Source organism: Falco peregrinus, chromosome 18 (genome assembly GCF_023634155.1).
Source record: "Falco peregrinus isolate bFalPer1 chromosome 18, bFalPer1.pri, whole genome shotgun sequence".
NCBI lineage: Eukaryota > Metazoa > Chordata > Aves > Falconiformes > Falconidae > Falco > Falco peregrinus.
The window spans coordinates 2,402,694-2,617,002 of NC_073738.1; the positions used below are offsets into that span (position 1 = coordinate 2,402,694).

Here is a 214,309-nt window from a genome sequence, read left to right on the forward strand (position 1 = left end):
GGTGGATGGATGTGGATGGATGGACGGATGGATGGATGCTAGGTGGATGGATGGATGGATGGATGGATGGATGGATGGGATGGATGGATGGATGGATGGATGGAGGGTGGTTGGATGGTGGATGGATGGACAGATGGATGGATGGTGGATGGACAGGTGGATGGATGGTGGTTGGGTGGATGGATGGTGGTTGGGTGGATGGATGGGTGGATGGGTGGATGGATGGAGGGTGGATGGATGGATGGGTGGAGGGGTGGATGGATGGATAGATGGATTCTGGATGGAATGGATGCTGGATGGATGGATGGTGCACAAATGGTGCATGGGCAGATGGATGGATGATGGATGGGTGATGGATGGGTGAATGGATGAATGGATGAATGGTGGGTGGGTGGATGGATGGATGGTGGGATGGGCAGGTGGATGGATGATGGATGGGTGGATGGGTGGATGGATGGATGGATGGATGGATGGGATGGATGGATGGATGGATGGATGTTGGATGGATGGATGGTGAGTGGGTGGATATGCAGACAGGTGGGCGGGGACGTAGATGACCATGCAGATGGGGAGGACAGATGGACAGACAGATGCGTGGGTGGTGGATGGATGGTGGGAGGATGGATGTTGGGTGGATGACGGATGGATGGGTGGTGGGTGGATGGGTGGTGGATGGGTGGACAGACAGTGGGACAAGCAGGTGAGTGGATGGACGGGGTGGTTGGCTGGGCAGGCAGAAGCATGGATGGGTGGATGCAGGGACAGACACATGGCTGGGTGGACAGACGGACAGGTGACGTAGGGCGGGTGAGTGGGCAAGTGGGTGGGGTGGAGGGACAGGGGGGACATGCTGGCAGGGTCACTTTCGTCGCCCAGAAGGGCCCAGTGGGGGGGGACTCTGTCCCTCTACCCCGCACTCTAGGAGGGACAGACCCTGCTGCCACCCTGCTGTGGCACCCACCGACCAGGGTGGGCGGCCAGGGGGCTGGGGACCTGCTGGGGGACATGGGGACACGACCCCAGGGGAGGCCCTGTGCCCTGGAGACGGGGATGATGGCGGTGGGGCGCCGGGGGTCACCATCACCCCAGGAGCAGGTGACCCATTACTGGGTGGCACCGGGGGGCCACTCTGGTCCTAGGGATGGGGACAGACCTCAGCCAATCGCCATCCAAGACTCATACCTCCAGCCAATCCCCTGCCAGGGCTTGTGGATGCCGACCAATCACAGCCTTCCCTCATGCTGGCCCCGCCCACACTGGGTATATAAGCCTCCTGCCGTGGCTGTGGCCAGTGGCTCCCCCGGGGCATGGGGTCCCCCCCCCAGTCCCCTCACTCGTGACAGTGGGTGTGGGGGGAGGATCCGACCCTGCTTGGCCAGGCAGGATGTGGGGGTGCCCCCAGGACCCTCAGCTGTGTCTGGGGTGCCACAGCCCAGCGCCACCATCCCTGGCATCCTCACTCTCCGTGGGACCACTGGGCTCCTGGAGCATCGCAGTGACTCAGTGGGAGGGGACATAGGGGTCACCTCACCTTCACTCGTGGCTGTGAGGTGCCACCAGCACCTCCACTGGCCCTGGGGACCTGCCTGTCCCAGTGACCATGCAGGCAGGCGAAAGCTGAGCCCTTCCCTGTGGAACCGTGGGGAAACTGAGGCACAGGGATGCTGCAGGGCCAGGGAGCAAAGCCACCATCCCCCCAGGACCTCCCCTTTGTCCCCAGGAGCATCCCTGGGCTCTCACCCCCAGCTACACGTGGAAAAACTCCCCCAGCGATGCCCAAAATGAGGAAGACCCATGGAAAGGAGGGGGAGGGAGCTGGACCCCAGAGCACGGGGTGGGGTGGGGGCCAGGGGGTGAAGGTCGGGTGAAGGGCACCGTCGGCAGCACGCAAAGGGGTGGGGGTGGGGGGGGATGATGATGCGGCACACGGTGCCAGCTGTATCCGGCGAAAGGCAAATAATTCAGCGGCACCAACCGGAGAGGAACCAGCCCGCCGAGCCACGTGCCAAAATACCAGCAGTAAAGTAGTTAAATGGATCCAGCGCGGGAGCGAGGAGCCGGTTTGGGCCCCCATCCAAAGGAGTTAATGTCCCACAGTATGATCGATTAGTTGTCAGCCGTGATTTCAAACCAATACAAGATGAATGGCATCATTTTCCTTCTCTCATTTTAGGCAGAATTAAGAAGCCATTAGCTAACACAAATTTTTGGCAACTTTAATAAAAAAAGCTCCAATAGACATTTGTAGCAAACGTTCTCCAAGGTCCCCAAAATCCCTCCCCAATGGCAAAGGTGGAAATAACCTCCCGCATCCTGCCCGGCTCGGTGTCCGCGGTGCTGCTGGTGCCAACGCCATGCCCACCAAGAGGAGACACCAATGGAGCATCTTCATCCCGCCGGAGCAATGCGGCCGGGTGCCCTGCCCAGCCCACGGCGCTGAGCCCCGGTGCCGCCACCGGCCTGGCATCACCCGTGTGATGAGCCGGGGGGTCTCGATGGTGGGGGGCTTTGTGCCGGGGTGGGCAGTGCCAGGCAGGGGACTAGTCAAGGACAAACCGCGCACAAGCTGCTGCTGCCCGCGTGCCCGCAGGCGCGGGGCCGCCGTGCCAGCCCAGCCGTGGCCATTACGGCTGCGTGCGCCAGCTGCGGCCGCCCGATCCCCCCGTCCCCGGGGAGGCTGCGGGGAGGGGGGCTTGGGCACCGTGCCACCGCCCGGGCACCAGGGCAGAGCCACGGCCTCTGGCAGCACCCGGTGAGGGGCGCCGGGGTCAGGCAGGGTGACGAGGAGGGGGGCGCTGAGGGTCGAGACCCCGCAGTGGGACCACAGCCCTGAGGTGGGACCCCCTCCCAGGTTCTGGGGAGACCCAGGGCACCCCCAGGGGTGCTGCCAGCCCTGACACTGCTGTTGGCAGGGGACAAGCTGGAGGGCAGAGATGGGCCGCAGCCCCCCACCCCCCCGCCCCCCTCGGCTTTCGCTGCCGGATCACCGGATTTTAGGCACCAAATGGGGTTGAATTAGGATTATTATCACAGCTGCTCTAAATGTAATTAGTTTTGCTCTGAACTTGTTTGCTTTGCCGGGATTACGGCACAATCCAGCCGACCTGCCCGGCACTAACTTGAGAAAGGCTTTAATTACTCTAATAAAGCGGATGCCGGGTTAATGTGATGATTCCAAAGGTGTGTTTTTCAATTACATTTAACAAAAAGATTTATAGTCGGGTAAAATTTAATTAGGAGCGTGTGGGAGGGTTGGGCCAGCGTGGATGCTGCTCACCGCCAGTGGCCACGGGGCCAGGACCTGGGCTCAGACCCTGGAGCTGCCACTGTGCCCCGTGCACCGACGGGGTCTGTCCAGCATGGTGGCTCTCCATCTGTCCTGCTGGAGGGATGGATGGATCCCACCGGCCCCACCCCAGGGTGGAGGTGGACGGAGTGCCAGGGTGATGCGAAGCCCCCCATGCACTGTCCCCATCCCCTGCTCATGTCCCCTCCAGCCCCATGGCTCTGGGCAGGGGGTGTTGGGTCCCTTCCACCCCACTGCCGCGCACCGGAGGCATTGCCCGGTGTTGCTGTCTCGGGCCGTCAGGATCCGTTCGAAGCAGATGGGATCCAGCTGCCAGCAGCAGCATGAGGAACCGGCTGCCGGGGGGGAGCAGGGCTGGGGCTGGGGGGCTGCGGGAGGGGGCTGGGGGGCTCTGCTGCCCGACACAGACCTCCGGCAAGCCCAGTCGAGCCGGAGCTGCCAAGAGAAATGGGCAGATTATGGGATGAACGCAGGCCAAGGCAGGGCTGGGATGCAGCCGCCGTAAATCAGCTTTTAAGTAGCAACAAAATGGACATTTCCCATATGAAATGAGCCACCGCCTGCCATGGAGGGGGGGGGCGGGAGCCCAGGCGGGGCGCGGGGCTGGGGGCACCACGGGGGGAAACAGCAGGGTGAGACCCCCAGCTGGGGGCTCCGGAGGGGCTGCGGGGCTGGGGATGGAGCCCAGGATGGGGGTCAGGGGAAGGGAAGGGAAGGGAAGGGAAGGGAAGGGAAGGGAAGGGAAGGGAAGGGAAGGGAAGGGAAGGGAAGGGAAGGGAAGGGAAGGGAAGGGAAGGGAAGGGAAGGGAAGGGAAGGGAAGGGAAGGGAAGGGAAGGGAAGGGAAGGGAAGGGAAGGGAAGGGAAGGGAAGGGAAGGGAAGGGAAGGGAAGGGAAGGGAAGGGAAGGGAAGGGAAGGGAAGGGAAGGGAAGGGAAGGGAAGGGAAGGGAAGGGAAGGGAAGGGAAGGGAAGGGAAGGGGCCTGGCTGCTGCGGGGTGCTCAGGTGGGTACCACCTGCTCTCCGGTGTTCCCGGCCAGGGCCAGCCCCACATCTGCTGGATCCAGCCTCCCCCACTGCCCTTATTTGGGTTTTGCCCCTTTTCTCCCCAGGGCTTGAGGGGCACCCAGGTTCCCCCCTTTCTGCAGGGCTTGGGGCTATGGACCCTTGGGCTGCTCAGCACAGCCCCAGCTTTCCAGGTGCCCTTGGCCCAGGGTGACCCCTTCCCTTGGGTACCACCTGCCCCTGCATTGTGTCCCCCCCCTCCCAGCCCATCCATGCAGCCACCCCAGTGCTGGCTGTGTCCCACCAGGGTGTGGGGGCTTTTCCTCACCCTTCCAGCATCTCCCACAGCCACCGTCATCCCCTGGGTGGGGATGAGGGACCAGGCTCAGGGCTTGGCCTCACGCTGGCAGTGGGGCAGGGGGTAAATGCAGGGGAAGGACACGACCCCAGGGAGAGGCACAACCACCCCACGGGACACGGGGCTGCGGCTGGCAGGGACATGACAGGGACACTGCCCGGGGGGGAAACACACACACACAGACCCAGACACACGCGTGTGCCCGGGGGGTCGAGCAGCAGCCCCCAGGCCGGGCCGGGCCATGCGGGGGGGGCCGGGCCGGGCCCCCCGGGCTGGGCTGCAGGCGGTGCCGCATTCCGGAGTACCAGCATTTGCTGGAGGCCGGTGCCAGCAGGCGTTGGCAGGTTTGGAGCTTCGCAGCGATTCCAGGCACAGATGTCCTTGTTTTAACTCCTCTGCGATGGAGCCTGGCAGGCCGGGCGGGGGAGGGGGGCGGCTCGGCAGCCCCCGGTGCGGCGGGGACCGCTGCCAACCCGACCTGCCCTGGCCGCAGCTCCGGGGACCGCGGGGACCCCCCACCCCCGGGTGGCGTCCCGGTCTCCCCATCGCACAAAGCCGGGGGCAGCCCCCCTAAACCGGGGGCCACAGCCACGACCCCTGGGCACCCCCCAGCCCCCACAGCGGGGCCGCCTGGCCCCGGTGGCAGTAACGGGGCCGCCTCCGCAGCGCGGCGAGCGCCCAGCGCCGGGAGCCTCCGTTTTTTATGGTATCTGCAATTTTGGCAGAAATCTGTCTTTAATTTAGCTGTCCATATAAAAATCCGCACTGTATAATAATGAACAGATGCCATGAAATTTAAACTGAAGCAATGACTCCTCCTCCCCCCCCCCGGCTGGCACTCGCCGGTGGCAGCGGCGACCCGGAGCTGGCGCTGGCCCCGCGCCCCCGCCGCGCTCCGCCGGGCCGGGAGAGGGGCCGGGAGAGGGGCCGGGCCGGGCCGGGCCGGGGGCACCGGGGGTTGTGGGGAGGGGAGGGGGGGGGAGACACCCCCCCCCTAATCTCATCCTGCCTTCATATAGTGGGGCTGAGTCCGGGCGAGCCGCCACCGCGGCGTGCCCCCGGTGCTGGCCCTGCTCCTGTCCCCCCCGGCGGTGACGGGGTCCCCGGTAACATCCCCCCCGCTCCCCCAACCCTCCAACCCTCCCCGACGTGACTTTGAGCCCACCATGATCACGCAAAACCCTGGCAGAGCTCGGCGGGTGGCGGCGGCAGATCCCGACCTCCCGCCTCCCTCCCCGGGAGCAACCGGGGCCGCGGTGCGGGCCGGCTGGGCATCGGGACCGGACAGCGGAGCCTGGTACCGGGGCCCTGCACCTCGCCAGTGCACCGGAGCTCTGCAGAGGGCCATGCCACCGGAGCTTGCTACCGGAGCCGTGCACCGGAGCTTTGCAACGAAGCCGTGCACCGGGAGCACCGGGCACCAAAACCGTCCACCGGAGCTTTGCACCGGGGCTGTGCACCGAATGCGGGGGCCGCATTGCGGGGCCGGTCGGTACTGGAGCAGCCGGGCGGGTTCCCGTATCCCCTCCCTTCGGCGGGGCCGGGGAAACAAAAATCCCGGGAATTGAACGTTAACGGCAGCCCCACCACCGGGGCCGGCCCCCCCCTGCACAGCCGGCCCCGGCCCCTTCCCGGGAGCAGATGTCGGCGGCCCCCCCCGCAGCCCCCGGCCCCCGCGGCCCCCTCCCCTCCGCCGGGGCATTGGCCCTTCGCCGCCGCATCTCCGGGCCGCGGCCCCGGTGCCGCCGGTTGCGGGTGACGGCCGAACGGCCGCGCACCGGCCCCGACCGGGCCCCCGGAGCCCCGGCCCGGCCCCCCCCCCCCCCCGGAGCGGCCCCGGGGCTTCTTCCCCGGAGAAACGAGGTCCTTCCCGGGAGGACGCTCGGGCCGCAGCCGTCGGAAGAGGCTTCGCTCCTCTGCGGGGAGCAGCGGGCACAGGGCACCGGCCGGGGGGGCTCGGGGGAGCCTCGGGGGCCGTGCTCCGCCGCAGCGGCTCGGCGGGTCGTGGCGCGGCACCGCTCCCCCGCCGGGCCCGGCTCCTCGCCGCCCCCTTCCCCCGCCGGGCCCGGCACGTCGGGGCCGCGCTGGAGCCGCTCCCCGTTTCCAGCCCCGGCGGCGCCGGCCCCGCGCCCAGCCGGGCGGGGGCCACGTCCCGGCCCGACCCCAGACCTGCGCACATTCCCCCCGAAGGCCGCGGGGCTGCGAGGCGCGGATCTCCGCGACCTCTCCCAGGAGCAAACCGGGGGCTCCGTTCCCGCAGCCCCGGCGCTGCCCCGGCGAACGCCACCTCCCGCGGGGAACCGGCGACCCGCGTGGCCGTGGGGAGCGGCACCGCACCACCGGGAGCTCAGTCCTTGACCCGGGGTCCTGGGCCGTCGGGTGGTGATGAGCCCCGGTGGCGCGGGCGGTAAAGAGACCGGTTACCGTTCGCCTGGGGAGGCGGCGGGGCCCGGGCGCCCGTTCAGCACCGCTGCAGCGGACAGCTCCGCACCGGGCACCGGCACCGGGCACGGCGCCGGGTCTGCACCGGGCACCGGCACCGGGCACCGAGCACCGGCACTGGCGCCGCGCCGGGGCTCCACCTCGCACCGGCACCGGGCACCGCGCCGGGGCTCCGATGGGCCCGAGCACAGGCACCGGGACCGGGCACCGCGCCGGGGCTCCGACGGGCACCGGCACTCCATCGGGCACCGGCACCGAGGAGCCGTCACGGGCACCGGACGCCACGCCGGGAGCCGACCGGTTACCGGGGCCGCCACCGAAGAACCCGGCCTTGGCCACCGGCACCGCGGCCCGGTGCCAGCTCCGGGCACCAGCCTCTGAGCTACCGCTCCCGGGGGACGGGAGCGGTGTCCCCGCCGCCGCTCTCCCGTGACGGCGGGGCCGGGACCGACCTGGGCCGCCGCTCCGGATCCCGGTGCCTTTATTGGCGCCGGGGGGGGACGCCGCCTCCCCGGTCCCGGGGGGGACACCCGTGGGGCAGAGCCGCGTTATATCAGCGCCGCCCCACCGCGGGCCGCGCACACGAGCGGTTGGGAGCGGCGGCGGCACCGGCACCGCCGAGAGGTGCCGCGGGCGGGGGGTCAGCCCGGTGCCCCCGGTGCCCCGGGGCGGAAGGAAAGCGGCGAAGGCGGCGGAGTCAACATTGAATATTTATTAATCGCCGTCGAAGGACGCTCGGTAATTACAGGTTCGCCGCGAATCGCACCGGCGGCGGCTCGTCACGGCCGACGAGTCCTGGCGGGGCCGGGACCGGGCTGCGAGCGTCCAGCGGGGCCGGGGGGGGGGGGCGCCCCGGGGGGGGGGCCGGTGCATGCAGTATCGCCGGGCCCCCCGGCCCCGCGCCCCCCCCGCTCCGCCGCCGCCAAGCGGTGTCCGCGGCGGCGGGGCCCGGGGAAGCGGGGGGAGCGGGGAGCGGCTCCCGGCGCGGGGGGGTGGGGGGCTCTTGCATATCGTTGGCCATAAATATTTATTAATCGAAATGAAACGGAACAGAAACACGAAAGCACTTCTGGTGTCGGACAGGCGGGTCCCCTTTGCTACAACGGTTTGTGTTTTTTTTTTCTTTTTCTTTTTTTTTTTTTGTTTTTCCAGGTTTTTTGTTTTGTTTTGTTTTTTTGCAAAACTTTTTTTTTTTTTTCGTTTTGAAAACATTTCTCAGAAATCATCCTCCTCCTCCCTGGTCTCTAAAAATGCTGGTTTCTTGAAGGTGGTGCGGGCAGGTTCCAAAGGAAAAAAAAAAAAAAAAAAGAAGAAAAAAAAAAAAAAAAAGCGTTTACTCGGCTTTCCGGCGTCTCCCGACCAAGGGAATGCGGCAAACCGGGGCGAAGACACCCGGGCCGGGCCCCGGCGCCTCGGAGGGGGCGCAGCCCCGCCAGCCCCCCCCGGAGCCCCGCTTGCATAGCTGCGGGCTGCCCTGCCGCGCCCGGCCCCGGCTCCTCCAGCTGGGGAAAACCGCGGCTTCTCCGCGGGGTTGGGGATTTATTCTTTTTTTTTTTTTTAATTAATTTTTCCCCCTTTTTTTTTTTGCTTTTTTTTCTTCTCTTTTTTTCCCCTTTTTTTTTTCTTTTTTTTTTTTTCTTTTTTTCCATTTCAAGTTTTTTAAAACAGGTAAAAAACGTCCTGACACACGCGCTGCGAGAGGAGCTCCCGGGGCTGGGAGCGGGGCCGGGGCCCCCCCAAAGCAAAGTGCATCTCTGAGCGTCCGCCGGGCCGGGCCTGCTTGCATAGATAGAAATGTGGGTTCCTCCCTTCGCCTCTTTATTGCTTCGGAAAGTTGCGCTCCGCGCATCAACGCGGGCTCCTCTCGCTCCCACGGGCCGGGGCAGCGGGTGTCCAATGCCGGGGGGGGTGGGGGGTAAGGAGGGTACGGGGTCACGGCGGTGGAGGGGAGAAACGGCCCAAAATGGGGGAAGGGGAGGGGGGTGGGGAAAGGAAAAAAAAATATTTTTTTTTCCCCCAAAAAATGAAATGAAAACGAATTAAAAAGAAAACGAAGCGGTTCGATCCAGCGGGCCGGGCTGGGCTCTGGGGGCGGCTCTGCGGGGGGCTGGCGGTGCGGGGGCCGCGCTTGGCGCATTCCCCCCTCGGGGAAATAATAATAATGATAATAATAATAGTAATAATAATAATAATAATGGTAATAATAATAATAATAGTAATAAGAATAATTTAACTAGTCAAATAATAAATAATCATTTAAGGAAAAGGGGAAATCCTCCCAAAAAAGCACTTTGTCCCCACGGGGCGCGGGGACCCGCCGCCGGGGCCGGGTCCCCATATTGCACCAAAGCCCACGGCGGAGCCCCGGGGGCCGGTTTCCCCACACACACACACACCCTCCTCGGGGCTGGGGCGGTCGGGCGGTGGAGGAGGGGGGGGGGCTGGGGGGAGAAGGGCTGGGGGGCTGGGGGGGGTCAGTTGTGGAAGAAGGCGTTGAGCTCCTCGTACATGGGGCCCCGCTCGTGCGGGAGGTGCATGTCGTAGGGGAAGATGTTCTCGGAGTGGACCCCCCCGCGCATCCCCGTCGAACCGAAGACCAGGTTGTGGCCGGCGGGCCGGGAGCCGGGCAGCGCCGAGTAGTGCATAGAGTAGTGATAGCTTTTCTCGTGGTCGGGGGAAGAAGAGTCCTGCTTGAGGGAGAAGTTGCCGTTGATGCAGAGCGGGGGGCTGAGCCCCCCGTCGTACTCCGAGCTGTTGTAGTCGGGGGACGCGTTGCCGTAGAGGCTCTCGTAGGCGGAGGCGCAGTAGCTGTGTGTCCTCAGCCCGTGGGACCCGGGGCCGGCGGCGGGCGGGCACTGCGCCGCGGCCAGCCGCGAGCAGGGGTAGGGGTAGGGGTGCACGGCGAAGGAGGCGTTGGGCCCGTGGAAACGGCCGCCCTCCTGCCCTTGCTCCGTGAGGAAATTGCGCGAATTGAGCTGCAGGCAACCGGCCACCAGGTTGGTGGTGGGCTGCGACAGCCCCTTGCACAGAGTCTGCACGTAGGAAACCAGGTCGGGCCGTTTGCCCGAGCGCAGGATCTCGGAGAGAGCCCAGATGTAGTTCTTGGCCAGGCGAAGGGTCTCGATTTTGGAGAGCTTTTGGGTTTTGGAGTAGCAGGGCACCACCTTGCGCAGGTTGTCCAGGGCCGCGTTCAGGTCGTGCATGCGGTTGCGCTCCCGGGCGTTCGCCTTCTGCCGCCGCAGCTTGGAGCGCTCCAGCCGCGCCTTGGTCATCTTGCGCTTCTTGGGGCCGCGCTTCTTGGGCCGCTCGCCCTCCGCCTCCTCCAAGCCTTCCTCCTCCTCCTCCTCCTCCTCCTCGTCCCCGCCTAGCTCCCCTTCCTCCTTGCTCTCCCCCAGCGAGCCCTCGGGCGGCTCCTCCGGGAGGGCGCAGCCCTTCCCCGCCCGCTCCTCCTTCTCGCTGCGGGCATCCTCCTCGCACTCCTCGGCCCAGCCGGCGAATTTCGGCACCTCGGGGACCAGGCTGGGCTCGCTGAAAAGGCGCGTCAGCATGGTGGCTGCAGCGGGGGGCAAAGAGCCAGGGTTACCGGCGGCCCCGCCGCCCCCCCCGCCGCCCCCCCGCCCCGCCCCGCGCTCCCCCGGAGCGGCTCCGCCGTGCCGGGACCGGCGAAAACGAATTGGGCGCGGGGACGCCCGCCGCCGCCCCCCGCCCCGGCCGCCCGCCCCCGGGGGCATCGGGGCTCCCCCGGGGCGCGGCGACCACCCCCCGTCGACGACGCCCCCCGCCCCCCCCCCCCCCCCGGGCTCCCCGCCGCCGCCGCCCGCGCCCCGCTCCCGGTCACCCGCGCCCGCCGCGACGGGCCCCCCGCCCCCGGCCCGGCTGGTGCCCCCCCCCATCCCCCCCCGCCCCGGTGCCCCGCGGGCCGGGCCCGGTGCCGCCGGCCCCTCTTCGACGCCTCCAACTTTTCCCCTCCGCGGGCGCGGAACGGCCCCGGCCGCGGCTTTGCCACCGCCGTCCCGGGGCCGGAGGGCCGAGGCGCTGCCGCCCCCCCCCCCATCCCCCCCGCCCCCGTACCCCCTCCGGGCCGGTCAGACCCGCCCGGCGCCCCCCCCGGCCCCGGGGCTCCCTCCGGCCGCCGGAGCGCGGCCCGTGAAATGCGGCGGCATCAAACGGCGGCGCGGCAGGGGGCGGCGGGGGGCGGTCGCGGCCGGGCCCCCCCCCCGGGGGAGCGCGGGGGCCGCGGGCGGCGGCGCGGCCGGGGGCGCCCCCGGGACCGGCCGGGGCGGCGGGGCCGGGGCGGGGGGCACCGCCCGGGGCGGGGGCCGGGGGCGCCGCGGGGGAGCGGGGAGGCGGCTCCGCCGGGTCGGGGCCCCCGGGGGCGGCGGCGCGGCGGCTCCGCGCCGATTTCGTTGATGCCACTCGGCCGCCGCTGCCCGCTCCGTCCCGACGGGACCGCGCCGCCCCGGGCGCGCCCAGGCGCGGGGGGGGGGGCAGGGGGGGCCGGAACCCCAACACCCCCGCACTCCCCCGGGGAGAGGAGGGGGGGGGCGCTCCGGGGCAGGGGGGGAAATCCCCATCGGCGGGGCCGGTGGCGAGCGGGAGAACCGAGGGCCGGGGGAGAACGAAAGACGGGGGGGGGGGTAGGTTTGGGGGGGGAAAGGGCGAGACGTGGCGGAGAAACAAAATCAACATGGAAGTTGCCTTTTCTCCATTCAAGTTTCCTCCGCTGCCCTCCCAGCCCTCCACTTCTTACATAACTCACCTTCGGGCGGACCGCAGGAATTCTTATTTCATTGTTCCCAGCATCTTCTGGGAGCGGGACGCGGCTCCTTGAGGTGCTCCAGCCTCCTGCAGTCCTCTATCCAAAAGGAGGCGAGAGTGGCATCTCTACCCAGCAAAGGGGGTACCAGCTCTGCTGCCAGTGCCATATGGTTGGCACGTCATGCGCGAGAGCTATCACATGAGAGCTAATGATTGACATGCGCTTGCATTCAGGGAGATTTGTCTCTCTGGGGAAGGAGGACTCGCCATCTGTCACTCTGTACTCAAAAAAAAAAACCAAAAAAAAAAAAAAAAAAACCCCAACCTTTTTCCAAATCTACAGCTCTGCCTACACGCCGCAAAATGGGAACCGGGCGAGATGCAGGCGATGGCGGGGCCGGGCTGAACAATGGAGCCAGCGGCAGGGCGACGGGGGAGACCGGCCATCCCGGCTGGGCCAAGCGTGTCGGGGGCGGCCGGTGGGCACTGGGGCGAGGGGGGAGACACCGTGGGGACCCTCGCCGGGAGCTGGCATCTGCGGCTCGCCGCAAAAGACTGCGGCGGCTCGCCCAGGTCCGTCCCCACCCTCAATCACCAGCCGAGTGGGGATGGTTGCGGTGCTGAGGGCCTGGTGTGGGCTGGGGGCTGTGGTTGGGTAGGGCCTGGGGGAGGCGGTGGTGGCGGCCGTGCCTGGTTTGGCCGCACCAGTGTGGGCAGGGGGCTGCAGGTGTGGGTTTGGACAGGGCCAGTGACTGCAGGGCCATGGGTCCCCACATGGGTGGCACATGGCCCCTCCGGCTGCCCACCACCCCATGGCCCCCGCTGGCACCCCCTCGGCCATGCAGCCGCGCCAGCCTCTCCTTGCAGCCCCACGGCACAGCCGGGTGTGCACAGACACAGCCAGCCATCGGCACACTCCTACATGTGCACACAGACACACGCACACGCTTGCACACACATGCACGCGTGAGCCCTCCCTGACACACATGGGGTCCGAGCCCCTCTGTGGATGCGGGTCCCACGGTGGCGGTGGAGGAGGCCCGGCCATGCCGCGGTGCCACCAGCGAGGCCTTTGTCTGCTGGGCACCTCCTCACTTGCCATAGCCCTGTGCCCCGGCCTGGCAGCACCCCGACACCCCCCAGACTCCCAATCCGTCCCCCCCCACGGCCAGACATCGCTGCTGCCGTTCCCCTCGTGCCTGTGCACCGGTGGCAGCGGGCAGCAGCAGTGAGCCCGTAACGGGTGTGTTGTGTCCCCAGGAGCCCAGCACCCAGTGCCCTGCAGCCATCAGGGCTGAGCCACAGCATGTCCCCGTGTCCTGGATCGCCTCGGTCCCCGCAAGCTCGGGGGGGCCGGGACCTGCCTGGCTCGAGGGGTGGGGGCAGTGGGTGCAGGGTGCTACACACTGGCACGTGCTGGCCATGCGCCACGGGCAAGGGTGGCACGGCCACAGCGTGGGCATGGCGGGGACACGGTGGCAGCAGTGGCCGGGGCTGTGCCCACGTGCAGACAAAGGGCTGGCCGTGCCTGGCCGCCGGGGCTGTGCCAGCGGCGGCGGCGGCACCCGCTCCCCCGGTGCAGGTGTCGGGGCTGGCACGTGACAGAGGGGCCTCCACCGGCAGCGAGCGTCCCCCCCCCCACGCTGCCGAACCCTCCGACTGTCACTCACGGCTGCGGCCGAGCAGATGGCACCTGGGCTGGAGCTGGCCCGCGGGGAGGCAGGGCCCACCCCAGCCGTGCCGGTGCCGGTGCTGTGCCGGGGCACCGATTCCCGGGCAGCCTTCTGGCACAGCGCAGCCGTTCCATCCCCGCAGCACCATTCAGCTCCCGCTGTTGCTGCCATCTTCATTTTGCAGGCTGGTGCCAGGCGGGCATCACCGTGCCTGGGGAGCACACCTTCACCCGGTGCCCGCGGCACACCAGCGCTGCCCGTGCCTGCCAGCTCTGGGTAAGTCCCCACGGCGTCGCCCTCGGTTCCCAGGCCAGGGGACCACCCACCCTCGGTGGGGGACACAACCCCCCTCCAGCCTGGCTGCACCCCCTGCCTCTGGGCAGTGAAGCAGGCAGCTCCTGGCACTGGGGTGGCAGCCCATGGGGGACCCCCGCGGGCACCGGGGCTGCCCAAAGCCGAGAAGATGCCACGGTGTGAGCGGGCAGGCTGGCCCGTGTGGGGACAGGGATGGGGACAAGGATGGGGACAGGGGGAAGCCACAAGCCCCTGGCCCAGTGCAACTGTTACAGCCTAATTAGCAGCCTGCGAGCGGCAAGGGTGGGCGCAGGCATGAGCCTCATCAGCATGCACAGCGCTTGGAGGGAGAAGAAAGTGGAGACATGAAACGGGGGAGAGGAGATGAAAGGGGAGCAGGGAGATGAAAACCCAAACCGCTGCATTGTGCCGGGGCGGTGCCGGGGGCCCTTGGCCGGCCTGTGCCGGGACATGGCCCACAGTGCAGGCAGGAGCAGGGATCCCCGTGTCCCCCCCGCTGTCCCCTCTGCCATGGCTGGTGATGGCACAGGGCAGAGTGGGGCAGGGGCAGCACCATCCTAGTCCCCAGGTGCCTTTGGGGGCAAGGGGGGTGCATCCAGGGTGGTGAGTGGGGCTCCCAGCATCATGGCGCAGGGGCTGCGTGAGCAGAATCTGGCCCCTGGGGAAGCGGGGCTACCCTGGGTGGCAGGAGCGGGGAGGACACAGCGGGGGGAGCAGGGGCAAGGGATGGGGGCTGGTGCTTTGGGTGCAGGGAGTGTGTGTGTGGGGGTTGTGCTGTCACAGGAGGTCAGGGCTGGGGGAGCTGGGCCCAGTGACCCCAGGGCTCTGGTCCCCATCCTGGTCCTCATGTGCAGGGATTGGCTTTTCCAGCACTGCTGACTGCGGTCCCTGGCCACGCCAGCCGGGTCCCTGGGGATCTCGCTGCCCAGCGGGCACAGCAGGGCCTTTGGCTGGTGCATGAAGCTCTTTCCTCCTGCAAAATTCCTCCTCCGTGTCCCTTCCCCTCCGTCTAGCAGGAAGGTGGCGGATGGCAATGGGGACCCTGCCTGGAGCAGTGGCAGCTTTGTCCTGGAGGTGGGTGCTGGGGACATGTGGCATCCAGAGGGACACGGTGGGGGCACGGCAGTGGGTTGGCACTGGCAGAGCTGGGGCTTGGAGCCGGGTGCTGGGTGGTGCTGGGACCCGGCTGGGAGCCACCTGGGCCTGGGCTGGCTCCCGGGGGGTCCCGCACGGAGTGAGTTTGCCGGGGCTCAGCCAGCTGTGGCATTGCCAGCGTGGGGTCATCGCACGGCACCGCAGCCGGCTGCCTCGGCGAGGCCATGGCATCGCACCCCGCCATGGGATGGGGGGCATCCGAGCTGGCCACCTCACCAGTGGGGTCCCCGTCCCCCCTTGGTGGGGGGCTGAGGCGTCTGGGCTGGAGCAGAGGAGCCGGCTCAGCGTCCCCCTGTGAGCGGTGGCGGGGGGGAGGCGGGGGCCGTGCTGCCAGATGGAGTCGGCTCCGCGCTGCAATATTTCTGGGAGGTGAAGGCTGGGAAGAGATGGATGCGCTAACGGAGCCACCGCCGGGGAATGTCAGCGAGGGGAGGAGAGCGGCAGGAGCGCATCCCTGTCCCCATCCCTGTCCCTGCTGCCTTCGGGGATGAAGTGGCCCCGGGCCCAGTCCCTCGGTGCAGCTCTCCCTCGTGGGACCCATCCCTGGGCATCTTCCAGTCACCGGGTGAGCAGGGCCCCATCTGTGGGTGGGGGTCTCCGAGGGGTGGGGATGGGGGTATCAGTGCCCTGCCCGTCCTCGTGTCTCTAAAGGTCCCTGCAATGGGGACTGTGGGGTCATGGGTGGGCTGGGGAGCCTGGGAGGAGAAAGATGATGGTGGAGGGAAACTGAGGCACAGAGGGAGAAAAAGGGTCGGCCCTGACTCAGCTGGGATCAGGGGGGCTTTTAGCGACCCCCCTCTTCTTTTGCTCAGGAAAGCCAGGGAGATGCTGTGCCTGCTGGGGGGCTATGGTGCTGGTGCCCAGCGAAGCCCCCGTCACTGGGGGTGGCTGCTTCACCCCCTCCCCGGCTGGATCCTGCCCCTGGGGCAGCCGGACCCCCACCTGCCCGCCCCCACCCTGCCCCCGGCACTGCCATACACAGGACCTGGCAGCGGTTTTTAAGACACAGGCTGTTAATCAGGGAAACGACACCCTGGGAATTGGCCAGCGGGAAACTGCCGGAGCAGTGGCTGTGTGCGGGGATGGGGACAGGGGTCCCGGGGTGGGGGGGGCTGGTGGCCCCAGGGAACCCATGTCCCACCCCTCCGTGCTCCTTTGTCAACCCGTGGGTGCTGGGTCTGCCCCCGGTGGGGTCAGATGCCCCCTGGGGACAGTGGTGAGGCTGGGAGAGGGGGACCCCAGCCCGAGACCACCGGCTGGCTGCTGCTGAGGTCATAGGGCTGCTCTGGTGAGGTCACAACGTGCTGTGACATTGCAGCCGCTGGACTGTGATGTCACAAGGCCACAGGAGCAGACAGGAGAACCCCTGCGGCCACAGCATCGCCCCCCCCCCCCCCTCCCCGTGGCTGCCCTGGCTGGGTCAAAGCGGGGGGCACAAGGGGCACAGGGGGCCAGCACGGAGCCGGCGGTGCCACCGGCATGGGCACGGTGCGGATGAACGAGCGCTGTTGGCAATGGCCCCCGGCCCCCCCGCGGCAGATGGCGTCCGCTTGGGCCCATTTCAGGGAGCCGGCAGGGCGTGATGGCGAGGGGATGTGTGGTGGGGGGCAGTGGCGGGGACTGTCCGCTGCCACGTGCACCCCCCATCGCCCCCCACCCCTCTGCGCTGCCCCCCCAGAGGTGGGGAGAGGTGGCCAGTGGCCCTCCCAGAAATGCACCGAGTGGTGTCAGGCCTCAGCAGGATGGGTGGCACAGGGGCTGCGGCTGAGGGGGGACCGGAGTGGCACTGGCGACGCTGGCGAAGGGCTGATTCAGGCCTGGGGAGTGGGGGGTGCCAGACTCCCATCATGTGGGGGGGCTCGGGCCACCAGCCCTTAGGAGCGGATCCAGCCTGGTGTTGCCATCGTGGGGCTTGGCTCTTCCAGCCTGTTACAGGGTGCTGGGGGGACCCCTGGGACCCTCGCCTCCATGTCGGAGTGCTGGTGGCCTCCCACCCCTGGGGACCTCGGGGACCCCCGTCCTGCATCCTGGGTGGCTTTGGGGACCGCCAGCCTGGGGAGCAGCACCCCGATGCCAACACCCTGTGCCATGGAGGGCTGGGGAGGGGGGGCCCGGCAGGGAATGGATTTGGGGGGGGGGGGGGAGTCTCCATGGCGACAGGGCGCCGATGACGACAGTCACCATGGCGAGGCTGCGTGGCCCGGCCTGTTGCCATGGCGATGCGCCTGGCACAGTGAGTCGCCATGGAGATGGCCGAGGGATGGAGCGGTCCCCATGGCGGGGGCCCAGGGCCAGGCTGGGGTTGGGGGGTCCCCGGGGCTGAGCCCCACCACCACCACCACGCGTGGGGCCTCGCACCCTCCCGGCGTGGCACGGCGTGGGGCCGGTGTCGCCGCGTGCCGCCGCGTGCCCGCCGCCGCCGCCGCCCAGGTTCATTTGCACGAGGCTTTTCCACTCCAGTTCACACTACCATCTGACAAGCCCAACTTCTCATTTTCAGAGTAATCACTCCACTGCACTAATTGCACATGCAAATATGCAAATTCGTATTAATTAATTACTATACTAATTAGTTCTGTGGTATTTGCGAGTAATAAATCATTCGGAGGGAGCGGGAAGCTGGAGACCTGGCCCATTTACACTTCGCATAAAATTTTAATAGGCGCTCCGGCTGATCCGGGACAGCCGCGCCGTGCCGCGTTTAAAGGCACAGAGCTGGCACGGCACGGCCTGGCCACGCTGCCCGGCTCGGGGGGCACCTGCACCCCCAGCCCTGGCACGTGGGAGGGGGCAGGGAAAAGGGAAAATGAAGAAAATGGGCAACAGGGAGGAGGGATGCGGGTGGTTTGGGGGTGCCAGGTTGGTGCCTGGGGGTCCGTGGTGGTTCCGAGCCCGGTGGCTGCGGTAGCCCCGGTTGTCTCCTCCTGGGGAAACTGAGGCAGGGAGCGGGGTCCTGCTGGGGAGGGGGTGCAGGGTGCTCCCCACAGCAGCACCCTGCGCCTGGGGGCTCTCCCCTCACCCGGGGGGGTGACTGGCATGAGAAGGCCCCCAAGGATGCGGGGACTGAGGAGGGGATCACCCCGCTCTGCAGCTGCTCCAGCTCCTGCCGGCCACTGCCGCCACGCCAGCACTGCCACCACGCCAGCACCACGACCATGTTGGCACCACCACCACGCCAGCACCGCGCAGCCGCTCCCCGCCGCCACCTTTGGGGATTTTGCAAGCCTTTAATTGTCGTAAGCACAGATTAATTAAGCAGCGATAAACACAAACCCATGCATTATTGATGAATAAGGGTGAGTTCAGGTTGGTGCAAACGTTGTAATTAAATATAAACCTCAAGCTGCCCATTGTTAACGTACAAATTACATTACTATTGCGACACGTGTCGGGGCGCGCGGCCGGGAAGGGGCTCGTGCCCAGCACTGCGACCTTGCTGCACCCTCCGGCCACCGAGGGGGAGAGGGGACAGAGGGGCTGGGAGCAGGGTTTGGGGGTGCAGGAGTGGGGACCCCACCATCCAGCTCCCTCGCCGCAGCCATCCCTGGTTTCGCCGCAACGCCAGGGTCAGGCCCTTTTCCAGCCGCATCTGTCCTGCATCCATGTGCAGTGAAGATGCTCCACGTGGCGCGCGGCACAGGCCAAGGGATGCGTCACCGGCCCCCCGGCCCCATGGGGACAGCAGCTCCCCAAGGAGAGACTGGGAGTCCCCCTGGCCCCACTGGGGTGGGGGACACATGTGGGGTCTGTGCACACATGTGCACATGCACCCTGCACGCTCCTGTGCGTGTGCACACACACACATGCATGCACACACACACTCCTGTGCACACACATGCACATCCCCGGCACATACATGCAAGCACACATCCATTCCTGCACACACACATGCATGCACACATGCATACGCATAGGGGTGCGCACACGTCCGTATCCCTGGCACATATGTGCATGCACATATACTCCTGCACACACACATATGCACACACATGCATGTCCCTGGCACACACATAAATGCACACACTCTTGGGCACACACATGCATAGACACACATATGCACGCACACACATGCACATCCTTGGCACTCACATGCATGCACACACACACACACACGTACATCCTGGCACATACAGACACACATGCGCACACACCCACCCACCCGTGCGCACACACATGCGCAGCCACGGCACATGCACACACACATAGAGCCTTGGCACGTGCACGCACACACCTGTGCACATACACATGCGTGTAACCCCCAGGCGCCCCCCTCCCCTGTTCCCATCGCCCCACCACCCACCCAAACAGGACAGCCCCCACCCGCAGGGACCTGTGTCCCCACATACCCACCCCCCCGCACGAGCAGAGCCCCCCACCGGGGCACCATCCCCAGCCAGGCCACACTCACACGCATGTCCCTCCCCTATAGATTTGCACCCCACAGCCCCTTTACTGGGACCCCCATGCCAGGTGCTGTGGCTGTGCCCCCCTCCCCACGGGCACCAGGCTCTCCCCACCAAACCCCGACCCTCTGGGCATCTGAATCCCCTGGGGACCCCCCCTGGGCACAAGTGACACTGCCACTGGGGTGGGAGGTGAGTAGGGTGGGGGGGCTGCAGGGAGCTTGGGCAAGCCCGGGTGGCTGCACATCCCTGGCTTCCCGCGCCCCTCGCCCGGGTGGGGTTGGCAGCTGGTAGCTATTTATTAACCAGTCATGGTTAAATTGGTTTATAAATTAACAGATGTTTTAACTTTATTCTTTCTTCTGGGAACAGAGGCAGCAAACTGGTCTGTGCTGGCGGTCGGGCATCTTCCGGGCCCCCTCCCCAGGAGGGTCTTATGGATGGGGACGGGGTGGGGGGAGCAGGGCTGGCGGCCCCCCAGCTGCAGCCCCCCCTGGCAGGGCACCGGGATGGGCTGTTGGGTCCCCTGGGGTCACACCCCCCTGGGGAAGGGGGCGACTGGGGAGGGTACGTGCTACAGGTGGGTAAACTGAGGCACGGCTGTCCCCCGGCATGGGGACACCCCTGAGCTGCCTCTCCCCTGCACCCGCTGCCTCCTCAGGAACTCCAGGCTTGGACCCTGCCATGTCCCCCCCCCCACCCCCCCCCACCCCCTGGTTTTAACCCATCAGACCCTCCTGGGGGTAGCAGGGAGACCTCAGCACTGGGCTCCATGCACACAGCCCCCCCGCCCCCCCCCCCGGTTCATGCCCTGTCCGGGTGGGATGCCCACTCTGGTCATACCCTGGCCAGGAGCATCCCGGGGCATGGGCATGTGGCTTGGCGTGGGCTGGTGGCCAGTGGCTGCCAACCAGGACGGCTCCAGCCGCGGCTTCTCTCTGGCCACCCGGTGCCAAAGCCCTTGAGCCCATGCCCAGGCCTGGTTGTGCCAACACCGGGGTGGCCGTGCCAGCGGCGTGCCCCGCCGTGCCAGCCGCACTGGGGGTGGCAGCTGCCGGCAGCGTGCCGCAGCACCCACGGGCACGGCCGGGCTGGCGAGGGCACCGGCACCAGGCCCAGCCCAGGGGGGACAGGGGGGGCACAGCCCCCTGCCCACCCTGCTGGGGGTAGGGATGGGTCCCCTCATCCTGCTGGGGACAGCAGCCCCCCCCGTCCTGCCGGGGTGTGGGGTCAAAGCGCCCGGGCCCACAGGGGTAGGGGGACGCATTCCTTCCACACACCAGGGTTGGAGCCCCCCCATTGCCAGGGATATGGAGTTGGAGCCCCCCCATTTCCAGCAATATGGGGTTGGAGCCCCCCTTGCCAGGGACACAGGGCTGAAGACCCCCCTTTCCAATGACACGGAGTTGGAGACCCCCTTTTCCAGAGATGTGGGGCTGTAGCCCCCTGCTTTCCCACGACATGAGGTTGTAGCACCCCACTTTCCCACGATATAGGGTTGTAGTCCCCCCCCTTCCAGGGACACAGTGTTGCAGCCCCCCTCCTTCCTACAATATGGGGTTGGAGCCCCTCCTTTTCCAGGGATAAGGAATTGGAGCCCCCCCTTTCCAGGGATACAGGGTTGCAGCCCCCCTCCCCCCCCCCTCGCGCTGGGGTTGGAGCCCCCGTCACGCCGAGGACACGGAATTGCAGCCCCCTCCGCTGCCCATATCGTTTCCCCATCGCACGGAGAGGTCCCCGCCCCCCCTCCCCCCCCCCCCGGGCAGTGACATTGGCAGCGGGACAGTGGGGTGCCACGGAGGGGGGGGGGCAGGTCCTCAGCCGCCCCCATGCAGTCCCATTTGGGGAGGGGGGCACCCCCAGGGCCCCTTCCCCTCTGCAGCGCCACGGGCTTGTCACTGGGGGGGGGCTCCCAGCAGGGAAGGGGTTAAAGCCCCCGCCCCCGCGGGCTCCCACGCGTGTTCCCACTCCTGGCACCTCCCCCGCGCCCGGGGGGGGGGCACCGGCCCCCACTCGGCCGCCCCCGCTGGAGCTCGGGGCGGGGGGGCTGTGCCCGGGGGGCTGCACCCACGGTGGGTCCGGGAGTGGGGGGGCTCGGGCACCCCCTCGCACAGGGCACCCAGGAGTCCGGGGGGGGGGGAACCAGGGTGAGGGGCGCTGGGGGGGGCTCGGCACCCACGGACACCCCCCGCCCCCGCCCTGGCCCCGCCCCCGCCCAGGCCCCGCCCCCCGACACTTACCTTTTGGACCGGGCAATAGGCGTTCCCATGTCCTCTTGTCCCCACAGTGCCCTGTTCCTATGGCACCCATCCCCACGGCTCCCCGTCCCCATGGCACCCCATCCCCACGGCACACCATTCCCATGGCATCCTGTCCCCATGGCACCATGTCCCCCGCCATGGCACTCCATCCCAAAGCACCCCATCCCCACGGCACCCCATCCCCATGGCACCCCATCCCCACGGCACACCATTCCCATGGCATCCTGTCCCCATGGCACCATGTCCCCCGCCATGGCACCCCATCCCCACGGCACTCCATCCCCATGGCACCCCATCCCCATGGCACACCATTCCCATGGCATCCTGTCCCCATGGCACCATGTCCCCCGCCATGGCACCCCATCCCCACGGCACTCCATCCCCACGGCACCCCATCCCCATGGCATCCCATCCCCATGGCACCCCATCCCCATGACACCCCATCCCCACGGCACCCCATCCCCACGGCACCCCATCCCCATGGCACACCATTCCCATGGCATCCTGTCCCCATGGCACCACGTCCCCTGCCATGGCACCCCATCCCAAAGCACCCCATCCCCACGGCACCCCATCCCCACGGCACCCCATCCCCATGGCATCCCATCCCCATGGCACCCCATCCCCATGAAACCCCATCCCCATGGCATTTCATCCCCATGGCACCCCATCCCCATGGCACCCCATCCCCACGGCACCCCATCCCCACGACACCCCATCCCCATGGCACCCCATCCCCATGGCACCCCATCCCCATGACACTCCATCCCCATGGCGCCCAATCTCCATGGCTCCCCACCCCCATGGCACCCTCTCCCCACGACGCCCCAGCCCCACAGCCCCCTGCCCCCGCCATGTCCAGCCCCCCACCGCCGTTGCTCCGCCGGCGGACGATGGCTCCCGCTCCTCGCCGGTGCCCGCTGGCAGGGGGCGAGGCGGGCGAGCGCCGCTTCCCTGAACCTGCTGCTATTTTTACTTTCTCTGCGGGAGGATTTGCTGCTGCACGGAGCTGCAGCCCCCGCCTCACGGCACGGGGATGGGCACGGCATGGCATGGCACGGGTATGGCACAGTCCTTGCCCACCACAGCACAGCCTGGGTGCCCACGGTGCCACTATGGGGCTGACCCATCGAGGAGTGGGGCTGCGTGTGGCTCATGTGTTCCCAGCCCCAGTGGGATGAAGGGGGCTCAGGCACCGTGCCCCCTCCCCAGCAGCGCCGGGTGCCAGGCCTGGTGCGGTCCCCCCCTGCACCAAGCCGCATGTGCCACCCGTGGGTGCAGGCTGCGTGGGTGCAGGCGGGGGCGGTGCGTGCTGATCCCAGGGGGCTGCGGGTGCTGTTGCAGCGCAGGGAGGGGGCCCGGCCACCCCCTCACACGGTGTCTTCGTGGGCGGGAGGAGCGGGAACGGCAGCGGGAAGGAGCCTGGGAACCTGTTGCCATAATGACTCCGGTCCCACACGGGAACGGGGATGGGGACGATGCTCAGGGCCCCCCGGCACAGGGCCAGCCTTGGCGCAGGGTGACCCAGGGACCCCTCACTCTGTCCCCCCGGCTCAACCCCCCAGCCCCTTCCACAGGGACATGGGCTCTGTGGGTGCCCATCCGCGGGCTGTCCCCACACTCGGTGGGCACTGCCACCTGGGGCTGTGCTGTGCCACAAGGCCAAGGTCAGCCTCGCAGAGCCTGGCTTGGGCACGCTTGGCCACTCAGAGCCGGGCTTTGCCATGCAGAACCACGCTTTGCCGTGCAGAGCTGAGCTTTGCCACACAGCGCCCAGCTCTGCCACACAGAGCTATGGTTTGCCACACTTTGCCATGCAGAGCCAAGCTTTGCCATGCAGAGCCATGCTTTGCTGTGCAGAGCCAAGCTTTGCCACACAGAGCCGAGCTTTGCCATGCAGAACCACATTTTGCTGCACGGAGCTGAGCTTTGCCACACAGAGCTATGGTTTGCCACGCTTTGCCATGCAGAGCCGATCTTTGCCATGTAGAACCACGCTTTGCCATGCAGAGCCCGGCTCTGCCATGCAGAACCACGCTTTGCCACACAGAGCCCAGCTTTGCCATGCAGAGCCGAGCCTTGCCATGCAGAACCACGTTTTGCTTTGACACACAGAGCTATGGTTTGCCACGCTTTGCCATGCAGAGCCCGGCTCTGCCATGCAGAACCACGCTTTGCCACACAGAGCCCAGCTTTGCCATGCAGAGCCGAGCCTTGCCATGCAGAACCACGTTTTGCTTTGACACACAGAGCTATGGTTTGCCACGCTTTGCCATGCAGAACCACACTTTGCCACGCAGAGCCGGGCTTTGCCGTCTCTGCCGCGTGGGGCCCAGCGGGCGGGAGGCTGGTCCATGGCACGGTGCCACTCGGGTAAATATTTTGCTGGAGCGGCGGCTGCTGGCCCGCGGCCACCCGCAGCCGTTGGAGCACCGGGAGATCCGGGGGCCGGAGCCAGCTCCCGGCTCCCCCTTCCTTCTCCCTCCCCACAAGTGGCTTCCTCCACGCCAATGCCACCGCCCAGGCTCTGTCACCTCGCCAGGCCACCCCGTGACTCTGGCTGCTGGTGACCCCGCTGTCCCCCTGCACGGGGACCCACCGGTGGGCCAGGAGAGATGCCCTCAGTCCGGTGTCCCTCCCGGCAGGACCGTGGCACAGCCTGACACGTGCAGCACCGGTGCTGAGCCGTGCCCGGGATGAGGCTGTGCCTGGGGGCCCCGAGCCCCTACTGCTCCGGGGGCAAACTTTGGGTTTGGTGGAATTTTCCACCGGGAAAACCACCGAGAGCTGGGGCAGAGCTGGGGCAGCCAGCCACAGCCGGAGGGGGGGGCACAGCCCCCTGCCCCCAGCACCCCCGGCTGGAGCTGGAGCCCTGGCACCTGGATGGGGTGTTTTGGTGGTCCTGTGTCCCTGGGGATGTCCCCTGGCTGTATCCCCCGGGAGATCCCGTCCGTGCTGTCCCCCCATGTGGCACGGAGCAGCCAGGGGGGGCTTTTCCCACGACCCCCCTGAGGACGAGTGGCCGTGCCCCTGCCCGCCCAGCCCACGGCTCTGCGGGGAAACTGAGGCACGAGGGATGGGGACTCCGGTGGAGGCCCCCGTTCCCGTCCCATCCCAACTGGCCCCGGCAGCCAGAGGACACCCCCTGGCAGGGAAGGGGTTAAGGGCCCCCCACGGCTTGGCTGAACCCCCTGGGGGGGCTCCTCAAGGGCTCATTACCGGCCTCAGCCCCCCTGCCCCGGGGGATGAATAATTCAGCGCCTGGTAGGAGATGTGTCCTCCCTCCCTCTCCTTCCTCCTCCTCCTCCTCCTCCTCCTCACCGGCTCTGCCTTCCCCACCTCCCGCCGCGTTCAGTCCTCGCCGTACCGAGCCCCGGGTGCCACCAAACTCCGCGCGGTGGGCACCGGCGGCAGAGACCCCCCCTCCGGCAGTGGCGGTGACACTCGGTCGAGGCCATGGACCCCAAGGACCGCAAGAAGATCCAGTTCTCGGTGCCAGCCCCCCCCAGCCAGCTGGACCCCCGCGCCGTTGAGATGGTGAGGGTGGCCGTCAGGGTCCGGGGTCATGCCGGGGGTCCCCTGTCACCCAGCGCTGTGACAAGGGACCCCCGGCATGAGCGGGAGAGATGGGAGACCCCCAAGGGTGCTGATGTGAGCTGGGTCCTGCGGGAGGGATGGGGACAGATGGGACGGGATGGGGACAGAGTGGGATAGGAGGGATGGGGTGGAACTGGGAGAGCTGGACAAGGGGGATGAGAGGGGACAGGATGGGGGACAGAGGGGACAGGAGGGAGGGAATGGGACTGGGAGAGTAGGACAAGGGGGATTGGAGGGGACAAGGCATGGGATGGAAGGGACAGAGGGGACAGGAGGGATGGGATGGGACAAGGTGGATGGGACGGGACAGGATGGGGGATGGAGGGAACAGGAGGGACAGGATGGGACTGGGAAAGCAGGACAAGGGGGATCAGAGGGGGACAGGGCATGGGACGGGAGGGACAGTGGGGACAGGACTGGATGGGGGGCACAGGATGGGACAGGGGAGAGATGGGGACAGGAGGAGGGAGCTCCAAGGTCCCTGTGTGAGCTGCGGTCCGGCAGAGGGAGAGTAGTGCCGGAGGACAGGGACAGGGATGGGACAGGAGGGCAGGAGGGAAGGGATGGGACGGAGGGGACAGTGCAGCCACCCCCAGCCAGTTGTGCCTGGCCCAAGGGGACGTCCCCAGCACACGCTGGACCCAGACCCCTCACAGAGGGGCCAGGCAGGAGCTGGGGGTCTCATGGGGTTTGGGGGCACTGGGGACATCACAGGGATGCTGGGACGGGACTGTGGCCCCTCTGCGGGGCACTGCATCCTTCAGTGGCACTGGGTTGGTGGGGACCCTCACCCTGGGGACGCCCGCCCCAGCCAGGGCTGGGTGCTCCCCCCGTGCCAGGGGGGTATGTGGCCCCACACGCTCCCTGCCCGCACCCACGCTCACACGCATACACACGCTCACACACGTGCAGGCATGTGCAGGGGGCCTCGTCCTGGGGCGCATGGCAGGGGACGGGGGGACCCCTGGTGTCCCCAGCTGGTGACACCCCGCTGTGCCCCAGATCCGCCGGCGGAGGCCCACGCCGGCCATGCTCTTCCAGCTCTCCGAGCATTCCTCCCCAGGTGAGACCGGCACCGGCTGGGAATGGGACACAGGGACGTGGTGGCAGGGGATGTCTGGGCCAGGGGCGAGAGGTGGTGACAGGGGTGGGACGTGGTGTCACCAATGGGCTGTGGTGGCAGGGATGGGATGTGGTGGCAAGCATGGGATGGGTTGTCTGGGATGGGACGTGGTGGCAGGGTGGGATGTGGTGTCACCTGTGCTATGGGATGTCTGTCGTGTCACCTATGCTATGGGATGGGACATGGTGGCAGGGTGGGATGCGGTGTCACCTATGCTGTGGGATGTCTGGGATGGGACATGGTGGCAGGGAGGGGACATGGTGGATGCAGTGTCACCTGTGCTATGAGATGCCTGGGATGCGACATTGTAGCAGGGGGGACATAGTTTCAGGGTGGCATGTGGTGTCACCTGTGCTATGGGATGTCTGCAGCGTCACCTGTGCTATGGGATGCCTGGGATGGGACATGGTGGCAGGGAGGGGACGTGATGGCAGCGTGGGATGCGGTGTCACCTATGCTATGGGATGCCTGGGATGGGACATGGTAGCGGGGGGGACATGATTTCAGGGTGGGATGTGGTGTCACCTGTGCTGTGGGATGTCTGCAGTGTCACCTATGCTATGGGATGCCCAGGATGGGACGTGGTGGCAGGGTGGGATGTGGTGTCACTTGTGCTATGGGATGCCCGGGATGGGACATGGTGGCAGACTGGGATGCGGTGTCACTTGTGCTATGGGGTGTCTGGGATGGGACATGGAGGCAGGGAGGGGACAGGATGTCACATAAAGAATGGGGTGGCAGGGAGGGGACACAGTGGCGGAAGGGGATGTGGTGGCAGGCAGGGTAACCCCCTGGAGTGGGGGGCTGGGGTGGGCAGGGACTTGCCGGGGGCTCTGCTGGGTGCCGGCAGCCCCGTCCCACTCACCCCTGTCTCCCTGGTGCTGCTGACCCAGAGGACGAGTCCCTGCCCTACCAGGTGAGTGGGCACCGAGACCCCCGGGGCAGCCCCACTCCCCTGTCCCGTGGCTCCCGGGGCACCGGGGGTTATCGGGACCCAGCCCACGCGCCTGCCGCCCCATCCCAGCCTGGCCCTGGCGCTTATCGGTTCCTGCCCGGCACGGGCACACGGCGCCAGCACCGTGGGGACGGAGACGGGGATGGGGACATGGAGCCAAGCCAGGCTGTGGGGTTTGGCCGTGGTGCCAACCACCTCGTGACCATCACGGGGACACCACACCAGGGTCCCTAACGCCACATCCCCACTGTGGGGTCCCCAATGCTGGATCCCCATGGTGGAGTCCCCAGGGATGGATCCCCATGGCAGGGTCCTCATTGTGGGGTCCCCAGCACTGGATCCCCGTGGCGGGGTCCCCAGGAACCAATCCACATGGCAGGGTCCCCATCATGGGGTCCCCAATGCTGCAACTCCATGGCGGGGGTCCCCATCATGAGGTCCCCAGTGCTGCATCCCTGTGGCGGGGTCCCCATTGTGGGGTCCCCAACGCTACATCTCCATGGCGGGGTCCCCATCATAAGGACCCCAGTGCTGCATCCCTGTGGCGGGGTCCCCATTGTAGGGTCCCCAGTGCTGCAACTCCATGACGGGGTCCCCATCATGAGGTCCCCAGTGCTGCATCCCTGTGGCGGGGTCCCCATTGTGGGGTCCCCAACGCTACATCTCCATGGCGGGGTCCCCATCATAAGGACCCCAGTGCTGCATCCCTGTGGCGGGGTCCCCATTGTAGGGTCCCCAGTGCTGCAACTCCATGACGGGGTCCCCATCATGAGGTCCCCAGTGCTGGATCCCCACGGCAGGGTCCCCGACAACACCCCCCCATGGTGGGGTCCCCACCATGGGGGTCCCCAATGCTACATCCCCATGGCAGGGCCCCACCATGGGGGTTCCCAATGCTGCATCTCCATGGCAGGGTCCCCATTGTGGGGTCCCCAATGTTGCATCCCCATGGCAGGATCCCCACTGTGGGGTCCCCAGTGCTGGATCCCCATGGCGGGGTCTCCAACAATGCATCCCCGTGGTGGGGTCCCCAATGCTGCATCCCCACAGCGGGGTCCCCAGCGCTGCATGTCCATGGCAGGGTCCTCATCAGCGGGGGGTGGTCAGCCTTAGGTCCCCATTGCAGGACCCCCATCGCAGCATCCTCATCCCGGGCTCCCGACTGCAAGACCCCTGTCACAGCACCCACCTCCCCAGGGGGGTCCCAGCTCCCCGGAGGCTGTGGGGGGATGCCGGGACCCCAGCCCCGATGCCGCTCTCCCCTGCAGCGTGCCTCCGGTGAGGGCTGCCTGCTGAAACCAAAGAGGACCAACCCGTGTGCCTACACACCGCCCTCGCTCAAAGGTACCAGCTGGCACATCTGAAGGGGGAAACTGAGGCACGGGGGCTGTGTGGGGTGGGCTGGGGGCACCCGGGACCCCCCACGCTTCTCCTGGTGCCACGTGGCTCTGTGGCAAGACCCCAGTGCTCCCAGTGCTCAGAGTGGGGTCCTGATGCTGGTACCTCCCCAGCGGTGCAGCGCATCGTGCAGTCCCACCTGGAGAGTGGCCTGGTGGGGGGGGACAGCTCCGACGGGGAGGCCGATGACGGGGAGCACGAGCTGTCCCACGCCTGCGACCCCGACAGCACCCTCGAGACTGGTGAGGGGGACAGGGCTGCCAGAGCCTTGGGGGACACGGGGACATGGGGATGGGGCTGCCAGAGTCCAGGGGACGACATGAGGACAGGATTGCTGGAGCCTGGGGGGACATGGCAACATGGGGATGGGGCTGCCAGAGTCTAGGGGACATGGGGACAGTGCTGCTGGAGCCCAAGGGACATGGGGATAAGGATGCTGGAGCCCAAGGGACATGGGAACCCGATTGCCAGAGCTGGGGGACACAAGAAGACTGGGACAGGGCTGCTGGAGCCCCGAGGTGCAGCGATGGGTGCCACCACCCCCTGTAGCCCTTGGGGACAGGGTGGGTGCTGTGGGGGGGGACAGGCCGGCTGCATTCTCCCCGGGGACCGAGCAGGGCCTGTGGGGGCCACCATGTCCCCCCACTGGGCAGCATCCCCGTCCCTCACTGGGGCCAGCCGGACCCCCGGCCGCTCAGCAGACCGGTGGCTGCCAGCTCTGGTGGTGCCGGGGTGCCACCGGTGCCTTCCTCTCCCCCTCCTCATCGCCACCCGGCCGAGAAGCCCCGGGGAGCCAGGGCAGAGCCGAGCGGAGCTTCTTCCCCGCCGGCCCCAAGGCGCACAAGCGGAAAGGTAACGGGGTGGGGACAGGGGTGGCAGGGGACAGGGATGGCTGGGGACAGGGATGGTGGAGGGATGGGGATGGTGGGTGACAAGGATGGTGGGGGGATGGGGATGGAGGTGACAAGGATGGTGAGGGGCTGGGGATGGTGCGGGGCTGGGGATGGTGGGTGACAGGGATGGTGTAGAGATGGGGATGTGGAGTGACAAGGATGGTGGGGGGATGGGGATGGTGGGGGACAAGGATGGTGGAGGGATGGGGATGGAGGTGACAAGGATGGTGAGGGGCTGGGGATGGTGGGGGGATGGGGATGGTGGGTGACAAGGATGGTGGGGGGATGGGGGTGGTTAGGGGCAAGGATGGTGGGGGGCCAGGGGTGGTGGGGGACAAGGATGGTGGAGGGACGGGGATGGTGGCAGCTGGGGACAGTGGGGGACAAGGATAGTGGAGGGACAGGGATGGCAGGGGACAAGGATGGCGGGGAACAAGGATGGTGTAGGGTGAGGGACAGTGGGGGACAACGATGGCAGGAGGCCAGGCATGGTAGGGGCCAAGGATGATGGGGGGCTGGGGACAGCAGGGGGCCAGGGGTGGTGGGGGGCTGGGGAAAGTGTGGGACAAGGATGGTGGAGCAGCAGGTATGGCAGGGGGCTGGGGACAATGGGGACAAGGATGGCAGAGGGCCGGGAAGGACAAGGGGCCCGGCCTGCCCACCCCCCGCTGCAGCCCCCTGTCCCAGGGGGTCACCCCGGCGCCGGGGGGGGGTGGTGTGGGTGTCCCCTGTCCTCGTGTCCCGCAGGCGGGCAGAAGGTGTCCTTCGCTGGTGGGCTGGAGGAGCGCGGCGAGGCCCTGAAATCCCTGACGGTGTCGGAGATCCCGGAGGATCCCGAGGGAGCGGAGGGTGACGAGGAGGAGCCGGGACGGGAGCAGGAGGAGGGTGGCAGCGGGGGTACGCGGGGCATCCCCCCCCCCCTCCCCGGCAGCCCCGGTGCCCGTGGGGTCCCACGCGTGACCTTGTCTGTCCCCAGAGCGGCGACACGTTGGCTTCGCGCCCCCCGGCCCCGAGCGCCATGCGCCCACCTTCCCGCTGGGCACCAGTTAGCCGGCACTGGGCACCCACCGCCCCCCGGCCGCAGCAGCTTCGTCCGTGCCCCCCCCAGCCCCCCCTGCCCTGCCTGCGCTTCGTGTGCCCTGCCATGCCCTGCCAGGACCCCCGCCTCACTGCCAGGGGTCCCGGCCCCAGCCAGCCCCCCCAGGGGGTGCGTGAGGCCTTGTGCCCCCCCCCAGCTGCTGGGGCAGGCTGTGGGGCTGGGACCCCCGGGTGCTGGCGGGGTGTGGGGCCCCCCCAGCTCCTGCGCCCTTCGAGCAGAGCCCCCCGCCTGCAATAAACGGCTGTACAGAGAGGCTGGAGCGGCTTTGGGGGTCTGGGGGGTCCTGAGAGATGTGGCTGGGGGGTGACAGCCTGGGGGGGGGGGCGGGGGGCTGGGGGGTCCTGAGAGCCGTAGCTGGGGGGTGACTGCCTGGGGGGGGGGGGGGGGGGCGGGCAGGGGGGACTGGGCACCTGGAGGGGCAGCGGGGGGCTGTGGGGCTGGGCTATGGGGTCAGGCCCAGGTGCCCCATGGACACCCTCGTCCCCCGTGGGGAATGGTCCCTCCCAGCCCCACGGACAGCCCCCCCTTCCCCAGCCCAACGGTCAGCTCCCCCCCAGGGGAGAATGGTCTCTCCCTCACCTCACTGACCTTCCCCCCCCCCCCAGCGGAGATTGGTCTCTCCCTCACCCCACTGACACAAACACCCCCCACCACCCCCGGGAATGGTGTTTCCCTCACTCCACTGACCCCCCCTCCCCGAGGAGAATGGGCTCTCCCTCACCCCACTGACCCCCCCCACTGACCCCCCTCCCTGAGGGGAATGGGCTCTCCCTCACCCTATTGCCCCCCTCCCTCGAGGGGAATGGTCTCTTCCTCACCCCACTGACCCTTCCCCCCTGCCGTGGGGAACGGTCGCCCCAAGCCCCACTTCCCCCCCCCCCCCGCTGGGGGAATGGTTTCTCCCTCCTCCTGTTGGGCCCGACCACCCCCCGGCGCGACTCGCGATGGTCGGCGCCGGCGCAGCCTCTCTCTGGCGTTTCCCTTCCGGGGTCAGAGGTTGGCGGCGGCTGGGCGCGCGGGGCCGGAAGCGGCTCTCGCCGGGCTCTGCTTCCGGCGGGGACCGGCACCGAGCGGCGAGAGGTACTGCGGGCGGGCCCGGGGCTGGGCGGCGGGGCCCGGGGCCGAGGGGGGGACGCAGCCCCCGGCCCGGGGCGGGTGGGTCCGGGCTGTGCGCGGGCGGCGGCCCCCGGTCGCTCGGCTCCAGCGGGCTGCGGGGCCTCGGCGAGGACGGGGCCAGCGGGGCCTTGGTGCCGGGCCCAGGCCCGGGAGTGCGGTCGCCCGGGGGGCGGGTTCAGTCCTGGAGGGGCGCAGTTACCGGGTCCCCGGGTTCAGCCCTTGGGGGGGGGTTGGGGTGCAGTTACCGGGTCCCCGGGTTCAGCCCTGTGGGGAGTTGGGGCGCAGTTACCGGGGCCCTGGGGCTCAGCCCTGTGGGGGTGTTGGGGCGCAGTTACCGGGGCCCTGGGGCTCAGCCCTGTGGGGGTGTTGGGGCGCAGTTACCGGGGCCCTGGGGCTCAGCCCTGTGGGGGTGTTGGGGCGCAGTTACCGGGGCCCCGGGTTCAGCCCTGGAGTCTTGTTACCGGCTCCCCGGAGGCTTTGGGCTGGGTGTCCCCTGGTGCGGGCTCCCCCGCGGGCCCCCTCCCCGGGGCAGGTGGGGATCCCGGTTGTGCCCTCTGCCCCCGGGCTGACCGGCAGACACCGGCTCTCCCTGGGAGCCCTTCCCGGCAACCTTTGTGTGGCTGTGGTGCTTCCCTGGCCTCCCACTGGCACCGGGCCCTGCAGCTAGGACAGGAGCAGCAGCTGATTCCGGTCACATCCTGCAGAAGCCGTGAACCGCACGGGCACCTCCGTGCTTAAAGTCCCGCAGGCACCGGGGGTGTGAGTGGGGCCTTCGGGCCGTGACAGCAGCGCTGAGCCGAGGACCAGCATCGCTCCGGAGGCTGCGGCGGTGGCGGTACGGGCAGCTAAAAGCTTTGACCCCGTCTCACTGCAGCAATAAAATCATTCCTCCGCAGGCAGGGACCTGGGGGTGCATGTATGGATCTGACTCGGGAAACCTTGCGGCCCCTCTGGGAGAGGAGAAATCTGCTTCTGCCCAGGGATGGGTCTGTGGGGGGCTGTCAGGGGGTCTGTGGGGGGCAGTCAGGGGGTCGGAGGGGCTGTCAGGGGGCCAGCGCTGTGCTCCCCTCAGTCCTTTGGCAAATGCTGACCTCAGCAGCTCCATCCAGAATACCCTGCGGTGGTCCTGGTGCTCATAAATCTGTGTTTTTGTGGCCCTCGATGGCACGGGGGGCTGTGCCAGGCTGCTCTGGTTTTAGAGGTCCACACTAGTGGTTGGCTTGTGCTCTTACCACAGCCACATCCCCGCTGCTTTGGGGCTGGGGTCTCCACAAAGACCCTGAGCTTTGTCCCTGTCCCGTGAGGGGGCTGCCTAGTGTACTCAAGCCCAGAGCTGAGGCACAAGGAGGGACGATGCTCCATGGAGCTGTGGCAGTGCGAGGCTGGTGGCCATCGCTGCCCTCTGCCAGCCCTTGGAGACCCTTCTCTTGCTGTGGTAGAGGCGGTGTGAAGCCCCTCCCTGGCTGTAAACCTGGGCTGCCCCGAGCGTTTCACATCCTGCTCCACGTCACAAAACCTGGTGGTGACTGTGGGGGACCAGGCAAGATGTGGCTGGGGGTCAGTTGCAGCACAAGGACACCAGATGCTGCCGGGGGGGGGGGGTGGGGTGTCCCACAGTGGCTCCCGAGGGCAGGAATCCTCCCACATATTCAGGCAGGCTCTGCCTCTCACTGCCTCCTGGAGCTGGGGGAGCCAGCACCCACCAAGGGCACCCCAAGGGGGGGTGGGAGAGGGTCTGGACCCCAAATTTCAGCTGGTATCAATTGGGGGTTCAGGCAACTGCGTTACCACTGCAGCCTTCCGAAAATTGACGTGATGGTGTGAAGCTCTAACGAGGAAGATGTGAGGGATGAGGGTCGGGGGGGGCTGCAGCTCCAAGGTGGGTGTAGAGAGGGGTCAGCTGGGTGGGTACGTGGCTGCGTGGCGCTGCCAGGAGCCGTGGGCCAGCCACAGGTACACTGTGGCCTGCGAGGAGAGGCAGGACCTGGCCCTGGGGCTGGCTCAGCCCTTGGTGGGCAGCGGCTCAACCGAACCGGCACACGGGACCAGGGGGAAATGCGGGATGATGCCGTGGGTTTCCACGGCACTTCCAGAGCTGTTTGCAAGCTGCTCCCGTGCCACATCATGTAGGAACAAGAGACGACTCGGAGAAGTGACAGCAGAGCGCTGCCTGCTCCCTGGCACACGGTGAGCGCACGGCTGAGCTGTGCCTGCCCTTGGCACGCTGGGTGCCGAGGGGCTGCCGTGCCAGAAGCCCACCTCCTCGTGCTCGCGGGGAGGGGCTGGGGCAGGGGGATTGTGAGTGAGAACAGCCAGTGGCTGGGGCCGGGATGCTGCGCTGGGGCTGGGGCAATGTGCTTTTCCAAGACTTTCTGTTTCCCCATTCCTGCCTGCAGTGCCAGGGAGGGGACAGGCTCCCCCTGGGGGTCTCTGCCCATACCTTGTGCCTGCTCGGACGCTGGGCTCAGGCAGCTGTGGTTTTTTGCAGGAGTGGCTGTTCATGGATAGATGGAAACCACAGCCTTGATCCCCTTCATCACTTGGGCTTTACCGTGGCCGTTCCCTGCCAGCCCCCCTCCTCTGCTCGCTGTCACTCGTGCCACCAGCGCTGCCGGGGGCCAGCACATAACGTGCCCAGCAGAGGAGCCTTTCTGAGCGTGGGCACGAGCTCAGATTAGCGCTGGAAGGTGCTTTAGGGAAAGGTACAATTCGGCACAGGGACAGCTCGCTGCAGAGCTCTGCACCGTGCCCTTGCCGTGGGATCACGGCAGTGTCTGGGGGTGCTCAAAACCCGCCTCAGCCCTTTGGGGTCCCCCACCACAAACGCGATGGCGCCTGTCCAGTGGTTTGCTGAAGTCCATGTTTCACTTGCTGGTTTTTTTGGAGTGAGGTTTAGTGTCTAATATCTACCTTTTTTATTTTAAAGGCATCTCTTCCCGCTAGGAAGCTTGGACGCGTGTTAGTGTCTGGTGAAACACCCGTGGTTGGTCTCTATCGCTCTCCAGGTGTTTTTCTCTCCTGGTGCAGCGCTTGGTGCAAAGGCTGTAACTCTCAGAAGAGGTGACATGAGAATTAGCTGTTGAAGTCGTCATGTGAGCTGAGAAGACACATTAATAGGAAGTTGGGGGCGCAGGAGGAAAGGAGAAGCGATGTCACAAGATGGAAAGGCTTCTTATTGTAAGACATGTCATTAACATGCAAAAACGTGTGTTGATGAGAAGCTTGTGATTTCAGTCTAAAAAGCTGAGAGTGGAAGGGGGTGACTGGAATTTTGGAGGGGCTGCTGTGGCCTTTTGCAGGGACGGGACATGATCAGCACAGGTCCTGGGTCCGTGTTGGTGCCCAGCATCCCCCTGGCGCTGGGTTTTGCCACGTGGACCTGTGTGGCTGCACTGGCTGGGCTCGGTGCTGTCTCAGGATTTCACTGGCTGCCTCTCCTCCGTGTTTGCTTCCCGCTGGGATTTGTGGGCTCGCTGCCAACGGTGGCATCACCTCTCATCCCTGCAGTCCCTCTCGCCTCCTGCTTTACCCTCAGAACTGGAGGTCTCCCCAGCAAAAAGAATTCAAATCAGGGTCTCGAGAGCCCCCCGGCACTTTTTTTTTTTTTTTTTTTTTTTTTTTAAATTGGTAAAGCTCTGAGGGATCCCTGGTGCGGGTGCCCCTTCAGACTGTGTTACTGTCACCCGGGGTGTCCCTCTGGGCAGCATGTGCCACTCATGCTTCCCCAGCCTGTTGTGTTGGCTGTTGGGAGCTGCGCTGCTCGAGAGCCCCCGAAAGCAGCTCGTGGCTCGGCAGCCGGTGCGGCGCAGGCTGCGGAGGATGACTGAATGCATAATACAACACCAGGGCGCTCAATAATTTATCTGTCACCCAGAAAAAGGCACATTTATACACGCTCACATCCAGCCCCTGCTCTTTTTGCTCTGAGCTTTCTCCCGCCTGAGGGAGCGGTCCCAGCTGGGGGGGCTTCATCTGGGCTTAAAATACTTCAGCCAAACCCACGGTGCTCTGAAGGTAAAGCCCTTGCCGCTGGTCCTTCCCCAGAAGTTGGTTGTTGCCGCTTGGTTTGGGATGGCTGCGCTTCTGAAGGGGTGGTAAACCTCGCCAGGAAGGGTGGGCTTGGAGTGACGGGTGGGTTTAGGCTGCCACGGTGCTGCTTCCCTTGCTCTGCTGCAGCCCTGGCACCGCAGCGTGGCCTCGGCGTCGGGGGAGGAGGGTGATTTTAAAGCGCTGTGAAAGTTGCGGGGGGCTGCCTAAGTGCAAAGTGGTGTTTGAGGGAAGGAGGCGGTGACACCCTGCCGTAGAGGGGGAGGCAGCCCCTGCAGAGGTGATGTATTATTTAGCGCTCACAGATGTCTTGAACTTTTTCTCAGTTTGAGATGGGCCCCTCGCTCGGAGCGGCGAAGGGCCGTGGTCGTTATGGCTGATCCAAAGTGACAAGTCTTCCAGCGCCTTCCGAAGTGCCTCTGAGAGAGACTAACAGGGACTTGACAGGAGTCCAGCTTTGTTCCCTTTCCAGCCCCAGTGCTCCCTGAGGACTGGGATGCAGAAGCTGCTGGTGCAGGGACCCAAAATTACCCCAAATTGCCCAAAATCAGGCTGTGCTTGTCTCTTCCAGTTGCTTCAGTGGCTGGTGGGGTTTGGCAGCACCCCTGGCTTCACGTGCCCTGTGGATTGTCCCTTCCTGCAGGTCTGGACACAATCCCGGGGCTTTTTTCCTCGGATGTTGCGTGGCTGCAGCCTCCTGGTTGTTGCAAGTGTGATCTGTTGTAGACAAACCTCACTCAGATCCTGGAGGATGCAGAACTGCTGGGGCAGTAGCTAAGGCAGCATAGAATCTGGGGGGTTTTTTTTGGAGACAAAATGTCCTTGAGCAGGAGTTATTTTGCAGAGAAGGAGTTTGTAGCTGCGTCTTTGCCGTGGGTGACTCGGAGGTGGCGGAGCTGGGGACTGACAGATCCCTGGTGTGACCTGTTTTGACATCCTCGTTCCGTGTTTGTCTCCAGCGGGTGCTTAGTTGCCTGGTCCATTCACATAGCGGCCTCCTTGTGCCTTGCTGACGGAGAGGGAAAAATTTTAATACAATGGTTGGCACGGCTGCAGGAAAACAGCCTTCAGACTTCAACACCTCGCCCCGGGGTTGTGTGCCCGGCACTGCCAGCCACCACAGCCGGGACAGAGCGCAGCGCTTTCCCCTGCCGCCTTCCTGTGGCTCTGCTTGGCCAAATCGGGCGTGAAACCCGGTGTCCCGCTCCTGAAGTGAGCGAGGCTCCTCTCTTGGCTGTGCACGATGGGATCTGTGGCCGATGGGATGACCAGCTCCCGAGGTTTCGCAGTTTGCCTCGTGCAAAACGTTGAGCCCCTGGGAGTTTTGCATCCATCCCTGCAGAGGAGGCTGCTGCAGCGCAGGGAAGGGCTCCGGGATCCCGGGAGCTGCTCCCTTTCAGCCTCTGTGGAAACACCCTCTGTGGTTTTGCCATCTGCTGCTCTGGCTGCGGGCTGTAGCCACCAGCTTGGCTCGCCGTGCTGCGAGCGTGTTCTGGGGGGCTGCCTCTGGGTCCCAGTGATGCTTACTGGGAGCTCCGTGGACCCCCTGCACCTCCAAGCTTTTCCCAGCCGATTCCTCCTTCCCTGCAGTGAGCAAGAGGGGGGGCAGGTCTCTGCCTGTGCTGGGGAACGTGGGGTGCCAGAGGGCAGCCCTGGGGTGAGCCCTGCCTGTCCTGGCTTCAGAGAGGGCGGCTCTTGGGCAGCCTGGGAGCCAGCGTTCGCCTTTTCCATCAGGAGCTGTGTAAAACAGACCCTGTCTCGTTTGGTAGTAGGAACATGTGCCTTGAGAAGGGGTATCCAGATGCCTGAGGGTCCCCTTTGTGTCTCCGCACAGGTGACACACGGACTTGGCAGATGTTGCCGCGACTGACGTAGGACCCAAGTCGCTTGGGCTGAGGATGAGCAAACCGACCGAGCTGCAGCACGACCTGGAACGAAGCCTCCCAGCCATAGCGTCCATCAGCACCTCGTTCTCCCAGAGCCAGGGCTTCTCCCCGTATTGCTACTTCTCTCCCGAGAAGAGGAAAGCCATCTCAGATGTGAGGAGGACCTTCTGCCTCTTTGTCACCTTCGACCTGCTCTTCATCTCTTTATTGTGGATAATCGAGTTGAATGTAAGTTGGGGAAAGCGAATTTGTGGAGCCTTTGCCCTTTGAAGTCATGCTTTTGAAATTCAGTTCCCTCCACGTTAATTGCTCTGTTTCAAAAGTCTTGGGCCAAGTCTTTGTTTGTTCTTCCCAGCGCTCTGCTGATTTGTGCTGGCAGAGAAACCGCCGCACAGCCAGTGTAAACGAAAGTCCGGCTCGTTTCCTGCAACCGGGCTCTGTTGTGGCTGCCCAGGGTCGTTAACGCCGTTGCATGTAGCGCTCTGTGTCGTAGCGTGACAAGGTCGGGGGTCTGTGGAATCGCCAGGTTGAGCAGTTGGCCCAATTTCTCTCCTGCTTCCCTGAAGTGAAGCCGCTTGCTGCGTTTGCCAAGCAGCTGCCAGCTTCGCTGCGGTGTCTTGTCCTGAGAGTGTCGGAGGAGCGGGGTAGGGTGTGCGGACCCTCCTCTCACCCACCCAGCTGGTGGGCAGAGACAAAAAGGGCTTTGAGCTTCGGTCCCAACATACGCTACTCATCCCGGCTTCTGAAAGCTGGAGATGCTGCTCCACCACACAGGGGAGTAGCGAAGGGGAGCGTGAGGGTTTCGGGCCTCTCCGAAGCAGCTGTCACACCTGTGCAGGCTGCTGTGTTTGCTCAGCATGCCAACTGTTGCAATGACCAGGGAAATCCACTTTATTTACCTCAATCCCATCAAGTTGAAAATACTCCCTGGGCTGTATATATGTATTTTTTTATTTTTTTTTAATTATTAATTTTTCCTGAACTGGTCCCGACTGGTTTCAGGTACGACATGTCCTCCCGTGGAACAAGCTGAGCAGAGAGGGGAGATGAACAGATAGACCCCAGCGCTTTTGCGTGCAGCCCTGCCGGTGTCTGGCCTTTATTTATCAGCACTGCATCCTGCATTCACTTAGCGGCTCTTATCTCTGCCCTGCTTATCTCCTGGGTGTCTGCACTTAACAGATTGTCCCAGCCAGCAGCTCCCTCACCCTGCCCACCTCAGCCGACTGCGCTGTGTCATGAAAAGACCCCTGTCCCACCAACCCCCAGCCCTGCTTAGGAAAAAGCATCTCTCAGCCAGCATTCCAGCCATGCCGATGGTGTCCTGCACCAGCACGCCAGGCTTGGACCCTGGCCTCCTGCTCTTGTCCCTGTTCTCTCTGCTCTCTGGAGGGGTGCCGTCTGCAAATCAAAAAATCCAGCCCCGGGGAGATAATCTGCCAGCGCGGTCACCAGGGTGATTCTGAACGTAGGTCTTGCAGGTAGCCATTAATGAGTGACTAACTGCTGATATTTGGGCCCTGAGCTGAAATGCTGCATATTTAAAGCTATTAGGACAGCTTATTTGCCTAGTTATGAAGAGCAACGATTTTATATCATGACTAATGCTTTTTTTATCAAACCGTTTCCTTTGCTGGGAGATAAAGCCCAGCAAATTGGCCCTCGTTAAATGTCTGTTGCCTGCAAACTGTAATTCTGCGAGCTTGCTGCTCTCGGAGGCAGAGATGCCTCAGACGGTCCTTCTTCCTCGTTCACAGCAGTTGTGTTTAAACTGAGAGAACACCTCTCGGAAATCATAATCCGGAGCCTTCCCTGTGTCTCGTTCCTCCTGCAGCATCTCATAGCAGAGCCGTGGCGCGGGGAAGCAGCTTTCAGCAAAGCTGGCTGGCACGAGCCCTGCAGCCGCAGATCAGATAAAGCAATAGTGCAGAACTGCTTTGCCCCCCCCCCCCCCCCCCCCCGAATATTAAGCACCAGCCCTGACCTAGAGGGACCGTTTCCCGATGGCTGCCTCTTCTGTCCTTGGACTGTCTGACAAGAGGGTGCCAGGCCACCAGGCTGCCAAGAACTGGCCTGAGATCCACCAACTTGTTTCTCACAGATCATCAAACAGCTGTCAGCCTCCACCAGCTTCCAGGCCAGCTGGGCGGCATTCAAACCAATAGCCTAAAGGTGAAACATTTGTTCCAGTTACCTGAGCCATCCGCTTCCTCATAAACAGCGATTCCAGGCTCCCGAGAACAGGATTTATGGTGTCAAAAGTACCAGGGCTCTCAGGCCCCGGATTGTCTCGGCGTGAGGCAAGAGAGCTCTTCTGTGAGCTTTTTCCACGCTCCCGTACGCTATTCCAGAAAGCGGTTTTGCCTCTTTCAGGTTTCCTTGCAGCCTGCCTGTGCCTGTGCCTGTCCCTTGTCCTCCTCTCCTCCCTCTTCCCCTTTGCCAGTACGTTTGAACCTGCTGGTTGACTCCCTCCGTCAGCTTTCCAGGAGGGCAGCTGGGCCCTGCTGTGAGAAGCCAGCTGGCCTGGAAGAAAGGAGCAGGGGACCCCTCGGTGCTTTGCACGAGGAGGATGCTCGCAGCTTAAATTCCACCAGGTTGCTGAGTGACCCCTGAGAGCCCTGGCGGGGGAGATGTTTTTGTTCAGCGCGGTACCGAAGGTGCTAGAAGAACACCTCCCTGCCGTTTTTCCTTCTTTCCACGGCTCCTGCCGTACAGCTGAAGTCTGTCACCTGAAGCCACGCGTGGAAGGAGTGGGAGGTGGTGTCTGACCAAGGGCTTTAGGCTGTGAGACTTGTGATGCGGTGGCGCTGGATGTGCTGAGCCGAGGGAGCGGCTTTTCCCTGTTGGAAAGCCCCCACGGGGAAGTGTTTGAGGTACCCCTGTGCTGCTCCAGCTCTGGCTGTACCCGACTCGGGTGTGAATCCGAGGGGGAAACGGGCTGTTGTGTCCTCCCGGGCTCCTGCGCTGGCGGATGAGGCGGCGGCGTGCACGCAGCAGGCATTTGTATGCCTGATGCATAACCTGACCCGGCGGTAACCTCTGGTCACCGCTTGGCCGGGTTCCTTCTACCATTAGTTTCTTATCAGTGCACTCAATAGCTTTCTGCTTTCCTCTCTCCCCTTCAGACCAAGGATGGCATTCAGAAGAACTTGGAGAATGAAATCATCAAGTACAAATTTAAGGCTTCTTTCTTTGATATATTTGTGAGTATCCCAGCCTGCTGCAGGCGAGGAAGCAGCTTTGGAGCTAAGGGTGGCACGGTCAAAGGCTGGGCAGGGACGGTCTGCGTGCTGGGGAGGGAGCTGGGGTCTCCCCACAGCCTTGCCCCTCGCCTGGCTCGGCGAGATGGGGCAGGTCACAGCCTTGACCCCATCTGTCAGGCGATGAGGTCTGGGGTCTGGGCCTGTGTCCTCCCAGCACCCGGCAGAGGGACAAGGGCAGTGACTAGTGTCGATGGCTTTTTGTTTTTCAAGGTCTTGGCTTTCTTTCGTTTTTTTGTGTTGCTGCTGGCCTACGCAATCGTAAAGCTGCGCCACTGGTGGGTCATAGCGGTAAGGCGGCAATTTTGGCTTTCCTGGGGTTGGTTTTTTTTTTGAGTTTTCTCTCCCTGCCTGGAGTTTGCAGGGATTTGAGAGAGGTAAATTTATTTTTCAGGTCACTACGTTGGTATCCAGTGCCTTCCTGATTGTGAAGGTCATCCTCTCCGAGGTTGGTTTCCTTGGGCTCGCAGGGGATTGCTTTGTGATTACTTGACGCCGCTCTTCTCCCGTTGGTGTCAACTCCCTGTGGTTTCTCCTTTCTTCCACGCAGCTTCTGACCAAAGGGGCTTTCGGCTATTTACTTCCTATCGTCTCGTTTGTCATTGCTTGGCTAGAGACTTGGTTCCTGGATTTTAAAGTCCTAACTCAGGAAGCAGAAGAGGAACGATGTGAGTATTTTGCTCCGCTCTGGTAGGAGTTGGCAGATGAGACTACCAGGCCTGGGGTTTCTGCTGCTTTGGCAGCACCTTGACAGATATGACATTTATGGAGAAGTGATCTCCAGGTTGGCTGTGCTGGTAAGTGCCTGACTCAATTCTGTTATGGTATAGAAGTCCCTTCAGGGGAAGAAAATACCAGATTATAAAAAGCATCTTTTAATTGAGCGGAGAAAAAACGTGCCAGATTCCCCAATGTCTGGATCCTGAAGCCAGACGTGTTGGAAAGAGAGCTCACCTCCGCATCGGAGAAAATGTTTTGAAACAGTGAGACAAATGCCAGGCGGGCTGTTGGGACTCTCTGTCTCTGGATATCGGTCTTTGAAAGGTCTCCAGCCCGGATCCAGAGAGGATTGCTTCGGTCACGGCCACGTTACGGGGGCATGGCGTGAGTTATGGGGTGTGAAATTTTACAGCCTCTGGTCGCCGAGGTCAGACTAAATGGAGATGGAGTCTGACCTCATGCTTTACGAATTATCCCGCAGCGCCGGGCACCCGTAACTTCCAGGGGTCCCTCTAGGGAGTGGGTGCTCAGCCTGGACTGCCGTGGCTGCCTGTTCCTAAAGCAGCCAGAGGAGTTTGTGGCTCTCCCAGGCTCAGCTGATGAAAGAGGACTGGAAAATGGCACGTAAACGAAGGAGGATTTGTCAAGCGGGGCTCGATCAGAAATGCACTGACTGACTGGAAAACACCAGAGGATGTTTGGGTCTTGCGAGGAGGCTTTAAGATGAAAAATGGTCAAGTGTTTAATGCTTCTATTGGATTAGGCTCAGGTTCCAAATTGCTTCCAGGGGAAGCTCTTATTTAATTAGACGCTTAATCGCCTTTGGATTTGACAAGCAGAAGAGCCCATTGATCTCCATGCAGATAAAATGTCTCAAACAAAAGAGGAGGCAATAGGAGCTGAAAAGCTTGTGGGCTGGCTGGTGTCGGGGCGAAAAGACCAGCTGTATCTGGAAGAAAGTGGCTGGGAGGGTGCTTGAGTACCCTCAACCCCAGTTCTTCCCAGTTCAACCCCAGGACCCCTTGGTTTTCGAAGCATTGGATGCCGTGTGTGTGTAAAACCTGGTGCTTTGCTTCGCAGGGTACCTGGCAGCCGAGGCTGCAGCCTCCCGTGGCCCCCTGCTCTACCCCCGAGCCCTTTCCGAGGGACAGTTCTACTCCCCACCGGAGTCCTTCGCAGGTAAGACGTGCTCTCCTGCTCTGGCACCTCACCGGTGGCCGGGCTGCCTCATTCCCCAGCTTGTTCCCTGGGTCTCTTCGCCTCCATAATCACCTCCCCACCCCCCCGAGCTCTGTCTCGTTATCCCGGCCCTTGGCAGTGGCGGGTGGCAGGGCCTCCAAGAACTGACACTGCAAAACAGGCTCCTCTCTCCTCGCACGGCGCCCGTGCCTGGGCAGAGGAGGCACGGCCATGCTGTCTCTGTGCCATCTGCGGAGCACCGGTGTGCTCAGCCCTGCACGCCTGGCTGCAGCTCGGTGGGAAACTGGAGCCTTTTGTGGTCCTGGGATTAAATGCTCTTAGCTGCGGTTGAAGGACTTGAAAAATCCTGCCCTCGGGATGAGGGCAGGGGGGCGAGTTGCCACAGGCAGGTGAAGGATAAAGAGCTGGCACCAGACCACTGCCCTGTGACACCACCTCGTGCCGGCTCCAGAGACCTCCCCTGCTCGGGAGCGAGGGGATGGCAGCCGGGGCAGGTGTCTCGGTGGAGCTGACACCGCGCTCAGCCTGCCGGAGAGCCGAGCCCGGCAGCCAGCTGCGGCACCGAGGCGTTTGGGGGGGCAGGACCCGGCTTGTGTCAGGGTTGTCCCCACTGACAGCCCTTGCCAGAGGGTAGGGTGCGGGGATCGGACCCTGGCTGTCCCCCGTGGGAAGGTGAGAGGGAGATTGTCCGAGTGGGGTCGTCGTTAGCTGTGTGTTAATTGTGGGCTTCCCCCGGCCAGGGTCGGACAACGAGTCGGATGAGGAAGGCGCAGGGAGGAAGGTGTTGACAGCTCAGGTAAACATCGGCTTCAGGCTGAGCCAGGGCTGCGGGAGCCTCTGGCAATCCTGCAGCCCCATCAGGGTGCTGTACCTGCAGAGCACCAGAGGCTGCTGTCCCTCATTTCCCAGCCTTCTGTTCTGGGGACATCGGGCTGAGGAGCCCTGCCTGCCCCCAGGCTGCTCCCCGTGTGCCCCGGGACCAGTGGCAGCGTGGCCGCCGCAGGAGGGGGGGGTCCTTTGGGCCACCCGACACTAACCCGCTTCCCCAGAGCTGCGCACCCTTCCCTCCAGCATCCTGCAGGGATGTCATTCTGGCTCTGCCTCCTGCCTGGCCCCCTCTCCCCTTCCCTCTCTGGTCCCCGGTTATGCGGTCAGATACTGAGAAGGGCATCGCCCCGACCATCCCTGCCGATCCGCGGCTCCGGGGCCGTCCTTCGCCTCCCTGAAGCCTGGCTGGGCGCAGGCTGCTTGGTGCTCCTGTCCAAGTGCTTCTGCTGCCGTTCAGCCCCAGTTCTGGCACCTCCGCCGAAGGAAGCTCCGCATCTCGTAGCCCTTTGCCTGCTGGAAACCCTTACGTTAAGGCGGGAGGCTCACTGGTAGACGCAGCTGGTGTGTGGATACAAGCCAGGGCGGGGGAGCGTGACTCTCGGCTCCAAAATGAAGCCTCTGTGACCCAAATTAAGAGATTTCTGCCGTGTGGTGATGGGAGATATCCCCTTTCCCTCTGCCAGCCCTGGGAGGGGGGTCGGAAGCCTTGCACGCGTGCTTCAGGCTCTCTGCAAACCCAGCTAATGAAATTCTCTCTTCTCTCCTAGGAGAAAGAGTATGTCCGACAAGGCAAAGACGCGATGGAGGTTGTGGACCAAATCCTCGCCCAGGAAGAGAACTGGAAGTTCGAGAAAAACAATGCAAGTGTCGTCCCCCCCCCGCCCCACCTGCCGGGCAGCGCTGCTGGCAGAGGGCACGGATGGCTTAGCAAAAACGGGAGGACAAATGAGGCTTTTGAAACCTCCTTGCGACATGAAAAATTAACAAGCGTTACAATTACCTGATTGAATTAGGAATCTATTCCAGTTCAGTTAAATGTAAAATCCCCTCTTATTTAATTAGACGTTTAATTGCCTTCCTGTTTGACAGGAGAGAGCCCATCACTCCTCCCCTCTAGACAGCAGGCGGGCAGGGGCGGACAGCTCACCTTTGGGTGGGTGTTGTGATGCGGAGCCGTGGTGCCGGCGTGGGGAGGGCCCTGTTGGCGCAGCCCCTGCCCTTGCTCCACAACAAGATGCCTTTGGGTGTGCTGGGGAGACCAAGCCGTGCTGGGCTTGGGGCTTTTGGGCCAGCTTTGGCCCACGTGGCAGCAGGAGAGTGGGATGCAGACTGCTCTTCCTACCCCTAAAGCTGTTTGTGTGTCGTCGTCCCCCACCCCTTCCCCGGGACAGGGACCTTGCGAGTGCTGGGAACGTAAATCGGGGACAAGTCACTGCCTCGCATCTTCTCACGTGGCTTCGTCGAAGCATCCGCAAGTCGCAGCTCTTGTGTCGGGCAGCGCACAAAGCAAAGCGGGCCCTGCCCTGCCTGTGTCCTCGCCAGGCTGGTTCATCCCCTGGGCTACAGCAGAGTTTTCCGGGGTCCCTAGAGCTCTTTTCTCTCCGAAGGCTGGGAAGAAAGGGTCACTGCCTCTGCCCCCTAAAACCAACCTTGCTTTCTGCTTGCGGGCTCGCGGCACGATTCGGGTGAGCGTCCTGCAAACTGCAGTCTCATCTGGTGTTTAAAATTCCCTTGTCAAGTGATCCATTGTCTGATGCCAAACTAGCTGGGCAGATTGTTTTCTTTATCCAAAGGGGGATGGATTTAAATAGACTAATCAGAGTTTAACACAGGGCTAATGATGAAAGGTTATCATCTGTCCATCCCCTAACCCCTCCAGGGAGTCTCTTCTCAGATGTAGGTAACAACAGCGGCGTTGGCAGACTCACCCCTTTCTCTTACCCTGGTGTCGGTAGCTCGCTACAAAGAGAATTTGACCTTGACGTGGAGTTTGCAGGCTGGCATGGGGTAGATTCTTTTTCTGTCTCGTCGCTGCTGCCTCTCTGGATATTGTTTTGTTTATGGAAATATGGGCATGTGCATCCGAAACGTGCCCAGCGTGGCTCCCGTACTGGGGTTACTGCCTGGGGGGGGATGGGGACAGGGGGCATTTAAGGGCTTGTGTTTGCAGACTAGCAGGCTTTACCCCAGATAAAGCGATTTATTTGCTAACAGAAACGTAACTTATGTCTTGCACAGGACTTTGGTGACGTTGTTTACACTTTTGAAATACCTTTCCATGGCAAGACCTTTATCTTAAAGGTAAGAACCTTCCTGGGCCGCTTCTTTAGTCTGCGTGGTACCAGGTGAAGAGCGACAGCTCTGCTCGGAGCCACGGCTCAGCTCTCGCGCTCGTTGCTGGCCCTGGCAGGACAGGTCAGGCTGCAGAGCACACTCTTTTTGCTTGAGACAGATGAACGGCACCGCACACTCTAGGGAATCTCTCCAGGAAAGCCCCTTGGCTGGCGGACAAACTCCCCAGCAAATACGCTGGGCCCCAGTCTCTGCTGGTAGAAATGGGAGCAGGTGACTGCAAGACTCGCTTCCAACCCCAGCATCTAGGACTAATCTGACCAAGGAGGCTAATTGGAACTAATTGCCAGCAAGACCAGGGCTGAGCGTGCGTCTGCTGCTGCCTGGCATTGAGAAGAGCTGCTCGGAAGTGCCTTGCTCTGTGCCCTCTCGCTGGAGTGGCTTGGCTGTAAACCACGCTTTAATGAAGCATTGGTGCTGCGGTGGCTTTTCTTTGTTCCAGTGCATATGTTGCCTCGCTGGCAGGAGCTGCCAACGGAGCAGCTCTGTATTTGCAAGAAAAAGCTGGATGGTCTCACTTTACTGCATTAACCATTTGCCTCCAAAGATCCCTTGTCCCACGGGGAGGTGGAGAAATGAATGTTGTCTGTGCTGGAGCTCAGAATAGCTTTTCAGCAACTTCCCGGAGCAGTCGTGCACGCAGCAGAAGTGCTGATAGATGTGGGGCGAGGGCGGGAGAGGAGCCAGCCTGAGTCAGCCCCGAGGTCCGTCTGTCTCGCCGTGGGACGGACGGACGGACACTTGTCCTTGCACGGACCTCGGCAGGCGACTGCCGAAACCCGGGGTCTGCTCTGTCCCCTCTGACTCCCCCGGGGAAGGAGAGCGCTGTGGCAGAGGGGCGACAGCCTTGGCTTTGCCTGCGCCGGACCAGCCTCACCACTCCCCTCCTGTATTATCTCCCTTGTTCTTTGTGATCTGCCCCGTGTTCCTTAAAAATAATCTTCCCAAGGCGGAGCGAGGGACTGGGCTAACTGCTCTGGCTCTCTGTCCTCAGGCTTTCCTGCAGTGCTCTGCTGAAACGGTTTACCAGGAGGTTATTCTCCAGCCTGAGAAGATGATCCTGTGGAACAGAACAGTGGCAGCTTGCCAGGTGAGCGTGCCGGACAAAGATGGCTTAATCACAGGAGCTCCTTGGAGCGGAGAGTTGGAGCTTCCCAGTCCAACACAGCCTGTCGGCGGTGCCCAGGCCCTACTGGAGCTTCGCTGGATCGGAGTCGCTGAGGCGTTAAATCTCCGCCGCTCATCCGTACGATCCGAATGCTCTGCGGTAGCCAGCTGCATGCGTGTGCCCATCCAAAAGCCCATGAGGTGGGCAGGGAGATGGGCCAGCGGCGGAGCCAAGCCTGCTTGTGCTGGGTAGGGTTTGGGCGTTTTGCGCTCTTGGTGTGGCAGGGAGCCGGAGGCAATGCCTGTGCCCCCCAACCCCAGCCCCAAAAACCAGGGGGACGGGTCCCAGAGCAGGAGACAAACCTGGGCACGCGCTGCCCGAGAGCTCGCCCCCCTCGGCCTCACCGTGGCTGCTGAGGATGCTCTGGTTGCTTTGCAGCCCGGTGCTGTTTCAGGGGAGGGGTCCGTATCACCCAGCTGGTGGCACGTGCAGACCTGCAGGCACAGTCTGAGGAAATCGCTCTCTGCGGGGTTTTTTTGGATTTTATTTCCTGTTTTTTTTGCCCCCCTCTCCCCTAGATTTTGCAGCGGGTTGAAGACAACACGATCGTCTCGTACGACGTGGCAGCTGGGGCTGCAGGCGGTGTTGTTTCCCCAAGGTCAGTTTATTCCACTGTTTTAATCCCGAGCCCCTAAAACACCCTCCTGAAACGCGGAGAGAAGCATCGGACGGTGGTGAGAGCGCTCTGCCCCAGCTCAGCCGCCCGGCGCTGGCGGGGAGCCCCGGTGTCAGCGAGGCAGGACTGGCTCCCCGAGGCGAGGAGCCCCTCAAGTTTCCTCCAGGCCTTTCTGGCAGGAGGCTGGAAGCTGCAAATCTGCCTCAGTGGGTCTCCCTGATCGCAGTGCTGCGCTGTGCTTTGTCCGGCTGCTGATGTACCCCTGCCCCGGCCTCTCCCGGCGATGCCGGCGAGCGGGAGCTGCTCCTGCAAAGCCCCCGTGCCCCTTTCGAAGCACTCAGCGCCCTTTCTTTGCTTAGGGATTTCGTGAACGTGCGCCGGATCGAGAGAAGAAGAGACAGGTACATTTCCTCAGGGATGTCAACCACGCACAGCCTGAAGCCTCCGCTCTCCAAGTATGTCAGGTAAGAGGCAGCTTCTGTTATTTTTTTTTTTTTTTTTTTTTAAGCCGGTATCTGACACACGCCCTTTGCTTAAGCTTAGGGCAAAGAGCCACTTTAAATGCAAACCCTGCTGTCTTGCTGGCAGCGTTTGCAGGAAGCTAATCTATTTGTGGAACTCAACCTTGCTTCCCTTGTTCTTCTTCCTTTGTTAAAGAAACTCTCTGTGCTTTTCGGTGTTGCTCGGGCGTTTCCCAGCTCTCTGCTCAGGGGAGTGGAGGTACCGACCAGTACCAGCACAAATCCCAACCCCGTCCGCATCCTGTTTGTGTAACGGTTAATTCCCAAACAGGGCCAGCTGCCATTTCTGAGGGGCAGTAAACAGCTGACCGGGGCTCGCTTTGAGCCTCTCGGATGCCTTTTCAGCCGGTCACTTACTGACTTTAAAGGCTGCAGACATTAAGAAACAGTCCCGTGGGTGAAACAAGCTGCGTCAGGATGGACTGGCTCCCAAAGTGTCAGCAGGTCTTTGGCCTCTCCCATTCCGAAGGGACAGTTTCGCCCGGCTGGTGATGGATCTCAGCAGGGTTAGTCTCCTCAAACAAGGACTCCTTGTTACTGTCTGCTCCGGTGCCCGGGGCCCAGCTGTGCCACTTCGCGCACTGACTTTGTTTTTCCTAATAATCTGGTTAAAGTAATTGACATTTTAACTGGGAGCCGTTAGAGCCGCCTGAGTCTATTTAAGAGCCGGGGACTTCAGGGCCTAGAAAAATCTTTTTGCAAACGTACGCAGCAAAAATAGCGTGTTCCTGAAACGGGGAAAGGAAATCTGTATTTGGGCTGTGTGTGTGAGCACAGCTCGTGCCTCTGAGACGGATCAGATGGTGCGAGGCAGGATCTGGGGGCTGTAGTGACGAGGCTCCCTGCGCCGAGCCTGGCCTGACCGCGCAGGCTTTCCCTAGCCGCTCGGCTTTCCTGGGACCTCTTCTTTGCCCCCCTTTTCCACAGGGTTGTGTCACAGAAACCTCCCCGCGGTGCAGAGCCGCTGGCGGCTGGGCTGGCACAGTCCAGAGGCTGCTTCTCAGCCGGCAGCCCCGCGGCAGCCCTGGCACCACCTCTGCCAAGGCACCTGTGGGAAACCTGCCTTGCCACGCTTGCTCGTGTGCCCGCAGCCAAAGCAGATACCTTCCCGGGCACTCCGCGCATCTGCTCGTACCCCGCTGGGCTCTAGTCCTGGCTGCCAGGCGGAGGAGATGGCTGCTGCTGCAGGAGCTAGCGCAGGATCGGTGCGGTGCACCCCAGGGCGTCAGGAGAATTGGCTTTTCAGCCAGCCCCCAGCTCTGACCGCTTGCTCTCGCTTCCCCGCAGGGGTGAGAATGGACCGGGAGGATTCATCGTCCTGAAATGTCCCAGCAACCCCAGGGTCTGCACGTTCATCTGGATTCTCAACACGGACTTGAAGGTAAAGGCAGTTCTTTGCTGACGGGTGAGCGCTGTGGCCGCATCCTGTCCCCAGCAGGGCTCAGCAGCAGGCTCCGGCAGCCCCCGCGTCGCTCGGCTGCGTGCTGGGGACCCGCTCGGTGCCCACAGCGGCTGCATTATCAAAGGCTGCCCTAAAGGGACCAGACTTTTGCAGGTGGAGGTTAAACGCTGCCTGAAACCCCCTCTCTGTCCCGGTGTGGGGCAGGGAAGCGCTCCCTTACCTGATCTCTGATCTCGCATAGGGGTTTCACAGCTCTGTGTGCAGGGCTGGGGGCGAGATTTTTATTTTAATCCTCTTTGGGGACCTCTCTGGGGCATGTGAAGTGTTGTCTGGCTGTTTGCTGCTCCCAGGAACCCGCTGAAGGGGTCGATTCACTCGCCCCACTCCCAGGCACCCTGGTACAAACGCAGCCCCCCACCCCGGGAGCGCGGGGGGCTGCATCCGTGCCCGGGAAAAGGCGCGTTGGCCTTACGAGATGACCCAGATCTTGGAGCTATTTGCGGAGCTGCGTGTCGGGTCCTTGCTGGTGGCCCAGACAAAAGGCAGCGCACGAAGGGAGCGGGGGCTCGGGCGGCTGGGGGGAGCGGAGCTGGCCCCTTTTCTGCCTCCGCTGAAGGCTGACGTGGTAACGGCGCTGCAGCAGCGAGCACAAAGGCCCCATTCATCAGCGCTCTGCTGCAAAGCTGCGCGGCCCCCTCCCCTCCCACGTCCCTCCCTCCCTCCCCACAAAGTCGAGCAGCTCCTGCCTGCCTTGGGAAAAGCTTTGGGAAGGATTTGGAGGAGCCCTCGCCCGGCTGGCGCAAGCAGGGGCAGAGCAGAGCGTGGCCTCGTGCCCCGGAGAGGTGTTTTCCTGCACGGATCTGGCTCCGCTGCCTCTTCCGCCCCGCCGTGATGGGCGAGTTTGGAGGGAAAACAAACCCGCTTGGTTGTGCAAGATGGGAGCTCCGAAAGGAAAGATGTTCCTTGTGCTTCCCGGGCCGGAGAGCACTCGCCCACTGCCTGCCTCCGCTCCTGGAAGAAATGCCGTAGCGGCCGAGCTATTAATAACCCGTCAACTGCTTCCACCATCTTCCTGAAGGGCTCCGCTGGTGCCCGGACCCCTCTTCTGGGCTGCCTTGTTATTTCCTTTGGCCCTGGAGAAGTATTTATAGCACACGGCTCATCCCTTCCTGCGGCCAAGGGTGAGGATTACACACGTGTGTGTGTTTGTGTCCGTGCTGGAGCTTCGCCCCAGAGCTCCTGTCAGGGAGGCGCCTGGACTGGCCCCTGGACCAGTGCTCGGAGCCTCCTGTTCCCGGTGTCACAAGGGGAGAAAGTCCAGGAAAAAGTCCAGGAAAAAGGCTGTGCCTGCCTGCCTGGCTGAAACACCCCAGGACATGGCCGGGGGGGGTGTCCTCCTGTGCCTACCTGCCCCCCCAGGGGAGTGGGCCAGCCATCCCTGCCTGCACTCAGGACCCCCCGTGAGCCCCCGGCGCTGCTCCCAGCCCTGCTCAGCTCCCTTCCCCCGCGGAGGCAGCTCAGGATTCTGGTTTTTTCTGCATAACGGAGCCCGGGCCGAGGCGGTTGGGGTTGAGTCGTGCAGGGCTTTTTTAGAGAAATCAAAATGCGTTTCGGTTCCTCCCCCGGAGCGAGCTCCTTGGAAGCGGCAGCTCCCCACTGCGGTGCTTGTGCATCCCTCAGCACCGCCGGGTCAGGATGGGGACCAGCCCTGGGCCTCTGTGCTGCCCTGACTCACGCTCCCTCTTTGTCCCTTTGTCCCCACAGGGTCACCTGCCCCGGTACCTGATCCACCAGAGCCTGGCTGCCACCATGTTCGAGTTCGCCTTCCACCTCCGGCAGCGGGTGGGCGAGCTCTGCGGCAAGCCGTGAGCAGCGGGGACCTGCCCTCGACGGACATTCCTCTGCGGCCAGGGGTGGGGGGTGACACAGCCAGGAGAGGACCCTGTGACCCCCCCTACCCCACCCCCCAGGGATGGGGCCGTGTACTTACAGTGCTGACATGAGGCCGGGGGGTGCTCAGCTCCTCCTGCCCCCGTTCCCCCTAACCGGGGCCCTGAAACCACTGATCGTTGCGTGCCAAACCTCTGCCCTGCCCTCCTCTGGGTCTGACACCGCGCCCCCCCCCCCCCCCCCCCCCCATCCCCTCCCGCCGGGGTTTTGGTGACCCCCAGACTCCTGCGCTTGTGCCTCAGTTCCGTGAGGAAGAGGAGCAGAGGAGGAAGCCTCGTTAGGGTGAGAACGGGGGGTCCGTGCCCCGTGCCAGGCTCTGCCCCTCTGCATGTGGGGGCAGAGGTGCAGCTCGTGCCACCTCCCCCCCCCCTTGCCCAGCTCTCTGGGGGGGGGCTGTGCAGGGGACCCCTCCTCGCTGTTCCTGGGGCTGCCCGGGCCCCTCCTCGGGGCTCGGCTGAGCTCATCCCCCCCTGCACCCCCTACCCCCCCATCCTACCCGCAGCTCCTGGCGGAGGCAGAGTGTGATTTGCCTTAAGCAGAGACTTTGATCCTTTTTGGGGGGTGCGGGAGGGGGCGGATGCGGGGGCGACTGCGGTTGCTTTCTACCTGCGAGTGCCGGTGCCGTGTTCTGGGCTATAAATGGCAACAGCGCGAAGCCGCCCGCACGCGGGGGCACACGCTGGCAGCACTGCGGCAAGGGGGGGGGGGGGCACCCAGCCTGGGCCCCAGGGGGCTCTCTGCCCCCCCCCCCCCCCAACCCCCCTGTCCTGGGGGTCTGTGCCCCCTCCCCCCAAGGGGTGACACCTCGGGCCGGCGCTTGGCGGAATTAAAGCCTCGCACTGTGCAGCTCCTTGTTTTCCACGTGCCCTTTGTAACCCGAGCAAATAAAAGCGAGGAGGAACGCTGGCAGCGGGGTGGGGGCCAGCCTCAAGCCCCCCCACCCCCACCCCGGGCTCAAAGGACTCGTCCTCCAGCCTCCTTCAGCCATGGGTGTCACTGTCCCCCATCCCGTGGTGGCACCGGGCAGCTCCTGGGCATCCTAAGGTTTCCCTGGATGTCCCCCGGCCCCGGAGCGGGACCACCATGGCTGGAAGGGGCTGGAGACTGGTGTGTCCCGTCCCCCCCCCCCCCGCATGGCAGCAGCGGTGGCCACGTGTGCCCCGGCTGTTGGCACCCGGCGAGCGCCCGTCTGTTCGCAGCCCCCATCTGTTGGCCCTACAAATAGCCCAGCCAGTGGGGGGGGGGGGGGGGGCGCTTGCCACCAGCACCCCCCTACCCGCTTGCCTGGCACAGCCAGTCCCTGCGCCCTGGTGGGGGGGCGCACCGGGATGGGACCCCAGTGGCGTGGCCACCACGGTGGGCACCGGCAAAGCCGCTAGTGCCGCCGGGGTCCATCGCGTTGGCTGGTCGCGGGGGCCGGTGCCAGCGGCGTGGCGGGCACGGAAAGGCCAGACGTGCCCTGGGCCGGGGCCAGGGGGTCCCGCCTGTGCCATCACGTTGCCGACAAGGGTCTGCCCCCCGTTTGGGGCCGGGGGTGCCACCGTGGGGTTGGCGAGCGGCTGGCGGGCACATGGGGCTGAGCGTGGCCAGACGCACACGAGGTGACACACGTGTCCCCAGTGCCACCCCCCTACTGGCTCCCAGGGGGCCCTTGGCACCCTCCCGTCCCCACGGTGCCAGCGACACATCCCAAAATAGCCTCGGCGGGGCCGTTATAAGCGGGGCGGGCGGGCAGGGGGGGCCGCGGCAGCATGTTGGGGCCGAGCACGGTGGTCCGCAGCGGGGGGCTGCTCTCGGGCGCCCGCCTGGGCTGCCATGTGCAGGAGGAGGACGTGGGGCGTCGTGAGACGTTCAGCGCCGAGTGGCTGGACCTGGAGCTCAGCACCAGGCCTGAGGAGGGGTGAGGGGCACCGCTGCCACCCATGGGGGGTGGGGGGTGGTGTCTTTGGGGTGCTGGTGCTATAGGAGGTGCTGGGTGCTTGAGGGTCCCCAAGGGCTGTGGGGTTTCCATAAGGTCTTGGGGCTCTGGGGGGCTCCAAGGGTTCTGATGGGGTTGTGGGGTTCTCAGGGGTCCCCCAAGGGTCCCTGTGGGGTCATGGGGCTTCCAGGGAGGTGGAGGGTCTCTAAGTGGGACTGGGAAGGTCTCGGGTGTTCCTGTGGGGAGATGGGGGGGGTCTTCACAGAGCTGGGAAGGCTGGGCATCCACATGGGGCTGTGAGGGGTGTGGGGGTCTCCAGGGGTCCCCACGGGGTGGGGTGGGACATGGAGGTTTCCAGGGGTCCCCACGGGGTGGGGTGGTCCCCGTGGGACTGTGCAGCTCCTGGAGGGTCTCCAAGGGTCCCCATGGGCTTGGTGAGGCTGTGGGGAGTCTCCAGAGTTGCCAGCGGGGACCTGGGGACCCCTGAGGGGTGGGTGGTCCCGGCAGAGTGGGGTGGCTGGGCCATGGGGGGTCTCCAGGGGTCCGTGCAGGGGGAGGTGGGACGTGGGGGTCTCCAGGGGTCCCTGCAGAGTGGGGTGGGACGTGGGGGTCTCCAGGGGTCCCTGCAGGGTGGGGTGGCCCCAGTGGGGCAGAGCAGGACGTGGGGGTCCCTGTGGGGCGCTGGGCCCCCACTCCCACCCCCATGAGCACCCCACGCCCAGGTGGTGCCGGCGAGAGGTGGACGAGCAGCGCCGGGAGACTCTGGAGCATCGCGGGGGAGGTTCGGGTGCTGGAGCAGCGCTCGCCCTGGGGGCTGCTGCAGTTCGGGTGCCTGGGGCAGCCCCTGACCCAGCACCTCCTGCCCTACGCCCGCACCCTGCCCCTGCCCCTCTTCGCCCCCTCGGACCTCCGCGGTGCCAAGGCGGGGGTCCCCCGCACCCTCTCCCGCTCCCTCTCGCACGAGGCCCAGCGGGGCTGAGCGTGACGAGGGACCTGGGGGGGGGGGAAGGGGGCAGGAGGGTGCTGGGGGGCGGCAGGGGGGCCCAGATACCTGGGTCCCCTTGGCCGCCCCGAAGAGGCAGCGCAGAGTGGTGGGGGCAGGTGGGGGTGGGCTCCCTCGCACGGGGGACCCCACCCCACAGTGGGTGTCGTGAAAGCTGGTGGGGATGGGGCGGCCACGGCTCGGGGGGCTCCCGGCAGCCGCGGGCGTGACTCAGTTTCCCTGGCAAAGAGAAGGGGATGAGAAGATGGGGAGCGCTGAAACCCACCCGGGGCCAATCGGGGCCCTGGGGGGGGGAGGGGGGGGGGGGCTGTGGAGGGGGGGGGGGGGGGGCTGTGGCGGGGCGCTCCGTGGGGGTGTAAAAATGATGGTCTTTGTACGGCAATAAAACGCCCAGCCTCCCCGGTGGCGTCATTTCGGGGAGCGTGGGGAGGGGTACGAGTTCCCCCCATGGGATGGTGTGGGGAAGGTGCAAGGTTTAGGGGGAGTGGGACCTTGCTGGGCAATGGGGGAAACTGAGGCACAGCACCCTGCCGGCAGCTGGTGGGGCCCAGGGTGGCAGGTTTTGGGGGGGGGGGGGCCTTGGGGGAGGGGGGTAGCCTTCTCCTTATGTAACTGCCCCCTCCCCTCCATCGCCAGCCCGGCCGGTGCCAGGGTCCGGGATGGCCCCAGCGCCAGTGCCCAGATTAGCTGTTCCCACCCGGCCGGATCCTGCTGTCCCTGGGCCACCGCCAGTCCCTGTCCCCTCCCGGTGTCCCCATCCCATCCCCTTCCCCATGAGCCGCCTTTGCCCACCTGCAGCTCCTGCACACAGGACTTGAGAACCAGTTTAAACACCTTCCTCCCCCCCCACAACTGCTCCCAGCCCTCTCACCAGCCCCATAAGTGGGTTTTATCCTGCCCTTTATCCCAGGGTGCTGGGCGCACTGGGAGCACTGGGAGCTGGCAGGGTTGGTGGTGCTGGCTCCTGCCAGGGGCTGGGCTGAGGGCCAGCACGCTCAGCTCACTGGTGGTGGAGGCAACAGGGAGGGCTCAGATGGATCCCAGCCCTATCCCAATCCCCAGCCCCATCCTCTCCCCATCCCAATCCACATCCCCATCCCATTCCCATTCCCACCCCCATCCCCATCCCAGTAATCCCAATCCCCATCCCTGTCCCCACGCCATTCCCATCCCCGTCCCAATCCCCAGCCCCATCCTCTCCCCCATTCCAGTCCCCATCCCTGCCCCCATCCCACTAATCCCAATCCCACTAATCCCAGTCCCCATCCTCATCCCCATCCCATTCCCATCCCAATCCCCATCCCATCCCCATCCCAATCGCAGTAATCCCAGTCCCCATCCCCTGCCCCCATGCCATTCCCATCCCCTGCCCCCATCCCATCCCCATCCCAATCCCACTAATCCCAGTCCCCATCCCCAACCCCATCCCCATCCCCGTCCCTGTCCCCATGCCATTCCCATACCCATCCTCTCCCCACTCCAATCCCCACCCCCCTTCCCATCCTCATCCCAGTCCCAGTAATCCCCATCCCTGTCCTCATCCCATCCCCATCCCAATAATCCCAGTCCCCATCCCCACCCCACGGGACACTGCTGGGCATCCCTGGCGCTGGGGCAGCACATGGGGAGTCACGGCGAGGGCAGCCACATCCCGGGGGGGGTGGGCAACGCTTCTGGACACAGGGATTGGAGCCAGGATTGCTGGATCCTGCCCCCCCCCCCATCTCCCCGCATCCAGGGAGGGCAGCGGAGCGTTATCGCTCAGCGCAGGGCCGCATCCGGCAGCGCTGGCGCCCAGCCGCGGCCCCCAGCCCTGGGGCGCTGGCGCTAACCTGGTTAGCCACGACGGATGGATGGATGGATGGATGGATGGGGATGGATGAAGGATGGAGGGATGGATGGATCACTCACCGCGGCCCCCCCCGCCCGGCTGGGGATATAAGGCGGGTTTGGGGGCGGGCGGGCGCCATCAGAGCAGCCCCCCGCCATGAGCAGCCTGGCCGCCCTCCGGGAGGGCTACGAGCGCTTCGACCCCCGCGCCTACCTGGAGAACAACTACCTGCCCCCCCGCGCCGACTTCTCCTCCGAGGAGTTCGTGGTGCCCTGGAAGCTGCGATGCCTGGCCGAGACCTTCGCCAGCGGTGAGGGGGGGCAGTGGGGAAGACCCTTCCTCACCTTGCAGGGGGCTGGGGAAACTGAGGCACGGGGTGGGGAAACTGAGGCATGGGGTGGGAGAGCACCCTGGTAGCCACCCTGCCCACTCCCCACCATGGCTTGACCTCGGGGTCCATCTCCCTTCTCCCCAGCCCAGGGTGGGACCCCCGCCTCGGGTGGGACCCCCCCAGGTTGTCCTTGTCCCCCCAGCAGCACCCAACCGGGTGTGGGACCCCCCCCCCATGTCCTTCCCCCCCCCCCCAGGTGAGATCCGTGGGCGCACGCTGATCGACGTGGGCTCGGGTCCCACCATCTACCAGCTGCTCAGCGCCTGCGACCACTTTGAGGAGATCGTGGCCACCGACTACCTGGCGGTGAACCGGGAGGAGCTGGGGCGCTGGGTGCGGGGGGACCCCAGCGCCTTCGACTGGAGCCCCTTCATCCAGCACGTCTGCAGGATCGAGGGACGCGGGTAGGACAGACACGGGGGGGATCCAGGCGCTGGGCGGTGCTGGGCTGCGGGATCCCTGCGGGATCATGGCTGCCTGGCCCATAGGATCGCAGCCCTACAGCCCTCTAGACGCTGGGGTGATGCCTGCAGCAGCATGTCCCCGGATCCCATGGGATCCCAGCCCCACAGCCCTGCAGATGCCTGGCTCATCCCTGCAGCAGCATGTCCCCGGATCCCATGGGATCCCAGCCCCACAGCCCTGCAGATGCCTGGCTCATCCCTGCAGCAGCATGTACCCGGATCCCATGGGATCCCAGCCCCATATCCCTGCAGATGCCTGGCTCATCCCTGCAGCAGCATGTCCCCAGATCCCATGGGATCCCAGCCCCACAGCCCTGCAGACACTGGGCAGATCCCGCAGAAGCACGTTCCCAAAGCCTCCCACACCCCCATGGATGCTGGGTTGATCCCAAGGGATCACAGCCCCCACGTTCCTGCGGATGCTGGGCTGATCCCTGCAGAAGCATGCCTCCTCATGCCTCACAGACATTGGTCTGATCCCTGCAGGATCCTGTCCCTATGTCCCTGTGAATTTCGGGTTGATCCCTGCAGGATCCCAGACCCACATACCCATGGAATCCTGTCCCCATGTCCCTGTGGGTGCTGGGTCAATCCCCGTGGAATCCTGTCCCCACGTCCCTGCAGGTGCCAGGCTGATCCCCAGGGGTTTCCATCCCTACATCCCTGTGGGTGCTGGGTTGATCCCTGTGGCAACCTGTCCCCGTGTCCCTGCGGGTGCCAGGCTGATCCCCAGGGGACCCCATCCCCATGTCCTTGTCCCTGCTGGGCTGATCCCTGCAGGATCCCATCCCCACGTCCCTATGGGTGTTGGGCTGACCCCAGGGGACCCCATCCCCACATCCCTATGGGTGCCAGACTGACCCCCTGGGGGACCCCATCCCCCAGGCTGACCCCAGGGGACCCCATCCCCACGTCCCTATGGGTGCCAGGCTGACCCCAGGGGACCCCATCCCCCAGGCTGACCCCCTAGGGGACCCCATCCCCCAGGCTGATCCCCAAGCCACCCCGCTGACCCCTGCCCCCCCCCCGCCAGGGAGCCCTGGCAGGAGAAGCAGCGGCGGCTGCGGGGCCGGCTGCGGCGCATCGTGCCCATCGACGTGCACCAGCCGGAGCCGCTGGGCGCCCCGCTGCACCCGCCGGCCGACGCGCTGCTCTCCGCCTTCTGCTTGGAGGCCGTCAGCCCCGACGGCGCCGCCTTCACGCGGGCCCTGCGGCACGTGGGCTCGCTGCTGCGCCCGGGGGGCCACATCGTGCTGCTGGGGGCCCTGGGCGAGACCTTCTACCTGGCGGGGGCCGCTCGCCTGCCCGTGGTGCCGCTGGCCGAGGCCGACGTCCGCGCCGCGCTGGCCGCCGCCGGCTTCGCGCTCCGGGATTTCCCGCTCCTACGCCATGCCCCCCGCGCTCCGCACCGGCGTCGACGACGTCGATGGCGTCTTCTTTGTCCACGCGCAGAAGCCGGAGGCCTGAGGGAGCCCCCCTGCGGGGGGCGGGGCTGCCCCCCCTCGCCCCAAAAGCCAGACGCGGTGCCCCCCACCCTCACCCCGGTGCACCCCCCAATAAAGCCTGAGCTGCACGGCACAGCCTGGGGGGGGTCCCTGGGGGGTCACCTGTAGGTCCTGGGGAGGGGGGGTGGGGGGCAAAGGGGAGGCTGTGATTGGGGGGGGTGTGCAGGGGGGATAAGGGGCACGTTGAGTGGGGGTGGGGGGCATGCATGGGGTGAGAAGTGGGGTGCAGGACAGGGTGGATGTGGGGTGCACCCTGGGGTGACAGCAAGGAGAATGGGGGACACTGGGGGGGGGGGGGCACGGACACAACACAGCCTGGGAGGGCAGACTCAGGGTGCAAGGAAGGGGGGGTGTGTGTGCTGGTCATGGGGGGCACGGGGGGGGGGGGGGGGCACAGAGTGGCAGTGGGGGGGTGCAGAGCAGTGTTGGGGGGCACAGTGGCAGTGGGGGGGGGCACAGAGCGGTGTTGGGGGGCACAGTGGCAGTGTGGGGGGCGCAGAGCAGTGTTGGGGGGGCACAGTGGCAGTGGGGGGGCGCAGAGCGGTGTTGGGGGGCACACTGGCAGTGTGGGGGGCGCAGAGCGGTGTTGGGGGGGGCACAGAGCAGTGTTGGGGGGGCACAGTGGCAGTGGGGGGGCGCAGAGCGGTGTTGGGGGGCACACTGGCAGTGTGGGGGGCGCAGAGCGGTGTTGGGGGGGGCACAGAGCAGTGTTGGGGGGGCACAGTGGCAGTGGGGGGGGGCGCACAGTGGCAGTGGGGGGGGGGCGCAGAGCGGTGTTGGGGGGGGCACAGTGGCAGTGGGGAGGCCACACTGGCAGTGGGGGGGGGGGGAGGGGCACAGGGCGGTGAGAGCCAGGCACGGCGCAGGTTGAACTCCATTTTATTCGTACCCCACAACACGCTTGGGCAAGGGGGGGGGGGGGGGGGGGGGGGCCACATCCCTGGGGGGCACAGCCCCTCTGCCAGAGGAGGGGGGGGGGGGGCACCCCCAGCCCCAAGGCACCGCTCCAGCCCCACACATCACACACAGCCCCCCTGCCAAAGCCAGCCAGCAGCCAGCAGGTCCGAGCAAGGCCCCCCCCCCAACCCGCACCCCCCCCCATCCCCCCTCCCCCTCCCCACACACAGCCCCCCCCCAGCACCGCAGCCCCAGCAGCTATTGCCACCTCACGGCTGCCGGGCTCCATGGCAGGGAGGACCCCTGGCTCAGCAGCAGCAGCTCGGGGGGGGGGGGGGGGGGACGACCGGGGGGGGGCGGGGCTCAGCTTCCCTTGGCCCCTGTGCAACCAGCAGCTGAGGGGGGGGGGTGCCCAGCCCCCCTGCACCCCGAGGAGGGGAGATGGGGGGTGCAGGGGGGCATGGAAAGAAAAGAAAACCTCAGAAGGCAACCGGGGAAAGGAGCTTGGGGGGGGGGGGGGGGGGGGCGCGGGGGTTCACTTGGCACAGGGCAGGGCAGGACCCCTGGGGGGCACGAGGGGCTGCACCCTCCCCCCCCCAGCAGTTCTAGTCCACTTTGAAGAGGTCAGAGTTGGCCTTCAGGAGGTAGAGGCTGTCATCCATCAGGAAACTGTGGGGGGGGGGGCGGGGCAGAGAGGTGGGGGCTGCAGGGGGGGGGCCTCTCAGTTCCAAAGCCCCACAGCCTCCAGGGAGCCCCCCCCTCGGCGGTCAGTGCTGGGGAGGGGGGAAGGGGCAGCGGGAAAACTGGGGGAGCCCTGAAACCCCCCACTGAACACAGCCAGGGAACAGCAGCGGGGGGGGGGGTGTGTCCCACGAGCAAAAAGGGGGCCCCCAGCACCCTGATTTCAAGAAGGGGGGGCACAGTGCATCCCATGAGTGAGAGACAGGCCCCCAGCACCCCACGGGAAACGGAGGGGCACCGAGCATCCCGCGGACCAAAGCGGGCCCCTTACCACCCCTATTTTAAGATGGGGGCACCCTAATTTTAAAGGGGGGGGGGGCACCCAGGCCCCTGTGGGCAAGAGGGGGGGTGTCCCTATCACCTCAGTTTCATGGGTGAGGACTCCTAGGACACCAAGGGGTCCCCAGAACCTCAAGAGAGGGGCACCCAGCACAGCGTTGGAAGGCCTGGGGTGCCCAGCACCCATATTTTCAGAAGGGGGAGGGGGGGCACTGACCTGTAGAAGAGGACGTTGAGGGGGATGGTGCCGATGTGCCAGAGCGCGTGGGCGTCCAGCACCCAAAAGAGGGGGGGGAAGTCGAGCAGCTCCAGCAGCGCCAGCGCCTGCAGCAGCAGCACCACGGCCGCGCACTTCCAGACGTGGGGCAGGCGCGGGCGGTTCCGCAGGCACCACCGCAGCCACCACGCCAGGTTGAGGAGCCCTGGGGAGGGCAGGGAGGGGGGGGCACAGGGTGAGGGGAGCACCCACCTGTGGGTGCAGCACCCACCGTCCAGGCTCCCCCAATCCCCGGTCTCACCGATCGCCGCGTTCGCAGCCATGTTGTAGCCGTAGTCGAAGCGGACGAGGGTCAGGTAGGAGATGTGGCAGGCAAGGAAGAGGAGGAGGAAGGCCCTGAAGATGCTGATTAAGGCTGGTCGCTGCAGCCCCAGCGTCCTGGGAGGGAAGGGGGAGGAGGAGGAGGAGGAGGAGGAGGAAGGGGTCACTTACAGCCCTGGGGACCGGCCACCACCGCTGTCCCCAGCGCCCTGCCCCACCGTCTCACCTGACGCAGCACAGGTACACGGAGTGCAGGACGACGGCCGAAGCGCAGAAATAGTCCAGTTTCTGCGGGATCGGGGCCGGGTGAGCTGTGCTGGTGGCTCAGGGAGGGGGGGTGGGGTGCTCTGGCACTCAGCACCCCCACCGCCCCCCAAAATAGCTGAATGCCACCAGCCCAGCACAGGTTCGGGGCCAAGCCCACAGTCACTCCAGCTCTGGGGGTGCCACTCACCTCCGTCACAGCCGTGTCCCTCGTGTGGAAAACGGTGGACCAGAACCAGGCGTTTAAGGAAACCTGAGGGAGAGGTGGGACCCCAAAGTGAGGGGGGGGGGGGGGAGGGGAGAAGGCGCGTGGCCCCCGCTGCCAGCCTAAGTGCCAGCTCCCCGCCTGGGTCACGTCCCCCTCATCATACTTATTAGGACAGACGAGCGCCCTGAAAATTGGCTGCGGCGGTGCCGGTGGCCGGTGTGCGGCAGCAGCCGGAGCTGTGCGGGGTTTGCTGATCAGCTGGTTACGGAAAAGCCCTCGAGACTCAGCGCTTTGGCAGAGGCCACCGGCAAACGCTGCTGGCTCCGTGCCGCACCGGCTGTGCCCCCCACAGCCTCCCCAGCCCCCCGGGTGGGGGGCCCTGCAATGAAGGGGAGGCTGTGGGGGCTGCCAGAAGCCCCCCAGGTGGAGCAGCGAGGATGTGGGGTGCAGCACAGCCCACCCCCCCCGGGAAGGGAAGGGGGGGGGTGACGGCTCACCCAGGCGAAGGCGACGCAGGTGGGGTACATGGGGGAGGCCGGGGGGACGGCAGCTTTGTAGCGCAGCAGCATGACGAAGCTGGCCAGGCCGTTAAGGAAGGAGGCGAAGGCGGAAGCCGGCTCCTGGAAGAAGAGGAACCGCGAGAAGGGCCACTGGAACAGAGAATGGTGATGTCAGTGGGCACAGGGGGACCGTGGCCAGTGGCCACACCCCCCACCCAGTAGCCCCCCCAGCCCCCTCACTGCTCACCTTGCCATGGAACTGGGGTACCCTGTGGCCGCCCTGGACGTAGAGCCGCACCGTCAGCCACATGCACTCGTACTTGCAGTCGTCACGGCAGGTCCAGCCTGTGGCCGGGGAGACCAGCGATGGGAGGGAGCAGCTGGCACGCCCCCCCAGTCCCCTCCAGTCCCTCCCAGTATGAACCATTAGGCAGCACGGTCAGACCACGATGGGTGCTGGGAGTGCCCAGGACCCAGCTCAGGTGAGGGGGAGCTTGGGGGGGGGGGGGGGGGTCCCCGCTGTGCTGGGTGCAGGCAGGGCACCCAGGCTTTCCCCAGGTGGCTCCCAGCACTGTGGCCCAGCAACACCCAGTGCAGCCCAGTGGCCCCCAGACAGTCCAATGACACCCAAAACGGCCAGCATCTCCTCCAGCAAAGTCCAGGCCCCCCCAGTGTGGCTCAGTGTCCCCCCAACATAGCCCAGCACCTCTCGGCATGACCCCAGAATGGCCCAGTAGCCACCAGCATGGCCCAGTGACCACCAATATAATCCGAGTGCCCCTCAACACAGCCCAGTATAGCCTAATGCTCCCCCAGCATGGCCCAGTGACCCCCAGTACAGAACCAGCATGGCCCAGTGCCTCGCTGTACAAACCAGGACCCCCCAGCAACTTCCAGCCCAGTCTCAGTCCAGCGCAGCACCCTCCAACCAGGCCTCAGGACAGCCTAGTGCTTCCCAGTCTGGCCCAGTGCCTCCTAGCCCTGCCCCACTCTGGACGCAGGACAGCCCAGTCCGGCCCCAGTCTAGCCCAGCGCCTCCCAGTCCTGCCCCAGTCCAGCCCACCGCCTCCAGCCTGGCCTCAGGACAGCCCAGCGCTCCTCAGTCCTGCCCTAGTCCAGTCCCAGTCCGGCCCAGTGCCTCCCAGCCCGGCCCCAGTCCAGCCCACCGCCTCCAGCCTGGCCTCGGGACAGCCCAGCGCTCCTCAGTCCTGCCCTAGTCCAGTCCCAGCCCGGCCCAGTGCCTCCCAGCCCGGCCTCAGTCCAGGCCAGCAGCCTCAGGACAGTCCCCAGCCCGGCCCCAGTCCAGCCCAGTGCCTCCCAGCCCGGCCCGGCCCCCCCGGTGCGGAGGCGTGGCCCGAGGGGGGCGTGGTGCCAGGAGGGGCGTGACCACCGCGGGGGGCGCGGCGCGGCCGCCAATGGGCGCGGAGGGGGCGGTACCTGTCAGGCCCATGTAGAGCGGCTGGCGGGCGCGGAAGTGCCGCAGCGCCGCCCCCCGAGCAGTTCTGCCGCTCGCAGCGGCCCAGGCACTCGCGGTACAGCGGCTCCCGGTCCCCCTGCGAGCCCCGGGCCGGGCCCGGCGCCGCCGCCGCCCCCAGCAGCAGCAGCAGCGCGGCCCTCGCCGCGCCGCCGGCCGCCATCGCCGCCCGGCCCGGCCGCTTCCGGCCCTCCCCGGAAACGGGGGCGGCGCGGGGCACCATGGGATATAGCTCCTCCACCCGGCGCGGGATGATGGGATACAGTGCCCTGGGGCGGGAGGCTCATGGGATATATCCCCCCCCCCCCCCCCCCGGGGGGCGCCCTGCGCGGAGGCTCATGGGATATATTCCCCTCACTGGGGCCTGGTGGCCTCCGGGGCAGGGGGGGGCACATGCTGTGCCTCCCCTGGGGGGGGGGTGTGACAGGCTGGCTCCCCGCTCCTCTCCCCGCCCAGGTGTCACCCCACGGTGGGCAGGGACCCTGGGGTACACACACACCGCCCCCCCCCCCCCCAACCAATGGGGGTCCCTGCTGCGGCCCAGCCGAGTGCCAGCTCCTGGGGGGCCGCGGGTGGCCGGGGGGGGGGGGGCGCTGTGGGGTGGCCCTTGGGGACACGGTGGGGAGAGCCTGCCCTGGCCCCCCTGGCCTGGCTCGGGGGGGGGACTGTGGGGGTCCCCGTGGGCTGTGACACTCGCAGGGGACCCCAAGGCACAGTGCTTCCGGGGGCAGTGGCGGGGGGTGGCGCCGGTGGCTTGTGGCTGGGGGGGACAGATGCCAGCTCTGGGGCACCCCACTAGGGACATGTCCCTGTACCCCTGGGCTGTCCCTCTGTCCTTGTACCAGGTGACTGTCCCTGTACCCTGGACTGTCCCTGTACCCTGGGATTGTCCCTCTGTCCCTGTACCCCAGGGACTGTCCCTGTACCCCCCAGATTGTCCCTCTGTCCCTGTACCCCAGGACTGTCCCTGTACCCCAGAACTGACCCTCTGCCCTTGTCCCACGGGATTGTCCCCTGCGCCCCGTGACTGTCCATGTACCCCAGGACTCTCCCTCCGTCCCTGTACCCCAGCACTGTCCCTCTGTCCTCGTACCCTGGGACTGTCCCTGTACTCCGGATTGTCCCTTCATCCCTCAGCCCCGGGACTGTCCCTGTACCCCAGGATTGTCCCCATACTTCCGATCTGTCCCACTATCCCTGTACCCCAGGGCTGTCCCTGTGTCCCTGTACCCCAGGATTGTCCTTGTACTGTGAGACTGTCCCTGTACCCCCAGATTGTCCCTCCGTCCCTCTGCCCCAGGACTGTCCCTGTACCCCAGAACTGACCCTCTGCCCTTGTCCCACGGGATTGTCCCTGTGCCCCGCGACTGTCCCTGTACCCCGGGATTGTCCCTCCATCCCTCTGCCTCAGGATTGTCCCCTGTACCCCAGGGGCTGTCCCTGTGCCCCAGGATTGTCCTTGTACTGTGAGACTGTCCCTGTACCCCCAGATTGTCCCTCCGTCCCTCTGCCCCAGGACCGTCCCTGTACCCCAGAACTGACCCTCTGCCCTCGTCCCACGGGATTGTCCCTGTGCCCCGCGACTGTCCCTGTACCCCGGGATTGTCCCTCCATCCCTCTGCCTCAGGATTGTCCCTGTACCCCAGGGCTGTCCCTGTACCCCAGGATTGTCCTTGTACTGTGAGACTGTCCCTGTACCCCCAGATTGTCCCTCCGTCCCTCTGCCCCAGGACCGTCCCTGTACCCCAGAACTGACCCCTCTGCCCTCGTCCCACGGGATTGTCCCTGTGCCCCGCGACTGTCCCTGTACCCCGGGATTGTCCCTCCATCCCTCTGCCTCAGGATTGTCCCTGTACCCCAGGAGTGTTGTCCCTGTGCCCCAGGACTGTCCTTGCACCATGGGACTGTCCCCGTACCCCAGGATTGTCCCCGTACCCCAGAACCACCCCTGGGTGCCAGCCCTGCCCGTCCCCCCCCGTCCCCCCCCATCCCCAAACCCGGCAGCGGTGTCACCACCCCGGTGCCCCGCACGGTGACAGTGGGGGGCCAGGGCCGAGCTTTGTGTCCCCCCCCCGGGGACCACCCCACGGCGAAGCCTCCGCACCCCCCTGCAGCCGGCGCAGCCCCGGGGGCCGGAGCAGGACCCTGGGGTGAAGGGGGGGGAAGCGCGCGGGGGGCGCCGGGTGAGCGCGCGGGGGGGGGGGGGGGGGGGGGGCGCGGCGGGAGCGCGCGGGGTGGCGGGAGCGCGCAGGGGGAGCGGGAGACCGGGATGGCGGGAGCGCGCGCGGGGGGGGGGGGGGGGAGCGGGGGGTGGCGGGAGGCGCGCGGGGGGGGGGCGCGGCGGGAGCGCGCAGGGAGCCGGCGCGCCCTCGCCCGGGGCCGGGGGCCGGGAGCGCGGAGGCGGAGCCCGGGAGCGGCGGGAGGCGGCGGCTCCGTCCTCCCCGCAAACTTTCCCGGAGCGGCCGGCGGGGCCATGGGCCGCGGCCCGCGCTGAGCACCATGATCCCGGCCGGGGGCTGCCTCTGCGCCGGGCCTGCTGCTCGCCGCCCTCCGCCCCGCCGCCTCCGAAGGTGGGTCCGACCCGACCGGGGGGAGGGGGGGGGGGCACCGGGCCGCGGGGGGGACACCGGGCCGCGGGAGCGTCCCCGCGGCGGGACTTTGCGCAAAGTTTTCCACGGGACCGGGGGGGTGGGCACCGGGCTGCGGCGTGCCCGGGGCTGCTCGGGTGGAAGTGATGGGACCCCCCCCAAGGCCCTCCCCGGTGCCCCCTCGCCCCCCCCCCTCCCCCCCCCCCCCCCCCCCGGCTCTCCCCGCCGCGATGGCCCGCAGAGGCTGGACGGGACTGGACTGGGAGGCGCTGGGGCGGACTGGGGCTTCGGTCCCCCTGAGCTGGACGAGCCCCGGGAGACAGTTTGGGGGACCCCCCCGGCTGCATCTGCTGCCAGGGCTCCGGTACCACCCGGGGGGGCACCCCAATTCCTGGGGTGGGGGGAACCTCCGTGGAGGCACGGGGAGGTTTCGGGGTGCTGGGGCAGGCGCGGCGCCCCACGGAGCGGGTGGGGTGGGTGGGTGGGTGCGTCCCCCGTCGCTCCCATCCACATTCTCGACGTGCCGCACCCTGCCCAGCCCGGGGAGAGCGGCCGGGAGGGAGCGGGAGCAGCCTGGCCACGAGCCCTGCCTGTCCCCCAGGCACGGGGACAGGGCTGGCAGGGGACAGGGACAGGGCTGGTGGCCCCAAGCTGGCTATCAGGAGCCCCAAAAGTCACCGGCAAGGTCTGACCCCGCTGCGTGCTCCGCGCCTGCCTCCGTGCAGCCCCGGCACTTGGGGGGCAGCTCCGGCACTTGGGGGGATTTGGGAAGCGAATTCCCGGTGGGGCTGAGGTCGGTGCAGGGTCGTGGGGACCTGCTGGGTGCCCCCTGCTCCCGGCACCCCATGGCTGGCGTGGCTCTGTGCCGGGGAGCCCCCGGCTGCGGGCTGGGGACACACCGGTGTGTCCCTCGTCCCCATCCCTGCGGCCGGAGCCATGTGCTGGCTGGGAGGGGATGCCCGGCAGCCCCCCGCTCGGGATGTGGGCACAAGGCCGGTGGGCTTTGCCGGATTCCTCGGTGGCTGCCCGTGGGCAGACGGGGCAATCCGCAGTGGCACTGCCACCGGAGCCAGCCGGGCAGGGTGATGGATCATCGACTGCCCTTCCCAGCGCCCGGCTGGGGATCTGGAGGAGCAGACAGGGCCGAAGCCCACGGGATGGAGCTGGGATGCCACCAGGCTCGCCCGTCCCGCCTGCCCTTCGCCCTGGGAAAGCCCCCGGCACCCCCTGCCCGCGCCGCGAGGCAGGCGGAGGGCAGACCTTGAGCTTTGGCCACCTGCCGCGACGGCACGGTTCCCTCCTGGGGGGGACCTGCCACCGCGCAGCCAAGGCCACGGCGGGGTGGGTGGGGGCCGGACCCCCAGATTTGGGGGGCTTTCCCCTCCCTGGGGGCTCCCCCTTGCTCAGCGGCCCCGCAGCCGGCAGCGGAGGCGGCTGCCAGCCTGGTCCCCTGGCCATGAGGCCGCGCAGGCAGCTGCCACACCAGGGGCTGTCACTCAGCGGCGGCACGGCCGGGGGACAGGGGACACCAGCCCCCTGCCCCCCGGGACGGCTGCCCGACCCCCCCGTGCGCCTCCATACCCCTGTGCCTGGGGAGGGGACGGTGGTGGCTCAGGGCTGGTGGCACCGGGGTCGCTGCTGTGCCAAGGCGGTGGGAGGCTCAGTGCTGGGCTGGGGGCTGGGGGGAGGGGGTTCATCCCGGCGGGGCGCCGGGGGCCGCGGGCGCGCCGGGGCTGGGCCGTGCCCGCCAGCCCTGCGTCACCGCTGCTCCCCAAACACGCCCGACCTGAAAAGGCGGTTCCTGCCGGGAGCGGGCGGCCGGGGGCCCCGTGCCACCCGCCACCGTGACTCACCCGCCCGGCCCAGGGCTCAGGGCGCAGGCTGCCGCGCCCCCCACCCTGCACCCACCCCGATGCCCCGGGGATGGTCCATGGCCCCCCATGGGATGGGGCCGGCCGGGCTCCGGCAGCCGTCGCTGCTCAACAATCGGGTCTTGTCTGAGCGTGGCCCCCCCGCCGGCGTGGGCAGAGCATTCCTGCCCGCAGCCCCCACTCCGGCCCCCGGCACGGCACAGCCCCCCGGCACGGCACAGCCGGCTCCGTGGGTCCCAGCCTGGCCCCAGCAGCACCCGACGCCCCACTGTGGGCACGGGGCGACGTCGTCCCCCGGCTGTCCCTCGCGCGGGGCTGGGTGCCAAGGCGGGAGCAGCTCTGCCGTGTGCCGGGGCAGCAGCCGGGCGAGCGGTGCAGGAAGCCCATCGGAAGCTGTTGGGGGCAGCCCCGGAGATAAACTGCTCCCGTGGGATCCGCGGTGCTTCCTGCGGAGGCCGGTGCTGTCGCCAGCTCGGTGTCCCGTGGGGACGAGGACGGGCTGGGCGATGGCACCCGCTGAGCTCCCGCTCCGTCCCCGCAGTCTGCACCGGCACCGACATGAAGCTGCTGCGTCCCCTCCAGCCCCGAGAGCCACTACGAGACCCTGCGGCACCTCTACCAGGGCTGCCAGGTGGTGCAGGGCAACCTGGAGCTCACCTACCTGCCCCCTGATGCCGACACCGCCTTCCTCAAGGTGCCTAGGGCGGGGAACACCCCGGGGGGGGGGCATGGTGGGGGGTCCGGCTGGCCCCTCACCCCTGTCCCCCCACCTCAGGACATCAAGGAGGTGCAGGGCTACGTGCTGATCGCGGAGAACCAAGTGAGCGGGCTGGAGCTGCAGAGCCTGCGCATCATCCGAGGGACGCAGCTCTTCCAGGAGCGTTATGCCCTGGCTGTGATGGGCAACGCCGGCCCTGCTGGCACGCCGGGGCTGCGCCAGCTCGGCATGCGGCACCTCACAGGTCGGGGACCCCTCACCGGGGTGGTCGCTGCTGGCACGGGGGGGGCTTGGGGCTGTGGGTGCTGCTCCTGGGGCTGGGAGGGTGCACGGGGCTGCTGGCCCTGCCTGGGGCTGGGGGCCCTTGTGGGGCTCCAAGTCCCCATCTGAGGCTGGGTGTCCCTCTGGAGTGGCAGGTCTCCATCTAGGGCTGGGTGTCCCCGTGGAGTGGCAGGTCCTGGGTGTCCCCGTGGGGTGGCAGGTCCCCGTCTAGGGCTGGGTGTCCCCATGGGGCTGGGTGTCCCTCTGGGGTGGCAGGTCTCCATCTAGGGCTGGGTGTCCCTGTGGGGTGGCAGGTCCTGGGTGTCCCCGTGGGGGTGGCAGTTCTCCATCTAGGGCTGGGTGTCCCCATGGGTTGGCAGGTCCCCGTCTAGGGCTGGGTGTCCCCATGGGGCTGGATGTCCCCATGGGGTGGCAGGTCTCCATCTAGGGCTGGGTGTCCCCATGGGGCTGGGTGTCCCCGTGGGGTGGCAGGTCCCCCATCTAGGGCTGGGTGTCCCCATGGGGCTCCAGGTCCCTGTCTGGGATGGGATGTCCCTGTGGGGCACCAGGTCCCCGTCTAGGGCTGGGTGTCCCCATCTAGGGCTGGGCATCCCTGTGAGGTGGGGGTGGCTGGTCCCTGTCCAGGACAGGATGTCTTGATGGGGCTCCAGGTCCACATCTAGGTGGTGTGTCCCCATGAGGTGGCAGGTCCCCATCTAGGGTTGGGTGTCCCCATGGGGCTGGGTGTCCCCATCTAGGGCTGGGCATCCCCGTGGAGTGGCAGGTCCCCATCTAAGGCTGGGTGTCCCCATAGGGCTGCAGGTCCTTGTCCCAGTCTGGGAGTCCTCATGGGTTTGCAGGACCCCCCCCTCCCCACACTGACCCCCCCCGCCTGTCCCCACGCAGAGATCCTGAAGGGGAGGGGTGCGCATTGAGAGGAACCCCCAGCTCTGCTTCCAGGAGACCATCCTGTGGTCTGACATTTTCCACCGACACAACGAGCTCCGTGGCGAGACCTGGGTGGAAACCACCCGCAGCCGCAGCTGTGAGCACCGGCACCCTGGCTGGGGGCGGGGGGGGGGGGGGGGGGGGGGGGGGGGCGGGCGGGTTGTGGTACCCAGGGAGGGGGGCTGGGGGTTGCCAGCCCCCACGACATCCCCCTGCTCACGTCTTCCCCTGGCGCAGGTCCTGACTGCCAGGCGTTGTGTGCTGAGGGGCATTGCTGGGGCGAGGGGCCACAGGACTGCCAGACACGTGAGTACAGACCCCTGCCCACCTCTGCCCCCCCTCCCAGGGACCTCCCAAAGCCCCTGACCTGTGGGCCCCTCCAAAATCCCTGGGGAGCCCCCTCCCTCCACCTGTCCCTGCCTCACTGACCCCTATATAACACCTAAATCCTGACCTCAGAGACCCCCTGGATCTTTCGCTTGCCCCCCCCAAACCCCTGTCCCCATTGACCCCTAAAATCGCTGCCCTGGGGATCCCCACAGATCACTGTCCCCCCATTGGCACCCAAATCCCCACCACAGGGACCTCCCCAAGATCCCTGCCCTGGGAACCCAGCTACCCCCCAGCTCCTCATCCTGGGGACCCTTGCATCCCCAGAGGGGGGGTGTCCCTGTCCCCACCACGTCCCTCACTTTCCCCTACCAGTGACCAACAGCATCTGCCACGGCTGCCCACGCTGCAAGGGCACGAAGCCGACGGGACTGCTGCCACGAGCAGTGCGCTGCCGGCTGCACTGGCCCCAAGCACTCCGACTGCCTGGTGCGCACAGGGCTGGGGCACGGGGGACCGGGATGGGGCATGGGGGGCATCCCCAGGCTGGGGGGGGGGGATGCTGGGGTCTCACACCAGCAGTGCACTGTTCCTTCGACTGCCTGGTGTGCACGGGGATGGGGCATGGGGAGGCATCCCCAGGCTGGGGGGGGGATGCTGGGGTCTCACACCAGCAGTGCGCTGCCACTCCAACTGCTTGGGGGACACGGGGGACCGGGACAGGGCACAGGGAGCATCCCCAGGCTGGGGGGAGATGCTGGGGTCTCACACCAGCCATTTCCCCCCCCCGCCTCCCCAGGCATGCCTGAACTTCAACCGGAGTGGGATCTGTGAGCTGCACTGTCCCCCCCCCTCGTCATCTACAACTCAGACACCTTCGAGTCAGTGCCCAACCGCGACGGGCGCTACACCTTTGGTGCCAGCTGCGTCAGCCAGTGTCCCTGTGAGCGCCACGCCACCAAGGGGGGGGTCTGGTGCCGAGCTACAGTGGCCCTGACCCCCCCCTCTTCTCCCCTTAGATAACTACCTCGCCACGGAGGTGGGGTCCTGCACCCTTGTGTGCCCCCAGAACAGCCAGGAGGTCACCATCAACAACGTCCAGAAGTGTGAGAAGTGCAGCAAGCCCTGCCCGGAGGGTGAGCAGCCCCCCCTGTGCCTGGGGAGGGGGCTCTGGGGGACCCCAGGGGTGCATGGGGGCTATGCCCTCGTGGGGTCCCTTCGTGGGCTGCAGTGAGCATTCTGGGGGGAGTGGGGGTCCTGGCAGAGCACCCCAGACCTGCTGTGCCCCCCCCCCCCCCCCCCGCAGTGTGCTACGGGCTGGGAGTGGATTTTCTCAAGGGCATCCGTGCTGTGAACGCCTCCAACATCCAGCACTTCGCCGGCTGCACCAAGATCTTCGGCAGCCTGGCCTTCCTGCCCGAGACCTTCGCCGGGTAAGTGCCTCTCCCCCCTCCCCAAGCCTGCAGGCAGCTGCCAGGACCCCTGCCAGGACCCATCCCAACCTCCCTCCCCATCCCCTGGCAGAGACCCCAGCACCAACACCGCCGCCCCTGGACCCCAAACTGCTGCGGATCTTTGAGAGCCTGGAAGAGCTGACGGGTGAGAGCCGGGGGGGGAGCTGGGGCTTGGGGGCTTCGGGGTGCGGGGGGGACACACAGGGTGGTGACGCTCGTCTCCCCACAGGCTTCCTCTACATCGCTGCTTGGCCACCCAGCTTGCAGGACCTGGGCGTCTTCCAAAACTTGCGGGTCATCCGGGGCCGCGTGCTGCACAAGTGAGTGGGGATGGGGATGTTGGGCGGGGGGACACACGCATGGGGGGGCATGTCCAGCGCTCACCCAGCGGTGTCTCGGCAGCGGCGCCTACTCACTGACACTGCGGGACCTGGCGGTGCGGGCGCTGGGGCTCCGTGCCCTGCAGGAGATCAGCAGCGGGATGGTGCTCGTCCACCACAACCCCCAGCTCTGCTTCCTCCAGAAGGTGCCCTGGGACAGCATCTTCCGCAACCCCCGCCAGCGCCTCTTCCAGACCCACAACAAGCCCCCCCGAGCAGTGCGGTAAGCAGCGCCCGTGTGGGCTGGGGCTGGGGGAACCCATGGATGCCCCCCCTGTTGCTCACAAGTGCCCCCTGAGCCATGCAGTAAGCAGCACCCGTAGGGGATGGGGGAACCCACTGACCCCCCCTTGTTGCTCACAGTGGCCCCTGAACAGTGCGGTAAGAAGCACCCGTGGGGGTCAGGGCTGGGGGGAACCCATGGATGCCCCCCCGTTGCTCACAGTGCCCCCTGAGCAGCGCAGTAAGCAGCACCCGTAGGGGACAGGGCTTGGGGAACCTGTGGACCCCCCACCCTATTGCTCAGTGTCCCCCAAGCCATGTGGTGAGCAGCACCCATGGGGGATGGGGCTGGGGGGGAAGTGGTGGCCCCCCACCCCATTGCTCACAGTGCCCCCCGAGCAGTGCAGTAAGCAGCACCCATGGGGGACGGGGCTGGGGGGAGCCTGTGCCCCCCCCCGTTGCTGACAGTACCCCCCACAGAGAGCGAGGGGGCTGGTCTGCTTCCACCTCTGCGCCCACGGGCACTGCTGGGGCCCCGGCCCGACCCAGTGTGTCGCCTGCGAGCGGTTCCTGCGCGGGCCAGGAGTGCGTCGCCTCCTGCAACCTCCTGGACGGGTGAGTGGCGACCCCCTGGGGATGGTGGGCAGACCCCCACCCCAGGACTGCGGCGAGCCCTGGACCCCATCCCTGCACCCACCCCACGGTCCCTTCGCCCCGCAGGGCCGTCCGGGAGCACGCCAACGGGACGCGTTGCCTGCCGTGCCACCCCGAGTGCCAGCCTCAGAACGGCACCGAGACCTGCTTCGGCTCGGTGAGGATGGGGGGGACACACAGACAGGGTGGGGGGGTGGCCCCCAGTGCCTGCATCCCTCAACCCGCCCCCCCGCCCCTTGCAGGAGGCAGACCAGTGCGTGGCGTGCGCCCACTACAAGGATGCGCAGCAGTGCGTGCGGCGGTTGCCCCAGCGGCGTGAAGGCGGACGCCTCCTTCGTGCCCGTCTGGAAGTACCCGGATGAAGATGGTGTCTGCCAGCTCTGCCCCACCAACTGCACCCACTCGTGAGTTGGGGGAGGGGGGCGTCCAGCCGGGCACGGGCAGGGGGTGGCGAAGGGGCTGGGGTGGCTGCTGCACGCTCTGTCCCCAGGTGCACGATCCGGGATGAGGACGGCTGTCCCCATGGACCAGAAGCCAAGGTATGAGCGTGGGTGCCTTGTGCCACCCTGACCCCCACCCCTCTGGGTGCTTGTGGGGGGTGCTCCTGCAGCCAGGACCCCCACCCTGTCACCATCTTCCCCCTCCTGGTCACCTCCTGTCCCGCAGCCAGGTGACATCCATCATCGCCGGCGTGGTGGGGGCTCTGCTGGTTGTGGTCCTCCTGCTCATCACCGTCATCTGCGTCAAGCGGCGGCGGCAGCAGGAGCGGAAACACACCATGCGGCGCCTGCTGCAGGAGACCGAGGTGGGGGCGCTGGGACTGGCCGCTCTCGGGGAGGTGGGGGTGGCAGCTGGATGGACCCCCAAGCCCCCCCTCACCTGTCTGTGCCCCACAGCTGGTGGAGCCGCTGACGCCCAGCGGAGCCCTCCCCAACCAGGCTCAGATGCGGATCCTCAAGGAGACCGAGCTCAAGAAAGTGAAAGTGTTGGGCTCCGGTGCTTTCGGCACTGTCTACAAGGTGAGGGGTGGGGGGCACCGCTGGAGGGCTGGGACCTTCCCTGCTTTGCACCCCCTCACCCACGTCCCCCCCGTTACCTCAGGGCATCTGGATCCCCGATGGGGAGAGCGTGAAGATCCCGGTGGCCATCAAGGTCTTGCGGGAGAACACGTCGCCCAAAGCCAACAAGGAGATCCTGGACGTGAGTGCGCCAGCGGTGCCGGTGGGTGCGCGGTGCCGGCAGCGACCCCTGCCCAGCCTGACACCATCTCCCCCCAACCCCGCAGGAGGCCTACGTGATGGCGGGGGTGGGCAGCCCCTACGTGTCCCGGCTGCTGGGCATCTGCCTGACCTCCACGGTGCAGCTGGTGACGCAGCTGATGCCCTACGGCTGCCTCCTGGACTATGTGCGGGAGAACAAGGACCGCATCGGCTCCCAGGATCTGCTCAACTGGTGTGTGCAGATCGCCAAGGTAGGACCTGGGGGGGGCTGGGGGGGACCTGGGGGGTTGTGGCACAAGGGCCAGGGCCAGCCTGATGCGTGTCGTCCCCCCCCCGTCCCCCCCCCGCCCAGGGGATGAATTACCTGGAGGAGGTGCGGCTGGTGCACCGGGATCTGGCCGCTCGCAACGTCCTGGTCAAGAGCCCCAACCACGTCAAGATCACCGACTTTGGGCTGGCCCGGCTGCTCGACATCGACGAGACTGAGTACCACGCTGATGGTGGCAAGGTGGGGCTCAGGGACAGAGGGATGGGGACCAGGATGGTGCCCCTTGGTGACAGCCAGCCCCACCCCCCCACCCTGCTCACCTCTCCGTCCTCCCTGTCCCAGGTCCCCATCAAGTGGATGGCGCTGGAGTCCATCCTGCGCCGGCGCTTCACGCACCAGAGCGATGTCTGGAGCTACGGTACGTCGGGGCGGCCCCATCCCTGGGCTCAGCACCAGGGAGGGTGCACAGGGGGGGACCCTGGGGCGCTGCTGACCCCCGTCCCCCCAGGTGTCACCGTGTGGGAGCTGATGACCTTCGGAGCGAAGCCCTACGACGGGATCCCCGCTCGCGAGATCCCCGACCTGCTGGAGAAGGGCGAGAGGCTGCCGCAGCCGCCCATCTGCACCATCGACGTCTACATGATCATGGTGAAATGTACGGGGAGGGGGACAAGGACATGGCACGGGGACAGGACACCGTGGTGGCACTTCGCTCCCGGCCCTGACGGTGCCTGGCTCTGCTCCAGGCTGGATGATTGACTCCGAGTGCCGGCCCAAGTTTCGGGAGCTGGTCACCGAGTTCTCCCGCATGGCCCGGGACCCCCAGCGCTTCGTGGTCATTCAGGTACGCAGGTCCCCGGGGGTCCTGTCCCCCCGCCAGCACCCCGGCACGGGCACTGACCGCTGCGCTCGCCCCCAGAACGACATGGTGGGGCTGCCCGGCTCCATCGACAGCACCTTCTACCGCGCCCTGCTCGAGGAGGAGGACATGGATGATCTGGTGGATGCCGAGGAGTACCTGGTCCCTCACCACGGCTTCTTCAGCGCCGAGACCTCCGCCACCTACCGCAGCCGCATCTCCTCCATGCGGGTAGGGGGGCTGGGGAGGGGGGGCAGAGGTGGGGGGTCGGGGGGTGACCCCGTGCCGGGGCAGCCCAGGGCAAGGCTGCAGCCACCGGGACAGCGCGTGACCCCGTGCCCTCCCCTGCACCCAGAGCACGGCGGAGACCCCGGTGGACGCAGAGGAGGGTGAGGGCTTGGCCCCCTTCCCCTTCCCCCCCCAGGGCCTGGTGGAGGGGCCGGAGGGCCCAGTGCCGGAGGTGCTGGAGGGGGATGCCGGGGCCAAGGCGGCCGTGCAGAGCACGTTGGTGCAGGAGCCCGGCACCCTGCCGCGCTACAGCGAGGATCCCACGGGGCTGGCGGCTGAGGAGAGCGAGGGTCTGGATGCTGAGGGCTTCACCGCCCCGGCCCCCTGCACCACCATGCCAGGTAGGGAGGGCATGGGTGGGACCCCGCAGGAGGGGGCTGCCTGGAGGGGGCTGCCCGCCCACCCCATCGCCCCTAACACACCCCTCGCCCCTGCAGAGTATGTGAATCAGGCTGGGGAGCAGCGGTCCCCACCCCGGCACCCCCGGGCACCCCCGTCCCCACCGGACAAGCCCAAGGGGCACCAGGGGAAGAATGGGCTCATCAAGGAAGCCAAGCACCCCTTCCCGGGGCCCTTCGGCCACGCCGTGGAGAACCCCGAGTACCTGGCACCCCCCGGCCCACCCGTCCCCAGCACCTTCAGCCAGGCCTTCGACAACCCCTACTACTGGAACCAGGACCCCCCCAAGGCTGGTGGCCCCGAGGGTGGCCCCGGCACGACGCCCACGGCTGAGAACCCCGAGTACCTCGGCCTGGCTGGCCCCGATGACGCGGCCGTATAGGGCTGGGCCGTACAGAGACCCCCCCTCACTCTGCCAAGGCAGCTTGGGGGGGGACAGCACACAGCGAGCCAGGATGTGGGGCTGGCGGCTGTCCCCTCCGCCCAGGGGCGTCCACGCTAGCGCCGTGGGGTGACACCGGCCATGGAGGGCTGGGAGAGCCCAGGATGCCGTGGGACAGTGTGGCAGCAAGTGTGGGGACAGAGAGGGGTCACCCTTCGTACCAGTTGCTGCTCTGGGCCCCCCCAGAGCTGGGCACCGGCAGGGGGGTGGGTGACACGCGCGCTGCATCGAGCTGGCCGGTGCTCAGACTGCGAGTGGGAGCGGCCCGGGAGCTCGGCCCCAGCGTGGCCCAGAGGACAGCCTGCCACCGTCACCCCAAAGGCTCCTGCACCACCAGCCACCTCGCCGGGGCTGTCCTGGTCCGGCTCATCCCGTGAACGTCACCGCCACCGCCACCCCGGGACACACGGACTTGCACTGAGAGCAGGCGGACACCGGGCTCGTGTCCCGGCTCCTCCTGGATTCTTTTGAAGCCGACTGTATCGCACCGAGATGTATATTTGATAATTGTACATTGGTTTTTTTTTTTTGCTTTTTTCTACTCTCCTTGTCTGTGTGGTTCCCCTTTCTCTGTCGCCGGGCAGCCAGCTCTGCCTCCCCGTGAGGACCGTCGTGTCCCTTCCCTCCTGGCTCAGCTGCCATCCCCGAGGAGGCAGCCAAGGGCAGGACTCACTTACCTGGAGGGTAAAAAGTCCCGATCCCAACCTGGCCACCAACCAAGGGCAGGGCAGGCAGGAGACGGGACCTGATCTAACCCCGCGTTCGCACCTCGGTGCCCGTACCCCACCCCCGTTCTTGAGGGACACTCGAGGGGCCACATTTTCCTTTGTCCTTTATTTAGCACCGGGCCATTGGGTTTATACACAGTATAGAATAAATAGGGGGCCCCTCCGCCGGCTCAGCCACCCCGTGGCGAAGGGCAGAGTCATTACAAGCGGAAAGCAAGAGCTGAAAGCCTGAGAACGGGGACGTGGGGGAAGCTTGTGGCCATTAAATAAATTTCTTGGCCGTGGGGATGCAGCCGAGCCGGGGTTCCCATGCCCGGCCAGGGCAGCCGGTCCCGGCTGCCCTCACACTGGTTTAAACAGTGACAAAGAGAGACTTTAATCATTAACAAATCACGCTCAAGTTTACAGCAAGTGGTTTTTCCTCTGCATTAACCTGCCGGGAGGTTTGGAGCTGCAAAATCCCCTCCAACGCCTGGCCCGGCTCCCCCGAGGGCTGAGTAGTGTTCAGGGGGGTCCCCCAAATCCCCACTAGCTGAGGGAGGGGAGAGGAGAGCCCCCTGCGCTGCGGGGAAGCGAGCGCAGGGGAAGGGGGAAGGCAAAGGCGCCCCACGCCGCAGCTACCCCCCACAGCAGGTCAGGCACGGCAGGGACACAACCCAAAGGGATGGGCCAAACCAGCCCCCCCAGTGACACCAGTACCAGAGCTCTGCCCATGCCAGTTCTCACCCCCAGTGCTGTTCCCCGGGAGGCTCCTTATGCTCTCGTGTTCCCCCGACGTCCCTGCTCTCACAGGAAGCTAACGAAGGCAGCGAGGAGCGAAGCAGGGGGACACTGCGGGCACTGGGAGATGCCAGCAGGGCACAGGGCTACAGGATGACGCAGGGGGGGCGGCTGTTGGTGATTTTCTCCAGTGGTTCCCCATTCCTCGCTCTGCGAATCGCTTCAATCAGCTGAAGAGAGAGGGGAGGGGTCGCACCCCAGGCCAGCCTCGCTGCAAGGTCTGGTGGGGGAAGGAGCACTGGGGACACACACACAGTGCTCGGGAACACTTTGGGGGACATGTGGAGGTCAGTCAGTGCCAAGAGCCCAAACCTGGAGCTGTGGAGCTCCAAAAATGTTCCCCTCGTTCCCCGCAGGAGCGGCTCAGGCTCGCAGCATACTACAGCAGGACCCAGAGCAGGTCCCGGCAGGGTGGCAGGAAGGGCAACAACACCTGACGGGATCGTGAGGCTTTGCCAGAGCTTGGGTAGAGCCGGTGGGTGATGAAGCAGAGACACCATGGGACAACCCCCCCACAGGGGAGCTCACTGCCAAAGTAAGCCCCCCTGCGGCCCCCCTGCAGCCTGGCTGACACGAGGACCCTGTGGGGCCGGGTACTTACGTCCTTTTCGTAGGGAAAGCCTCCGTTCTCCAGCTTGGAGAAGACCAGCTGCCCGTTGATCTCAATCTCAAAGGCACCTTAAAAGCACGCAGGGCCGAGCCATAAGCCAGGCTCCTGCCCTGGGCGGTGTTGCCAACCCCCCCACCCCGCAGCTTTTCCTACCACACCAAACCCCGACACAAGCATCTGGGAGACAGAAACACCACGGTGGTACCCCTTAGCCTACCAGACCGTACCCCCAGTGGTGGGACTGGGCTGACAGAGCACACAGTGCACCCCTGGAGACCTCGGGGGGGGCTCCATTCTGCACCCAACGAGACCCCGGTGAGGTCTGAGCGATACGCAGCACCCAGACAACTGGGGCAACAACCCTGCCAGCCTCCCCACAAGGTTTAAACCCGTTCAGCCCCCCTCCGAGGCAGGGCTGACACCTGGCACCCCAGGGGGGCCAGGCCAGGGCCGCCCCCGCCGCAGCGCACCCCAGCAGTGACCCCTGCATGGCGCTGGCAGCTGCAGGCCCCCACCTGTGCCCCCCAGCCTGGACTCAATCTCGATGTCGGGGTACTCCTCCTTGACGGCGCTCGCCAGCTCCTGGTACGTGGGCTCGAAGCCGCAGGGCTCGCTGGGGGCCAGGAGAAGACGGTGAGAGCCAGGCCCACGGCGGGGGGAGCCCCAAGCAGCACCCCTCGCCCAGGCACCCCCCACCCAACCCCACTCCCAACTAAGGAGCCCCCAGCACCTGCCTCCCCTCCTACTGCCTGTACCCCCACACTCTCCAACAGCTCTCCTACACCCCCAAATCCCCAGAAGTCCATCTGTGACCCCCCCAAAACCCTCCTACCCCCATGCACCCCCCACGAGCGCCCCAATTCTTACACTACCCCAGCGCCCTACACCCCTCAGCCCCCCCATATCCCATTACCCCACGACTCACGCTCTCCCCAGCCCCCCCCACCCTACAGAGCCCCCCAGTACCCCCCCCTCCTCAGCCCCACCTTCACCCCCAGGCCTGAACCCACCCCCCAGTGCCCCACACCATATCCCATTACCCCACAACCCACCCTCTCCCCCAGCCCCCCCACCCCACAGAGCCCCCCAATACCCCCCTCCTCAGCCCCGCCTTCACCCCCAGGCCTGACCCTCCCCGAGTGCCCCCCATGCCCCGCCCCAGTTCCCCCAGTTTCCGCCCCGGGCACCCCATGCCCCCCGCACGCAGCACCCCCACACCCCCTCCGGGTGCCCCCGGCCCCCCCGCGGCCGGGACGGCGCTTACCAGTACTCCACCACGATGCGGACCCGCCGCTCGGCCCCAGCCCCGGCCCCTTCCCCGGCTGCTGCCGCCGCCTCGGCCCCGCCGCTCATCGCCGCCGGCCCCGCCGCTCGCCCGCCGCTTCCGGGTGCGGCCACGTGACGCGGCGCTTCCGGCCGCGCGCCGCTCCCCTCGCTGCCGCGGGCGGGCGGGGGCGCCACCTGCGGGCGGGAGGAACGCACAGCTGCTCCCGACCCCCCCGGACCCCCCCGACCCCCTTGGGACTCCCCCGAGCTCCGCGGACCCCCCCGAGCACGTGGGACCCCCACCGACCCCCGCGGGACCCCCACCGCGCCCCGTGACCCCCCCCCTTCGCTCTCCCGGGATAACCCCCCGGTTTCGTGGGACCCCCCACTGATCCCTGCGGGACGCCCACCGAGCCCCGCAGCACCCGCCCCATCCCGCGGGACCCCCACTGACCCCCGCGGGACCCCACCAATCTCGTGGGATCCCCACTGAACCCTGAGGGGCCCCCATGGCCCCTGCGGGACCCACTGACCTCCATGGACCCCCACTGACCCCCAAGGAGCCCCACTGAGCCCCGCGAAACCCCACCGACCCCCGTGGGGCCCCCAGTGACTCCCACAGGACCCCCACTCATCCTGTGGGGCTCCCACCGATCCCGTGGGACCCCCACTGACCCCTGCAGGATCCCCAATGACCCCTGTGGGACCCCTACCGACCCCTGTGGGACCCCATTGACCCTCATGGCACCCCCACTGACCCCGCAGGAGCTCTCCAGTCCCATGGGGATCCCCGCAGACCCCCAGGAACCCCAGTGCCCCTTGTGGGACCCCCACTGATACACCCCCCCCCCCCCCCGTGGGAGTCCTATAGGGCCTTGCCCCCCTGCCCCAGACCCTAGGGGACCACCCACGGGCCCCCATGACCCCTATGGAACCCCCAGCATTCTGCGTGGGGAACCCTATGACCCCCCCCGGGGTCACCTTGGGGACTCTGGCCCCACAGGTCCCCAAGCACCCGTGGGGACCCCCACACCCTCCGTGGGGGCACCCACCTCACTTATGGGGGACACCCACAAGGGATCCCACCCTCTGTCCCCATGACACCTCCCCCCCAGATCCCCTGAGGAGCACCCCCCATCCCACCAAACCCCAGCGGACCCTGCCACCTGCATGAGACCCCCCGGACCCCCCCACCTCACAGGGTCCCCACCTGCCCCAGTCCCTGGGCTGACCCTGTTGGACCCCCCACCTCATGGGGCCCTTCCAGCCCCCTGCATGTGGGTCCCGGGGAGCCCCATCCCAAACTCCCCACAGCCTGGGGTACACCAGAACAGCCACATGGCCCTGTGCCCCCCCCCCCCCCATCCCGGCTGTGTCCCCCCCACTCCCCCCTCCCAGGGCTGTGCTGCTCCTGGGGTCACCCCAGTGCATTGTGGGAAACTCCCCATCACCACCGTGGGGTCGTAGGATGGGGGTTCAGGGGGATCAGCCCCCCCGGGGCTGGCACAGGGCCAGGCTGGATGGTTCATGACGGGGCTGGGGGGCTGGGGGGGCACCCCTGGGTGGCATGGGGGCGCTGGGTGCCGGGCCGCCGGCCTGGGGCGGCATGATGTCAGGCGGGGGCGGGAGCTGGCGCAGGTAGATAAAGCCGGAGAGAACAGGAATCCCCGGTCCGGCGGGAGGGTGGCGGGACACGGCGGGCGCCTGCAGGTAGGAGCGGGGCTGGGGTGGGGGTCCCCCATGCCGTGGGGGCTACTAGCCATGCTGAGATGTTGGTCTCATCCCACCAGCGTGACCCCAGTCCCCCACTGCGCCCCCACCTCTTCCCTCCCACCTTCCTCCCAACTCTTCCTCCTTCTCCGCTGCCCCGGCACGGCCTTGTCGCCGCCGCCACCCCCACAGCCCCCTGGCCGGGGGAGCCCTGTCCCACCACCTGAGCGCCCACTGGGACCCCTGCCCACAGCTGGTGGCCCTGGGACCCTGCCCCTTAGGCCTGGTGACCCTGGGACCCTGTCCCCTAATCCTGGTGGCCTTGGGACCCCATCCTGTAGCCCTGGTGACCCTGGGACCCTGTCCCCTAATTCTGGTGGCCCTGGCACCCCATCCTATAACCCTGGTGGCCCTGAGACCCTGTCCCTTCACCCTGGTGACCCTGGGACCCTGTCCCCTAATTCTGGTGGCCCTAGCACCCTACCCCATAACCCTGGTGGCCCCAAGACCCTGTCCCCTAATCCTGGTGGCCCTGGGACCCCATCCCTTAGCCCTGGGAGCCCTGGGTCCCTGTCCCCTAATCCTGGTAGCCCTGGGATCTCATTCTATAGCCCTAGTGGCCCTGGGACCCTGTCCTCTAATCCTGGTGGCCCTGGGACCCCATCCCATAACCCTGGTGGCTCTGGGACCCTTCTCGTAGCCCTGGTGGCCTTGGGACCTCTGCCCTATAGCCCTGGTGGCCCTGGGACCCCACCCTGTAGCCTCAACACCCCCCAGTCCCCCTGTCCCACAGTCCTGCTGGCCCTGAGACCCCATCCCTTACTGTTGGTGGCCCTGGGACCCTGTCCCCTAGAACCGGTGGCCCTAGTCCCCCTACTCCATAACCCTGGTGGCCCTGGGACCCAGCCCTATAGTCCTGACACAATCCGGTCCCCCACCCCATAACCCTGGTGGCCCTGGGCCCCTTGCCCCATAGTCCCTGTCCCCCCCCTGTTTGTCCCAGACCCCAGGGACACCCCATGTCCCCTCACCATCACCACCACCCCATCAGAGCCCCGTCATGGCCACCAGGAGAGGGCTGGCACTGGGGTGACCTGAGGCCACGGTGATGGGCTGGCAGTCTGGTGGCAGGGCTGTGCCACCATCCCAGCACCCCACGGGATCCCCATCTGTCACATCCCCCATCAGTCCCTCCAGTGTCCCCTGCATGGCTTGGGGTGACGCTGCGTGTCACCATGGGCAGCATCACCCCACGTGATCCCCAGTTGTCCCCTGTGTCCCCAGGCTCACCCCGGGGCTTGACCCAGCAGGGAGACCCCAGCTGAGCCGGGATGGAGCAGAGGGTCCGTGCCGGTGGGATGGCCGGGGCAGGGCTGGGGACGTGGCGGGGCAAGGATGGGATGGGGATGGTGGTGGCAGCCGTGTGATGGCATCGGTCCTGCCTGGCCATGGACTTGGACCCTGAGCTGGCCCAGGGGCGGGGGACAGGGACAGGGATGGGGACGGGCAGCGGTGAATGATTAACCCAGCCCCGTGCGGCATCCCGGCCCCGGCAGTGTGCGCGTGCCCGCAGCCACCGAGTGCCGCCGGCGCGGCCATGGGTGCCGCGCGTGTCTTACGTGTGCCACGTGCCAGCCGGCCCCACGCCACCGTGGCCAGGCTGTGCCTGACCCTGCCTGGCCCAGAGGACCGGCGGTGGCACTGGCTGTGCCAAGCCGTGCGGTGCCACGCCGAGCTGTGCCATGCCGTGCCGTGCCATGCCGAGCTGTGCCCTGCCGTGGCAGGGCTGGCCCAGGGCCGTGGTTGCAAATCTTTTTGGGGCCGAAACCGGCACTCTGGCCGGTGCCCCCCTACCCTCCGAGGGCTGCGGCACCTCCTGGACGATGGCACCGGTGGCCTGGCAGGGGTGCCGGGTGGCACTGCTGCGTGGGGGGCCGTGCCGGCGGGCGGGCTCGCGGCAGTTCCCACGGCGGGTGTGGGTGCCGGCTCCCTCGCCCCTGGCCTGCCGGCGCGGCCGCCCCGGCTGGGATGCCAGCGTGGTGAGGTGGAGCTGGGAGCGGCCGCCAGAACTGGTTTGGCCGGACCCGAGGAGGTGTCTGGGCTGGGCTGCCGCCATGCGCCGCTTCCTGCTCCCGCCGGCGCCGTGCTGGCCCGCCACGGCTCAGCCTGGCACGGCTCTGCTTGGCACAGCTCAGCCCAGCATCACTCAGCCCGGCAAAGCTCAGCCCAGGTCACTCAGTCTGGCTCAGCCCAGCTCAGCCCAGTTCAGCCCAGCTCAGCCCAGCTCAGCCCAGTTCAGCCCAGCTCACCCAGTCTGTCTCAGCCCAGCTCAGCCCAGTTCAGCCCAGCTCAGCCCAGCTCAGCCCAGTTCAGCCCAGCTCACCCAGTCTGTCTCAGCCCAGCTCAGCCCAGTCTGGCTCAGCCCAGTTCAGCCCAGTTCAGCCCAGGTCACCCAGTCTGGCTCCGCCTAGCTCAGCCCAGCTCAGCCCAGCTCAGCCCAGTTCAGCCCAGCTCAGCCCAATTCAGCCCAGCTCACCCAGTCTGGCTCAGCCCAGCTCAGCCCGGCTCAGCCCAGTTCAGCCCAGCTCACCCAGTCTGGCTCAGCCCCGCTCAGCCCCAGCAGCCCCAGCCGCGCTCAGCCGGTGCCTCCCGGTGCCCCCAGCTCTCAGTGGTGCTGTGGGGACACTGGTGAGGGTCCCGCATGGGCTGGGAGGCTGTGGGGGATTCTCAGTTGGCTCATAGAGGGCTGTGCTCACCTCCAGGCTCACACCTGGGGACACCCCAACCCTGGGCACCATGAGGGGCTTTCTGAACCCCCCCGGGGTGGGTGCCAAGGGTGGGCAGCCCCTGACGGTGCCACGGCACCAGCTGCCCACACCGGCGTGGTGCAGCGTGGCTCACCAGAGCCTGGCGCGGTGTCCCCTTGGGGGCTGCTCACACGTGGCCACGGACCCCTGACCCTGCTGCCCCGGGGGCTGAGCAGCTGGAGCCTCGTGTGGTGCAGGACCCGGTTCTCTCCCCACAGATAATGCCATGGATGCCATGGACGGGGGGGCTCAGCGGAGCGGCCTCCAGGACCCCCCCGGGCCAGGCAGCGCAGAGCAGGAGGGGGTCCCTGGCGAGTGGGATGGGGGCGAGGGGCCACCAGAGGTCAAACGCTCCCAGCCCCTCTTCATCCACAGCAGCAGGTGGGTGGGTGGGTCTGGAGGCTGAGGGTCTCCTGGTGAGGTCGGGAGGGGGGGTCCAGCAGATCGAGGAGGAGGGGAGAGGTATGGGGATGGGGGCGCAGGAGCCGGTGCGGGGGTCTGCGGGAGCTCAGCCCCTCTGTGCCCGCAGCCGGCAGCTGGAGGAGGAGCCGCGCGCCTCGTCGCTGCCCAGCATCCCCAACCCCTTCCCCGAGCTCTGCAGCCCCTCCAACTCGCCCATCCTCAGCAGCCCAGCCCTGGGGCAGGGACCCCCCCGAGAAGGCACCTCCCACGTGAGTCAGGGGGTCAGGGAGCCGGGGAGAGGCGTGGGTCTCGCCCCGCCGCGGGGGGGTGGGGGGTCTGATGCCTGCCCCGGCGCGTTGCTGGCAGGTGGTGAAGGTGTTCGGCGAGGACGGCGCGTGCCGCTCGCTGGAAGTGTCGGCGGGGACGACGGCGCGGCAGCTCTGCGAGACGCTGGTGCGGAGGACGCGGGCGCTGCAGGACCACAGCTGGGCCCTGGTTGAGCTGCACCAGCACCTGGCTTTGGGTGAGCCGCTGGCATGACGCGGCACTAGGGTCATCCCCCCCCACCGCCCCCTCCCCGCTAAGCCCCCTCCCCCTGCAGAGCGGTGCCTGGAGGACCACGAGTCGGTGGTGGAGGTGCAGAGCTCCTGGCCCCCGGGTGCCGACAGCCGCTTTGTTTTCCGCAAGAACTTCGCCAAATACGAGCTCTTCAAGAGCAACGCGGTAGGTGGCCACCAGAGCAGAGCCCGTGGGGACACGGGTGTCCCCTGAGTACCCTGTGAGTGTCCCCTGACCCCCCTGTCCCCCCAGCAGTCCTTCTTCCCCGAGGTGATGGTGTCCAGCTGCCTGGAGGCAAATAAGAGCATGGCGCACTCTGAGCTCATCCAGGTACATGCCCCAACGTGCCGGGGGCAACCTGCTGTGCCATGGGGACCCCGCTGTGCCGTGGGGACCCCGCTGTGCCATGGGGACCCTGCTGTGCCGTGGGGACCCCGCTGTGCCATGGGGACCCTGCTGGGCCGTGGGGACCCCGCCGTGCCATGGGGACCCTGCTGTGCCATGGGGACTCTGCCGTGCCATGGGGACCCCACCATGCCCCTCAGCCCTCATCTTCCCGCAGAACTTCCTCAACTCCGGGAGCTGCCCCGAGGTCCAGGGCTTCCTGCAGCTGCGGGAGGCTGGGCGCAAGGTCTGGAAGCGTTTCTACTTCTCCCTGCGCCGCTCGGGGCTTTACTACTCCACCAAAGGCACCTCCAAGGTGGGCATGGGTGGGAGCACAGCTTGGGGGGGCTGTGGTGGGGCTGGCTCTGACACCCCTTACCCCACCCCAGGACCCCCGGCATCTCCAGTACTTCGCCGACCTCACAGAGTCCAACATCTACTACGTGACGCAGGGCAAGAAGCACTACGGGACGCCCACTGAGTTTGGCTTCTGCATCAAGGTGGGGATGTCCCTGCCTGGCTGGTGGCTGGGGGTCCCAGTCCTTCCATGTGCTTTCCCTTGCCGAGGGGGTCTCTGCCCCTCGAGAGCCGGCTGGGGCTGCCCCATGATGGCTCCAGCTTCTCCCCGCAGCCCTCCAAGGTGCGGAGCGGCGTGAAGGGCCTGAAGCTGCTCTGCAGCGAGGATGAGCAGAGCCGGAGCTGCTGGATGGCAGCTTTCCGCCTCTTCAAGGTGAGCCCTGGCCCCACTGAGGGATCACCGGCTCCATGCCAGGGGGATGTGGGGGATTGCTGGGGGGATACTCGGAGGGATGCTGGAGGGATGCGGGGAGATGCTGGAGGGATGCTGGAAGATGCAGGGAGATGCTGGAGGGATGCTGGGGGATGCTGGAGAGATGTGGGGGGATGTGGGGGGTTGTGGGGGATGCTGGAGGAATGGCGAGGATGCTGGGGGGATGCAGGGGCATGTGGAGGTATGCAGGGGGATGCTGGAGGGATGTGGGGAGATGCAGGGGGATGCAGGTGGATGCTGGAGGGACGCTGGGGGGATGTGGGAGAGTCCAGGGGGTGCTGGAGGGATGTGGGGGGATGCTGAAGGGATGCAGAAGGATGCAGGGGGATGCTGGGGGGAAGTCCCCATCCCTGTGCTAGCAAAGATGCAGGATGGGTGTCCCCATCCCCACACCGGGTAGATGTGGGGGTCCCCATCCCCACACTGGGTGCACGTGGAGGTCCCCGTCCCCACGCCAGGTGGGTGCTCCCCAACCCTGCTGTGGGGTGGAGGTCCCATGGGACCCCCCCAACTCATGGGGCTGCTCCCCCCAGTATGGCATGCAGCTCTACCGCAACTACCAGCAAGCGCAAGCACGGCTGAGCCAGCCCCCCTGGATTGGCCCCACACCCCTGGTGAGTGCTGCCCCTGCCACAGCCCCCACCCCATGGGGACCCCCACGGTCACCCCCCGCTCCCCTGCAGCGAAGCGTCTCAGACAACGCGCTGGTGGCCATGGACTTCTCGGGGTGCACGGGACGGGTGATCGAGAACCCCAGCGAGGTGCTGACGGTGGCACTGGAGGAGGCACAGGCCTGGAGGGTGAGTTGGGGTGCAGGGGTGTGAGGGGGGGTGTCCCTGAGACCCCCTCTGACTCCTGCTCCTTGCTTTGCACGGCCAGAAGAAGACGACGCACCGGTACAGCCTGCCAGCAGCCTGCCAGAGCTCCCCCGCTCAGCGCCGGTGAGCGGTGCCCACCCCTGGGGTCCCAACTGGCAGATCTGAGTTGTGCTGAGGGGGGGTCCCCTGCCTTGGCTGGGGGTCCCCCCTGAGCCTGACACCCATATCCCCGCAGCCATCCACCGCACCCAGCCCTGGTTCCACGGGCGCATCTCCCGGGAGGACACCCAGCAGCTCATCGGCCGTCAGGGCTTGGTGGATGGGTATGGGACCCTGGGGGGGGGTGTCAGGGTCGCTGGGGCGCATGGGGGGGGCATGGGACCCCTGGGGGGTACATGACCCCCAAGGTTATAAAGCTTTGCATGGGGTGATGCAGGACACCTGCGGGGATGGGGGGGAGCCTTGGTGGGGAGGGGGGGGGGCATGGGATGGCAGAGGGCGCTGGGACCCCTCCAGGGTTTGTAGGGGATCTGCAGCCCCCAGGGGCTCAGGAGCTTGGGGTCTGCAGGGGACGATAACAGGTCCCTGGGGCTCTCAGGGGTTGCAGCGCCCCAGGGCTTGGGGGGGGCCACCTAGGACCCCAGGGGTGACAAGAGGGGGCCCGGGGCGAGCAGTGACACCCCCTCCTGGGACTGGCAGTGTCTTCCTGGTGCGGGAGAGCCAGCGCAACCCCAAGGGCTTCGTCCTGTCCCTGTGCCACCTGCAGAGGGTCAAACACTATCTCATCCTGCCGGTGAGTGCTGGCGCGGGGGCCGGCCGGGGCTGGGGGCTGCCGGCGTGTGCTGGGGGCAGGGGGTCCTCACACGGGTCCCCCCGGCAGAGCGAGGAGGAGGGTCGGCTCTACTTCACCATGGACGACGGGCAGACCCGCTTCGCCGACCTCATCCAGCTTGTGGAGTTTCACCAGATCAACCGTGGCATCCTGCCGTGCAAGCTGCGGCACTACTGCACCTGCGTGGCTCTCTGAGTCACGGCCGGCACGGCACCGCCTGGTTCAGCCCAGCACCACCGGCATGGCATGGCATGGCTGGGTTCAGCCCAGCACCACTGGCACGGTTTGGCACAGCCCGGCACTGCCAATATGGCATGGCTGGGTTCAGCCCAGCACCACTGGCATGGCATGGCATGGCTGGGTTCAGCCCAGCACCACCGGCATGGCATGGCATGGCTGGGTTCAGCCCAGCACCACTGGCATGGTTTGGCACAGCCCGGCACTGCCAATATGGTACGGCGTGGCACAGCCCAGCACCACTGGCATGGCTTGGCGCAGCCCAGCACCACTGGTGTGGCTTGGCGCAACCCGGCACTGCCAATATGGCATGGCTTGGCGCAGCCCAGCACCACTGACGTGGTTTGGCACAGCCCGGCACAGGGTGGCAGGATTGGGGCCGGCTTGGCGCAGCACGTGCAGGGACGAGGATGGCTCCTCCACCACCAGCCCCCCACCCTGTGCCCTGGGTGCCAGCTCTGCCCCCGGGGTCCTGGGGTGCCAGCGCTGCCAGTCCCCCACACACTCAAGCACTTTCTGCACCACCCCCCACCCCCCCCCTGCCTCCACAGCACCAGCCACAAGTGTCCCCAAGTGTCCCCAGGGGGGCCTGGCACTCCTCACCCCCAGGCCAGGAGGGCTTGGGGGTCCCCAGTCCCAGGAGTGGGGTCCCGGGGAGGGGGGGTGGGAGGTTGAGGGGGGCACCCATCACTGTGTCCCCCATGTCCCCACAAGGCCAGTTCAACTGTGACGTGTTTTATACCAGTGACAATAAAATGTTATTTTTTCAGAGCTTCCGCCTCATCCCCTCTGTAGGCAAAGCCGGGGTGCTGGGGGGGTCCGTCCCCACCCCCCCCACTGCCAGCGTGCACATGGCTGGCAGCGTCCCCATGTCCTGCAGTGTCCCCGTGGTGCCCCCGGTCCCGCACAAAGGCCCCTCTGTGCGCCATGGCACCACGTGCGGCTCAGCCACGCGGCCGCCGGCAAATCCCCGGGCGGGGATTAGTGGGGCAGGATTAAGGGCCCCAGTTTGGGGGGGCTGGGGCCGCACCAGCTGCTATTAAAGGCGGGGGGGCCGGGGAGCGGGGCCGCGGTGGTGCCATGGCTCCGAAGACGGTGCTGATCACCGGCTGCTCCTCCGGCATCGGGCTGGCGCTGGCGGTGAGGCTGGCACGGGACAAGCAGCGCCGCTTCCGAGGTGAGTGGGGTTGGGGGGATCCCCCATGCCTAGGGGAGACCCCCGTGCGGGGCTTAGCTGCCTCTGCCCCCAGTTATCGCCACCATGAGGAACGTGGGCAGGAGCGGGGCGCTGGCGGCGGCGGCGGGGCCGGCACTGGGTCGGACGCTGGAGATCAAGCAGCTGGATGTCTGCGACGAGGACTCCATCCGCGCCTGCCTCAACAGCATCCCTGGGCGCCACATCGACGTCCTGGGTGAGCCCCAGCACCCCCCTCCCACCGAGTCCCCATGGCGCCCCGTGCTGGGGGGCCACATGCCAGGGAGCCTCCATGCTGGGGACACCCCGTGCATGGGGGGTTGTCCATGCTGAGCATGTCCCATGCTGGGGACCCTCTGTGCTGGGGACACCTCATGCACCAGGGACTCCCTGACCCCATGCACCAGGGACCCTCCATGCCAGGGACCCTCTGTGCTGGGGCCACCCCGTGTCCCAGGGACCCCCTGACCCCGCACACCAGGGACCCTCCATGCCAGGGACCCTCTGTGCTGGGGACACCTCATGCACCAGGGACCCCCTGACCCCACACACCAAGGACATCCTGCACCAGTGACCCTCTGTGCCGGTGCCACCCCATGTCCCAGGGATCCTCCACACCCAGGGCATCCCATGCTGGGGACCCTCTGAGCATTGGGGACCTTCAGCATTGGGTGCAGGAGGCCCCTGCATGGGGGACACCCCACTGATGCCCCGTGCCCACAGTCAGCAACGCCGGGGTGGGCATGGCTGGCCCCCTGGAGTGCCAGAGCCTGGCAGCCATGCAGAGCCTCATGGACACCAACTTCTTCGGCCTCGTCCGCCTGGTCAAGGAGGTCCTGCCCGACATGAAGCGCCGCCGCGGGGGGCACATTGTGGTCATCAGCAGCATCATGGGCCTGCAGGGTAGGGGAGGATGGGGCACCCTGGTGGAACCAACAACCCCCCCCCCACCCCAACCCTGACTGGGACCCCCTCCACCCATTCCAGGCATCGTCTTCAACGACATCTACGCAGCCTCCAAGTTTGCAGTGGAGGGTTTCTGCGAGAGCCTGGTGGTGCAGGCGCTGCGCTTCAATGTGGCGTGAGTCCAGGGGCTGGTGGTGGGCACGGCCCCCCCGGGGCGGAGGTGTTTGGGGGGTGCCGGGGTCCCCAGTGCCCCATCCCTGGGCAGGATCAGCCTGGTGGAGCCAGGGCCGGTGACGACGGAGTTCGAGATGAAGTTGTACGAGGAAGCCAAACGCGCTGACTACTCGCGGACCGACCCCGAGACGGCCGACATCTTCACCAACCTCTACCTGAGGAACTCCAGGGACGTCTTCGCCAGCCTGGGCCAGACCCCTGAGGACATCGCGGAGGTGACAGGCGGGCAGGTGGCCCTGCCAGGAGTGGGGCTGCCCTCTTCCCACCCCCCAGCCTGGCAACCCCCAGCTGGGCTGGGCTCTTTAGAGAAGCCTCAATTAGCCCTAACGAGGAGCAGCGACCCCCAGCTGGCAGCAGAGCAGGGGTCCTGCTCCAACAACTCCTTCCCCCTCAGCTCCATCCTGATGGGGCTGAGCCCAGCTGGGAATGGGGGTGGATGGGGATGGGGTTGGGATGGGATGGGAGTGGGGGATGGGAATGGGGATGGGATCAGGTGGGATGTGGTTGGGGATAGGATAGGATGGGAATGGGAAGGAGATGGGATGGGGATGGGAAGGAGATGGGATGGGAATGGGAAGGAGATGGGATGGGGATGGGAAGGAGATGGGATGGGGATGGGAAGGGGTTTGGAATGGAATGGGATGGGGATGGGGATGGGCAAGGGGATAGGATGGGATGGGAGTGGAAAGGGGTTGGGGATAGGATGGGATGGGAATGGGATTGGGAATGGGGATGGGATGCAGACAGGATGGGATGGGGATGGAAATGGGAATGGGGATGGGCTGGGATGGGCTGGGAAGGAGAGGGAGGAGATGGGGGCAGGAAGGGGACAGTGATGTCCCTATGTGCAGCACACACTGCGGGTGATCGAGGCGGCTCGGCCACCTTTCCGGCATCAGACCAATGTGGCGTACACGCCGATGGCCGCGCTGAAGCATGCCGACCCCAGCGGCGCCCTCATGACCGATGCTTTCTACAAGCTGGTGTTCAAGTACGACGCGGTGCTGCGGCTCAGCCTCCGCGCCATCCGCCTGCTCCGCTGGAAAGCCCAGAAGGTGAAGGAGGGTGTCCGGCTGTTGGGCTTCAGATAGACCCCCAACCCCCGGTACCCAGCTCCCTTCGGGGGGCAGCTCGGAGGTGGGGGGTGAGTGGGGCTGGGACCTGCGGGGGGTTTCGCTTCCTGGCCCGAAATAGTGCCCGCCACCGCCGCATTAAAATCGGGAGTGGTATTTTTAACCAGTGCCAGGTGAAAAAGCAGAGCAGCTTCCTCTGAGAGTGCAGCGGCCGTGAAGGGGCTGGGAAGGGCTAGCAGCTGCCCCCCCCCAGCCTCCTGCTCTCTGGGGGCACCCAGACCCCCCCCATCCCCTTGCACCCAGGGGCATGCAGCACCCTGGGGCCCTGGTCCTGTCCCCAGCGATGGCTGCGTCCCTTCCCCCAGCCATGGTTGTGGGGTCAGCAGTGCCCTGTGTGTGGGGGTCCCATACTGCACTGTGTCACCCCCCCACCAGCACCGAGCCCCCGGCACTGGGCCGGCACAGGGGGCTGCAGGGCGCTGGTGCAGCTCGGCTGCAGCACTGGGTTCAGGGGGTGCAGGGATGGCAGCAGGGTGCAAAGGGTGCGCGGTGTGTCCAGCGGGTGCATGGGGGTGTAAAGAGGGGGTGCAAAGGGGCTGCAGGGACTGGTGCAGAGCATGTAGATTGCTGGGTGCAGGGTTGCTGGGTGCAGGATGGGTGCAGGGGTGCAGCGTGCATGGCGGGCGCAGGCCAGGCAGCATATCAGGGGGACCCCAGCACCCTGCGCTGCTCTGGGGGCTCCCCACCAGCTTGGGGAGGGGGATGGCAGGGAGGGGGGGTGCAGCCTGTGCCACCCCCCGTGCTGGGTGCAGGGTGCTTGCGTGTGGGCGCCTGGCGTGACAGCACCCAGGAGGTGAGAGCAGGGGGAAACCGCAGGGAGGCCCGGCATGATTCAGTGCCGTGGGGCCATTTCTCAGAAACCTTCCTGGCTCCCACCACGCTTCCCGCTGCAGCTGCGCCGGAGCCAGGGACACCGCACAGCCTCGCCGGTGCCCAGGATGGAGGGTGCAGGGATGCAGGTGTGGCAGGGATGCCGGGTCCTCAGTGTAGCCCCCCCCAAACCCCTGCCAGGACCCCCAGCCCCATGTGCGAGGAGCTGGATGGCAGCTGCAGCACCGTGCACCAGCTCGTGTGGGTCTGGCTGGCTCCAGGCACCTCGGGGACAAGACGGTGGGGGGGGGAGAGGAAATATTTTTGCATTATCCCCCCCTTTTTGCGCGGGTTGATGGCAAAGCAGCGGTGGGGACCATGGCACTGGGGCTATGGCAACGGAGCAGCACCTGCGGGACGTGCAAGGGTGACATCAAAGCGGTGGCGGAGAATCAGCCCCCCCTTCCCCCCCGCTGTGGTTTCTGCAGATTTGACTAACTTTCTCCGCTCCAGGGGTTAGGGAGGGGGGGTAGGGGGGGGCTACGCCAGGCCTCAGGGAGCAACGAAGGGGGGCCCCCCACCAGAGGCACAGCTGTGGGAAATGGGGCTGAGAAGGAGGGCAGGAACCCCCCCAGACACCCCCAGCCCCACGGTTCCCCCAGTCCCCCAGGAAAGCAGCAGTGAGAGGGAAGGGGGGGGCAGGATCATCCCCAACACCCCACAGCCCCACTCACAGCCCATCTCACCAACGCCCGTGGTGGGAAGGGGGTCCTGGGTGAAGCGAGGGGGGAAATGGAGCTGCTGTGGCCTGGGGAGGGGGGGTCCTCCATTGGTGGGGGGCGCCGGGGCCATGGCTATGGCTGAGGAGCATCACCACCAGCCTGGGACCATCGTCCCCGGTTGTGGGGTGCCACTGCAGAGGCCAGGAACATCCCCGCCATGGGCACAGCCCCGCCGGTGGGGGGCTGCGTCCGAGGGGCCGAGGCCGCTCGTGGGGTACAAGCAGGTTCTTCTCAAAACAATCGTCTGTCGGGACTTTCCTGGCCCCGGCGTGTGACAATCGGCAGCCACTCCCCCCTGTGCCGTCGCTCCCCCGAGGGCTGCGCACGCTGCCCAGGTGCGCTGCCTTGCTGCGATGCAAATGCGGTGCCAGATATAACCCCGCCGGAGGGAATGGCGGTGGCACAGGAGTGCGCGGCTCCCCGGGGGCTTCACTTCCCTCCCGGCAAAGCGAGGGGGGCATCAGGCGTGACGTGAACCTGCTGTCCCCACCGTGGTGCCACGGGGACAGCCGCGGCCCTGTCCCTGCTTGCTGCCTGCACCCATGGCTGCAAAGCTTCCCCCTTGGCAGTGCCAGCGTGGGGGGCACTTGCAAGACCCCCAACCCCTTGTTGCTCAGCCCCCCAAGAGGAGCACAGAGGTGGCCCCGTGCCCCGCTCACGCCTTGCCCCCCGGCTTTGGGGAGCCCCACACCCTCCCTGGGGACAACAGGAGCCCGGCAGAGCCACCCAGCCCACGCAGAGGGCTGGAAAACGCCGGGGAGGTCCGCAGTGGGATGGCGCGGGGGAGCGTGACTCAGCCAGAGGCTGGGGAACTGGGACAAGGAGGAGGTGACGGAGGTGACTCAGTCCTCCCGCACCCTCTCGCCTCTCCCGGCACTGCTGGTCTTCGGGTGCTGGACCGCTCTGTGACGGGGAGCAGGAGCTGGCCAGGATGCTCAGAGGATGCAGCTCAGCACCCGGAAAAGTTTTATAGGATTTTTTTGTGCGTTACAAAGCGTGTTTCAACATGATGGGGGAAACGAGTTCCTCGCTGCTCTATCATAATTACAGCATATCAGCAGATAAGGATCTCTGTCATCACACCAACCCAACGTTTTTATAAGCCTGGTGCTTGAAAGGGTCTTTGGTTCCAGGCAGGAGAGGGCTGGGGGGTGAGTTAGTGTCCAAACAGCTTCTATTCCGGGAAAAGCCGGGCTGGGGATACGCTGTGGGATTCGCTGCCCCCCAGCGCCGAGCCCCCTGGGTCAGCCTGGAGCTGCGAGCGCTGGCAGCGTTTCACCCAGTCCTTCCGAGTCACCTGGCAGCGTCGCAGCGAGGGGAAAATAACTCTTGGCGCTTGCGTTTCACCCAGGCGAGGGAGGAAGTGAAGGTGAAGGTAAAAGAAAAAAAAAAAAAAAAAAGGATCCTGTGACTTTCTTTTTGGGTTTGTTTTTTTTTTTTTTTTCTTTTCTGTTTTTCAAGCGTGTCCAGCTTCTCATGGTAGAAGGCGTCGGGAGGGTATGAAATAAGCATGAGCAACACCAACCTGCTAAAACAGGTGCTAAAAAAGGGCTGTGGGAGGGTTGGCGTCAGCCTGCCCCCTCCCCGCCTGCCGGCGTGTTTCCATCGGACAGACACGCTCTGGCACGGTGGGCGCAACTCCCGTTGCCCCACGGAAAGCCCGAGCCCACGGAGCAGCCATGCCTCCAGCATTGAAGCCGGCCTGGAGGGGGTCCAGGCACGTGGGGCTGGGAGTTTCCTTGCCCCCCTCCCTGGGCTGCTGGGCATGCAGGCTCGTCCCCCTGCGGATGGCGGGACCCCCAGCGATCCTACCAGTGAGAGCGTGGCTGCGTGGGGAGGAATTCAAGGGGCACGTGCCCCTTCCACCATCCCCTTCCTCGACGCTCCTTTCCCTGGCGCTGCCAGCCGGGGGACACCCTGCGCGAGGGCAGCGTGATGCCCACCCAGCGTCACCCACAGGCGCCTGCAATCCCAGGCACAAACCCAGCCTCCGGTGTGCACCAGCACCGTGGCTCAGCACCCGGCCACCGCCACCACCACCGCCAGGGCTCCTCCACACTTCTGCCGGAGCCTGGTTTCGCTGTGACTGTGCTTGGTAACACCAGGGCGAGGAGGATGGCACGTTGTGACAGATCAAGTCACAAGGAGCGAGTCCTGAGGCTGGCAGCAGCTGCCTGCACGCTCGGCTTGGTGTCCAGGGCATCCCGCAGGAATCGCTTCTGCTCTACTGGGGTGACTTTGGGCTGTTCCCCTCCTGGGAATGCATGTCCTGCGCTTGCTGGGGAGACAAGGAGAGTCGTGGCAGTGCCAGCTCAGAGAAGGGCACGTTTCCTTGGACCGTAGCGTTCATCTGTTAACCAAAACTAAAACCCAATCCCATTTTTCAGCAGTTAGAGGAGCAGACTACTTTAGCTTTACATCTCAGAGGGTATCAGCACTCCACTGAGTAACTAGTCAGTGTTCTGCCATCGGGTCAGCAGCCCCGCGTGGAAGCACCACGGCTGCGCGCTGGTCATGGCTTCCATCACATCATCATGATTTACAGATCCCAGCGGCAATAGACGGGAGCAGCTCTGGCCCCGGCGCTCCGCTCCCGCTTGTCAGCCAGGATCTGCTGTTCACCTTTGGGCTCTGAGCGTCACCCAGCGCCTCTGCTTTTGTGGCTGAAAGAATGAGCTTTGGCCATGGGAGAGCAGGGGAACAGAGCAGCGCCCAGGTCCTGTTAACTATTAGGTACACAGGAGTTTATGGAAATTTTTAAAAAATTTAATAAAGTTTTAAGCACAAGAGACTCATTCTTTAATGCTAAAAGCTGGATTGCTGAGCCTCCTGCTGTTGCGCTGCCTGCTGTTTTGGTATAATTCATCAGCAGAGAAAGAAACCAAGCGGAGACAGATGAAACAGCTGGCTGGAGCGTGGTCAAAGAGAATGGTCTGAGCAGAAATTTGTTTCATACCAAGAAAACCAAAGCAGGAGCAGAATAAATCAGGCTCACAGCAACTACCGGCAGATTTTGCCCCTCTGTTTGCCCAGAAGAAGCGATTCGCAAAGCTCCTGGAGCTCAGAGACCTGCCCGAGGCTGCACGCAGCCCCACGGGCTCCCTGCCTCCCACGCCGGGGCTTGGGCTTGGCCCCTAAGGGAGGGTCCCGGCCCCTGGGGCAGTGCTGTGGGACCCGGTGGGCTGTGCCAGAGGGGTCCCTGCCGTGAAGGGAAGATGCCGAGGGGCTGATCCGAGCGCCGAGCCTAGCGCTCCAGGCCCGCTCCCAGGCCACGGCTCAGGCAGGCTCTGGCCCTGCTTCAGGGAGGCGCAGGCACACGCTCAACGAGCATCACACAGCGGATCAACGGTACTCATAAAAATATATCTACATTTTAATAAAAGACCGGGTTGAAATTCCACAACACGCGACTGCTCAACGATAACCTCCAGGAGGTTATGGCTTGTCAACGCCAGACAGCACAGGGAACTTCTTTCGGTTCAGTCCGCCTCGAAATCCTGACTCTGCCCTGGCAGCAGTGGGAAAACGGTGCCGTCTGGGCCAGGCACTCCAAACCCATCCCTCCTTCCCTTCAAAAACCTGGCAGCATTCCTCACGGTTGGATGCTCACCTTATCTGGGAAGCAAGGGTAGGTGGCCGAGGCCCTGCCTGGCGGGAAGTGAGGAGCGGGACAGTAATCTGCAGAGTGTTTTCAAGGATTCGGTGGCGGCGTGAGAAAGCCAGCGGCAGTGCTGTGTGCCACACGTTCGGCGAGCTGAGGAGCTTCCTGTGCAAATGACAAGTTACGTTTTATTATGCGTCATCTTCTTCGTTTCTGCGGAACCCTGAGGAGCACATTCAGCAGCCACGGTGTGCGTGTAACGCGGGTGCTTCCCCCCAAAAATGCAGCAGGAGGGATGGAGCTATGGAATTGGCTGAAGCCTTTCCCAGTCCAGCCTGCTGGCCGCAATCCTCCAGCAGTCACATTAAGCCCTGGTTGGAACCGCAGCCTGGCTGTCACAGCGTGACAATTCATCGGGGAAGATGAATTCATCACGTGCCTCATGATGGGAAACCGGTTATTGGAAAAGACCCTAAACCTAGTTTATAACTACGCACAGGACGTCACACAAGGCAGGAAAATAGTTCTCCTTACCCCGAACGATAAGCAAGATGTAGGGTCTAGCACTTCTTCAGCTACTCAAGCACCCTGCAGACTAATTTATCTTTCTTCAGACGTACCATTATTGGGGAAAATTAATACAATTATTTTTTTTAACCTTAAAACCCAGGGAGGCAGAAAGTATTTGAGCCAAAAAAGTGAGCCCAGGCCAGAGGGAGGAATGAAATTCATTATTTCTTGAGCCTTGTCTCTGTGGTCCAACCTTCCCTCGTGGAAATGGATGGATCACCACGGATATTGGCACAGCAACGCTGAAAAAGTACAAAAGCAACGTAGGTATCAAACCGTACAATGGATGCAAAAAAGTCCATCAGAACACACCTAACTCTACATTATACAAAAATACTTTGCAAAGAATAAACATTCACTCAGCAAAACTGTTATCAAATTCATATCTTCAGCACAGTGACTAATAATACAGCTGCAGAGCAATGATCAGATTAAAAGAACTATTTTAAAAACCAGCTTCAAAGTAATGGTAAATACTCATTTTGCAAAACAGCACATTTCACTCCGAGGGATATCCCCACATAAAACCAGACAGCGTGATTGAGCTGTCAGCTCCCACACATTCATGTATGCAGATTCTCACGGTGTTTGCTGCCAGGACAGGGTGACTCCCGCTCTGAGCCCAAGGCGTCCTGCCGTCCGCAGGGATGTTGAGTGCCAGGGCTGGCCGCAGGCTGGACAGCACGGCCACCAGTTCTGCTGCTGGAGCTGAGCAGGAGCAAGGCAGGGGCACAGTGAGCAGCACAGTTTCGTCCTGGCTTTTGGCACCCATCAGAAAGGAGGACTTTCCATCAGTGAAAAATCAGGATTTCCCCCAGACCGCATGGACGAGCCAACCGATGACCTCAACTGGGTATCCCAAAAACGCATACAGTTAAAAAACCCCAACACCAAAATAGGTCTCATTTCTTATTTTGCTATTACTGAGTAAGAGACATGTGGGAGTGACTTTAAAGAAAGTGAACAGAGGGGTAAGAAAAATGAAAGTGTGGTGGGGCCACATGCTCTTTAAGACTTAGGGGAAAACCTTTAAAGAGGAATTAATAATCCCTCCCAGACACGCGTTCTCCCTGTTTCGGTGATTAGGCATTTGAAGACCACCCGGCACGTAACAGCTAGAGAAAACTCCTCCTATATAATTCTGACTATACATCTGACCGAGCAGGGAAACTGGCAGCAGGGCGTAAAAACCTTTTGCGCTGAGTTAAAGCATACATTCTAAACCCAAATGCACATTAAAAAATAAAAAAAAACATCTTAAATGGCTCTTAATTTTCACAAAAATAAAAGTTCATATAAAAATCGGTCTCGGCTCCTAGTATTTTATACAGTACTGCTCACCACAGCAGCTAGGCATAGATGCTACAGAACACTGAATTATTTGTAAAGAAAAATTTTAAAAGGTGTCACCTCCCTGTGACACTCATTCAAAAACTGGCATAGAAAAATACTCAAGAACTTTTCTTTATACTAATTCAAAAACAAACAAACAAGCCTCCCCTCCAATCTAAACCAAAGATTTGCTGTCGGAAACCCGGTCCTGTTATTTGAGCACTACTCGGTGCTCTCCTCGCGCTATGTGTGAGGAAAATTCGTATCGGTCATGGCTTCTGTACCCGCAGACGTTGCACTCGAAGGGATCGCGGAACCCGTGGCAGCCCATGTGGATGGTGAACATCACATAATCCAAAAAGAGAACACGGCAATGGTCACACCGGTAGACCCCGATGGCTTCCCCTTCCTTGTTGATGACCTTAAAGGCATCGCGGGGGCATATGGCAGGTGGCTTGATTATGTCGTATGGCCTCGGGAAATCCTTGAAGGACTGGAGGCCGTTGCGGGCCTGAGCGGCGATCATCGGGCTTTGGTGGAAGGTGGGATTCTGCCGCTCCTCGTGGTTGCTGTCAGTGTCTGTGGAGTCTTGGCCACTGTTGTTTGGGGAGAGGCCTCTGTCAGAAGACAGGCTTTTGTCCCTTAGGTGGGGGTGGCTCTTCTCTGCATCCTGCGAGGTGCCGTTGGACACGTCGGCGCGGGTCAGCGGGATGGGGTACAGACTGCTGATGACGGGGACCATTTCAGAGGTGGGAGCTGGTGGCGTCTGCACAAGAGGGCGCAAGGCTTCCGCCCCGAGGTAGGTGATGGCATTGTTTATGGCCTGGTCCATCATGCGTCCTTGCATTACGTCACTTTCCTTTTCATACATGAAACTTGAATTATAATTAACATCAAAATTATGTCGCTTCTCACCTGCAAGAGAGGAGAGAGATTAAATTACCTGGGTGTGCAAAGAAGGATTTAAACTTCATGATGCCTTTTCTAAATGGCAGTAGTGACTGGAAAATAGAGGCATGAAATGTTCTCTGCTGAAAGAGGCTGTTCATATACACAAGTGGCGGGGGGGCGGGGGGGAGGGTTTGTTGGTTTTTTTAAAGCTCAAGCTTGGAAACAAAAAAAAATTAATAGAGGAAGTGGTGAGGATACTTACTGGACAAATCGTCATTAATTTTTTTTAATTATTCTGGGATTTAAGGGGGAGAATATTATCAAAGCTTCTATAGATTAACTTCTCTCATCTTTTTTCTGGAAAAAGGTAAATAATCATTAATGAAAATATTTGTAAAAGAGCTAATTGATAATGAACCAAAATACTCCATTTTTGGTACCAAGACTGCGACCTTTTGTGTTTGACTTGTCCTCCGAGAAGCATACCCCTCTCGGACAGAAAAAGTGAAGACAAGTGCCGGCCAAGATTGAATACACTCTTCACTGTTTTTACCCGTCTGATAGAATCCTCTTTTATACATCCTCGGCCACTGAAGTCAATTTTCCCCACTGTCCTCTGCCAACTACAGCTTTCTCCGCACTAAGCCTGGTTTCTTTGAACTTTACACAGGTTTTCAGATAATCGAACGCTGGCAGCTGTGTATAGATGTATAGAAGAACATATTTAGGGTCACTTGACAGGGAGCTAGTGAAAGAGGAGTGAAATGCGCTCCTCTCTCTGCACGGTGGGGCCTTGAAAACTCTAGCCTAGACAGAACAGGAGGAGAACGAAGAGAGTGTACCTGAAATTCTGCTCACACCTTTTCTAGCAAGAACTAAGGCAGTGGAAGGTGGGCTGGGCAGAACACTGCAACAAGTTTTCCCCATGTCAGGTGCAAGGAAGAAATACAACTGCACCCCAAAAGGACTAAAGTCACTCTTTTGGTGAATGTGTAGAAAAAAAGTAACTGAATTCTGTGGTTACAGAAAACAGACAATTGTTCATAGCTTTTAAAAAAAAAAAAAAATGGACCAGACCAAATGTTTCATGTGCGAGTGACTTGCAAACATCAGATCCACTAATCTTTTAGTTACAGTAACTTGAATAGTGCAGATGTTTATCAGTCACCTGTCAACACCATGACTCAATGTATATGAAACTCATTAGGTTTCACTGCAGAGGCAGAAAACCAGGAGCTCACGTTTCTCTTATAAAACACTCAAAAAGGTTAGCGAACCACAAGAGTGTAACTGCTTCCAACCCTCAACAAAACTTGCTATCCAGCTTCACACAGAAGGAAACAAAGCGATATAGCACATTTGTATGACTCATAAACCCAGCTCCAGGCAAGTGAAAAAGATGTGAACAAGTTTGAAATTTAAAAAAAGGCAACAAAAGCAAAGAGAGACAGGATTCCCTACAAATTTTGGGTTAGGCTTCACTGTTATAAGGTAAGACTTCAAAAACCTAACGTATGATCACTGAGGCTCTCGCAGTGTTCTGCTATTCCACCATCCTGGTGGCTTTTTAAAATCCCCGCAATAACCCATTCTGCCTCCCTTAAATTACCAGTTCCACCAAATGAAATGCAAATACCCACAGGCTCTTCTGACAGACATTAACGTGTCACGTTGCCATGCTCTTTTAAAAGGCCACGGCACATCAGATGCAGCCTTCTACAAGAGGGCAAGAAATCAGGCTGTAAACCAGACCGCGACATTTCTAAGATACTTTGGGAGGAAAAGGCTTTACATAAAGAATGGCTTCTCTCTCTCCTCCCGCCCCCAACTGTCTCAGCAGGCAACCCCAAGGCAAGCACACGTCTGATTTTAATTCCTCAGTAAGATCCCTATATTTAGGTAGGCTGAATCTGCCTGAAAGCACCACAGAAAGTGCTAATCACATACGCAGAACATCAAGCTATAGCACTACATCACAACCAAGCTGAATGGAGGCAGAGCAGGAGCACTCTTGATTGTTTCCCCTTAAATACAGCAAACCTTTCCATGGAAAGAGCCAAAAAAGCCAGATCAGTGCTTCACCCAAAAATGACAACAGCAGTCAGGAGAAAGTTGGTATCAAGGGTTTAGAAAAAGGGAGAGGAGTATATGGGGACTGAGGGATGAGTAAGATGGACTGTGCCAAAAGCAGTTGATGTTCTGTTGCTGTAGCCAGCAGGACAATGTAATAAATTATTCTGAGTTAAGCTACTGTTTGCACCAGGCAAAGCACCACAAAGTTACCAAAAACCTTTGAATTAAACTTACAGGTTCTTTAGTATTCACGTACAAAACAGCCACTGGTTAGCAGAGCATCTTTCCTCTTTTTTTTTTTTTTTTCTTCATTTGTTTGCCTCAGTGCAATGCAAAATCTTTCCCCTTCAGAATTCACACACGAGCCATAGCGTATGACACATACTCATGTGCTGCTCAGTGCTGCTTCACTTACTCTGAAATGTACGTAGATTTTTGCAACCTGATGAGGTGTGGACACTGGAAAGAGGGAGTGAGCCTGTTTCCTGCCACTGTGCTAACCAAAGCAGTCATTTCTCACTTGACTTTGCACACAAAGAGGGACAATGGTGTTTGCGACTGTGTCAGAACCGCACGAGCACTTTTACCACTATGAGAAATATATTTTTTACTCCCAGTTTCAGGGAGAACTTGTTTTTAAAAAGGAAGAAATAGAAGTCTGTGGGTCAAGATGCTCAGCTGGTGTAAACTGGCAGAAATGCATTGACTGCGCTTTGACTGAAGATACAGCCCCCTGAGTGTTTTGTACAGCAGTGAAGTACCACCAGCACAGGTACTGATCTGCTCTGCTGGGCTATTTTTAATTTTTTTTTTTTTTTGCTAACTATCTGTTCACTAATCAAACAAGGAAGTACAAAAAGCCAGGGTTTGTAACTTTGGCCCATATACATGCAAACAGAAATCCACAGCAAAATAGAAAACACAGAATCATAAACTTCCACTTAAATCCTCGTTCCTTCATAACTGAAGGAAAAGCTGAGGACAAACTCTTTGCAGGAGAAGGCTTTGAAGAGGGGCCTAGTGCAGAGGTTAAGAGTCAAGTATATGGCCTGCTGATTTGTGTCCTCATTTGAGACTTCAGACTTGTGCACATGAGGTAGCTACTGACAACGAAAATGTGCAAAATAGCCTGGGTGAGACTCCTGGTGCTTGTATGAACCTCTGTAGAGCCCTCAAATAATAATAAAGGGATTTTTTTTTTTCTGATCAATAGACTTCATTCACAAAAATGAGCCAAACAAAGATGCCTTGTTAGTATACTTCTCTATCCCTTCTTCCTGACAAAATGAAAAATCAGCACCCGTTCTGAGAGCACCGTTTCCCAAGAAATCGCAAAGCTGTCCTGGCAGATTTGCACTCCTACGCATAGCGTTCAGAAAGTCACAAAAGTCAAATCAAGGTCGGACAGACTGCTCTCGCCAACATACTTCCCAGGGATAAAAGGGACCAATTTTTTCACATATTACTTAACAAGAACATGCCAATCGCGTAGGTTCTAGAAAAACCAGCAAGCTTCAGAAAACAGTTATTTTGTTCTTTGAGGTGAACTGCCCTGGGTCCTCCAGCTTCTCCACAGAACCCCTTGCATGATGCAGCACCAGTTCATGCCATCAGCAGACCACATTGCTGAGCTCAATCACAAATCAAACAAGGATCTTTTCCGTACAGTAACTAGTACGCTGGTAAAACAAATCAGAAAAACACTAGTACTTAACTTCAAGCAGGTTGCAACCTGCTGCAGGTTATGTTTAAGAAAATACATAGAGATTGAATTGGTAGCAATTGTACAACAAGATAGGGTAAAGCTGGTCTCAGTGCTAAAAAAAAGGGAAGCTAAAGATTTTCAAAAACATTTGCATTAGTATTACTTTTTGAATCACAGCACGACATGTAATGTCTAAGTCACATAGTCAACAGTTTCAATATTAAGTACCCGAAGGCACTCAGATAGAGTGTGCTGGTGTTAACTTTCCTGTATAAAAAAGTGACCTTTTTAAAGCTATAGTAAGATATCTAAAGAAAAGTTACCGGTTTTCATAGCTGAAAGTCCAGTGCTCCCCACCAAATCCCTTAAGAGCTACATTACCTTCAAAAATTAAGTTGCTTTTATATCTATCTCTATATATATATCTCTATCTCTGGATTTAGCACCATACCCTTACCTAAGCTTGGCCCTTAGCCCCAGACGTTCGAGAACAGCTCCTCAGAACATCCCTCTGCCAGGTGGGTCAGTCTGACAGCAGCTGATCCTGCCTGCACCCTCAGCCCCACGCTTCTCCCCTCCCCAGTCATGTGTGTGAACATCAGCCACCACACAGGCCCCCTGGCTGAAGGTAAAGTTTCTATTAAGAAAAATAAGAACTCAGTACTTCATATAACCATAGAGAATATAACAAATCAGGCATTACTGCATTACTGGTACTAATAATACAGAATTGCTGACTAAGGTCTGTACTCGGGACACAAGAGTTGCCTTTTATTTTCTTAAAAGGCAAGTTAATGAAATAAGACTAGCCGAGAGGATCAGGCATTTGCTGCAAACACAGAACCTGCTGAACTAGTATTTAAGATCCCCAGCATGCAAAACTCTGATCATATAAAATTAAATGCAAAGAAAATGCTATGGAAACACCTTGTTGCTTAAATTACCACAAGAAAGGATTTGATATTTTTAAATCATATTCAAATTCAGCAGGATGACTAACAGAAATCCAATCCTTTTCTGTCTTTAGGCCTTATTCCACACATGCATCCTGCAAGTATCTTCAGCTCCTGCTGACTAGAAAGAGCTCTCAGCTCTTAACAGCATGAAGCCTTCCTGTTCTTTTCCTGTAAAGGACCTAGCAGAGAACATTTCAAATGCACAGGTACAGAAAACAACACATGGAAGCTCATAAAAATGTATTTGTAAATTGCCTACACAAATAGACAAAAAGCACAATAGTAGCTTCCATTCAGTTTAAGTATCTAACAGAATATATTCTTTTTATTTCAATCAAGCCCCTACAACAAATCACTAAACCCATGTCAGAATAATCAAAGTTACTTTATTTATATTCTTTTGTATTAGATTATAAACTTGAGAAGGATATTTAAAATAAGCAGAGGCATTGTACTACAGGTTAACAACTTGCACATATTTAGCTGTTGCACATGAAAAGGTTTTTTGTTCTTACCAATAAATTTCTGAGGCATTGAGCTTTTTCGCTTTGCCACGTTGCTTGCTAGCCTGTCCAGCACAAGGGCTCTTTCACTCCCCATCTCTGCCTTGATGTGCCTTGCCTCCACGCTTGCTAGTTTGGAAAATGTGAAAAGGAAAAAAAAGAAAAGAAAAAAACAAAACAAAACAAAAAACACGTAGGTGAAAAGGAAAAAAAAAAAAAAAGGAAGAGATGAATGGTTTAATCTCCGGAGTTTGCCACACTAACTGGGAGGAAACAGTTTGGAGATCTGATGTAAACTTGTTTTGCTGTTTCTGTCGTTCTTGCTCTTTGCGCCCTTGGGGACCAGTTGCGGTCAGTGGAACCAAGCACAGAAACACACAAAATTTTGCAGTCCTGAGCTCATGCAAGGAGAGCATAAACCATACAAAACCAATACCTTCATTAGCAAGAGGAAGTGTAAAATAAACTGGCTGGAAGGGTTGGTTACAAAATGTAGATGGAGATACAACCTCTGTTAGCCTTTCTTTTTTATTCTGAGTAAGACTGTGTGACACCTGCAGACCGACACACTGCTTCAAAACTTCACTGTAAGACATTCGGTCCTCTTGGTATGCTTTTTTAGGTATCAGCCATACATCAATGCCTTCTTAACTAATCACTGAGAAACTTGTATGAAATATATCAATGTTCCACTAAAATCAAAATAATACAACCTTTCAACACTCGCTTTAACTCATTTTTTTCCCAGGTGTCATTACCACTTAATTTTATTTTTTTTTCTGAAATGCTACAGCTAAAACTAATGAAGAGTGTTTTCTCTCTGGCACATTTGTAAGCATTAGCATTAGGTGTTTTAAAGGTTATTACACCCTCCAGAATTTCTACTTTTAGAAAAAGTACACGTGCCTTATGATCACTTCCTTGAGACTGGGCCACTGACTGTTTTAAGGATCTTACCATTTTCCACAGTTCTCCTTTAGCTAGGCTAACCAGTGCCCACCATTTCACGGAAACTGCTGCTTGCTCTCACCTCATGGAGGCTGCACAGGCTTTTGAGCTGGATCAGCCAAGCTGAAGGACTGCCACCTCATATCGCTACTGCCAGACTAATACTGAACATAACTGCTGCAGCTTACCCCAAAAAGGCTGCTCTCGCCTGAAGACCCAAGTACCAGTTAGTGGTACTTTTATATTAAAAAGTAGCACAAACAGTTTCAGTGTTAGGAACCACTGTGATGAAAACTAGACATGTTTTAAGAGACTGCCCATGCCTTTAAGAGTTGGAATCGGAATAGAGGAAAACGAAGACAAGGAAGGGTAATTTATTTTCCCAAGGTAATATAAAAGGTCATATTTCACCGTGAAAGAATCCTGGCTGCTGTGTTATTATACTATTGCACTAGTATACCTAATACATGCAGCATAATCTACACAAGGGAGAAGTAATGTCAGAGGAAAACGATACAAGCACTTGGGTATCACTTCAGTCCTGCTAAACGCAATTTTATTAACTATTGGACTTAAATTGCAGTTTACTAAGTACAAGTGATAAAAATGCAGTATCATCCTTCCATAGCCTAGTGTGCAACATTTCCCTATAAATTTCAAAGTCAGTCACTCCTTACTTGTTTATTATTGCTGTTACTGCTATCATATGAGTCAGGCAGCACCAACCATGACTCACCAAACCTCAGCCAGAACTATTTGTTAATGTTTGTTCAGCATTTTGAAGATGTAAAGTGCTTCATAAGTACTCAATGCCACAAATACTAGCTACAAATATGACTCAGGATGGATGGGATAATAGGGCTCAGCTCAGCACTACCTTACTCCTGTCTCTTCAGGCTGTAACTCCATGATATACATGATAACCAGGCCCACAGAGGGCATGCATACACGATGCCTTCAAGGTAATAACATACTGCTTTTCCAGTCTGACTTTTATTCCAAATTACTCTAGTGTGTGGAGAGACTTGCATAAATATATTAATCAACTGCTAAAGTGCACCTGCTTCCAGCATGAGCTACCAAGACACTACATAGCACTTTACATAAAGCGAGACAAAAGATCAGGTTAGGTTGAAACTATAAGGGAAAGTTACAGGCAGAACATCACCATCCATTTGGATTTTGGCCAGAAGCTCTAGTTAATTCTTGAGAATAATGTTACAAGATTTTTAATTTCAGAACTTCTGTTTAACTCTCATGCTCCTAAAACTGGAATATCTGAGCTTTTTGTATTTTCTTTACATAACTGCTGTTTGAGGTTTGAACTGCTCCCGACCCAGAAAGCTTGAAATCTTGACAGGATCACTGCACAAGTCATTAACAATAGTAATTTAAATGTTAAAACCCCAGCAACCCACAACTACCCAGAACAAGATAATACAAACAGTGTTCTATATTAAAAAATTTATGTTGTAAAGAAGAAAAAAAGAAAGAAAATGCAATTCATCCATGTCATAAAAGCAGCTCCATGATCCCTACCATTTCTTCATTTTTCTTATTTTGTTCTTCTAGTTCCTCTTTTTCTCAATCTTTAACTTCATGGGTTGTACTTTTGTTCTATTAAAGCTTTAATTTCACATTTTCAGAATCTTTTTCTCTATCTTCTGAGAGAACTCAGAGTGAAATTTGTGTAAGTCCTCAGCCAGCCCTAGAAACACACTGGAAGCTGCATACAGTGTATCAGTGACTACTCGTCTTGTCAGTGTTATTTATGTGCTAACAAGGGAACTTTATTAAATTAGTGTCAAGAGGGCAGACAAGTGGCTTCCTGCAGAGGTAACAATAGTCTTCACTCAGAAGAGATTGCTGAAAAGACAGTAACTATTGACCTATATAGTATGTTCTGGGACATCTGTAACTATCAATCTTTCAGCTTGCTGTCTGCCTGCCATTTCATTTTAATGCTGAGGGTCTTTTCTTTCACATGAAGATTTTCTACTCCTTACTAACGGCCATTTTTTCCCAAAGATAAAAAAAAAAATCTCTATGTGCCACAGAAGGTCTTTGACAATGTCTCCGTTTCCTTAGGGAAACACTATCTGCTCCCATTGAGACAAAGGTGGTTGCACTTGATTCTCTCCCACAACACTGCTCTCTATCCAAAAGCTAACTTAAAATTAGCTCACCCACCTCTTTCTTCTGGATCACTTATGAAACAATCTAAGAATAATATTTAGTATTTAGGAAATGTGGTTTTTTAATTGCTAAAAATTCTCCAAAGACTTCTCAAACAGAAAGAAATAATCATGCCCTGTCTCCCTCTTCAATTACCTTATCCACTAGATGATTCCACTGCACATTGTGACGTTAGTATAAAGAACTAATTATCTAACTATAACACATATCTAAAAATAAATTTCAGGCTGGACTGACAGAAATGGTCAAGTGCTTCACTGAAAGTTATATTGTGAAATAACACACAGTCATAAAGAAAATCTAGACTTCAAAAACACTTAACCTATTTCAGACTGTGATCTTGAAATGTCCTGCAAGCTAAATACCTCTGATGGTTCAACTGCTCGGCCAGAAAAGAACTAAAACCCTCAGGACGCTAAAAGAAACCTTGCAGATCAAATAAATCACCCTTTTCCCTTCTTGTTCAGATCTGCTCGGTGCTCTCACATGTGCCTCTGGAATTACATGGAAAGCCAAGCTCCTAACAGTGGTATTTTCACACAGGGGCAGGATGAGGTTTAGCTCTAATGTCCTGACCACGTTCAAACTCAGGTCACCACCTCCTACACAATTAACACCAGCGACCAGTTACAGCCTTCCCTGACCACCGCCTGAAATCTCTCTGTGGTGCTTCCAAGTACTACGGCCACCCTCGGTGTGTTACACATCAGTGGTGATCTTACATTTATAAAGCACTTCCAGAAGAAAAATTGTGGTTTAGACCTTATGAATGAGTGCTTATGTTTTCTTGTAATCACTGGGTGGCAAGCCACCTCTCTAAAACAGTGCTGTCACCCAGCCATTATGTCATTCTGTAGACATACAGAGTGGATGCTCTCCTTCCAGCCCACAGCACGAACACACGATCATTCAGCCTGTACTGAATTGTTTCCATAGTGTGGTTTTTGTCACACTGTCAACATCAGTATAATTTTTAGAACATGCGGGCCTTGTTCACAAAACCCTGAAGTACAAAGCAGAGCTCAAATTAGAGGCATTGCTTCCTGTAGCATCTCTGTGTGGTCACTAAATAATGGAGAATGGAAGAGAGGTGAGTTACTGTGCAATGAGAGCAACTTGACCAGAGATTGTTATCAGGGACTGAGCAATGTGCTAACAACACTGTTGCATAAAATCTTTCTTTCAGAAATATTTCCAGGCTGCTACATTTGGAACATGCAAACGTTGTATAAAAAGCAGCCAGAATGGTTACTACAGTCCTGATGCTTTTCAGTATTTTAACTGATTATTGGATGATGGCACGTAGAGCACACTTGTGCTTAAAGATGGTTCCATATGAGAAGGTTGCAAGGACTTCAGGAAAGTATCAAAATTCAAAGCAATGCGGATAAGTAGGAAAATGGTCAGAAATCAAAAAAACAACATTCACTAAACACAAATGCAAAATGCTACACTTCAGGGGAAAAAAGCAAATTGAATGCACTAACTGATCTCCTGAGGTCCTTTCCAGCCTTCCCTCTCTCTGATTTTGTCATCTAACATAGTGCTGATATCAGAGAACCGAATGGAAATGCCTCAGCAAGACTGGAGTTCCTGTTTTTCATAAAACTTACTACTCCACCAAAAACACTGCAAGACTTTTAAAACTGCAAAGGTCTTAAAGGTATAGGGTACAGCCACATCGTGTCATACTGGAAATTTACATTTCCTCTGTGACCAATTTAAGGCATGCTGTACTACTGCAGTAAGTACTACATAGCAGATTCTGGATAAGTGAAATGTTGCTATTCTGAAATGAATATAAACCATGAGAATCATTTAAAAGCAGAAATCTATAGTAGGTATCATGTTTTCCATTTTCACGTGGTGGACATCTCAGAGTGATTGCCATCATGGGAGTATGTACTGTAACATAAAACCACAGTTACAATAAGTATGGGTTCTCATGAAAACCAAAACTTGCTGATGTTCTGATAACCATTTACTTTTACTAATGCTCTAAAAAACATGTCATTTGCTGAAAAGATGATAGCCCACGAAAAACTATAAAACTCTAACTTTGTTAAATCATTGCTTCTTCATGGCGGTTTTTTGTGTGTGCATGTGTCATAAAGCCTGACACACCAGCCTCCTCGCTCTGCACAGAGTCAGGACTTTGGTCCCCACAGAGTCATCATCATCAAGGGGCCTTCACACCATTTTTCAGGCCCAGCTTGGGATGATGCCTGCAGAATCTTTGCTTGATAAGCATATCAGTGAATAAATTATTTTTTTTTTCATTATCAAAGGGCCTTGGTAAACACTGCTGTTTTAAGTGTATTTTTACATTTTAGTTTTCTTCTCTGAAAACTCAGTTTAACTTTTTTCCTTGTAAAGAAAATTCTATCTGAAATTCACAATCAAAACTAGGAAGCTCCTTAAAGTTATTGATGCTCAGAGGGCTGGAGCCCCTCTCCTGTGAGGACAGGCTGAGAGAGCTGGGTTGTTCAGCCCGGAGAAGAGGAGGCTCCAGGGAGACCTCAGAGCAGCCTTCCAGTACCTAAAGGGGCCGACAGGAAAGCTGGAGAGGGACTTTGTACAAGGGCATGTAGTGACAGGACAAGGGGGAAAGGCTTTAAACTGAAAGAGAGGAGATTCAGATGCAATATTAGGAAGAAATCCTTATCTATGAGGGTGGTGAGGCATTGGAACAGGCTGCCCAGAGAAGCTGTGGGTGCCCCATCCCTGGCAGTGTTCAAGGCCAGGTTGGACAGGGCTTGGAGCAACCTGGGTGAGTGGAAGATGTCCCTGCCCATGGCAGGGGGGTGGACTAGATAATCTTTAAGATCCCTTCCAACCCACACTGTTCTACGATTCTATGTTTCTATTGTTTGGTTTTAAGGCTGAAGAGCAAAAAAACGGGAACCCAAATGCTGAACCTGTAGACTCAGCTCTGCTATAGATTAGTTGTATTCTCTTTGGGGAGGTCACAACCACTCCCTGGCTTTGAATGGGAAAAGTAATTCTTTCCTGACTTACTGGTGTATTGTGGGATTTATATCACACAAGTTCATTTTAGGATTTGAAATATTCAGGCAAAGCAGGCTCAAAGATTACAGCAGTCATTTTTCACTAAAGTATTTTCAGAACTGCAGCACTGAGACTGTGAAAAGGAAAATAAGAAAAACTACGTTTTGATACCTTTTACCTTCAGTCTTTTCCAAAGACAACTCTACACTTAAAAGAAGTCCCTCATCTCTCACTACCTCCTAAGCTGATCTATCAGTGATCTTCAGGATACCATCCCATTTCCACGCCCTAGATCCATGTCACTAAAACTTCTGCAAATTCTAACAATGCTGACTAACAGTTTTCATTCTAAAGAAAAAGAAGCGTCAAACAGGCTGAGATGTGTGAAGAACTGTTGTCAACCACCACAGGCATCAACTCTTTCAATAAAATAAGCCACATAATAGCATTAATGTAGGAATAATTTAACTTACTGTGTCACCTACAGAAATGCAGCGTACAAGGTATTTTAGATGTTTTATTCAAAGTAACTGTGAAATAAAAAAGTGATTAAAATAAAAGCATTCTTTAACTAGTTGCCTGAGGGATGCATTAAACCAGACCCTTTTATAAGATGTTACAGCCCTTTAGGTTACAGAAAATGGCTGTAGTAAAAACTTCTCAGGCTGTGCATTAACAGCTTACCAGATGCCCTTTTTTAAGCACTGTAATGAACCAAAAAACCAAAACCACTGTAATGTGATAAACTCACCAGCCTCGCACATGCCAGCGTTCTGCAAATAAGTACGGCACCGCTCCTTGTGCTCCTCTAATGAGCTCCTTTGCTTGTAGCTCCTTCCACAAAACTCACATTTGTATGGCTTCTCCACTAGAAAAATAAGAGTGCAGGATAAAATAACTACAAGAGACTACTAAAACACCGTCTCCCTGACATTGAAGTATATAGTTACTAATAGCATATCTTCAGCTCATGGAGAATGCTTTAAATTTCTGTTAAGTTTATGAGCACTGTAATCATCACAAAGTTGGGGTTATGTAAGGGTGAAGCCCACCAGACACACAGAGTTCCTCTTCATCCCCTGAGCTCAGGACCAGAAAAGAAGAGGACTTATAACTGGACACTGTTCCCAGGAGCTCAGGTTCCTACCACCCTGCTGCAGTTGACAACTTCTCTTGGCGTAACTTCCCTAGGGAAGGCCAACTCTACTGCTGCTAAACCAGGACTGCAACTGTCCTAACCTTCTGACCTAGGTCCTGTCTCTACAGAATTTTTTCAAGGATTTCATGAAACTGATGAAGTTAAACCAAACCCAAACCATATTTGAGGCTCATTTATTTTCCAAAGGCATTTATGGAAAAGAAAACTATGGTTCAAATTCATTTAACTAAGATATCCACACAGCCTTTCCCAGCACCTCATACACAAGGACGGGAAGCACTTCCTAAAGTACCTCATTCCTGTTTTGTGAACAGACATCCTCTAACACACCCTGGCAAAATATCATCCCTGGACAGAGCAAATATAACTAGCCTTGCATTGTATGATGTGCAGCGAGACCACACTCCCTACTGCTAATGCAATTGTTGGCTTCTTTATGTGATTCACTTGAAGAGGCTTTCTTTATACTGTTTAATAAGCGAGCTCTTGAAAACTTCACTTACAATAACTACATGATGTGTTTGAAGCATGATGTTTTTAGCATTGTGCTGGTGGGGGACAGTCACCACCACTGTGACGGTTCTTGATTAAATCAGAATCTCATTTATCCATGTCAGGTAATCTCATTTTTAACTTTGATTCTTTGTGAGTTTGTACTTTTCTTTTTTTTTCTGTAAAGTGCAGTGCAGAGATAACATCTATCATTTAGAATAAATATTTTCTCTCTAGGCTGCTGTATAACACAGGATATACACAAATCAAAAGAGTAAGCACAACCTGGCTCTTACAGAACTGGGGGAACTATGATTAATTAATTTATACCTGGCTTGTTATTCAAGTCACATCAGCTCTGTGCCTTCATTTCTCCCATCTGTAAAATGGATGGAAAACCCTACCAGGCTTGAGAAAAAACACCGGTCTTTGTTGAGCATGTTAAGACATTCAGATGAAAGGCACTACACAACAGTGAGGTGTTCACTGGCGATAGTCGTGCTGTCCTGGATTATGCTTCTAGAGCCTAACAGCTCAGGGTAGGACCGGGAGTCCCAGCAAAGCATGTCTTCACGCTACTCCTCAAATTCAGAGCTTGCTGGCACAGCTAGCTCCACTCATTTGAAAACACCAAGGAGTTATTTTGTTCAAGCAGGCATTGAGGCTGGCTGTTCCTCAGAGCACACAGCTGTGACAGCAGGTTTCCCTGTGCCCTCTTTCTGCCTTAAGAGCGGAGCTGAGCCCAGAGATGGTTCCATCAGCACAGCAGGCAGAGTGAGTGGTCGCTGCTATCTGCCCACTGTTCAGAACTAGCCCAGCTGAGCGAACTTGGCTGACTCTTTTTCACACCTAGTGTCCTAGTGACACACGTCTAAAACACATGAAGTGTCTCTGAAGTCACTTACCAGAATGTGTCCTTAAGTGACCTGTTAGCGCATCCCTCCTTTGGCAGGCATAACTGCAAAGATGACATTTAAAAGGTTTTTCCCCCGTATGTAGTTTAATGTGGCGGAGGAGGTTACCCTTCTGAGTAAAGGAAGCTCCGCACTGATTACACTGGAATGGCCGTTCACCTTAAAATGACATACAAAAAAGGACATTTAATGGTTACGTGGGTATCATGCTGTCTTCATACCCTTTCCTTTTTGGAAGGGGAAAGAATGAGATACTGGATCAATTTATTTCTACAGAAACACACACAGCCCTTCCGTTGACTTCAGTGGGAGTTACATGCAGCTCTGGTGTCAGAGCTTCTTGTAACATATGTACGACTATAGAAAACACTGTACAGTTTTTCCATGAAAATAAGTGTTCTGGAGGAGGATGATTCCAACAAGCTAGCAATTTTTAGAAAAAGCAAAAAAAAAAGTCTCATCTTACTGCAGGTCAAAACCCAAGATGCTCACTGGCTTGTTGCCAAATTATAGCACAAAGAGAAATACAGATACAGACTGGAAATGGCGGCACAAAACCAATCTAACTTGTGTTTTGTGCCTGAAATACTTAAATTGCATAGTGCCTTTCATCCAAAATTCTTAAAATGCCTCACAAAAATGCTTTTACTAATAGTCAGTCCTGACAGTAAGAAAGGTGGGTAAATGAGGCACAGAAAAGTGAGTAACTTGCTAGAGATCACACGTGGCGTCAAGGGTAGAACAAGGAAATCTTGGTTTTGGTATCCTTTTTTAAAATAAGTAGTCTAGCTTACAAATTACTATCCTTTCAGTATTCATCTCTTACAAGAATAATATAGGGATATTTACCAGTGTGGCTACGCTTATGAACCATCAAGACATTGAGGCTAATGCAGGCTAATCCACAGATATCACAATTCATTTTTCCACTAGCTGGCCTGATGTTGTCATATGAGCCAGAATGTCTTTCCAGTTTTATGCTTTCATATTCATTATATTCTCTGGGATAGGTGTAAGTCATTTCAGATTCTTCTGGGGTTTCCATATGTTCTGAATTTAAAGCATTCTCCTCTCTTTCACTGTATTCAGCTTTCACTTTAACCACATCATCTGCAGGTAAAACAAAGCAAAAAGATGAAAAGATGCTCATCTTAGGCACTATGAAGGATCTTAGGAAAAAAACTCAAAGATTACATAAAATTACATTACCAATCTCCCTGAATATTTTACTTGAACATCCAAAGATGAAAAAATGCCATTAAGATATGAATCTTCATGGGTCATGTACACTTAATGATACTCACAGTGAGATAACCTTTAAAAATACTGACCTGCCTGCTAATTACCTTTGATGGATAATTTCCTTCTACACATTATTAAAGTATAATACAGTACAAACTTCTGCAATTACAGGGTGCTATTCAGGATTCGTAAGAAAATACTTATTCCTACAGCTCACACTTAGCCTACAGAAATTGGTGTCTCAGGCTGTTCCCGCACATTGGAAATACAGAAAAACACAAATTAAAAAGGTTACTTCTATCTTCCTGTGGAACCTCTGGTGCTTGAAACAGGCCTAAGAAATAGTCTGACCCAGTGTAAGAGTTCCAATGCTCCCATGGTACAGATTCTCATGAGTTAGGCCTAATAAACAATCCTAATTTTTACCTGCAAATTACAATTTTTATCCAAACATCTCAAATGTGTGAGGAGCATCCAATAATATTGATACCTGTATCATAAGGTTACTGTGTGAGTAAAACTAGCAGAAGCAGGGTAAAGAAATCAATGAATGTATTCAGAAATGTTAAAAGATTTGTCCAAAGCCATATCACGAGTATGTGGCAAAGAACCCAAAGACTCATAAAGATCAGCATCCGTGGCCTCTCAACAGGTTCCTGAACCTGTAGCCATGTCCCGAGAAAACCAAAGGCATTGCCTTAAATGAATGCAATTTCACGACAAGAGGACAATGTAACAAGTAGCTAATAATTTACTAACTATAAAAATTTACTAAATATTTACTAACAATAATGCTCCCATGTAAAAATATAAGCAGATTGGTCACACTATATGAACAGGTGACAATTCCAAACTTACATTGCTGAATTTCTTTTCCACTATTAACTCCAGCATTACTGGCACTTGCATTAAAATCTTTACTAATTGACAGGACAGATTTTTTCTGCTTTTCCATCTAGACCAGAGCTAGGCTATGGCTGAAACTTGAGTTATGCCTCAAGCTACCAAGTGAAGAAAAGCACCAAGAGATAAAACACATAGTTTCCTGTTTGAAAGTATTCTTCTCCTGGCCACCTGCTCCTCTCTCAAACTGAGGGTTAGACAGTTAAATATGGCACTTAATCACTTGTCCTTTCTCCAAAGTACAGAACTTGGACTGCTGAATATGTATTAGCTCTGGTTCTGAGTAATAAACCACATCAAATGCCAAGAACAAACAATGGGTGACAGTGAAAATGAGGTGGCAACATAAAAGCAGCACTGAAAAATGAAGATCTGGCAACCAATGCTTTCGTGAAGTCAAAGTTCTCAACTATATTTTAGTGATAAAATCACTCCTCTATCCTAAATGTTTTATGAAGCCCAGCCAATCTATCAATCTTTGGGTTGAAGGGAGGTGGAAGAAACAGGTGGGTGATAATTTCTTCATCCTATGCAAGCATCCACAGCGTAGGGTGGAAAACTCCAAGATTTCCCTTGGTGCTCTCCCTAGATGATGATACACACAGAAGGATGGTGCTTTTTTCCTGCATATTGTATGGTTTTATCCCCCTATCCTGAAAATTTTTTAGTTTGGGGACTCAGTCAGTTTGGGACTGACTGCCCTGGTCCCAGAAGAGCTCACACAGGTTTGGCTGTTTGCTCAGAGGGTCACAGGGAGCTCTAGATTCATCTACAAACGGGCCATTTTTCTCTGCACCTGCTTCGATACTAGTTCTGCTTCACATCCCAGGGATTCCTAGTTTCACTGAAACAGGTTTTCCTCCGCAAGTACCTTCTGCTGCCAACTTCATGTCTGAGGGAGCAAGGGTGCCTCTGCTATCAAGACTCTAAAATTAGTTTATACATCCAGTTCCATCACGCTAAGGAAAATTATTACCAGTTGCTGAAAGCAGCTTTCAACAGAATCTCTTTTCCAAAAAAAAAAAAAAAACCAACCCAAAAAAGTGTTTTTGATGGTAGTTTGGGCTTTTTTTCCCTCTCAGAAGAAGGCAGCTCCAAAATAATTTGCTACATCCTGCACAGCACGGTAAAAGGAAGTACCCATTGCAGCTGCACCTTGTTGGTACTTTCAGACACAATTTCAATTCCCACTTTCTACTTAACGTCTCACCTTTTGTCTGCATCAAATGCAATCGCTTAGTGGATAACTAGTTGTAAACTCCAACTGAGAAGACTTCTCTACCGTTTTCTACTGTTTCTCACCACAAGTTCATGGCTCACAGCTTTTCACTCTTTTACAGACCTACGCCAGCGCTCACATAGCACTGCGTGAACGCTGGGTTGAGTTCCCCATGGCAAGCACTTGCTGACTGGCACAAACTGGGCAAGCCATCCTAGGCTTCCACTGTGGAAAATAATTACCTCTGCATTTTCCATATTGCATGCTGACTGCTTGCAGTACTTGTGTTTTCTTATAGTGGTGGTGAAGGATGCACCTGAGTTCTGATCAAGGCTTTTCCACCACTGCCTCCCTGCAACAAACATCACTGCTACTCCAGCCGTCAGCAATATCCACCAAAGCTCGAGCGCTTTGCAGTTTACATGTAGGCATTTGAAGAACCTCAACGGAAAAAATTCACTTTCTGATGACTGAGAACAACAGCCAGCAGAAGCCACTAGGGAAGAGGCTTTATTTAGCCAAGTAAGTGTTAGAAGGGTTGGAATTTTTCTGTCCTAACACACCTGTTACTGTTTAGACTTCACTCTGTCTTCCTGGCAGCAATACAGAAGGAATCTTTGGTACAAAGCAGTCTGAGGAAAAGGCAGCTCACTACAGGTCAGCCTAAAATTAACCAAGTGCTTGCAGAGGTCTGAAGCAACCAAATTCCTTTTTCAGCCCTGACTTTTGTTCTGTGCACTGGCACACACAGGGAATACTGTGAGATCAGGAGATCGGCAGCTGTGTGGAAAGGTATCTGTCACTTAAACATCATATCAACATATTTTAATGACATCAGGGAGTTTCCAAGCTGGTTTGCCTTAACCAAGAGGAAGGCGGCTGTAACTTCAAGTAGAAAAGGAAAATTTAACTGAGGAAAGACACAATTATCCCTAACAACACTAACAAAGTTCCCCCAGTTGAAAAAAAGAAGTGCTATCATCTCTTCGATGCTCAGGAAAGTAAAGAAGTTGTAAGAGGAAAAAAACATTCAGGGTGTCCAACCCAGGTAACTATTTTTCTTCAGGCAGTTCATGAAGGTAATACACACTGCAGAAAAAAAATGTTGTAGATTTTACACAACAAAGTACCAGTGTGATGCGTTAAGGCTGATGCACATGGTTTCATTTCCTGGGGAGATGATTACAAGATGAAAGACATACTCCAGAGTAATATTTTTGTTTCACCTGAAACACTGTAAAAACAATGGGTTCTGGAAAAAATCCAAAATAAAGCCGTGGTGGCAACTTCAGACTGAGTCACCACATGAACAGGGCTTGCATATGTTCTATAAAATGCATGAATAAAAAAAGAAGTCAATAGCAGCAATTAGGACAAGCTAGAGTTTTATCTTTGCTATTCTCTCCAGGAGGAAGTCTCAGAAGGAAAATCCCCCAATTACTATATTTAATCCAAGACCTTGGCATCACGTATAGAGAAAAGAATGTAAGTTTTGCACTGTTGTTAAGCAAAGTTTACCAGTAGTGTTATGAAAAGCACAAAGAATAAAAAACAGAAGCTATTAAAGACAACGGCACAAAAGGGTGATGTTGCTCAAGTGTTTTACAAGGAGTGGGGTCATAATCATGAAATCCTCAGCACATGCAAAAAGTCAACTGGATAACAAAGAAACTTAATCATCTTAATGTGGCGTTTTAATGATGCTGCTGATTTGCTATGCCAATTCAGAGATAATGAGCCCCTAATGCTACAGATGTTCAGCCAGACTAAAGAAAAAAAAAAGAAAAAAGAAAAGCTTTTCTTGTATGCCATTTCCTAACTATCCAATTAAACAAATTGTGAAAGCATATAAATAGTTTACCACGTTTTGACAGCTGTTAATAGAATTCAGATGCCAAAGAACAAGAAGGGAGTCTATGCATGTGCATACTGAAGGATTCTTGTGACTACCTGGATCTGACAGGTATTAACTGATGATTCATCACCTTTATTCCCACAAATTGTCCCCAGAAACAGCAGTATCAACCCAAAACCTAGCACACACGTACTAGAGTTGTCCCCTCCCAGAATGCGAGATTCCTTTACCTAAACCAACTAGAAACAGAACAGGCACACGTGGTGAAACTGAAAAAGTAGCGGAGTTTCCAAATTAAAGTCAGAATCCTGCATGTTTATGACAAACACCTCTACAATGGAATTAACGTGCTGTGGGGGAAGAGATGTCATGAATTAAAACCCAACCATATTCCTTAATGAATAGAGAGAGCTTTGCAGTACATCCCATCAAAATTATTTAAAAAACAAAATCAATGCTATACCTATGGTTTTTCTTACATAACAAGAAGAAATCAATGACACGTGACATACATGGATATACTGAATATTTGGAGACTGTAAGTAATGGGGAATTATAAAATGTGATGTGACATAATAGCAACGTGAGATTTTTATTTTTTTTTAATAGAGGTAACACAGCAATAAGGCAACTTTTCTCCATATCTGCCTTCTACATCACTGCAGATACCAGTTCTAGGGAAGGGAAAGGCGTTAAAGCCTTTTGGGCCCAACCTGGCTTTGTTCCTTCCACTGACTCCAGTGATAAGCTCGCTTTTTTTACAACAGCAGCAATGATTTTATGAGATCATTGTTTGCCAACAAAGGAAGAAGCAATCACCTAGAAGCAGTATCTGCTTCCAGCCAGGCAGCAGTGGCAACAACAGTAATGAAGACGTAGTGGCAATAAACATGTACTCCTTCATACAGCGCGCGTATGCCACTGGACTTGTCCCACTCAGGTGTCTCCACAGCTGCAGCGCCCTTTTTGTGTCACTACAGGCCAAACCAGATTCTTCTGCACTAAAAAATCACAAGTACTACATTCAGTGTTTCTGTTTGACAGCGCACTGGAAATCCACACATTTCACTTCCTTGGCTTACTAAAAATTATTACTTGGACATAACTGGCTTTGATTTTGTCCTTGTGCCTTCCAGTATTTTCTTAGTACTGTTGTTCAGTACCCATTTTTGTACAAAAAACCAAGCATCTATTTTGTTTAGATACTGTATAAAGCATACTTGAGTGGCAATTCCTAAATAAACCACTGCAGTATGCACCTGGTGGAAATTTCACTTCTAAAAATAGGAGAGAAACTTTCATAATTCCCCTTTGTGGAGTGCATGCTCTATGGTAATGAGTTTTCTTGTTTTTATTGTGACTTGAACAAAAATAGAAACAAATCAAATTGAAATGCAGCACTGAGAATTGGAAAGGAAAAAAAGAACAAAAAACCAGGCATCATTTTCCAAGCACTGGGATGTGTGTTTTCTACTTCATTAATACCAATGTCTTTCTATCATTAAAACACAGTATAATTTATCTATTTGCACAATTAATTACAAAAAAAATATTTAAAATAAATCAAACAACATGCATCATCCCCAAGCTCATGAGAGCCAGGAAATTTGATTTAAGTAACTGGTTCTTAAAGCATCTTATTCGAATCCTAGAATCTTTCTTATAAAGATGAATATTCCTCTGTAAATCTATAATTTCATACCTGATATTTCCCATTTATTACAAATTTCTGCCTAATAATAATCGAGTGGGGGTTTTAGGACTTTCATTCCAAAGGTTTCCAAATTACGTTACAGTTATACTAACAGAAATAGCGATAAAGGAAAAGTGTTATCCAAACCTAAGTGCCCCCAAAGCTGGGGATGAACAGGAAAACTGCACAGCAACACCAGGCAGCGCTAGGCCAGGGTTTCGGGAAGGAAATGAAAAAGAACACATTTAACTGACACTACAAACAGAATTTGTGGAAGCAGAATGTTATTACCTGAGACAATATGACTGGGGGCTAGAAAATGATGGTTAGTACTATGCTAAAACTATCACGGACTTCTATTTTTTTTTTTTTTTTAATTTAAAAAAGTGTCGATAGCTTGCCTTTTTCCTCAACTGCCTATTCCCCAGTGCTGCACTGGAGCACAGAGGATCAGAAGGAACGCTATAGCGCTGCACAGGAGCACAGAGGATCAGAGGGAACGCTATCCCACACCCAGAGCCTACAGCGCCCAGATTTTCCAAAGCCTGTCTCAGATGAATTTTTGCTTCATTTATGACACCTGTTAACATCGTCCTTTCAAATCTTAATATCTTGAAAATCTCCCTCTTAAACCAAAAACAAATGAAAAAGGAACACAGCAAAAGATGAACCTGTGTCAGTTCTTCCCTTCTGTTACAGTTAGGATAACATCACTCACAGAAAACATTTCTAAAATGACAATTCCTGAAGTCCAGAAAGCCAGATACAATCACAACCGTTAAATCAGACTTCAATTAGACAGTTAATCAGAGAACATCTGGACCTAACAGTCAGACTGAAAAAGGCCACATGTTAAATTCAGATAATAGCCTTCATTAGTTATATCAAGGGACCTATTATTAATACGACCACTCAGGCATGATCGTCTCTGGTCAACTGCTTTTTCAAATGAACTTCAAATCTGAGAAGTTGCAAGTGTAGTTTCATTTAGCCTTTTCTAATTAATCTCCCAAAAGTTATCCTCACAATGCAATATACTCTTGTGTTTGGTACTAGAAAAATATCATATGAAGAGGAAAATATAATAATGTGAAGAACAGGGAAATCAGCGATAAGTATCAATGGAGATTTTTAACACCTATAAACTGAAGACAGGAGCTTGGTTAAGATGTTGCTTAAAATCCTTGAACACGTTAATCTTGACAAAACTAACTGTATTGATTTGATTCAACTATCAAAAACTTCCCAGTAGTAAATAATCTGCATTCTGAGACTTGAATTATAGATTACTTTCTCTCCAAAATGAGGTTTTTATAATTAAATACTTGTGATTTACTTTTAGCTTGGTCTTCTATAGAAGCGTATGCTTCCACTCTGTGTTTGCTTCGTAACATTCAGACCTGTACACCAAATTCAATCCTACCTGGAAGAGGAGAGGGCATCTCAGAATTAATCTTTTCTGACAATTTGTCTGTTCAATGACGCCCAGGAGTACCGGCATCTCCCAAAACCACTCCTGGAGGTGGTGCTCCTGCACCAGGAAAAACAGCCAGTGTGGCTGGCACACTTGGCAGGTGAGGTGCAGCAACAGACTGTTCGACAACAATGTACAGAACCGAGCTCTGAATTAAACAAAAGTTCCTAACAGCTCCTGCAAAGCAGCAGAGGGAACAAAAACAGGAACAAGAACTGGAGCAGCTGAATGCAGTGTGACGGGAGATGGCACTGAGGACGCAGCAAAGCTAGCCTGAGGTACCAAAAGTAAAACCTGGCATCTAGCACAGGATGCAAACTTTGCATCATCCAACTAAAAGTCAGCCAACAACAAGACACCAGCCCACTGGAAACCAAGTTTCATCAGTTCCAATGCACATGGAACTATTTGCTGCGTTTTAGCAAAGTTTTGACTCTTGTGCATTTATTTCTGCTTTCTGATACCTTTCCAGCAGCACAAACAGTGGCAAACCTGCCCCTTAAACTCACACATTTTTTGCCAAATGAACAGCCTCATTTGGGGGCAAAACATGAGTCATCTTAATTAACTGATTTCCTTTCCACCAACCCATACTTCTGAAAACAGATTATTTTCTACAATGACATGTGATTTGAGTTCCTAGGACGTTTTCTTCATCTTCACCAATTTCCTGCTGGGGGAGGTGGGGAGGGAACACACCACAACTCATCTACCCTGAACTAGACCTTCCTTTGATGCCAAAGGAATAAGTATTCCTCTCACCTTTAATTTCAAGTAATTATTTTCTATTAACCCGATGCACACATTGTAGAATAAGTGAAGAAAAATGCTGTTTTAAAAGTTATGGAAAGAAGTCCATCATCTATTGGAATAATGCTGTGCATCCATCCTCCTTCCAGACATCTGATAGTCAGGATACCTCAAAAGCCAATTCTATTTTCTGCTAACTATAATGGGTTAATTAGAACAAGACATAGCTGCACTTTTCTGATTATTTCAAGGCAATCAGAAGATCCCAGTTTCTGTACCAGCCCTGGGTGCTCTGGGCTACCCCACTGCGCAGGATAGTCCAAGCTGATGTCAATCATTTGCAGGCTGTGGTGACAATGACGGTGTTGATGTCACTGAACGTGCTTGGCAGCATTCCTGCTGCGGATAGTAGAGCTAAAACAAACTCCAGAGGATCTTTTGTTGATAAGACTCAGACGAAACTAGGTTCAGTTCATGCACAGGCACCAAAGCGGGGACCTGACACAGTTAAGCAGCACAGACTCCTTGCCTAGTTTTAACACTCACAGAAATCCCCTGTTAAGTGAACTTCTGCAGCACAGCACTGCTGATGTTGTGAGATAACCCCTGAGTCCCATGAGCGGCAGGGCTCGATCTGGGCTTGGGAGATGTAATATTCTGATAAAAAACGGCACTTCCTTTTCAAGCAGATAAGTGCGTGTGCTAGCAGCACCACTGGAACCTCAGTACCCGCCAAAGCGAGGGTTTGTCATCCTCTCCTGTCTCACTCCAGCCTTTTAACCGCCCCCTTTCACACACCTAAGTGCAGCAGCAATTAGCATCCATAAACCACAAATGTGGCTTCTATTTCTTTTTATTTCGCAACCATGAAAGCTCGCTAACATTCATAACACCCAAAAAGTTGTCTGCCTCAAGAGAGGAGGGAATTAAGACATAATTAAACACTTGTGCTTGACTGTGACTCCCATAGGAGAGAACGTGGCTTTTTTTATTTCGGTTTTAAATTAAAGACACTTCAGCTTTGGCCACCAAAGGTAACAGTGTTGGGGGTGCATAAAGAAACAAGGGAAATTAAGCGCTTCCTCCCTGTCTGTCTCATTGCTTGCCTCTTTTCAGACTAGATACAGGAAGCGCCATGGGAACAGTGTATTTTTATGGTTGCATGCAAGCATACACCATGTGCACCACAGCATGCAGCTTCTATTCCCTTGAGGCCAAAAAAGGGTTTTTTCTTTCTTTTTTTCCCTTGTTTTCCATCAAGCTCTTAATTAACATATTACTATAGCCTTCTGCCTAATTGTTTGCCCTATACTTAGCAATCATCACAGTTGAAGCCCTTTTCAAAGGGGTGTACAATAGGACAGGTTGAATTGTTTTAATTGAATGGCATCTCACCTTCATCAGTTACGACACAGACATAATGAACACCACATCAGCCAGCGTGTTTGCATGTGCTCAGCGGTGTACAAATACATACAAATACGGAACTGTTTGCTAAAAAAGTGGATTTTCTTATAGCAGACAAGCACCAGTTATGATGACATTTCAGCCCTATGCCTTACTTGATCTAGTGCCTTTAATGAAATTTCCATAGCCTTTTGACAGGTTCACAGTATCACTTTCTGCAGATCTGGCATAAAAGGCTCCACCAAACTAGACAACATCTAGATTTGACCAGGCTCCAACTTCTGTCCGAAGTCTCAGAAAAAGTCCCCACCATGTATTTAGAGTGTCACCCATCAATAACACAAGATTCACAAAAAAATGTGCAGTTCAAGAAACTGGAAGATTACTTACTATGAATGGTTGACACAACATGGAAAAAACAGACATAATAGTACTGAAGAAAAAGATGTTACAGACATATTAAGGCAGTGGAAAGCAGGCTATCAAATGCCTGATCTCTCTCTATGAGTCAGTGGCCTCATGTTCTTATGATGGCCTTCAGCAGATGGAACAAACCCTGCGGGCATGGATCATGCAGGAGATCAGGAGGAAAAAAAGGAGAGTTTTCTGTGTTGCAGAATGAATTGTGAAGAGTCTGAAGTGAAACTGCTTGCTCGCAAAAGGGATGGATCATGGACACTGTCATTAACATTTATGAGAACCACACAAATATTTCTCATTATTTCTCATCAAATTTCATACCTAATGACAGTATTAGCAATCACATTTGGAAAAGTGCCAAATAGAGCGCTTTACATATATATATATATATATATATATATATATATATATATATAAACAGACAGACTTTTCAGGCAGGCAGGACATAAGCCATTTCCCAAGAGCCATCACCAATACTGACAGTATTTCTATTCTGTGATTCTGGAGAGTATTATATATTAATTTTTACCAAGGTTAGTGATCCCCGAAAAATAATACTGCCACCAGGGCAGCACTGTCAGAATGTGGTTTCACTAGTGTAGAAGTAAGACATAGTTATTGACCCACAAGGACTGCGCAGTGACTAACGTAACTGCTACTGTTATATAGTAGGCACAACACGAAAGCTGAGATTATTTGTGAATTTTAGTATCCAACAGCAACTGAACTGGTGCTAGGAAGAAATTTAAATGCATCTGCTGATACTCGCACAGTCTAGAGTACTAGCACAGCATGCTTAAATATTTAAGATTTATTGTGCTTCCGGTATCAGAATGACTGTAGAGAACTGTATGTGAAGCAATGAAGTAAACACAATATATATTTTATTTTGTGCCATTTTACACTGAGATACTGTAGTTACCTTTTTTATGCGTTTAAAACAGCTTTCTTCTAGCAATCGTTGCTTTGTTCCTATAGTGAGAATCAAAGAATAGAGCACGGTGGTACTGCATAGAGCACGGTGGTACTGCATAGGTTCGTACTCACTTTATAATTAATGAACACTCTAATGATAAGGGAGCCTATCAGGGTGAAATGATGTTTTGTTGATATTTATAGCATTATCTTTCAGATGTAAATTTTCAGTATTTGCATTCCAAAACAAATTGTGAAGAGACTTTAAGATATCAGCAGCCATATAAAAAAATGAATTATGTATAGGAGCAGTATCAAGGTAAATATTTTCCCACCAGCATCTAAGTTGTACCTGACTTAAACATATGAAAAAGAGCCTGAGAAATGGTACTGAAGCTGAAGGGCATATGACAATCAAGGAACGGAAAAAAGACTTGCTTGATGCCATGACACCAAGTGTGCAAGCAGGATAGACATAGTGCTGGAATGGGAAGGTGGGGAAAAGCTAGAGCAATTCCTCTTGGATGGTCAGTACGGGGCAGGTTGTGAAAGAAACCCTGCCCTGGCTTCCTGTACCCGCAGCAGAGCTCACCGGCCCAAGCTAGATTCTACACCACAGACATCCAGACTAAGCTTCTCCCCACCGACTATAAACGGAGCCCTGTTAAGCAGCAGGTACTTTGGGGATGTGAGGCATTTCATCCTAGGTCAGACACCCAAATTGGGTCAGAAAATCTGCGTGCTCTCTCCCCACTGACCATCAAGAAAGGCCAGACACCAACACAGCTCTAGACATCAGTGCTGTAGATACCCAAGTAAGATTAATTTCCCCCTCCTCAAGGACTTTTCTGCTAGTGCAGCACTCCCTTGAGCGTTTTACGTTGTTCTGTATTTTGTTAATAAATAGAAAAAGTTTAATCTTTAATAATGCAAAAGTTTAACCTCTGAACATTTCATTTAGTCCAAAAAAATCACATTTATGTTACAGGGAACAACCAAGGCTACTCGGGCAACCAAAACAGAGACAAGCCTTTAGTGATTTACTTGATACATGTGATATGTAAACGCTACCTCAAAACTACTAACCAAAGCCACAGACATAATTCGTCTTGACACTGCTGTACTGCCATGGACATACAGCACTTGAAAGGCAACGTGAAACTGGTAAAACAATATATGTCTTTTCCCCAGGATATGTACACCACATCCTCTACCAGGCAGCATTTTTCACTGTTTGTGGTTGAGAACTGGCATAAATGAACAAGCTCAGCTCACTGCAGGAATGTTTATTATTGCTGTGATTTCAGTTGATGAGCTTCGACATCAAGGAGGACATTCAGAGTCTCTTGTTCTCTATCTATATCATATACACACATTCAAATCCTGAACTCTGAGGGCCTGTAAGACTGCCCAGACCAGGAGCTGTTTCTTTTATCTAGTAATTGAAGAGGACCTCCTAGTTTTTAAAGATACACAGAAATATGCATTTATGTAGAACCTCTTAAATAAAAAATAGTACATACTGGTTTAATAATTTATTCATACCTGTGTCTTCTTTCAGAGTTGTACAGGAAGGGTTCACTGTTCAAATTAAACAATAAACATGGTAAACTGACCAACTTTCTGTTCACCCACAGTTTAAAGTACGAGATTACTGCTGCAGTTTTAAATTTTACAGGGCTGACTTGTCCTATGAATTTGAGGTAGCTTGTCTTTTCTTTCAAAAATGACTTTTTTTTAAATAGCCAAGTTATTTTTCAGATATCAGAGTGGATTAGCAACATTAATAAACAGTGCAGTCCTAACACCCATATGTCACAGGCAAAATACTTTGAAGAATTTGTATGCTACGACACACATTAAAGGAGTTCACCATATGTACGTGTGTTTTTATCTTGCTATCCATATTTCATAGATCCTTTAAAAGTGACCTTCATAAAATGCACGTGAGGTTCCCTTATGGACAACAGTTGCTCTGCCTTTAGAGCATGTTGAAATGCTCTAAATTAATTGTATTGTTATTCCCTTTATAGACATGATGGAAAACCAGAGCTGTGATCCAGAATAAACTTTCTAATCACTCTCATAGCATAATCAGATTAATAAAAAGACAAAATGTAACTATTATTTTCAGAATTCAACCTCCACTTTACCTCCTGCTTCTTCATTAGACTGACTGTGTTCCTTCATATCTTCTGCAATATCCATATTTTCCATTTCCTGGGATTTGTTCAGATTACAGTCTGTCAAAACCTCCTGTCCTTCTGCAAAAAAAAACAACCACCGCACCCAATAATTAACTATTGATGCTCCAAGAATATTTCCAGGTAATCACCTCAGAGTATCTGCAGACTCCCAGTATTGCTCACAATGCCCACAATGTCCTTCCTATAGATGTGTTAGTTGCAGTTTAGTGGATTTGCTTCCCAAAGTCATGTACAAACGCTCACACAGAATATACACCTTTAAGTCTTAAGCTTTGGCTCAGATTTAACTAACCTGGAGGTTGTTCTAAATGACAACAAAACAGGAAAAAAATCCAGTATGTGTAACTCTATATATCATAGGTCTTCTGAGAACTGCTGCTAGGAGGTAAGCAAGCAAGCAGGTTCAGAGCATGGAAGAGAAATCACAGCTCTACTTTGTTCATTTGGGCAAAATATTAATCATTCTGGCCCCAGGCCAGGAAACTGCTCAAGCACATTTAATCGGAAGCCTCTTTGAACCCAGTTGCACTTCTCTGCTTATTTCATCAACACTACCAGAAAGTTTTCTGCTGATCATTGTGACAGGAGTATGTCCCAGAAATCCAAGCCTCTCGTCTCTGAACTAAAGCCAAATTTTTAACTATAGAGAGATTTATTTGGGTGAATTTTTTCAATTAAAGCCTCTTTCACAAAATCCATAATATAGGCTTACGCAATATTATGCATATTTCTGTAAACTTTAGATCACTATTTTGTTTAAAAAACTGACAGTGTTTTCTTTCAACAATCCTATGACTTTTTTAGAGTTCACAGCAACATTGTGAAACTGTTGTTAAAGTTGTTTAACTTATTAACAGTTGGATAGTGAAAAACCCAGTCCTTCTCAGGCTAAATGCTACATTGGATCTGAAAAAAAGTTTTGTATTTTGATTAAAACATTTATCCAGCTCACACAAGAGGTTTGTTTTCATATTTTCAGAAAAGCAGTCAACCAAAAGAATCACGTTATTCTTGCTTCCCTAATCAGAACTTCCAGCTTTCTCCTGAAAACACTTCCTTTCCTGCTATGGTCTTTTTTCCCTTTAATATCATCTTCCAATACTATATGGAACTTCCACAGTTTTATTTCAATTCTAGAATTTATTTTTCGCCTTTAATGCTCATCTTTGTATCTGTGACCATGCTATTCAGTGTCCTGGGAATCTAAATGAGCTGAAATTCATGTGGTTTTCTCCATTTAAATTTAAAATTTTCAAGAGAGAGTGAAAGAACATAACCTGAACAGCACAGTACCTGCAGCCACGGGCTTTTCCTGAGAATTACTTAGGTCCATACCTGCCTGTGAATCTGCAAAAGACAGAAAAGTAGTCTGAGTTGCTTATTTATATATATTTATATAAATAATAATGCTTATTTATAGTTATTTAGAACTGTTCATGCCACAGTTGTTATAATCTTATAAATGTCCTTTTTCTTGACTGAAAGCAAAATTGCAAAAGCAGAATTTTCAAAGAAATAAATACCAAACAATTGTTACATTTCATTGCACAACTTCATTATGTCTTGAGCGCTGGCACGTGCTCAGAAAAGGGATTAAGTATTATTTTCTAGCTTTAAAAATTATAGAACAGAATAACTTACACTTTCGATTTAACATCTCATTTTGCACCCTGTGAGCACAGCGTAGCAGTAGTAACTATGTGAAGGGAATGTCTGTAAAGTACAAGACATTTTTACATTCCTTTTCCAAAAACCAAGGGAAAACCCTATTGTCTTCACAAGATCTACTTGGTTTTCATGGGAATGCAAGTCTAATTCCCATTTAGCAATTCTGATAGGGATCAATGTCAGGAATTTCTAAAAACTTTTAGAGGACTACGTATGTGGCCTGGTTTCCAAAAACGCTGAGCACTCAGCAGACAGCATTAAAGAAAATATAAGCCGCAGGTATTTACATCTCCCACTCCAATGCCCAAACTGAGGTGGGCACGTTTAAGTGGAGGCACAGATCTGTCCAGTTAAGTCTTACTCAATGCCTTGCTGTCTTGAGATTTCATTGATATGAGGGTTGATTTTCTTAACAGTTCCACAGCTACCTGCTTCCTTCCTCCTTCCTTTCCTCTAGCTTTTTTCCTCTTTTTTGGGGGGTTGTTTTTTTTTTACACACCAAAAAATTTTTTATCATCTTTGAACACAAAAAATAGCAGCTCCCAAACTCACAAAACTCATTCCTGGCAGTTACATAACAGAAATACACATGCAGCAGCCATGAGGTGTTAACCGCTAGTGACATTTACCCCATAATTATCTGTCTTTACCACCACTGCATATGGAACATTTTTGTGGTCTCTGCAATGTCAAAATATAAAGCTCTGTTAACTCCACAGCGAAGAAGCCTAGTATCAGATAAGGCTATCCAAAAAAACCCTGCATGAATAGAGGATGGGCTGAGGCATCCTACAAAATAAAGGCAAACTCAAAGGAAAAAAAAAGCAATAATAGAGCTATCCAACAAAGGTTTTTTAAATGTTTGGTTCTGTTGTTTCCTAAACGAAAGCGTTCAGCTGCCATTTCTCAATAATGGGTCTAAGAGTTACATTATGCATGTAGTTCCCATTACTCTTAACTAGCTGTTACTAAAGAGCAGCAAGAAAAAAACACCAGCAGTTGCCTGAGCTCTTCAGGGTGTAACTCCTGACTGGAGACAAGCTGTTAAGCTATGAGCACTTATGAATTGTATCCTAAAATTAAACCAGAGCTCCCATCCTTTCAGGAAAATTTAGCATGAATGCAAGCTTTTCATTAAGTGTCTTTCATTAGAGCTAAGAATGTTGCCTGGTGCCATAAAGATAGTCACGGAATTAAATGACAAAAAGTTCAAATATTTACTAAATCTGCAGGTTTTTTAAAAAAATAAGATCAAGGAATTCCATAGTTACAGCTCTTAATTTGTCTTTGTTTCGTTTTATCATACCAGGAAAAGTGAGCTACAAAGAAGCAAATGGACACTTTATACCACGAATAATGATGGGGAAACATCAATAAATGCAGGGTAGGCAAACAAAATTCTCTCTAGTATTGATTTTACATTGCAATAATACAGATACTTAAATCACACAAACCCTTGTAATTGTGCGAATAATCAGGGTTTGAGCAAGACAATAAAATCCCCACTATTCTGTAATACTTGAATTAGATTTTAATTGCATTCAGAAATCCTGTGCAGTTGCCCCATTTGGGGGATAAAGCACTGAACTGGTCAAAGCCCCAGGATCAAATGAAGAGGGTGCTTGCTGGGTGAGGGGGGAGGTGTGGCTGGGAAACTGCAGCAATTCTGCCTTCCCCTGGGTTGCCAGGTGGTCATGAAACAAAGAATTAGAGCCCCTATTCGGCTGCTTCAAATCAGATAGTCCTGCATATAACCCTGGATAACTATATTGGTTTAGCAATTGTTGCATTCCCCAGGACAACTCCCAAGCGCAGTCACTCCACTAAGGATGCGCACATTGCTATGGCTCGTTGGGTAAATAGCACCAGCACAAGTTTCTGTGCGTAGGGCTCGATGCAGCACCCCTCAGTCAGCAGTTTGCTCAGAGCCCCTCTGAGCTGCAGCTACAGGGTGACCTGCTAGAGAACGAACAGTACTGCCAGAACCGTGCAGCAGCCTGGCAGCACCTCCTCAGCCAGTCCTCTGATGCTCATCGAACGTCGAGATGGTCTCTGTGTAGTTATTTACATTTTGTTGAGCGTAACAGGCTCCTGTCCACGATGGGCTGCTGGGCAATATAATCATAGAGTCATAGAATCGTTTAGGTTGGAAAAGACCTTTAAGACCACCAAGTCCAACCGTTAACATAGCACTGCCAAGTCCACCACTAAACTGTGTCCCCAAGCACCATGTCTACACATCTTTTAAATACCTCCCATGCTGGTGACTTCACCGCTTCCCTGGACAGCCTGTTCCAGTGCCTGACAACTCCTCCAGTGAAGTGATTTTTCCTATTATCCAATCTAAACCTCCTTCTGAAGAGGTAAGAACAATGATATACCATATGTTTCCTTTTTCTGTTGAGAAATACTCCCATCTTTGTATCACTTTGAAGCCTCCAACATCCACTCATCAGTACCTGGTTTCTTATGATATTAGTCTCAAGCAGCTTCTTTACAGGCTTAGTGGTCTCTTAATATTTAACTTCAGGTCACTTGCCTGAGTATTTTAAGCCACATCCTTCCCTGTGTCATGTAAGCGCGATAGAAGGAGAAGGTCTAGGAAGCTTCCATCCCTGATTCTGTACAAATAAGACCGTATTTCTACCAAACGTTCAGAAAAGCACAATGCAGGAAATCACTTACAGAACACGTTAGTCTTCCCAAGCTTCAAAGAGATCCACTGCCTAGGGTGCATGGAAAGAAGACGGTTGTCTTGCGTGTGTTGCAGCTGACGCACGATGTTCTTTTACAAAGCAGAAGTAAAATTCATGTGCTTCTGAAACCAATCCTTAGCCATCTTGCGTTCCACGCCAATAGCCAAAGTGAGCAAAAATATTCAAATAGCTTGCTAAAAAAGTGCTATGGCATTTTAATACATAACTGTATTAATACTTTATCCTGGTATTTGACTAGTTAATAGAAGCAACAAAACAGCCTACCTGTATTTTAACCCCCCTAAAGTGGATTTTTTTTCAAATAAATGATAACACTAATACCCTTCTGTCACCAATACAGCTATAGGCAACAGAATGGGAGGTACATCTTGAATGATTATAATCTTACCTGTTTGCCTCCAAAGTGAAAACTAGAACATTGCCTTTTTACTGCCAGCTGCAGTTTTCAACCCAACAGCATTGCAAAGGGGACATCTCTTTCAATCACACAGGTTCTTAGTCCTTCTATCACAACATATGGAGCAAACACAGCTTGTTTCCCTGTCTTTGCACCGTCTTGAGAGATACAAGCAAGCCAAAAAACCCCACACGCCAGTCTTGGCCCCTGCCCTACAGTTAGACCTCCACAGCCTTAACCCTCAATGCTCAGAGCGGGGCCGGTGCCTGTGCTACGAACAGCAGTCAACCTCTTTCACCCCAACATGTTTTTTGCCTTCAACTCACTTAAAGAGAGAAAGCCTATCTAATTTCCTCGCTGAAAGGCCTTCTTCAGCAGTTACAGTCTCAATGGCTTTCTGAAGAAGGTTCCTGGACCAAAGAAACTCTTTGCAGGCTCTCTAATACTTTGCTGCTCTTAAGCACCATGTAACGCTCAAAGCGACACAGGCATTTTAAGTGCACATGTCATTTTGGGAAGAAATCCTGACCAGCAGTGTGTAACTAGGATGTTGTTTTTCTCATATTGTAGCATATGACCTCGTAAAACCAGCACAATGTCTTCCAGTAGTCACGATGTTCATCCCAACACAGCAAATGGAAATGATGGACGACATGAGGTCAGTTCTTGTGATTGTTGCAAACATAAACCAGCATGAAGAGATGCAATCACATAGACTGCAGATTTTGGCTTCCTAGACCCAGGTCTCAAACACCTACTCCTGCCAATGCCTGTCTCCCGGTCAGTGACCGTACGGAGTGACCTCACACTGAGCACAGAACATGCAGGACAGAAGTGTTACCCCTCTGTCCTCAATGGCAAATTTCCCATTGACTCAAATGACACTGAGATTTTCCCAAGCCCCATGGAAAAAGAGATGCTTGGCTGTCACTGTATCCTGAGATAACACAGTATAACACTTTTACGTTAACTTCATCCCAAACACAACCAGCTCAGCACATTAACTGATCCTTGCAATCCCCACACACAGAACAACAACCTGAAGGATTATTTGCAATGTTAAATGTACAAGAAATAGGAATACAAAAAAGAGGCTTCTTAAATAATCTTGGCTGTAATGGCAGGAACATACTCATTTTCCAATCACTGACGTACCTACAGAGCTTTCTTCTCCTACAAAAAACATATAGTAGACCCGACTTGATCAAAAAAATGAGGCTGCATTTTTAAGTGCTGAACTGCCACCAGATCCATTCTTTCAAAACATTAGATACGCCTCTCAAGCTGTGATAGTCCCAATTCAGTCAGATTCTAGGAGAGTAATTATTTTAATACAAACTTTTTAAAAGCCTTTAATAAAGGCAAATACATTTTTAAATAGGCAACTGCATCTAACTTAAAATAACCAAGAACCTCGAGTCATTGAGACGCAGCAGACTAAACTCAAGCCCTTACTAAGGTGAGCTGAAATAAGAACATCAGTCTCTGAAATAATCAATCAGGTGATGCTTTCCAGTGCTTCTTTGCCAGGCTTGTTAAAACACTGGTAATTTTGCTTTTCTTCAGAAGTGAATTACACCAGAGCCCAAGATTAACTCACAACTTGCTTTTGCTGGCTCTGAAAGTTACACGCACGTTTTACGAGCGAAAAGAAACCAGCATGCCCTTTAATTCGTTAAAAACCTAGAATACGAACAGTACATAAAGCAGGCTCTAAAACCCGATTCTATCATACATGTTGTGATTCTGAAATTAAACAGAGGGGTGAAAAAAGCCCCGTTCGTTTCCTGTTTAATTGCAGCACGAGATTAGATTTCTCCTCCAGAGGCTGCAATCTGTTTGCAGACAGCGCTGAAGAAACCGCTTGGAAGCCCGCGGGAGGTGGAGCAGGCTGCGGGCCCCCGAGCGGGGTCGGCGGGGAGGAACGGGGGGCGGCAGCGCCTTCCCGGCCCGGGGAAAGAGCGGGGTCATTTCTCACCTTCCATGCTCCGGCCGCGGCTCCCAGCTCCACCTGCCCGCCCGGGCTCGGGGACTGTCAGCGGAGCGCAACGGCCTCGCCTCCCGCCCGCCGCGGGCACCGCCACATCCGGCCCGTCGCGGCGCTGGGCGGGCGGAGAGCGGCGCCGGGCGGCGGCCAGCGGAGCCGCCCCGGTCCCGGCCGCGGCCCGGTGACTGCCCGGCCCCGGAGCTCGCCGCCGGCGCTGAGCGGGGGCTGCTCGGCGGGGACAGCAGCGGGGCGCGGGGGCTGAGGGCAACGCGTGGTTTCACAACCCGCACAGCATGGCCGGGGGGGGGCGGGCAGCGCTGAGCATCACCGGGGCCGGCCCCCTGCCAGAGCGGGCTCTCCGGGCAGGCAGCGCTGTCACGGCCCGGGCGGCTGCATGTCTCCAGGGGAGACCCCACCGCCTCGCTGGGCAGCCTGTCCCAGCACCTCGTGTATCAGTTTTCCCCTCGTATTCAGAAGGAACTTTTATGTCATAGTTTGTGCCCTTGTCGCTTGGCCGGTCACAGGGCACTGCTCAAAAGAGCCTGGCCCCATCCTCCCAACACTCGACACTCGCCCTTTAAGGTATTTATATGCATCGCTAAGATCCCCTCTCACCTGCTCTTCTCCAGGCTAAACTGGCCCAGCTCTCCCAGCCTGTCCTAAGGGAGATGCTCCAGTGCCCCAACCATCCTGGTAGCCCTGGACCCTCTCCAGTACTTCCCTGTCTCTTGAACTGGCGAGCCCAGCACTGGACACAACGCTCCAGATACGTCCCCACCAGGGCCGAGAAGAGTGGGAGGACAACCTCCCTCGCCCTGCTGGCCACACTCCTGATGCCCCCTAGGATCCCCTTGGCCACTAGGGCACACTGCTGGCCCTCGGGCAACTTGCTGTCCACCACAACTCTCAGGTCCTTCCCCACAGAGCTGCTCTCCAGCAGGGCAACCCCAGCCTGTACTGGAGCATGAGGCTGTCCCTCCCCAGACACAGGACCTGACACCGGCCTTTGTTGAACTGGTTCCTCTCCGCCCAACTCTCCATCCTGCCCAGGTCTCACAGAATGGCAGCGCAGCCTTCTGGTGTGTTCTGGGGGGCTGAGGGAGGCCCCAGCCGTTTTCATAGGACAAACGGCATCAGGCTGTGAAGAGCATCTCCAGAACGGGAGGCTGACCCCGGTCCCAGCGCTGTGCTCTCCTCCGGCAGCCCGGTGAAGCCTGTGGGTGAGGACATCCTGCGGCAGGTACCCAAGGGTGATGGCTGATGTGTGGCAGGCTGAAAGACAGCACAGGCAGACAGTGAACACCGGGGAGGCAGAGCCAGGAGCAGCTCTGCTCTCACACAGCACACCACGGGGCCAAAACAAAACACTGGAAACCCCGTGCTTTAGAGAAAATGTCCCTCTTAACTTCCCGGGAGATCAGCCACCATCAGAGGTGGCTCCTCAGATGAAGAAGCCATGGCAGGTCCCCAGGCAGGGCTGCCATCAGGAATGGGGCCAAGGGGAGCAGGTCCAGGAGAATTAAACCAACCTCACAGGGGTAACCCTACCCTGAGGGCTCAAGACACACTCCCACATGCAGGGCCAGGGCAGCCAGGTGATTGCACGGGTCCCCAGCTGCCCACTGCATCTCCAGCCAGGTCAACAGTTCCCTCCAACTCACATCTCCACTTGCAAGTGTATCTGACAAGAAGCGTGCTCCACCTCCCCCCCCAGCTCCCTCAGCATGGCAGGTGGGATCTGCAAATGGATCCGCAACCCATTACAGCCAACCAGTCAAAAATATTACTTAGCATTTTAGGGAGCTCTTCACCTTTAAAGCCTGCAGCAAGCACCAAGACCCAAAATAGCGCGGGAGAGCTTGCGATGACTTGGGTTAGGTCACTCAAGGGACAACAGCTATTCATATGGAGAGTTTAGCAGGGTGACATGGAGCTATTTTGCGTTGGCAGACTTCTGACTCATTTTATTTTACACTGCAGAGCCAAGTAGTCTAAGCCTTTATTAGAACTGGTGTGGCAATTGTGCACTGTGTTGCCCACACACATGAAAGAGTAACTTCTTTTCTACATACTTAATTTCCTTTGTGTGCAATTTGTCCGGGCTCTGTTTACACATCACGTAAACATCATAAGGCAGCCTCAACTGTTAAACAAATGCTGCTTTCTTTGCAATTTTCGTTAACAAATCACACTCCTCGGACTGTATATTAAAGTTAAATGATTGAGATAAGAGTAAAATAAAACTTAAGTTAGTTGTTCTTAATGAAACAGCATTGCTATTTAGAAGAAAATCAAGTTATGAAACTGTTTAATGAAGCAAATATGAGTTTCTAAGTACTTGGATAATTGTTAAATAATGAGTTTTGTACATCTAGGCTTCTGCGAGGAGGCTCACTCTACACAGGGCATGGATGGGGTTTTGAGCAGCCTGACCTGGTGCAGGATGCCTCTGCCCACGGTGGAGGGTGGCACCAGGTGACCTTTAGAGGTCCCTTCTGACCCAAACCCTTCTATGATTCACGAGGAAGTGTGAGCTGTGCCAGACCAACGCGGTCTTGACGTTATGTGCAAGCTCAGCACTAGTCATGGCATTTTGCTTCACCCAAAGCCCAGAGCTATTTACCAAGAAAAGGCCTACAAAGATAATAGCTGGCCTAGATCTCAGATCAGCACAGAACATCAGTGCAGAACAGTCCGTACCTGGCATGCTCTGACAGCAACACAGCTTGTGTTTGCAGCTTCAAACTCTGATGAGCCAGAGAGCTGAGAGAGAAAAAGGAAAACAACAACTCAGGATGCTGTAGGTGGAAGGTACGGCTAGGGCAGGTGCACTTCTGGACCCTTGGGGTTATTGCTGCATGTTTATCACAGCTTTATATTTACTTCATCACATTGTGCTTTTGGGTTGGGTTGGGGTTTTTCAGCCCTGCAACTCAGCTGTATTTCAAAAATGAGAAATGAACATTTTGGGGTAAGAAGATTGATGGAGGCTTAATGCCTTTTTGTTCCTTTACTACTTATATTGTCCAGAAATCTGTAAAAATACTCATGCAACTGGAGAATCTAGGAAGTTAAGGAAGTGGTAAATGAAATTGTGATCTGATTGGATCACTTGGACATAAAAACAAAGACAGCAAGTGCGAATTACCATAGCTCAGGTGTGTGATAACAAGACAACACAGAAACATGATTCTCCTACTTTCTGTGTTGACTGCTTCTTAAATTGACGCTTTTCCGTCACTTGCAAAAGGATTCTGGAAATACAATGTTTAAAAAAGAAAAAAAAAAAGATATCTGGGATAATCACCCCAATTCTCTGCTATTCCAGACAGTCTCTGTATTCCTCTTCCAGGACCATTTAATAATTAAGGTTTCTCGTTCCTACAAACTTTAAAGAAAGCCTTGGAATCTACTGTGTGATGATCAGAAACCTCTTTCTGTTTTCCATCCCAGGATCATTCAAGGCCATTTTCTCCTACTGCCAGATTTGTTCTCCAATTTAAATCTTTACTTTCCCTCACAGTTACCACCAGATAGTCAATCATGTCTTCTCTCTGCTTCTATTTCAAGGGCAGAAATTGAAAGAGCCTGGGTTTGCTGGCCTGTAAAAAAATGCCACTATGTTCATCGTGGCCCTCCTTTGCACCCTCCTGGCTTTAGATCACCCACCTTAAAGATCAGAGACAAAACTTGTGCACCCCAGGCAACATCCCTCCAGAGCCTTGCACAGGTCATTTGTGTGTCCCTGTACTCCTGGAAATCTCTCTCCGCGTTTCCTAGGATAAAATATTTGCCTTTTTAATATCTACTCACACCACAATCAAGTTTACAATAGATTTTTTTTTCTGTCATTTCCTACAGAGCTTCCAGCTGTTAGCAAAAATACCTGGTAATTCATAAATACATGACAACACATTTTATCCTATTAAATCCTCCCCCTGCCATTACCCTGTTCTTAAAGACAACGAGCTTCTCTTTTCCCTCTCAGCTTACAGATCTGCAATGACGATTTGTCAGTCTGTAGCTTACAAATATTACAAACTTGAAAAGGAATGAGTGATTTGATTAAAGAGATAGACTAGGAGCCCAAGTTTATAAAGATTCAAAACTGCAGACAAAGGTTTGTAGTAAAATACTATTTTATAATAATTAACAAGCTGGGGAGTGATGGGCTGTGTTGGACAGTTACATGACAATAGGCTATAAATGTCCTTAGTAACAGAGGATGTTCAGGCTGAAACATGACTAGTTTATAGCAGACACGTTAAAAACTGAATCATTTTGCCTATACGGCATAAGCGTGAAATGTTAACTTTGAGTAAAACTGAAAACATTCAACACATGGGAACGCTGGATCTGTTGAGGTGGTCCTAATTATGAACTGTTCAGCAGCTCAAAGAAATTAAAAATGAAAACCCTGACATAGTTCTTGTAGCTTAACCAACCCCTTGAGAGTTAATATCTTGGTCTAAGGAAGAAGAAAGTGAGGCTGCTTCCCTGCAAAGAGAGAGAAGTGAAATAATGAGGCAGTGCACACATTTAGTAGGACAAGGAGTTTTGCAAGACGTGAAAAGAGAGGGATGCCACTTCAAAACACCAGCAGCAGGCTTGAGTAAAACTATTTTCTGCCAGTAAGTTGATATCTTCTTTTTCAAATATTTTTTTTAACGCTTTATTAAAGAAAACTCATAACTTGAGTGCTCTTTCTTTGCATGGAAGCACCAAATTAAAACTTCTACAGCCGTCTACAAAAATAACTATAATTCCTGTGTTGGCTGGTTCCATATTTGTTATGCAAATACTATTACATCATTTTTGGACACTGCCATGGTCTGAGGCTGCACGATAAATATGATTTAGCCAATTACCGGAGGCTTGGCCACAGTTGCTGATCTTGAGTGTCTCATGATGTGCGGTGTGGTCAAACGCACGTACCCCCCTCTCCCTGTTCAGCCGTGTTTCCTGAGTGTTTTTATAACATTCACTTCAGAGACAAACTATTTCTACTCTTAAGAGTTTAAAAGTCTTAAGCAAGTCTTTCAAAACACCTAACTGACTTCAAAACCACCGAGTACTTCAAGTAATAACGTGGCATTAGGCTTTATTTTCGAGACAACAGCACAGGCCCAGCTCTTATTTTCAGTCTTTCTCACAGCAAGTGCCAGGAATGGGTTTTTTTGTTTTTAAGCTGAAAGAGCACATCGCTTAATGACTTGCTCCAGAAACCTGCAGCTGAAGAACACCCTGGCGTGCAAAGTTACCTCAAAACGTGGAGCTGGAAACGCCGTCCCTGTGGTTACAGGGCAGGTTCAGCCCACTGAGCTGACAGACCACAGCCTGGGGGCCTGAACCTATTCCCTCCTCCCCGTGTAGTTTCCTATCCTTGCCCACACAGCTGGAAACACCACCTTAGAGCCAAAAATAAAAGTTCACGCCGCGCTGTAGAAGAGAGAGGTGGTGGTTTCTCAAGCATAGGGCTGAGGAACGACAGCGCAGGAGCCTGAGGGGGGGCGGGGGTGGAGGGGGTCTGGCACAGGGAGCAGGGCCACCCTTCACTAGCTAAGGGCCCTGAGGTATAAATAAATAAATAAATAAATAATAGCGGGTTTTTACAAAGCACAGGGTGTGGGTGAAGAAGAAAAGACGCGGCCGAGCGAGGAGCTGGGGTCCCCCCTTCCTGCCTGAGGCGCTGCGGTGAGGCGAGGAGAGGCTGCCCGCCCCCGCTGAGGGGAGGAAAGGGCGGGAAGCGCCGGGCGGGCGGCGGCCGTTGGCGCGGGGGAGGCGACATGGCGGGGGGCGGCGGGGGGCCGCGCTCCCCCCTGGCGGCCCTGCTGGGGCTGCTGGCGGCGATGGGGAGCCTGGGTGCCCTGGCTGGAGGTACCGGTGTGGGGGGGAGAGGCGGGATGTCGGCGCTGGGTGCCCCCCACCCGGGCACGGGCTCCTCAGAGGGCGGCCTGGTGTCCCTGGAGGGCGTTGGAGGAGCGCCCTGCCGCTGAGGGGAAAAGGCCCCCGCAGGTGGGGTGGTGGGGGCCCAGCTGCGCCCCGCTCCCCCCTCACCCGAGCTCTGCCACCCAGGCCTGAAAAAAACAGCACAAATCCTCATGATTTTCACATCTGCGGGGGCCTCTCCTGACAGAAACCCTCACACCTCACCACCTGCCCACAACTTCTCACAAGGCCGAGGCTCAGAGGTGCCTGAGGACTCAACAACCCTCCCACCGTCACCATGTCACACCCTTCTGGTTCTCCCTGGGGTCACTGCCAAGAGCCTTAGCTTGCCCGTTCGATTTCATAACTATTTTATTGGCTTTTTGTAAAGGGAAGGTCTTGGCTGGTTTGGAACCTGGTATATCAAGACAGATTTGCGACCTAGGTGGTAAAGCAGCAGAAACTGGCAAGTCAGCAACAAACGGGAACCCTTGTTTTTAAGAAAAGGGTGTGGGGAGGCAGAAAAAGTACAGCAAGAGACAGAAACTTGCTAGGGGAAAATAAATGGTTAACAATCGCACATTTACATTTTGCTCTGTAGTATTCTAAGTCCTTTTCCCTACAGTGACAGCTGTTCCTGAGGAAAAGCAACGTTCTGTTGATCTTATCGAAAATAATTGTGTTTATGGCAACACCAAACATGAAGGTAAACCTGTCTTTTTTATAGATAGATAGATAGATGATCTATATAAAGATATATATATGTATGTCTTACTGGACTTCTAAAATGGAGTTTTAAGTGCAGTGATCCTTATGTAGACACTGCTACCCGTGGCAGTGACATAACTAAGCTAAGCCAAACACAGTGCCGGAGGCTCCAGAACATGATCCCAACAGCATACAGTAATGAGGGGGGTTTAGTAAGACATTTGTCCCATGGTGCTACTATAAGCACTTAGGGAAATTTAATATGCTTTTTGTAACCCTGCAAGATGATTTGTGTGGGACTCCCCTGTCTCCTACACAGTCAGCACCAACCCCGCTGTGGACAGTTCCATGACATAAATAAGAACAAATGGACATAAAAGATCAGCCTTACACTTTCCAAGTCCCAACGTGGAAAATAAACCTTGTATTACATTAAATATATTTTTGGAATTACTGTTTTGGTGATTCAGTGTAAGCATTTCACGTCATTCACCTTATTCTCTTGCATTGCAGTTAACGTGTATGTTAAGATGTTTACAAATAGCCCATTTCTAGTATGTATGAATTTGGCTCGTTCTCAAGAAGAAGTAATAGATCCCAAGTATATGTGGATTGGTCCAGATGGAAAAAATTTAGAAGGTTAGTCACTTTGTACAGACCTTTGTTCCATTCTGCCTGCCTTAGCCATTTTTTTCCTGGTCACCAACAGGCTTTTTACAGTACTTGTGCACAAACTTAGAAACAGCCTTTGCCTCAGAGTGCAGGGAGGCAATCAGGAAAATATGTTGAGACAGATAAGTAGTTTCTGTCTTCTATTAACAAGGGGAAAAGTCAACCACAAATGGCTAAGGAGATTACTGTACATGAAATCACATTTTTTCCTTGTTTCTGTTGATGCCACCCTGCAATAGGAACGTGGGTCCAAATAGTCACTGGTCTTTTGTCAGATTTTTCCATGAGCTCTGACATTAGGCTATGTTTCTCTTCTCCCTCTGAAATTATCAAAAGCTGGAGATAGAAGGAAACTTGCAATAAATCCTAAAGGTCATAAATTTTAGATTATTTCAGACTAACATGAATCAGTGTCATTATGTACAAGAGCAAGATCTCATCTTCAAATGTTCTAAATGAACACAGCATCAGAAACCAAACATTTCCAGTAATCAAGTATTTCCTGTTTCTATTCTAGGGCAAATGTATGTGAATCTTACAGAAACAGGAAAGCTGATGGTGATGGGTTTTAAGGAGTCTATGTCTGGAGCCTACACTTGCAGTCTTTCTCACAAAATTATAGAAATTACAACACAAGAAGAAAGAGAAATGTTTGAGGCATATAAATTCATGGTATATGGTAAGATTGCTGCCTAACCAGCAAGCTAATGCACATAGCCTCTGTAGTTTGGTGGGTTTGTGAAATGCACGTTTATTGCGAGGCTTGATTAAAAAAAAATATAATTAATGTTTTATCCCAGAATAGAAAATATATTTTTTATATTTATACACACACTCTCTCCCAGCTTTGCAAAAAGTTTTAAATACTTCTACCAGGAATATATGGCAATGCAAAGAATAAAATAATCTCTACCCTTAATCAGAACAAAGTGAACTACAACAATTCCGGTGATACCCAAGACCTGAAAAGGAAGCTCATATCTGAGTGCAGTCTCCTGGGAGGGAGATTACCAAACCAAAGATATGCTGATGCAGAATGAGCCTCTTCCCAGCTGCTCAAGCTGCACACTCAAGCTTTCTTCCACCATTTGTAACCACCATTCACCAATATCACCTCCCTACCCACAAAATATTCCAGTATTGCTTGAGAAACACTAACTTTTACAATAATTTTTTAAAACATCCACTGCTCCACCATAATTGTGTAGAATGGCTTTGCATAATCCAAATCCATTTCAGTTACACAAATATAAATGTGCTATCCTGTGTTATTTCACTATTTGCTCCCTTTTTTGTTTTAATATTTGGGAGCAGAGCCTCGTAACATAAGCACATAAATTCCTGTATATTTCAAACTAAAATGTCTCTTGACTATTTGAGTCAGCTCTGACAAGGACAAATCTGTTCTGTTATGGTTAATCAGTAAGCTTTATTTATTTGTTTACTTTTGAATAAGAGCCTGTACTTTAGATACAAAGTACACTGATAGCAACGATAAGGTTCTGTATAAAATTGCAGCTGTGATTACACCGCAGAACTCACACGCAAACCATTCTCTTAAAGCCTACAGGGAAGCTGACCATGCGTATCAGGTGTTTGTTCGCTTTACTACGAAGGAATGCGAGCTAGCAGCTAACGGCCAGTTCTTTGAGGAACTACAGAAAATCTTAAATAACATCATCTCTGATCTGACGTGTCACATCACAGAATCATCCTACAAATGCCATTCTGTCAAGATACCAAAGCAAGGCCTCCTGCATGAGCTATTTGTTACTTTTCAAGGTAACAGACTTCAGTATTTGTTTGGGAGGGATCATTTATTTTTATAAACAACCTGCAAATACTATAGATAACATCTGAAATACATCAAAGTCAAGTATACCTTTGGAACTTGTTTCCCTGCTTTCTTTCAGAGTCCCTGTATTTTTTCTTACTAGCCCACAGATGGAGCTAAAATGCAGTTTATATGTTGAATGTGTAGTATTGTATTTCTTACAACCTTCTCGCGAAACAGTATTTTCAAGGTGTGCAGTTAGAAAGGATTGTTGAAAGGAGATAGCTGGTAACATGCCATGATTTTTTTCACTGATGTAGTTGTAAAAGGAAAATGGTCATATTTGGGGTTTTGTCATTTGATTTTTAATAAGTCTGTGACCTCTGTGGTTTTGCTTGATTCTAGGAAACTGCACAGAGGTTAAAAGCAAGAGCCTCACAGCTCCCCAATGGTAATTCCGATGTGGCTGTATTGCCTTGCAAACCAGGTTAAATCAACCTTGATGGCTGCCCTAATTTAGACATGGTTTATCACTGAGGGAAAGGAAGTTATTCATTAATGCTTTGACCACATTACCTCCTGTATGTTCTCATCATGTGCCAAGAAGCACCATCCAACAGGTTATGGAACAGTTTGGTGGCCATTCTCCCCACAGTAAAGTCAAGCAACGTTTAGAACAAACTGAGGACTCAAAGGTTTCTAGTTTACGTAAAACATCAGCCCTTTAGGTAATCTGAGTGTACTATGTGAGAATTTGGTTCCATTCTTCCTGTCAGCTTAGCATATTTTTCCCCACATTATTTTATTGGTTGACCTCTGACTCTTACTGGAACAAAGTGATTAAGGTAACTTTATAGAAACCACCAGGAGCAAATACTTTTTTTTCCCCTTTTATCAGTCACTCATTTTTCAACGTTCAAATGCACCCGACCAAAAGAACTGTTTCCAAACATGATCTTGACTGCAGACAGCAACAGGTGAAAGAAAAAAACCAAACATCATCTTCACAAATTAGAAGCAAAATTAAGCAAATACAATCAGGTGAAGCAAGCAAGCACCATAAGATGCTAAAAGCTGGAGTGCATTTTATTTGTCCATGTTTTCTGAAATGAACCTAAAGATACCTGCTTGAGGTATACGAGTTCATTGCAATATATTCTTCAACACACCCACATGTATCTTTTTTTCTCCCTCCACCCTTAGTCAATCCTTTCGCACCAGGATGGGAAGCAGTTTGCCATCGGGTTCCTTACGATTGTGAAGATGTGACAAACATGAGAGTTGAAGAGGTTCTGTGTCAGCCACCCGTCTGTCTTCTCTACGTATTTAACACAAATCTCTGCCTTAGCATCTACAGATTTGGCTGATAGTAATCCAGCTTCACCCAGATTTTATGGGATTAATATCATTGTAAATGACAATTCATGGATTTCAAATAATTCGGTTCAGGATGGAGAACTGTTTTTTAAAGTCAAATTGATTCAAACCATTAAAAAAAAAATCAGGCTGAGTATTATATTGGTATACTGGACTTCCACTTCTCTAAACTAAATCTTTGGTTTATGATTTGGTAAATGGAATACAATTTAAAGTAGTTGGTTTCTAAAAGGTGTTCTTTCTGGCTTCCTAATGTTAAAACATGCTACCAGATTGAATACTGGGTCTGATTCCAGGCCCCTGAAGCCGAAGGAAGACTCCCAGTTAAGGTGACAGGCCAATGTATGTGGGAATAAGGACTATAAAGTATTTAGTGATACTTTTAAATCAAGAAAAAAAACAACTGACTATTTTTTATTCTTCCAACGTTTCTGAATTTTAGGCAAGAGATCGAATTGGAGAGTTTTTCAGTAGGCAGACATATGCTTTGAAGCACGAGTTTCAAACTGTTCCTACAATACACTACGTGGACAACAGTTTCTCTGTTACTCGCATGGACAGTTGCCGACCAGGTTTTGGGAAAAACGATCTCACCCACAAGGACTGCGCTAGTTGCTGTGGTAAATATAAAATACATTGATTTAAATACAGCTTATTAGTGCTGAGCACAGGTTTCTCTGAAGAGTATTTGGTAAATATCAAATATCAAATGGAATGATATTTCCATTCATCTTTTGGAAAGATATCCATATTGCAGATTTAAAAACCCCCGATAGGAACAAAAACCAAACCAGCAGTGTCTGTCAGTGTGTTCGCAGGTGTGACTATATTTCCAAATAGAGTAAGTGAAAGCAGTGAAGTGTTTTTTTTTTTTCTTCCAGGTCACTGGTGAGCGACTACGCTCAGGATATAGAGCACATAGGAAACAATTACCTTAGTATTAGTGCTACTAGAAAACTCTCAGCTGTTTCAAAATATCTTTTTGCCAGCAGCACCTACTGCTTGCTGTGGAGCTCAGGGTATTTAGTAAGAGGCAGGCTCAGTGAGCTTGGGAAGGATGAGACCTCACTTACAGTGCTGGGAAGGCACAGGGTGCTGTCTGATGGTCCCAGCCCTGGCTAAAACACTGACTGTGCTCTCTTCACAGTGGTTTGTGATCCTGGAACTTACAGTTCTAACAATGAAGTGACCTGCCGGATTTGTACAAGGCCTCGAGTCAAAAAGTATGGAGCAAGATCTTGCTGATAAACTGATGACAGAAATGGGAAAACCAAAGAGCAGCTGTGGAAGCATTATTGGGTTTGTGATGTTCTTTTCGTTTTTAGCTGCCAAATCTGGATTCCTACATTCCTTTTTGAACAACTGCAAAACATCACCATTCACAGCCCCCTAGATTTTCTATATTCAGGGACCACTTTGACTGGAAAAACGATGCATAATCTGAAGGTAAAGCAATTCAATGAAAAAAGGAAGTTTGTCATGTGGCTGTCAGTGCAAAGAGTCGGTTTCTTGGTGGTGACACCAGGCCACAGCTTTGTGCTGCAGTTTGCTCAGAGAGCATAAAGGAGCCATGAGCAATTCAGGGAAAGATGGCAGAGAATTGTAGTGAATTATGGGCCATAATGACACACGCCAGAATCTATAGGAGCAATTTCTAGCAGATATTAATAGAAGTATTTAATCTTTGTGATTTAGAAAAACATTAAGTGCCCTTCCCTTTGCTTTTCCCCATTTCTTCTGCTGTGTCTGAAGTGTTCCATCCTGCCCTGTGCAGAACTGTACAATGCACCAGTTAACGGTCCCTGACCCACCCCGGGCTGTCTGTATTGCTCTGCCAGGAGGAGCTCTGCTGAGGAGCAGATACCAGCAGAGTAGAAAGTGAAATCAGGGCTCTCAGAGACAAGAGAGAGGGTTAATAACAAATCCTACAGCCCAGCAGTCAGGAGAATTAAGGACCCAGCTTTTACGGTTCTTCTTGCCTGCCGCCCCCCAGAAAGAAGCGGGTGTATCCCAGGGAGGGGATGCAGAGAGGCTGCAGAGCCTCCTCTGCCTGCTTGCTGCTGCGTCTTTTCCTTCAGCTGCATCAAATCCCACTGGCAGTGCTCTGCTGGCCCCAGGTGCTGTGCTGTATGAGCAGATGAGCCTCTTACACCAGCTGTAAATTCCCTCTCAAGTTCACCGGATGAGTAATGAGTCAAAATACAAGTTGCCAAAGCACTGAGATAATGGGAAAGTTTTCTTTCCAGAAAAGACTTCCCCTGGTCTGCTTTTGAAGGTTAGCTGCTGGATCTACAGCTGGATCTGCAGCAATGGATCATTTTGCTCATAAAACGCTATTAGTCAAGAGTATTTTACTGCTCTCAAGAGCTTCATGAGTAGCCCCAACTACTCACCAGCCCCTGTACGGTGCAGAGCGGGGGCTGTGTGAGCCTGCTGGAGCCACCAGCCTGCCACAGGCTTCTGAAGCTCCCGAGGTGCAGCACCGGACCACGGGCTTTTAGGACGTGCTTTTAGGCTTTGTAAGCTCTGTCCCACTGGGAGCTGCTGCCTTCCAGGCTCGCTCTGGGGAGGGACACCAGAGAACTCCCACCCTCCTTTCCCTCATGGAGCACAGCCAGCCAGCTCAGTCCCTTTGGAAGCTGCTTGTGTGACCCCCCACAATCCCAGCACATGGAACGCCGTGCCCAGCTACCCGGCACAGAACCATTCCTTCCTTTTTCGCACTGTGTAGGACTAAGTCAAGCAAAAGAGCACCTCCTACTCCATAACTGTGACTTCTTATGGCATCTAGAAATTCCTTGGTGGGTATTCATCCAAAAATCGACCAGATTCAACCCACTTTAACTTATCCATTTTGACAGGAACACAGCAGGAGATGGTACGGGCACAGACCACGCTCCGAGCTTTTCAGAATCATTACTTATTAAATACTGATGAATAAAATGTACTGTAACGAGCATTTAAACTGCCTGTAGGCTGATTATCTGAGCTGCCAACTGGACACTGTGCATGGCTCAGGCTTATACAGATTAAGCAGACGGGCTCAGCAATTGCTGCCTGCATCTCTTGGCCTATTTCACAGCAGAGGAATGCCACGTGCATAAATTATTATGGGGGGGTGGGGGGTAGAAAGCAGTAAGTAGGTACTAAGTGCAACGGCGAGTCACAAATGAACACTTGCTCCCTCCTCCCTCTAAAAACTGGAAGTATAGGAAGCTCTTCTAGTGCCTCAACTTTTTCAGTGGGCCTTAAAAGTAGAAAAATAGGTCAAATATTTCAGTATTGCATTGCAGAGGAGTTTTTGTCATTAATTCTGTGGAGACTCATAAAAAAGGGATGTGAAATGGCTTCACTCTGACCTTTCCTGTGTGGAAGTTCTCTCCATCCAGCCTGAGCTCCCCGCCTTCACTGCCTGTGACAGGCCTGAACACAGCTGAATCTTTTATTTATGACACACCATCCCCGGCAGCTCACTCCCTTCCCTTCTCCTGAGCTGCTGAATTGCTGTCACACTTCAGGTTTTACAAATTGCTGTAATCAGCTCTCACTTCCCCTCACCTTTACTTTTTATGATTGCTCTCTACCTCCCCCAGCTGCAGTAGCTCACGAGGAATTGTGAGAGCCTTCCTCACCGCTTTAAATCCTCTTCTTTTGCTCTGCTGTGGTTTTATACACCCTCCTCCTGGAAACATGGGCTGTAGCTGATGCTTTCAGCACAGTGGGGCAACCCCAGTTACTCCTGCGAGGCTTTAACCAGCCCCAACCATGCAGCTTTAATCTCGCTTTCTGCAAAAGACAATCACTATACCTCAAGACTAGCAAGGAATTCTGGCAAATAATAAATTTACAACTTTAAACTTCCTGTCCTCTTCTCCACACAGACCTCCAGTCACTCAGTGCATCCCACAGGCTGCACACCAACAGCACAGGAGCACTTTTACAACATCCATAAACGACAGAAAAAAAAATCTGCTCTCTAGAAGCCACAGCCTGTTGTTTTAACATTAGAGTTGCCTTTTTCGCAGCCTGGAATAAACCACTTGAGGAAACACTTAAGGAAACACGTGTTAAAGCGTTCGCTGTGGAGCCACCTCGCCGGTTATGGGACCATGTCGGCTGGGGTGACACCTCCAGAAGGTCACCTCGTAACTCCCGGCAGCATCTCTGTTAACCCACAAATGAGTGGTTCCTCCAAGTTTAAGTCAACGGGAATTGAACAGGTCTCAGGGCTGGCCGAGATGCCAGCATGACGCGCTGCAGCTCATTTCAACCTGCTGGAGAGTGGCAGCCTGCTTAGCAGCTTGTAAGGAGTGGGAGCAGGTGCCCAGGGACTGGCACATCCCAGGAACCCACCGCACCCAGGAATCCACCAGGAATTCCCCCCAGGATCCAGACTCAGAGCTTCTCTGGTGGGAAGTGGCTTGAAAACAAAGCCTGGCCAAGAGCCAAGGGTGTCACCTCTGTCCCCAAGAGTCCCCAGCTGATGCTGCAGGAGCTCTGGGCTGGGTGGCACGGGGATGTCCCAGGATGCAGCTCCTGGCCTCGGCAAGGAGGTGTGTTAGGACAGACGAAATCCCACGGGCAGCCACACTCTGGCGGAGGCAGGAGGAGGACTGGGACGCCGCGTGCCAAGGGGACCCGTGGTTTTGCTGAGCCAAAGCCAACGGCTGGCAGCCGAGGGGCTCACATGAAAGGCCAGGTCTATTTAGGTACAGCAGCCGCAGCGAATTCTGTGATGGGACCGATCGTTTCTATAAAATTATGCATATTTTCAAGTGCTCTGCTGAACTGGAACTGGAGGAAAAAAAAAATAATAAAAGGAGCTTGTGCTGCTTTCTGGCACCTAAATCCTGGCCTGGAGCAAGGCCGTGGGCAAGCGGTGGGGACTGCAGCGCCCAGCCCAGCGATGCTCCCGTGGGAGGACGGGATGGACACAAGCCCCAGCTCATGGATGGGAACCCACATCTCCCTCCAAAGCAGGAAAAGCGCCTGGAAAGATGCCGTTTCCCTCCGGGAAGGGAAGCTTTGCAGGTCCCTCTTTTATTAACAGGCACAACCTGTCTTGAAAGAACGAACCTCATCTTAAAAGAACGGCCATCAGAGAAACGTTCCCTGGGCTCAGCCAGGCCCAGCTCACACGGGGGTCGGGAGGGAAAATCAACAGTGAGTCTGGAGGGCAGCGTGTGGAAGACAGCCACACACCCGGGAAGAGATGGTTATGATTTTTAGCTCTGCTTTGGTTTCCCATCCACTGAAATTAAATTTCCTCCTGCTGAAGTCCGGTGACCACATTTTCTGCACAGCACCGCTCCTACAACAAGCAACATCATCGGATTAATGAGTCCTTTGCAGGCACTGAATAAGTATGATTCATTATTGGCAGCAATGCCACTGTAAATGGATTTTTTGTGGTGAAAATAAATAAATAAGGCTACATAACTGAAAGGCCGTTGATGAAGCGTAGACCAGCTTTAATCACAGTGTAATTGCTGCCATCAGTTCTAATTATTTATAAATATTTTTATAATTGTGGAAATTAAACAATTAGACATCCTTCCTTCCCTCTTCTAAATCTAATCAGTTAAAAGTTCAGGATGGAGTCTGGGGCCATGGCTACTGAACACACTTCACTCACAGGCTGAGAAAAATATTGCTTTACCTTTCTTCTAAAACACACACCGCTGCAAAAGCAAATGGAGCAGAGCCACCGGCACTGTTGCTGAAAGGATGGACCCGCAGCCATGGCGCCCACCGGCAAGCTCAATAAACAGCCGAATTTCCACAGAGCCCGAGGCTCGGCAGAGCTCAGCTTCCCGGGAGCATCGCTCCATCCCTGGGCTGCCGGGTGGGAGGCCAGGCCAGGCGGGCAGAGGAGGCATCACTACCAGCGAGGAGCTGGTTCTTGCCCCAGTGGCACATTTTCCTCTGTGGTGGAGAGGCAGAGCAGCCCTCCGCGGGCAGCCGGTTCACTACCCGCCAGGTGCGGGTGGGCAGAGCACCTTGGAAGTCAATAACAGAGATTTACCAGCATGCTGGAACGGTACAGAAGGAGGTCACGCTGCTAATTCTCCCGTTGCTGATCCCAGCGGATAAATCCACAGTACATCAGGAAATGAATTACCCAGAAACACAGTATTAAAATGGATGATTATACTTCCTCGCTTAAGGAAAAGTGTTGACTTTCACATGGAGGCCCCTGCACCCAGCGACGCCAAGCGCCGGCTCCCAGCTCCCCGGCAGGAACCTGCCCACAGCAGCTTGCTGAAGGAGAGTAAATATTGAGATGAGAAAAAAATCCCTCGGTGGGACATGAGCTGCTCGAGGCGCCTGGCAGGCTGCCGGCCCCAGACCTCCTCCTGCGCCCAGCCAGACTCCCGAGACCTCTCCAACAGCCGCAGGCACCCCTTGGAAATATTCCTGTAATCCCAGTTTTCTGCTCTTCCCCACTCCCGGCAACACCTGATTAAATAACTCTCGTTAAATATTGCCTCTAATGGTGGGTGTCCCTGCCTGTGGCCAGGGCTTGGAACTCGATGGGCCTTAAGGGCCCTTCCAACCCGAACCCTGCTGTGACTCTGTGACTGATGCTGTGAAATACCCAGCATCGCTAACCGCAGAAATCCAGTGAAATTCTGTCCATCCCTGACCAAGTGATCTTCCCGAAGCTTACCAAGATTTTTATGAGGTTTCTTGTATATTTTATTCCCCAATACATCTGCACAGGTCAGCGGCTTTTCCACAACCAGCTGACCTCCCTCATGGCAGGGGCTGCCACCAAAATCTACCTCCTTTCCCGCATGCTCGTTAGCGTGGGCTGTAACGAAACCGCTGGTTTCCATCCCCAGGGTGGGCACCAGACCAGGGCTCGCCCCTGGGCACTCAGTGTTATCCGGCTCCATGGGGGGACACCAGTGGGTCCCCGGGGAGCCACAGGATGGGGTGGCAGCCGGGGCTGCGCATCCTGCTGCATCCCCCAACCCTCCCCAGCTGCTCCCATGGCCGCGGGAGGAGGGTCCCCGCGGAGCAAGCCAGGGTGGGGGACAGCAGCCGTCTGCTTGGGAGCCTGGGGTCTGCGGGCTGTCACGGCCGCGCCGTGTCTGGAGACAGCCAAGTGACAAACAAGGTTAATGTTCCTCAAGCGGGAGCTGTCACTCCGCGTTAGGTCCCAGGTTTCACCTTCCACGGCACAACGCTGGCACGCACTGCGCAGGGAAAGGTGCTGGCAAACCAGTACGGAACGCTCTGGATACCATGGCCGAGGAGGCTGGGGACATCGGGAAGGGCTTGTCCCTCCCAGCCGTGACGGTGTCTGCCCCATGTGCTACACGATGGCTGGGTCTGATCTGGTGGGGACGGGAGGGCAGGGAGTGGAGCACGGCCATGGCAAACGGCTCCACGCGGTGCCGGCATGACACGGCTCGGGGACCGGCAGTGTGCCAGCCACCCGAGCCGCGTGCGCCGCAGCCGAGCCACGGGGTGTTCATTTATTGAAGGCGAAGGCAGGGTTACCGGTGGGACTGGGTATCGTGTGTCTGCAAGCACCATCCTGGGAGCACTCAGCAGAGCTGGAGGCGGCTCTGGGAAGACATCGGCTGTCACGCTGATGCGTGCGGCCTTCCTCTGCGGCCAGGGTATCACCAGGGACCAGGGTGTCCCTGGCACAGTGCCACCCGCCTCTGCCCAAAGCCACAGCCCCTGCGCCCCCCACACACAGACACTAGCACAGGCTGGGCACAGGCTCCAAAGTAAAAGCCAACTTTATTGTTGTATAAAGACCGTAAAAGTTCCCTTAAACAAAACACACGTTGGGTCAGGTGGTCCCGGGCATCCCCCACGCGTTGGTGTGAGCGTGGCTGTGCGGGGACGCCCGTGGGGAGCAGCACCCACGGTGCAGCCGCTGGCGGTGCCTTGGTCCAGTCCCCCCCAGCCCCTTCTCTCCTCCACAGCCAGTTGTATGGGGAGAGGAGCCGCCGGGGGGCTGTGGGGCCGGGGGGCCGGGCTCGGAGCGGGGGCTCACTGAGGCGCTTGTGCATTGCAGAACCCCTGGGCTGCGCTGGGCAAGTAGGCACTTACGGAAGGGCACGGCCACTGCTCCCGGCCAGCTCCATCCCACGGCACCGGGGCAGCAGCTGCGGCCAGAGCCAAACGTGCTGCCCACACCGGGGCCGAGCTGGGCCTGGCTGTGCCGGGGTAGCCGGAGCCAGGGCTGGTCCGGGGCAGGGGATGTTCAAGCAGCTTTGGTTGGTGCTCTTGGTGAATTAAGGCAATTTTGCTTCAGTTGGTTTTTAAAAAGGGCAAACCCAGCAAAACCAGCTCTCAGGGGCCAGGCACTCCCTTGGGAGAGTGTGGGTCTGCTCTGGCTTTGCTCGGAGTCACCGCTCGGACCCTGCATGCCCAGAGGTGGGCGCTGACCCCCACCTGCACCAGCCTCCCGCGCCCCGGCCTCGCCTCTACCCACCCACCCCGGGAACCCGCAGCCCAATCCTGGAAGGGTCAAGAAGGGACGCTGGGAAATTTTGGGGGAGATTCAGGCTCCTGCCAGCGGCGCGGGAGTGGGGAGAGGGCAGAGGAGCCGCAGCGGCTCCCGCCATCCCCGCGTCCCATCACAGTGACCGGTCGGCAGCTTGTGAGTCCTTGGGCGAGAGGTGGGAGCGCTCCTCCAGCAGCGGGTGGGAGCAGGCTGGTGACGGGCTGCCACCCACCCACATGGTCCCTGGGGAGCACCGAGGGGAAACCCACTCCCCAACAGCCCGGCAGGGCTGGACCCACCGCCCGGACCCCTCGGTTCCCCTCCATCAGCACCTTCATCCCTTGGTGGCCCCAGAGGGCTCAGCCCCACGAGCCCATTTCCCATTTGCCTCTTATTCCCCGTTTGGTTGTTACAGGAATGGCGCGCTCCGCGCGGGAGGGTGCTGGGTCTACCCCCCGGCCACCCCGTCTCCGAGTGGAGCCCCCCGCGCCCCTCGCTCCACCTGGCCCAGGGGGGGCAGGAAAGGAGCGGGGAGCAGCAGGGACTGAGATGGGAGATGGGGCGGCACCATCCAGCACAAGAGCTGGAGCGGGGCTCCCCCAAACCTGCCTCTTGCCTTTCCCAACCCGTGTGTCCCCCCCTCCCGCCCTGTCCCTTGGTCCCGCTGGGCTCTGGTCACAGCCCATGTCCTGGCATGGCCGGGTGGCCGTGCCGCTGCCTGGGGGCCAGGCCTGCGGGTGAGCCGGGGAGGGATTAAACCACTGATTTCGGTAACGCCCCAAGGGATCTCTGCAAAGGAAATAGAAAAGTTCTAAACCAAGTCTGAATGTCCAGGTTGGTCGGAGCAACAGCCGCGTGCCGGGGGGATGCTCGGGGGCTCTCCGGTCCATACCGCAGAGGCAGCGGGTGATGCCGCGGCTGCTCTTGGCTCGTTGCCAATGACCGCCCCCGGCCACAGCCGCTTCACCCCTCGCTGCACCAGAGCCAGGCGCTCACCAGCCGCGGCTCCCGCTGCCAGATGCTGCTTCTCCAAGGACAACGGAACAAATCCGTGACCATTTCTGTGCGATGACGGCGGCTCGTGGCAGCTCCTGCAGCCATGGCATGGCTGCGGAGCGGCTGATCCCCAGCTCCGCAGGTCCCCATGTCCTGCAGGATGCCGGTGCCTCACACCACGGTGCTGATGGTGGACGACTCCTCCGACCTCCGCTGCTTGCTGGGCAGAGACTTGAGATACTCCAGGTGCCGCCGGGCATCCTCCTGGTTCTGCCGTACGTAGTAGACCAAGTAGGAGATCACCATGGCGAACCAGCCGAACATGGTGACCAGCATGGCGATGTCCGTGGTCTTTTTGTACACGTTGCAGAAGTCCGTGTCGGCGATGACCTGCAGGAAGGCTTTGCCGACGTGCTCCTCCTGTGTGGAGGAGTCGCACACGATGCCACCCGAGGAGCCGGCCACCAGGTCCACCGTGCGGATCAGCTCCTGCAGCCGACAGTCACACAGCCAGGGGTTGGCGGAAAGGTTGACCTTGGCCTTCAGGTTGCTAAAGGCATCTTTGCTGACCGACACCAGCCTGTTGGAAGACAAGTCCAGAGAGTGCAGGTGCTCTGCCAGGCCCCGGAAAGCCCCGCTCTCGACACCGGCGATGGCGTTGTGGGACAGATCCAGCTCCAGCAGGAGTGGCAGGTCCCGGAAGGCGTCGCGGGGCAGGAAGGGGATTCGGTTGGAGTCCAGGTAGAGCTTGTTGGTGTCATTGGGAATGTCTCTGGGGACCTCGGTCAGCTGAGCATTGCTGCAGCGAAAGGTCTTCAGCCCCTCCTCTTCTGAGGGGTAGCAGCCCTTGGGGAACGCGGCGGCCGAGCGGAGGCAGGAGGCCAGAAGGAGGAGGCTCAGCAGGAGCAGCCACATGGTCACCGAGCAGAGGAGGACCCGCTGTGCCGCAGGCATGGTGCCGCGCTGCCTCAGTCACGCGGCCACCAGCCCAGCGGCTCTCGCTCACGGTGCTTTCAGCTGGACTCGGTGCATCTGAGGTGGAGACAGCAAGGGGACAGTGTGAGACCAGGAGAGCCAAGAGGCAGAGCCACCACTGTGCCAGCTGCCAGCATCACACCTGCCCCAGGTGCAGCCTGGAGAAGGACAGGGACCGGGCCAGGGCCGGCCACCACGGCTCAGGCATCCTCTCAGCCCCTGCCACCAGCGGCCTCCCTCAGGCTTCCTGCGCAGCAGGATCAGGCCGAGCGAGGACATGTCTCCTGCGTGCCGGCAGCTGGGCTGTAACAAATGGAGACAGCTCAGGTTGAGCCAGAGGCGGGGGCGAGCTCCCACCCTGCCAAGGTCACCGCTGGTTTGATCGCGTCGCGCGCTCGCAGGAGGCTGATCCATCCTGCAGCGGCAGCTGGTGGGACACAGCAGCCAGCAAGCCCTGGCTCCAGGTGCTGTTGGCGGCCCCCAGGGATCGCGGTGGAACACCCCCCGGGCAGAGGCCGAGCAGGATCCCGCTCCCCAGCTCCACTCTCCAGGGCACACGCAGACACACGTTGGGTTTGCCCCTTTGAGGGGATTGGTGCAGCCGGGTGGTTGGGCACCACTGTCCCCTGCCCGGTGCCACCCTGGCCGCAGGGTCACACTGCCCACACCACCCCGTAACCATGGTCCCCATCCAGCCCTTTATTCCGGAGGGGAAAAGCGTCAGCAGGAAAGAAACAAAAACAGAGAAAGGAAATTCACTGGAGCTGAGTGTGTAGCGAGTTCCCAGGGTGGTGGCAGCAGATAAGGGCCATGTCCGAGCTCCGCGAGCGCGCTGCCCGGCTTCCCCAGCCACAGGTCCCACCACGTCCAGGGGCCCCGCGTTATCCCGAGCCGAGCCGCGGCGGTGGAGCCATCCAGGCAGGGTGCAGGTGCTCTCCCACCACCCCACGAGTAAAGACACCGGCACAAACGGGCACGCCGTGGCACCCCGTCTGTGCTGTGGAAAGCTCCGCGCTGTGCCACCGGGCCACCACCTGGGTGAGCCTGCCCGCGGGTGCCACCACCCACAGCGCACCCTGTCCCGGGCAAACCCACTCCTGGGTGCCGACCGGGGGTCCCGAGCGAGGGGCAGGGCTGGCCACCCAAGGGTGGTCCTGGTAGCCCAGCCTGGGCGAGCACCCTGACCGCTGGGTGCCGTAACGCAGCCCAGCCGTGCTGGAACACCCCAAGGTCACAGCAGTGCGGAGCTGCCCCCTGCACTGCCGGCCCCCCCCGGCTGCTCGGGGTCCCCACGCGGGACCAGGGCTCAGAGCAGCCGAAGGGCAGCAGGAACCCAGCCCCATACTGGGAGGTCGGGGGGAGGCCCAGCCCCCCCCCGTCTGCCAGAAGTAACCTGGGGCAAGTGCTGCCCCTTGGGGCCACCCCCCCGCTGCCGGGGGCGAGTGTGGAGCTGGGAAACCCACCGGACTGAGCCGGGAGCCGGTGGCCCGGGACAAGGGGCGCTTCATCCACGGGACCCGGGGGACCCCCCCGGGGGGGAATGCGGCTCTCCGGGGCCCCGCGGCGGCTCGGGATGCTCCCCAGCCCCGGCGCTCCGGACCACGCACCGCAGCGAGAGCGGGCGCGACCGGGGTCCACAGCCCACGGCGGGGCACGGGGGGTCCCCGGCTCGACCCCCGGGGTCGCCGCCAGCCCCGGCGGGGGAGGTCCAGGTAGGCGGGGGCAGGACGGGGCTGTGCGGGCTCCAGCACCCACCGTGCGCCCAGCGCAGCCGGGGATGCCCGGGGTTCCCCCCGGCCCCGCTCGGCACCGGGGGCGTTGCGGGCGAGGGAAGCCCCGGTGCTTCCCCGGGGGAAGCTCAGCTCAGCTCGGCGCGGTGCTGCCGGGACCCCCCCACCGCCGCCGCCGCCTCCCGCCCCCCGCCCGCCGGGGGCCGGGGAGGTCCCGGTGCGGACTCACCTGCCGTGCGCAGCCCCGCGGCGGCGGAGCGGCCCCGCGCCCCGGGCCGGAGCGGCCGCGCCCCGCGCAGCGCGGCGGGCCCGGAGCCGGCGGCGGCGGCGGGGCCGGTGGGCGGGATCCTCCGCCCGGGCCTCCCCGGGGCTCCCCGCCCCCGGCCCGCCCCGCCGGGGGGGCCGTACAGCGCCCAGCACCCCCGGCCCGGTACCCGGCTCCTTGCCAGCCCCCCCACCCCCCACCCCGTGAGGGACGATCTGTCCCGGGACCCCCAGAACGGGGCGGGGGAGCCGGAACCGGGGACCCCCGGCGTGGGGACCCCCGAGCGCGTAGTGGCCGGGGCCGGGGGCTCCCGAGGGGCTCCACGCCCCCTGCTTCCCCCCAACCCTCGCGGGGGCACCCCCGGCCCACCTCGCCCCCCCGCCCCGGGGCGCTGGGCGCTGTGCACCCCCCGGCTCTTGCCCCCGCCGCCCCCCAGCGCCCCCCGGCCCCTCGCGGAGAGCAGGACCCTCACCCAGCGGGGCCCCCTCCCGCCCTCAGCCCCCCCCCGCCCGGCACCGGCATCGCTTACCCCGGGAAACCCGAGCCGCGGCGGGCGGCAGCCGGGGCAGGAGCCAGGGGCGGGGGGGGCACCGGAGCAGGCCCCCAGCCCAGCCTCGAGCTGCCCGGGCCGGGGACCGCTGGGCTGCCCGGGGGCTCGGCGGGGCCGCCCCGGGACACCGGCGAGGGCGGCTCAGCACCATGGAGAGCGGCCGCCGTTACCGGGCCGGGCCCCGGTGCCCCGGCACCGTCGAGAGGGCCGAGCGATCCCGCTGCCCCAGGCGGGTCCCCCCCTCCCGACTGCTCCCCCCATCCCCGGGGCTGGCCCCGGCGGGACCCCGGGCGGCGGGGCCGCGGGCCGTGCCCTTGCCGTGCCGCAGCAAGGACGCGCCCGGTGCCCGGTTCCCCTGGGCGAGCAGCCCGGCCCTGCGTGCTGACATCCCCGCCGCTCGCGGAGAAGCCGGTTCCGAGGCACCGGGCCTGGATCTCGGCTCCATTGGGGGAACAAAACCTGCCGGGGGAGGCGCAGCCAGGCAGGGCCGCAGCCAGCTGCTCCGCCGGGACCCCCGCGCTCCCCGGGGAGACCCCTGGCCTCCGGCGGGGCCGAGCGGAGAGATGGGGATGGGGATGAGGATGGGGATGAGGATGGGGATGAGGATGAGGATGAGGATGGGGCCGAGCCAGCAGCACAGCAGGATCCCAGGGAGCACCCCAGGCTCTGCACCTCAGGGTGCTGCAGCCAGCGGGGGTTTGCCGTGGCAGAGGGTCGCCACACGCCAGGGCAGCCATAGGCCCGGGGGGCGCCTGCAGCTGCCGGTGGGCCCCTGCTCGGTCCAGCCGGTCTGTCCAGCACTGGGGCCCGAGAGGAGCCCGACTGCGGGCAGGGCTCACCCAGGCCTGGCCCAGGACTCGGCCGGGAGCACAGCAGGCAGCAGCCGGTCGGTGCTTTGGGGCGCTGCCGGCGTCTCCCTGTTTGACCGGGGAGCAGAGCAACCCTGTGCTGCCCATCACCGGTGCCGGTGCCACCGGGAGCTGTGCACAGAGCGGGAGCAGTGCCAGGGCCACAGCAGCGCATGGGCAGCTTCGGGTGACACAACGGGATGGGGCTCGTGGGAGCCGAGGGGCTGAGGTGGCAGGCAGGGCCTTGCGGGTCTCGAGCTTTCAGCGAGCCCCAGCTCAGACCCGGGGGGGGGGTGTCACCACAGCAGCAGGCAGAGACCCCCAAGAGCATGAGCTGCACCCTGTGGGGGTCTCACGTGCCAGGACACGGCACCCGCCAGCCCCAAAACCCAGCGCCTGCAGTGCAGCACGACCCCGCGCAGACCCTTCCCCGCTGCAGCCGCAGCAGCCATGGCTAAAAATAGCCAACCCCGGCTCCTTGCTGCCACTACGGTGCTAAATATAACCAGTATCGACCAGGCAGCGGGACTGGCAGCCCGGGAGAGTGGGCGGTGAGCATGGCCCCTGGCACGGGGAGGGGGGGGTGAAGCCGGCAGTGAGGGCCGGGTATGGGAACAGCCCCCCTGAGCACGGGGGAAAGGCTGGTCCATGCCGCTGCCAGCCAGGGGATGGGGCCAGACTCCCCTGGGGACCCCCCACCCCCAATCCTGGGGTTCCTTGGGGGGAGGGTGAGCCCCGCCTGGGGAGCCCAAGGAACGGGTGTCCCCCTCCCCGCGCTCGCAGCGGCAGCGAGAGGCTGCCTGCTGCATCACTGAGAGGGATTAATATTTATGGGCGTTTAAAAATAGCTGTCGCATTGTGCTTCCCCCTCACGTGCGGAGTCAGCGGGGTGCGGGGAAGCTGCTAAATTAGATGTCACCGCGCAGAGGGAGCTGCTCAGCCAGGCAGGAGCAGGGATAAAAATAGAGGCTGCCGTGCGTGCGTGGCAATCCTGCAAAGCAGGGCCAGCTCCCGCGGGATCCCCTGCCTCCGCTCACCGGCATCCCTGCACCTCGCCTGCCGCCCCCGATCCTGCAGGATCCCCCGCCTCCGCTGGCATCCCCACACCGTGCCCTGCCGGCGAGGGCACCCTGGAGAAGCCAGACAGGGACTGGGCTCCCCACAGCACCCACCGGCTGCTCTAACTGCCTGTGTGTCCCCCCGTGCCCAAGGCCCTCCAGGGTGCAGGGCTCTGGGAAGCCACCCTGTGCCCCGCCAGCGGCACCCCGGGGGTCCCCATGCCCTCGCCGTGCCCAGCCGGCACACAACCACCCACTGGGAGCGGCTCAGGCTCGCGCAGAGGCCGGATGGACACACGCAGGGTCGGGATGGAGGCGCAGGGGCAGCCATGGCTGGGCTGTGCCAGGAAACCCAGGTTCCATCGGTGCAAACAGCACTACCAGCGCACCGGGGCCAAAACCAAAACCCCACCGATGGGTTTGCCGAGCGGCCGCATGAGGCTGGGGGCTGTGAGCGGTGCTGCCGGGCTCCCACATGCTGGGTTGGGGTCTCTGCTGGGCCCAGGACCCCAGTGCAGCTCCAGGGCAGGGGGACGGCAGCACGAAGTGGTTTTGCCGTCACGTGCTGGCGTTGCACCCTGGGCCGCTCCCGTGCCGGAGAGCCGGCAGCAGCCGGTGCGCACAATGCCCAGCACAGACGGCCAGGCGCATGGGGGCTGCCGCAGCACCGCGCTCTCGGCTCTGCTCGCTGCACAAACAAAAGTGGGGCCAAATGGTGCCCCCCGAGCCGCAGCGCCGGATTCCTGCGCTCCCAGCCCTTGGCCCTGTGTCCGGCAGCACCACCCTGGCCCGCTCACACGACGCCTGCCATTGAGGTTTTCCCTTGGGAAGAGCAGGAAGCCCACCCTGCGCAGCCCACCCTCCCCCAGTAGCGTGGAAGGCCCCAGCTGGGTCGCAGCCCCCCCAGGGTGCCTGTAGCCCCACAGGGATGGCCATAGTCCCCCCGGGGTGGCCATAGCCCCCCTGGGATTAGCCGTAGCCCCTCCAGGGGTGCCCGTAGCCCCCAGGGCTGCTCTCCGCAGCCGAGGGCCGGCAGAGGTGGGGTGCTGTGGGTGCAGGGTGGTAGCAGAGCGGTAGAGGACCCTTCCTGGCCTCCCCAGGGTCGCTCCCCGCCGCCGTGCCCCCAGCGGGTGGCCGGGTGGCCCCCGGTAAGCGCGGCCCCGCCTCTCCCGGGGCGGGACCCGGAGCTGGGCGCTACCGGGACTACAGCTCCCGGCGTGCCGCGGCGGCGGGGCGGGCGCACCCAGGAGCCCGCCGGGAGTGCAGCCGGGGCGGCGGGGTGCGCGACGGAGAAAGCCCCGGCCCCGCCGAGCCGAGCCGAGCCGGGCCGGGCCGGGCCGAGCAGCGGTGAGTGCGGACCGGGCGCGGCGGCGCCTCTCCGGGCCGCCCCCGGGGATACGGGGCCGGGCCGGAGCCCGGCAGGCCCAGGCGGGAGGCCTCGCCCCCTCCCCGGGAGCAGCAGCGGCCGAGCCCCGCGGGGTGGTGCCTGGCGTGGGCCCGAAGGACGCCCCCGTCCTCCCCTCCAAAAAAGCAAAGCAGTTGCTGAGCTGGAGCCCGAAAGCCCCAGGGCCGGGAGGGCGGGGGGCCGCGGTGCGGGTCCTGCCCGGGGCTGTGCGGAGGTAAGCGGGGTGCGGGACCCCACGCGCAGTGTCCCCTGCGTGGCCAAACTTCACCTCGACATTCAGTAGAAAAGAGGGAGGCAGAGCCCTCACTGCTCCTGCTCCCATCCAGGGGGGCTCAGGCTTCCCACCCCATCACTACAGCCCCCCCCCTTCCTCCCCTCCTGCCAGCCCTGCACACCCCCCGGGTGGGGGGACGGGGCAGCTGTGGGGCGCAGAGCTCCTAAACCCAACAGCAGCTCCAGGCCAGAGCGGGACCCCCAGCAGCACCGGGGGGGGGGTAACCTCTCGCTCCCCTGCTTCCCCGCTCAGCTGCCTGCGCACACCGGGGGCCCCGCGGTACCTGATGCTCTGGTTCCGAGGCTGATGCCATCTCGCAGAGAAGGGTTTGAAATATTTATTTGCTTGGGAGATGGTGGTTGCTGTTGCTGCCAGAGATAGGGATCGTGGCTCCTCAGTGGCTCCCGTGGATCATCATGGCTCGTGTTCTGGGAACACTCGGGAAGATCTGCCAAGATAAGCACCTGAGCCTTCCTTCCCTCTGCCACCTGCTCCGGGCTGAGGCAGAATGGGGTGCTGAGCGCGATCCTGCAGCGCCCTGGGGAAGGGTGAATCCACTGCCGAGCACTGACAGGGTCGGAGCACTGCTGGACTGCGAGGGGACAGGAACAGGCAGTGGTCACCCTCCTGGGGGGGCAAAAGCGATGGTGGAGAAGGAGCTGCACCTTGGGGTGCTGTAATCAGAGGTTGTGGGTCCTCCAGCAGCTGATGGGTGACAAAGCAAGCGGGAAACCGCTGAGGTCGTTTTGTTTCCCCTTCCCTTGGAAGTGGGGAGATGCTGAGCTCGCAGCCCTGATGCTTGCTCTGAGCCCCAGAACAAGAGTCTTTCCCAACAAAGCCACAGACAGGGAGCTGGCACAGCAGCAGGCGGGAAATTGGGAACAGGACGCGAAGGATCGGGCAGGGGAAGGGCTCGGCTCTGCCGTCGCAGCGTGCTGTTCGTCGCTGACCACAGTTAATGACTTTTCCCCTCCTTGGATGGCCACCATCCAACGTCAGCGCAGTCCTGACCTTCGCACTCAGGCTGGTGAAACATTAAAGCCGTTCAGTCCCAAAAAAACGCTGCACAAGTTGGGAAAGCAGAGCTTCACAGCCAGCGGTTCCCGGGGGGGGGGAGCTGGGGTTCCTCCCGCTGTTGCCTTCCGCCTTGTTTTTCCTGCAGGTGAACAAATCCCTGGTGTAAAAATCAAAAAAATGTGGGATCTGGGATGGGGGCAGGGATCGGAGCCTTGAGAGCTCACGCTCCCCTGGCCAGGCTTTTGCAACACAGTTGTGTGTGCAATCTGAAGCAAGCAAAGAAAACAAGTGAGGGCTGCAAACACCAGCTCAGAAATGGGAAAGATTCGCAGATGAAATATTTTTTTGAAGTGGAAAGGACAGCGTTGGAGAAGCACGCAGAATCATCCCCATCGTAGGACCGAATGCTCGCCATCTCCAAATCTCTCTCGCAAGAACGAGTTACCCACGTTGTAGGCATTTCACCCGTCTGATCCTCATTTTTACAAGGAAACAGAGGCCCAGGGACAAAAACTGCTTCACATACGGCTTATACGTTTGGCCCTTTGCCACCCAGCTGCAGGTTTGCGACTGCCCTCGTTTGCAGAGGGGTCTGAGTAGAAGTTGCTCGTTAGTTTTTCAAAATTACACCTGGGGTTGTCCTCAAGTGGAAATTCCACTTTATTAGCTCACAGGCAGGGCGCGCCTCTGGCCGTGGGGCTCGCAGGAAGGCCCGCTAAGCTTCTGTAGCCTTTGCGTAATGGCATCATTTCAAGAAAAGAGGGTCCCAAAGAGGCCACCTGGTCAACCACCCATTCCAAAGAGGGATCTTTATTTATGAAAATTGATTTTAAAGCCCCCGCTGAGACCACCCATCGCTTTCCATGGGCAGGCCATTCCAACATCAGTCCTCCAGCATTACCAAGTTGCTCCATGTCTTGGCCACGCAGTTACTAACTCCGCTGCGTACCTTGTCTCCCTCCTCAGCACAGCTATCTGTCAATGCTCCTCACGCCTCTCTCCAGTGTTCTCTAGACTAAACAAACCAGTTTCCTCCAATCTGTCCTTGCAGGTCATGTTTTTCCTACACCTCTGCTCATTCTCACTGCTCTCCTCCCCTGGACTCCTTCCAGCTCCTCCCAGAACTGGACAGTGTTCTAGCTGAGGCCTTACCAATATCTAGGAGAATTATTTCCTATGTCTGGCAAACAGCACTCCTGTTTACGCATTCCACAGGGGTGTCTGCTTTTTTTTGTTGTTGCAACAATATGACTTTTGACTCATTATGCTTCACCAAACCCCTCCGTTTCCTTCTGAAAGCCCTTAGGAATTGCACCCAATTAAGGATGGACTGAAGCACTGAACACTAAGTCCTGCTTCCAGACCAAGCTTCAGGCTTTTTTTCTGGAATAACCAGTAGGCAATATCCTTTGGCCCAGGAGATGGGTGACAAGAGAACACACGCTCTGGAGACCACGTTTCTGGTAAGAAAAAACCTCCAGATAGAAGCTCCCTGACTGCCACCTGGGTAGCGGAGGTCGGCAAGCATCTGTTCAGCTTGCCTAGCAGCCCTGCTTCACCAGAGCTGCCTGCAACACCGAGCAGCGTCTGCCCGCGCAGTTGAAAGGGGCTTGGAAGCTACAGCACATGTCCCAGGAGCTGCGGAGTCAAGCGTTCCCTCCGTCCCCCAGCCCTGGGCAGGAGCAGGGGGGAGCACCAGCTTCTGAAACAAGCCAGGCCCAGCACTCTGCAAGGGAGCTGGGAACAGCTGGCAGCGACACAGTGTAATGTCAGATCTGGCTCGGCCTCGCCTCCCGAGACCGAAGACTGTGAGAGCTGGAGAGAACGGCAGCACCGTCTCCCAGCTGTGGGAACCAAAGCAGCAAAAACACAAGGAAACATCAGGAAACAGCCCTCGCCCTGGGGTTTGCTGTCCAAAGCGGGATGGACTGTTTTATCTAATGAAATGATATTTCCGTGGGACACAGACAAAGGCGATTTTACACAAGAACTTCTTTGATCTCATTGTAGATATTCAACTTTGGAACAGTTCTGATTTGTGCTGTTTCCTGTAATCCCTGGAAACCAGCAAACCAGAGCTGTCATGTTCCCGGAAAGCCTAAAAGCTGACCGATACCTGCTGCCACTAGCAGTGCGGCAGTCCAAAAAGCCACCCCGGTACCTGCGTTGTCTGTAGAGCACCACTCCAGAGACCTGCTCCAAGAGGATGACACTGCCTTGCTTCCTCTCCTTCCTGGCATTGTTCAGAAAAACATCTTTCTATTCCTCTTACGTGGCAGCTGTTCTTTCCAGGTAGGGGAAGAGCCATATCCTCTGCGGTTCTTGCTCCTGAAGCGTCTTCCCAATGCACCTTTCCTTGTAATCTCTAACTCTTTATGTTCCACAAGAGTAGTATCGGTCCTTCCCTGTGGGGGAATATTTTTATTACTCCCTTCCACCTTTAAGTCTTAAATTGGAAGGCAAAACACGTAAGCCAGACCAAGAGACCAGCAAGCCTCTAAAGCTGTGCAGAACACTGTTAGTTTAGTTAAACTAATTAGGAGATCTGTTGATACAGCACTGCTGTGCCTTTCCTCTGCAAAACTGGAAAGAGAACACAAGTATTAAGGTACACTGAACCCATAAACACACCAAGAAGCTTCAAGTGCCAGAGTGCTTCCGTGATTAACACTGCGATGATGATTTAAAAAGTGGCAGCTGAGGGATTGAACCTCAACTTCTTGGTTCCAGGACAACATTTCAACAAATCAAAAGTACCTTCTGTCACAGCCAGGCTTCCCACACATGATTCCCAGCTGCTCCTGGATTTAGCTTCCCCTCAGAAACATCACCTCTACAAACAGAAATAATGAGGTGCAGAGAAGCGAAGTGACTTGTGATTTTTAGAAAAAACAATAGATTTCAGGTTTGCTTAACAGCAGGACAGTGCTCAGGCCCTGCTGTGCTTACCCGAGAGCTGGAGGGCTAACGCGGTGCAGGTACTGACCTGACTCTGCTTTAGTTTCAGGCGCGCACGTCGGACACGAGAGCCAACATGAACGTGGGAACAGCACACAGCGAGGTGAATCCCAACACCCGCGTCATGAACAGCCGGGGCATCTGGTTGTCCTACGTCCTCGGAATTGGCCTGCTGCATGTCGTACTCCTGAGCATCCCCTTCTTCAGCGTGCCTGTGGTTTGGACTCTTACCAACATCATTCACAACATGGTAAGGAAACCGTGTGGCCGGCGTGACTTCCCAGGGCACAGAGAGGTAATCTCTTAGCACCAGCTGTTCTTTTGAGAGCCACTTAGTCAAATTCTTGTTGAACCAATTCCTTTCTGTTTCCAAAGATGAAGTTGCTCAACCTCCACCCCTCAGACTGCACCTTTGCCTCTAGGTCATATATTTAAATCCAGCCTAGGGACTGAAGAGGCAGCAAACATCTGGTGAGGCTGCTCAGAGGGGACACTGAATTCATTTGCCTGCAGGCTAAATCCCTTTGTCACATCCCCCTTCACAGAGGAATAGTGTGACAGGCCACAGAAACTGGCAGGACAGCTTTCACTTCAGTTGATACAATCTGAATTGGCCTCACTAAAGTTGAGAAAACAAGATTAAACCCCGAATTCTGTTCTGCTTGAAGTAAAAAATAATCCAGGAACAGACTCTCCCCTTTAAGGATCAGGTAGCCAAACAAACGGGTGTCAAAGCGCCGTGCTAGGGGTGCGCAGGTAAGCGCAGCACACTTAAGACACGTTCTGAGTGCGCCTCGGTTCCCCACGATGCCAGAAGCTGCTGTGTTTAACTGCTCACTTCTGTGCCTCTGCCATCCCACTACACGAGTCTCTGCACGCTTGGGTTGTACAGTGGAGGAACAGACCTCTCAACAGCCGTTCACCCTCAGGCATAGGGGATGAAATACTTCAGAGGTGCAGCAATTGGGTTTTGTATTCTTTATTTTAAAAAAACACCTCAGCCCAAGAATATTCCAGAGACAAAAATGACACCCTTATTAGGGATGCTCATGCTAATGTTATTCATGTCTATCGTGGGGGAAAAAAACCAACCCACAAAACCACCAAGTAGAGCTGCCTGGAGCTCAGTTTACAAGCTGCCTGCTTTTCACCAGCTCCTTCCCCTTCTCTGGCAGCTTAAACAATGAGGTCCTAGGGACCGAAAGGGGTTTAAAGACCAGCAACAGCTCTACTTAAAGACAGATGACGTAGCCAGACCGTTTATCTGCAACTGGCGCTCCACTTCAAGAGGTTAACTTGTAATCAGGGCGGTATCAGACCCTCACTGCCCACAACCAGCACTTTTATAGCAAGCATTTAGCGTCGCCGTTGCAGGGTAGAGCAAGTCCATGCTAATCTCCTGATCCTAGAGATCTGACTGCTGTAATCTCGCAGCCGCCGCCTTGGCTGATGCCCAGGAGCTGAACAAGAAGCTTCGCATGTAGCAGCCAAGCCCGAGCCGGCCCCGGCTGGCTGCCTTCCCCCCTCTCTCCCCGCTTCCTTACCGCTGCCGGTTGAAGCACGTTTTCCAGCAGCGACAACGCATCCCTCTAGCGGAACAGCGCGCGGCTGCAAGCTCCCGCACCCGCGACGTTCTTGCTGAAGCTGAACGTTGCCGGTGGCGTGGCAAGGGGCAGAGAGGACCCTGCGCGCTTCACACCGCGTTTGTGTTTGCTGCAGAGCATGTACATCTTCCTGCACACCGTGAAAGGAACTCCTTTTGAGACTCCAGACCAGGGGAAGGCTCGGCTGCTCACGCACTGGGAGCAGATGGACTACGGCGTGCAGTTCACGGCGTCCCGCAAGTTCCTGACCATCATGCCCATTGTGCTGTGAGTACTCCGGGGCAGCCGAGCTGCCTTCGTGCATCTGTCCCACTCGATGCTTCTGCTGCACGTGCTGTCCTGGGAAACAAAACCATGAGGTGCTATAATTCAGTTTTCCTCTCACTCTCTTCCCCTCCTTTCCAGGTATTTTCTAACCAGCTTTTACACCAAGTATGACCGGATACACTTCATAATCAACACCATCTCCCTTATGAGCGTCCTGATCCCCAAACTGCCTCAGTTTCATGGAGTTCGGATCTTTGGGATCAACAAGTACTGAACTGTGTGGCTGGTGCAAATGGAAGAGGAGCAGGGGAGAGGGGGAAGCTCCTTCTCTCCAGTCCTGTTTCTTCACCCCCACGCACATTGGGATGTAACTTCACAGCCGCTGTTCAAATGCAGTAGCCAATAGACATATACCGCATGCTGGATCCTCATGCCCAATAAATCTAAACAAGCTCCAGAGTAGAATTTAGTGCGGAACAGGACGCAGGACACTGGATTTCTTTTATTCCAGCGTCATAAATAGAGGCAGATACACTGAGACTTCGAGGTACAACAAGGATGAATTCTGGGGAGATTTTCATCTATCCCAGACATCGGACGAAGAGAATAGGGATGAGGGAAAAAGCTTCTAGTGCTGGTACTATTGCTGTGGTAAATGCACTTTAAAATATATTTCCCGTTCTGAAGCTAGGTGCTTTAAGCGATATGTGGGGGGAAATTCAAAGGGATACAGCCAGACTTTCCCAATACTTGATTTTTTTTTTTTCCGAGGTTTGAGTTCCATTTTTGGGTGGGGAAGTGGGAGGGGGCAAGAGAATGACAGATTTTTATTTTGCAACCTTGTACACCACTGAGAAAGTTTTTACTAAATACAGTACAGGAAGGAATAACCTGCAACATGACAAAGCTTTCATTTTTCTACGGTACCATTCATGTGGTTCAGGGAAAAAGTCGATTAGATCCTAAATCATACCCACCATCTTTAGTTTATACCAGAATCTGAGTAACTACTCCCCACCCCAAACTGCTAATTTTTAAGCGCACCCTGAGCACTCAGGCAGTACAGCATTTGGATTAAGGGCTGGAGAGCAGGTCATTTTAATGCTCGACAAGTGTCACTGAGCTACTTGGTACACAGAGACCCCACAAGCAGGGGAGCAGCTGAAGACCGCTAGGTATAGGCCAAACGAGGCGGATGGCTGCTTGCTCTAATCAATTAGTGATTGTAACTGGAATTTTTCTCTGCAGTCCAGGCTTCTTGGTTGCTTAAGTCCGTGTCAGTGTTACTGGGATTTGCCAGTTCTCCAGTTAACCATGGACTTAACTCAGTATTTGACTTCAGGCAAGCGAGAGTTTGATTTCTGGCTTACCTGGAAGCCTGTCACTCGGCTCCATGCACAAGCGCTGCAGCAGCATCCCCCGAGCCCTCAGGTGATCGCTGGCAAGGGCAAGGGAGCTGCAGGAGAACAATGCTAATGAGCAGCATCAGCAGCAGACTGAATTGACCAACAGAAGGATGCAATGGGTCACCAATAATAGATTTAGTATAGGAACAAAATTGAGCTTCCCCTCCCCCCCAAAAAAAAATTACCAGCTAAATAAAGTAGGTTTGCAGGTTTAGATTTCCTGGCTGAGATTGCTTTCTGCTGTTCAGAATAATCAGTTTTTCTTTTGGGTTGTGCACCGAATGAAATGTGTTTTTCCTTATGCTTCCCCTGTAAACTCATGAAAGCCTGTATTTTTGTTGTCTTAGTGCTTATATTGTCTCCCACTTTTGACAATGGTATAAACATTTTAAATATGCTATTTTTGTTCCTGCATTAGCCAGTTTTAGCTTTAGAGGTCATACGGGGTATGGCAGAGTTGTTTGATGGTCTAAGCATAGGACAGGGAGAGGGGAACTTCAGGTGTGCATGTAAGGTCTAGTACTACTCCGTGCATAATTTTAGGCAAGCTGTTTTACTTCTCTATCTCAGACTTGCTATAAGACTGCTGCAGAGAAGGGAAAAACATTCAGCATACCTCAGAGGGCTGCTGGAATGCCTAGAGAATCATTACCTAATGTGTTTGAAAAGTGGGAATATTTTAAGTGAAAAGAAAGTTTTCAGGAAGGTAGAAAGAGAAGAGTCTGGCTTGACACCCGAGTGCTGTTCTCCAGCGAGGGAGTTTTGACAGATGTGCAATTTACTTGATGGGTAGATTAAACCTTTTAACCACCACGACATAAGGACTGCTGCTTTAGTTAAGGTACTATACACCCTAAAGCTAAGATACTCTTTATGCTACTAGACAATTACTTCTGGAAAAAAAAAAAAGATATTGTTTTCAAAATAGAGATCTCATCAATCAGCTATGTACCTTTGAAATGACTGAGAAATCAACAGTAGCGATGCCCAGCACACTTTTGGAAAGGCCGCTGCCCTCACAAGCGCAGCATCTGTCCTCAGCAGGATGGCCAAGGCTGTAGCGCAGACTGTATGTTGCTTAAACAGATCCGAACGTCTGCTCACAGACACAACTTACATGCCAATGGTAAATCTCCAGAGTAAAGCAAGCAATTTATTGTGGTAGAAAAGGGGGAAAACCAGCAACTTTTATGCAACAGAAACAGTTGCTCTATGCTTAAAAACATGACTCCTATATAAACAGACAAATGCTGATTATTTCTAAGTAATACACATTACACAAGGTCTCAGCAGTTCTGCTATTTTTAGCGTAGGTATAAATTGACGGTAAGAGTCAGCTTTTCTCAATGAAGCACAGTTTCCGTGGAGGCCTCAGCATTACAACAGCTGAAGGTATGAACATATTATTTGTGCTGTTAACTGAAACTATGGACATTGATTCTGTTTTGTTCAGTTACAAGAATCAACTGTAAAACAGAACGGGATTATAAACTTCTCAAAAGGGCAGTTTTTAAAGACTGAAGTCTAAAACTTGTTAGGCAAAGCTTTAATTATAATAGTAAGCTTTTCTGATTTACCTTGTTCAGACAAATGATTAAAATAGCCATTGCACAGATACGTGTTACATGGCAAATGACATTCTTTACAACACAGGGATAGCATTTTTGCTACAGAATAACTGGAGTTAGCTTGGACTCAGCAAAGTTAATCCAGTCAAGGGAAACTGAAATGAAAACGAGAGAGAAATATGGGAAGTAGTGAGAGTGGAAAGATTTCATGTTAATCTTGTGGTGCGTTAAGCATCTACATAAAATTAACAGTTACTTGAAAAATTATACGTCTTATAGGATCTTCCTTAAGATCCTGTCCTAAGGGCAGGTGTCAGAATTAATCAAAAATAGAAAAGAAACCATAAGTTAATTGTAATTAAACTGCAGTCACAATTGCTACTAAATGGACCCAAGGTAGTTTTAAGTGACACAGTTCTGGCTATTTTTTTTATATTTACATATATATATATACACACACACACACATACATATATATGCTCAAGCCACCCTCTCATGCCAGCTGTGTGGCTCCTTCCTGTCAGTGTCACAGGAGCAAGCAGTTTCCACTGGGAAACCACCACTGCGGTGGCATGGAAGTAACAGCCACAGTTCTGGGTCTTCTGGAACTCTGTACCAAAACCACTGCTGGATTATGCATGTTTGTTAAATTAATGTAGAAGCAAGTTCAGCACTCAAAAGGCTAATCTTGCACACACCCAAGCTAAAGAGCATAGTCCAAACACTAACACTCTCACAGGATAACTAATTTCTGAGGAAAGGGAGATGGGGACAGTGTGGGCAGGATGAGGAACTTTCAGACATGAACTTGCAGCCGATACAGCAGTGATCCGAGGGTGAAGCCTACCTTTTGCATGGAGAACCGGAATGTCAGTGCAAAAGTGTCCACTCATTCTTTCAGACGGTAGAATTTTCCAAGTACCTGCATGAAGGAGAAAACTGGTTGTTACTGATTTTGAAAGGGGTTTTGACAACATCACGCTTTACAGATCTTTCTCTCAAACTTGTACTGGCACCTTGTACAGTGACTAGTGCAAATGTCAGCTGGAGAATTAAAAAGTGGGCTGCACCCTGTTACTGAGAAACAATTACTATGTAGGTACTTAAAATGCTTTTCTTTTTTGTTCTGCAATGAATGCCAAAAGACAAAAGCTTTGGAAAACCACCACTTGAACCCTGAACTGTTAATGGGGATTGGCAGAAACTGTCCTCTGCCCAATCTCGTCCTGGGCAAAGCCTCTTCTAAACCACTGTCAAGATCATGCACGTACTCACACAGTATGGCAGTCACACCAGGAAGTCAGAAAACAATCAGGTACTAACCGCTCTGTTCTTCTGAATTAGGGATCCTGTCTTGTGATTCATTTAAGACAGCTAACAGGATGTTAAACAGCCCAACCCTTAGCTGGAAAAAGTGTTTAAAAAATAAAAAGCCTGAGATCTGGGGCTACTTAATTCCTGAGTATTTTTTTTAATTGTTTGTTTGTTTTAATAGAAGCATGGTACTGGCCCTTGAAACGGGGACAGCAGCTGGTTACCATTGTCAGCACATTAATATTTCTCATTGTGAGTTACACTGCTTTATCATTGCCTATATTTTAAGCATGCAAGTGTTTGTGTATACGTATCTTCCTTGGATCAGTTTAAGCAAGCTGAATTAGTTGGACTTTTTTAATGAAACATTCTGACACTGTACAAAGTTTTAGGGTTTTTTTCCAGTAGCCCTTCTTTTTGCTGTGTATACAGAAGTCTCATGTAGAGAACTTTCTAAAATAAAGTGTGAATATTTTTATTACTCCTTTGTACAGTATTCTAAGAGAAACTAATAAAGTAAGTATTCATGTAAAAACGTGTGTTTGATTCCTTGAATTTTTACAGGGACAGGTTTTCCCTGTAAACAAGCATGGCAAATGAATACCCTGGCAATTCCAAGCCCACCAAGTGATCGATTGGAGCAAAGCACGGAGCTTGCAGCCCACCGCACAGATCCCTTAACAGGGTACCACACCAGTCAGTCACAAACCCTCTGCTACTAACAACAAACCATCAAGCATGGAAATGTGTCTGCCTTGCTGGTCAATGCCAGTTCAAAGCGGCTCCAGTAACATCCTGTCGTCCCCTTTCCTACACTACACTTCATTAGTTAGTTCTCCGACAGATCCAGTGAAGTCCTAAATCAGAACACACTGTTCCTCATCCCAATGGATCAGAGGGATAAACAAAAACCAGAAAATAAACAAATTGACAGGAATGATATATCTGCAGAACAAGTTCAAGCTATCCACCACTACTGTAACAGATCACAGCAGGCTGACTCAGGTCAGCTGGAACTTTTTAAGAGTAAGAATTATGCAAGCAAGGCAGTTCCTACACCCTAATTCAGCAATACTTCCGGAGCTTTGTCCGGAAAGGCGGGGAAAGAACATCTCCCCAACCCTGCTGCTTTAAAGAGGTCGTATCACTTGAGAGGCACAGTGCACTGCTCCGCAGCTTGCCCACCAGCAGCAGACGAGAAGCTATTCGCTCCACAAACAGGCAAGTACATTTTTTAATTTTTTTTTTTTTTTTTTAAGAGCTTTTGGTATGGAAGAGGGGTGGAACAAAGTGTCTGTTAAGTGTTCCTGTTTAGTTTTTCTCTCTTTCTTGGAAGTCTCCCAAGGGAATGAGTCCTGTAAGTACTACTAAAATGACCTCACATTAAGCACATGGGGTTACTGCACCTCCCCAGGTGCATCACATACAACGCACCATCCTTTGTCACCTAACAGCCTTCCTGCTTTCTGGAAGAATCAGACTAAGTTTCTTTTCTCAGACCCTTGTGGTTCACTAGGGAGAGGGAAGATATCCCCCCCTCCTCTGCTCATCTGAACTGTAAACGAGGATCAACTTCTCTTCTCCAACAAGATTTGATAAAGTGCAGTGCAGAAGAGGTGGGAAGACCAGCACGCTTCTCTGTAAGTACTGAACTTCTTTCATTTGTAGATCAAAGTTTCCTATATCTTACGTACACTAACTGAAGCAAGCAGCAAAATGAACCCTGGACTAAAAGCTGCAACAGGAAATGAAAAGTTATTTTATTTCTGCCTCTCAAACACAGAACTCTCCTCCGCAAGGGACACAGACAGAGCACCAGGCAGCTGTGCTGGGATGATATTTTATTTTTTACTGTTTTGGGAGAGATTTGTCATAAAACAAAGTCTCTTATTCCCCTCCACTCCAACCCACTGCTCACCCCTCAGCACTTTCACTTCCTTGTAGTAAGGCTTCAATGAAATAATTTTTCTAATGCTCTTAGTTCAAAACAATGCTAAACCATTTCCGTCTGCCAGGCAACAGGATGCACAGGGAAAACAATGAAGCAGTAAAAACCAGCAAACCACTAAAGCTTTCTTCTTTTTAAACTTACATCAGGGCAATGCATTAATTAAAGGTTAAAGCATTTAGAACCACAATAGGTCCTAGGTTAAGAAGCAATGTCTAGTTTAGTAATGAAAATTATGATGGTCTGTCCTGGTACAGGCAACAACAAAAAAAAAAAAGCAACAAACCCCAGTGATGAAGATCACTGCACAACTGGGAGTTCATCAGCAAAGGGGGACGAATCTAAACAAACCTCATTAGCAAGCCACAGCTCCTACTCCTACCTCCCCAAATGCTTCCCTGTAAATAATACTGTCCATGTGGGTTTTCATGTGTTATTACTGATTTTGAGGAGTAATTATTAGAAGTAACATATTTTGTTACAACCTACTTTCCTTTCAAGTAATTTTTGCTTACCTTCCCTTGCTTCTTCCTTAAGGCACAAGTACACTTTGCTTTGGTTCAGGAATCCAGCCAGCTGTAACAGAATGTTCAAAAAAGTCACCCAAACCATAGTAAATCAAGTGGAACCAAGCGGAGGACTGATCCCAGTTCACAGCATCATCGACCATGAACATTTCAGACCCCTCTGTCTAGTGAAACAAAAAGAAAAAACCATGTTCCACCGATCTCCCTCCTACAAACAGACATGGCACAGACTTACCGACTTCCTGCTGCCTGGAGAAGACAATAACAGCACAGGTAAAGCCCACACTTATCAATCTTAAGTTTGCAGTTTCCATAGACAAAACATTTGGATCATTTGTGGCTGAACTCTACCACATTCCATCTTTCTTGTGTACACTAGTTATAACACTGAGCCTGTGTAATCATGCTTAAGCTAACACATTGAATTCTTTCAGACTCCCTCCTTCCCAGCGGAGGTGATAAAGAATCAAGGCAATTTACAGTCAGAACACACACCAATGACAGAGTTGACGGGAATCTAAGCCTTTGTGTTGACTCTGTAAGCACAGAGCTGAAAGCAGCTGCCTCCTCGTCCAAAGGCTGGTCCATCAAGCTGGATAAGAACCACATACCACTACCAAAACTCGAGGCACTGACAACAGAAAGGTAAGGGAGACACAGAGGCAAAACACGCCTTCCAGTCATCCTCCTCTACCCCACAGCCAAGCTACACAGTGGGTTTTCAACAGCCAAACCCCAAGATTAAGACCCAAGAGCATACATTCTCCCTAACTGGAGGGCAAGAAAGAGAAGCGAGAAAGATTCCTTACACAGCTTTGTAATGCTTACAGATTTGCGTGTAATTCAGGAAGCGGGAAGACCTCAACACAGAGTCTTTTCCCATGGTTTGTACCTGGAGAGGAGCATATAGATCAGGACAGATCACCTGTATGACCTGCCAGGCTGCAGCCTCACTGCACCAGTTCCCCTCAGGCATTAGAAAGGGAATGCCCTGAGGACAGCAAGAACTGCAGCCCGTTTTCTGCCACCTTTTTCCCCCCAAAACCCCCTGACATTGTGCTATTTACACATACTCATGCAACATGAGAGCAGATGCATGCATAAGGCTTTCAACTCTGAGCAGGCTACAGGACTTTTGTCATAACTCACAGAAAAGCCACCAGGATATTGCATCCTTTTTCTCTTTTAGAAAAATTAACATGGATCACCCCTTCATTCAACAACTACAGAAAACACGCGAACGTTTATACGTGGTTCATGAAACAATAGAAACCTCAGAGGAGGCCTGCTACGAGGAATCCACCACAGCAGAGGGGTGCTTGATTGCCCAGTTGTATGCCAAGTTTCATGCAAAGGTTTGATTTCTCTTCAGGCTCGGGAATCAGTCCTTCCCAAACACCTGTGTGCCATCCCGACCCAGTAACAGGGGGTTTTTGGTTGGTTTATTGATGTTTTTTTCATTGAGCAGGGCACCAGAGACAAAAAACAAAGCCTAACTATACCCAAGGGCTGCACTCTGGCCTTCAAGGCAATCCAGCTGGACATTACAGACAAATCATGGTGTAAGTAACTTCAAGAAACTACCAATGACTCCATGCAGGAAACAAGGCAGAAGAGGGAAAAACATTTTCTGAAATACCGTTCAGTCTCACAGCCATTCTTAACTCACTTGGAAGGACATTAATGCAGTATGAGTGACAAATCACCCAGGAAAAGGCCATACACAGTACATAAGAGCAACTTGGGAAAGAGATGCAGTTTTGGCAGGGGTGTGATGAGGAAGTGAAAGGGGGATACTGAAAGTCTCAGCTCTAAGTTTCAGGAACTGCAGAGCTCCTGTTGAAAAAGGGCATAAAGAGCAGTTTATTTTCTTTTCCCACTCAGAAAAGTCAGGGAGAAGCCAGGATGGCTGACCCTTCAGTGGGAAGGGTGGCATCAAAGGCACTTATGCTGGATATGTAGAGAAAGAAAGGTCCAAGATCCACAAAACCTACTGCAGGATTTTTGAAATTGCATGTAGCTTTCTCTCCCTATGCTCTGTGCTTCCCACACCTGCATGGATCTTGTTGACTATAAGCTGCCATTTTAACTTACTTATATTTTAACACACTGGACAACACAGGCCTTAACATAAGGCACATGACAGTTGGGAACAAGGTGTAGGAATAACGAGTTTAAATGAACTGGCAGAAGACAGACACCCTGCAGAAGGGTGCAAACCCAGTCTGACCTAAGAGTAGCACATGAGACTTCGGACCTGGGATACCAGTATCTAAAACAACCACCCTGGTAAAAAAAAAAAACAAACCTATCCAGCTTTAAGTATTTTTCTAAATTAGCAATGCCCTTTTTATCCTGTTGCAGATCTTCGGTATTTCGAAGATAGACAGTATATATGTGATGGTAAGCAATGGTTTTTACTACCTCCACTACTTTTATCCCCTTTGGGTAAGACGGAATCTCTCAGGATAAACACAAGCCACCAAATGCAATGGTTTTGCTGTGGTAGAGTACTGCCTACTACCTGAGACATGACAACTGTTTGACTCAAAATTGCATATTGCTTAAAAAAAAAATATTCACAGAAATATTTCAAATTCTAAATTTAGGGGTGCCAGTGAACTTCTTGTGGGATTGCCTAGTGTGGAAGTGACATATTCAGACTCTTTCTGGTTTTCAGGTTTCTCAGGAGGAAAATTAGGAGCATTGGAAGGAGAAATTAAAGAGAATTGTCAAATTCTCTCTCAGTTGTCTTCTGATCTGTCAGTCACATTTTTAAAAGCCATCAAAGCTGTGATGAGAGACAGGAACCTCTTTGAAGAGCTGAACCATAAAGTAAGTAGAGTTCTTCTTACCACCAGGATCTATAGATACAGAGATTTCCATGATCACACCTCTTGTCCCAGACATCTTCCCTCCTGTGCCACAACTATCAATCCAAAAATCGTTCACTCAGCACATCCGTCTGGTCTCCATCACCATACACAGAAAAAAGGTACTCAGGACAGAGCCAACTGCCAAAATATATCCTGAATATAGCCTCGCAGATTTACCTGAAGGTATCAAACCATTTAAGCTTCATATTCTGTCTTTAACCAGGGCCAGCGCGAATGGCTAAAGCCTCAACTCCAGCCTCATCAATAGCTTAGGGAGGGGAGACACACACTACAGGACTGTTCATATGCTTCTGCAGTTAGACTGCAAGGGACTATCAGCAGCCTCTTCTCGGAAACCCTGACGTTTCTTTTTCTTATCCCTCTAGATGGACGAAGTTCTTGATGAAACTCGTAATTGTGAGCTGAAAACAGAAAGCCCAGACTTAAAAGACCTGTTCAGCAGCTTACAATATTCTTCAAGACATCTTCTCCTTAAGCTGGCAGGAGCAATCACCTACACTCTTGACGCTTTAGATGGTAAGGCTTTCTGGCCATTTTAATGGAGAAAACTATCAGCACCAGAAGAGGTTAAAAGCATCCCTGCCAACAAGGCTAGCAAAATATAGAAAACTGACAGTGTGTGAGAGACCTGCACAGCACTTACCTAAAACAATTTCTTGGACTACGGGAATGAAGGTGGTGTGTGCTGAGAGTAGACCTGTCTGCAGCAGCTGCTGTTCAGCAACAGCTGGAGAGTCACAGAGCAGTGACTGCCAGAAGTGTGACACTGAAATACCTCTTAGTCCAGGATCAGTATCCACAAGGGGATCCTTGACAAGAGGGCTTGAAATCAGAATGAAGATGTGGGTAAAGATGGCAAGGTTACCTTACAGAAAGAACTGGAGCCCCTCTCCTATGAGGACAGGCTGAGAGAGCTGGGTTGTTCAGCCCGGAGAAGAGGAGGCTCCAGGGAGACCTCAGAGCAGCCTTCCAGTACCTAAAGGGGCCGACAGGAAAGCTGGAGAGGGACTTTGTACAAGGGCGTGTAGCAATAGCACAAGGGGGAATGGCTTTAAACTGGAGGAGGGTACATTTAGATTAGATATTAGAAATTCTTCACTATGAAGGTGGTGAGGCACTGGCACAGGTTGCCCAGAGGAGCTGTGGATGCCCCATCCTTGGAAGCGTTCAGGGCCAGGTTGGACAGGGCTCAGAGCAACCAGGTCTAGCGGCAGGTGTCCCTGCCCATGGCAGGGGGTTAGAACTACATGATCTTTAAGGCCCCTTCCAACCCAAACCATTCCATGAAAGAGCAGTGCCAATCCCAGGGTTCTTATCCCAAGGCTGCCACAGAACACAGTTTGAACTTGCCCTCAGCCCCCTTGGTCTCTACCCTCGACGTGACAGTCACCTCTACAGAGAAACGGCTGTATTCATCTCACATAGAGGCTGCACTAATAATTGATTTTAAAACATCTGAAGAACATTTGACCCAACAGGCACGCCCTGCAAGACAACTGATGGTCACCCTTCACATCTTACCAGTTGTCTCTGAAACACTGGCGGTGGGTTTTTGGTACAAACCTTTTTTCATTCTGCAGAGCTAACAGAGGATCAGCTGCTGCTGTTGCTGGAGTCCTTGGAAGAGAAGGCTGTGTCCCAACAGCTTAAGCTGGTGAGAGATCATATATCACATTGGGCTCAAAATGAAGGGGCGGGGGGGGGGATGTTATTTTAAGTAAAGCAACATTTAAATGATGGTATAGGTATAGCAGTATCCCCACTTAAGGTAATGCCAGGAAGAAAGGAAAGAATAATTGCTTCAGACTTGGCAGGGCTCAAAATACCCACTTCAAGAGAAAACACCCCAAGACAGGAAGACCTAGGACTTCTAACAAATGTTTTGCTGATAACAGACATTAAACTGGACACAGATGACTCTCATTTTTCTTGAGGTAGCCATCAGAATTTTCTGGCTTCAGTTTTTAAAAAAAAAACAAACCACAATTTCTTGGACATAACTAATTCACAAGAAACTAGGAACTGAATACATGAGCATGATAATCTTACAGGGTGAAAAGTCCCATACGTGGATTATTTAGTGCAGCTGTAAGATAGTAAAGCACAAGTCAAAGAGATCATTTACTTAATGACTTCTTATGTGGAGTCATTAAGTGAGAATGGGAGTACTACAATACCAATACTGCTTTTTTGTTGTTCTTGCTATGAAGATTGGGATCATCTTGGAACACAGGAATGTGCATCTCAACCTGGATGACAGCTTGCTCTCCTCCTCACAACAGAAGGTACAAAAAATAACCATTGCAATGCTTGAGATGAGTGGAGTGAAATTCCAGAAAGATGGATCTGCTGTCTGTATGGAAGAAGCCTTCTCGGCCACAGCAGCCCTGTATGTGTCTCTGTACATCCTCAGTGTTCTGAGTAACTCAAATTAGGTTACATGTGTCCCCCCATTAGGGATGATTTAAAGGTAACACTTAACAATGCATTTGAGAGCCTGTTACTGCAAGCCAGTTGCTCTTTCCAAATTTCATCCCTACACAGGCAAGGTACTCACTAATGCTGCTTTGAAACGGATGCAAAAAGACTTAAGGCAAGAAAACTTATAGAAGCCAAAACCGCTTTTTCTTTCCCCGCATATGAATGGGGAGTGCCAACTGAAAAAATACACTAGCCCAAACAAGCCTGGTAGTTGCACCTTATGCGATCCTGCTTTTCCTAGAAAACGGTAGCACACAGCTGCTCATGCTATCAATAACATGTAAAGGAACATGTCAGCAATAATGTACTTATCCTGGTCACACTTGTGGTTCCTTTGTGATTCAATAAGCCAGGAAATGTTAGAAAGCCATAGGATCTGAGAACATTTTAACGATGCAGACCTGATAAAACAGCACCTCTATCACAGAATTACGCACCCCAGCAAGCAATAAATTACAGTATTTCAGAACAATACTACAAATACTTTGATTACTACTTCATAAATAAAGAGAACAACTTCTTACTGAACGACTGGACATTCTTAAAAGCAGTTTTTGTAAGTCTGCAGGTGTTTTCAGTCACCCAGTGGGGCTGCCTGCCTGGAGGCCCAGCTCCCCTCAGGCTCCTGGGGGAAAGGGGGGGGGGGGAGGGGGGCCCCTCAAGGCTCCTGGGGGAAAGTAGGGGGGGGGGGGGGGGGGTCCCTCAAGGCTCCTGGGGGAAAGTAGGGGGAGGAGGGGGGGGTCCCTCAAGGCTCCTGGGGGAAAGTAGGGGGGGGGAGGGGGGGGTCCCTCAAGGCTCCTGGGGGAAAGTAGGGGGGGGGAGGGGGGGGGTCCCTCAAGGCTCCTGGGGGAAAGTAGGGGGGGGAGGGGGGGAGCCCTCAAGGCTCCTGGGGGAAAGGGGGTGGAGGGAGGGAACCTCTAGGCTCCTGGGGGAAAGGGGGGGGGGCGCCCTTAGCAAGGGGCAGCACTGGGTGCCTGGGTGGTCGCTGACAGCACGCCGAGGCAGGGAGCCTGGCTGTGCTTTGCACCAGCCATGAGAAGAGCCCGGGGCCCTCACGGCTGCCGCTCCGCCAGGCCTCGCACCTCACCTCAGCGCGGCAGGCCAGCAGCGCCCGCGCATGCGCCGCGAGACTGGCGGGAACAACCAAGCGGCGGGCAGAAATCCCCGAGCGTCCGCCGGAAACACCCGAGAGTGTGGCGGAAATACCCGAGCGCTTGCCGGAAAGAACCGAGAGGGCGTAAGCGGAAGGAGCCGAACGGTGTCGCGCTCGGCGCTCGGCCTCGCGGGCCTGGCGGCGCTAGGGCGGTGCGGCTGGTCGGGCCTGGCGACTCCCGGCGTGCCCCGCGGTTGTTGCAGTGTCACGGCCGGCCCGGCGTGCCCGGCCATGAAGCAGGAGGGCGCGTCCCGCCGCCGCGGCGACAAGGCCAAGGGCCCCCCCGACGGGCCGCCGCCCGCCCCCCCCGACGTGGAGATGCAGGAGGAGGCAGCGGCGGCCGAAACGGCCGGGGAGCGGCAGCCGCAGCGGGAGCTTGACGCTGTCACGTTGGAGGGTGAGGGGGGGGGCTCTGGAGAGGGGTCCCTGTGGCGGGGATCTGTGGTGTGGGATGTTGTCTGGGGGGTGGTGGAGGAGGAAAGGGGTCAGGGCCAGGGCGGGGGAGCCTCCGTGAGGGATCCCTGTAGGAGGTGGGGAATGGGGGGGCTGTGAAGAGCCCGGGGGGGCAGGGGAGGGGGTAGCGCAGGAGCGCCCGTGGAGGGGGGGTGGGGGGTGCATGTGGGGAGAGGTGCTGGGAAGGGTGTTGGAGGAGGGGAAGGGGAGGTCATTGGGGGAGAGGGGTGGCTGTGAGGTATGTTGTGGGGGACCCCCTGGGAGGGTGGGCTGTTGGGGGCGGGGGAGGGCAGGGGGAGCTGCAGAGGGGCTGTGGGGGGACCCCGCAGGGCTGGAGCCCATAGCAGGAGCGAAAGGGAAGGGATCTCTGCGGGGGATCTTCTCAGCCCCCTGCTCCGAGCAGGGACAGTCATGGGGCCGGGTCAGGTCCCCTGGGACACTGAGGCCACACGGCCCCGGCACCATGAGCGGACAGAGAGACCCAACAGCAGCAGGATGGGAGAGATCCCAGCACCGGCTTCGCTCCGGTGCATCCTTTGGCAGAGGCCTCTGGGAGACACGTGCTGACATAGTGTTGCTTGTGCTTCCACAGATATCAAAGAGCACGTGAAGCAGCTGGAGAAAGCCGTGTCGGGGAAGGAGCCACGCTATGTCCTGCGTGCCTTGCGGGCTCTGCCCTCTACCTCCCGCCGACTCAACTCCAACGTGCTTCATAAAGCCATCAATGGCTTCTTCACTTCCAACAGTACCATGCGGGACTTCCTCCTCAGCTTCCTGGAGGAGGTACGGCAGCAGGGGATGGGGAGAGGTGACCAGCTATGGAGGGGACACCTTTCGCGCACCGAGGAGCCTCCAGAGCCCCGCTGTGCAGGGCAGGAGGGCACCAGGAACAGCCAAGGGCCTGGGGACCCTCGGGACACGCAGCCCAGCTGCTTGGGAATGCGTGTGAGATGAGATGGGCCACTGCAGCTCTTGGCAGGGATGGGGCTGTAGTGCCAGCAGCCTGGGCTGGCTCTCTTGTCACACTTCAAGCACAGCTGTCACCCGGCTGGGGACAGGCCTCGCTGCAGGCAGAGGTGTGCACAGCGCTGGGCGGGTGGTAGTGGTGCTGGCAGGACAGGGCTTCAGCTCGTCTGTCTCCCTCAGTCCATGGACACAGAAGCCGAGCTGCAGTTTCGCCCGCGGACGGGCAAGGCAGCCTCAGCCCCTCTCTTGCCAGAAGTGGAGACCTACCTCCAGCTGCTCCTCGTCATCTACCTGATGAACAGCAAGCGATACCCGGAGGTGAGATTCCTGGGCTTCTGGCTTGGAAGCTGAGCTTTCCGTGTGGTGCTTCTGTGCTAGGCAGGGTCTGGAGAGCCTCAGGGACCTGTCTGTCTGCGGCTCCACACTTTCCCCTTTGTTTCAGCTGTGTTTGGAGGCAACCCCCGGGCTCAGTCCCACAGCCCTGGCGGTCTCTGCTCTTCCTGGGCAGCAGTTCCTCTGCTCTGACCTCCGTTCCCCTCCTGCAGGCTCAGAAAGTGTCCGACGACCTGATGCAGAAGATCAGTTCCCAAAACCGCCGGGCCCTTGATCTAGTGGTGGCAAAATGTTATTACTACCACTCCCGAATCTATGAATTCCTGAATAAACTCGATGTGGTCAGGAGGTAGGGCAGATCCTGCGTGCAGGCTCTCCCTGAGCTTGGTCCCATGTGCTCTGGGGAGCGGGGCTGTTTCTTTTTCCTCCTCCCTGACACATTTGCTCTTTTTCCTGTAGCTTCCTGCACGCCCGGCTACGGACGGCCACGCTGCGCCATGACGCTGATGGTCAGGCCACCCTCCTGAATCTGCTGCTGAGGAACTATCTCCACTACAACCTCTATGACCAAGCAGAAAAGCTCGTCTCCAAGTCCGTGTTTCCTGAGCAGGCCAACAACAACGAGTGGGCTCGGTACCTCTATTACACAGGTGAGACACAGAGGGTCCTGCACAGCGTTGGCAGCTTGGGCTGCACCCAAAATCAAGGGCTCTGGTTCCCCAGAAAACCCTTTGGAGCAGCTGGAGATGAGGCTTCCAGGCAGAATTTGAAGCCCTGTCCGGGTGGGTCCAGCTGGATTCACTCAGGGAATTTTCCCACTGTCTTCTGCCCTGTGTGACCGCAGGGCGCATCAAGGCCATCCAGCTGGAGTACTCGGAGGCGCGGAGGACCATGACGAACGCCCTGCGGAAGGCGCCGCAGCACACGGCCGTCGGTTTCAAGCAGACGGTGAGCAGGAACAGGAAACTTGTGGGGTTTGGTACCTCCTGGGTCCACAGGGAAGCTGCTGCGGGGTTGGGGGCCCCGTGGGGACTCACTGTCTCTTTCTGCTCAAGGTGCACAAGCTGCTCATCGTGGTGGAGCTGCTGCTCGGGGAGATCCCGGACAGGCTCCAGTTCAGACAACCCTCCCTCAAGCGCTCGCTCATGCCCTACTTCCTCCTGACTCAGGGTACGATGGGCTGCTCCTGCCCACGCTCCGTCCTCGCCACCATGTCCCGTGCTTTGAGGGAGTGGGAAGCCCTGGCAGGGGGAGTTTCTTTCCCCTCGATGGGCCTTAGCTGCAGACTGCACTGGGGGAGGAGGAGGCAGCTCCTGAGAGGAGGGGATGACAGACCTGGGAGTCCCCCTGGCTCGCGTTCCCCACCGCGCCCCACCCCTCGCTCCTTCCCCAGTTAACACAATCTCTCCTCCAGCCGTCAGGACCGGGAACTTGGCCAAGTTCAACCAAGTCCTCGATCAGTTTGGGGACAAGTTCCAAGCCGATGGCACCTACACCCTGATCATTCGTCTGAGGCACAACGTCATCAAGACGGGTAGGAGGCCGCTGCTGTGGTGTTCAGGGACCCTGTCACATACTGGGCTGCCTGGCCTGGGGGGCTCCACTCTCGTTCCTCCCGCGCAGGTGTCCGGATGATCAGCCTCTCCTATTCCCGCATCTCCCTGGCCGATATTGCCCAGAAACTGCAGCTGGACAGTCCGGAGGATGCAGAGTTCATTGTCGCCAAGGTAGCTGCATGGGAAACCCCGTCCCTCTGGGTCCTGGGCTGCCCACAGCCCCTGGTTCTCACCACTGGCCTCGCTGCCTCTGCCCTGTCCCTGCAGCGCTCCCTTCCTGGGGTGGTCACTGGTTTTAGGTTGAGACCCCTCCAGGGGATGCTGGGGGACGCTCAGGGCACCGTGTCCCCTCTCTGCGTGCTGTGTCCTGAGCCCACCGCTCCTGTCACAGCAGCCAGCTCCTCCCTTCACTCTAAACTGCTGCCTCAGCCCTCGGAGACAGCGGGTGCCCTGACCGCGTGCCCTCCGGCTTGCAGGCCATTCGGGATGGCGTGATCGAGGCCAGCATTAATCACGAGAAGGGCTACGTCCAGTCAAAGGAAATGATCGACATCTACTCCACCCGGGAGCCCCAGCTGGCATTTCACCAGCGCATCTCTTTCTGCCTTGACATCCACAACATGTCTGTCAAGGTGAGCGTGGTGGGTCCCCGGCCAAGGGGCTGGCAGGGCCCGGCTGAAGGGGACAGCTGGGCAGAGTTGAGGCGTTTCTCAGCTCAGAGCTTCTCCCTCTCCCTTCTGTTTTACAGGCCATGAGGTTCCCACCCAAATCTTACAACAAGGACTTGGAATCTGCAGAGGTGAGATCTGGGTCTCCGCAGCCAGCTGCCAGAAGCCACTGGCACTGCAGCCACTGAGGCCACGGGCTGGATGTGGCTTCTGTCCCTCAGCTGCCACCAACCTCCACCTTTACCTTCCAGGAGCGCCGGGAGCGCGAGCAGCAGGACCTGGAGTTCGCAAAGGAGATGGCAGAGGATGATGATGATGGTTTTCCATGACCCTCTGGCCTGGCTGTATTTTTTCATTTGTCCCTAGGGAAGATGCTGTCTGAGCGGAGCTCCACACAACCCCAGTCCCCCCCATCTGCCTTTCTTTTATAAATACCTGCATGTCTGTACTGTGGGAGGGAGACACAGGGGTTCCCTGGGCCTGCAGCCACATGTCCTGCTCTCCCGTCCCCCCTCCAGCCACGGCAAGAACCCCCTTCCCCAATAAACAAACATTCTTTTAAGGTTGCTTGTGGTCCCGGTCATCGCTGAGCCCAGCAGCGGTGCAGCCGAGCCCATGAACTGGGAGCTCCTGGAGAAGCAGGGCCAGGGCAGGCGGGGGACAGGAGCACACTGCTCCACAGGGGCTGCAAGTGCCCCCAGCTCTCCCTACAATAATGGGGTCAAACTTTGTTAAACTTCAAATAAGACTTTTCAAATAAAAGTTGGAAAAACACCAGCCTGGCCTGCTCCTGCCCTGGGTTTGTTGTGACTTGGGAGCGCATCGGGGGGTTTGTTACCTGTTTCCCCCCTCCGGGCTGGGGCCAGCTCTTGGCCCAGGCCCTGCCAGGGGCTGGAGGTGACACCCCAGAGCTGAGCCAGGGGCACCCGGGGCTTGGTGGCAGCAGTGAGGCTGGGCAGGGAGCAGCGCAGACTCCATCTCCTCCAGCCCATGGGATCCCGTTTCCCAAAATCCACTTTATTCTGCAGCTGCAGACAAAGGCCAGAGCAGGGATTACCAGGATTGGCACCAGGTGCATGGGGGGAAAGGGCTGAGCCCCACACCCTGCTGGGAAAAGTTGGGGGGGGGAGGTGTCAGACTGGGCCCTCCTTGTACCCCCCAGCCCCCCAGACACCAGCCCCGGAGAGTGATAGGGAATGGCAACGTGCAGCCACGCTGGGTGGGTCCCACCAGCATCTGGGACCAGCTGGGCTCCTTCTCTGGGGAAATCTGGGAATCTCCCAGCATGCCCAGGCCGGGCTGGCGGCCAGGGGCTGAGGGTCAAGTGCGGGGCTGCCCAAGGGCGATGGATGCAGCCAGTCCCTGCTCCAGCGCGGAACAGGGAAGGCGAGAGCCCAGCCAGCACCAGGGGGTCCAGATCCGGCACTGGGAGGCAGAGACACCCCATAAGCGCTCACTTGCTGGCAAACCCCAGGAAGGGACTGGGGGGCTCAGGCCCCACGGAGGGGACGGGTGGCCACGAGGCAGAAGCACAGCGGACGGGCACCCAGGACAGTCCCCAGGGCCAGGACAGGCAGCTCCTGCCTGGCGTGGGTGTGCTGGGCCAGCTCTGCCACCCATGCCACAACACCCACGGGGTTTCGGGTCCTGCCACCACTTCCTTTCTTAGAAAGCTGATGGGGGGCTTTGGGCCCCACCAAGCGCTGATTCACATCCTCCCAACCCCAATTCCTGAGAGCACCGATGTGCTGAGATGGCAGCTGAGCTCTGGGCAACAGGATGCCCCCGCAGGGGCTCGGGCACACCATTCTCAGCCCCTTCAGGGACCGCCTGCTCTGGAAGGCCCCTGGCTTCCCCCAGCCCCGGGGAGGGCACAGGCAGAGCCGGGGGGGTGATTTCTCCCAAGAAAACCCATGAGGAGGCTCTGCTGCCAAGGTCCTTTCGTGCAGCCTGAGGGCAGAACACTCAGTGCTGCCAGGGCCTGGGAAGGGAAGTCATCGTTAGGTTTCAGAGTTAACTGCCTCGTGTCAGGCAAGGCTCTGGGTGGTGCTCACAGATCGGCAGCAGTTGATGGGGGGTTCCTTCCCCCAGCTGGAGGTGGCAGCAGCCCCCCAGGCTGTACCCCATGGGCTGTACCCTGCTCGAGGATGGGGGTCCCTGTCCCCACCCCTGTCCCCACAGCTTGCAGTGAGGGCAGTGATGGGACCTAGGCTGGGGGTCAGTGGTGCAGTGAGACCCCCTGGCTCACTGCTGCCCTGGGGTCACCCTGCCCAGACCCCCACCCCCACCCTCCAGGTCATAGGGCTGTGGGTCGAGCAGGTGCCTCCGGTGCCCCGGCCAGCTCGTGCCAGGCAGGAGCCAGCCCAGCCGGCACCGGCCCAGCAGATAATCCTGGAAGCACTTGCGGGAACCGGCACAAGCCAAAATTCCCACGTCAGCACGGCAGGGCTGCGGAGGGGCAGGGAGCAGCCAGCCCCATTCCTGGGGCTGCCCTGGCAGCTGCTTCCCTGAAGGGGCAGGGGGGAATGGCCCCTGGCTGGGGGCAGGGGGGGGGAATGGCCCCTGGCTGGGGGCAGGGGGGCTGAGCCCCCCATGTGGCCAAGTGCTGGCTGCTGCACATGGGGACACTGAGCACAGCACGGCCCCGTGGCACCCAGCAAGGCAAGATTTGGCCCTAGGGTGCTGAGCTGGGTCCTGGGCATGTGCCTAGATGGGGTCTCACCTTGGCCAACTCTAGCTGGTCCCACCACGGTGAATGTCACACTGCCAGTACCCGCCCTGACGCCAGGGTGAGGGGCTCAGGGGAGTTGCCCACATGGGCTGGGGATGGCGATGATCCCAAGGGGGGGAGGGGGGGACACACACCCCGTCTGTGAAAAGCCACCATCCCCTCACCCTGTCACATGTGAGTGACCCTGCAGCACTGGGCAGCAGCCAACCCAGCTGGCCAGGCAGGAGCCCAGCAGGTTAATGAGTCACCAGGCCACCGCCGGCACCATCCCGGCACCCAGCACCTGCCCCGGTGCCCGCACTCTGCTGGGCACCCACCGCAATGCCGAGGGGCATCGCTGCCCACCGGGAAAGCCCCACCGAGAGCGAGATGTGGGCAGGCTGGGAGCACCCAGCTCCCAGGATTTGCATGTTGGTGATTAAGGCCATGAGGCAATCCTCACTGTTGCCACATCAGGGTGAATCCCCGGAACCCGCTATAAATGCCCTAATCGATGAGGCCGCGCAGAGCTGGGGCAGGAGCGAGCTGTGCCGGGCTGGGCCGCGCTTGCAGAGAGGAGAAGACACCGAGCTGGGCACCATGTGCTGCTCCCTCACCCGTGAGTACCCGCAGCCCTGCACCCGCTGCCTCCACAGCACCCACTGCCCCCACTGCCCTCACTGCCCCCACTGCCCCCATCAACCCCACTCTACCAGTAGCACCCACCGCACCCCAGCACCTGCTGCACCTGCTGTACCTGCACACCCAGACCCCACTGCCCCATGGCCCTGGCACCGTGGGGTGGTGTGACACAGGGAGCATGCAGTCCCTCTCCCACTGTCAGGGGGTCTCTGCCCCTTCCCCAGGCTGCGTTGGTGCCACCATTCCCGGGGGGGTTGCTGAGCACAGACCCCGGCACTGGGTTGGGAACGGGGGTGTCCCCAGGGTGGGCGCTGAGCCAAGCGAACCCAGGGTGGGTGCTGAGCCGGTGTCCCTGCAGGCGTGCTGGTGCTGCTGCTGGGCGCGCTGCTGTGGGCGCCGTGGCGCGCGCTGCACGGGGCGCCGCTGGCCGAGCTCTCGGGGGACCAGGACTTCCAGCTCTTCCTGCACAAGAACCTGGAGTTCACCCGCAAGATCAAGGGGGACGTGGCCGCGCTGCAGCGGCTGGTGGTGAGTCCTGGGCAGGGGACAGTGGCTGTAGGCGCTGTAGGGTCACTGATAAGGTGACCTTCCTCCCTGACCTTATCGGCACCACGGGGCCAGCAGCCAGCAGCATCCGCACGGCTTGGCCCTGGGGTCTGGGGGCACCCATGGGGGCTGCGGCCGTGCACAGCCCCACTGGGATGCGTGGGGACATCCCTGGGCACACACCAGCTGCTGTTTGCTCTTGTCCCATCCACCTCTCACCGGGTGGCAGGTCTACCCCATCCCCTCCCTCCTCCTGGCTGGGCTGGGGGCGGGGGGGTGTCCCGCACCCCCGAGATCGGTAGTGGGGGGGCGGTGGGGTCCTCCGGTCCTCCAGCTGCCCTGACCCGGTCCCCCTTGGCTGCAGTGCGACACCTTCCAGCTGTGCAAGGAGGAAGAGCTGCTGCTGGTGCGGCAGGACCTGGGCATCGCGCAGGCACCGCTGGAGCAGTGCCACAGCCGCACCTTCCAGGCAGTAAGTCGGGGCAGCCCACCCGTGCCATGAGCTGGCCGGGCTCAGCCCCACCAGCTTCGCCGCTGCCCGGGGCAGCCTGAAGCCCGGTGTGGCGTGGGCTGCGGTGGCCAGGTGGTGCTGAGCCCCCCTGACGGCGCTGCGCCCACCCGCAGGAGGCCTGCTTCAGCCAGATCCGCGACGGGCTCCGCGCCTACCACGGCTCCCTCACCAGCGTCCTGGAGCTGCTGCCCGGCCACGCCGGCCTGGTGGAGACCCTGCAGCTGGACGCTGCCAACCTCTCCTCCAACATCCAGCAGCAGGTGAGGGGAGGGGGCATGTGGGGGTCCTGAGGAGATGGGGAGGGGGCCCAGGGGCTGGGGGGACAGGGACGGCACGGCAGGGACACGGGGCTCTGTGTCCTCCTGGCTGCGGAGCTGATGCCGATGCCTCTGCCCGGCTGCAGATGGAGGACCTGGGCCTGGCCACGGTGACGTTCCCCTCGGAGGACCGGGGTCCCCTCCCCGCCTTCTCCTCCCGCTTCCACCACCAGGTCGGCGGCTTCTTCATCCTGGCCAACTTCCAGCGGTTCCTGGAGACGGCGTACCGAGCGCTGCGGCACCTCGCCCGCCTCTGATGCCCAGCCCTGCACCCTATTTATTTATGTCCCAGCCTGAGCAACCTTCCCCGGGAGCCCCCGGCTTTTTTGCTTATTTAATATTTATCGCTATTTAATATTTATCTGCTGGGGACGCTCCCCCATCCGTCGGCCTCCGAGCAGGTTGGCTGGCCCTGCGATGGCATCCGTGCACAGGTATCTGTGCGCAGCATCACCCTTGTTTAATATTTAAACAAAAGCGTATATCTCTGCTATGAGGTTCGGGAGCTGAGCTGAGCCCCCGCAGCTGCCGTGGGCACCGTGCGTGCCTCGGTTTCCCCATGGCTTGCCCAGGGTGCTGCGGGTACTGCCTGCAGCATCCCACCTGGCCAAGGGGAAACCGCCTTCATCCGTGGATGAAGATGCTTCAGAGCAGCATCTCCCTGCCCGGGCTGCAGCCTGCAGGGACAAATCTGAGAGGTGTTATTTCTATTAGGCATAGTGACATTAATTAATATTTATTAGCCGTTAGGTAAGAGGGAGAGAGGGGGGGGGACGGAGGTGCCATAGGGATGCAGCAGCCTCCCAGGATGAGGCTTTTCCAGGGGAGCCCCGACACCTTTGGGGGCTGTATCCCTGCTCTGCCAGCACCCATCCCCCTGCCCTGCTAAACTCAGCGTATTTATTTGCAGTTTAACTTATTTGCACCCATCTCCTGGCCTGGGGGAGCAGCTCTGTGCTGCTGCAGTGGGCAGGGCTCAGTGGGACACAATCCTGCCCACCCTGAGCCTGGTGCAACCACCAGACTGGAGGCTGCACCAGTAGCTGCCACCAGTCCCCAGAGCCGTATCTGTGTACTGGAAATTTCACAGCCCTCCAGCAGTGTGTTTTGTACTGTATTTATTGCTGCAGCTGAGGGAGGCCCAGAGGAACACATGCTATATTTTTATATGTGATAAAAATGGAAATAAACTCTATTTTTGCTCCAGAGTCCAGGCTGTTTGCCTTTCCTGCTGTCTCCTGCCTGTCGGGGGTGGGATGCTGGGTGGCCAGGGCATGGGGACATGGGGATGGAGCGATGGGGCGCAGGGGAAGAGGCTCATTCCGGGCTGGTCCGTGGCTGCTGGCATCAGCTCAGCAGTGCCCAGCCCTGGTGGAAACCAGCACCCCCGGCCCTCCTGCCCCTACAAGGCAGCACAAGCTTCCCGAGGGCTTGGGAGCACCCACAGGCAGCTGGGTGCAGCTGCCCGGGGGCGGCAGCTTCCTCCTGCACCCGCAGCACCGCTTTGGCAAGAGCCGATTCCTAGAAAGCACCCGAGCCTGCCCACACCAGCAGCACCGAGCCGAGGGCAGCAGCCCTGGCACTGGTAGTGCACCGGGACCCACTGGTGTGGGGGGGCTCAGCCCGCGCTGGCGCCCCAGTACCGTGCGGGGATCACAGGCAGAATGAGTGCTCAGGGCTCCGTGGCGGCGGAGCAGAGCCGAGTGCCATGCCCTCCCCGCGGGCCCTGGGCTGGGGGCAGCGGGTGGGCTCAGCCCTCCCTCTCCTGCTGCACCGGGAACCTGCCCAGCGACGCGCCTGGAGCCCTCCCAGAGCTGCCACCGCTGGGATGGGACTTCCAGCAGCAGGAAGGGCAAGGTGGACGGACAGACGTACCCCAGTGAAGCTAGCAGACCTGGGCATCGCCCCCTGCCCCAGCAAGCCCCCACAGCCAGCCCCAGCTGGCCCACGGCCTGTCCCCCCACCCCCCGTGGGTGTTCGGCCACCACAAGCTGTCCCTGCGCTGCCAGGCTTGCCCCAGCCCCACTTCCCCTCACTGGTGGTCCTGTGCTCATGTCCCTTGACCACGGGCATCCCCCTGGCCCCTCAGCCCGGCCACGGTGCAGGCAGAGCCAAGCTCCCATGGGTGCCAGGGGGTCCCTGTTCCCGTCTTCCCCAGATTCCCCACCCTGGGAAGAGGTAGGCACGAGGCCAGAGCCCCGCTGCCGCCCACCGCCCCATCCCGGACCATCGCTGTTATCCCGGCACGGGGAAGCCGGTTGTTCGGCGGCACGTGGTGCCTGCGGAGGCTACCAGGAGAGCGAGCGGCGAGAGCCATTGCTCCTTCCTCGCCCGGCACTTACTGGAAACGCCTTCTCCCGCTCCAGCCCTTTCCTGGAAGGTGAAGCACAGGGCTGCTGCTGGCAAATATTGACAGAGCTGGGAAGGCCAAGAGCGCCTGGTCCTGCTCTTTGCTCCGAGCTAACGGTAAAGAGCCGCCCCTGGGCGAGCAGGCACCGCCACCGGCGCAGGGGAGAGGTGCCCAGGCTGGTTGGTGCCAGCTCAGCGCCAAATCCAAAGCAGCATCACCCGCAGCCCCCCATGGTGCCCTCCACCCTGCGTCCCACCCTGGTACATGCGGCTCCCGCGCTCGCGCTGGCAGGAGGCAGCGGGAAGGGGGAGGATGCTCAGGCGTGCGACGGCCAAGGACCGACCGTCACCCACAGCCACCCCGAGCACGGCAAGGCTCCTCCGCCGACCGCAGCGGGGGCTCTCGCTCCAGCAAAGCCCAGGAGCAGCCAAGAGCTGAGATCATCCCAGGGAGCAGGCAGGGGGCAGGCAGGCCCTGAGTCACCCCCCCCGGTGCCTTTTTGACCCAAACGCTGCGGCACCACACCAGGGGCTCCCTGCACCCCTTCTCCCCCGCCACCACTGAAGCACTCGCTTCAGAGCCCCCAGAAGAGGGGCTGCGAACCCCGCTGCCGCCGAGGCGGGTGGGAGGCACAGCGCAGCCCTGGGGATGTGGCAGGGACCAGGCTCAGCGCCAAGGCAGCCCAAGGGGAAGGCTGGTGCCCAGCTACCCCCAAGCCCTGCTTCCCCCTTTCTCATGAGTCAAATAGAAAATATAAATGAAAGGAGCAGAGGCGAAGCCCTTCTGGCCTTGCCACCCCCTCAGGGTCAGGGTTTCGTGACAGTGAGAGGCAGATTCACCACTGAAGCAGCTGACTGGGTGGTGGGACAGCCCCGCGGAGCAGCCTCTCCCAGCACGAGGCCGGCGCAGCGCTGGCGAGGCCGTGGTTACTCACTCATGCTCACGTGGAAGAATTTCCAACAAGAATTTGCTTGCAGCTTACAGCGTGGCAGGAAAGCATCCCCGCTCCACCCTTCTGCATGTCTGCAGCCGGCCAGCCGCAGGCACTCGCTCCCCAACCGGAGCATCACGAGCAGCCCATCACCCACCCAGGATCAGGGCAGGTGAGGAAGGGACGGAGCAAGTGTGATTCCCTCCCCACCCAGCGTGGGTCTCGGCCACTTACTCTCCCATCACTCCCCGCACGAAGCCTGCCCTGAGAGGGGGGATGTGGGAGCCCCAGGGCCCTGAGCTGCAGTCAGGAAACCGAACAGAAATGAAGCAAAGTCTGGTTCTACAAAAGAATGAAATGAGTTATAGAAAAAAAGGAGGGGGTTGTCTCAGTCTCTGAAAGCGCATCGCGAGGCAGCGAGATGCCGCTGGGAGGCCGAACGCAGAGGGAAGCAGCCCCTGGGCAGGGCCAGGCTGAGCCCACCGGGACAGGGAAGCGTTCCAGTCCCAGCCCAGCATCCAGGTTCTCACAGATCTCCCAGCAGCTGCCCGGCCGCCCTCTCCTGCACGGCAGAAGGGAGTTGCCCTGCTCACAGTGCAGCAATGGCCTTGGCAGCGACACGGCGGCCCAGGGGCAGGCTGAGATCTGTGATGGCCAGGACAATTTTGGGACTGGACATGGTGGACACTTTCACCAGCTCTGAAACCTGCCCGGAGAGAGGAGAAGCACAGGTGACTCACAACAGTGCTGGGGACATGAGAGCCGAGCAGTGGGACTCGCCCGGATGCGCATCTGTCCCATGGGAACAGAACAACCCGTGACCAAGAAGGATGTCACAGCCACGGGACTCACCATGGTGAAGGGCATGAACTGGAGGATGCTGCCACGGCTGCCCTGCTCCAGACAGTCCACGCACTCCTCCATGAACCACTGGACAAACTGGGTGTGGGTACCGGCTGTCTTGGCCCCCAGGATGGAAGAGATGAGCAGGAAGAGATTTGCTGTGGAGACAGGGAAATATCAAAAGCCAGGCCACTCCAGGAAGGCTGGGGGTGGCCCCAGCCTCCCAGACAGGGGACAGGTCCCCACCAGTGTCCCGGCATGGCTGGATCTGACTCCACAGCCAGGTCTCACTGCCAGATACCCCCGCTGGGAGCCGGCCCCAGCCATTACCTAGCACCCTGTTCAGCGGGTCCCTCATGCTGACGGTGTGAAGCTGGGAGGCGGAGAGCGAGCTGCTCATCGAGCGATCTGTTGGGAAGGAGAACACGTGTCAGGCTGGGGGGAGGCTGGAACAGCCCCCTCAGCTGCACCAACATGCCCACCCTGGCCAGCTCTGGCCCTCCGAGCTTGCCCAGCCCTTGGGCTGCAGGAGGGGCTTTGCCATGAGCTACACCATGGAGTGGGAGAGGTTCGGATCGCAGGCCTTGGTGCCCTCCGCACCCAAACGAGCAGAGTCTTCGCTGCTCAGGCAGAGCAGAGACAGGCAGCAGGCAGGCAGCCTCTGCCCCGGTCACTGCGGGCAGGCAGCGCAGGCTCACACATGCCCCAGGCATGACGGAGCACAGCAGCCCAGGGAGGGCTCCACATGCTGCTACTGCTGCTCCTGGGCTATGACACTTCACTCTTGCACAAGCCAGATTTATTCTGAGTCTGACCAAGTTTAATGACATCTCCAAAGGGTAAGCGTGAGTGAGACCGTGAGTGTGCCTCCCTGGTACTCCCTGCTCGTTTTTAATTGCGGCGGTGACTCGTCCCTGACGCTCCACAAGGGCACGAGCAATATAACGCAATGTCACGATCAGAAGAGAAGAAGAGCATCCTGCCAAGGCAAAGCAACGTGCACGCTACATATCCTGTGCACGCTGCCTGCAGCACAGCCGGCTGGGCGGAGCGAGCCAGATGTTCGACAGCTGCACAGCAGCACTCAGATCTCACTCTCAGGGTGCAATTTAGCTACCAGAGCTGAGGCATGTCCAACAGACTAGCAGCAGATTTTGGGACAGAGCAAGGGGATTTATCTGACCCAAACCATGAAGCACTGCTGGGTGCTCCTGTGGGAGAGGACCTCGGCCATCTCTGTCCAGTGGGATGGGAATCTCCCAGGAAGGCTCTTGTGCAGACCCCGCAGGACACAACTACTGCCAAAAATCAGCAGGACCCACCTTATGCTGCTCTGAGGATGCTCACCAAAAAAATAAAGCCCTCCCACACTTTTCTCACAGAATCACAAGTTACGTGGCTGCTGCAGGAAGCAGCATTTCCACATCACTGCAGCAAACAGCCCAAAAAAAGTCCTGAATGTCACTGGAAAGAGATGGAACTGCCTCAAAAGTTAAAAAAAGATAGTGAAATAAAGGGAAAACCCCATATTTCAACAGTAATGAAACCAACAAAAACCACAGGTTGATGGATGTGTCGAAAATTAGTAAGTAAAGAATAACTTTAGATAAGGGCATTAGGAGAAACAATGACCAAGGAACATCGTGACTCACTGCCCAGGAGGCCAGACAATGTATGTGGGAGCCATGATAGCACCCCACCACAGCAGGAGGGCACGGCACGGCCTGCCGGAGCTGTCGCAACCCAGGGCACTGTGCTGCGGGGGACACAGAGACATGACGGCAGGGACTCGTCAGCTCCGCTCGCTGCCTTGTTAACAACAGTGGAATTTCAGGATTTAGCCACAGCCATCAGGAATGTCACCTCCTGCCACTCTTGCTCAGCACATCAGCTCTTCGGTCCCACGCAGAGTGGCTGGGGGGGACAAGGCTCTTAACAAAGCTTCCTGAAGCCCCTCGTGCGTAACGCACTGGGTTGGGTGGCAACATCACGGGGCGAAGGTGTAACGTCATCCCCTTTCCTAAGCTGTTCTGATCCAAGAAATAAAAAGAGTTTGACCTTTTTTGAGTGCAAAAGCTCCAGGGGAACTCAGCAAAACACACTCAAACACTCTGAATCTTCACCTTTTTTTGGGAAAAGCAGCAGTTTTGAGCCAATACACGTTTCACCGCCAGAAACAAGCGGCGACGCAGACCGGTGCCTTGCCCAGGAGTCGCCCTCCCCGCCTGCACTTACTGGGGCTGGAGAGGATGTTGGCGTCCTCCTCGTTGGAGCTCAGCAGGCGCATGAGCTTGGAGGGCTGAGTGTCATCCAGCGGGAAGAGGCTGATGTAATCCTGCGGGGGGCAGAGGGAGTTCAGCCCTGCCTGCCCCTCTCCAAGGGGGGATCCTCGCCCCCCTCCCCAGGGCAGATGACCCACCTTGGGCTCTGCACAGCCCCGCGGCCCAGGACTATGATCCCTTCAGGGAGACCCCTGCCCTGTTCACCCAGAGCATCTCAGCCTAAGCCTACCGCATACAGACCATCTCCTTACAGCTCCCCCCCCCCCCCCCTTCCCCAAAAAAGGGAACGGGAAATCCGGTATTTTAAGGTCAAAAAGCCTCAGACAGCCCACAGAACCTCCCACAGCCACTGCCCACTCTTGTGCACAGACCGAACCCCGCTCCAGGCCAGACTCACCTCAATATCCTCACGGTGCCTCTTCTTCTGCCTGGCAGACGCCTGGCCCTTGTTGTGGGAGGAGTAGGAGCTCAGGGCACACCAGACGGAGAGCCTGGGGACAGAGCAGGGACACTGCAAGGTGCTGCCAGCCCACCTGGATGATGGTGCACGGGCAAGGGAAGACGGCAGAGCCCAGAGCACGCGCCAGGACAGGACACAGCAGGTCCAAGGTGAGGAGCAGCAAGGAATGGGGCCCGGGACACCAGCATGTCTGTTCCTCTCGGCACTGTGCCAGGGCCAGGGTAAGAACTGGGTGGCTGGGACCCCCATCCCAGCACAGAACATCTCTCCATTTCCACAAACAGGCCCATCTGCCCTCAAGGAGACTGCACCTGCGGGTCTGGGGTCTTACTTGGCCAGGGCCTTTCCCGGTGGGTCCATGAGGGTGTGCCACTTGGAGGAATCCGTGAGCAGGTTGGGCAGGATGTAGCCCAGCAGGGTCAGTGTCAGCTGCTGCATGTCCAGGCAGAAGATGGCATAGAGCAGCTCCACAGCCCGCAGCGTGTGCTCCTTCCGTGTCTCCTTCAGCAGCTCCTGCGAGGTGGAAGGCAGAGCTGAGGGGAAGCACAGGCACGGCTGGGCCTGCGCCGCTCACCTCCAGCGCCCAGGACCACCACAGCAGCCAGCCCAGGCAAAACCAGCACTCCTGGGCACCAAGAGCATGGGCTAGACCCAGCAGTCCCGGGCTCAACACCCAGCCACAGCACGGTGGGCCACAGCCACCTCCTTCCTGCACCCCATACCTTGACCAGGTTGTTGCAGAACCAGTAGACGCCCCCCATGTGCAGCAGGGTGTCGAAGATATGGATGGAGCGGCTGTCGACCCAGCCCTTCTCCAGCACCTTGGTGAACACGCTCATCAGCACCTCCTTGATGGGCTTCTTGGGGGGCAGCAGGTTCCAATAGGGGATGGTGTCCATGCCCGTGGAGGGGAACTTGATCTGCGTGGCCGTCTGCTGCAGGACATCCGCACACATGTGCTCCAGGATGGAGCTCATGATCACCACGCTGCAGCAGAGAGACGCGGGGTCACACAGGCTCTGGAAGGGGAAGGAGGACAGGAGACGGCACGGCATGGGATGTGCTCACCGCTCATTGTAGAACTGCAGTGTGTTCTCGCTGTACAGAGGGGTGGCCAGCTGCCGGATCATCTGCAGGGACTTCTCCCGCTCATCCAAGCCCAGCATGCGGACGTGGGCCACCAGCCAGGCCACTGCACACACTGCCATGCTGCACACTTTCCCCTTGATGTTGTCTGTGATTTTCTAGGAGAGGAGATGGGAGCGGAGGTGGATGAGCCCAGACGTGTGGATGCACAGGTTTTATCTCAGCATCACCTCCCAGGGCTGTGAGACCCAACTGCAGGATCCAAGCCCTCCTCTCCTCCATGGGGTGAACATGCCCCTGGCAGCCCCACTGCCACCAGTGGGGCTGTTCAGGGCAGCATCAAGGGGCTGGAGCCATCTCAGTTCCCCACCCAAGTCATGAAGGAGCCAGCAAGCTCTGCAGTGGCTGCAGGAGCATTCAGGGCAGGAGGACAGGGGACCCCTGCCCTGCTCAAGCCTTAGCCCTTCCTCAGGACACCGGGCAGTACCAATGCCCCTGCTCTGCCCCACACCATCCTCCCACCAGGCCAACCTGGATGGACTCAAAGGTGAGGACGCTGTTCTCCCAGGCATTGAGGATCTCCAGGATGGCAGCCGAGATGCTCAGACACGCCTCATGCCACTTCATCTGCCTGTCGGGGAAAAGAGAGGCAGGGGTGCTTCAGGCACTCGTTCAGAGCAGCCACGGGGCCAGAGAAGATGGGTGGGTGGCAGGGTGGGCACACAGGCTGAACTCTTACACCAGCTTCATCTCGGAGGAGTTGTTGAGGAGGGCAACCAGCGATTCCACCTTGGTGGAGTCCGGGCGGAAGCAGGGGTGGTCGGGGTTGAGGATCTTCCCTTCCTCAGGCATGCAGGTCAGCATCCAAGTCTCAAAGAAGGGCACCTCGCCTGGCGGGCTCGACTCCGACAGGATCACCTGGAAAAGGAACCGGCACGGGGGTCGCCATGCAGCCTCCACCCTGCAGGGACCCTGCTGGGGACCCCCCACCCTGGGGTGCTCATGGCTGGGGAAGCAGCGCCACCCTGTGGCCTGCGTGGAGAGGCAGGCACTGGTCAGTCCCCAGTAAGGCACTGGTTTCCAGTCTGTGGGCTTGCCCCCTCTACCAGAGGACTCCCCGGGGCACCACAGCCCATATCAGAGCAGCGCTCCAACGGCTTCCCTCCGGGAGATGCCAGGACAGGACCGGTCCCAAGGGGCCGCATGCCTGGCAGGGGGGTCACCATGTCCTACCCAGAAAGAGCCCCTGAGCCACGGCTCGGGGTCCCCAGCGCCGGCTGGCCCACGGCTCCGCAGGGTCGGGGCAAGCAGCCCAGGGTCGGGTCGTACAGCCCAGCTAGCAGGCAGCTGGGAGGGCTGGGAATCCCACACGCTGCTTCCTCCCTCCAGCCCACCATCACCCAAGGGACACTATTTTTGTCAAAAAAGTTTTGCACATCTGTTCAGCAGCAGCTGGTCAGGAAAGTCGCTCTGGGCCAGGCCAGAGGATGAGACCTCATCCGACAGCCCCAGGCACGTCCGCTCCAAGCTGCCTCCAGCCAGGATTCCCCCTCTCCACTCCCCAGGGCTGATGGGGCAAGCGCCCTCCCACCTGCCTTTTGCTCCCTCTACACGTTCCCAGTGTTTCGGTATCGTTTTGCCTCCCAACACACACAGATGTCGAAACCTGGAAAATTTTCATGCAACCGAAGCGCTGTTTCCTCAGTGGGGCTGCAAGTTCCTCCTCTCATGGGGGAGGGCTGACGCTCAGCCTGGCTGCATGGCCACCCCCCCGCCAGTCAGTGCCAAACCGGAGAGGCAATGGTGGGAAAAGTCCAGTGAGATCAGAGCCAGCCCAGAGCGGGTACGGAGGCAGCGCTCCCACCGATACCATGGTACCATAAGGGGAGCACAACCAAAGCCCTCAGGAAGGCTGCAGCCACCCCGCTCCATCGCCTGACGCAGCAGGGGTGGATTTCTACCTGCACCAGGCAAAAGGCACTGGGTGCTTTACCCCACATGGCAGGGTGGCCGCGGGGACAGCAGGGACAGTGGCAGACTGGCCACTAGAGGAGGCTGGCAGGCTGCAGCGCATGGGCTGCGCTCAGAAAGTCTGAGCCCCATCCCTCGGGAGGATGCCTACCCCCCCAGCCCCATCCCTCGGGAGGATGCCTACCCCCCAAGCCCCATCCCTCGGGAGGATGCTTTACCTCCGAGCCGTAGGTCTGGGCCACGTGGCACAGCATGAGGAAAGAGATGTCGAAGAGCAGGGCCCGAACGGAGGCTGCTTTGGCTGAGGGAGAAGAAACAAACACTTGGGGATCTCCAGCCTCAGCACAAGGAGGGAGACAGGCAGGAGCCCTGTGAGCTCGGGGGCCGGGACCCTGCTCCCCCAAGTAGCTTTTCTAACCCCCAAGTGCTTGTGTGGAAACCCCAGGGATGGGCCAAGTGCCCCCGTTCACCCCGTCTGCCCCTGCTGGAGCCCCCAGCGCAGCTCTGGCCTCCTGTTCGGCAGCCCCAGCCTATCCCCCAGCTCCCCCCATTCCATGGAAGGTCAGAACACTCAGCAAGTTTCATCACACGCAAATGCAGTCAGAGTCCTTATCTCGGGCTCTGTGCTGACACATCACCCCTTCCAGGGAGGGAGCCAGGCCCCAAGGGGCCCCGCAGGCTCAGCCGGGGAGAAGGAGCTCTCCCGCCGCAAGCAGGGAACAGAACACCCCACATTCAGGATTGGACACGCGTGCCACACATGAGGGCAGTGGGTGTCCAGGAGCCCAGATCCCTGCTGGCACCTGGCCATGTGCCCCCTGTGCCGGGCTCCCTGCCGGCAGCCCCCAGCTGGACCCAGCACAGCTCGGCTCACTCTGGCTGGCGCCACAGCCAGTCCCAGCTTAATCCAGCCGGGCCCCACAGTGTCCCAGCACGTGGCGGCAGCGGGAAACGCAGCTCAAACCACCCCACACACGGACAGGCACGCACTTACAGCTTTCTGCAGTGATGTGCTTCGTGAATTCGTTCAACCTAGAGGAGGCAAAGAGTGCCAGAGCAAAGCGTTAGCATCACGCGAAACGAGCCGCTTCCCACCCCAGCGATCCCTTCCTGCACCCCACCCCAGCACCCAGCTCCGCGCCCCACACAGGGGAGCAGGGTGGGCAGGGACCTGTGGGGCCCAGCTCGGCAGACACCCTCCAGCACAGCAGGGATGAGCCGCCTCCTCCCTCTGCTCCCCTGCAGCAAAACAGGTCCAGCAACGCTGCTTTTCCCCACACCCACTCAGCCCAATGTTGGAGCGCATTGTCCTCTCGCCAGAGCCAGCTCTGCCCGGCTGCGTGGGGATTTCTCCATACCGCAGCGGCACGCACCCCCAAACACAGCGGGCACAGTGGGGCCGTGCACCCAGCCGGACTGGCGTGGCTCGAGCTGCCTCAGACCTCCCTTGCTCGAGGAAGTTGATCACGCAGCCCCACGCGTGCTGGTGCATGTGCTCTAACCAGGACACAGGCGTCCGGGGACTAAAGGCGTGCACACGGCAAGCGCCCTCGATCTGAGGCTCTGCCAGCGCTTTCAAGTTCTCTTAATACCCTTAAACCAACCTGACTTCGATTCTCTCCCCTGTTCAGGCAGAAGCAAAGGAGCTGGGGTGCTGTGGGGTGCAGCCTCCCCAAGATCCCAGCCCTCCCCAGGGCTCTGCTGGACCCAGTGCTGCACAGACACCGGCTCAGAGGCACATCCAGCCCAGTCTGGGGGACAGTTTGGGGGGCTGCAAGCCCACCCCAGCCCCACAGTCACCAGGGACAGTGTTGTCCAGGTGGTCACTTACTTGATGAACTTTCGAGCGAAGGATTTCAGCTTGCCCGTTGCTGCTGCCGCTGCCAGCAGCAAGTCCAGGCTCTTCCCAGACAGCATGTGACCCAGGACCCCCAGCAAGCCCTCGGGGGACTTGGAGTGATCTGCATCCATGGTCTACCAAAAAAAAAAACAACCACCCAATTAAAAAAAAATAATAAAGGAGGAAAGAGAAGTCATGGGGAACGTGTGCTACAGAGCAGCAGTAAAGCTCCAGCTGTGGGGGCAGAGTTGATTGGCTGCCAGGGCTGTCCTGCGAGGCCTCGGTGAGCAGGGACCCGCGGGGCTTGGGGAGGTTTGGGATGGAGCCCTCCGTGCCCCAAGCACCAGAGAGCACGGCGCAGGGGAGAGCCAAAGTGCACTGGGGCAGCACAACCAGCAGCAAAACATTCTCTCGTACTCAGCAGCAGCAAAGCAACCAGAGTGACACAGGGAGTCCCCAGGGACCGGGGGAGACGCACACGGGGAAGCGGCCGAGTGCAGGATGGGCAGAGCTGGCGAGGCTCAGGCTGCTGGCACTGACAACAACACGCAGCCTGACAGCTCCTTTGGCTTCCTGGGAAGGAGGAGGGGAGCCCCCTGATCTCCACGGCAGAGCGGCAAGGCCGGGAGCGATTCCTTCATTCCTCCACCCCAGCACAGGGGGAAATCAGGCACCTCCCAACGACCCCAGTTGCCTGGTGAGACTGGTGCTGCTGGAAACAGGCTCTGGAGCCATGACCCACCTGCCCAGTATGGATGCAGGAGGGGACTCACCTTCAGGATGTTGGTGACAGTCGGCTCAGCCCTCAGGATGAGCCCTGGATTTGGCTGGATGTTGGCGTTCTCTGCCGATTTCAAGCGCGGAGCGTGTTCTCTGTCTGCTGTCCTGGGGGATCCGCAAAGACGAGCCAGTGAGCAGGAATTCATTACCCTGCCTCACTCCTCCCCACGCTCAGCCACCTCTACCAGCGGCACCCCTGAGGGAAGACCACCACCAGCTGCCACTCCGAGAGGACGGACTTTGACTGTACTGAATCTGTCACCAAAAGCAAAGCCTTGTCCCTCCAGGCCATGGTGTCCCAGCTGCAGGACAGCCAGCGGCATCACAGCTGGTCCTTTACACTCCCCACCCTGCCCCAAGGAGGACAGCAAGAGGAGGTGCTCCAACCCCACTTGGTTACCCAGATTTTTGAGAGCACTGTACCTTTTGGCGATCAGGTTGGTCATGTTGGCCTCTGAAAGCAGCCCCTGCTTGCTGCACTCCTGCAGGAGGAGACTCGTGCAGTCGCAGCTGAAAGAGAGAGAACGCTAGTCTGAGGGGCAGCACTCCTGCTGCCCCCGGCAGTGCCACAGGGCAGGGGGACCCCTGGGTTGCCCTCCTGGCCCTGCTCCCACTCCTCTGAGGATGCTGCAGGGCCAAAAGCAGCTCCAGATATCACACGGCATCACCAACACGTGAACTGGCTGTCGGATGCTCACTGCCTTGCTCATTTGGCAGCACTGGGTCCTCAGGAAGAAGGAATTGGATCAGAAACTAAACAAGCCTTGCCAGGAGCTGCCCCAGCACCCCGTACCGCAGCACCCCGCAGGGAGGATGGGGTTGTGGTGGCACCAGACAGGCTCAAAGCTCTGCAGGTCAGCCCCGGACACGGCGAGCACTCACTTGCATCGCTGGTCTGCTTTGTCGAGCAGAGGGGTCAGCTTCAGCAGGAACTCGAAGGCACAGTTCACATCCTCGGTGAAATCCTGCTGTGCACAAAGCCAAGCACTCAGCTCGGAGCGCTGCCAACACAAGCCCACCTTCCCCTCCCACGCTGCCTCATCCATTAGAGGAAGATTTTGGGGACATAGACTGTTTCCTACCCCAGCCGCCCCCACGCAGCTCTGGCCAGGCACCAGCACCATCGTGACAAACAGCTTGCTTGTGCACACAATGCGGCGCACAGCTCCAAGCGACAGCCCTCGAGACTCACCTTCTCCCCTTGGGGATACTTCTTGAGTTTAACCAGGACTTGGGGTATCTGAAAGACACAGAGCACGATGTGACCAACCGAGACAGACCCCATCCTACGGTCAGGACTTCCCGCAGGCAGCAGGAGCCCAGGGAGAACATGCCTGCTCTCCCAGTCTAGAGAAAAGAGCATTTCTGGAGCAGTCCCTGCACCCAGGGGACTTTGTGCCCCCATGTCCCCACTACAGCGTCCTCCCACCATCACAGGGAGCCACAGGGCACAGCCACCTCTTGACAGCCAGGCCGGGAGCTGAGACTGTGGAGGAACCCAGCACAGGCCAGGCCTGAAATTACACGCAGATCCCTTTTGTCTGGTACAAAGAAAGGAGGTGAAACAGACTGCTGCAGGCTGCCCACCGCTGAGCTGTGGGAGCGTAGGGCCCAAGGCTGCTGTGGCATCCTTCAAAGGCCACAATTTCCACCCCCCCAACATGCCAGGAAAGCCACTCTGCAAAACAAAGTGGGGCTGGCCTGAAAAGAGGGGCCTTGGACAACAAACCTGATGCTCAGCAAGTTGCAGCAGGGCTGCCGTGGGCTCAGCCGGGCCGCGGGGGAACCCCGAGGGGCACGCTGTGGGAGAGAACTGCTCTGCCAGGGTTCAGCGCTCAGCAGGGGCTGGGCGTGAGGTGAAAAGGCTCAGGGCACTGCACTTGCGGGGAGGGGCTGGGCCCTACCTTCAGGAAGGTGAAGGCTGTCCATTTCAGCTCCTCCGTGCCCTCTGGGGACTCAATGAGGCCCACAAAACAAGCCTTCCAGATCTCCAGCACAAAGAGCGGGGAGGGGATGCGCTGCAGGGCACGGACAAAACACATCCCCAGTGTTGGAAAGGCAATAAAGCACCTCCCCCAAGCACAGCCAAACCCCTGAACCCCCTGCAAAGGTGCCGATGGGCTCATGCTGCTCCCTGCGGCTGCGTCCATACCCTTGGACCAGGATCAGCACAGGGAGTTTAGCAGTACTGAGCTGCAGCGAGGCGCTGGTCCCACAGCCCCAGGCCACCCTGAGCAGGGGAACGAGATGCCACCTCTGTACCTGCATCCTTTTCACCATCATCAGCTGCTCCACCAGCGGCTGGGTCTCTCCCGTGAGGTTCATGGTCCCCTCCAGCAGCACTACAGCATGCACGGTGGGGAAGCCAGTCTTGTTCAGTTGCTCGGAGTGGACTGAGAGCATGGTGGGGATGCTGGGTGGGAGACAACAGCACAGGGTTACTGGAGCCTTGCAGAGACAGATCCTTGCTCCTCCTGTCCCATCCTCCTTTCCCGGCCAAGCCCTTGATCTTTGCTGTCCTGCAGAGGAGCCCTGGGGCACAGCCAAGCCCCTGCACCACAGCCTGGGCCATGGGAGCAGCTCCGGGGGACCCCGAGCAGGGGCAGCAGCTCTGGCACGGCCAGAGCAGCCGAGGGATGGCAAAGGGCCCAGGGTCACCAGAGGAGCAAACCCTGGGTAAGGTGACTTGCGAAGGAGCCACTAGCCCTGTCCCCTACCCTACCCCAGGGCCTCTGGCCAGCCCCAGCTCACCGCCAGTGCAGGGGTCTGAGCCAGGAAGGGCCTGGAAAGCAGGCAGCTAGTGTGGCAGGTGGCTCTCAGCCCCCAGAGCAGGGCTCAGACCCATTGTACCCTCCGAGCCCACGCAGCCAGCAGCACAAAGCTACCTCTTGATGAGGGAGACGCAGTCGTCAGCCTGGCTTCGCAGCGGGGAGTTGCTGAGGCTGTTCAGGTTCTCCCCCAGCTTGACGAGGGACTGCTCCACAGTGCTCCAGGAAGCTGGGGAGGGAGGGCAGGAATTCAGCGGGGTGGGACGGTGACAGGCTGAGAAGCCGGGCAGGCTGGCTCCCAAGCCCGCAGCAGCACGGAGGGGCTGCCAAGGCTGGGGCTCCCTGCCAGGCCCCGTGGTGAGCAGAAGTCGGCACACCTCTGCGAACTCAAGCCCAGGGTCTGCGTGCCACCCAGTGCTCCTGCTCCAGGCTGGGCCTGGCACAGCCGCTTGGCCAGACGCAGGCACCAAGGGAAGGTGCAGAGCCGTGCCAGGCAATGCTGGCGGAGCACAGGGCCCGCCACGCGCCCAGGAACAGCTCACGCAGCCTTCACATTAATTCTGCTCCTTTTCCAAGGGCAGCACGGAGGGGAGGGGGCAGAGGGTGGCACAGAGCCAGGGAGGAGACTGTTACAGCAACAGGGCTGAAAGATGGATGGGCTTGGAGCTGCAGGGACAATGCGGCAGGAGCCGGGCAGGGGGAAGGGAGAGGTGGCAATGACATCTCCCCAGGGCCAGCGGCACCTAGGAGGAAGCCCTGGCAGCAGCCACGGGCGGGCAGAGCGTGCTGCAGGGCAGGGCAGGGTCAGCAACATACACGTCTCCTCCAGCTTCGCGATGTGGATCAGGGCGCGGTTCTTGGTACTGCCGAGCATCTTCTCCAGCCGCTCCAGACACATCTTCAGCTGGCTCTCAGCTGCCGCCTGCTCCAGTGTCTCCTTCACCTTCTCAGTGTAGAAGGCCGCACAGCGCAGGAGCCAGTTGAGGGCACTCATCAGTGCCCGGCAGAGGCCGATGCACTCCTCTGCTTTGCCGTGGCAGCTGGGAAGGGGAGAGAAACGGGACTGTGCTCACCACGGGCCGGGCCACTGCCCCCAGGGAAACTGAGGCACAGAAACAGGGCAGGCTGGGGAATCCAAACCCATGTCCTGTGCTCCCAGCCCCATCTGCCTGCCGGCTCCTCTGCCACAGATGCCAACCTGCTCAGCCCACGAGCATCCCTGCTGAGCCAGGGGAAATAAAGTCTCCCCAGTGCAGCCTTCTCTCTGGCCACTCTACTACAGGGAAACTTTCCAAGCCTGTAATCAAATTATCTTGCTAAGAGAGGCTCAGCATCAATCAATGTGCTGCGAGAGGTGAATGCTTTCCCCTCCTGATGCACAAATCATTGGGGCCAGAAGTTTTGATCAAATTAAGCAGAGGATCAGATTAGGCAGGGACTGGATTAAGTGGCCAGCTCTGCAGTTGGCCAGCAACAGCTCCTTGTCAACATCTGTGACTGATGCATATTCATTGCTGCTGCTTCATTTCATGTAATTGAAGAGCTGGTACCTTCAGCCTTCCTCTTCCTCCCGCTACCCCCACCACCACATGCTCTCTGCTTCGGCCTCCCAGAAGAGGCTGTCAGGGGTTAACAGGAAGATTTCTGAGTTTTCTAAAAAAGTTTTTGTGGCCTGAATTGTCTGGACTCCCCTGGGTCCTGCAACACCAGCGGAAGAGCACGAAGCAAAACAAGGCAGCTGCCTGGAGTGCCTGGGGCAGCACAGGCAGGACTGCAAGCACTGGCAGACGGGGACACGTAGCCAGGGCTCTGGGAAGCTGCAGAGGCCACACAAGAGAAAGGAAACGCTCTGAGGGGACACACAGTCTCAGGCCACATGGATTACACCCACCCCTATCTACCTGAGCCAGGCAGGAATATCACCGCGGAGACTTTTATCCCCAAATAGGTGGGTTTCTTCCAGCTTCCCACAAAGCTGGTGGGGTTTTGGACTCCCTCTGCTCTTCCCATGCCGGCACTCGCGTGGCAGCCCAGCCTGGGGCAGCAATTCGGGAATGGACATGGAGCTGGAGGGGGAACCCGCCTCCCTCGGCTGGAAGCGCCACACCATACCTGAGGCGATCGCAGAACATGTCCATGATCTCCAACAGCGACTGGACACACAGGTCCCGGGAGAAGTCATCGAACTAGAGCAGGGGAACAAGGAGGGACATCAGATGGGGGCTGCCAGGCTTCAAGGGCTCCAAAAACAAACCTAACCCCTCCCTCCACGGGCTGGGCTGGGCGCTGCCGGCAGCAGGACGCTTGCCCTGGCAGCTGCCCAGCAGCCACTTGAATGAGAACTAGGTCAGGGCTGTCCGACGGCCGGGTCGTGCCCTCCCGGGGTTGCAGGAGGCAAGCGGGCCACGGCAGCGACAAACCCGGCTGGGTTTTCTCGGCAGCCTCCCCAAGACGGCGGCGGGGGCCTGAGCTCCGCTCCCCGCCGGCTACCTTGATGCGGCAGTGGCTCGGTGCCAGCCCGCGTGCCCACCCCCGACTCGACGGGGCTGGCAGCACACGCCAACAGCCCGGCTGGCCGCAGGGCTGGGAGGGCGGTGGGCAGCAGAAGCGCGGCTCCCTGCCTCCTCACGGAGCAGATGGGGCCACCCCGCCGGGCCGGAGCTAGCCCGCAGGTCTGCTCTCGGCCCATGCTGATCTGAAGGAGGAAGCCTCGGCTGTCAAGGTCAGCTCTCTGCCTGCCCTGCTGGAACGGGCAGCGACACACAACCAGGAGAACGGTGGACGAGCCTGCACCATTCAGAGCAGACTTGCCGCTGCGCTCAGCATCAGGCAGCTGTACGCTGGCTCTACCCTCTCCTGGAAGGATGTCCACCACCCCGGATGGGTGCTGAGCCCCGCTGAAGGGGTCCTTGCCCTCACCAAGGCTTTACAGCACATTTATGGCACAGCTCCAAGCTCAGCCTGCAGCACCTCAAAACAACGCCAGCGTTGCTACCAGTGCCTTTCTCTTCCCATCCCCCAGTAACAACAGGGAGGTGGGAGAAGAGAAATTATTCTTGCTGAAATTATTCTTCAGAGGTCAGTGCCTGGAGAGGGCAAGGGGCCCGACGCAGCCCGCGAGGGACTATCGTTCCCCACGGAGCAGCCCCATACTCCAAGTGGAGGCAGCCACAGAGGGTTTGTCCCCATCAAAGCAGCACGGGGACACTTGAGCACCCGTGGGAAGCCAGCTGGCCGGGCAGGGTGGGTGGCCACAGCCACGCGGCTTGGGTGCTGGCAGCACTCCCTCGTGAGCAGCGCTGCTTTTCCACCACCAGCTCCGGATCCCCATGGTGCTGCCAGCACCGCTGACCGCAGAGAGATGTGGTTTCCAGCAGCCAGGGTGTGGTTTACACACAGGGCGCTGCGGGGCAGGAGCCTGCCAGGCCCCACACGACAAGGGTACGAGGCTTTCACACCCACAGCCATCCCCAAAACCAGAGTGGGACCTGCCAGGCGCAGCAGCAGCCTGTCCCCAGCGGGACACGGAAGGACTCAGGCACTAATCTGCACTGTCTGACCACTGCTGACTCAGCAGAGGATGTCGTTTTCCACTTGACCTATATTCGGTGAGAGTTGTGGGGCGGGAAATGGATACATGGGTCATAGGTAAAGAGAAAAACCTCAGACAGCACCTGTCAGAGCCGTACCTTGCTGATGGCCGTCAGGACTGTGGAATAAGACACCATCTACAAACAAAACACAAAACCAAAACAAACCCAGTGCAGCAGCGTGTTAGCGGGTGATGTTTGCCAGCGCGATGCTGGTTGCTGAGGAACAGCGAGGTCAGGGCACGGCCCCGCTGCCTGTCACGGCAGACAGGGCTGGGGCATTGACCCGGCACAAATCCAAACAGACATTTTTAGGTGATTGCTGATTTGTTTCACACAAACTTTAGGCAATATGAAATGCCGTGCTAAGAAAGCGCAGAGCTTAGAGCAAGCGCTGAAGCTCTTGGAGGACAAGGATTTCCAACCTGCGTGCAGCCAGGCAATGGGCAGAGGTTATTTACTGAAACATCCCCACCTCAGGCACGCACTGAGCCCTCCACTGCCTGCCCAAGCCCAGGAAAGGCACAGATGGGAGATTTGGGGCATCTGCCTGCCACCGACTCTGCACCTCGGGTTCTTTGCCCACCTGCTAATTGGGGCTGCGAGGTGACACCCAGCAGCGTCTGCAGCGTGAGGCAGGGAGGCAGCACGCGGGGAATGTCATTACCTGGGAGCTGATAGCGTATTTCAGGTAGGACAAGATGAGTGGGTTCGGTGACGGCCCGATCATGGCCTGCTCCAGAAGAGCCTCTGCAAGCAAAGGAGAGGGGCCGGGAGGTCCCAGGTCAGCACGTACACGGTGTGGGGACACACAGACCCACATACGCTCTGTCCTCATCCCACAGAAAAGGTGACAAAGACAAATTGTGCTAACCACAGCAACCCTGCACTGCTCTTCCCTGAAATTAACTGAATCCCACAACTTTCTAATCCCCAGCGGCAAAAGCCAGTAAATAATTCAGGCAGTACAAGCAGCCTGCTGCTAACTCAGCTCTCCCCGGGCACCCTGGCCCCAAAACAGCGCCTGCTGCTCTCCAAACATGTTCCCCTCCCTCCCACGTCCTGCCCAGGAGGCTCTCGCATCCTCTGCTCTGTGACTTTTGCTCTGACACCTGGGGCTGAACTCCAGGCAGACAGTCCCTCTCAGCTGGGACCAACCCTACATGTCTGGCCCTCCCTGCCGCCAGCTGCCTGCCAGCACCGGCCTGTGGACGCTGGAGGGGCTCTGCCCGTCCTATCTGCTCAGTCAAGCCTTTAATTGACCATTTGAACTATGGCAGAACGCAGGAACCACCTCCCAAAAGCAGGCCCCGGGCTGCGGCACCGGCTGTAAGTAGGTCAAAGCACCCAGATGCAAGAGGGGGCAGCAGCCGTTTGGGAAGTCGTTGCCCCAAAGATGAGGAGGAGCAGCAGCCGTTGCTGGATCCCAACCGCGGGAGCAGGAGGCTCCCTGGGTCTCGCTCGAAGGCTGAGACCTCAGCCAAAAGCATCTCAGCTCGAGGACAGAAGGCTAATGGCAGCCTTCCCCTCCCCATCTAATCAGGGAGTGTCAACACAAGCCAGCCACATGCTGTTACCCACTGCAGACGTGTCAGCATAGATTTGCTGGGCACCGCCGTGATCCTGGCAGCTCGTGCCAGCTTTTCCTCCTTTGTAGTTTAAATCCGAAAGGCACGAGCTTGGGAAAGGACAGCTCTAGGGCTGCAGCAAGGGAGGCAGCAGTTGTTACAGCCGGCAGGGTCTCGGGAACAGCCTCCCCGTGTGCCCACAATGCTTGTGCTGCCCAGGATGGAGTCAGCAGCATCATCCTCCCTTTTAAGCCCCCTTTTGCAGCAGGGAAAAAGGGGCTCAGCTCCCTTCCCCCCCTTGCAGAGGGGCTGCCCTCCAACAAAGCCCAGGCTACAAGCCTTTCGCTGGCTAGAAGTGGACCAGGAGAAACCTGTTTCCACAGAAATCACAGGGACTGATTATCTCTGCCCCTGCTTTCTGGGATACACAGACAAGACCACACCAAGCGCCCCACAGGCCCCACTGCCTCAGTGAGTGGGGCAGGAGCTGGTCCCCCATGCCAGGAACAGGCACCAGGGAGCCCCGGGGACCAGCTGGCTGGCAGCAGGGCTGGCCCTCAAGCCAACCGCCTGCCACATCCCCCACCTGTACCAGCCCCCTCCAGCAAATCTGTCTCTCCAGGCCTGCCCCACTGCCACAGCCAGTCCCCATAGCTCCAGCTTGGCTACTCCAGCCCCACATCACCATGGGGCTGGGCACATCCATGCGCTGACCCTACCATGGGCCACAGTGGGAGGAGGAGAAACCTGGCCTGAGGAGCTCAGCTGGAAGGATGTGGCCTAACAAAACCCACCATCATGTGCTAGATGCTGCCAGAAAAAAAACACCGGTAGGATGCAGGGAGGAAAAAAAAACACCCACCGGGAAAAGGTCCCCCACCTCAGTGGGGCAAGAAGTGCTGCTGCCTGTGCTGGAGCTATTTCCCTTTAAAACCCGCAGTGCAGCAATCCTCAAGCAGTACTGTTTATTTATCCAAGGCCTGCAAACATGCGTTTGCTGCACAGGAAAAAAAAACCAACCTAGCAACAAGTTTCTATAATTAGCATAAAAGCTTGGCAAATCTTTAAACCATGGAGCTCAGCAGGTACCAACATTTGGCAAGATTTGTGTCAAACGCCCTTGAATAGGGACGGGAAAAGAAACCCTAATAACTGAGGGTGGGAAGCGGCCTTTGGAGCAGCACCTGGCTCCTTCATAGTGCTTTTTGCTCCCTTGGCTAGATGCACTGAGGAGGCAGACGGGGTCATTATCCCCTCTCAGTGGGGGAAACTGAGGCAGGCAGCAGGAACCTGTGTGCACCCGGTTGGTAAGCGGTGCTGGGGCTGAGCGCCACGGTCCCAGAGCTCTGCACCAGCAGCATTTCAACATGTGCTGCTGCAGTTGGCGGCGATGCCAGCACTGCCTGGGTGTCCTGCCAGCCCACCCCTCCACCACTTGTCCAGTTTTCAGCTGGCTTAACCACAGGGCCACCCCTGGGCCAGGTGACAGGCCCACCCAGGGCACTGCTGGAGCACACCGCCCCGAAGCCCAGAGCCCCATCCAGCCCACCCCTGTGCCCCCGCCCTGCTCCCCACGCCTCCCCCTGCCCCACGGCCCCGGACCTGCCAGGTTGAGGATGTCCCAGGTGGCTCCACGGGGGAAGAACCGCTTCATATTTATGGCCCACTGATAATCGCTCCATCGCTCCTTCCAGGCCTGCAGGATGGCCTGCTTCAGGTTCACCACCTTCATGGCCGCGCCCTGCGAAGGGAGGGTATCGGGGCAAGGCCGGCAGGCTCTGGGGAGGGGGCAGGGATCCCTCACCCCCCGCCGCGGGACAGGCGGAGGGGCTGGGGGGGAGGCAGGCCCCGGCGGCGAGCGGGGCCCAGCGGCTCCCGCAGGAAAGGTGAGGCGGCGCCTGGGGGCCTGGAGCCCCGGGGCCGCGGGGGGAAACTCCAGAGCCGGCCTCGCCGCCCCTCGGCCCCCCCCGGCACTGCCGCCCCTCACCTCGGCCCGGCACCGCGGCGGCCGGCGAACGCTCCCCTCAGCGCCTGGGCACCGCCATGGTGGCACCCGCCAGCAAGCCGGGCGCTGATTGGGCGGCGGGGCGCGGCGGGGCGCGGGGGCTGCTGGGAAGTGTAGTTGGTGGGGAGCGGGGATGGGCAACGGCGCGGGTGTGCAAGCACGGTGCGTGCGAAGGCGTGAGTGTGCAAACGCACGGGTGTGCAAGCACGGTGTGTACAAAGAAGTGGGTGTGCAAAGGCGTGGGTGCCCAAGCACGGGGTGTGTAAATGCCTGGGTGTGAAAATGCATGGGTGTGCAAACATGGGGTGTGCAAAGGAGTGGGTGTGCAAGCACGGTGTTTGCAAATGCACAGGTGTGCAAATACACGGGTGTGCATACAAGGTGTGTGTAAAGGAGTGGGTGTGCAGAGGTGTGGGTGTGCAAGCACAGTGTGCAAAGATGTGAGTATGCAAATGCGTGGCTGTGCAAATGCATGGGTGCGCAAACAAGGTGTGTGCACAGGCATGAGTGTGCAAATGCACAGGTGTGCAAACATGGTGTGCGCAAAGGAGTGCAAATGCGTGGGTGTGCAAACATGGTGCATGCAAAGGCCTGAGGGTGCAAAGGCATGGGTATGCAAACATGGTGTGTGCAAAGGAGTGGGTGTGCAAAGGCATGGGGGTACAAATATGGTGCGTACAAAGGAGAAGGTGTGCGAAGGTACGGCTGTGCAAATGCATGAGTGTGCAAACACAGTGCATGGAAAGGTGTGGGTGTGCAAACATGGAGCATGCAAAAGCACGGGGGTGGAAAACACATGGGTATGCAAGCACAGTGCCTCCAAAGGGGGAGGGGCAAACCTATTGTGGTGCATATGCACAAGTGTGCAAACGTGGTGCATGCAAAGGCGTGGGAGTGCTAACACAGGGGGCTGAGCATGGAGGGGTGTGTGTATGCAGATGGAGGGTGTGCGTGCATGTGCCTGAGCATGTGCACGGATCCGTGTGTGTGTATGTACATACACACATAGCACACGTGTGCCTACAGGCACATGTGTGTCTGAGCATGAGAGTGTGCAAACATGTGTGTGCACATGGGAATGCGTATGCATGCAGATGGGTGTGTGCACACGTGCTGGGGTGTATGCGTATGCACAGATGCATAGGTGTACATATCGGCATGCACACATGTGAGTGCAGGTGTGCAGACAGGCACATGCATGTGAGCACAGAGGTGTGCACTCAGCACCAGGCATGCATGCAGGTGGGTGTCAGCATGCATGCACCTGCATGTGTGCTTAGATGCACAGGTGTGCGTGTGTGCCTGCACACACATGAGTGCAGGCATGTATACAGGCACGTCTCTGCTCCTGCACATGTGTGTGTGTGCAAACACAGTGCCCACGGGTGGGTGTGCACACAGGTAGCTGTGCACGGCTGGATACACGCACACAGGTGTGTGCACACAGGTGGCTGTGCACAGCTGCATACACGCACGCAGGCATGCACAGGTGTGCTGCACACACGCAGGCATGCACAGGTGTGCTGCAACACACGCATGTGCATGCACACATGCAGGCAGCCCTGGGGCTGGGCTGCCCCCCCCCAGCATGGTACCAGCAGCTAAAAATATCCTCAATGGCTGCCTCCAGCATCACCACGGCAACGGGAGAATGGGGAGCGGGGGGGGGGGGGGGGGGGGGGGGCAAAGCCCCCCCAGCACCCCCCACCCGTGGGGAGCCCCACATGACTCAGGAGTGGGGGGGGTGGGGGCCCCATAGGCCCCGCTGCCCCCCAGCCCTCACCAGCTCTGCTGGGGATGGGGGGGGGGGGTGTGCTCCGAGGCCCCTTAATTCCCCCGGTTAATCATTCATGGGGGCTGCAAATCCCCCCGCGCCGGGGCTGGGATTAGGCGGGCGAGCGGCTGCCCAGCCGGCGAGGGGGCCCCGGCAGCGGGGGGGGTCCAGCAGCGAGTGGGGGGGGCGGCCCCTATTCATAAGAAGGGATTTTCCTGTGCCGGGAGGGGGGTCCCTCCCGCTCCCCACAGCTACTGAGGCTGGGGGGCCGCTGGGACTGGAGG

At 57.9% G+C, this 214,309-nt stretch overlaps 18 protein-coding genes across 37 annotated transcripts; 12 read left to right on the forward strand and 6 right to left on the reverse strand.

Annotated features, from left to right (window-relative positions):
• Positions 1–8,716: 8,716 nt before the first annotated feature.
• Positions 8,717–12,018, reverse strand: NEUROD2 (neuronal differentiation 2). Its single transcript, XM_005232702.2, has 2 exons — positions 11,869–12,018; positions 8,717–10,662 (listed from the first exon to the last, which is right to left on the reverse strand). Exon 2 carries the CDS (start codon positions 10,655–10,657, stop codon positions 9,584–9,586), a length of 1,074 nt encoding a protein of 357 aa, XP_005232759.2. The 5' UTR covers positions 10,658–10,662; positions 11,869–12,018; the 3' UTR covers positions 8,717–9,583.
• Positions 12,019–25,068: 13,050 nt separating this feature from the next.
• On the forward strand, positions 25,069–30,800 carry PPP1R1B (protein phosphatase 1 regulatory inhibitor subunit 1B). Its single transcript, XM_055790168.1, has 8 exons — positions 25,069–25,211; positions 26,274–26,334; positions 27,288–27,310; positions 28,618–28,693; positions 28,861–28,989; positions 29,531–29,599; positions 30,388–30,537; positions 30,617–30,800. The coding sequence occupies exons 1-8, from the start codon at positions 25,131–25,133 to the stop codon at positions 30,688–30,690; spliced, it is 663 nt and encodes a 220-aa protein (XP_055646143.1). The 5' UTR covers positions 25,069–25,130; the 3' UTR covers positions 30,691–30,800.
• A 911-nt stretch (positions 30,801–31,711) lies between these two features.
• On the forward strand, positions 31,712–52,651 carry STARD3 (StAR related lipid transfer domain containing 3). Of its 2 annotated transcripts, none has more exons than XM_055790009.1 (15): positions 31,712–31,819; positions 37,737–38,016; positions 40,914–40,991; positions 41,262–41,339; positions 41,443–41,496; positions 41,599–41,716; positions 42,849–42,947; positions 43,709–43,764; positions 44,564–44,656; positions 46,035–46,097; positions 47,143–47,238; positions 47,835–47,914; positions 48,292–48,396; positions 49,741–49,834; positions 51,620–52,651. In XM_055790009.1, exons 2-15 carry the CDS (start codon positions 37,801–37,803, stop codon positions 51,722–51,724), a joined length of 1,335 nt encoding a protein of 444 aa, XP_055645984.1. In that variant the 5' UTR covers positions 31,712–31,819; positions 37,737–37,800; the 3' UTR covers positions 51,725–52,651. The 2 variants fall into 2 exon arrangements, with proteins under 2 accessions (XP_055645984.1, XP_027635924.1); XM_027780123.2 differs by lacking the exon at positions 31,712–31,819 and adding an exon at positions 34,811–35,032.
• Positions 52,652–53,548: 897 nt separating this feature from the next.
• On the forward strand, positions 53,549–55,014 carry TCAP (titin-cap). Its single transcript, XM_013295410.3, is given in 3 exon segments — positions 53,549–53,705; positions 54,446–54,497; positions 54,499–55,014. Coding segments are annotated over 3 exon segments (405 nt in total). The 5' UTR covers positions 53,549–53,556; the 3' UTR covers positions 54,703–55,014.
• A 1,401-nt stretch (positions 55,015–56,415) lies between these two features.
• Positions 56,416–58,959, forward strand: PNMT (phenylethanolamine N-methyltransferase). The gene is given in 4 exon segments (XM_055789989.1): positions 56,416–56,867; positions 57,145–57,352; positions 58,446–58,788; positions 58,790–58,959. Coding segments are annotated over 4 exon segments (795 nt in total). The 5' UTR covers positions 56,416–56,713; the 3' UTR covers positions 58,880–58,959.
• An 874-nt stretch (positions 58,960–59,833) lies between these two features.
• PGAP3 (post-GPI attachment to proteins phospholipase 3) lies at positions 59,834–64,023 on the reverse strand. Its single transcript, XM_055790047.1, is given in 9 exon segments — positions 59,834–60,483; positions 61,052–61,256; positions 61,353–61,489; positions 61,599–61,660; positions 61,827–61,889; positions 62,342–62,494; positions 62,592–62,689; positions 63,782–63,830; positions 63,832–64,023. Coding segments are annotated over 9 exon segments (981 nt in total). The 5' UTR covers positions 63,982–64,023; the 3' UTR covers positions 59,834–60,419.
• Positions 64,024–66,321: 2,298 nt separating this feature from the next.
• On the forward strand, positions 66,322–77,232 carry ERBB2 (erb-b2 receptor tyrosine kinase 2; the record flags this gene model as incomplete). Its single annotated transcript, XM_055790103.1, is given in 35 exon segments — positions 66,322–66,388; positions 68,819–68,850; positions 68,852–68,971; positions 69,053–69,239; positions 70,163–70,173; positions 70,175–70,301; positions 70,442–70,510; positions 70,910–70,962; positions 70,964–71,023; positions 71,334–71,378; positions 71,381–71,477; positions 71,554–71,670; positions 71,841–71,967; positions 72,059–72,080; positions 72,082–72,133; positions 72,218–72,308; positions 72,391–72,591; positions 73,073–73,166; positions 73,168–73,205; positions 73,311–73,401; positions 73,487–73,546; positions 73,548–73,648; positions 73,735–73,762; positions 73,764–73,783; positions 73,911–74,049; positions 74,141–74,263; positions 74,346–74,444; positions 74,530–74,715; positions 74,817–74,972; positions 75,075–75,150; positions 75,241–75,387; positions 75,479–75,576; positions 75,652–75,822; positions 75,947–76,220; positions 76,317–77,232. Coding segments are annotated over 35 exon segments (3,723 nt in total), but the record flags the coding sequence as incomplete, so codon positions are not given.
• Positions 77,233–77,535: 303 nt separating this feature from the next.
• Positions 77,536–83,930, reverse strand: MIEN1 (migration and invasion enhancer 1). Its single transcript, XM_055790104.1, has 5 exons — positions 83,669–83,930; positions 80,103–80,322; positions 79,354–79,451; positions 78,830–78,906; positions 77,536–78,398 (listed from the first exon to the last, which is right to left on the reverse strand). Exons 1-5 carry the CDS (start codon positions 83,928–83,930, stop codon positions 78,315–78,317), a joined length of 741 nt encoding a protein of 246 aa, XP_055646079.1. The 3' UTR covers positions 77,536–78,314.
• GRB7 (growth factor receptor bound protein 7) lies at positions 81,548–88,757 on the forward strand. 2 transcript variants are annotated; one of them, XM_055789884.1, is made up of 15 exons: positions 81,548–81,814; positions 84,840–85,002; positions 85,151–85,292; positions 85,390–85,546; positions 85,625–85,746; positions 85,834–85,911; positions 86,144–86,281; positions 86,355–86,465; positions 86,597–86,695; positions 87,289–87,369; positions 87,439–87,555; positions 87,635–87,685; positions 87,787–87,896; positions 88,273–88,366; positions 88,454–88,757. In XM_055789884.1, the coding sequence occupies exons 2-15, from the start codon at positions 84,848–84,850 to the stop codon at positions 88,598–88,600; spliced, it is 1,602 nt and encodes a 533-aa protein (XP_055645859.1). In that variant the 5' UTR covers positions 81,548–81,814; positions 84,840–84,847; the 3' UTR covers positions 88,601–88,757. The 2 variants fall into 2 exon arrangements, with proteins under 2 accessions (XP_055645859.1, XP_055645858.1); XM_055789883.1 differs by lacking the exons at positions 88,273–88,366; positions 88,454–88,757 and having other exon boundaries at positions 85,837–85,911; positions 87,289–87,555; positions 87,635–87,879.
• Positions 88,758–89,554: 797 nt separating this feature from the next.
• Positions 89,555–92,077, forward strand: LOC101922231 (retinol dehydrogenase 8). Its single transcript, XM_005232659.3, has 6 exons — positions 89,555–89,819; positions 89,893–90,054; positions 90,561–90,740; positions 90,825–90,918; positions 91,009–91,192; positions 91,829–92,077. The coding sequence occupies exons 1-6, from the start codon at positions 89,723–89,725 to the stop codon at positions 92,066–92,068; spliced, it is 957 nt and encodes a 318-aa protein (XP_005232716.1). The 5' UTR covers positions 89,555–89,722; the 3' UTR covers positions 92,069–92,077.
• Positions 92,078–97,054: 4,977 nt separating this feature from the next.
• IKZF3 (IKAROS family zinc finger 3) lies at positions 97,055–135,079 on the reverse strand. Of its 12 annotated transcripts, none has more exons than XM_055789805.1 (9): positions 134,897–135,072; positions 132,490–132,530; positions 129,430–129,483; positions 128,083–128,193; positions 114,901–115,161; positions 114,043–114,210; positions 112,238–112,354; positions 105,346–105,462; positions 97,055–100,120 (listed from the first exon to the last, which is right to left on the reverse strand). In XM_055789805.1, exons 3-9 carry the CDS (start codon positions 129,467–129,469, stop codon positions 99,417–99,419), a joined length of 1,518 nt encoding a protein of 505 aa, XP_055645780.1. In that variant the 5' UTR covers positions 129,470–129,483; positions 132,490–132,530; positions 134,897–135,072; the 3' UTR covers positions 97,055–99,416. The 12 variants fall into 12 exon arrangements, with proteins under 12 accessions (XP_055645780.1, XP_055645776.1, XP_055645777.1 ...); XM_055789801.1 differs by having other exon boundaries at positions 132,490–132,643; positions 134,897–135,071; XM_055789802.1 differs by lacking the exon at positions 134,897–135,072 and adding an exon at positions 132,910–134,871 and having other exon boundaries at positions 132,490–132,643.
• Positions 135,080–139,813: 4,734 nt separating this feature from the next.
• On the forward strand, positions 139,814–148,323 carry ZPBP2 (zona pellucida binding protein 2). The gene is made up of 9 exons (XM_055790105.1): positions 139,814–139,836; positions 140,541–140,599; positions 141,459–141,539; positions 142,055–142,180; positions 142,731–142,892; positions 143,777–143,995; positions 145,191–145,276; positions 145,807–145,984; positions 146,512–148,323. The coding sequence occupies exons 1-9, from the start codon at positions 139,814–139,816 to the stop codon at positions 146,607–146,609; spliced, it is 1,032 nt and encodes a 343-aa protein (XP_055646080.1). The 3' UTR covers positions 146,610–148,323.
• A 4,783-nt stretch (positions 148,324–153,106) lies between these two features.
• On the reverse strand, positions 153,107–162,310 carry LRRC3C (leucine rich repeat containing 3C). 2 transcript variants are annotated; one of them, XM_027780105.2, is made up of 2 exons: positions 162,219–162,310; positions 153,107–155,862 (listed from the first exon to the last, which is right to left on the reverse strand). In XM_027780105.2, exon 2 carries the CDS (start codon positions 155,782–155,784, stop codon positions 155,002–155,004), a length of 783 nt encoding a protein of 260 aa, XP_027635906.2. In that variant the 5' UTR covers positions 155,785–155,862; positions 162,219–162,310; the 3' UTR covers positions 153,107–155,001. The 2 variants fall into 2 exon arrangements, with proteins under 2 accessions (XP_027635906.2, XP_055645648.1); XM_055789673.1 differs by lacking the exon at positions 162,219–162,310 and adding an exon at positions 157,765–157,858.
• Positions 161,452–172,604, forward strand: ORMDL3 (ORMDL sphingolipid biosynthesis regulator 3). Of its 2 annotated transcripts, none has more exons than XM_055789675.1 (4): positions 161,452–161,603; positions 165,954–166,160; positions 167,630–167,781; positions 167,920–172,604. In XM_055789675.1, the coding sequence occupies exons 2-4, from the start codon at positions 165,987–165,989 to the stop codon at positions 168,053–168,055; spliced, it is 462 nt and encodes a 153-aa protein (XP_055645650.1). In that variant the 5' UTR covers positions 161,452–161,603; positions 165,954–165,986; the 3' UTR covers positions 168,056–172,604. The 2 variants fall into 2 exon arrangements, with proteins under 2 accessions (XP_055645650.1, XP_055645649.1); XM_055789674.1 differs by lacking the exon at positions 161,452–161,603 and adding an exon at positions 165,122–165,244.
• A 964-nt stretch (positions 172,605–173,568) lies between these two features.
• Positions 173,569–180,450, forward strand: GSDMA (gasdermin A). 2 transcript variants are annotated; one of them, XM_013295418.3, is made up of 10 exons: positions 173,569–173,709; positions 174,555–174,817; positions 174,979–175,189; positions 175,734–175,899; positions 176,013–176,106; positions 176,909–176,947; positions 177,225–177,379; positions 177,807–177,957; positions 179,022–179,095; positions 179,652–180,450. In XM_013295418.3, exons 2-10 carry the CDS (start codon positions 174,604–174,606, stop codon positions 179,874–179,876), a joined length of 1,329 nt encoding a protein of 442 aa, XP_013150872.1. In that variant the 5' UTR covers positions 173,569–173,709; positions 174,555–174,603; the 3' UTR covers positions 179,877–180,450. The 2 variants fall into 2 exon arrangements, with proteins under 2 accessions (XP_013150872.1, XP_013150873.1); XM_013295419.3 differs by having other exon boundaries at positions 174,582–174,817.
• An 800-nt stretch (positions 180,451–181,250) lies between these two features.
• On the forward strand, positions 181,251–185,828 carry PSMD3 (proteasome 26S subunit, non-ATPase 3). 2 transcript variants are annotated; one of them, XM_055789669.1, is made up of 12 exons: positions 181,254–181,472; positions 182,121–182,311; positions 182,675–182,812; positions 183,040–183,176; positions 183,287–183,477; positions 183,672–183,775; positions 183,883–183,997; positions 184,242–184,361; positions 184,451–184,554; positions 184,860–185,015; positions 185,132–185,182; positions 185,303–185,828. In XM_055789669.1, exons 1-12 carry the CDS (start codon positions 181,307–181,309, stop codon positions 185,378–185,380), a joined length of 1,551 nt encoding a protein of 516 aa, XP_055645644.1. In that variant the 5' UTR covers positions 181,254–181,306; the 3' UTR covers positions 185,381–185,828. The 2 variants fall into 2 exon arrangements, with proteins under 2 accessions (XP_055645645.1, XP_055645644.1); XM_055789670.1 differs by lacking the exons at positions 184,860–185,015; positions 185,132–185,182; positions 185,303–185,828 and adding an exon at positions 184,775–184,853 and having other exon boundaries at positions 181,251–181,472.
• Positions 185,829–188,047: 2,219 nt separating this feature from the next.
• On the forward strand, positions 188,048–190,794 carry CSF3 (colony stimulating factor 3). Its single transcript, XM_055789672.1, has 5 exons — positions 188,048–188,380; positions 188,762–188,931; positions 189,314–189,421; positions 189,574–189,720; positions 189,864–190,794. Exons 1-5 carry the CDS (start codon positions 188,104–188,106, stop codon positions 190,032–190,034), a joined length of 873 nt encoding a protein of 290 aa, XP_055645647.1. The 5' UTR covers positions 188,048–188,103; the 3' UTR covers positions 190,035–190,794.
• A 2,604-nt stretch (positions 190,795–193,398) lies between these two features.
• MED24 (mediator complex subunit 24) lies at positions 193,399–212,321 on the reverse strand. Of its 3 annotated transcripts, none has more exons than XM_055820445.1 (26): positions 212,234–212,321; positions 211,849–211,987; positions 209,346–209,428; positions 208,778–208,816; positions 207,201–207,274; positions 205,905–206,128; positions 205,206–205,317; positions 204,583–204,733; positions 204,225–204,338; positions 203,513–203,560; positions 203,203–203,285; positions 202,744–202,830; positions 202,314–202,425; positions 201,532–201,674; positions 200,695–200,732; positions 199,919–200,001; positions 198,469–198,647; positions 198,261–198,360; positions 197,712–197,887; positions 197,366–197,630; positions 196,975–197,156; positions 196,581–196,674; positions 196,137–196,236; positions 194,232–194,309; positions 193,911–194,059; positions 193,399–193,764 (listed from the first exon to the last, which is right to left on the reverse strand). In XM_055820445.1, the coding sequence occupies exons 2-26, from the start codon at positions 211,976–211,978 to the stop codon at positions 193,648–193,650; spliced, it is 2,961 nt and encodes a 986-aa protein (XP_055676420.1). In that variant the 5' UTR covers positions 211,979–211,987; positions 212,234–212,321; the 3' UTR covers positions 193,399–193,647. The 3 variants fall into 3 exon arrangements, with proteins under 3 accessions (XP_055676420.1, XP_055676419.1, XP_055676421.1); XM_055820444.1 differs by having other exon boundaries at positions 203,203–203,288; XM_055820446.1 differs by lacking the exon at positions 212,234–212,321 and adding an exon at positions 211,109–211,243 and having other exon boundaries at positions 203,203–203,288; positions 211,849–211,986.
• Positions 212,322–214,309: the final 1,988 nt, after the last annotated feature.

Excerpts from the sequence above, each read along its gene's own strand:
- NEUROD2 (XM_005232702.2), bottom strand. The coding sequence starts at position 10,657 with ATGCTGACGCGCCTTTTCAGCGAGCCCAGCCTGGTCCCCGAGGTGCCG.
- PPP1R1B (XM_055790168.1), top strand. The coding sequence starts at position 25,131 with ATGGACCCCAAGGACCGCAAGAAGATCCAGTTCTCGGTGCCAGCCCCC. Across the intron at positions 25,212-26,273 it reads ACCCCCGCGCCGTTGAGATG|ATCCGCCGGCGGAGGCCCAC; the intron begins GTGAGGGTGGCC and ends GCTGTGCCCCAG. Across the intron at positions 26,335-27,287 it reads CTCCGAGCATTCCTCCCCAG|AGGACGAGTCCCTGCCCTAC; the intron begins GTGAGACCGGCA and ends CTGCTGACCCAG.
- STARD3 (XM_055790009.1), top strand. The coding sequence starts at position 37,801 with ATGAGCAAACCGACCGAGCTGCAGCACGACCTGGAACGAAGCCTCCCA. Across the intron at positions 43,765-44,563 it reads GGAAGGTGTTGACAGCTCAG|GAGAAAGAGTATGTCCGACA; the intron begins GTAAACATCGGC and ends CTTCTCTCCTAG. Across the intron at positions 47,915-48,291 it reads GGCGGTGTTGTTTCCCCAAG|GGATTTCGTGAACGTGCGCC; the intron begins GTCAGTTTATTC and ends TTCTTTGCTTAG.
- MIEN1 (XM_055790104.1), bottom strand. The coding sequence starts at position 83,930 with ATGGCGGCAGCCCAGCCCAGACACCTCCTCGGGTCCGGCCAAACCAGT. Across the intron at positions 79,452-80,102 it reads CGCATCGTGGTGGAGTACTG|CGAGCCCTGCGGCTTCGAGC; the intron begins GTAAGCGCCGTC and ends CCTGGCCCCCAG. Across the intron at positions 78,907-79,353 it reads GTCCAGGCTGGGGGGCACAG|GTGCCTTTGAGATTGAGATC; the intron begins GTGGGGGCCTGC and ends CGTGCTTTTAAG.
- GRB7 (XM_055789884.1), top strand. The coding sequence starts at position 84,848 with ATGGATGCCATGGACGGGGGGGCTCAGCGGAGCGGCCTCCAGGACCCC. Across the intron at positions 85,547-85,624 it reads GCACCAGCACCTGGCTTTGG|AGCGGTGCCTGGAGGACCAC; the intron begins GTGAGCCGCTGG and ends CTCCCCCTGCAG. Across the intron at positions 88,367-88,453 it reads AACACTATCTCATCCTGCCG|AGCGAGGAGGAGGGTCGGCT; the intron begins GTGAGTGCTGGC and ends TCCCCCCGGCAG.
- LOC101922231 (XM_005232659.3), top strand. The coding sequence starts at position 89,723 with ATGGCTCCGAAGACGGTGCTGATCACCGGCTGCTCCTCCGGCATCGGG. Across the intron at positions 89,820-89,892 it reads CAAGCAGCGCCGCTTCCGAG|TTATCGCCACCATGAGGAAC; the intron begins GTGAGTGGGGTT and ends CTCTGCCCCCAG. Across the intron at positions 90,055-90,560 it reads GCGCCACATCGACGTCCTGG|TCAGCAACGCCGGGGTGGGC; the intron begins GTGAGCCCCAGC and ends CCGTGCCCACAG.
- IKZF3 (XM_055789801.1), bottom strand. The coding sequence starts at position 132,541 with ATGCACCCTAGGCAGTGGATCTCTTTGAAGCTTGGGAAGACTAACGTG. Across the intron at positions 115,162-128,082 it reads GTCTAATGAAGAAGCAGGAG|ATGATGTGGTTAAAGTGAAA; the intron begins GTAAAGTGGAGG and ends TTTTACCTGCAG. Across the intron at positions 114,211-114,900 it reads TCATAAGCGTAGCCACACTG|GTGAACGGCCATTCCAGTGT; the intron begins GTAAATATCCCT and ends TGTCATTTTAAG.
- ZPBP2 (XM_055790105.1), top strand. The coding sequence starts at position 139,814 with ATGTGCGGTGTGGTCAAACGCAC. Across the intron at positions 140,600-141,458 it reads TTCCTGCCTGAGGCGCTGCG|TGACAGCTGTTCCTGAGGAA; the intron begins GTGAGGCGAGGA and ends TTTTCCCTACAG. Across the intron at positions 143,996-145,190 it reads GCTATTTGTTACTTTTCAAG|TCAATCCTTTCGCACCAGGA; the intron begins GTAACAGACTTC and ends CTCCACCCTTAG.
- LRRC3C (XM_027780105.2), bottom strand. The coding sequence starts at position 155,784 with ATGCCTGCGGCACAGCGGGTCCTCCTCTGCTCGGTGACCATGTGGCTG.
- ORMDL3 (XM_055789675.1), top strand. The coding sequence starts at position 165,987 with ATGAACGTGGGAACAGCACACAGCGAGGTGAATCCCAACACCCGCGTC. Across the intron at positions 166,161-167,629 it reads CCAACATCATTCACAACATG|AGCATGTACATCTTCCTGCA; the intron begins GTAAGGAAACCG and ends TGTTTGCTGCAG. Across the intron at positions 167,782-167,919 it reads ACCATCATGCCCATTGTGCT|GTATTTTCTAACCAGCTTTT; the intron begins GTGAGTACTCCG and ends CCTCCTTTCCAG.
- GSDMA (XM_013295418.3), top strand. The coding sequence starts at position 174,604 with ATGTTCAAAAAAGTCACCCAAACCATAGTAAATCAAGTGGAACCAAGC. Across the intron at positions 175,190-175,733 it reads GAGGCACTGACAACAGAAAG|AAAAATTAACATGGATCACC; the intron begins GTAAGGGAGACA and ends TTTCTCTTTTAG. Across the intron at positions 177,380-177,806 it reads TTGAAGAGCTGAACCATAAA|ATGGACGAAGTTCTTGATGA; the intron begins GTAAGTAGAGTT and ends TTATCCCTCTAG.
- PSMD3 (XM_055789669.1), top strand. The coding sequence starts at position 181,307 with ATGAAGCAGGAGGGCGCGTCCCGCCGCCGCGGCGACAAGGCCAAGGGC. Across the intron at positions 181,473-182,120 it reads TGACGCTGTCACGTTGGAGG|ATATCAAAGAGCACGTGAAG; the intron begins GTGAGGGGGGGG and ends GTGCTTCCACAG. Across the intron at positions 183,177-183,286 it reads AAACTCGATGTGGTCAGGAG|CTTCCTGCACGCCCGGCTAC; the intron begins GTAGGGCAGATC and ends TTTTTCCTGTAG.
- CSF3 (XM_055789672.1), top strand. The coding sequence starts at position 188,104 with ATGCCGAGGGGCATCGCTGCCCACCGGGAAAGCCCCACCGAGAGCGAG. Across the intron at positions 188,381-188,761 it reads CATGTGCTGCTCCCTCACCC|GCGTGCTGGTGCTGCTGCTG; the intron begins GTGAGTACCCGC and ends GTGTCCCTGCAG. Across the intron at positions 188,932-189,313 it reads CCGCGCTGCAGCGGCTGGTG|TGCGACACCTTCCAGCTGTG; the intron begins GTGAGTCCTGGG and ends CCTTGGCTGCAG.
- MED24 (XM_055820444.1), bottom strand. The coding sequence starts at position 211,978 with ATGAAGGTGGTGAACCTGAAGCAGGCCATCCTGCAGGCCTGGAAGGAG. Across the intron at positions 208,817-209,345 it reads AATACGCTATCAGCTCCCAG|ATGGTGTCTTATTCCACAGT; the intron begins GTAATGACATTC and ends TTTTGTTTGTAG. Across the intron at positions 196,675-196,974 it reads CCGGGAAAGGCCCTGGCCAA|GCTCTCCGTCTGGTGTGCCC; the intron begins GTAAGACCCCAG and ends CTCTGTCCCCAG.